Source organism: Microcaecilia unicolor, chromosome 1 (assembly GCF_901765095.1).
Source record: "Microcaecilia unicolor chromosome 1, aMicUni1.1, whole genome shotgun sequence".
In the NCBI taxonomy this organism is placed as follows: Eukaryota; Metazoa; Chordata; class Amphibia; order Gymnophiona; family Siphonopidae; genus Microcaecilia; species Microcaecilia unicolor.
This window is the reverse complement of record NC_044031.1, coordinates 118,156,469-118,444,826: the sequence shown is the minus strand read 5'-3', so window position 1 is coordinate 118,444,826 and position 288,358 is coordinate 118,156,469. Positions and strand designations below refer to the sequence as shown.

Here is a 288,358-nt window from a genome sequence, read left to right as displayed (position 1 = left end):
ATGAGGACTTTACAGTTCAAGGGCAGTCCAGTGCTGTGGAGCAGTTAGCCCATCAAAGAGAGAAAAGTATCCAGAGGGAAAAGAGAAAATAATATTTTATAAAATAAGTAAAATGCTTTAAAGGCAAAGCAGTTGGGATTGGGAATCATAGTTTGACAAAGTTATGATACTGTTTTAAGGAAGAGGCTTCTGGGTAATTTTGTCTCAGAAAGACTAGATCTGAGGATCCAGATATGGCTCATCAGAATGTAGTTTTCTGCACTGCAAGAGAAACACAGACCTCCATGAGATTGCAAGGGGAACCAGTGGCTCAGCTGAATAGAGCCTAGATCAGGGGTAGGCAACTCCGGTCCTCGAGAGCCACAGGCAGGTCAGGTTTTCAGGATATCCACAATGAATATGCAGGAGATAGATTTGCAAGCACTGCCTCCATGGTATGCAAATCTATCTCATGCATATTCATTGTGGATATCCTGAAAACCTGACCTGCCTGCGGCTCTCAAGGACCAGAATTGCCTACCCCTGGCCTAGATAAACCAAAAGCCACTACTTAGTTGGAGATATCTGTGTATTGCCTTCCTTTTTATATTTACAAGATGTTTCCCAAGAGACATTCTCAATATGGCTCACCCCATGCAACTGGATACACTAATTTATCTTAAAGGACCTATGTCTTCTCTATGTTTCTCATCTTTCTAAAGATGAAAACTGATCTAAATGCTGGCACCCAAATTAGACATGCTGAGGAAATATTCTGTAAGAATGCACATAACTTTTGGAATGCACCAACACGCCCGTGCCCCTCCCATGGCCATGCCGTCTTTTGAGTTAGGCATCATGCCTTATAGAATAGTGTGCAGCCAGATGTGCGAACAGATCTTAATTGGTGCCAATTCACATCAATAATTGGTTGTTAGCACCCATTACGTTAATTGGCTCATTAGCCAATTAATTTGTGCACGCATCTTGGGAGCCACAAATGTTAGCATACAAATCTAGGTGATATTTATAAGTTCTGGGGAATAGAGTTTAAGCCAGCCCTTATATAAGATGCTTGTTGTGTTCTGTAGAAGGCCTTGGTGTTACAGGGAATGGAATTGTGTTGCTGCCTGGGAAGGCATAGGCCGCTTGGCGGCCAGACAACCCCGGGTTTCACCTGCGCTGACCGCCGTTCCCCAGAGGTTGAGCCCCTAGGTGCGGCGGCCGGCAGAACTTTCGAGACGGAGCAGGAAGCGGGGTGGTGAACGTAACGGCCAGACTGGCAGCAGGCAAGATAGTGATCCAGGTATAGGCAAAGTCAATAGGCAAACAACAGGCAAGAGAGTAATCCAGGCACAGACAAAGTCAATAGGCAGGCAGCAGGTCAAGAGAGTAATCCAGGTACGGGCAAAGTCAGTAGGCAGGCAGCAGGTCAAGAGAGTAATCCAGGTACAGGCAAAGTCAGTAGGCAGGCAGCAGGTCAAGAGAGTAATCCAGGTACGGGCAAAGTCAGTAGGCAGGCAGCAGACAAGAGAGTAATCCAGGTACAGGCAAAGTCAGCAACGAGGGACAAAGTAGAGAAGAAGCGCACTACTGAGCAAGTAACACCGACCAAAGTAGAAGCCGAAGCATGGAGTCCAGGAAGAGCTCAGCTGATAAAGTGCTGGCATCTGACATCAGCAGGGAGAAGGAGCACAGCCATAGGACAAGAGCAGGGGAAGGAGGAACCGGAAGACCAATAGGAGAGAAGCAAGGGAAGCCAGGCAGAGAGAGAGAGCAGACTCAGATGCGTGGAAGCAAAGCAATCAAGGAGCCTGCAGCCAGAGAAGAACTACACACACATGGCTCAGGGCTGTGCCAGTCAAGTATGCGTGTTGACAGGACCCCGCGCAGCCCGAGGACGCCGCTTGCATTGAGGTAGGGGACATGACATCAGCAGAGAATGTTTTATGGTATGGTATGCTTTACATTGTGTGGTGGACTCCTTCACAGTTGTGGGAGAATTGATGAGTGTATGAATCAATTACAGAATGACCAGGGGGGAAGGGGAGTAACACTCAGTTGTACTCAGAAGTTGCCTGGTAGAAAATAAATAATCAGACAAAACCCTCTATGTCAAAGCTCTGTATTTAAATCTGGAGAAGCTACAAAGAGAGCCCACTAAAAACTAGAAGAAAGCACAAAATACCAAAGGAAAAGCTGCAGAAAAGAAATTCAAGATCTTTAAGTGGAGAAATTATAAAACAGAAATACTTAAATGAAAGCAGATTATAGTTCAGAAACATGAAAGAGAAAAAAAGAATGAAAATGGAGATGTGGTGAGAAGTACCTGAAGAAAGGTTTTGTAGATTCCTTTTCTATATGACAGGTCATGTATTATGGTACTCTAGATTGTTGAAAAGTAGATGGGGTGTTTTAAATGTGTATGTTGTCTGTGTTATTACTACTACTTAACATTTCTAAAGCGCTACTAGGGTTACGCAGCGCTGTACAATTTAACATAGATGGACAGTCCCTGCTCAAAGAGCTTACAATCTAAAAGACAAGTGAACAGTCAGTCCGATAGGGGCAGTCAAATCGGGGCAGTCTGGATTTCCTGAACGGTAAGAGTTAGGTGCCGAACGCAGCATTGAAGAGGTGGGCTTTAAGCAAAGACTTGAAGATGGGCAGGGAGGGGGCTTGACGTAAGGGCTCAGGAAGGTTGTTCCAAGCATAGGGTGAGGCGAGGCAGAATGAGCGGAGCCTGGAGTTGGCGGTGGTGGAGAAGGGTACTGAGAGGAGGGATTTGTCCTGTGAACGGAGGTTTCGGGCGGGAACGTAAGGGGAGATTAGGGTAGAGAGATAGCGAGGGGCAGCAGACTGAGTGCATTTGTTGTCTGTGTTATGTTAGAAACCACATAGAACTGTGAGATTTATTGTATATTACTTTTTTTATATACATAAATAAGGAGCACCCAAACAACAGTACTGGAATGACTAGAGCAATACACATACCGGGGTCCAGGAGAGGGAAAGAGTACCTCAGCTAAACTTAACATCTAGCATGATAAATAAGAACAACAAGGCCATAACCTGCATAAAAGGACTAGCCTCTGATATCACAGAAATAAGTAGATAAAATATTGTGCCATGAAAATTATTACAGGCTAACTGGAAGCTGCCTGACTGGGTGGCTGGGTTCACATGAGGATCTGCAAATAATACACATTTTGCTTATTTTTCCTTATTCACAACCCAAATTTTTAGTGACTTCTGCGCAGTCTGTATTGAGGCACCAATCCTCAATTTTACTTTGAACTTCTTTCTTTTATTTTGGCTGGAGAAAAGAACTTTTATCTTCCCTCCATATTGCAAATAACTCTCCTCATCATGCCCTGTGACCGGTACCGGATCTATATTTACATCTAACCCTCCTCCTGGACAACAAAGGAAAAGCCTACAGCAACCTGCTTCTATTGGACCATCCAAGGATATCAGAACCAGAAACTATAAAGTTCATACATACAAGGTACAATACTGTGAGTTAAAGTTTTATTTTAACCACATATTTCTAAAACTCATCTGTTAGATTTCTTAAAACTAAAGTCAACCATCAGCCCCTGCATTAAGTTTCCAAAGAAATTCCCATAGAAGTGCTAAGTACAACCATTTGTTTTCTATTGTTGGAAGCCTTTGATCTTTGACAAGCTGGATTTACAACTGAAAAACCTCCAGAAATCTGCATCATTTGGAACAAAGGACACCAGGATCAGAAACTGCTAACTAAACCCCCACTACAACTTGTTTTGAGATAATGTTCATATCTATAACTTATACTACCTCTAAAGCTCTGTTATCTTGCTGAAGCTTCCTCAGCATTAAAACTTCCAAATAATTTCACAGGAGTGAAACACATCCATCTACTGCATGTCTTTGATGAACAGAAGTGCCTGTTAAATATTAGATACTGGACTTTAAAAACCAAATTACCAAGCATTTCCCCTGGCTACATTCCAAAGTATGGTTATGGTTAATGACACCTCTTTGTCTTACAAATTCCTGAACCTCTCAGATAATCTCCTCTTCCCCTCTCCACTGCCTGCAGTAATTCCAAGCCTGCACTTACCATCTAAGCAATTGTATAAAGTTAAGCAAAACAGCTACCCTAACTTGTGCTGAGTTAATCAGGCACCAGTCTGAATTGCCCCCCATGGGGGACCGCACCAGGCAGCAGACGGCATTCTGGGAGCCTGTGCGGGTCCAGCGAACGGCACCACTGTCGCCCTCGGAGCAGGGAGAGGCATCCAAACCTTACAGCACAAGGCTCGCGGGACAGCGACCGCGCGCCCGACTCTGCCTTCTCACCCACCCGCCCACCCACAGCAGGGAGAGACGATCGAGCCTCTCCCATGGGGGACTGCACGGGCCGTGTGGAAGTGGTTGTGTGCCCGGCTCTGCCTCCTCGCCCGCTCACCCGCTGGCTCCTCAGACGGCAGCAGGAAAGGGGAGCACTGTCTGGTGGAGCTGCCCCAGGAGCATGGGCGTTATGGAGGCGTGAGGGAACCGCCAAGGCCACTGAGGGCTCAGTCAACAGCACCGAGACCAGAGTGCAGCAGCGGAGGCCCCGGAGCCAGGCTCTGAGAGGCTCAGAGCACAGCAGTAGTGGCAGCCTGAGACTGCTGCCCCCCTCTGGTGTCTACCTCCAACATAGACACAGCTCCCAGGGTTGCGGAGTTTCTGTGCCCTGGGTAACACATCCGATCACCAGACCATGACTAAAGTGCCTATTATATTTCAAGATATTGAGACTTTACAATTGAAAGGCTTGAAAGGCCTGCCAGTAAAAACCAAAGTAAAAACTGAATAATTGCTAGTGAACTGAAGACACCTTCAGCAGGATGGGTGTGCCTGAGAAGGAGCCTTTTGCACTGCATTTGATTAACCGGAGAAGACAGGCTTATGAGGAGAGCAGATTGGGGCAACACAGTCTTAATAGTAACCACAGGAAATATATACCATAATGAATACCCTCAAACTACTCCTAATAATCTACTCCCTAACACTGATCCACTTAACACTAACTACCCCACTTGCAGAAAACAACATCATACCCATACTACATAATCATCATAGATTGATCAAATACACCACACCTCACCAAACTAAACAAAGGAAGAACACTTACATGCGAACAACCACAGCAGAAGGGAAAGAAGGGCCCAAACAGACTCACCTCAACAAAGAAATGACAACTAACAAAAGTCCACTTAACACCAAATACAGAAGACCCATTCCAAACAATTCAAGTGGGCTACGTCAACGCCAGATCCGCTGTAAATAAAACAGCAATACTAACAGATTGGATCATGTCAGAAAACCTCAACCTACTCTTCCTCACTGAAATTTGGATCCATGACCAAAAGGACCCTATAATCCTAGACCTGTGCCTTCCAGGATACAAAATCACACACTGGACCAGAAAAGAAAAGTGAGGCGGAGGCATAACACTAATCTATCGGTCTGCCAAGTCCATAACACCTCAACTTGAAATTGCCTCAATCAGAATGCACAACAAAATCCTACATGATCATGTGAATTGTGTCTTGTTTTACAGACCTCCAGGTAATTGGAACGAAGGCCAGACTAACTTCATGGGCTTCATTTCAAACACATGTGTAACCAACTGCAATACACTAGTACTAGGAGACATCAACCTTCACTTAGAAGACCCGAACTCTATCAATGCACGAGAATGTAAGGAATTTCTCCGTTTATGCGATCTCAAATGGCCACAAATGCAAGCAACCCACGTCAAAGGACACATGTTATAAAACAGGGCATAGGGTAAATCCATGTATAACACTGAATTATTGCCAAGCTTGTAATGCCAATAATTATCACCTAAGTAGCTAATTAGTTTGTACACAGATCTACAATCCATACCCACAATGTGTGCACAACTTTAGGTGACCTATACCAAATCCGAGAGATAATACAAAGCAATGTTTTCCAAGTCCAGTCCTGGAGTACCCCTTGCCAGTCAGGTTTTCAGGATATCCACAATGAATATGCATGAAAGAGATTTGCATATAATGGAGGCAGTGTATGCAAATCAAGTGCATGCATATTCTTTGTGGATAACCTGACTGACAAGGGGCACTCCAGGACTGGACTTGGGAAACACTGGTATAAAGGATTTGCTTATTCTGTTAAAACATGCTGCTTTGAGCTAGCGATTTTACTGATTTTACTTTTAATAAAGTGCAATAATTGGTGTTTATTTGAATTGCAGTAAGTTCTCAGGCCGAAAATGGAAGCGTGCTGGTTATTATTTTGCTGCATGTCCATTTCTGGCCCCTTAAAAAAAGGGCCCTTTTTCCAGGATGCGGCAAAAACTGGCCCAGCGTATGCCCAAAAGATGCGCTCACACTGCCGCAGGCTACTTTTTGCTGCTGCTTAATAAAAGGGCCCCTTAGAATAGATCATCCTGGTGCCTAACTTTGGGTGCCATTTATGGAATTTTCCCCTTAGTATCCCCTCATGTTTTTGGTTTCTTTTCTGGAGGCAGAGCCTGTGGACATGTGGTTGTTCAGTTCCTGCGCTTACTCACAAGCTGCTGCTGTTGCTTTCACACCCAGAATTAGTTTGACACTAATTGGCATGAATTAGAATTTATGAGCACAACTGTCTAAGAGTATTCTGTCATGTAAATTCTAAGTTGCATAGTTTAAAGGGGGCGTGGCCTGGGTAGGTTGTGGGCATTTCTAAAACCAATGCGTAACTGCCTTTGACTACATTTAGTCGTGCAGATGGGCGCTCGGTGAATTCTGTAGACCACATGGAAATTTAACCATATTCTATTAAGTATGCCTAAATTTAGGCGTACTTTATAGAATACATCTAGATGTATTTTTTTCAGTGCCAATTTTTTATGCATGATATGTAGAATCTAGTCCTAAATGGCAATTTCTGTGTGCCAGTAAAACTTGAATGGTGGCCCTGAAATGTGTGTTTGCCTCAGCACACTTGGAGAAAGAAGCAACTGAATTTGCCAAACAGTTGACTCAAGCAAAAATGCATTTGGGCATACAGTTACTTCAGAAACCAGATGTAGACCAAAATCTGACACAGGAATTCTTAAGAAGAAGTACATTTAAGCCTAAAGAAAGCAGACTATAATTGTAGCACTGGAAAGGTGGCTCATAGCCAGTACAGAAAAAAAAAAACAGTAAAACAGACAAATATAGATTCTGTAAAACAGAACTGGAAACGGTTACCCATCTCCTCTGTGTATGTGATGTGCTGAAAGTAGAAGAGCTGTATACAAAAGAATCACAATAAGGTGGCATGCTTTAAGGGGCATAATCGAACGCGAATGCCCATCTCCATGGGCGTCTATCTCTGTGGACGGGTCCGCAAAGGGGCGGGCCAGACCGTATTTTTGAAAAAGATGGGCGTCCATCTTTTTTTTCGATAATACGGATTGTGCCGGGCAAATGCATTGGATTTGGGCAGATTTGAGCTGGGCGTTATCGTTTTCCAGCAATAATGGAAACTGAAGGCGCCCAGCTCAAAAACGAACAAATTCAAGGCATTTGGTGGTGGGAAGGGCCAGGATTCGTAGTGCACTGGCCCCCCTCACATGCCAGGACACCAACCGGGCACCCTAGGGGACACTTGTAACAATGAAAAAAAAAATTAAAATACCTCCCAAGTCCATAGTTCCCTTCCCTTGGGAGCTGAGCCCCCCAAATTCCCCCCCAAACCCACTGCCCACAACTCTACACCATTACCATAGCACTTATGGCTGAAGGGGGGCACCTAGATGTGGGTACAGTGGGTTTTGGGGGCGGTTTGGAGGGCTCCCATTTACCACCACAAGTGTAACAGGTAGGGGGGGGATGGGCCTGGGTCCACCTGCCTGAAGTCCACTGCACCCACTAACAACTGTTCCAGGGACCTGCATAGTGCTGTATGGAGCTGGGTATGACATTTGAGGCTGGCATACAGGCTGGCAAAAAAAAAAGTTTTTAAAGTTCTTTTTTTTTTTGGGTGGGAGGGGGTTAGTGACCACTGGTGGAGTCAGGGGAGGTCATCCCCGATTCCCTCCGGTGGTCATCTGGGCAGTTGGGGCACTTTTTGGGGACTTGTTCGTGAGAAAAAAGGGTCCAGAAAAAGTGACCCAAATTCTCGCTTCTGGCGCCCTTCTTTTTTCCATTATCTGCCGAGGGCGCCCATCTCTCCTCGGCCGATAAACATGCCCCAGTCCTGCCTTCACCACGCCTCCGACACGCCCCCGTCAACTTTGTCCGTTCCCACAACAGATTGCAGTTGGAGACGCCCAAAATCGGCTTTCGATTATACCGATTTGGGCGCCCACAGGAGAAAGGCGCCCATCTCCCGAATTGGGTTGAAATATGGGCGTCTTTCTCTTTTGAAAATAAGCCTGTTTAGCTACTAGAAATTGTGTAAATAGTCACAGCATGAGAAAAACACAATGATCTGATAACTGACAGAATTGCAGAAAAAAGAAGGTTGAAGCAAAAAAGAAAAAAATAGACCTTGTATTAAAGGAGAAAAACAAAAGAGCTTCATTGCTAATAAAATTGTCAGTACCAAGCGAAAACTCTGCACAACATATGGAGAAAGAAGATCCTCAAGTACCCAGAAATGCAGAGACCAAGAAAATGTGGGTGGATACAGGAAAAAGTTCAAATGGTTGCCACCAACCCGAATAAAAAGCTTCCAAGCACACCTTGGTATGTTGCCTGTACATAGGGAGGGTAATTTTATGAAAAGGTGGTGCCTACAGAGGTGTTTATATAGGCACCATTTATAATGGTGCCTTCTCTTTCGACCCTCATGGTGCCAGAAACACATCGACCTTATGCGACCACAATACAACCTTGTATTTGTTCTCTACCGGACTTGGCGAACGCCTTTATGGTACTATGTAAGCCACATTGAGCCTGCAAATAGTTGGGAAATTGTGGGGTACAAATGTAACAAATAAAATAAATAATGACTAGTAGGCATCTGCCTGGGAAATACGGGTATATTTACAAGTCTGCTGACACCGCATCCAGAACATACACCTTTGGAGTCACTATCGACCGCCACCTAACACTCGAAACTCACGCAAACAACACAACTAAGAAGATGTTCTACTGCATGTGGAAATTGAAAAGGATAAGATCATTCTTCCCAAGATTCGTCTTTCGCAAACTAGTGCAATCCCTCGTCCTCAGCCATCTGAATTACTGCAACTCACTATACGCAGGCTGCAAAGAGCAAATACTGAGGAAACTTCAAACTGCCCAGAACACAGCAGCCAGACTCATCTTCGGAAAACCAAAATATGAAAGGGCAACACCACTACTAAAGAAACTACACTGGCTTCCACTTAAGGAACGCGTCACTTTTAAGGTATGCACATTAGTCCACAAGATCATTCACGGTGAAGCCCCAGCCTACATGTCCGAGTTGATAGACCTACCACCCAGAAATGCTAAAAGATCATCCAGAACATACCTCAACCTCCACTTCCCTAATTGCAAGGGCGTGAAATACAAGACGCTACACGCGTCAACCTTTTCTCACACGAGCACACAGCTTTGGAATACACTGCCGCGCAACTTAAGAACGATTTACAAACAAGCTTCCTTCCACAAATTATTGAAGACCCATCTGTTTGAAACAATTTATGGAAAGAGCCAAAACACATAGAGTCCACACTCACTGATCATCAATGCATCATACATCCACTTCTGACCCTCATCCCCCGTAATTCCACATCACTCATACATTTACTCACAGAAATATGAAAAAAAACAAAAAGGCACAAAACTGCTTACAAAACAGTAGATGAAAAACAACAAAGCAGTGGAATCAAATGTATTTATTGGAACAATACCCGACGTGGCCACGTTTCGCCCTCAGGCTGCGTCAGGGGTATAAACTATCAAAAGTGTATGTAAATATATCATACACACTAGTAGTTCCAAAAATCTAGTTCCACTTATCTGCTACTTCCAACTAAACTGATATGCTTTGTTGTTTTTCATCACTCACAGAAATATGTACACCATATGTCTTTGTGTCTTAATACTGCCCTTTAAGCTTCCCATTGTCTCTTTCCAATGTTTCAATGTTGATGTCCCATTGTTATATTCCTAACGATACTTCGATGGTCTTGCATAACTTGTACAATGTAACCCATAACCAAGTTGTAACAAATGTATTTCCATTATTCATATCTTATTGTAAGCCACACTGAGCCCGCAAAGAGGTGGGAAAATGTGGGATACAAATGCAATAAATAAATAAAATACATGCTATGGATATGCACAAATAATATTGCTTCCAATATCACTGATGCCTTTATGCCTATTTACATCTGTAAAGGGTTTATTTTTATTTATTTTACAAGCGTACATGCTGCTTAACCTTTCTAAAATGAGCTCTCTTGCATGTTAGGGATAAGTGGAATCGAGCACTTACTATTAGCATCACAAATAAAGAATGGTTTGAAATGTTTGTGAAAAGTCACTCATAGGCATAACCACACTGGAGAGAATTCCAGCAGAAATTACTTGTGAAATTATTTAGGATACCAGTGTAATATCGCAGGTGGATGAGCCCAAAGTTTGGGAAATACTGAAGGGGGTGTGATATGGTTGGGACTCACATGCAATCAATTGTGTTTATAGATTGTTCTGTTCTGGTTCAAGCTCAAAAAAGATAATACAAAATGAATTAAGAAAAGTGCTAGATTTTGACCCATGAATGCACTACATAAGAATGGTAAACAGTGATTCACCAAACTTCATTCAACTATACATGCTTAAAAGGTTGATAGTAATTGCTAATAAAACAAAAAATCCAGGCTCAAGGAGAGTTATAATGCAGATACTGTAATTATTTCCCTGCCAATGAGGGCTTACAATCTGAGCCATGCTCGACTGAAATGTGAGAGGGACATGATAGACAGAGTTTTAAAAATGGTAAAAATAACCTGTGCTTTAAGGATAAAAAAAAGTTCTCCTTATGAAAACAGGTGGCAAATATATAATAGGCAAGTAGTTTTGCAACTAGCAGGAAGTCAAGGTAGGATTAAGGTGTGAATAAAGTAATACGAGAGAAAAAAAAGGCACTGGAAAGCCACGAGTGATTATTTTTAATGAGTTAGTAGGGTTATAATTGACTACAAAAATGATAAGAAAAAGCATATTAATTCATTGAATATGGTAATATTTCATAAATTATAAACAGGGAATGTACATGTTCAAAATGATAAAATAAAAAGAGCAATATTTCATTTTCAGACCAGATACCCAAAAGTGTTGGAGCATGCTTATTTTATGCCTGGTGAGGCTTGCCTGCTGATTTTTCTATGTACTAATTGGCTCATCTGATGTTTAGCTGCTAATCTGCAAGGTGACTGGGGACAGTAAGGGGAGATATTAAAGAGTGCTGGAAAAAGTCAGCACTCAAATAGTAGTTAAGTTACGGAACTTATTGCCAGAGGACATGATAACAGCGGCTACTATATCTGGGTTTAAATAAACTTTGGACAAGTTCCTGGAGGAAAAATCCATATTCTGCTATTCAGATAGACATGGGGAAGGCCACTGCTTGTCTCTGGGATAAGGAGCATAAATCGTGCTACTATTTGGGATTCTGTCAGGTACTTGTGACCTGAATTGGCCACTGCTGGAAGTAGGATACTAGGCCATTGGTCTGACCCAGTATGGCTATTCTTATGCTCTTAAAGCACTGGATGAAGAGAGAGAGTTGTAGAATGGCTTGGAGACAAGAAGGGGGTGGAGAGAATAAAGAGTACAGGCATAGGACAGTTATGTAACATAGTAAATGATGGAAGATCAAGAAATACATAATCCATCCAGTCTTCCCAAGAATCCCTACAAGGCAGAAAGAGTTGTTTTTGGCACTCCATGCAGGTTACAATTCTTCATGATTAAACACGAGCATCCAAAACAGGCCAGCTGGCGATTCACCATCATGCCAACCCCATATAGGCAGTCCTTTCTTTAGATAAATAGAACATGATGGCAGAAAAAGACCATATGGCCCATCTAGTCTGCCAATCCATCAGTTCTACAATTAATTCATCTTCTTCTGAAATCCTCTATGCTTTTTCTTTACCACCTACACTGGGTAACTGTTTCATGCATCCACCATCTTTTCTAACATAAATATTTCCTTCACCTCCTCCTGAGTCTGTCTCCTTTCACCCCCATCCCATGCTTTTTATTTCTACTAAAGAAGCCAACTTTGGAGATATTTAGATGTCTGTCAAGTGTCTCCATCCTGCCTTTCCTCCAGAGTATATGCCGTCTGGACCGACTCCATCTGGTTTACATTGTCCTTTTTCATATTGGCAATTCATCTCCTTATGCTGTTATAGACTGTTCTCACTGTGCCAGCTCATGTAATTACACCAATGTTCATATATCTTCACTGGTTGCCCATTGAAGCCCAAATCCATTTTAAATTGTGGTTGATGGTATTCAAAATAATTTATGGGAGAGCTCCATCATACATGTTAGATAGGATCCCCTGGATTCTATATAGGGTGACTTAAGTTGTGCGTGTAATCACAGAGTATGCTCGTTATGTACTGATATTAGTGTCAAAGAGGTAAATAAAATCTGTGAAAATACAATAATCAAGCACCTGAACAAGACTACCCTGGTTCTGTATTGTACACCATAGTGTTACTCAAGCAATGGGTGCCTTATCTGGGGTTGTATTGCTTGGGGTTAAGAATGTGCAACAACCAGAGGAGTAGAGAGGGGATGTTGGCCAACCAAACCAGAAATGTTGTCCAGAGGTACATAACAGTAATTTTATTAAATAGATATTGAAGCACATAGACTCAACATGGAATAGTGTTTCGGCAACAAGATGCCTGCTTCAGGAGTCAGTAAATCTAAAAGCTTTTAGATTTACTGACTTCCCCTCCCTACTCTGGTTGCTGCTGATTTGCTTCTGTAGGAATTTGTTTTGCCTGTCTGGTGTTGAGACGTGTGGTTGAGAATGTGCATTCATTAGCACACCTTAAAAAGTTAATATGTGCAAAACTGATTTAGCACACATTAATCTACAAATTAATACATGCATAATTGATTTTCTCATGTTAAAATATTCTAACATGCATTTAAAAATTCTTATTGAAATGAATATGTGAAAAAAAACCAATAAATCAGTGAACACAAGAATGGGGGGAAAGCCACATTTTCTGAAAACAAATCAAATCTTTTTTTTGACTGTGCATGTCCCCTGTGACAGTCTGAGGATACAAGGAAGGAAAAGGTTGGTAAGCAGGAAATATATTGCAGTTTTCCCTATTCTCCAATAAAGAAAGGAAAGGGAAAAAACTGTCTTTACCTGAGCAAATAGGCTGGCGGGTTCCTGGAAAACCCAGATATTGGAACAGACAGAGGTCCAGGGAGGAGGAACATGCAGGAAGCAAAGCTTGGGGAACAGAAGGGTTTCCATACATCCGGATTTACCCGGACATGTCCTCTTTTTGAGGACATGTCCGGACGGATTTGGCCAGCCTGCCCGTTTGTCCGGATTTCTGGACAAACGGGCTGGCAGGAGCGGAGGTGGGCGCGGGACTCCCTTCCCCTCCCCTTACGCTACTATCCCTGGTGGTTTAGAGGTACCTCTTCGCTCTTCGGGGCAGGAAAGAAAGAGCCCCCTCTTTCCTGCCCGGAGCGCTGCTGCTAGCTGCCCTGCTGCAGCCTGCATCCTGTGTGAGTTGGGCTCTCGGCGTTTCAAAATGGCCGCCAAGAGTTGAAGTCTCGCGAGGCTGCTTCTGGTTGCAGCAGGCAAGTAGCATATTAACAGGCAGGCACAGAAGAGGAGAGGGTCCAGGAGATGTAAAGCAAAGTCCCATTGACAGGAGAGAAACTAGGCCTGGAGAGCCAGGCAAGGGCTAGGGGAATTAAGCTATTCTTTAAAAGGTGTACTGTTTGCCAGGGAGGCTGCTCAGAGGCACAGGATAAAGACAGGGGGAGAGATAAAGTACAGCCTTAAAGGGCTAGGAAGAAGTAGAAGGTTTCGTGCTGCTCTGTTTGTGCAGTGGGAAGAGTGCTTAAGGTGAAGGTAACTCTGGGGAGTTGCATAGGGGGCACGGTGAGGTTGAAGGAAGATGGAAAGGGATGGCAGCTACCTTCTAGAAGTTTGCTATTAGCTGAAGTAAAAGGAAGCCATAGGAAGGTGCATTTTAGTGATTGCTCCTTAGCAAGGTTTGCTCTGTTTTTGCATTGCTAAGACCCCAGGGGAATGAAGGATGGGGAGGGGCATAGAAATTATGGGTAAAGTGCCAGGGTTCGCATGTTCATTGTTGGAGAAATAAAAGTAAAACCCTTGTGTGCTGTAATTATCCTCCTGAGTGGAAAGGGGGAAGTTTGGAGCATTCAATAAATGGAGTAATGTAGTCCGGAGTCTGCTGCTTGGTAAAAGGGGAAGAAGCTTGGGCTAAAGAGGGGGAAGGAAAGCCTGTTACTTGGGGGAAAAGGGCCAGGTAGACAGAGCACCATCTTTTTGGGCCATAATGTTTCCAAAATTGTGATAGTTCATGGAGGCAAACTCTTCTTAGGCGGGTGTCTGAGCTTGGGCTGGTTGGAGAAAAGGTGTTGGGTTGAGTTTGTGGCAGAGAGTCTGGGGATTGACTTCCATTGTTACTGCGTTCCCCCCCTCGACAAAAATGGTGACCTAGGCCACATGCAGCACTCGAGTACCTGAAAGACCTCAGGAGGTATATCCAGTGGGGATGCTTATATATTAGAAATATTTTGATAAAAGGGGGAATTCTATAAATGATGCTCAAAAATCAGTGCCAGAAAAGATCAGTTCTAAGTGATATTCTATATAGGACACACACCCTTTATAGAATAGGGCTTAGCACTGATTCCCGTGTCTAACTCTGGGCACCAGACTTATACCTGCTGAAACCTGGTGTAAATCCTGGCACCCAAGTTGGGTGTGCTGACCCATAATTCTAGAACACTGCACACAAATATTCAAAATGCCCCTCCCATAGCCATGCCCCCTTTTGGGCTACACACTATCCCCCCGGTATTCAGCTGGTGGCGGTCAGCGTTTTTTTTTAACACTGATTGTCGATGGCTAAATTATCCCCTGATATTCAGTTTGGGGACATGTCTGGGCACCAGCACTGATTGTTGGGAACTAATTTCAGGTGGGTTGAGCGCTGGAGCTTATGCGAGCCCGGACGATATTCAGCCAGTGCCCGCATGAGAATTATGCGGCCCTGGCTGAATATCGGGCCAGAGCCCACATAACTTTGCATTTTGCTTTCTAAAAAGAGCCCCCTCCCACCCCATGACAATGCCCCCTCTTTTCCTCTCCTGCCCCCAGAAGAACCCCCACCCTTGAGCCTACTTGTGCCCATGGTGGTCCAATGGGGTCACTGCGGGCAGGAGAGGAACCCCCTTGCTCCTACCCCATGCAACACCTATACTACCGCAAGCTGCCACAAGAGGTCATGGCAGCCATTTTGGATGGGTGCCACAAGGGGGCTGCACTTCTGTTCCCAATGACCCTGCTGGACCACCAGGGATAGAGGTAGCCTGGGAGGGGGGAGGACCTACCTGGATGGCTGGGGGGGTCTTCTGGGGGGATGGTTCATGCTGTGGGCTAGGGGGAGAGGGAAGGGAAAGAGGGGCATTGTTGGGGGATGGGAGGGGCTTAGGGGCTCTTTAAAAAAACAAAACAAACGTTATGTGGGTGCTGGCCCGATATTCAGTGCCAGCACCTACATAGCTAAGCAGCTTTTGAGCTGTGCAAAATTAGGGCCGCTTAACTAAGCGGGTGCCGGCACTGAATATCACCAACACCCATATGCTGCGGCGGCTAAGAAGGCGAACAGAATGTTGAGTATTATTAGAAAAGGGATGGAAAACAAGCATGAGGATGTTATGATGCCGTTATATCGCTCCATGGTGCGACCGCACCTGGAGTATTGTGTTCAGTTCTGGTCGCCTCATCTCAAAAAAAATATAAAGGAATTGGAGAAGGTGCAGCGAAGGGCGACAAAAATGATAAAAGGGATGGGACGACTACCTTATGAGGAGAGGTTAAGACGGCTAGGACTCTTTAGCCTGGAGAAAAGGCGGCTGAGGGGTGATATGATAGAGGTCTACAAAATGAGTGGGGTAGAGCGGACAGATGTGAAGCGTTTGTTTACGCTTTCTAACAATAATAGAACTAGGGGACACAAGATGAAATTAGAATGTGGTAGGTTTAAAACAAATTGGAGAAAGTTTTTCTTTACTCAGCGTGTGGTTAGACTCTGGAACTAATTGCCGGAGAAGGTAGTGATGGCAGCTGGCCTTGCTGAGTTTAAAGGGGGTCTGGACAGATTCCTGAAGGAAAAGTCCATTGATCGTTATTAAATTTTGGGTTTTTGCCAGGTTCTTGGGGCCTGGATTGGCCGCTGTCGGAGACAGAGTGCTGGGCTTGATGGACCTTTGGTCTTTTCCCAGCGTGGCAGTGCTTATGTACTTATGTACTTATAACCTCAGGCTCCTCCCCAGTGCTGCCCCTGACCTGCTTTGCCCACTTTTTAGTTGGGTGATCTGTGGGGATATTCAGTGGCCCTCTTCAGTTAAGTTCTGCTGAATATCTGCACTTAGGTGGCGAGACGTGGTTTAAGCAGGCAGGAGAAGTTCCTGCTTGCTTAAATCACTTTGAATATGGGTCCCTATGGGATTTAGGCACCCAGTGTTATAGAACAACATTCAGCCAGATGTGCACACTAATCCCAATTGATGCCTATTAATGTCAGTAATTGGTTGTTAGCATCCAGTTATTGATGGTTAAGAGCTCATTAGCCAATTAAGTTGTGTGTGCATCTCTGGAGCATGCCCAAATTTGGGCACCATATATAGAATCCGGAGGAAAGTGTATAACCAAGAGAAGATTTTTGGACCAATGAATGGGGGGGGGGGGGGGGGGGGGGGGGGGGGAAACAATTAACCTACTATTGTATTTGAGAAGGCTTAATTTCTGAGGTCCTTTTGCTCCTCATCAATCATTTAGAGCATTTTGATAAAGCAGTGAGATATCATATTGAGGATATTCCTTGGTGATGGCTGTAGTAGTGAAAAGCTTATTACTGGCATAGTAATATTTTGTGTTAACAAACTAAAGGAGCACCATAAGAACATAAGGGGTCAGACCAATGGTCCATCTAGCCCAGTATTCTGCTTTCCAAACAGTGGCCAAGCCAGGTCACAAGTACCTGGCAGAAACCCAAATCATGGCAACACTCCATACTACAAATCCCAGGGCAAGCAGTTGCTTCCCATATCTGTCTCAATAGCAGACGATGGACTTTTCCACCAGGAATTTGTCCAAACCTTTTTTAAATCTAGATACGCTAACCACTGTTACCACCTTCTCCGGCAAAGAGTTCCAGAGCATTTTATATGTTGAGTGAAAAAATATTTCTTCCTATTTGTTTTAAAAGTATTCCCATGTAACTTCCTTGAGTGTCCCCTAATCTTTGTACTTTTGGAACGAGTAAAAAATTGATTTACTTCTACTCGTTCTACACCACTCAGGATTTTGTAGACCTCAATTATATCTCCCCTCACCCATCTCTTTTCCAAGCTGAAGTGCCCTACCTGCTTATAATCGAACGAGAAAAACGCCCAAGTTCCGACCTAAATCGGGAGATGGGTGTTTTTCTCACAAAAACAAATAAAGCGGTATAATCGAAAGCCGAACTTTGGACGCTTTCAACTGCACTCCGTCGCGGATGCGGACAAAGTTGACGGGGGCGTGTCGGAGGCGTGGTGAAGGCGGAACTGGGGCGTGGTTATCACCCGAACAGAGATGGGCGCCTTTCGCCGATAATGGATACGTTTGTAGCTAGAATTTAGGGCACTTTTCCTGGACCCTGTTTTTTCACGAATAAGGCCCCAAAAAGTGCCCTAAATGACCAGATGACCCCCAGAGGGAGTCGGGGATGACCTCCCCTGACTCCCCCAGTGGTCACTAACCCCCTCCCACCACAAAAAAATGATGTTTCACAACTTTTTACTTTCACCCTCAAATGTCATACCCTCCTCCCAAGCAGCAGTATGCAGGTCCCTGGAGCAGTTGTTAGGGGGTGCAGTGGACGTCAGGCAGGTGGACCCAGGCCCATCCCCCCCCTACCTGTTACAATTGTGCTGCTTAATGCTTAGTCGTCCAACCCCCCCAAACTCACTGTACCCACATGTAGGTGCCCCCCTTCACCTCTTAGGGCTATAGTAATGGTGTAGACTTGTGGGCAGTAGGTTTTGAGGGGGATTTGGGGGGCTCAACACCCAAGGGAAGGGTGCTATGCACCTGGGAGCTCTTTTACCTTTTTTTTTGTTTTTGTAAAAGTGCCCCCTAGGGTGCCCGGTTGGTGTCCTGGCATGTGAGGGGGACCAGTGCACTATGAATCCTGGCCCCTCCCACGAACAAATGCCTTGGATTTATTCGTTTTTGAGCTGGGCGATTTCATTTTCCATTATCGCTGAAAAGCAAAAACGCCCAGCTCACACCTTGGCGAATAACACATGGGCGTCTATTTTTTTTAAAAATACGGTTCACTCCGCCCCTTCACGGACCCGTTCTCGGAGATAAACGCCCATGGAGATAGGCGTTTCTGGTCGATTATGCCCCTCCTAGCCTCTTTAGCCTCATATGAGAGGAGTTCCATCCCCTTTATCATTTTAGTCACTCTTCTTTGAATCTTTTCTGATTCCGCTATATCTTTTTTGAGATACAGCGACCAGAACTGAACGCAGTACTCAAGGCACTGATGCACCATGGAGTGATACAAAAGCATTACAGTATTTGTGGTCTTATTCACCATCCCTTTCCTAATAAATCCTAGCATTCTGCTTGCTTTTTTGGCCACTGCTGCACAGTTGAGCAGATTTCAGTGTATTATCTACAATGACACCCAGTTCTTTTTTTTTTTGAGCGCTGACCTCCAAGGTGGACCCAAGCATCAGGTAACTATGATTCGAATTATGCTTTCCAATGTGCATCACCCTGCATTTGTCCACATTAAATTTCATCTGCCATTTGGACACCCAATCTTCCAGTTTCCTAATGTCTTCCTGCAATATTTCACAGTCCGCATGTGTTTTAACAACCTTGAGTGTATATGTTTCATGTCCCCTTTGGGATTGATTTTATAACAGAATGCCTAGTTGAGAAGTCCAAAGAGATACTTATTATAAACCTTTGTTTATAAAGGAAGTCTAAGTGCCTATTTGACTTTATAATAAAGACCCCCAGCCCCAGTAGCAATGCACAAATTTGCACTTGCTCCAAAATAGTGTAAGTTTGTGTGTGTGTTCTACAATATAAACCCATGTATTTTACAAAATAAAAGAAAAACATCAGAACAGTACTGATGAAAGAGGTGTCGGCCCCAAGCGATTACTCTGTGAATTGTGTGGAGACAGATAAGATCCTCAAGTACCAAGAAATGCCATCAGATACCGTAGCAGAAAGATACAGAAATATTTCACATCATTTTGAGTGTCATGGACTTGATTAAAAGGAATTTCCAAGCACACTTGGATACCTTGCCTGTGCATCTTACATCTTTTGAACTCCAGATGAAACAGTGCAAGTAGTACAGCAAGCATTAGCAGTAAATTTGAGAGACTGAGATCTTACTCCACATACCCTGACTTAGGACTCAGGTTCATTACTGTCAAGGTATGAGCAAAACTAACCCATTTGGAGCCAGGAGTCAGCTTTATGGTTGCTGAGCACCCCGAATACTGAGTGAGCTCCTTCACTGTGTCCAGGGAGGGATGCTGTATTATGTTTGGCATGCCCAGAGGCAACTACTGTTATGTTTAGAGACACTGCCTTTAGGAAAAAATGTTTAAAATTACCCCCTTTCCCCCGAATTCTATATAGCATGCCTAGAGATCTGCACCAAAATCCAAACATATTCTATAACAATGAGCATAATTTAATTGGCTTAACAAGCTAACCAGCATTGATAACAGCTCTTAATAAGCAATAATGAGCACTAATTGGCAATAATTAGAATTTACGCACACTACTTACTAAGCACACTCTGTAATACAGTGCGCTTAACTTCTAATGCACACAGACAAAAAGGGGCATTGTGATGGGTGGTGGAATTGGTCGTTTTGTGGGCATTCTGAAAGTTATGCATGTAGTTATAGAACATGGCCCAAGGTGCCTAAATCTATGCGCCGGGATTTAAGCCACATTTTCATTGATGTAAATGAAGGCATGTAGTTTTAGGTGCTGAGATACAACTAAGCATATTCTATATACCACCATGACTAAATCTAGACAACGCTTATAGAATATGCTTAGTCGGCACTGATTTCCGTGCTGTTTTTAGGCACCATATATAGAATCTCCCCCTTTATGGCTAAGATTGGCTTGTGCTGGGTGTGACAGAGGATAGTCCTTTCTTTAACTGGGTGCAGAGAGTGAAACCCTTTATAATGGAGTGGGGGGGGGGGGGAGTTTAGTACTCTGCTACTCAACCCCATCAAGGACATGAAAGCATGACAAACTAGCAGGACCACACTTGTTCATGTAGCATGATCATAAAAGCTTGAAACACCATCACGGTTTTTCGACTGGTTGTGTCCTCCATTAATTCAAGTCCTATTCAAAGACGTAAGAATTGTAGAAGTATTGTGGTAGAATATTTGCAGTTGCCAATAAAGCTAATTTTTCTAGCTGTTGTTGAAAGGGGCCCATAGGAGCTACCCCTCCTAATTTCCTCTTTACCCAAGTGTGCCACCCGTTGAAAGATCTCTCCTGATCAGAAAGCAGATTCTCCCTCTTTGGACCCTTTTATTCCATTTTCAAATCCCAGTTGAAGGCTAGGCTTTTCTTTCTGCCTTCTGTTTTCTTCTGCAGCAATGTTTGCTTTATCCTGACCATAAAGATAGCTAATGTACTGATCAATCAGTTGCATCGCGCTACCCTTCATTCTTTTCCCTTCATCTTGATGATTGTTGCAGTTTCTTAGGAGTACTGTGAAGTGGCTAGACATACTGTTACTCTGAATTGTATAAACCGGAAAAAGAGACCAGGGGAAACTGCCCTGGCAGTGACGAGTGTGGAAGGGAGGGTAGAGGATGGTACTGTGCTACTAGAAGGCTGCTGAAAACTCTGAGTGTGTGTGCAGTATGCATAACCGCAACCCTCCCTTCATCCGTTGATGGAAGGAAATGAGTAGTAGATTCGTTAGCACGAAGTTGGTGGTGGGTAGGGGGGAGGGTGCTGCGGCTGCTGCATTTGGTTGCCCTCAGCTGATCTGCAGAAAGCCAACCCATTAAGTCGTCCTAACCTTATCCAAATCCTACTTATTTAATTCGATCCGCGCGTATTCCTTGCTAAAGTGTTGGAACTTTGTTTCTAAGTGTTTACTTATTAAATACAGATTAAACATCTTTCTTTGCACGCGCTTTGATCGCCCGGTATGTGCTGCAGCACATCATTTCTTTCTTATGCACGCAAAAATTATAACATCATTAGTTACGGCTGACGTTCACTAGTTCACTAGCTTGAGCTCTTTCAGTCTTTTTCTGTTCTTGAGGTTAAAAAGGAAGGGGGAGGGGGCAGACATGAGAAGAAAACCCCCCTGAGACATAAGGAAACGATTTTTCTTTCCATGAGTGCAGGAATGAGGCCAGAAAGTCCACTCCCTCTGAATCCTTTCCAGCCCTGGACCCCGTCCCACTGTTTCCCGCGCTAAAGCTTTAGGCGCCCAAACATCTGGAGCGCCATCCACTGGCCAAGGCGTTGCCGCCATCAAACCCACGGGCAAAACCTTCTTTCTTCTCATCGACGCTCATTCTGAGCAAATTGCACAGAACAGTATTTTATTTTAATCCGTGCCTAGTCCGCTTTCTCATACTCTGCTCGTCTGTTGGTTTTAATAACATTCTGGTATTTTTCCCAGTTTGGAATTTTAGCCATCGATTTTGAGACTCTTAGGTTATGACTGTGTTTAACCCAGCTCGTGAATTGTTCTCCAAATCTACGCTGCCGTTTCACAGCTAATTAAAGGAAGCTGTATCTACTGGAAAACAGTATTTAAAGCCAGACGTGTTATTAGGCTCTTGCGCTTCCACACGGCCAGAAGGAGCTAAGGAGAGGGTGAGCTGACGCACTCCGTCCACAGTAATAGCGGGGCATCGATGCATTAAGTATGGGGAGGGAATGTGCCAACATGTCAAAACACCGTACAAATGAGCCCTCAGTGAAGAGCCAGTTCAAGCGTGGGGATGCTGCTCGGCACCCAAAGAACTGGCTCCTGTGGATCGCGCTCCCTAGGAGGACATGCATCGGATCAGTTTAAGTCGCTTTTGAGCGTGGACTGTCACCACACTAGCAAAATAGTCCATTTTTCCGAGGGAGGAAAAGAAACCAACGAATGCGTGCTTTTAGTTTCCCTGGACAGCAAGAAGCTGCTGCTTTCTAGCGGTTTTGAAAGACTGAGCACTTCTGAGTGAAGTTTTCCGGTCAAGTTCTTCTCGCACAAGCACATGTCCCGTCCCCACCCTTCCTGCTCTGCTCAGCTATTGTGCCAGCCCAGCACAGCCCAGCCCTGCACGACGGTACTTCGGGGGCTCCGTCTGGGAAGTCCCCAGTGCCCTCCCCTTGCTTGTCGTCCATTGGCTACTGGATGACAGGTCCGAGCGCCGATTGGTGGCGGGAGGCGCCGCTCTCCCCTCAGTCCCGTTCGCCGCTATAAATACCACCCTGGGCGCTGTTCCTCGGTCCTGCCGGAGTCTCTCGGGGTGTGTAGAGGGAGCTGCAGAAGGCAAACTCTCTTCTTTCTTTCCCCCTTTGTGCAAGGATTACAAAAAAAATGACCACCAAGTCGAAGACCTCGTCCTACCAAAGGATCTTCGGGGGCGGCAGACCCAGCTCCTCCAGCAGGAGCTACGTCACCTCTTCCACCAGGTACTCGCTGGGCAGCGCCCGCCCCAGCAGCAGTAGGGTGGTCTTCTCCAGCTCCTCGTCCCCGGGCCTCTATGCCACCAAGTCTTCGGCCATGAGGCTGCGAAACAGCATGCCCCCGGCCAGGATGCACGACTCGGTGGACTTCTCCCTGGCCGATGCCATCAACCTGGAGTTCAAAGCCAACCGGACCAACGAGAAAGCCGAGATGCAGGAGCTGAACGACAGGTTCGCCAACTTCATCGACAAAGTGCGCTTCTTGGAGCAGCAGAACAAGATCCTGCTGGCCGAGCTGGAGCAGCTGAAGGGCAAAGGCACGTCCAGGATCGGGGACCTGTACGAGGAGGAGATGAGGGACCTCCGCAGGCAGGTGGACCAGCTCAACAACGAGAAAGCTAGGATAGAGGTGGACAGGGACAACTTGGCAGACGACCTCCAGAGACTTAGGGAAAAGTAAGTACCCTTCTCTTTTTTTGTCCTTGATTTTGCTGCACTACAGTTAGATAACGGTATTCTGCTGCGGGTAGGCGGGGTCTGCCGAAGTCTTTGGCTCTCTCGACTTTCTTTTGTTAGATTTTCTTGGAAGTTGGGATTCGGTCCACATGGTGGCCTGACGTGACACGATTTCTCTTGTGCGGATAAAAGATGTAGTTATAGTGTAGTAATGTTTAGAATTGGGGTGTAAGGTTTTTTTTGTGGTGTGGGGGTGGGCATTGACTTTTCGTATTGAATCCATGGGTATCGTTCTTTTGTTCAGTATAATCCTTAGAACGACACGATATATGGGTTTAATGAGCCTTCTTTGTAGTTTATTACTGAAACAGAATGGGTTGAAAGATTTAAGTCACTCGTTCTGCTTTCCAGGGCTTCAGATGGAATTCTCTCCACATCCTGCAAAACAAGTGTCCCTCTTGCTGCTTTTTAGTTGGGTCTACATATTTCTGGCTCTGTGCATAGTTTATGTTAATACTATCTATTTCCACCAGACTCCTGCAGCAGCAGAAAGCATCAAGTGCAGTTTGGATAGTAATATCAGAGCATAGAACTGGGAAGAGGGGGGCAAGAAAGACATGAGGAAATGACATTATCTGACTGATGGGTGGGTGGATGAATGGAAGGGTGTGGTAGAGGAACCCCGATCTGGTGCAGAGCAACAGCTACTTCCTTTTTTTTTTTTAAATAAAGTTTCATATGATCTGTTTGCAGATTGCAAGATGAAATGATTCAGCGTGAAGAAGCTGAAAATAATCTGCAGTCTTTTAGACAGGTCTGTATTTTTTTTTTTAATATACTTTGGTAGTGGCTAAATGTAAACTTTGACGAAATGTTCTTTCCTTTGACTTTGTCTTCACAGAAGTTTCTAACATCAGACTAACCAAAGCCATCTAGTGGCACAATTGTTTCCTGTTTTTTTTTTATCTGCCAGTTTCTCCACATTTTACAGTAATGGATACAAAATTGAGAGGGTGGACTATTGCAGTAAAACCAAATGAATACTGTCTAAAATTTGAAAGATTACCAGGGACCCTTTTACTAAGCCACGGTAGGCACTAGTGCGTGCCAACCCCATGCCAATAAGCACTGCCTTGAGATTCTCTGAGGCGTCCTATGCTAGTGTGCCATTCAGGACGCTCTAATTGTCTGCACTGGCTGCCTGGGCAATATAGAATTCATTTTAAGATCTTGTAATTTCTCCATCAGATCGTGTGTATGGCAAGATTACATGGTATTTTCGGTTTGTTTGTAGCTGCAAGGGGGTTGAGATCTAACTTCACAAGAAAACTGTCAGCTGACTCATTGATAAGCACGCACTATGCTGGTACATGGGTAGCAGCCTTTTCGGTTGCAGGTCCTAGATTGGGGAATGCCCCGCCTAGCTATCTACGTTACTGTACTAATGCAGGACGTTTTAAGAAGTTTCTGAAGACGCTTTTTTTTTTTTTGTTCAGGCCTTTTAATATCTTGTGGTGAGACTTTTTAAAGTTTCTGGTTGCTTGAGACACAGTGGGTATTCTTATTGTTTGTATTGTATAAGAAACTGTGAATGTTATATTGTTACCCACTTAGGTTCAGGCGGGATATAAATTATATAAATAATCCCGTGCTATAATATCATTTTTCTTTTTTAGCAGGGAAGGCAGGTCAAAGTAGGCATGCCCTGCGCTAATCAGATAGTGCATGCACATTGCTGCGTGCCGCCCGATAAGAGCAGGGTTAGTGCAGGGATTCCTTAGCACCTATAAAATAGGTGGCAGTACGGGCTCCTGCGGTAATGGCCATGGGCTAATTGGGAAATTAGCATTTTATTGCCATGCTAAAAGTGACCACAGCACGCAGGAAATCCACATGCTAACAACAGCGCCGGCCACTTTTTGGTGTGGCTTAGGAAAAGGGCCCCAAAGTCTTTTCTTATGAAAATGTTTTTCTCCATTTTTGGACAGTAACACACTGACGGGTCCTTTTACTAAGGTGTGCTGAAAAATGGCCTGTGGTAGTGTAGACAACATGTTTTGGGCGTGCACAGAATAATTTTTTAGCGCACCTGTAAAAAATGCCTTTTTTGAATTTTTGCCGAAAATGGATGTGCAGCAAAATCAAAATTGCAGCGCGTCCATTTTGGGTCTGAGACCTTACCGCCAGCCATTAACCTAGCGGTAAAGTCTCGCGTGGTAACCGGGCGGTAATGACCTGCACGTGTCAAATGCCACTTGACGCACGCCAGAAAGTAAAAAAAATATTTTTTGGACGCGCGTAGCAGATGCATGCCAAAAATGAAAATACCGCAAGGGCCATGCGGTAGCCGGGGCGGTTACTCAGAATTGGCGCGTGTTGGGCATGCATAGGCGCTTACGCGGCTTAGTAAAATGGCCCCTGAAATGCTAGTGAAGAAATTGCAGTAAAATGTGCTTTCTGTTCTAGAAAAAAGTGTAGCAATCTTGATTTTATGCTAGTATTAGCATGGAAGCAAATGAAGCTAATTTTCTGATGTGAAATTTCACATTGATTAGGTCACAACACGTTTTGTCCCGTTTTTTTTTAAGTTCTTGGTCTTTCTTAATGCCAGTACTGTGGTGAAAAGGAGTGAAACAGAATGGAGGAATAGGCTGGGTTCCTTTCAAAGCGGAGACAACTGTTACTTTGATTAATCCTTGTATGTTCCAGTATGGGGGATGTACAAAAGGCAGCCAGCCATCTGTTCGCTTAGTGGAAGGACACTAATGGTTTCTCTGGGATTCCCAGTGGAATGTAGGTAGTGGCGCTAGGGCAATTGTTATGGATAATAGCTGTTTTTTTCTGCTGCGGGGTACCAGGAACCCGCTGCATTCCTACTGAGTGAAGTCAGCATGATTTCTTTTGAAAAAGGTTTTCAATATTCAAGTTACTTTTTGGACTCCATTTTGTTAAGGGAATTTATGTATTGAGTAGATGTGAAATAAGTTCGTGCATTTTTTTAAAGTAAGCCAGGTTAAAAAGTTAATTTTTCTTTTCAGAAAATTGTTTTTGGAAATTTATATAAGGACAGAAAAATATCTACTGTACCTGATTGTACACTACTTCGATAGCTTTCAGACTTGCAGGCAATATATAAGAGATTAAAATAAATTTCATAGAAGGACACAGGGTCTTTAGATACCTTGTAGTATGTGAGCTATACATGTATTACTTTCACCTTTGCATCTAGTGCTATTCAGAGTTTTGCCACTATGGGAATTGTATTTGATATACCACCCTTTCTGTGGTTAAGAAACAAAGTGGTTTATTATTTACGAGTGCTTAGTTTGTATCTGGTGCAGTGAAGGGTTAAATGACTTGTTCAGGCTCACATGGAGCTGCAGTGAAAACTGAACCCAGTTCTCCAGGTCCTTGGCCCACTGCACTGTTAGGCTACTCCTCCACTCCATGTACACCATACTAATGTAGTCTTTGAAGCGGTGGGTTATGGTGGCTGGTGTATGTTTGGAGAAAGATGTGTTAATTATTTAGAAATGTTTTCTTCCATAGAGACACAGTGGGAGAAGAGGTTTAAGGAGCCCTTTTACTAAGCTGCACAGAAAAGTGGCCAGTGCTATCCCCAGTGCAGGTCTTTTCCACGTGCTGAGGCCACTTTTGGCACAGCAGTAAAATGGCTGATTTCCATAATTCCCGTTAATGAGCATGCACTAATTTCCCCATTAGCATATGAGCTCATATGGACACTTATTTTCTAGGTAAGGGCTCATGCACTAACCACACGCTAATCAGTTAGCGGACAGCGATGTGGCTGCATTAACCAATGAGCACAGAACACACCAACTCTCCACCCCACAGACACGCCCTAGTGCTGAAATCTATCTTTTAGCACATGGGAAGCATGTGCTGATCCCACAACTACCATGGGACGCCTGAGCTCACCCCGCAGTATTGTATTTTAACCTGCAGTAAGCAGGCATTGGTGCTTACCGCATTGGTAGGATTCCTATTTTAGCCTTTTGAAAATTTTACCAGGCACACCACAGGTAAAGTGCAAGGATTGTTCTAGAGAATGTATACTTTTGCCTGCGCTGCACGGAGGCATTCCTGCGGATGGAGATAGGGCAGGAAGTGAAGTGCCTATAGGCCTCCATTTACCAAACTGCATTATAGTAACAGTGCTTGTTTGGCAATAACACAACTTAATTCTGGATTTTGTGCCCATTCACCTTTATAAAGTAGCCTCTGCTGTGCCTTCCCTTCTTCCCCTCTTGAGTGTGTGTGTGTGTGTGGGGGGGGGTTCTTCACCCATTCCATGGGACACAACTAGCCAGTCAGGTTTTCAGGATATCCACAATGAATGTATATGAGACGAATTTTCATGTGCTACCTCCACTGTGGGTATCCTGAAATCCTGACTGGCTGGGTGAGTCCCGAGGACTGGGTTGAGAACCCCTGCTGTAGAGTATGTGTGGAAATCCCAGCCCTGTCCAGACCTCATCCTGGAGGTAGGCATTGTGTTGTCCAAGTGCCTAATTGCCTAATTGTGTGTGTGTGTGTGTGTGTGTGTATATAGACAGGGGCAGTTTCATAAGCTCCAACCTAAGGAGCCCTTGTAGAAAGGTGCGGCAAGCCTACCGCGGACTTGCCATGTGGCAATTCGGCACTACTGCCGGGCTACCATAGGACCCAGGCGGTACTTCCTGCACCCACTGCGTGCCATTAATGGCACTTAAAAAATATTTTTTGATTTTTAGCGCCAGGGGCTTACCTGGCATGGCCATTTCCTTTTTTTTTTTTAAAGGGGGCCTCAGTGTATGGCAAATCCATGCGTTGACGCTACCTCAGGGCCTCTTTTACCACAGCTTGTTCTGCATGTTCAAGTTGCATATAAAATTACCGCCGTTGTGCTGGATTCTGTATAGGTCACCCAAAGTCGGGTGCGAAAATTTTGGGTATGGATCACAGATCTACATGTAAACTCATTAGCTAATTAGATGCTAACAATCGGTTATTGGCGTTAGCAAGCATTTAGGACCTCTTTTACAAAGCCACGCTGCCGATTCTTGGTGCGGCAGATGAGAGGAAACCCATTCGATTCCTGTAGGCTTCATCTCATTTGCTGCACGGGAATAGCTAGTGCAGTTTTGTAAAAGAAGCCCTTAATTGGCAGTAATTAGGAGTTAAATATAAATCTTCCCTGCGCCCTATTCTGTAACATGTGTACCTAACTTTCATAGCGTGCAACACCAAAGAGGCTGTGGCCATGTGAGGGGCATGGGTGGGGCAGGGGCGTTCCCAGAAATTAGGCATGATGTTATAGAAAACATGCATTTGCGCTTAACTGCTATCAGTTGGGTGCCAGCATTTACACCAGCCTTTGGCAGGCAAATTTAGGAATGAAAGGTACGCTAAGCTGACATTCTGTAAAGGTTGTTTCGTGCAGAGTGCCCTTTACAGAATACTAGCTCGGTGCACATTTTGGCACCTATCTTTGGGCATCTTTTACACCATTTAGCCCATTATGGGCTAGATTCTACATATGGCGCCTGACAATTCTGCACAGAAAAAAAGGACGCCAAAATTTTATAAAATAGGCTTAAATTTCCACGCGTATAAAGAATTATGCCAAGCACCTCTCCACATGAACAAATGTAGTCCCGGCCATTTATGCCACGTTTTACTTGGCGTAAATCCCGACGCTTAAATTAGGCGCAGAGCGGGTGTATTCTTTAACGATATGCATAGATTTTAGAAATGCCCATGGCTGCACCCCCTTTTCAACTATGTGACTTAGAATTTATACGCGCCATGTTACAGAATACGCTTAGCAAGTTGTGCACATAACTTCTAATGCCAATTAGTGCTGATAATTGCTTGTTAATTTCCAATTAACAGCACTGATTAGCTAGTTAAACAAGTTACGCACTTTGATTTCCGCATGGAAATTTAAGACATGATATATAGAATCCCAGGGTATGTGCACAGTTTTGAAGAGCCTCATAAAGGCTAATGCATTAAAGTGTGTTACCAGCCATTAATGTATCAGGTACCTCACATTAACGGCCCGTGTTAATGAGATGAAAATGAGTTTTGTGTTCATTTACTATCATTGCCTTGCAAGTTAACAGATATTATTGAAAGAGCATAACTAAACCTCTCTCATGCCCAGTCAAGAGACATGAGCTGCTACTGAAAGGTGTGAGCTAAATCCAAATAAATAAATAAAGAGTTTTGCTTTTATGGGTTTGTGCGCATTTTAACCCGTTGTTTTTCTTTAAACTAATAGGTAATAGCTGTTCTCATGTACCTCATGAAGATAGGATTTTGGATGCATTCACTAGTTAGGAGGATTGGCTGCTCTTCAGTATTTTTTTATTGCTTCTGGGTCAGCTGAATTAGATGGGGAAGAGGAAATGCCAAACAAGGTTATGCAATACATATTTTGAGTCTTACAAAGATCCTTTTTGTGAAGCAGAAGTATTTTATAACTGTAGGATTTTAAAATGGGTAAAATGATGCACAAAGAAGCTATTTTTAAATGTTTCGATAATGGAGAAAGCTGTCTTAAATAGCAGTAGATTCCTAAAATCTTTGCATACTAGTTGTATTCTTTTGATTGTGCAAAGAAAATACACTTGTTAATTTTTGAATCCTGTTTTTTTTTTTTATGCATAAGTGGTGCTATTTCCTAATTCAATGGCTATGAAGGGAGTTGTACAATGCGTATACTGCTTTTGCCCCTTGAATAGGGCTGCATTCCACATGCATGCAGATGGCTGGGATGCATTCATTGTGGTGGTGCTGCTCCTATTTGACATCATGTGATCTTTGGCTGACAGTATGGCAGCTTTTTATGTGCAAGCATAAGACCGGTGAAAGTCTTTTGGAATAGCCCACCTCCACTCCTTAACGAAACAAGGGTTCCTTTTACAAAGCTGTGCTACCATTAGAGGCACACTGACTGCAAAGAAACCCATGGGAATAGAATGGACTTTTTCGTATTTAGCTCGCTTCTAATCATTAGCGCAGCTTTGTAAGAGGAGCACCAAGTTCTAAAGAAGTGTGTTGCAATCAGATTCTTATTGGGAGGATATAACCACGAGAGCGAGCCCCTGGATGAAGCACAGTATGGTAGATGTTTACTTTAACACATTTCTAGTGAATATGGCCAAGGGTCATACATCAGGCCTCCTTTCAGAATCAGGCCACTGATTGTCACCTGTAAGCAATGGCCACAACTCACTCCTCTTCCTGGAGGCTGTGAAAGTTGCCTTCACAGCATCCCTTTCCCTTCCTGACCCAGGGAAAGACCCAACTCGAAGACTGAACCAGGGATGCTCCACACGACAGTCTACTTATTTAAAATTATTTCTAGCACTACCACTGAGCCATCAGGCCAGTACATATTTTTCCTCTGGTAATAATTTATTAAATATTTGTATTATTAACATAAATACGTGGCTGTGAATGGTGCTGGGGGGAGGGGAATTGTATACTTCATGTGACATAAATCATTATTTTAGAGGTACTGATACAGAATAAGTTGACAGGGTAGGGGGATATGAACAACCAGACTAAAGTAGATTATGCTGTCATACCCCTCAGTCAGTGGAGCCAGAAGACTGAAATGTTCAGATCCTGGGCCCCACATCTGCAAAACAGACAGTAACACTGCAGATTACTTCAGTGGGGGTTGAGCTTTCACAAACTCCCTTTAATTTTTTTTTTTTTTATTTCTTTTACCTTGTTGCTAATCAATACATTGTTCGTGTTGCAATTAATACTTGGATGTTGGTGCAAGCAACTCTGTTAATCATATGCTTTACTTTGCTCAGGATGTCGACAGTGCATCTCTGGCACGCTTGGATCTTGAGCGCAAAGTGGAATCGCTGCAGGAAGAAATCATTTTTCTGAAGAAACTTCACGATGAAGTAGGTTATCATATTCTGTGTTTCTGATTTTACTTGCTCGGCTTCTGGAGCTTCTTGACTGCGGAAGTGTTCTGGTAACATTCTTTAGAGTAATTTGCTTCACTCATTCTAGTGTTATTTGGTAACTGTGCTAATAACTTGCACTTTGGAGGGTTTTTTTAAATTTGTTGACTGGAGGAGAGGTTAGGTCTCAGAGGCCCAAGGGGACAGAGTGATTTGCTTGAGGCTACCCATGCAATAATGATGAGAGTCTTATCTCAAAGTCTAAGTCCAATGCTCTTCCTGCTAGGCTGCTGCTTCCCTTAATTTGAGTCTGTTTTTTTTCCAGGAAATTCGTGAACTACAGGCACAGCTCCAGGATCATCATATCCAGATTGACATGGATGTGGCTAAGCCAGACCTTACTGCTGCTCTGCGGGATGTTCGCCAACAGTATGAAAATGTTGCTGCTAAGAACCTGCATGAGGCGGAAGAATGGTACAAGTCCAAGGTAATCAAGTATGCATTGATACAACAGCAATATATTGCTGGTGGTTTATGTATGTGAAAACTTAGCTTAACTCCTACATTCAGCATTTCATCTAGTCTTCTATGCTGTCTGTGTTCCTTCTTTTGGCAACTTTTTCACGTTCAAGAGTTTCACAGATGGCTAAGTTTGCTAATATTAACCCGGCACGTGTCCGGGCTTTAGTGATGTTTTTTTAATTCGTTGACACAAATAGTAATTCTGGCATTCCACCAGTTTGCAGATCTTTCTGAAGCTGCTAACCGCAACAATGAAGCCCTGCGCCAAGCCAAACAGGAAGCCAATGAGTACCGCAGGCAGATCCAGACCCTCACCTGCGAAGTAGATGCCCTGAAAGGAACCGTGAGTACTGGCATCGAAAAGAGAAATTTACAAATAGAAATAGCGTGTGATAACAGTAAGACCGTGGCTAAAATACATAGGGAAAAACGCCCTGGGATATATTTGCCTCAGGTTTCTAAGGTTGTGCCCCTGTCCAGACCCATATTTTGGCAGTGGCTAGGGTGGCATTTTTTGCGAACCAGTGTACATAGGACCAGATTCTATAAGTGATGCATCCAAAATGGGCGCAGTAAGCACTATTCTGGCGCACACTTTTTATAGAATAGCACTTAGTGTCAATTCCCGCTCCCTAACTTTGGGTGCTAGATTTACGCCTGTTGAAACCTAGAGTAAATGATAGCGCCAAAGTTGGCTGTGCTAACCCAGTATTCTATAATTATGCATGTAACTTTTTGGAATGCCCCTGGCACACCCGTGCCTTCCTATGGCCACGCCTCCTTTTGAGATACATGGTATGGAGGTTATGCATCCTGCCTTGTAGAATAGTGTGCAGCCAGATGCATGTACAGATTTTAATGGGCGTCAATTAACATCAATAATTGGCTGTTGGCACTCAATTATTGACGGTTCTGAGCTTATTTAATTAATTTGCATGTGCATCTCAGTTTTAGGTGCCACACATAGAATCCAGGGGATCATGTGCAAAGGGCACATTTATACTAGAGGTGGGCCGCCCACAAATTTTCATTTTCCATGTCATTCTCAGCCTTGTTTGTTTTTGATTGGTCTTCATATTCATTTTGGGGGCAATGTCATTAAGAGCATGCCCTCTTTCCATATAGGGCCAGATTGAGTAAATGGTGCCCAAAATTAGGTGAAGGAAAGGTCCGTGTTAAACTCGTATTCTATAATGGGTGCTCCACGCCAAATGTCCTTTCATAGAATAGCTCTCTAGTGCCAACTCCCATGCCCAACTTTGGGTGTGAGAACTTATGCCTGCTGAAACCTAGTGTAAATCCTGGTACGCAAGTTGGATGTACAACCTAGGAATTCTATAACTGAGTCTAAATTTTTGGAACACCCCTGACCTGCCTATATCCCTCCCTTGGCCACACCCTAGGAATTCTATAACAGAGTCTAAATTTTTGGAATGTCTCTGACCTGCACATGCCCCTCCCTTGGCCACACCCCAGAAATTCTAGAGCCAGAGTCTAAATTAGGCCCCTTACCTGCCTGTGCCCCTTCCTTGACCATACTATACCCCTTCCTTGACTATACCCCAGGAATTGTATAACACAGAGTCAAAATGTTTGGAACGCCCCTGACCTGCTCATGCTCCTCCCTTGGCCACAGTCCAGGAATTCTATAACATAGAACCTAAATTTTTGGAAGAGTCTAAATTTTGGAACAACCCCTGACCTGCCCATGCCCCTTCCTTGACCAAACCCCAGGAATTCTATAACAGAGTACATTTTTGGAACACCTCTGACCTGCCCATGCCCCTCCCTTGATGATGCCCCACTTTGGGTGCACAGCTTTATAGAATACCGCAAAGGCAGATGCGCGCAAGTCCAAATTAGTGCCAATTAGTATCAATAATTGTTAATAGTTCGTTAACTAATTTGCATGCACATTTGCCCTTCGTGCCCAAATTTGAGCAACCTATATATAATCTGGGGGATATAAGTACATAAGTAGTGCCATACTGGGAAAGACCAAAGGTCCATCTAGCCCAGCATCCTGTCACCGACAGTGGCCAATCCAGGTCAAGGGCACCTGGCACGCTCCCCAAACGTAAAAACATTCCAGACAAGTTATACCTAAAAATGCGGAATTTTTCCAAGTCCATTTAATAGCGGTCTATGGACTTGTCCTTTAGGAATCTATCTAACCCCTTTTTAAACTCCGTCAAGCTAACCGCCCGTACCACGTTCTCCGGCAACGAATTCCAGAGTCTAATTACACGTTGGGTGAAGAAAAATTTTCTCCGATTCGTTTTAAATTTACCACACTGTAGCTTCAACTCATGCCCTCTAGTCCTAGTATTTTTGGATAGCGTGAACAGTCGCTTCACATCCACCCGATCCATTCCACTCATTATTTTATACACTTCTATCATATCTCCCCTCAGCCGTCTCTTCTCCAAGCTGAAAAGCCCTAGCCTTCTCAGCCTCTCTTCATAGGAAAGTCGTCCCATCCCCACTATCATTTTCGTCGCCCTTCGCTGTACCTTTTCCAATTCTACTATATCTTTTTTGAGATACGGAGACCAGTACTGAACACAATACTCCAGGTGCGGTCGCACCATGGAGCGATACAACGGCATTATAACATCCGCACACCTGGACTCCATACCCTTCCTAATAACACCCAACATTCTATTCGCTTTCCTAGCCGCAGCAGCACACTGAGCAGAAGGTTTCAGCGTATCATCGACGACGACACCCAGATCCCTTTCTTGATCCGTAACTCCTAACGCGGAACCTTGCAAGACGTAGCTATAATTCGGGTTCCTCTTACCCACATGCATCACTTTGCACTTGTCAACATTGAACTTCATCTGCCACTTGCACGCCCAATCTCCCAGTCTCGCAAGGTCCTCCTGTAATCGTTCACATTCCTCCTGCGACTTGACGACCCTGAATAATTTTGTGTCATCGGCGAATTTAATTACCTCACTAGTTATTCCCATCTCTAGGTCATTTATAAATACATATGCACAAATAATGTGCACTAAATCAACAAACAAAAAAAAGCACAAAATGTTTCTGCTGGTTTTCGTTTGTTAAAAGCTTGCAGTGACATAGGATATGTTGGCTTTTCCGATATCATTGCAAATGAAGCCCATCCCTAATTTGTACATTTGTACATAAGAACATAAAAGTAGCCATACTGGGTCAGACCTCACAATACGTAGTCCATTCTGTGCTACTGCACAATGCAGAATTTCCACAGAATTTCCTTCCTCCACAGACTGTGCAGAATTCTGCTTTTCCTGTGTAGAATTCTGCGCAGTCTGCTGAAATGTGCTCTGTTTCTGGCTGGCTGCTTCCCTCCCTCCCTCTCTACCTACCTCCACACATACACTGTAGCACAGCAAGAGAGGAGCTGCACAGCCGCAGATTGGGCTGCTTCCTCGGTTTCTGCTACCTTGGTCCCCAGTGGTTCCTTTAGGCTGCGTGGCTCAAAGGAACAGTCGGGCTCAGGATGGCAGCTCGATATGAGGCTGTGCAGCTTTTCTCTCATGCCACGCTGTAGTGGTGTATCTGCAGGTAGACAGAGAGGGAAGGGTTGCCTGAAAAAATGGTGCATGGGGATGTGTGTGTTGGGGGGAGGGGAGGCTGGAAAAAGGTGGCTGGGGGTGTGTATGTGTGCCATGGGTGGGGGGAAGGAGGGCTGATGCAAGGTGCATGGGGTTGTGTATGCCATGGGGGGATGGAGTTGAAGCAAGGTGGACTGAGTAGTGTGTACCATGGCAGGGGAAAGGGTTGGAGCAAGATGTATGGGGTGGAGTGTAACATGGGGGGGGGGGGCGGAGATAGGTGGATAGTGTGTATGTGTTTCATGGGGTGGAGGGCTAGAAAAAAGTGGTTGGGGAATGTGTGCGCCTGGGGGAAATGCCAGCCTTTATAATGAGGGAATTCTGTTCAAAAAAATTACAACATGTGCTGAATTTTGAATTTTGTTTCCCCCCAGGAGTAACTATAGGGAGAAAAGGGTGGATTTCTATTTGTCATATTCACTGTAAGCTACATTTTGCCAGTAGAAGTTGTTAATGACTACAGTATTAAATTCATTCAAAAATAGAGTGGACAAATTTTCAGGGAAGATAGATATCAGTAGGTATGGTGGTGTAGCTACAATTTATGCAAGAGTGCAAAAGTAGTGATTCTGAGCCATTCAACATATTTGAGGTTGGAAATGGAACGGAATTTTCATGGCAGTAGTGCGGACTTCGGATGCAGATTCCCTGAGCCAACATATATACAGAGCTGTCAGGTATTTAGAAGAAGGGTGAACAATCATGAATCCTCGGTCTGTCAACTTACCCAGGCATAGTACAGCTTTGATTCACTAGACAGGCTCAGGAAACATTTGTAGCAGAGTACAGTTTTTGCTGACCCCATGTTTACCCAGTTGCATAAACGTTTCACTCTTTTCAGAATGAATCCCTGGAGCGCCAGATGCGTGAGTTGGAGGAGAATTTTGCCATAGAAGCTGCTAATTACCAGGACAGTATTGCCCGTCTGCAAGACGAAATCCAGAACATGAAGGAGGAAATGGCCCGCCACTTGCGTGAATATCAGGATCTGCTGAACGTGAAGATGGCTCTCGATATTGAGATTGCAACATACAGGAAACTGCTGGAGGGAGAGGAAAACAGGTATGGAAAAATGTTTTTTTTTCACTCAGTGCAAGCTTGGGAACTCATTGCTGGAGCCTATGGTAAAAACATTTGTACCCCGCGCTTTCCCACTCATGTCAGGCTCAATGCGGCTTACATGTTGTATACAGGTACTTATTTGTACCTGGGGCAACGGAGGGTTAAGTGACCTGCCCAGCGTCACAAGGAGCTACCTGTGCCTGAAGTGGGAATCAAACTCAGTTCCTCAGGACCAAAGTCCATCACCCTAACCACTAGGCCACTCCTTTGGATATAGAAGTTGGAATTGAGATGTCAAGGTCAGGACGTCTCAAGTTTCATTAGTATTTTAGAACAGAACCTGCTGGCATAGAAGCTGTTCTAAAATACAGGAGAAATAGGTATTTATGCATTGAGTGTGGGCAGCAAAAACATCCATTTTAGAAGAAAAAAAAACATAAAAAATTTCCATGGGTTGAAAATCCAAACAAAAAAACAGCACCACGGGCCTTTAAAATGGAACAAAGTTCTTTAATGAATGAGCCTTGACCCGTGTTTCGGTGACTAGCACCTGCGTCAGGGGTCACAGTGATGACGTGGAAAACTTGGGGAATAACTTTTCATCCATTTGGATACAGAAAGTGAAGGTGCCTTGGTGCTTTATAACTTTTGCTACGTGAGACGTGGGGTAAGGAATATTGTAGATGAAAATATTCGAGTTATTCCCCAAGTTTTCCACGTCATCACTGTGACCCCTGACGCAGGTGCTAGTCACCGAAACACGGCCCGTGTCGGGTCAAGGCTCATTCATTAAAGAACTTTGTTCCATTTTAAAGGCCCGTGGTGCTGTTTTTTTGTTTGGACTTTAGTTTGTACTTTGTTCCCTCTCTTTTGTTATACCCATGGGTTGAAAATCAACACACACACCTTTTTGTGCCAGCACATACCCATTTATCTTTGGCATTTTAGAGATAGAAATATGTATTTTCCTAGCACTGTCACAGAGACTGGACATATCCCTTGCCAGTTTGGCTTTTGGTGAGGGGGTGGGGGGTGGAATGGGACAAAAACCACTGGGGGATTAAGGGGGCAACCACCCCTATTCCCTCCAGTGGAACATTGGTTTATAGGAGCAGATTGATGAAATGTAAACATGTTTGGTAGCAGGTGTAACTCCCAACATTGATCTTCTGAAATGGGACTAAATGCCTGTGAACTTCCCATGCCCTAGTCCCACCCAAAACAAGCCCTGGACCAGCCGTTTGCATGCACTCGGGCTTGAGACGTGGATATCCTGGCTTTGTAAAATGGGGACTTAAACATTTATGCAAGATAAATATTTAGATGCCAGTTTCTGCATGTCTCAAACTCAAATAGTCCTTCTAAAATGACTGCCTTAATGTGCTGGATTTAAAAAAGGCTTGGGCAGATTCCTTGAGGAAAAATCCATAAACTGATATTAAGGTAAACCTGAGAAAAGCCTCTACTTATCCTTCGACCATTAGCATTAAATCGTTCTACTGTGTAGTATTCTGCCAGATACTTGTAACCTGGATTGGCCACTTTTGGAAGCAGGCTACTGGGCTAGATGAATCTTTGATCTGACCCAGTAAGGCAACTCTTATGTCAATTATGTGTCGTGTAAGACACATGCCTGTTTCTGTATCCAAAGTCAAGGGAAGGATTTCAGTTGGTTTTGTGGCTTTACCTAGGAGGTACACCAGACTATCTTTCTAAACTAACAATCCCATATTCTCCCATTCGAATTTTCCGATCATTGACCGATAACTGGCTCGTTCTCCCTGGTCCGAAAGCTACTCAATTAGAATCTACAGGGCACAAAGGCTGTTACTTTGTTTCACCATACACCTGGAATAATCTCCCCATTCCTACTCGAAGTAACCCTTAATTAAGAGTTTTAAAATGGATTTAAAGACCTGGGGGTCCTTTTACTAAGGTGCGATGAAAAAATGGCCTGCGGAAGTGTATACGCGTGTTTTGGGCACATGCAGAATTATTTTTCAGTGCACCTACAAAAAATGCCTCTTTAAAATGTTTGCCGAAAATGGATGTGCGGCAAAATGAAAATTGCCGCACATCCATTTTGGGTCTGAGTAAGCCATTGACCTAGCGGTAAGGTCTCATGCGGTAACCGGGTGGTAATGGTCTATGCGCACAGCTGACGCGCATCAGAAAATAAAAATTATTTTTTAGACGCGCATAGCGGACGTGTGCCAAAATTGAAATTACTGAAAGGGCCACGCGGTAACTGGGTGGTAACTCCAATTTGGTGCGCATAGGCGCCTAAGCGGCTTAGTAAAAGGGCCCCCTGGTTATTTACCCAAGTTTATAGAGATGCAGGCTAACCAGAATTACCCAACCGAGACTGTTCTTAAATTCCCATGTCATTTCGCTTGTTCCCCTCTTCCTCCTTCTCTAATTCTATACATTTTCTTTTTATTTGGTCTATTTTTATTGAAAAAGTTTTTGTTCGATATTTTATTTTTGGTGTGCTGCTGTTCTAATACTTTCCTTTTATCCTTCCTGCTGTTTTACAGTCTTGCTGTCCTGTAGTTTATGGAGGTCCTTTCCATTTCTTTTCCATTTTAGTCTGTACACCACTTTGCTCTGCTATGTCGGTTTCAGCTGTATAGCAAGTTTTAATAAACTATAATTTCAAGGAGGGTATTAATATATTACGCTGTGGACAATGTAGTGACATCTGAGTCCTTTCATTTGTAGGGTTAGTCAAGTACATTCAAGCCAATTTATATGCTGTAGCCTGTCAATTTTTCCATAACATTTCTTTTTTTTATGGGGTTCTTGAGCTAGTCTCATCTTTTTTTTTTCAGGCACTTGAAAGGGAATGTGTACATCAAATACATATTTCAACCATCTTATGCTATTGCATGCCACGTCTATATTGACTGGAAGAGTTCAAATAACTGTTGACGCATAATTTCTGGATGTGCTATTAAATATGGGGGTCTTTTACTAAAGCTTAGCTTGAGTTATCTGCAGCAGGTCCCATAGGAATAAAATGTGCCCTGCTACAGATAACTCGAGCCAAGCTTTAGTAAAAGATCCCCTATGTTTGTTGTTGAGAGATAAGCAACCATTTTAGATAGAAAAGGGATTGCTGAAGGTCACTAAAAAAGGATTCTGTTGCTTTCTTGTTTTTCAGAATTACCATTCCAGCTCATAGTTTTGCTTCTCTGAACCTAAGAGGTAAGATAAACCGTGTCTTCCCTCATGCTTGTAAAAATATTTATATTTTACATTTTTTTTTTAAAATTTATCTTTATTGAATCCACCAAGCAACAATAGCCACATAACTAAGATCAAGTAACATTTTTTGTTTTCTCCCAATATTACTTCCTCCCACCCCCCCCACCCCCGCCCTCATGATCCTGGAACACCACAAAGCAGGGATGTTGGGCTAAATTTGAATTCATTTGGGAGCCCTTTTGGCTAGGTATGTCACATCAGATTCACAGCTGGCTTTTGAATTGTTCAGTTATTATTCTTTGCTCATTCTTTTGTTCGCTTCTCAGGTCTGGATAAGAAACCACTAATATATTACATTTTAACATATTGCCTTGTCTGAAATTCACAAAGCAGTTCATAAGATCCATGTAAACAATGAAGCCATTTATAATACAGTCAAATCCTAATCATCTTTAGTCCCCTCCCCCACACTCCTCCTCTAAAAGAAACCACTCTGAAGTTCAATTCCCTCTCTCTAAAGTGCAGACTGTAAAACATTTTATATAGAACACCTGCCCCATGCTGCACACCAATTGCACATTTGATCCACAACAGACCTTATATTTCTACAAGGCCAAATGCATGAAATAAAGTCAAAATCATCATACCAGTAAAAGAACCTCACCCAAAATTATTGCAACCAACCAGGCTTTTTGCAGAACTTCAAATAGATTCAAACGTCACCTTAATGGGAGATTGTTCCAAAAAAACGGAACAATATTTCTAAATGCTGAGCTCCTGATACAGCTTATTAAAAAAAACATTCTGATTTGTATGTCATTACCTTGTCACTAATATTATGGAACCGTTAATGTTAGCATGAGCTGTTTTGGGCTCCTGGAATCAGGTGAATTAATTTTCAGACTGTCTGCTTTGGGACACAGTCCGGGGTATTTTGTAGAAAAGTAGGCAGAGTCTGGGGCTACTTTATACCTATGGACCTTTGCTCCCACTGTATTACACAGGTAGATTTTGCAAGGAAAATACTGAATGTAGAACTGAAAATATAACAAACAATATTCCTTCACTAATGCAATATGAGGGTTTTTTTTGTCCCATAACAGTGTCTATAAACAAGGAGGAAAAAAAAGCCTCAGAAGTACAAAGGCATTATATATCTTTACGCCTTACCTTTTCAATCATTGGCTGTTAAAAAAACCTCCATCGTTTTAATTCAAGTATCTTCTCTTTTGTATATTTTTATCTTGTATGTTTTTTGCATTTTCATAAAAAATATACATTTCACTTAGAGGCTCATTTTCAAAGCACTTAGCCTTACAAAGTTCCATAGTAACCTATGGAACTTTGTAAGGCTAAGTGCTTTGAAAATACGCCTCTTAACCTCTGTGTTCATATTAGGTCTCTCCGATGCTAGCCACCATTTCACGGTGCTAAATCCTGCTGCTTTAGGGGGTTTTAGCCTTTAAATAATTGTTTCGGGTATTGCATTGACCTCTGTGGTGCATGCAAATCTCTCTCATGAATATTCATTGTGGATATCCTGAGAGGTCAATGAACACAGATGTGAAGTCTGTTTCTGTTTAAAACAACCTCCCCTCTCCCCTTGCCTCTGTATAACAAGTTAGTTAGGAGTCAGTTCATTTGTTCTGAAGAGGGCTTGCTTTATTAAAATTTGATAGGTGCAAGATATTGAGTGACAAGATATTGGTTTATTAGAACTAATTGGTTTGTCATAGTCTTGCTGGGAGGCCATTTTGGCTTAGAGATGTGATATATAATCGCAAATGGTACCTGTGTATCCAGAGGGCATTATTGTTTTCATATTGAAATTCAGAATTGAAAGTATGACAGCATTTCCAATGTTTTATATGTCTCAGTCTTTTTAGATTAGTTCTAGATTATGGCAGATGGAAGCATGTTCTGTGAATAATATTTATTGGGTACCAAATTTGTATCATTTATTTAATACTTGATATACAACTCATCAAAAAATATATCTAAGTGGTCTACAATCATCAAAAGAGAAAACAAAGTAACATATTTGGTAAAAAGATAGTAAGTGTTATGTTGTATGCTGTGCCATTTCTATGCCAAATTGTACTGCCATATTTGCAGTGGAGAATCCATACAATTTGGTGCCATATATGCTTTCCCCATTACTTCAACCAAGCAACTAATTTTATTTTTTTTCCACTTGTACAGAAACCAACCTGGAGTCATTCCCAATGGACACTCACTCAAAGAGAACTCTCTTGATTAAGACTGTCGAGACCAGAGATGGACAGGTTGGTGTCACATTGGGGTAGCAAAAAGAATGAGTTAATGTTGCAGTGGCCTTACTGTATAAGGGCTCCTTTTACAAAGGCATAGTAGTGTTTTTAGCACACACCAAATACTAGAGATGACCATAGGAATATATGGGCGTCTCTAGCATTTAGCGCACTCTAAAAACGCTAGCGTGCCTTTGTAAAAGGACCCCTAACTATTTAATAGCTAGTGGAGACTTGCTGGCAAGCAGGTTTTCTCATCTACTTGTCCAGTAACTTCTAGAAGGGTAACTGGAAAAAATAGTCTCTTGAAAGTAGCCTCAGTGACATTCCTCTGGAGATTTGGGCACTACTTGCTTAAAAGCAGTTACCCATTTTCAGTTATGGAAGTGACACTAGCCCCCCATTCCCATTTTTTTTTTTGGGGGGGGGGGGAGGTGATGCTATTTTCTGTACTATGTTTTTCTGTCATAGATACAAAAATCATCTTTAGTACCAGTTGAAATGGCCCCCCTGGAAATTCACAACACTGTCAGATATCTTACAATTTTCCTAACAATGGAAAGAGAAATTTGACAGTTTGATACAATAACAGCAGTAAACCTGGAAATATAAGTGGATAGAATCAGCTGTAGAAATCTGCACACCTTTCACAACAAGATCTCATTATTGGGTCAGTTTTCACAATATTCATGAGACTTGCGGGCTCATTTTCAAAGCACTTAGCCTCCCAAAGTTCCATAGAAACCTATGGAACTTAGCCTCCCAAAGTGCTTTGAAAATATGCATGTTGGTAGCTCATTTTCAAAAGAAAACACTTTGGAGGTTCTGTCTGAGAATTTGGAATGGGGGGAATGGGGCATTTTAGCCTATGTGTTTACTGCTTAAATATATATACTTTAAATACTCAGGGGAGTGGGGAGGAAGTGATTTAAAAATGCAATCTTCGGATGTTCTCTTCCCACCCCAGCCCAACCTTGCTTCATTTTAGCTACAGGCAAAACATAGTAACAGCCTCGATATTCAAAACTATTGAACTGGCCAGGAATGGCTCTTGGCTGGTTAACTAGCATTTAAGCGCTTAACAGCGGATATTCAGCATGAGATAACCAGTTATCTTCCATTGAATATTCCAGTTAGCAGCTATATCGCATGATATAGCTGGTTAGGCATGGATATTCAGTGCCAAACCGGCTATGTTGAGTGGTCAAAATAGGCCGTTTAGATAGCAGGTCTATCTGTGACCACTAAAAGGTTAACCGGTTAGTGCTGATTATTGGCATAGCATGGCATTGAATATCCAGGAATAACACCAGCGGCAGCTAAAAAAAAATGCTCATGTCCGCTGGCTAAATATATATCCCTTGGTTCTTAATTGCCAATCATCGTCACAAAAACCTTTCCTTTTCCACATTTTATCATTAATTGCATGTGTATACTTGAAATCAAAGAACAGTGCTACTTAGTTTAGTTTAAGAACTGCTCAGATCTCTCTCCTAATACTTCTAATATAATTTTCATCAGGTCATCAATGAAAGTTCTCAGCACCATGACCACGATGATCTGGAGTGAAGCGTATGGCAGCCTCATGTGTATTTTCATCGGAACTGATCCCAGGATGTTTACCAGCAGGATGAGACTGTCATCGAACAGCTTTCAAGTGCCTTTCGCAGTTAATAAAAGAGCGCAAGATAGGGTTATGCTAGATTGTAGAGTTTAGGTCTTGCAAACTAAGGACTCGAGAGGAGGTTAGAACATGAGTTTACAGTAGAGTCCTGAGTTTCCAGACTTCCTGATAGCAATATCTTGCGCTACAATACTGTTTTGAAATCTTTGAATTCCAATAAAACTGCTTAACTTGCCAATCAGCGTTAAGAGCAACCTGTCATTGCTTCAATAAATCTTTGGAAACTAGTTTCTGCTGTAGCTTTCTTGTTCAGTGTTTTTTAAGTTATTTCATGGTCATAAGAATAGCCATACTGGCTCAGACCAATGGTCCATCTAGCCAAGTATCCTGTTTCCAGCAGTGGCCAATCCAGGTCACAAGTACCTGGCAGAAACCCAATTAGTAGCAAAATTCCATGCTACCAATCCCGGGGACAGCAGTTGCTTCCCCATGTCTATCTCAATAACAGACTTACGCCTATGTTTACTAAGGTGTACTATGTGTGCGTTAGCATTTTTAACGCACGTAAATAGTTTACGCGCATTAAACGCTAATGCGCCCATAGAAATGTATAATGCCACTACCACTTGACTAATACAATATTTCTTTACATTTAAATATACTACAAACACATCGTTGTGTGCATTAAATTTTACAATCTTTATTATGAAAACCTCACTATCTAACAATAAAACATTTTCTACCCCACACTCTCACAGTAGTCTCTCCATACTATACATTTCCCAAATCGCTCATACCAAGTACTACTCAGCAAAACCAGCTGAGGCTCATCTCACAGTGTTTCAGATATTCCAACGTGATGACCCATTTCACCACACACTGTCTTTCTGCTCCTAAATCGTAGACATCACACAGTAATGAGCAGAACACTTCCTTCTGCTTGCTTTTAAGTCCTCGTTGGTTTCTGAGAAGAACTCATTAGTCCAAAGAAGAAAGAAAAACTGTGGAATGCTTGGCATCTATTCCATCCACTTACTGTATATTACATATCTTCTGGTCCCATAACTTTTTCTGGTCCCAACACTGGCCGTGTTTCTTTTTATCATTTCATCAGGAGACCTTATATAATACACAACATTACAATCTTATCTCATCTCTCACAATAAATCTAATACAATAAAATTGATTCTCATACCGTATCCGACCTCTAAATTCCGTCAGGCATATCATAAGGAGCCCCCCAGCCTCCAATGCTTCTACCTCAGTTCCTGATTGTGCATGATTGGTTGACTGATTACCTGGTTCTTTTATATGGTCATTAATAATGACCAATCAACTTCTTTATTTAGTCCACAGGGCTCCACAGTATTCCAATTATATATCAGCTTTTGTTCCTTTCATACCATTTGTCTTTCTATATTGCCCTGCCCGCTTTCGATTTGAAAACAGTACAACAAACTGCAACTCTAAAACCGAATGATTATACGTCAGCCAATGATTAACTAAGGGGGGTATCTCTTCACTGTAATCTTATGTTACTTAAGTGCTGTGCTATTCGCAGTTTTATTTTTTGTGTGGTTTCTCCGATATACCACAGCTGACATGGGCAACAGATGCCATAAACTACATTACTGGAGTTACAATTAGTTTTTGTTTTTAAATAAAACTGCCTCCCAGTATTTGGTACCATAGAAATGTATAGGCGCATTATTGTTTAACGCGCCTTAACTGTAAAGGTGTGTTAGAAATGCTAACGCACCTTAGTAAACATACCCCTAAGATTTTTCCTCCCAAACCTTTTTTTTAAACCCAGTTACACTAACCGTATCAAGCTGGCTCAGAATAATTAGAAACTCTGGCTAGAAACATTTTTCATTGCAAACCTAGAAAGTGCTCTTGCTTCACTTATTTTTGCTTGCTAGAAAGGACTCTGAATATAAAATGTGCATGTTTTATGCCATGAATTATGATTTTCCAAATTTAAGAACCTTTTTTCTAAAGGGTGTTAAGTACGTGATAGGTTACTGCAAAATGTGTTATTAATATCCCCTTTGCCATATGCTAACCGCACCTTTTTTAAAAATACTTTTTTTGGAGGGGACGTTTCATGGGTAGGGATTGGGCACGGAAGCATTAACCAATTAGTGCGTTTGAATTTCTGCTCACTATTTATTTAAAAAATTTGTAGACCACCTGTAACTAGGGCTCCCACATTAATTTTTTGCAAGTCCCACACGCTAATGGAAAAATTGGCACGGGGCCTGCAAAGTAAAATTTAAAAAAGTACATTCCTAATTACTGCTGTGTTAAATGTGGGGTTAGTGCACAAGAGACCCAGATTCTAACACCCTTTAGTAAAAGAGACCATTGGAGAGCAAACCTTTTTTTTTTTTGCTGAGACTTAGGGGGTCTTTTACTGAAGGTTAGCTTGAGTTATGTGCAGCAGGTCCATTTTATTTCTATGTGCCCTGCTGCAGATAACTCAAGCTAATCTTTAGTAAAAGACCCCCTTAGTTTCAGCAATGGACCAAAAATCAACAAAAGAATAAACCTCCACACTTCACAAAGCAATCCAAGAAACACTGAAGACGACAAAGGAATCTGGTGCACTTATGTCCATTAATAAATTTCTTCAAAACAATCAAACGACTCTACACGGTCCGGCTACTTCAGGAGTCTCAGTGTACACACAGTTATCATGGCCCTTCTTTGAGACTCCTGAGGCAGGCTTTTTAGCTGAAACATGGCCTGTGTCGAGTCGGATTGTTTTGAAGAAATTTATTAAAGGACATAAGTGCACCAGATTTTTATGTTTCCACTATTTATTGCATTAATTCATTTCAGTAATTCCATAATTCTGTTTTCTTCTTTGAATGATACAGGAAGTAACAGCTCTGAATTTTTTATTCTATTACACTTAAAGATTCATGCTTCTAATCCCTGTCATTTCATTGCTGTGAATAGAAATTGCTGTCCTATTTGATCCCATTAATTTGGAGCAAAACTCATTTTCTGTATTTGAGCAAGCATATCCCCCTGTTTACTAAGCTGTGCGGCAAGGCCGACACAGCCCAATCAAAATGAATGGGCTGTGTCAGCATTAGAGCACTGCCAGCTGCTAGTGCAGCTTTGTAAATGGTGGGGGATAATTTCTGGAGAAATCAGGCAAGGTGGAAGGGATGGCGCTCTACTTCTCAAAATCCACTTGTTCAGAGTCCTAACCTTTTTCATAAGAGGACTGAATGATGGAAAATGTCAAGGATCAGATTTCACGTTGCTTTGTTCACTTTGGGCTCACTTCCTTTTTCACCCCTGGAGGACAAAAGCAGGCCATCTGGTTTTGCTGAACAATAACTCTCATAAAGAAGACAATAACATGACATCTAGAAAGAAAAGAAGATATTTCTCAGGGCAACAAACTACCATACAGATGTCATCCAAGCCTTCAACTCTGCACACAGACTTACTCCTAAACATGCAAAACACACCACCAGAAACCCTCAATCCCAAATCCATTTACTCCTAGCATCCCCCTTTTTCCTTATCTACCACCCCATAGCCCCACCCGCTTGGCATCCAGCATCAATCTACTTCTGTACCTCCTAACCCTTTCCCTGTGGTGTCCATTTCTGTCCTTCGTTCCCTTCCCCTAACTCTTTGGCACCTCTTCTCTCCCAGAGTGTCCAACATTTATCTCCTTCCTTCCTCCCCCCCCCCCCCCCCCCCCGGATGTCCATCTTTTCTCTCCTTCCACTTCTCAACCCACCTGTAGCTTCCAACATTTCTTTCCTTCCCTAACTCCCCCCAATCATGATGTCCAACATCTTTCTCTTTCTCTACTGCTCAACCCCACCCCCACAGTGTCCAACATTTCTTCCCTGTTAAACCTCACAATCCCCCCCCCCCCCCCCCACCTGGTATCCAACATTTCTCTTCTTCCCTATCTCTCAGCCCCCCTCCCCATGTAATGTCCATTCCTTCTCTCCTTCCTTTCTTCCCCTCCCTGCCTCTTCAGCATCTCAACCCCCCCCCCCCCTCCATGGTGTCCAGCATTTTTTTCCTTCCTTATTGCCTCATGGTGTCCAGTGTTTCTCTCCTTCATCCCTCTCCTCCCCCCATTGTCTCCAGCATCTGTCTTCTTCCTCCCCCTGCCCCCCACCAGCTGTTAAGTTACCTCCCTACAATGGTGTGGTGGCATTACAGAAACATCATGGCCAGCCAACATGGGAGCTTAAGCATCTATGCAGGCTCTTGGCTTGCTGACTTTCACCTCCTCCAAACTTCCTATGTCAGGTGTGTGCAAGCCAGCAGGCTTTGAGCTTGTGCAAATGGGTATGGTTCCTGAAGGTTCTTATAATGGGTTCCAGAGGTGACCCGGGAAATTATAAACTGGTAAGCCTGATGTTGGTGCCAGGCAAAATGGTAGAGACTATTATAAAAAACAAAATTACTGAGCATATATATAGACATGGATTAATAGGACAAAGCCATCATGGATTTAGCCAAGAGCAATCTTGCCACACCAATCTGCTACATTTCTTTGAAGGGGGGATAAACATGTGGATAAAAGATGAGCTGTTTGATATTGTATATCTAGATTTTCAAAAGACTTTTGACAAAGTACCTCATGAATGACTGCTGAGGAAATTAGAAAGTCATGGGATAAGACGTAGTGTCCTATTGTAAATTAAGAACTGGTTAAAAGGGTTGAATGATTAATATTCTCAATGGAGAAGGGTAAATAGCAGGGTTCCCCAGGGACCTGCTTTAACATATTTATAAACTAGTAAAAAAGCCCCGTTTCTGATGCAAATGAAACGGGGGCTAGTAAGGTTTTCTTCTCTGTGCATGTGGGAGTGTGTGTGTCCCTGCCCTCTGCCCTCTCTCCCTTCCCCTGTGCTGTCTGTCCCCTCTGCTCTCTGTCCCCTCCCCCCTCGGAGTCGAGTCCTTCAGTGTTAAGTTTCCTGCTGTGCTGTGTTTGTGTTACAGAGATAGTGAGGGCTTCTGCCCTCTCTTCCCTCCCCCCTCTGAGTCCTTCACTGTTACAGAGAGAGCGATTTGATTTCGTGCTTTGCTGTGTTTTCCTTCACTGTTTGTGTTACAGAGAGAGCGAGGGCAGGGCAGACACTCACGGGGAAACCGGATATCTCTCCCCCTTCACACTTCCAGCTGGAGGCTTCATTTAGAACATTGGTGGTGCCTTTTATATATAGAGATGATCTGGAAATGGGAATAACAAATAAGGTGAACAAGATTGCTGATGAGATGTTAAATCGCAAGAGGATCTTATGAGACTGGGATCCTGGGCATCCAAATGGCAGATGGCATGTGGAGGGGCATTTTAGAAAGGGATGTCCAAGTTTTGATTTGGATGTCCTCGCAAAACGTCCCGATCCAGGGGCGGGGAAACCCATATTTTTGAAACAAGATGGATGTCCATCTTTTGTTTTGAAAATACAGTCAGGGACGTCCAAATCCTTAAATTTGGTGGTCCCTAGATTTGGTCATCCCTAGATGTGGATGTTTCTGATTTTCAGCGATAATTGAAACCAAGGACGTCCATCTCAGAAACAACCAAATGCAAGCCATTTGGTCATGGGAGGAGCCAGCATTTCTAGTGCACTGGTCCCCCTGACATGCCAGGACAACAACCGGGCACCCTAGGGGGCACAGCAGTGGACTTCCTAAATTGCTCCCAGGTACATAGCTCTCTTACCTTGTGTGCTGAGCCCCCCAAAACCCACTACCCACAATTGTACACCACTACCATAGCCCTAACGGGTGAAGGGGGCACCTAGATGTGAGTACAGTGGGTTTGTGGTGGGTTTTGGAGGGCTTGCTGTTTCCTCCACAAACATAACAGGTAGGGGGGGATGGGGCTGGGTTCGCCTGTCTGAAGTGCACTGCTCCCACTGAAACTGCTCCAGGGACCTGCATACTGCTGTCACGGACCTGAGTATGACATCTGAGGCTGGCATAGAGGCTGGCACAAAATATGTTGAAAGATGTTTTTTGAGGGTGGGAGGGGGTTAGTGACCACTGGGGGAGTAACGGGAGGTCATCCCCGATTCTCTCTGGTGGTCGTCTGGTAAGTTCGGGCACCTTTATGTGTCTTAGTTGTAAGAAAAACAGGTCCAGGTGAAAATGTCCAAGTGCTTGTCAGGGGCGTCCTTTTTGTTTCGATTATGGGTCAAGGAAGTCCAAGTGTTAGGCACACCCAAGTCCCGCCTTCGCTATGCCTCCGACCCCATGAACTTTGGCCATCCCTGCGATGGAGTACAGTTGGGGACGTCCAAAATCGGCTTTCGATTATACCGATTTGGACGTTTCTGTGAGAAGGACATCCATCTTCCGATTTGTGTCGAAAGATGGGCGTCCTTCTCTTTTGAAAATGAGCCCAATAATGTGAGCAACAGCAAAGTGATGCAAGTAGGAAAGAGGAGCCCAAACTATATTGCCTATCAGCTGGCTGCTTTAACCATTAGGCTATTGAACCCAAACTATAGTTACGTGATGCATGGTTCCACAATAGGAGTCACCGTCCTGGATAAGGATTTAGGTGCCATCATCAATGATTCATTGAAACCCTCTGCTCAGTGTGCAGCAGCAGCTAAGAAAGCAAATAGAATATTAGGAATTATTAGGAAAGCAATGGAGAACAAAACTGAGAATACTAGAATGCCTTTGTATTGCTCCAAGGTGCAACTGCACCTCAAATATTGTGTGCATCGTTGATGATATGTTGAAACCTTCTGCTCAGTGTGTGGTGGCGGATGAGAAAGCAAGTAGAATGTTAGGTATTATTAAGAAAGGAATGGAAAACAAAAACAATATTATAATGCCTTTGTATCGCTCCATGGTGCGACTGGACCTCGAATATTGTGTTCAATTCTGGTCTCCGCATCTCAAAAAAGCAGTGGCGTAGCCAGACTGCCAATTTTGGATGGGCCTGAACCTAAAGTGGGTAGGCACAAAATTTTCTCTCTATCCCCCTTCCCCAACAAAATTTAGTCACACTAATCAGATGCATTTGTCACATAGGGGTAAAGTGCTGCTTTTCAGTGCATCAGGTTTCAGAAAATGTATTTAAAAGCCTAACACCCTTTTCAATGAGCTTTCAGAGGCCAAAACCTCCTGCCTCAGGTCAGCATAAGGCTGTTATGGTATCCTCTCCTGACCTAAGGAAGGAAGTATTGGTCTCTGAAACTTTATTAACACAGGTACCATATTACTTTATCCTAAATTAAAATAAAATTATTTTCTTTACCTTTGTTGTATGGCCATTTACTTTTTCTCATTGTGTTGCTCCCAGTCTCTAGATTCTGCTTTCCTTCGTCTTTCTCTTGCCAGGGTTTCCTGTCCATTCACCACCTATGGCTTTTCATCTTTTCCTCACCCTTGTTCTCCACATGCCCCTTCCTCTTATTCTCCAGTCTTTCCCTACTCTGTCCTCTCCCTCTTTCCATCCAGCAGCTCCCCTCTTTCTTTTGCATCCAGCGTCTCCTTTTTTCCCTACCCTTCCATCCAGTGTCTTCCCTCTTTCTCTCCTCATCCTTCCACCCATCTACCCTCTCTCCTGATCCTTCCATCTAGTGTTTCTATCTCTCTACCCTTTTCTGTTCAGTCTCCTCTCTCTCTCCACATCCTTCCAGTCTCTCCCTTCTCTCTGCATCCTTCCATCCATCTCCCCTCTTTCTCTCCCTATCCTCCCATGTCCAGCAGCTCTCACTTCCCTCCAGTCCCTTCTTCCTCTCCCTCCCATGTCCCAGCAGCTCTCTCCCTTCCCTCCAGTCCCTTCTTCCTCTCCCTCCCACATCCAGTAGCTCTCTCCCTTCCTTCCAGTCCCTTCTTCCTCTCCCTCCCATGTCCCAGCAGCTCTCTCCCTTCCCTCCAGTCCCTTCTTCCTCTCCCTCCCACATCCAGTAGCTCTCTCCCTTCCTTCCAGTCCCTTCTTCCTCTCCCTCCCATGTCCCAGCAGCTCAGCCATTTTTCCTCCAGGTCCGCCCATCCGCATCCTTCGCGCGCTGTCTCTATCCCTTTTGTCCCACGGAGGCAGCGCGTGTGCATGGCAGCGCAGCGCGACCGGCGAAGGAGGATTCCACTTACAGGGAGGGACCGATGCAGCGGAGCTTGGGGAGAAGACAGGGCAGGAAGGATGCGCTGCCTCCATGGGACAAAAGGGATAGACACAGCGCGCGAAAGATGTGGATGGGCGGGCCTGGAGGGAAAATGGGCCCAGGCCCACCCGTGGCTACGCCCCTGCAAAAAAGATATTGTGGAATTAGAAAAGGCACAGAGAAGGGCTACAAAAATGATAAAGGGGATGGGACGACTTCCCTATGAGGAAAGATTAAAGCAGCTAGGGCTCTTCAGCTTTGAGAAGAGAAAGCTGAGGGGAGATATGATAGAGGTATGTAAAATAATGAATGCAATGGAATGGGTAGAGATGAATCACTTGTTTACTCTTTCCAAAAATACAAGGAATAGGGGGCATATAATTGTAAACCCCCTAGTCGTGGAGCAGGTGAATTACAACAATAATTAAAGAAATAAATATATGAATGTCACAGTTTGAAATAGGGTTCCCAAATAAACTCCACACAACCAAGGGATTTAGCAAGAAAAGAAATATTAAAGGTTTTATTAAAGGGTAAAGTAAATAGAAACATTGGGATATGTTTCTTAAAGTTGGTACCAATTGTTAAGCTTTGATGGTATTAAATAAAGCTAGTGCAAGATGTTAAATACTTTGTGGTAATTTACAAAGAGAATAAAAATACAATCATGTTCAAAATTACAGTCACAGTTACCAAGATCCCAACCCCACTGCTGCAACAACATAAAACATCCCAAACATTTATATATATATATGTTTGGGATGTTTTATGTTGTTGCAGCAGCAGTGGGGTTGGGGTCTTGGTAACTGTGATTGTAATTTTGAACATGTTTGTATTTTTATTCTCTTTGTAAATTACCACAAAGTATTTAACATCTTGCACTAGCTTTATTTAATACCATCAAAGCTTAACAATTGGTACCAACTTTAAGAAACATATCCCAATGTTTCTATTTACTTTACCCTTTAATAAAACCTTTAATATATATATATTCCCCCGTTTGTGTGCACACAATAATGTTACCGGTATATCAGAATCTTCGCTAGCATCGCTGCTTTCTTGCGTTGGGTACCTTGGTCTTCTCCACATCCATGTCTCCTCGGCTGGCAAGGTCAGCTCACTGGTTCAGGAACTGCAGGGTACCTACTGCTCTGACTCAAAAAAACTCAAAAAAGGAAAACCCTGACTTTCTGTGGAACTTGTAGACTAACTAGATTCAAATAAAAAGATAAGCAGGGAAAATTCCTATCTCAACCGCCTAAAACATGACCCCTTTTTGTTTTGTTCTGCTATACAACCACCCCTAATCACACTGATGGGCTGCTAAACTAAACCTCATAAAGGCAGGCAGACTCTTAAATGCAGATGCTCCCAGGGCTCAAGGGCAGGCTTAGGCTGGACAGTTTTCTCCCCAGGACAGGCTTCTGATATTTTCCTGAGGCAGGCATTCAAAGAGAAAGTTCCTTTTTAATCTGGGCACTCAATGCAAAAAAAGGGGGGGATGTTTCTCTTCCTTTGTGGGGCTTCTTCTCTCTCCAAGACAGACACTCACAAGGCTGGCTTTCTCCTCTGCTCTGGACAGGCAAGCACACATACGGAGGGATGCTGGGATTCAGGGACCTCACCAAGTCTCTCTCTCTCTTCAGCACTGCACTGCTCCCAACACGTTTCAGCTTCCCCTCTTCTTCCTCTGCTCCTCTCTGCCCGAAGAACGGCCTCTTGTGACTACGGTTACAGCTCCTCTTCTGCCCACAGCTCACTCAGACCCCCCTTTCTCCTTCCCCTCTGCTTCTCCCTCTGCCTGGGTGCCCGTATTTCTTTCAGGACTCACCAGCTCGCTCTCTCTTCATCTGGGGCTCATCAGTGGGTCCTCTAACAGCCTGCGGCTGCCTCTCCTTGTCTTGATTGGATCTTATCCTCATCTAGCCTGCCCGAGCATGCCCCGCTGCCTGAGTCCGATTTCTTCTCTCAGGCCATGCTTGCAGCTTCCATCGTCTCTAGTCTACTCGGACTTCTTCTTCCCAGTGTGCCTCTAGGCTACTAAACTTTTCTTTGTCCCACCTTGCCTGTCCCCTGGATTGGCTTGAAATTCTCGCCAATCTAAGGATCAGACTGCCTCCTGCTATCCCATTGGTCCAAATTCGTGCCCTTTAGCAGATCCTGGCTCCTATTGGCTGTCTTCCACACTGTCCCTCCTCTAGCCCTCAGCTTACCCTGGGCTTGCAGACAGCCAATCGGAAGGCTTGTAACAAGTTTCCCTGTCCCTAATCAGGGTTGCCAGATGGGCAGTTTTCCCGCCTAATTGGGCGGTTTTCCGCAACCTGCCACGGGAAACTTTTGCCCGCGGCGGGTTGCGTTTTTTTGGGCTGGTTTTGGATTTTTTGGGCGGGTTTTGGGGCGGTTTTTCGGCCGGCAGGGGTGGGGCTAATGGTGACAGAGGCGGGGTTTGTGACATTTTGGGTGGGGTTTGATGACGTATTGGGCAGGGCGATGACAGTGGGGGCGGGGCTGATGACGGCGGGGGTGATGACGGAAGGGGAGGGGTTGATGACGGCGGGGGTGGGGGTGATGACGGAAGGGGCGGGGTGATGACATCGGGGGTGGGGTGTGTGCGGTTTTTGGGCGGGTTTTGGGCTGTTTTGGGTGGGAATTTTTTTTTTATATGGCAACCCTGTGTCCCTTCCACACAGATTCAAACTCGTGAAACTTTAAAAACACACACACATCTAGCAGCCATGGACATCTGAGTCCTTTGTACAACAGTGCTGGAGCATTTTAAACACTAAACATTTTAACTAAAAGGTGTCAGTGCTGTGCTGCCCTGAGACCTCTGTACCTCCCTGTCCTCTGCAGGATGCCCCCCTCCCAGGAAAAAAAGGTGGGGGGAGACAAGGTAAAGGCTTCTTTTTTTCTATATTTACATAATGAAGCTACTAAGTAGTAAATTTAAAACAAATTTCTTCGCTCAAGGTGTAATTAAATTTGTTGCCAGAGAATGCGGCAAAAGCAATTAGCTTAGCAGGGTTTTAAAAAGGTTTAGACAAGTTCCTAAAAGAAAAGTCTATAAGCTATTATTAAGATGGACTTGGGAAAATCCACTGCTTGTTCCTGGAATAAGCAACATAAAATCTGCTTTTACTCTTTTGGGAACTTGCCAGGTAGTATTCTGGATTTGCGCATGCAACTTAATTGGCTTAACAAGCCAATCAGTGCCAATAATTGCCACTTAACAAGCAATTATTGACACTGGCTTTAATTAGAATTTACATGCACAACAGTCTAAGCGTATTCTATAAAGTGATGCACGTAAATTCTAACTTGCAGATCTGAAAAGGGGGCATGGCCATTGGCAGGTCATGGGCATTCTAGCATTTACACACAGTGTTATAGAATACGCCCATTCCTCGTGTAACTGGCTTTGGCATTTAGACCAGGTTTTCATTGGTGTAAATGGCTGTGACTAAATATAGTTGCAGAAAATGGGCATTGGGCATATTCTATAAGCACCTAACTTTAGGCATTGTTTATAGAATACACCTAGGCATATTTTTCTTTGGGGGGGTGATTTTTTTGGGCATGATAAATAGAATCTAACCCAAAATGCTAAGCTAGGCTAGTATTCTGTAAAAGATGCTGTCTGCAGAGTGCCTTTTAGGGAATACTAAGTTGAGCGAGGATCATCCCGACACCTAACTTTGGGCACCATTTTTAAAAGTCTGACCCATTGTGGGTGCAAAGTATAGGGATGTTTTCAGCATATGTACTTTGTTTGTAGTTTTTGAAGGAGAATCAAACCTTTGCTTGCCTTTGAAAACTGGCTGTCATCTATTTGGTAAAAAGTGCTCACGCATATTGCAAGCAATTCAGATAATTCAAAATCGCAAAATGTGTTTTTTGTAGTAAACCAATTTTCTTCTCCTTGGTTAAAATTTGGACCCAGATGTACATAGTGTTCCTCTCCCCTCTCATTTTGCGTTTGTGGGGAAAATGCTTAAGAAACATGCCCTTTGGTGTGCCTTGTGTTTCTCTCAGGTTTGCCTGTGTATGTGCATAAATGATGGGTATGGGTTCAGGAGTACAAATGTGAGTGGAGGAGTGGCCTAGTGGTTAGAGCACTGGTCTTGCTATCCAGAGGTGGCTGGTTCAAATCCCGCTGCTGTTTCTGAAAAAGGTGTGAGCAAAATCTAAATAAATAAAATAAATATGTATCAAAGAGATCCCAACAGAGTGTGAGAATGATGACCTTATGAATGGTGAAGGTTGGGGAACTACAGGTTAATGGGATGGTGAGATGCTTATGCAGGCTCCTGCCCAGTTAAACCCTGCTAAGATGGCTATGCCCAGATCTTCAGCAGCACTTAACCAAAGTGCCACTGGATATCCCCTCTGATAGCAAAAACACTGACTGGCTAAGTTAGGGGTGTATCGGAAGCAGAACCAACACTTAACTGGTTGGCTGTGATTTTCAGTCCACTTAACGTGAGCAAATAAAGTTAGGACAGCTGAAAGGCTGTCCTGATCTTTTGTATCAAGTTTACCGGGCACCAATCTGAATATTGGCTGGTGCCGCACATACCCGGATATTCAGTGTCAAAAGTTGGACATACCCCAGTATTGAATATCTGTGGTTAACACAGCCTGCAGCTGTGAACGGTTTATAAGATACTTTTATCATATTAGATGTGTTTCCTGCTCTTCTTATGCAGGGTCATGCACTTGGGTTGCAAAAATCCGAGGGAATGGTACAGTATAGGGGGGTGTAGTGCTTCAGTGTGCAAAGGAAGAGCAGGACTTGGGGGTGATTGTATCTGATGACCTTAAAGCTTCCAAACAGGTAGAAAAAGCGATGGCCAAAGCCAGAAGGATGCTTGGGTGCATAAAGAGAGGCATGACCAGCAGGAAAAAGGAGGTGATAATGCCATTGTATAAGTCTCTGGTGAGGCCTCATTTGGAGTACTGCGTGCAGTTCTGGAGACCGCACCTAAGGAAAGATATAAACAGGATGGAGTCGGTCCAGAGGGCGGCTACGAAATTAGTAAGCGGTCTTGAATGCAAAAATTATAGGGACAAGCTTATGAACCTCAACATGTATACGCTGGAAGAGAGAAGGGAGAGAGGAGACATGATAGAAACGTTTAAATATCTCAAGGGCATTTATGTACAGGAAGAGAGCCTTTTTCAAATGAAGGAGAGCTCTGGAATAAGGGGGCATATGACAAAGTTAAGAGGGAATAGGCTTTGGAGTAACCTAAGGAAGTATTATTTCACAGAAAGGGTGGTGGAGGCGTGGAATAGCCTCCCGGTGGAGGTGGTGGAGTCGAGGACTGTTCCAGAATTTAAAAAGGCATGGGATAAGCATGTGGGATCGCTTAGGAACAGGAAGAATTAGGGGTTACAGAGGATGGGCAGACTGGATGGGTCATATGGCCTTTATCTGCCGTCATGTTTCTATGTTTCTTATATCACCACAGACTGAATATCGGTTCCACAGATTTTACAGAGATAAGTCCTGTGGTTTTCTCATATTATCTTTCTCTGATCTGCCCAATCTGGCCAATGGAAAACACTGCTACATCAGCCCAGGCAGTGTGGGGGGGGGGGGGGGGGGGGGGGGGGAGTGCTGCTGTTTCACTATCACATTCTCAATAGTGAGGGACAGGCAAGCTCTGCAGGACTCTTTGTAATTGAAAACACAGTATTGAAGCAGGCCTGCCCCCCCCCCCCCTGCCCCATCAGTAATGCAATTGGAGGACACTCCTTTTCAGCTTAGAGGGAATTGTGCCTGTGAACAATCTCAATTACAGGGCGGTTGTGTTTCCATAGTTGAGAATGTGGAAAGGTGAGAGGCACTAATATCCCAGAGTTTACTAAGCTTCTCTTCCATACCTCAGCTTTTGATGGCAGCATCAGATTAATGGAGTTCTTCAGCTGTAGAATTCCCTAATCTGAGCATGAAGATATTAGGGAACAGTCCATGAAAAGGGGTGGAGACAGCAGGAAGAAAATAAAGAAAAAAAATCTGGGAGGATGGATGAACTGGATAGAGGGAAAAGATTTTAAAAATGTATAATTCACTTATTTTTTCTAGTGGAGAAGTAGCCCTCTGTCAGAGGTTCCCAAACTTGTCCTGGGGGAACCCCTGCCAGTCACAATGAATATGCATGAATTAGATTTGCATACAAAGCAAGCAGTGTATGCAGATTTTTTTAATGAATATTCATTATGGACATTAGGAGGAGTGGCCTACTGGTTAGAGCACCGGTCTTGCAATCCAGAGGTGGCCAGCTCAAATCTCACTGCTGCTCCTTGTGATCTTGGGCAAGTCACTTAACCCTCCATTGCCTCAGGTACAAACTTAGATTGTGAGCCCTCCTGGGACAGAGAAATATCCAATGTACCTGAATGTAACTCACCTTGAGCTACTACTGAAAAAGGTGTGAGCAAAATCCAAATAAATAAATAAAATATTCTGAAAACCTGACTGGCTGTTGGGTGGCTGGGGTTTTCCCTAGAACAGGTTTGGGAATCACCCAAGTAGTTAGAGCACTGGGCTGACAACAAGGGGACCGTGGTTTAAATTCCACTGCTGCTCTTTGTGATCTTGAGCAAGTCACTTAACCAGGATCAAAAGTACCAAACAGGAAAAGCCTCTAAGGTAAATTCACCCAGTACAAAGGCAGTAAAGGCTGACCACAGATAAAACCAACTCAGGAGATGGTGTTCAGAAAATCATAACCCTCCACTGCCTCAGGTACAAAAGTAAATTGTAATCCCTCTGGAGACAGGAAATATCTAGTGTCCCTGAATGCAACTCTCCTTTAGCTACTACTGAAAAAGGTGTGAGCTAAATGCACCCCCCCCCCCACACACAAATAAAAAGGGAAAGGGGTGTTAGCTCACTAAAAACCTGGTCAAGGAATGTATTACATTAATGATTAATCCAATAAAAAAAGTATCACTGAAGCAAAAAGTGCCCCTGATTACACTTTGGTGACTATCTCTCTTTTGGGTGCTTTGGTAGGGAAGGGTGGAGGAGTGGCTAGGGTGGTGGACTTTGGTCTTGAGGAACTGAGTTCAATTCCCACTTCAGGCACAAGCAGCTCCATTGCCCCATGTAAGCTGCATTGAGCCTGCCATGAGTGGGAAAAGTGCAGGATACAAATGTAACAAAAAATAAATATCACCCTTGCCTCAGTAGCAGATTGCCTTGACCCTCCCCTTGCAGTAATGGGTTTAAATTTTATGTTTTATCTGAAGTCTGACTACAATAATCCAAAGGAAGCCTGTGAACTGTGATTACTGGAAGCAGGTCTTTGTTTCTGTGAGAATTTCAACAGTCTGACTGAGACCCAATTACCAGAGGAAACATGCACAGCAGAGGCACAGTCTTTGATCTCTTGGTGGATAGCTTGTTGGCTTTTGTTCTTTACCAGAACTGACCACAACTGAATTTTAGCTCTATTTTACTGTGACCTCTGGTGGCCACCAAGGGAATAGCACCTGTTGTTTAATTATTTCTATATTACTGTGACCTCTCGTGACCATACTCACAGTCTTACCATGACCTCTAGTGGTTTCATACAGCATCGAATCATAATAACTATTTTACTTGTATTTCTTACTGCTTATACATTTTTTTATTCTATAAATAAATATTCTAGGTCACCATATTTTAGGGATAATTCTATAACTGGGCACCCAGGAAGGGCCTACTTTTCTTTATAGAGTGTAACTTGCAAAAAACATGTGTCCATTTAGCTGCAACCACTTACACCAGCCCCTATAGCTTGTGAGTCCATGTCTGGATGGTAGCCAGAATCACCCGGATTCTATATATTTTGCCCAGATTTGGGTGCCTAGTGATCCCAAGTTGTGTGTGCAACTTAATTGGCTAAAGAGCTGTTAACAAGCAATAACTGGCTGCTATCAACCAATTATTGACGTTAATTGGCACCAGTTAGGATTTGCGCACACATCTGGCTGCATGCTATTCCATAATGCTTGGTGCCCAAATCCCATAGCATGCAACTCAAAAGGGGGTGTTGTCATGGGAGGGGCATGAGCATGTTTAATAGTTTGCAACATTTGATATACCACTTTTCAAAGGCCAGAGTGGTTTACAATCCAAAATTAAACACAAAAGAATGCCTTAAAGTGAAAGATAAGCTACAATTATTATTTAAAAAATCTAAAAATAATAATATGTAAGAAAAGGAAAAGGAGAATGAAAGGATATATTTTGGGGGAATTACATTATCCCAAACTGTAAGGTTTACGGCCATGTGCTCAGAACATAAAGACCAGGTATTTAACTTTTAAATGTTTACTTACAATACAAGTAATGCAATAATATTAAAGAGAGAGGCAGTTTTTAGGGATCTTTCACAAGGAAAATGTGCTGTACAAGATAGAAAGGCTAAATTATAAATTAGGCTTGATTAATAGTAACTAACTTTGATAATGGAGGCTGCTGGTTGGAGTGATGAAGGAGATCCTTGCTGGAAAAGAAGTCTTTTTATTCCTGAGTTGTTGCTGGAGCCTGGAGAGTGTCTTTTCTTGGATGTGTGTGAAGTCCAGCAAGGCCCAGGGATTCAGTGGAGGTGCATCAGGAAGCAGCAGAAAGGAAAGAGCCAGAGAGAAGAGAGTAAACTGAAAATGTTCCAGGCTTTTTATAATTTCTTGTTGGACCATAGGCTGAAGTCAGGAGGGGTGCATTTCATCTAATGAAAACTCAAGGATAGTTGAAAACTAGTTCAATCTAGTTTTGAGATGGAGCATGGTAACTGGTCACATGTTTTAATGACATCATAAGAGTTTCTGCCTGGCCATCTGTTGGTAGATACACAGGTATTTGACAGGATTAAAAGTTATTGTCAGAGAATAGGTGGGCTTCTTTTGTCAGATTAGATGGAATTTCGCTGTCTTTTGTTAACTCCAGTCTCTGTGATTACCAGTGGCGTAGCTACGTGGGGTCAGGGGGCCTGGGCCCCCGTAGCTTTGGCCCTGGACCTCCCTGCCGACGACCCTCTTGACCCCCCTCCTGCCGCCAACCTTCCCCTGCCATCACCGTGGGCTACCTTTGCTGGCGGGGGACCCCAATCCCCACCAGCCGAGGAGGTCCTCTTCTTCCTGCGAAGGCTTCGTTCTGTTTCTGACATCCTGCATGTTGTACATGCAGGACATCAGACTCATAGAAACAGAATGAAATCTGCTTCGTTCTGTTTCTGTGAGTCTGACGTCCTGCACGTTACAAAGCCTTCACGGGAAGAAGAGGACCTCCTCAGCTGGCGGGGATTGGGGTCCCCCGCCAGCAAAGGTAGGCGATGGCGGGGGAAGGTTGGAGGTGGGAGGGGGTCGAGAGGATCGTTGGCAGGGGTCATCAAAGTTGTTGGCGGTGGCAGCGGGGGGGGGGGGTCGATAATGGCTGGGGGGGGTCGGCAGCGCCCGGGGAGGGGCTAAAATGGGCCCCCTCACCTTGGGCTCTGGACCCCCCTCCTGCTGAAGTCTGGCTACGCCCCTGGTGATTACTGTCAATATGCAGATTTTGTTCTTGGGAAATGTGGTGATTGACTGTAAGTATCCACCCGGCTAGCTTTTGTTACACTGGTATCGGTAGCCTCCAGGGGAAGGTGAAAATCAGACCAGTTTATCTCATAAAGTCTTTGCAGCTGCATGTTTTATATATGTACATTTGTATCTGATTCCAGCAAAATCAATAACTCTGAAATTTTCTCATATCATGCTACACAATCACACCACTCAACCAGAGCAGACATACCTTCTTCCATAATAGAGCTCAGGTCAGCTACAGGATACAAATCCTTGATGAAAAAATAAGATTTCGATTTCAGTTTAAATTGACTCAAAGAGGTCTCAAACTGCAACACTTACCATAACATCAGAAACACTCTCCTCATTCATAAGCACTTATTCTAGTATGGCCCCATCCTGCATGGGTTCCATTACCAATTGCTGGAATAATTCCCCTTACAGAGAATCCAGGATCTCCCTATTTCTACCACAATAAGGATACCCCAATCAACATCTGACTTATTAAAAATCACTTATTAGTAGTACTTCCCCTTTCACAGCTATATTTTGAATGCCTTCAATTAAATCTCTATCCATTTCTTCTGTCTGTGAAGGAGGCCTTTAAATCACACCAACGTAAATACATTTTCCATTCTGTCTTTCCAGGTTGACCCACAGTACCTCTTCCTTACCCTGTACGCCCTGCAATTGTGTAGTTTTAATATTACCTTTAACATACTATGCCACTCCTCTTCCATTTCTACACATTTAAAAGCACTGCAGAACAATAATATAACAAAAAATATGTTCGTAGAATATGAATGATACCATAATAGACAACAGGGAAGAACATCCATATAATACAGGTATGATAGTCATGATGTCAGAACAACACAAATGAAACACCTGAATGGGCACACATTAGAATATTGAAATAACATACCCCCTCCCCCCACCACCACTGATATTCAAAACTATTTAATCAGCCAGGAACGGCTCCTGGCAGGTTAAATAGCATTTTAACCGGCTATCTGTGAATACTCAGCGGGAGATAGCCAGCTATCTACCGCTGGATATTTGAGGTCAGTGCATAGTAGCTAACCAGCTATATCATATGATATAGCCAGCTAGCTGTGAATATTCAGCATATTGCCAGCAAAGGGGCCCTTTTACTAAGCCGTGTAGGCACGTACGCGCATCGTACACACATAAATTTTGAACTACAGCCCAGCTACCACATGGCCCGGGCAGTAATTTCATTTTTTACGCACGACCACTAAGTACGTCTGAAATTTTCTGGTGCACGGCACTAACTGGGCAGTAATTGGCATTATACATGCATAGACCATTACAGCCCTGTTAACATCTGAGACTTTACCAATAGGTCAATGGGTGGCGGTAAGGTCTCAGGCCCAAAATGGACGTGCGCCAATTTTTATTTTGCTGCACGTCCATTTTCAGCCAAAAAAAGACCTTTTTTGTAGGCGCACTGAAAAATGGACCTGTTTGCATTCAATACACGTGTCTACACCAGCGCAGACCATTTTTTGGCGCACCATAGTAAAAAGACCCTCTCAATTTGACAGCCAAATTGGGTCACCCAAATAGCAGGCCTTACTTTGGCCACTATAAACTTAACCAGCCAGTGCTGAATATTAACTTGTCTGGTTAAGTTTAAACCAGTCAAAAATAAACCAGATATTCAATGCCTGTCACCAGAAATGTCCTGGCATTGAATATCCGGGCTCACCGCTGATCACGGGAGTTAGCCTTTAGATTGTAAGCTCTTCTGAGCAGGGACTGTCCTTATTTGTTAATTTGTACAGCGCTGCGTAACCCTAGTAGCGCTCTAGAAATGTTAAGTAGTAGTAGTAGTAGTTAGCCGGGCTGCCTCCCACAGTCTGACTATGCTATGCTATGTTATAGGTGTTTTATATTCTGCTATATTTCTAATAGGATTCAGAACGGATCACATTTATAAGAAGCAACCACATAAGGAAGGAATTATAAAATACTACCAGAAAAAAGGCATTGATCATTATCATTAGTCCATATCATAATCAGAAAATATATAAGGTTTTAGATTTTTATGAAATAATAAATAAGAACAGGATCTTCTAATATGGATTGGTAATTCATTCCAGATTTTAATGCCTAAATACTTAAAAGAAGATTCAAAATATCTTTTCAATTTAACCCCTTTAAAGCTTGGGAATGTCAGAGTTAAAGTTTGAGAAAGTCGAGAAGCCCTACCAGAATTTAGTAAGACACAGTACTTTGTTTTAGTGAATTTTGTCCTTTCAAGAGATGTAAAAACCGTACACACTATCCTAAAATCTATTCGTGATTTAATCTGAAGCCAGTGAAGCTTTGTAAGGAGAGGCTCTCAAATGTATTCACCCTAAAAAATCTGCCTTGCTGCCTTGTTCTGAAATAATTGTAATCTTTTTAACAGCTTTGAAGAGATTCCTCCATACAAACAGTCACAATAATAGGGTAGCAGTGCTGCTTCCATAATACTCCTAAAACTTTGTACACTTAAAGACATGTGTATAGCTCTCAATTGTCGCAATGAAAAATAAAATTTCATAGCTAGAATGTTAATTTGATCCTCGAATGTCATCCTGGAGTCTAGTATTACTCCAAGGACTTTAGATTTACCTTCAGTCTCTAAAGTTTCACCAGTAGGAAGAAGCAAAGACTTTCTATGACGGGAATCAAAATCTCCAAACCAAACCACCTTTGTTTTTTGTAGATTCAATTAAAAAAAAAAAACATTTTTTTGAGCCCAAGAATCAACCAGAGAAATATTCTTAATCAATGATTCAATAGTTTTATCAAAAGTTTATATGCTGGACATAAAAGAAAAATGTCATCAGCACATGTCAGCAGTAAAATTCCAAGGTTAATTACTCAGTGATTTCATATATTCATTAAACAATAAAGGAGAGAGTGATGACCATTGTGGAACACCACAGCCTGGGAGCCAAGAATAAGAAACTGTTCCATTCTTTTGAACTTCATATGACTTTTTCCTCAAAAATACTGCAAACTATTTATGGACCACTCCCGTGACACCAAGCTAACGGAGCCTGTATAGCATCAGGGTGTGGTCAATAGCATCAAACGTGGCTGAAATATCGAACTGCAAAAGAACTAGCTGTTCTCCTTTACTCAATATTGTCTTAATCTTTGTAGGTGGAATCAATAATAATGACTCAGTGTTATGTAATGGACAAAATCCATGCTGAGAAAAATGCAATAAATTGTTAGTAAATATAAAATCATGAAATTGGTCATAGACCATAAATTCCAGCAGCTTAGCTAACCAAAGGATACCAGCTACTGGCCTATAGTTATCAACTACAGTCAGATCTGCTCCTAGTGATTTTGGTATAAAGGGGAAGTACTGTTTCTGCAATTGAATCAGGATTAAGACCCTCTTAAAACAATATACTTATAAATTCAGCAAACCGTAGCACAATATTTGAAGGAACTGTTTGAAGAAAATAGGAAGGACAGGTATCTAAACTGCAAGATTTATTTTTGAAAGCTTTTTCATTAATTTCATAATTATATCAGGAGAGACTACAGAAAATCAATCCCATATTCTATCTCCAATAATTCCTCCCTCCTCTAATGAAATCATATGCAGACAACTTATACAATCTGTCTTGTATGAATCAAAAGCTTCCCTAGTCTTAATTACTTTTGATTGAAAAAAATTAGACAAATTCTGGCCAGATGGTTGCAGGTTCTTAGGAATATCGGCTCCATAGATGTTATGCTAACAATGTTCGTACTGTAAACCCCCTGGTGGCAGAGCAAGGTATTTCAATGATGGTACCAAATATGTCACAGTGTTTCCCCAAAATGACTCAACACCAACCAAGGAGTTTGAATTATATTTAAATGTTAATGACATTTTACCAACTTGCAAATTTAACATATGTATTTCAATTACAGGTTTACAACACAAATCAGTTCAGTCTCTAGAAACATTGAGAGCATTTTCAGATAAGTATAAATATGTATTTTTTTTGTTACATTTGTACCCTGTGCTTGCCCATTCATGGCAGGCTCAATGTGGCAATGGAGGGTTAAGTGACTTGCCCAGAATCACAAAGAGCTGCCTGTGCCTGAAGTGGGAATTGAACTCAGTTCCCCAGGACCAGCGTCCACCACCCTAACCACTAGGCCACTCCTCCACTAATGATTTATTAGTTACATAAATCATTTAAGCACGTTCAATTTTACAAAACACTAGATTCTTTAAAGTTTATTTTCTCCTGCCTTTCAGATTTCCGGAGACCTTCAAGGATCTCAACATGTAAGTTTTCCTCTACTCTTTTTTTTCCCTTTTAGTTATCTCTCACTTATTGTTCAGGTTTCCTTTACTATTTTCTCTTATGTGCACTTTTTAAAATAGTTTCAGTCACTTAGCTGCTCTCTTTGTTTTCTCTCTCTGGCTCTCTTGAACGGTGGGCGCCTTTTCATTCAGGTGATGATCTCCATCATCAACTTTCTTCCAGTCTTTCCCTAGTAACATGTTCTCACCAATAGAGCTCTCTCCCAACTGCCAGCCTGAGCTGTTTGTCACTCTCCTGAGAGTTCCATCAGCATGCGGAACACTCAGTGCATGCACACAGACTACTCAGTTTCACTGCACTGCTCACTGTCCCTACACCAGATCTAGAAGGAGCCAGGTAATCTTTTAAAATTTAACCCATAGGGTTACAGTACAATACAATAAAACATCTTAATCGGTAACAGAGGGGGAAAATATAGTTGGGATATATAGACAGGACAAGATGGGTAGTAGAAAGTTGCTGGGATAAATTAGATGGGTGGCTAAACTGAAGGCAGACTGTAAAGACATACGGCGTCTTCAGTTAGTACAGATTGCGACCCTATGCCTCATCAAAGGTGCTGGACGTTTTGATCATATCACCCCCCCCCCCCATGGGCGTAGACTGGGGGGGGTGAGGGGGGCAATGCCCCCCCCCAAACGCAGGGCCGGCAACAGGCAGCTCTCCCTTCACCCCACCCTCTCCCCGTTCCTTCTCCTCCCCCCCTGGCCCCCCCGTGAGCCGGCTCTCCTCCCTCCCTCCGTATCCGTCCCTCACCAACCTGATCTTCGAATCCTTTGCCTGCCCGCTAGGCGCTAGCGCTCTCTCCCCTGCTGGTTCGCGCTTTAAAAATGGCCGCCGAGACTTTCAGAGGCGGCCTCGTGAGAAGTCTCGGCGGCCATTTTGAAGCGTGAACCGGCAGTGGAGAGTCAGCGCTAGCGGGCCAGGCAGGTGAAAAATTCGAAGATCGTTGGTGAGGGACGGATCCGGAGGGAGGGAGGAGAACTGGCTCGCTGGGGGGGGGGGGGGGGGAGAAGGAACGGGGAGAGGGCGGAATGAAGGGAGGGGAGAGGAGGGTCACTGCTGGACTAAGTGGATGGAGGGCAGGGGAAAGGAGGGCCACTGGGTATGGGGGCAGGGGAGAGGAGGGTCACTGCTGGACTGAGTGGATGGAGGGCAGGGGAAAGGAGGGCCACTGGGCATGGGGGCAGGGGAGAGGAGGGTCACTACTGGACTAAGTGGATGGAGGGCAGGGGAAAGGAGGGCCACTGGATATGGGGGCAGGGGAGAGGAGGGTCACTGCTGGACTGAGTGGATGGAGGGCAGGGGAAAAGAGGGCCACTGGGTATGGGGGCAGGGGAGAGGAGGGTCACTGTTGGACTGGGTGGATGGAGGGCAGGGGAGAGAAAAGAAATGCTGGACATGGATGGAGGGGAGGAAAGAGTGAGGAAGGAGATGAGATGAGGGAAAAGGAAGAGAGGAGAAAAACTGCACATGGATGAAGAAAATAGGCAGAAGCTGAGGACCAGAAATGAAGAAGAAAGGAAGAAAGAAAGAAATAAATGGAAAGGAAGCCCTGGAAACGGAGTTAAGAGGACAGATAGCAGCAGAATCAGATACTGCACCAGCATGATCAGAAAAACAGTCACCAGACAACAAAGGTAGAAAAAAATCATTTTATTTTCATTATAGTGTTTGCAATATGTTCACTTTGAGAATCAGGTGCTCAACATTAAAAGTTTATATTTACTTATTTATACCCCCCCCCCCCAGGCTCTCTCCCCGGCTATAGCCAGCTCTGCAATTTGGGTGGGGGGCGCAGAGGGGGACTGGGGGGAGAGCCTGTTGTTAAACATTTGCCAGCACACCACTGCCTGTCGCCAAACCCGCTGCCTCTCTGATTCAGTGGCTATCCATTGGCAAACGAACACTGGTTATTCCCAAAAAAGCCAGCTCTTGCTCCCTTCCTTCCTCCATATTAGCATAATTTGCATATACATATATGCAAATGAATATGCTAATATGCCCCGCCCCTTCCTTTGCCCCCCCCCCAAATGAAACAGTCAAACTACGCCTATGCCCCACCCCCCTTCTGCGAGCAGAGGATTGGCTTCTTACACCTTATTGGGTTTCTTTTAAACTATTAGTCTTGGTGTTTAAGATCCTACATCCTGATTGCCCTACATATCTTTCTCAATTTTTGTTGCCTTATAACCCCGCGAGGTCACTTTGCTCTTCACAAGGTCATTTTCTTCAGGTTCCATCATGTCATTCTGTTCATCTTTCCTCTATTAGGGAAACGTTGTTTAGTGTGCAGGGTCCCATTCTTTGGAATTCTATTGTACTGATCTCTGGTAGGAACTTTCTTTATCTGATTTTAGGGTTAAACTTAAAACATATCTCTTTTGTATTGCGTTTGGGTCTTAGGCGCCCTTTACTCTCTGTTTTTGGATTTCTTTGTTTTCCTGTTTTTATTTATGGCTTTTAATCTTTTCTATCCTGTATTATTGTAGTTCTTTTCTTTTGCCTTTCTCATTATAATTTTTGTAAACTGCTTTGATAAGTTTTCTCTGAAGCAGTATATTAAGTCTGAGATAAACCTGAAATTTGAAAGCTGAGTAAGATGAGGAACGGGTCTAAGTTTCAGTGTGTGCAGCAAGCTAGATCAGGTGTGGAGTGAGTGGATAGTCTCATGTCAAGCTTTGCTGTCCTGGAGATTGTCTGGCATTGCTGTTGATGACAGTCTCCATCAGCAGCTCATTCTCCTCTGCAATGAAGCACCGTCGCCAATAGTGCTGGGAGTAATGCATTGCACTGCTTCTTGATTATTAAGATGTTGCATGTGGGTTATGTGAAGAGTCCCCTTTGGTTCCTACTGTCTCCTATTACCTGCTCCTACCCTTTTCTCCACTTGCTTTTCCTCCTCTGGATGCTGACCTTCCTTTCACTTTTGTGCTTGTCTGTCTGCTGTCCCTCTCCATCCCTTTCCCTCACCACTGCCCTCCTGCCACTGAAACTCTGAGGCTTATGTCTTTTCTGCTCCTCTGTTCCTGGGAGCCCTGCTTGCATTTCTCCCCCTTCCTTTTTCCTGCCTCCGGATTTGGACATTCTATAAAGACGTCCAAATTCCAACTTAGACGTTTCTTTTGAAAATATCCCTCCATGTCTCTCCACTTCTGCAATGTTTCCACTGGTTACCAGTTAGGTACTGTGTTAAATTCAAGATTCTTTTGCTTCCTTATAATGTCCTTTTTAAGGGTACCCCATCTTATTAGTACATTATATGCCATCCTGTCATCTCCGCCCCTCTAACAAACTTCTTTCTTTCCTGCACTTGTCACAGGCACACTTTAATTCCACACGCTATGCTATTTGGTGTATACACTCAAGAGCTGTGTGTTAAGCACAGCTCTTAAGCACATGCCCAGAATGCCAGAGGAGGGAGGGAGGAAGGAAGAGGAAGACGTGCCCGATTGAGCTGCAGTGATAAAGCTTGGAGTGGGGAGGGTGAGTGAGGAACGTCAACCTAGTGAGTAGGTTCAAGCCCTTGCTGTAGTCCCCCGACACCACCAAGCAAGCCAGCAACAGGGAGCGCTTCAAGAAGTTAGTCAACAGCATGATAACGGTGAAGGATGAGGATGGGGTCAAGTTTGTGGTGCTGAAGAAGAAGCACTGGCGTGTGGGGCAGGAAAGCACCACTGAGCCGGGGGCAGAGTCAGAAGGGAAACCCATATTTCTAGTCTGGAGCTGCTGCTGCAGCCACTGCCAATAACAAGCCACAATCCTCCAGGTCACCCTCCTTCTGCTGCTGAGGCTTCTCTGCTTTTTCAGAAACCCTAACGCCAGCTCTGAGCTGGCGTAGGGTTTCCTGTAGTGAGGGCAGGGCCACCGAGAGGGGGGGCAGGGGGGACAAAATTCCCCGGGCCCGGGCCTCCAAGGGGGGCCCAGCGCCGCAGTTCCCTCCACCCGCCCCTCCATCCACCACCGGGCCGGGCCCCCCCCTGAATTCAAATCATAGCGCCTCACCTTCACCTTGCAAGTTACATCAGACGAGGGCGGGACACAGGAAGGGAAGGCCCGAAGGGAGGCGATCTGTAGACTGCTGCGCTTCTTTCACACAGAGTGAGGTCGAGGTGAGGCGCTATGATTTGAATTCCAGGGGGGCAGGCCCGGTTGTGGACGGAGGGGGGCAACGATGACGACCTCGGGGGGGGGGGGGGGGGTTGGCGGCAGGGGGGGCCCCAGGGGCGGCCTTGCCCCGGGCCTGGCCCAGTCTCTTGGCGACCCTGGGTGAGGGCGCCCTAGCTTACTGTGCTAATTTCATTTGAATGCTACTTGCTCTATCCCTTTGCGTGCTCATTATTCCCTGTGGTGGGGGCCTCTGAGCATGGTGTGCCAGCAAACATGGTTGCTAGTCCGGAGCTAATGGCTTCTAGTGCCCACGTTTACTTCATCAGGGCCTCGTTTCAGTTTTCTTCATGCCTCTTTGGCTTTTCTGTTACTTTTGACCTGTTATTGGTGCATATCAATTTAAGGCCCTCTTGTAGTCTTCAGCTTACTCTTTCAGATCTTTCTTGCTATTTTTGCATCTTTTGTCCTTTAAGGTGCTCATCCGCGTGCTGCTGTGATATATTTATTTTTCATTCGTTTATTTTCTTAGGTTCCTTTTGAGTTTGTTTCAAAACTTGTAATCTTTTAAATATGAAATGGACTTGAAGTATTCTGATTGACACAGTGGTCTGGCCTGAAAAACAGTTCCCCTTGGGAGTGCTGCCTTGCTTTCCTCTGTGACCTACTGTCCTGTTATTTTCTGGCCCCTTTCACTGTTAACTCTTTCACTGCTCTACGAACTCACCAACCCTCCTTCCCATCCTTTTATTAATACTCACTTCTTAGTGTGAATTAACAGATTTATCAGATGAGTAGTTGCTGCCGTTTGCAGTTTAGACTTCCATTAACACATGAAGAAACACTTCTCTCTTTGGGCTAATTTCTTAGAAGACCAGTAGATGTCACTATTAATTCATGAAAGTACAGCTGAACGACCATGTGCTTCGTTTAATTCTGCATCTCAGATTCTAACATGACATGTCCCCATCAGCTAAGCAAGACAGCTGCTCCTGTCACAGTGCCTGGTGGCTTTCAGAAAAGATGGCACTGTGGCTCTTCTAACCTGAGGTGGGGGGGGGGGGGGGGGTGAACAGAGAGGAAAAGGTCTGCTCCATTTCACACAATCCCACCCCTCTGCCAGGTAGCTGAGGCAATACTTAATCCTGACTGGCCACAAGGTATTAAACGGACTTGGAAAAATCCAAAATTCCAGGAATAACATGTATAGAATGTTTGTACGTTTGGGAAGCTTGCCAGGTGCCCTTGGCCTGGATTGGCCGCTGTCGTGGACAGGATGCTGGGCTCGATGGACCCTTGGTCTTTTCCCAGTATGGCATTACTTATGTACTTATGAACATTAAACAAATACTTCCACCAAATGGATGAGATAATTAACTTGAATATAATAAGCAGTCAAATACAAACACAACACAGTTTTGTTTGGCATTAGTACAACAAAATGGAAAATTTGACAGCATTTCAACAATGATACACTAAAAATCAAAAATAGAAATTTACAGTGTTAACATTTTTACTTGCTGCTGTCTTGTTACAATAGCACAGAAAACACACTCTAAACCTGTCTACGTATATTTCTGCAAGGTATTTGTGACCTGGATTGGCAATGTTCTGCCTACTAGGCAGGTTGTATTCAGAGTGGGGAGGGCTGTGCAAATCACTAATCTGTTACAGATAGGTTGCCTATCTCTAACCTGCCATGTATATGTTGTCTGCAGGAATCTGTGATACTGATATAATAAGTACATGCTGATTTATAGGATTGAACTGGCAAGTTGGACCTGGTTTAGGACTAATTGGGTCATCCGAGCACATCCACATGCTCCCAACCTTCCAATTCAAATCTTTGAGGCATGTAACTAATAGGAAGTGCTAGGGCCATGGGACCTGATATTGAGAAAAAGAAACAACTGCCATGAGCTCAGTCTGTAAAGGCTACTTATGCAATCTTTGTGTCTGATTGACCCTCTAGGTAGCATGCCAGTGACAAGGAGACAGCCCATCCTGATCATCCTGGAAGCAGGACAGATGGGCATGATGATGGCTCTGGCAACACCCATTTCCTTGTGACCAACACAAGCAGTATGTGAGAGGTATATACACCTACTATTGTTCCTTATGGTACAAGCAATGATTGGCTGTGCTGGGCATGCAATTCTTTGCATATGTCTAATTCCATGGCCCACAATTCACATGTGTAGGTGTGTCTCAGATACTACGGTTAAAGGAAAAGAACCATAAGACAACAAACATGTAAGGGTTAGCCATTTTAGGATAGAATGGGCCTGAGCATTTCTGAGAATAACACTAGATTAATGGCCTGTATGTGCCGGAATCTATAAGAGAAGGGGGCTGCACTGCAAGAACCTGCCCAGAAGTAAGGTACATGGGCTTAGAGTTTCTAGATATCACCTTCCCATCCATTATCACCATCTGTTGGCACTGAACTGGGTGATGGAGTCATAGGACTGCTCTGTGTAAAACAGCTCACACTATCCTACTCATTTATAGCTTTGTATGCTGCCCATTAATGGAGCCCCTTGGGGGGAAACAAACTACAGAGGTTTTCTATTGTTATCTCTGTCCTGTACTGTTTCTTTGAGGTGCACCTGAGCAAGAACCATCTTTCTAGTACATGGTGTGTGGTGTGTGAGCATTGATGTGGTAGACTTTGTCATGGCTTTCATGAGCCACACTATATGCAGCCAGGTAGTAAACCATATGTAAAAGAGGAATGACAGTTTTTTTTTTTTAATTATTTTTATTATAGTAGAGAAGATAACAATGACATGTATATGGGTTCCAAAATAATTACACACCAACTATAAACAAATAGTTAATAACAGTGGAACTGATACACATTTTTCCTTTTTATGTCTATTAAGTACTAAATCAGGAGTGAGAAAAGTTAGTATAAATTCAGAGGAAGGGGATGGGATTCCTTACCCCCCCCCCCCCCCCCCACCTAATGTGAGCAAAACAAAAGAACTGGTATTCTCTCCCAACTTTTTATAATGCCTCAATAAATAATGGCACCCCATAAAACAACTGTGTATTCTCAATAGTAATCCAATAATTCAATAGTGAGCTGAGCACTGTCGGAGGCAAAGAGTTCCAAAAAGGTGATCATATTTTCTGAAACGTTTTCCACCTAGTTGGTCTGCCTCCCTGAGCATGTATACATTCCATTACTAATAAATCAAAAACACTATTTTTCTATTGAGTAAAGTTTGGGATTTCTAAGGATCTCCACAATGTCAATTTGCATTTCCATCCAATGAGAAATACCTTCCAAAGCAAAGTAGATTCGCTGCTCATGAACGTGTACAAAGTAGGATCATTGAGAAACTAAAAGAGCATTGGATGCAATGGAGGGATTTGACCAACTGTTGAACCATGTACGTTACTATTTGTTCCCAATATTTTTTTTATAACATTTCTATTGAATTTTTGAAAGCAACAACAGAAACTGTGACTGCGATCTGAAGGGTGGACCAGAAGAACATTTTTTTTAATATGTACACAACTACAAAATTAAATGTGCCAAAAACATTTCACAAGTCTTATACCTCATCAATACGTATTAATACAGTTTTACATGGAGCAATATGTAATCACAATAAAAAAAATAGTATTGCTGCTCCTATAGAGATGAGGAGTGGCCTAGTAGTTAGGGTGGTGGACTTTGGTCCTGAGGAACTGAGTTCAATTCTCAGCACAGGCAGCTCCTTGTGACTTTGGCCAAGTCACTTAACCCTCCATTGCCTGCCAAGAGTCGGAAAGCACAGGGTACAAATGTAATAAAATAACTGCATTTTAATTATTAGTTTCCCTATGTATTTGAAATTAGCTTGTATTAAATTCTATAGTAACTGTTTACCCCAAATCTCTCTCCCACCTACTTGCTACTTTAGTACTATCTAAACTTGAGATAGCTTCCATAAGGATTTTATATAGTATAGTTATATGTGTCCCTTTAGGATTAGTCAATAATGAAAGCTCCTCTATCTTTTCTTTCATCTCCAGGGTTCGGGCTTCCACATCCAACGTCTTCACATAATGATCTGTCTGCATGGAGGTAATAACATCAACTTGTTGCAATAACCCTCTTTCTATAAATGTTTGAAAGCTGATCAATTTATCTTCCCCATCTATTGCATCCAATATATTGAGTACCCCTTTGTACACCCATTTGGAATACACCCTTCCCATGGATCCCACTGGGAAGTTCCCATTGCCTTGAATAGGTAATCAAAGTGTGACGGGTTAAAACCTTTACATTTCCAAAACTAATTCCAGCAATGATATAAAGGTCCAGTTGGCTCATTCTGTCTAAATTGTTTCACATTGGGTCTTGCAGCCTGAAGAAAATATACCAGGGCAAAGGGATGCAGAATCATAGATTCCCTTCCCAAGGGGGTGTGTACAGATGTCCCCCTTAACCAGTCTCCAATATGTCCTAATTGACAAGAAACAAAAATAATCACGTTTCCCTGACTTTTCAGATTTGGTGTTAAATAAATACCAACAAAACAGAGTTTCAGCGCAACATTTTCTCTAGAATAGAAATGTGGCATCTTATAGCTCCATGTAAAGCTGTATTAATACGTATTGATGAGGTATAAGACTTGTGAAATGGCCAGCATCTTCTCTTCCCTTATCTACCCCCTTCTCAATGGCCAACATTTTTCCTTCCCCTAAACCCTCCCCCTCCGACTTGACTAGCATCTAATCTCCTCTTCCCTTGCCCACCCTGACACCACATCCAGCATCTCCCAACCCTTCCTTCCCCACTTCAGAGTCTGCCACCACGATCACATTCCTATAGTCTTTTGTGCTGGCCCCAAGCACTGCAGTATCTTGACCCCCACTGACAGGAAGTCTGCCTTGGAGGTTGGTGGAACAAAGCAGCACTTGAATGTAGACCTGTACTTACAGCATCTGTGCAGCATTTGCTCTTCTTTAAGCTTTTGAACTGGCATAGGAGGAAGTGAGAGGGTGGGGATGGAATGACAGCAGCAGGAAGAAGGCACTTGCACACACTGAAGCTGTGTCAACCCCTCCCCCCCAAATTCTGCCACCCTAGTCAGACATCTAGTCCACCTAGTGGCATAGCTGGACCTAAGGGGAGGTCTGTGTTAATTGTCTTGTACCTATTGCTTATTTCAGAAAGTTTGTTTGAAATGAAGGAATTATCATTAAACCAAAGAGCTAGCCATGCTAAAAATAATTCAGTAATCTTAAAACATTCAAGAAAAAAAGTCTGCTGGAGGCTAATATACACTTAAAAATATGCTTTGTAACATGGTCTTCAATTCATATTGTTGCTTGCTAGAAAAAGTGATCATTTTGCAGTAAGTGCAATATGGAAATCAGGTTAGTGCCAGTCGCTACTGTGACCATTCAAAAAGCAACATGCTGAAGCATATCTTTCTCAACCACCTTTCCTTCCTTCCTCTTTCTCAATCTGTCAGAAAACTGCATTGTAAGTTCCCAGTTCCCCAGTAACTTCTGCAAGGGTTACAACCAGTGGTGTGCTGGTAAAATTTTAACAACAGGCTCTCTCCCCGGTCCACCTCGGCGCCCCCCGTCCACCACTGCACCCCTCCCCAATCCACCTCTGCGCCCCCCCCCCCAAAATTGCAGAGCTGGCTATAGCCAGGGGGGGGGGGGGGGCAATGCATTACTCTCTCCAGGAAAAAAAAATTTAAATGATCCCAGGTTCCAATCTAATTCATGTTTAATATGGGATAAAATGCCATAAATAAGTAAATAAATATAAACTTAACGTTCAGCACCTGATTCTCAAAGTGGACATATTCCAAACACTATAATGAAAATAAAATTATTTTTTTCTACCTTTGTTGTCTGGTGACTTTGTTTCTCTGATCATGCTGGCCCAGTATCTGATTCTGCTGCTCTCTATCTGTTCCCTTGACTCCGTTTCCAGGGCTTCCTTTCCATTTATTTCTTTTATTTCCTCCTTTCTTCTTCATTTCTGGTCCTCTGCACACTTGACTGTACAGTGGATCTAGCTTCTGCCTATTTTCTCCATCCATGTGCAGTTTCTCTCCTCACTTCCTTTTCCCTCATCTAATCTCCTTCCTCTATCTTCCCTCCATGTCCAGCATTTCTTCTCTCTCCCTTCCCTCCCCTCCATCCATGTCCTGAAACTCTCCTCTCTCCCCTGTCCTCCTCTATCCATCCATACCCAGCAATTCTCTTCTCTCCCCTGCCCCCCTACCCATCCATGCCCAGCAATTGTCTTCTCTCCTCTGCCCCCCTCTATCCATCCATGCCCAGCAATTGTTTTCTCTCCCCTGCCACCCTCTATCCATCCATGCCCAGCAATTGTTTTCTCTCCCCTGCCCCCCTCTATCCATCCATGTCCAGCGATTCTCCTCCCTCCCCTGCCCTTCCCTCCTGCTCCCATCTCATGTCCAGCGATTCTCCTCCCTCCCCTGCCCTTCCCTCCTGCTCCCATCCATGTCCAGTGATTCTCCTCCCTCCCCTGCCCTTCCCTCCCGCTCCCATCTCATGTCCAGCGATTCTCCTCCCTCCCCTGCCCCCATCCATGTCCAGCGATTCTCCTCCCTCCCCTGCCCTTCCCTCCTGCTCCCATCCATGTCCAGTGATTCTCCTCCCTCCCCTGCCCTTCCCTCCTGCTCCCATCCATGTCCAGCAATTCTCCTCCCTCCCCTGCCCCCATCCATGTCCAGCGATTCTCCTCCCTCCTCTGCCCTTCCCTCCTGCTCCCATCTCAAGTCCAGCGATTTTCCTCCCTCCCCTACCCTCCCCTATCCATGTCCAATGATTTTCCTCCCTCCCCTGCCCTCCCCTCCCGCTCCCATCTCATGTCCAGCGATTCTCCTCCCTCCCCTCCCACTCTCAAACATGCCCAGCGATTGCCCTTCGCCCCCACCGTCCCCTCCCGCTCCCATCCATCTTTTTTAAATACCTCCTCGCCATTGAAGCGCCGCGTTAAAGTCCTGCTGCCCGTCTCTAGCTCTCCCTCCCTGTTTGCTGCAGTTCGCGAGAACTTCGTGCCCTTAGTCCCGCCTTCTGACGTATGACGTCATACGTCAGAAGGCGGGACTAAGGGCACGAAGTTCACGCGAAGAACTACAGCAAACTGAGGAAAAGCTTGGGCAGCAGCAGCAGGGCTTTAATGCGGCGCATCAAACGGCGAGGAGGTATTTAAAAAAGATGGATGGGAGCGAGAGGGCACGGTGGGGGCGAAGGGCAATCGCTGGGCATGTTTGGGAGCGGGAGGGGAGGTAAGCATGGCACCCTCCTGCCATGCTTACCTCCTGCAATGGAGCCGGCTCGCCCCGAACAACAACCGGCTCGCAAGAGCTGTCAAAATTTAACAAGCGGCTCTTGCGAGCCGGAGCGAGCCGGCTCCAGCACACCACTGGTTACAACTCTGCTGGGGAGTAACAAAAGGCTTTTTTTCACAGGCTCCGTTCCATAGTACCACACTGAAATCTCAGTTCTGCAAAATCCCTTAGCTGTTTTAAATGGCAAAATATTTCAAGAGCTTCAACTTTTACTTGCCACAGATATTCCTATGTGCAGGTTTTTGAATAGAAATAGATTTCTACTAAAAAGTTGTTTTCTTTGTCTGGGGTATGGGGGGGCAGGAAGAGCAGGATTGGTGCTATATTTTGTAATTATTATATACCCATGGGGGATGGGTTTCAATGTAGCTAACTGAAGTGAGGCAACAGAACAATTGCCACTATTTTCCCACTTGATCCCCTGTGTTAAAAAATAATTTAAAATGCAATGCACTACAGTCTGCTCGGTAAGGTACATTGTACATTTTTATTTATGTGACTTCTTGATGTCTGCATTGTAATTACAGACTGGTCAATGTATTGTTTAACATTAGCAAAGCTTTTCCAAAATGCCATCTATTTATTTTCACATGTAAGACCATTAAAACTGAAGTGCTGATCTTGTTTGAATCCTTGGTCTATAGGGACTGCTATTGGAACTCATCAGCCTCTGTTACACAGGCTGCATATCAGAGAAGCAAGGGAAAGGTAAATTACTTAGGGGTCTTTATTACTAAGCTATGGCAAACACTAATGTGTGAACAATTAATACAAAGCCCTCTTCCAAAGAATGAATGCCTTTGAGGAAGGGGAGGTAGGGTTGGTCCAGGGTATTGGATGCCCTAGGCAAAACTTCAGCCATGTGCTTCCCCCTTCCCACAGCAGACCTATCAAGTCTCCTGCCAATGTGGGAAAATCTCCCGCTGAGACACGGCGTCGGCAACTTCCCCTTCCACCCGGTATTAATTTCCTAGCCACTGCTGCTTCCCCTCTTCAGCAGCAGCAGCGGCCACGACCAAAAAAAACATTAAAAAAGCAGGCGCGGGGCCGCAGCAGCCTTCAAATGGGCTGTTGGCTCTGCAGCTGCTCCTCTATTCTCTCTCTCTGCCCCCGGAGGAGCAAGAAGTTGACATCGACTTCCTGCTCTGCTCCGGGGACAGAGAGGAGCGGCTGCAGCGCCGACAGCCCATGCTTGAAGGCTGCTGCGGCCCCAAGCTTGCTTTTTTGTTTCTTAGCTCTTTTTTTTTGTCATGGCCGCTGCTGCTCAACCTTCTAGAGAACCATAACTCTAGCAGTAGTTGTGCAAGACTACCACTAGGGGCAAAATTTTGCAGAGAGTGCAGGACTGGGCAGAAGCAAATGGGCATTGCTCCTGCCCAAAGGCCCCTGGACCACCAGTGGTTACAAAGGTACCCCATTTAGGGGGTTGAGAGGTGTCAGGGAAGTGGGGGATGGGGCGAGTGGAGGACTTTTTGAGCGATAGGGTGGGTGCGACTTCAGCCAGGGAGACTTTATGGCCTGGGGGGGGGGGGGAATAAGCTAAGGAGAACCTGTTCTTCCAGCCCTAGACCACTGGACCATGGCTTTGTGGCCCATTGCTCCCAAACAGTAAAATAACCCCAGCAAAAAGCTGGGGTTATTTTAGCATGATTTTTTTGGCAAGTCATATTATGGTATTTGCATAGTAATAAGATGCACAACATGTATTTGCATGTTTGTAAACCACGGTGACTTAAATATTACCATGGTAATTTTGTCAAGATGCTTTAGTGCCCTTTAAGTCATGTTAAGGGGCAAATAACACAGCTGGATCTCTCCTCCCCCCCGTTATTTATTTATTTGCTGCATTTGTATCCCACATTTTCCCACCTATTTGCAGGCTCAATGTGGCTTACATTATGTCGCAATGGCGTTCAGCATTAATGGAATAAGAAGTACAGAATATTACAATTAAGGTACATAAGAAAATCAGGTAGATTACAAGTAAATAAATAAAATAATTCAAAACATATAAATGAGAGGAGGACAAGATATAATGTTCAGTAATGATAATGTGATTGAAAGAGTTCAATATTAGTTAGTTCTGGTGTAAAGCGCTACATCTTAATGGTAGCCCATGTTGATGACTTTGTTAAGCACATGAGTTTGAGTGGTTGCCTGATTTCTGCATCCAGGACTGTGCTATCCATGGTGCTGGTTAGGCAGAAACAAAGGTTGTTGCTCTCACTCAGTTAGGATAAAAGCATGTGCAGAGTTCCATAGCATGTGTGCCTTTAGCTAGATTGAAGGAAGGCCTTTCCAGGGGCATGTTTTGGGCAGGGTCAGACAATAGCAAATGCAAACTGTATTTTCAAATCTATCCATGTTGTTTTCCAAAAAGATTTTACTCACTAAAAAGCATATGCAAAAGTCTAGACTTTTGAGCAGACTATTTGACAGTTGCCCTCTAAATGATTCTTTGATACATTATAGACTTTGTTTCTTCCTATAATCATATGGGGAAATCAACCATTAACCAACCCAGTACCTCACACAGCATGTTGATGGACACAGTAATCCTGCAACCATTCAGATTTGCATGCATGACACAAAGTAGAAGAGATGTGCATGGAAAAAATTTGGTTCTGTTCATTATCATATCAGTCACCCATTTGATAAATGTTTGATTCTGAATTATTCAGATTATTTATTTCACTTGTTTGTGTTCAATGGGGTGAGCAATGTTGCCCTCTAAACGTGGAGTTTTTCATGCATCTTAAATCAAACTTCCTTAAAAACTACTGGCAGGTAGTATCACCCCAAAGCATCAAAAGTGCCAGGAAGGTCCCACAGAGCTCTGTGCCCCTCTATAGGTTCTGTAAGAGGGACAAAGAGGTACCAACACTGGTAAAATGACCCTGAAGCAGCAGCAAGAGAGGGGTGAAGCAGCACCAACATTGATATGAACACCCTAAAAATGATCTGAACATTGGACAAAGAAGCACTGATTAGGGATAGGTTAGGATCAGAGTTTTGTGGAGAAATAAGTCTGTTAGAGGGGTGCACAAAGGAGTATCTGAGAATCACCGTAAGTGTTGCTCAGGAGAATGTGGTGGCAAGAATATAGTTTTTATCTTAACTGGCGGAAAGATCACAGATTGGAATGCAGTTTAAATGTTCACCTATACTATTCCCTGTCACAAAGGAACCACTATTAACCAGTCTTGAACACAGCTTCTGGGGCAACACGTGAAATCAATAAAGAAACCATGGCATGAAAATCCAAGGCACCGGGAGAGGGGTAAAGCAGCACCAGTAAAGAAGTCTGTCTGCTTCTGTTTGGGCACTGCAAACAGGTCCTTGAAAAGCTGCGCACCACTGCCCATCTTGAGAACATTTAGCTAAAAGAAGCCAGTCTGTTGTACCTTTAAGGGCACATCATATTCTTACAGTAATCCAGATTTTATGCAATATGTGTGTCTTCTCTGCCCTGCTGTCACTGTCACACTGCAGCACAGCCAGTCACTTCTGGGAATGCACACAGCATGCCAAACATTATTAGCGGAGTGGCTCTTACAACTACAAACAGAATCAGTATGTGTGTGCATGCCCTCTGCCCTGCCTTTTTAAGAATGCTGTGATACTGTGGCATGCTGGGTACAGTTAGTGCTGTGCAGGGCTGCTGAGAGACAAAACAAGGCGTATTTTTTCCTCACATGGATTTTTCAGGTGTCATATAGAGAATCAGGTCCTAATTCCATGCCCAGCTTTCAGCATGGAAATGCATTTTAATTGATGCAAGGTGCCAAACAGGGCTGAAATGGCAGGTTGAAGTGGAAATACACTTATGCGCCCAGTTTTAGGATAGTACCTAAATGTATCTGCGCTCAACTGGAAAAGGGGCCTTCCATGGAGGGGCATGGGCAGGTCAGTGGCTGTCAAGTATTCAAAGCTGGAACTAGGTTTGTGAGCCCTTGGGCTACTGCCGAGGAGCGGCAGTGGCAGACAAAACCACCCCACACCGGAGACTAGGCAGAGCAGGACTGGAACCCCGGACTGGAGTTGCAGCAGAGGCAAACAAGCAGGAATAAGCAGAGCAGGCACACTTAAACTTCACCTGCACTTGGCCGCCTTTCACCAGGAGTTGAGCCCCTGACTGCAGGTGGCCGCAAGGACTTACTGGGCAAGGCAGGACTGGATACCCACTAGGCTGAACCAGGACTGAGGGTCAGAGGGGAAAGGAACATACAGGGGCAGCAGGGCAAGGAAGGGAAAGCTAATGGGCAGGACTGAAAGCTGCAAGCAGCCACTAAAACAGGGAACAAAACACTGACTAACAAGACACAGAACTGAAAGCTGCAGAGCAGCCACCAAGACACAAACATACAAAGACTAAACACAAAACTATAACCCAGAGACAGGACTAGCAAACAAACAACAACCTAATCTAACTACCCACTGACTAACTAAAACAGACAAGAAGCAAGGCAAGGAACTAGCCTGAGCAGAAGTGCAACCAACACCCCAACAAACCTCAGGGCCTTAGACGATGCAAAGGCAAAGCAGCAGTGGCGTTCCTAAGGGGGGCGGTGGGTGCGGTCCGCCCCGGGTGCACACCGCTGGGGGGGTGCCACGTGCTCGTCGGCTCCGCTCGTTTCGTGCTCCCTCTGTCCCGGAACAGGTTACTTCCTGTTCCGGGGCAGAGGGAGCATGGAACGAGCGAAGCTGACAGGCGCGTGGCACCCCCCCCCCCCCCAGCAGGTAAAACTGCACCCGGGGGGGGGGGCGCATCGGCGATCCGCCCCGGGTGTCAGCCACCCTAGGAACGCCACTGCAAAGCAGAAAGATTTCAGAATGGCTAATAAGCCCAGCAGCAGCTGAGGCTCAGCTGCAGCAATCATCAGGCAACTATGGGAGCTGTGCAGGTTCAAACAAAAAGAGCAAGTCTGGCAGTCTGGAAGATCCGGACCGGACTGGGCTGAAATCTGGAACGGGTGACAGCACACAGACAATCCAATGCAGCCAGCACACAGAGACAGAACTAACTCACAAAGAACAGACAGAAGCCAGCTCAGAAGCTGACCACAGGAAATAAGGTGAGTCTGAGAGGGGTCACGGCCACAGACGTGACAGTGGCATTCTGGAAAATTGTGCTCAGTATTACAGAATACTGCGGGTGTGCACCTAACTTGTGTGCCAGGCTTTACACCTGGTTTCAACTGTTGGGCATGGAATTCAGCGACCAATGCTATTCTATAAAGAGCGCTGGACACAACATTTTTTCCGGTGCCCATATTTGGGCACCATTTACTGAAGCCAGCCCTTAGTGCGCGGGAAAGTCCCATGTTAAAATGCGCTAAACCCATATTTTAGTGCTTTTTAATAAAAGGGCCTCTATCTTTCCTCCATCTGAAGCTCACTCACCTGTTGTCCTCCTGCTCTCAGTGGAAGCCTCCTCTCAGCCAGCTGCCATCCAGACCTTGCTTCCCTGGGCTCTTTTTTACTATTGTGCATAATGTTTTTCCACTCTGGGACATTTGTCATAACATCATCTTTATGCAACAACCCGACGTTCCTTTGTCTCTCCTTCCACTTTGAACCCACATCTTCAACTATTTTTAGGAGCCCTTATCCCTTGTCTACAACAGTATTGCCATTTCTCAACTTATTTCCTGATTTCAGCTACCACTTAATGCTGATGCTGTATTTCCCAAATTGCTTCTCTGTCTTTCTCTTCAATGTCAGTAGTAAGATAAGAACACATGTATAGCCATACTAGGTCAGACCAATGGTTCATCTAGCCCAGTATCCTGCTTCCAACAGTGGCCAATCCACGTCACAAGTACCTGGCAGAAACCCAAATAGTAGCAACATTCCATGCTATCGATCCCGGGACAAGCAATGACTTCCCCATGGCTGTCTCAATAGCAGACTAGGTAATTTTCCTCCAGGAACTTGTCCAAACCTTTTTTTAAACCCATAGAACAAAACGGTTCCTTCGTAGTGAATGGTTTACCCTACAAACTAGAACCCTCCCTCAAAATCCTAGGCATTTCAATAGACCAAAACTTATCCTGGGGAACACAGGTGAACAGGTCAAGTCTTGCTTCTTCCAACTGCAAAATCTCAGACAAATACGAAAATATTTTACACAAGAACACTTCAGGCTTATAGTACAGGCTCTAATTCTAACCAAGCTTGACTACTGCAATATAATCTACTTAAACTGCCCTAACAACTTAATACACAAACAACAGACAACTCAAAACACAGCCATAAAACTAATCTGTGATCTGAAAAAAATTTGACAGGGTCTCTCACCTATATGCCCAGCTACACTGGCTACTGGTTGAGGCCAGAATTATCTTTAAATTCTGTTGTTTTGTCTTTAAAATCTTTCAGGGCTGTGCTCCCTAATACATGTTCTCTTTAATCACAACTCTGCACTCGAACTACGGGACAAGAAACTCTCTAAAATTATCCTTCCCATTCTTCAGGAATTTTGACTCGAGACGTTTCTCAAGCCTATTCTCTTACCAAGACACCAAATTCTGGATCGCCCTACCGATACCAATGCTCAACATCAACTGCTACACTCAATTACGTAAAGCCTTAAAATCTGTTCTATTCAAGAAATACGTCTTATCAAACTCCTTGTAAATCTGGTTCCCCAACATGATCTTTTCAATACATCTAATGTCAAACTGAAGTCCTTTACACTGCATCTATGTATTAGACTGACTTATCTACCTGCTAACCCATTCTGTAATCTGCTAAGAAACTTGTCTTCCCAATGCAATCTTGTTGAATTCTCTTTACTCTGTAATCCGCTCCAAAGCTCTCTAGGTGTGAGCAGAATATAAGCACCTGGTACAGTATAGTAAAGTAAAGATATGCTAACCACTATTATCACATCCTCCGGCCATGAGTTGCAGAGCTTAACCATTCTTTGAGTGAAAAAATATTTCCTCCTATTTGTTTTAAAAGTATTTCCATGTATTCATTGAGTGTCCCCTACATAAGTACTATGGAATCTACTATTGTATACTGGGTTACCTGAAAAGGCAATTAGTGAAACACGGTCTACATTGGGACCCTTCAAGAATTCTAAGCGGTCCTTTAACTAAGCTGTGGGAAAAAGGGCCCTGTGGTAGTGGCGGAAGTCGTTTTTTCCTGCATGCCAAGGCCTTTTTTTACTGCAGCAGGTAAAAAGCTGCCCCCCCCCCCCTCAAAAAAAGGCCGTGCTGTAAGATAACTCTTACCATGCAGTGGGGAACACTTACTGCCACCCATCGAGGTGGCGGTAAGAGCTCCCACTGTAACCTGGAGGTAACTGGGCAGCGCATGGCAATGCCCGATTACCGCCGGGTTAGCGCCGCATTAGACAAAAAAAATTTCTGGGGAGCACTGGAAATGTTGCCCCTGTGGTACTTCAGTTTTAGAGTGCGGTAAGCCTGTGTTGGGCTTACCGCCGCTTTGTAAAAGGGCCCCTAAGTTAGTTATTGTTGAATGCTTATTAAAATCGCTTGGATATTTAAAAGAAGTCTCTGCATGATCCTTTGGATCATCTCTTCAATTAAGACATTGACATCTATTTTAAATGTCGGATACAAGTACACTGCGTGCACCTTTTTATGTGTTTACTTATATATATTTTTAGAAGTTCATATAATACTGCTTTAGTTCTTTTGAGAGTTTTGGTTCCTGTGGGTTTCTTGTTTTGTGAGTTTCAACATATCCCTTTTGGGGATTTTTTATTTTTTTCATCTCTTTGTTTTTGATCAGATGATAATTGTCAACCTCGCTAAGATCTAAACATGGCTTTTTTTAAAAAAAAAAGCAGAGTTTGAATAATATTGTATTTTAGAATATCAGGAAATCTCCAGTCCTGGCTCTAGTGAAAGACAAGAGAATGATTACAAGACTTTCTGCTCATCACAATGAAATCCCTGAAGCAGCTATTTATGCATAGTGAAACTAGCGCTATGTTGAACCTATGGATATGAGAGCAGCTTTGAATCTTTATTGGCAGATGTCAAGTCAGTAAGAAGATTATATCTAGCCTAAAAGTTTAAAGCTTTAAAGATAAGCACTTGATTACTTTGTTATCGAAGCGTGCCAACCATTTAGTAAAAGGGCCCCTAAAACATTAGGGTGAGTTAAAATGGCTTAAAGCTTATTTAGCCTTTTGCTAAGCATATGCGACACTGAATTTATGAAAAAAACCTCTTTTAAGAATATTGAAAAAAAGGGGAGTTTAAGCGAGGTAATCGAGTGTTACTTTACACTTGTGATACAGAGCTCACTTGCTATTCTGATGGTCCACAAAATAATGTAAAAAATGTAAGTCTTTTTTCATAAGAAACCTTTATTTTTGGACACATTAATGATTGATTGAGTACCTTTATGTAATTTTGGACTGTCAAATGCTTAACTCAAGGCAGGTGCTAAACTTTAGGCCTTAGCCAGAGTGCTAAATACTGTATAGAGGATAGCATACTACATTATTTATCGCATGGCATCTGAAGAATGACTTGCATACTGCAAGTGTGAATAGATGTTATGTTTAGCACATACCTGCTAAAATGTCAGAGATCTGGTTTAGGCTGCGGTCAAAATTGCAAGTGCATTGCCTGCTAATTTTTAGTATTTGCTAAACATTCATAGTGTGCAAGTTACACTTGAATGTCTACAGTTCTTCTAGCATTACTATTCTATTTTACATAACGTGTGACATTTTGATAGTAGAAATTGACTTTTTATGCCATTTTAACTCACCCTAATGTTTTAGGGGCCCTTTTACTAAACGGTTGGCACGCTGCAACAGGCTTGCCATGTACCAATTCGGAGCTACCTCCGGACTACCGCAGGAGCATGCTGCTGCATGCTGCCCAGTTCCCCTTACTGCTACCTCAATGGGTGGCGGTAAGTGCTCCCCCTCAAAATGGCCATGCGGCAAGTGGTTCACTTACTGCTCGGCCATTTGTTTTCCAGAAAAAGGCAGCCTTATACCCATTGCGGTAAAAGGGGGCCTCAGCGCACATCAAAAACACGCTCTGATGCTGGTGCAGGCCCTCTTTTACTGAAGCTTAATAAAAGGACCCCTTAGTGAATATGGTGGTAATTTCATGAAAAAAAAAAATCTTCAGCATTGGTCTAACAAACAGACCTTTTCTTCATTTTCAGAACAGAACATTCTAATGTACTGGATGCTCATAAAAATCTGTTATATATTGTACCCAGCTTAGAAGTGATTTCATCAGCAGATTATCAGAATGAAAACTGAACTAAACCAAAGCTAAAATATCTGGAATGTTGTAGAAAGCAGTAAAAAGTAGGGAGGGCTAGAAATATGCTCACCAAGGCAGCAATAAAGTTATATTATCTATAGCTATAAAAAGACTAAACAGGATCAATGGAGAAGTGCTTCATTTCAAAAAGGACATTGCAAAGTTATGGTGGCTAGGCTGATCATCTTATCATTGCAAGGCAGGAAAGGACATATCAAAGGGGCCAGGGACAGCACTGCCTTTAAAGAAGGCATTCTTTTTTAAAGTTTTCTTTATTGGTTTTATTGCGTAAACTTCTGTGACCTGTACACCAGATATGGTGGTATATTAAGCTTTAAATAAACATAAACAAGGCACAATAAAAAACACCTCTTCTCCAGGTGCGGTCACACCATGGAGCGATATAACGGCATTATAACATCCTCATGCTTGTTTTCCATCCCTTTTCTAATAATACTCAACATTCTGTTCGCCTTCTTAGCTGCCGCAGCACATTGAGCGGAAGATTTCAACGTTCTATCCACGATGACTCCCAGATCCCTTTCTCGGTCCGTAACTCCTAAAGCGGAACCTTGCATGACATAGCCGTAATTCGGGTTCCTCCGTCCCACGTGCATCACTTTGCACTTGTCAACGTTGAACTTTATCTGCCATTTGGACGCCCAATCCCCCAGTCTCACGAGGTCCTCTTGTAATCTTTCACACACCTCTATCTCTATCACACACACACAGTCTCATACACAGACACTCCATCTCTCACACACACTTTCTCTCAAACATACACACTCCGAGGAAAACCTTGCTAGCGCCCATTTCATTTGTGTCAGAAACGGGCCTTTTTTACTAGCTCTTTTTATAAAACATATGTTATGAAAATGGCCCCCATTTTAGCCAGACTTTATAATTCCCTGAGTGCAGGGGCTATGATACCAACAAGACACTCACAGCTGGTATACCATGCTTTGCAAGTTGGGTAAGAGACAGCATGGTTAATGGGTCATATAAGCCCATATCTCTGTTTAAATGTGGTCTTGAAAATTTTAGCAAATCATTTAGCTCCATGGCTGCTTACTGTGATAAATCCTGATCATGAAAGTTTTGTGACAGGGAGACCAACTTTTAATAATAATAAATGCGCTTTTCATATTAACTGGGTGGTGTAGAAGCACAGAATTCCAGCAATTTGATTGGCAATTGAGTCTGAAAAGGCATTTGACCGTGTGCATTGACCCTTTATGTTCAGAGTATTGAGAGAGCTCAGGGTGGGTGAGGGCTTCTGCACTTGGTTGAATGCTTTATACACTAATCCTAAGACTTGTGAGTTATACACCCAGCTTTGATTTGGAGAGAGGTACTAGGCAGGGTTGCCCTCTTTACCCTTTATTATCCGCTTTAGCTATGGAACTATTTGCACAACGCATAAGGGATGATCTGATATCAGAGGTCCCTATAGGCCCCAATTTTCACAAAATCTCATTTGCAGGCAGATGTGTGTATTCAATTGTGTACACTGACACCGCCTTGAAGGGTCCTTTTACAAAAGCATGCTGAAAAATGGCCTGCAGTAGTTTAGGAGCGGGTTTTGGGCGCGCACAGAATCATTTTTCAGTGCACCTGTAAAAAAGGCGTTTTTTTTCTGCTGAAAATGGATTTGCAGCAAAATGAAAATTGCAGCGCGTCCATTTTGGGTTTGAGGCCTTACCGCCAGCCATTGAACTAGCAGTAAAGACTCATGCGGTAATCGGGCGGTAATGACCTACGCACACCAAATGCCACTTGGCATGCATCCACACGCCCGAAAATAAAAAATATTTTTCAGATGCACATATCAGACGTGTGCCAAAAATGAAATTACCACAAGAGCCACGTGGTAACTCCATTTTGGCATGCATTGGGCGCATGTAGATGCTTACGCGACTTAGTAAAAGGACCCCTGAGTGAATTCAGTCAAAAAGGCAGTAAATAAATCCTAATAAATAAATAAATAAATATAGCAATAGATTAAGAAATACATTGTCACACTGCTTCTGGGTCATGCAGAGCAACCTGTTTGGTGGTTTCCTGACTCCATGTCATAAAGAATAAGCTAATTCAATCCTGGTGTAGACCTGTACCCTGTATCGGATTACAGTTCTGAATGTGCTTTACAGTTTCCTCAGGAAATCCAAACTAGCATGCCTGATATGTGTTATTATTATTATTATTATTAGATGACATTTATATCCCACACTTTCCATCAGTTCAGATAGGCTTACATAATTAAAAAACTAGGCAAACCCCAGAAACATTATGAGCCAATGAAACATGCAGCCAAAAAATAAATAATAATTTACACTCAAATATTTTCTAAATAAGAAAGTCTTCAACGGTCTATAAAATGCAGCATAATTAGGTTGAGCTCTGATTTCTACAGGTAGCTCGTTCCAGTTACTAGCTGCCTGATATGCAAATGAAGTAGATAGAGGAAAACCAGGATTGTATGAGCCTGTTCCCTATTACACACATTAAACAATCAAGAAATGTCAGAATGATGACAAAGCTAAGGTATTGTATGCATGAAAACTCTTGAGTAAGCTACGTTCCAAGAGATGGGAGCTACTGACTTTGAAACTTTCTTCAAACAACTGTATCCTTGAGATGGTTGCTGTAGGACTGTTGTTCAGTGTGCTGGCATTTGGGCCTGGATTCTATGTAAGGCGCGGTGAATAGCGTGTGTTAAATTGTGCATGCAGCCAATTTAGGTGGGTCTTTTAATAAGCGCTAATAATCAGCATGCGCTAAATGCTAGAGATGCCCATATAAACCTATGTGCGTCAAACACTACCATGGCTTAGTACAAGACTCCCTATTTGTGCTACTCAATTGATTATCAAGCCAATCAGTGATGATAATAGGCCGATAACAACCAACTGCCATCACTAATTGGCAATAATTGGAATTTACATGTGCTTCCTTTTAGCATATTCTAAAAAGAGGCATGCATAAATTCCAATGTGTGTAGCTGAAAAGGGGGAGAGTCCATGGGAGGAGAGTGGGAATGTCAGGGGAGTTACTTGAATTTATGTGCGCTGTTCTAGAAGTTGGGGGAACATACATTTAGGTGTGGGTATTTACAGCAGGTTTTCAGTGGCATAAATGCCCGTGCCTAAATGTGCTATTCTATACACCATGCCTAACTTCAGGCATATTATATGGAATAGCGCTAGGCATGTTAATCAGATGTGTCTAGATATTAGATGCCATTTATAGAATCTGGCCCTTGGAGGATAATTCTATGCAGGGATGCCTATTTTAGGGGTCCTTTAACTAAACTAAAAACTCACCTGTTTCAAAAGGCATACCCTCCTGACCCAACATAAATGCATGAACCTAGCGACAAAATAACACTACAGTTCGTAATGATCACCAAACAACTCCACCTGCTCTTGATTTCCTTCATGTGGTCCCACCACATGAACCTTATGTGGTTCCTCCACATGAATCTTTTCCTACCATAACTTAACCTCATAACTGTAATTGTTTACTCCAGAGTCAACCAACACCTCTCTGGCACCATGTAAGCCACATTAAGCCTGCAAATAGGTGGGAAAATGTGGGGTACAAATGTAACCTGCAGAAATAGCGGGTGATAATTATAGATTGTGAGATAAATTGTTCAATAATGGAGGGGAAGAAGACCTCAGACCCGTGACAATTTTTTGATCAATAAGATCACACCAATATGGTCACTTCTGTGTAATCACTGGTCTTTCTACCAACCTCCTCCCTAGATGTACAATTCGTGCACTTTAACATGTATAAATATTCTGTATCAAAATCAGAAAATAAACCACAGCTACTTAGCTTCTAGTTGCTTGCTTAAGGGCCTCCCCAACGGTCCCGTTTCGCCACCCGGGGCTTCATCAGGGAGAGAGAACCCCTCATCAAACTGTGGAAAAACCTAAGAACAAGCACAAAACAACATCCATTCATTCATATATCTCACAAACTTATATCTCAAGATCCCAAGAAAGCAGTGTACACAATGTAAACAATCCCACTATTCCGTGTGTCTGACCCAACGAGTTGTTAACACCGCTCAAGAAAACAGTGAAGGCAATATACATTGATGTAAACAGTCCTGCAATTCCATGTGTCTTACCCAACAAACAGGTACTATCACCCCCCCAAAAATGATATAAACAGTATAAACAGTCCCGCACTTCCGTATGTCTTACCCAGCAAACTGTTAATGCTGCCAAAAAAATGCGCCACACTTTCCCACAATCCTGTGGGCATTTAAACCTCTCTGTGGTGGATCTGCCGAACACAGCTAATAACAGAAAAACTTCACATTCGGTGAAAGGCAAAATCGGATCGTGCAAACGAGACGTTAAAATACCCGAAGCAGGCAATATACACCTATATTATTCAATTCCTTTGTAAGTATCTTAAAAAGGACTCTATACATTCATAAGATGAATTCTTTTCTTTTTTTCTTTTTTCTAAAACACATGTTGCACAAGAGCACAAACACAATCGGACAATCAAATGCAATCACCCACTGGTAAGAACTTGGTTATGGGCAGGGAAATGAGTGTTTTGTGGGCGTTCTCAAATTTGCTTGCGCTGTTGTAGAGCATGGCCCAATCTGCGTAAATCTACATTTGGTGTAAATGGATGTGTGTAGTTTTAGGTGCTGGAGTATCAACTAAGCATATTCTATATATCACACCTAAATCTTATGGAATGCACTTAGGCAAAAATGATTTCCACACTGATTTTCCAGGCACCATTTATAGAATCTCCCCCTATCTGGATAGTTAAGGCTGCAATTTTTCTGTCCTTACTTTATCCAGATACTGGTCTGAATATCACCACTTTGCAGCTAACTCACCGCTCCATCCAGACATCATCTTGGCACTATCTGGATGCCAAGGCAGCATATAAGGATAATTCAGTGTCACTATCCACTTTCACAACTTTGTCCGTACCAGTCATTTTACAACAGATGAAGGTCTATGGAGTGGTATCAGGCTTTAAGGCTAGTATAGATTAGACTGATGCTCTTAACATCTCCTTAGGCCCCTCTGAATTAGAGCAAACTAAGGCTAATTTTCTCTTCAAATGGGTCTCCAATCATCTTAAGTACCTAGGGATCAAGGTTACTTCTAAACTGTACAATTTATTTCAGGTTTATTACACCCCATTATTGAGACTATTCCAGGGAATGGAATAGAGGTACTTACTCATGGCTGGGAAGAATTTCCATACAGAAGATTAATATACTCCCCAGAAGCCTATATTTGTTTCAGGCCTTGCCCATTCCTGTCCCTCAGCAACATTGGCAGACATCAGTATCCCAATTTTTTTGGAGGGTTTGGAGACCTTGAATCTCAGGCTGTATTACTGATACATAAGGAACTAGGGGGATGGGGGTACTGGACCTCAAATCCTACAGTCTTGCTGCGCAGATCTGTCCATGACTTCTACGGTCTGTGCCCTGAAAATGGCAGAAACAAATCAAGGTCAGGTAAACACATAAAGTAGCACGTATGAGTTTAAATTGTTGGGCAGACTAGATGGACCGTGCAGGTCTTTTTCTGCCGTCATCTACTATGTTACTATGTTCCAATGAAAACTCAAATTTAAATACTCCTAGTAATTCTGGGCCCCTTGTCTATGCCAGTGTTATACAATATGGGGGAATTTTATAATGGTTTTTCCTCATGTGTTCCAGTGTGGAAAAGGGCTTTTATAAGATCCCGTGGCCGTAAATGTACATACGAGCACACATGCCATGATGGTATATTTGTACCTGCATGCCACTTATAAGTACTCCCAGGGTTTAGTTTACATGTAGGAGGGATGGAGTTGCGATGAATGTGTGTATGTTATCAATGTACAGGAAAACATAGAAGAACTGTCCTCCGCAAAAACAAAAAACCCCAGACATAGGGAAGGTGATGAATGACAATAAACAGTAATTCACGGTGTACCGATCAACTGTATTGACTGGCAGAATCAGGATTTAACAAGATTTGAGTTGTGTTTCAGCCGCAAGGCCTTCCTCAGGAGTCTATAAATAAGACAAATAACATTCAAACATTAAAAAAAAATATAAATATAGATATAAACTGAATCTATGCGGGATGCAAAGAACAAATCATAAAGAAACTCCAAACTGCTCAAAACACAGCAGCCAGGCTTATATTTGGAAAAACGAGATTCGAAAGCACCAAACCCCTATGAGAAAAACTGCACTGGCTCCCAATCAAAGAACGTATTGCGTTCAAAATCTGCACCCTGGTTCATAAAATCATCTACGAAGAAGTCCTAGGATACATGACAGACCTCATAGACCTACCAACCAGAAACACATTAAGATCAACACGAACATACCTAAATCTCCATCACCCAAGCTGCAAAGGTCTCAAATACAAATCAACCTATGTATGCATCCAGCTATGGAACGCAATACCGAATGCCGTGAGAACAACATATGACCACCTGAACTTCCGGAAACTACTAAAAACTACCTTGTTCAAAAAGGCATACCCCAACGATCCAACTTAAATGCCTTAACCCAGCAGCACAACAAAACCAAAGCTCATACTGGACATAACTTAACTCTTCCTCCTTACGATCCCCCAATGTGTCTCTCACATATGAACTTTACTTTACCACAACCTCACTCTGTATTTGTTCAAACCGGTATTGTCGATCGCCTCTACGGTACTATGTAAGCCACATTGAGCCTGCAAATAGGTGAGAAAATGTGGGATACAAATGTAACAAATAAATAAATAAATATAATTTAGATAATAATACAAAATAGCATAATACATGAAACATCTAAAAAATACTACTTGACACCACATAACTATCATAATCTGTTCAAAAAAGGATATATATACAGAGAGAACAAAAAATTGACACAATTTGAAAAACATGAAGTCTGTTCAGAAAGCCAAGACTCAAAAATTAAAATAATATAAATACATACCAGAAAGTAAACAAATCTCACATTATAAACCATAGTTAAAAAGAAATAAATAGGATGTATACTTAATAAAGACAAAGAGGGGCATAATCGAACGGGGCGCCCAAGTTTTCCTAAGGGCGTCCTCGCAGGACATCCCCGTGAAGGGGCAGGGAAATCCGTATTATCGAAACAAGATGGGTGACCATCTTTTGTTTCGATAATATGGTTGGGTACGCCCAAATCTCCACATTTAGGTCGACCTTAGAGATGGTCGTCCACGATTTTCGGCGATAATGGAAACTGAGGACGCCCATCTCAGAAACAACCAAATCCAAGCCCTTTGGTCATGGGAGGAGCCAGCATTCGTAGTGCACTGGTCCCCCTCACATGCCAGGACACCAACCGGGCACGCTAGGGGGCACTGCAGTGGACTTCACAAAAAGCTCCCAGGTTCACAGCTCCCTTACCTTGTGTGCTGAGCCCTCCAAACCCCCCCAAACCCCACTCCACACAACTGTACACCACTACCATAGCCCTTAGGGATGAAGGGGGGCACCTACATGTGGCTACAGTGGGATTCTGGTGGGTTTTGGAGGGCTCACATTTACCACCACAAGTTTAAGAGGTGGGGGGGGGGTGGGCCTGGGTCCGCCTGCCTGAAGTGCACTGCAGTACCCTCTAAAACTGCTCCAAGGACCTGCATACTGCTGTCATGGAGCTGGGTATGATATTTGAGGCTGGCATAGAGGCTGGAAAAATATTTTAAAAAAATTTTTTTTAGGGTGGGAGGGGGTTAGTGACCACTGAGGGAGTAGGGGGAGGTCATCCCTGATTCCCTCCGGTGGTCATCTGGTCATTTAGGGCACATTTTTGAGGCTTGGTCGTAAAAAAAAAAGGACCAAATAAAGTCGGCCAAGTGTTCGTCAGGGACGCCCTTCTTTTTTCCATTATCGGCCGAGGACACCCATGTGTTAAGCACGCCCAAGTCCCGCCTTCGCTGCACTTCCAACACGCCCCTGGGAACTTTGGTCGTCCCTGCAACGGAAAACAGTTGAGGGTGCCCAAAATCGGCTTTCGACTATGCCGATTTGGGCGGCCCTGGGAGAAGGACGCCCATCTCCCGATTTGTGTTGAAAGATAGGCACCCTTCTCTTTCGAAAATGAGCCCAAACGTCAGCCCAAAATGCAAATATAAGTGCATATAAAATAAAAACCCCATATATATCATGTATGGCAAAATCATCTAAAGCCAAATAGAAAAACTACATCCAAATTGTAATTAATATATCTTTTACAGTAAAGTATATTGAGGCTCCATAAAAAGAATGCACCTAAAGCATAGTAACATAGTAGATGATGGCAGAAAAAGACCTGCATGGTCCATCCAGTCTGCCCAACAAGACAACTCGTGTGCTACTTTTTGTGTATACCCTACTTTGATTTGTACCTATGCTCTTCAGGGCACAGACCGTATAAGTCTGCCCAGCACTATCCCCGCCTTCCAACCACCGGCTCTGACAGACCGTATAAGTCTGCCCAGCACTATCCCCGCCTCCCACCACCAGCTCTGGCACTGACCGTAAAAGTCTGCCCAGCACTATCCCTGTCTCCCACCACCAGCTCTGGCACAGACCGTATAAGTCTGCCCAGCACTATCCCTGCCTCCCAACCTCCAGTCCCGCCTCCCACCACTGGCTCTGGCACAGACCGTATAAGTCTGCCCCACACTATCCCCACCTCCCAACCTCCAGCCCCGCCTCCCACTACTGGCTCTGCTATCCAATCTCGGTTAAGCTCCTGAGGATCCATTCCTTTTGAACAGGATTTCTTTATGTTTATCCCACGCATGTTTGAATTCCGTTACCGTTTTCATCTCCACCACCTCCCGCGGGAGGGCATTCCAAGCATCCACCACTCTCTCCGTGCAGAAATACTTCCTGACATTTTTCTTGAGTCTGCCCCCCTTCAATCTCATTTCATGTCCTCTTGTTCTACCGCCTTCGTATCTCCGTAAAAGGTTTGTTTGCGGATTAATACCTTTCAAATATTTGAACGTCTGTATCATATCACCCCTGTTTCTCCTTTCCTCCAGAGTATACATGTTCAGGTCAGCAAGTCTCTCCTCATACGTCTTGTTACACAAATCCCATACCATTCTTGTAGCTTTTCTTTGCACCGCTTCGATTCTTTTTACATCCTTAGCAAGATACGGCCTCCAAAACTGAACACAATACTCCAGATGGGGCCTCACCAACGACTTATACAGGGGCGTCAACACTCCCTTTCTTCTGCTGGTCACACCTCTCTCTATACAGCCCAACAACCTTCTAGAAACAGCCACCGCCTTGTCACACTGTTTCGTCGCCTTCAAATCCTCAGATACTATCACCCCAAAATCCCTCTCCCCGTCTGTACCTATCAGACTCTCGCCACCTAACACATACATCTCCCGTGGATTTCTATTCCCTAAGTGCATCACTTTGCATTTCTTGGCATTGAATTTTAATTGCCAGACCTTAGACCATTGTTCTAGCTTGTTCAGATCCTTTTTCATGTTTTTCACTCCCTCCGGGGTGTCCACTCTGTTACAGATCTTAGCATCATCCGCAAATACCTAAGCATTGTATTCCATATAAACAATGGGATTGGATTTAAAAACACACGTAACAGACAGGGAGCCATTAAAAACATAAAAGAAAAAAACAACCTTCATATATAATGCAGAAACAGATATAACAACATCTCGCTCAGAAGAACTCAAAATATATATATATATGTTTCAATCATTTTTATTAAAGTTCACACAATCAGCTGTAACATTTCACATTGCATAATTGTTTCCACAATTACTGTTGACATACCATCATATTTGTATTTTATCTTTTTATTCCCCCCTAGACAACTCCCCTACCCCTCCCCATTCCTTATCCCCCTTCCTCCCCCAAACCCTCCCCTCCCTCCCCTTCTATGTCCAATAACAAGCAGAGGCAGCGTGAGCAGCAGCAGCATCTAGGGTTATAGGTTCAGTATCTGGCTCCAGGCTGTTGGGGTCAAAGTGTCCCAAAAGGGTGCCCATCTGCATTCAAATTGTTTCCTCAGCTGAGGCTGGTTCCACACTTCCAAATGTTCTGTACGTAAAAGCATGAGCATTTGAGTTCGCCAGTATTGCAGTGATGGTGGTTTATTCCCCAGCCACTCCTGTAAAATTGCTTTTTTTGCTATCACTGTAGCTCTTTTTACAAAGTCTGTAAGTCCTTTCGGCCTGGGCTTGCTTAGCCTTGGATGTCCAAAAAGCAGCTGTGGATCATAGTTCCATCTTCGAGACCAGAGCTCTGTTACTTGCCTTAGTATGCTTCTCCAAAACCAGGCTACTCTTGAGCAGGTCCAAAACATATGAGCCAACGTGGCCCCTTCTTGATGGCACTTCCCACAAGCTCCATCTGGTGATGATCCCAGGAAACAGGAAATGAGGGCGGGACCACAGCTGAGAGAAAGAGAAGGGCCGAGCCTGCACGCCTTTTACCGCTGCTGCTGGCGGCCGCCGTAACCCCAACGAGGTAAGTCAAGATGACTTTTAAACTTCGTAAGGAGGGGGCCTGGAACTGGAAGGGAGGGAGGGAGGAAGGGAGGGACGATGACCCTGGAACTGGGAGGGAGGGGGGACCCTGAAACTTGGAGGGACGGGGACCCTGAAACTCGGAGGGAGGGAGGGAGGGAGGGAGGGAGGGAGGTGGGGGGAACCTGGAACTCGGAGGAAGGGAGAGAGGGGGGACAACCCTGGAACTGGGAGGGAGGGAGGGGGGAACGACCCTGGAACTGGGAGGGAGGGAGGGGGGACCCTGGAACTGGGAGGGAGGGGCACCCCTGGCACACTCTCTCTCTCACAGACACACTTGCACCCAGTCTCACTCTCTCTCTGTCACACACACACACACACACACACTCGCATATTCACTCTCTCTCACACACACACTCTCTCAAACATACACACTCTGAGGAAAACCTTGCTAGCGCCCGTTTCATTTCTTTCAGAAACGGGCCCTTTTTACTAGTGTAAAGATAAAAAAGTGATCCATCAAAGATAGAGAAAAACAGTATATATGAGCATACCAAGCTTCATCTTAAAAATGAAAAATGGAGCGGAAACATACGGAGCTAACTATCTGGCTTATTTTTTAAAGAGAAGGACGCCCATATTTCGACCCAAATCGGGAGATGGGCGCCCTTCTCTCATGGGCGCCCAAATCGGTATAATTGAAAGCCGATTTTGGGCGCCTCCAACTGCAGTCTGTCGCGGGAACGAACAAAGTTGACGGGGGCGTGTCAGAGGCGTGGTGAAGGCAGGACTGTGACGTGTTTATCGGCCGAGGAGAGATGGGCGCCCTCGGCCGATAATGGAAAAAAGAAGGGTGGTAGTAGCGAGAATTTGGGCCACTTTTTTGGACCCTTTTTTCCACGAACAAGTCCCCCAAAAGTGCCCCCAACTGCCCAGATGACCACCGGAGGGAATCAGGGATCACCCCCCTGACTCCCCAGTGGTCACTAACCCCCTCCCACCAAAAAAAAGAACTTTAAAAACTTTTTTTTGCCAGCCTGTATGCCAGCCTCAAATGTCATACCCAGCTCCATCACAGCAGTATGCAGGTCTCTGGAGCAGTTGTTAGTGGGTGCAGTGGACTCCAGGCAGGTGGACCCAGGCCCATCCCCCCTACCTGTTACATTTGTGCTGGTAAATGGGAGCCCTCCAAACTGCCCCAAAACCTACTGTACCCACATCTAGGTGCTCCCCTTCACCCATAAGTGCTATAAAAATGGTGTAGAGTTAGATGTTTCTTGTTTCAGGTCAATCTTGGTTATGTCCTCACCGTTGCGAGGTCCAATTGACCATTGTTTATTGTTTTGAGTGAGTCTGGGGCTAGGGATACCCCACATGTGAGAATATCAGCCTGCTTGTCCTCGGAGAAAGGGTAGTTACCTGTAGCAGGTGTTCTCCGAGGACAGCAGGCTGCATATTCTCACAACCCTCCCACCTCCTCTTTGGAGTTGTATTCCTTTTCATCTTTTGGATTCAACTGAGGAGCGTGTCCACGCGGCGAGCGGGAAGACGTGCGCACACATGCGCGGTGTGATCGCTCGCGCGACAGAACGCATTTGCAGAGACTTTTTAGATTTTGCTAGAAAATCCTCCGGGCCAACGTGACGTCCGGATCCTACAACTCCTGCTCAGTTTACTGGAAACAGTGCTCAGCAGCCTTATCTCCTCAACTCCCAAACCTCTTACACTATTTTGTCCCCAAACTTACCACTACTACTTACTACTACTTATCATTTCTATAGCGCTACTAGACGTACGCAGCGCTGTATACTTGAACATGAAGAGACAGTCCCTGCTTGACAGAGCTTACAATCTAATTAGGACAAACAGGACAAACAGGAGATAAGGGAATATTAAAGTGAGCCTACCCTTCTTCCAGCAGGAAGGCTGAATCCCATATACCCAAGGGCCCAATATCAGCACTTTTCTCTCCAACAGGTGCCGATACTAGGCTTCTGGGTAAAGAGAGTGGATTTAGCCTGATTACTGGGAGGAGAGGGTGAGGGACAGACAGACCAGAGGAGGGTGTGGGACAGAGAGGGACAGGAAGTACCAATAAATGAGGAATAAGGAAGTCAGTCCGTTCATCCATTGATCATAGTTGGGGGGGGGGATAGGGGATGAGGGGAAATGAGTCTAGGAAATCACAGGACATTTTTGACTGGTAGCAGAAAAAGTGCCAGTGCTCTGTACCAGCACATACTGGCTAAAATAAACCTAGCCTCTGTAAGAATCACAGATTAAACGCAATTTTAGTGGTATCGTTAAAAGGTTTAGCACTTTCATGCTAAAAAACAAAAACATTTAGCATGAAGTTTAGTGAATTGGCCCGACAGATGTGTGTATTCAATTGTGTACACTGACAAATAGGACTCATAGCATACACTCTGGTGTTCTTTACACTCATGAACACATTTTCCATCAACATCTGCAGAATGAACAGCGACAGCATTGGTATTTGGAAAGATGGATGGCTCAACAGATGTGAATGACCTCACAGAGAATGAGAAGATGACATTGTAGAATGGTGTAGAGCAGCCCTTTAAGAATCAAGCTGTGCTGCACTAGACAGAAATCAATGGAAAGAAATAGACAAGAAGGTATCGGATACCTACAGGCGCTGAGTCCATGGTTGCTGATGACGATGATCAATACAGTGTAAAACACCTGAAGAAAAAAGCATGCCCAAGCAATAAACCTCCTACAAGACTGTGTTTTTCTGTATACTGTACCAAAACATGTGAGAACAAAATACCACCAGATAAATGTGTGCAAAACATTAATTTGTTAAAGGCATAAATCTGTTGCACATCAAAAATAAACAGAAAACTAAGCTGCCAGAATAATAGTCTCTAAAATTAATATATTATGTACCAAACAAAACCTATTTACAGCAACACCTGAACTCTTGCTAATAAACCCTTTTGACAGATCTAGGATTGCTTTAAAGAATATCTTGCTTTTAGCTGCAGGGTGATACATTTGACAGGTTTACAGTTTTGTAATTGCCATTTCAGCATGGCTAAGTTGAACGCTGTCTGTATTGAAATGCTCCCCCGATAATAACAATCTCCTGGAATTAAAAGTAACTATTTAAAAAATGAAGTTTCCATCTTACTTTTGTGGTTAGCATGTACCAGCAAATTATTCTTCCCTTTGTCTAATGACTCATTAAATCCACTTCTTTGGGCTCATTAATGGTGCTCATGATCCCGGCACAGCTCTCTAATGGAACAGGATAGCTTAGAACAGTCTAGAAAAGGTCATAAAATACATGTTGAAATTACCCTTGAATATGCACGTTGGTCCGTCTTTGTTCATGGACACTTAAAATATAGGGAAAAACTAGGTTTATAAGGAAAATACAGTGAAACATAACCTTAAATCAAATCAGGTCAATATTCAAAGGAAAATGTGCTAATAACTTCTGCCATTATCTGGATATTTCTCTTAGCCACTATTGGAGGATATACAGCAGCAGTATGTGGATAGTGACACTGAATTATCCTTATATGCTGCCTTGGCATCCAGATAGTGCCAAGATGATGTCTGGATGGAGCGGTGAGTTAGCTGCAAAGTGGTGATATTCAGACCAGTATCTGGATAAAGTAAGGACAGAAAAATTGCAGCCTTAACTATCCAGATAGGGGGAGATTCTATAAATGGTGCCTGGAAAATCAGTGTGGAAATCATTTTTGCCTAAGTGCATTCCATAAGATTTAGGTGTGATATATAGAATATGCTTAGTTGATACTCCAGCACCTAAAACTACACACATCCATTTACACCAAATGTAGATTTACGCAGATTGGGCCATGCTCTACAACAGCGCAAGCAAATTTGAGAACGCCCACAAAACACTCATTTCCCTGCCCATAACCAAGTTCTTACCAGTGGGTGATTGCATTTGATTGTCCGATTGTGTTTGTGCTCTTGTGCAACATGTGTTTTAGAAAAAAGAAAAAAAGAAAAGAATTCATCTTATGAATGTATAGAGTCCTTTTTAAGATACTTACAAAGGAATTGAATAATATAGGTGTATATTGCCTGCTTCGGGTATTTTAACGTCTCGTTTGCACGATCCGATTTTGCCTTTCACCGAATGTGAAGTTTTTCTGTTATTAGCTGTGTTCGGCAGATCCACCACAGAGAGGTTTAAATGCCCACAGGATTGTGGGAAAGTGTGGCGCATTTTTTTGGCAGCATTAACAGTTTGCTGGGTAAGACATACGGAAGTGCGGGACTGTTTATACTGTTTATATCATTTTTGGGGGGGTGATAGTACCTGTTTGTTGGGTAAGACACATGGAATTGCAGGACTGTTTACATCAATGTATATTGCCTTCACTGTTTTCTTGGGCGGTGTTAACAACTCGTTGGGTCAGACACACGGAATAGTGGGATTGTTTACATTGTGTACACTGCTTTCTTGGGATCTTGAGATATAAGTTTGTGAGATATATGAATGAATGGATGTTGTTTTGTGCTTGTTCTTAGGTTTTTCCACAGTTTGATGAGGGGTTCTCTCTCCCTGATGAAGCCCCGGGTGGCGAAACGGGACCGTTGGGGAGGCCCTTAAGCAAGCAACTAGAAGCTAAGTAGCTGTGGTTTATTTTCTGATTTTGATACAGAATATTTATACATGTTAAAGTGCACGAATTGTACATCTAGGGAGGAGGTTTGTAGAAAGACTACACAGAAATGACCATATTGGTGTGATCTTATTGATCAAAAAATTGTCACGGGTCTGAGGTCTTCTTCCCCTCCATTATTGAACAATTTATCTCACAATCTATAATTATCACCCGCTATTTCTGCAGGTTACATTTGTACCCCACATTTTCCCACCTATTTGCAGGCTTAATGTGGCTTACATGGTGCCAGAGAGGTGTTGGTTGACTCCGGAGTAAACAATTACAGTTATGAGGTTAAGTTATGGTAGGAAAAGATTCATGTGGAGGAACCACATAAGGTTCATGTGGTGGGACCACATGAAGGAAATCAAGAGCAGGTGGAGTTGTTTGGTGATCATTACGAACTGTAGTGTTATGGTGTCGCTAGGTTCATGCATTTATGTTGGGTCAGGAGGGTATGCCTTTTGAAACAGGTGAGTTTTTAGTTTAGTTAAAGGACCCCTAAAATAGGCATCCCTGCATAGAATTATCCTCCAAGGGCCAGATTCTATAAATGGCATCTAATATCTAGACACATCTGATTAACATGCCTAGCGCTATTCCATATAATATGCCTGAAGTTAGGCATGGTGTATAGAATAGCACATTTAGGCACGGGCATTTATGCCACTGAAAACCTGCTGTAAATACCCACACCTAAATGTATGTTCCCCCAACTTCTAGAACAGCGCACATAAATTCAAGTAACTCCCCTGACATTCCCACTCTCCTCCCATGGACGCTCCCCCTTTTCAGCTACACACATTGGAATTTATGCATGCCTCTTTTTAGAATATGCTAAAAGGAAGCACGTGTAAATTCCAATTATTGCCAATTAGTGATGGCAGTTGGTTGTTATCGGCCTATTATCATCACTGATTGGCTTGATAATCAATTGAGTAGCACAAATAGGGAGTCTTGTACTGAGCCATGGTAGTGTTTGACGCACATAGGTTTATATGGGCATCTGTAGCATTTAGCGCATGCTGATTATTAGCGCTTATTAAAAGACCCACCTAAATTGGCTGCACGCACAATTTAACACACGCTATTCACCGCGCCTTATATAGAATCCAGGCCCAAATGCCAGCACACTGAACAACAGTCCTACAGCAACCATCTCAAGGATACAGTTGTTTGAAGAAAGTTTCAAAGTCAGTAGCTCCCATCTCTTGGAACGTAGCTTACTCAAGAGTTTTCATGCATACAATACCTTAGCTTTGTCATCATTCTGACATTTCTTGATTGTTTAATGTGTGTAATAGGGAACAGGCTCATACAATCCTGGTTTTCCTCTACTTCATTTGCATATCAGGCAGCTAGTAACTGGAACGAGCTACCTGTAGAAATCAGAGCTCAACCTAATTATGCTGCATTTTATAGACCGTTGAAGACTTTCTTATTTAGAAAATATTTGAGTGTAAATTATTATTTATTTTTTGGCTGCATGTTTCATTGGCTCATAATGTTTCTGGGGTTTGCCTAGTTTTTTAATTATGTAAGCCTATCTGAACTGATGGAAAGTGTGGGATATAAATGTCATCTAATAATAATAATAATAATAACACATATCAGGCATGCTAGTTTGGATTTCCTGAGGAAACTGTAAAGCACATTCAGAACTGTAATCTGATACAGGGTACAGGTCTACACCAGGATTGAATTAGCTTATTCTTTATGACATGGAGTCAGGAAACCACCAAACAGGTTACTCTGCATGCCCAAGATTAAAGCTAAGTAACATAAAGTACTGTCTAATATACGATATAGAAGAAAGAAAGATCATGATTGATTAAGATTATTCACTATACAAGAGCAGAGTTTTTAAGACCGAGGATTATAATGGAGTCCAAAGAACGCTGGCGTTTGAGCACATTAAGCGCAGTAACGCCAAGCTAGGACTGATGAGGTCTTTTTCTCTGCTGTGAATTTATTATTGATATAAAGAGAATAAAGAAAAAAAGAAAAATAATTTTGAAAAAATAATATAAGAATACCGTTTAATACTTTGATTAGGAATATTTTAAAAAAAAAACATTCAGCTCATCATTGCTATTACGGCTAATGAAAAACACCAGGAAAAGGGTAAAAAAAAAATAAAAATAATAAATGAAAACTAGAATAACTCCATGGATACACTTTCTCCCTCCAGTCCTCTTTCCCTCCGTCTTCCTGGCCTCCCCATCTGTCCTCTGTTGCTGCCTCTCTCACTTCCCATTCCTTTCCCTCTTACTCATCTCATCAATTTTTGAACCGCCCCTCTTCCCCCCCAGGTAAACATCTTCCAATGATGTTGCTCTTTTGCCTCTGATGACCTGAGGTTCTGCCCAAGTTTCTGGCACTAGCTCATGAGCAGAACTGTTAGTAGAGGCTGGAGCCTGGTCAGTGTTCTCCTTGTACTTACCTTGTGGTGACTGCTCACTCCTCACTCTGCCATAACCAGGTGTCAAGGCACTACAAACTCTGCACACTTCATGCACTGAGATAATGAGGTAGCACAAGCACCATTTTCCTGGAGGCATGGGGGGGGGGGGGGGGGGAGATGGTGAGAACTCTGCTATCCGAGGAAGGATGGAACACCAGGATCTCAGTCCTCCCCAGGAGTCCAGGCACTACACATGAGTCTAGCACCTAGCTCCACAAGGGACTTGCACAGCATGAACTCCTGTCTTCACTCTCACCCAAACAGCATAAAGTGGAGCCTTCTTCCACCAATTATAGCAAAAACGCCTGAAGCTGTGCAGCATGTGACTTGGAGAACAAGAAATGGGACTCTGGCAGTCTCTCTGAGAGGACCTGTCTGGGTTGCCTGCTAGAAAGGTCATCCTTGAAGTTCTCCATCTTGAACCAGCATGTGTCCATATTGCCAGTGTGGTATACAAGTTGGGGCATTGCTCTCCCTCACCCTCCCAAATTATGCTCATACCCTTTCATTCTATAAAACTTGATGTCTAAATTGAAGCAACATTTGCTTGCCAGGAATCATGCCAGGTTTCAGCTGGCATAAATCCTCATGCCCAAAGTCGAGTGCTAAATTTGACACCCAAAGTTGAGCACCAAATTCGGTGCACAACACTATTCTAAAAAGAGTGCTCATCCCAAAGTGCCTTTTATAGAATAGCATTGCGCGCCAAATTTTTGGTGTCATTTATAGAATCTGGCCCTTACCCCCAGATTCTATATATCGTGCCTAGAGATCTGTGCCAAAATCCAGGCATATTCTATACAATGCGCGTAACGTAAATGGCTTAACAAGCTAATTAGCTTTGATAACAGCACTTAACAAGCAATAATGAGCACTAATTGGTAATAATTAAAATTTACGTGCATAACTCGCTAAGCATATTCTGTAACACACTGCGCTTAACTTCTAATGCACGCAGGCAAAAAGGGGCGTGGTTATGGGCAGGGAAATGAGTGTTCACTTTTGCACATTTAAAGTGAGTTGTTTTGCTGTGCATTATGGAGGTATTTCTATAACTGAACACCACAAATTAGGCACTTGATGCAGCATGCTGAATAATATCTCTATAATGGCATCTGGGCACCAAGATCCCATTACATTAGGGATGGGCAGCCAGAACATTTTCATTTTGTGTTGTTTCCCAGGATATTTGTGGAAGGATTGCGAACTCGTTTCCTAATAGTATGTGGGTTCATGTATGCACAATGGTTTAAATGAGCACAGTATCGGGCAGGGGCGTATCTGAACTGCGGCGGTAGGGGGGGCCAGGACCAGAGTGAGGGGGCACATTATAACATTATAGCCCCCCCCGCCGCCGCTGCCGCCGCCATTGCCAATCCCCCTCCCCCCAGCCGCTGCCATTGCCAACCTTCCCCCGCCGTTGCCGTCGCCTACCTTCGCTGGCGGGGGACCCCAACCCCCGCCAGCCGAGGTCCGCTTCCTCCTGCCGCTGCTGGCTGCCTTTAAAAGAATTCCTTCAGCTGGGGGGGGGGGGACCCCAACCCCCCGCCAGCCAAGCCGAGGTCCTTTCATTTCTTCCACTGCAGTCTGCAAAGCTGGCACCGAAAGTTTCTTCTGAGTCTGACGTCGCTGCACGTTGTACGTGCAGGACGTCAGACTCAGAAACAGAATGATTGGGATGTAGGAGGAATCAGCATTTTTAGCAGACTGGTCCCCTAGACATCCCAAGAGGCAATGGGACATCCTAGGGGGCACTGCTGTAGACTTCATATAAATGCTCCCAGGTACACATCTCATCGTTGCTCCCTTATCTTGTCTGCTGAGCTCTCCAAAACCTACCCAAAATCCACTACCCCCAACTGTACACTACTACAATAGCCCTTAAGGGTGAAGGAGGCATCTATATATGGGTACAGTGGATTTCTAGTGAGTTTTGAAGGGCTCACAGTTTCCACCACAATTGTAACAAGTAGGGGGAGGTATGGGTCTGAGTCCATCTGTCCACAGTGCACTACACCCACCACTAGACTACTCCAGGGACCTACATGCTGCTCTAAAGGACCTGGCTATAACATTTGAGGCTGTCATAGGAGCTGGTACTATTTTTATTCACATTTTTGAGGGTGGGAGGGGGTCAGTGACCACTGAGGGAGTAAGGGAGCATCATCACTGAATCCCTCCAGTGGCCATCGGTTCATTTAGGTCACCTTTTTGTGTCTTATTTGTTAGAAAAACAGGTCTAGACCAAAACATTGACGTTTTCGCCCTAGACGTTTTGGTTTTGTTCCATTATGGCTGTAAAATATCCAAGTGTTAGGCACACCCTAAGGCCCCCTTCGAAACGCCCCTGACACCCCCCCTTGTGATTTGGATGCACTACAGACAAAATGCATAAATAGACTTATGCAAAACAGGTTTTGAAAATACTGGTGCTTTATGACACTTTTTGGATGTTTTTCTCTTTTGAAAATGAGCCCCTTTGTCAATTAGCACGTCTGCATATAACTTTGTACAGGTGGTCCATCAAGTCCAGCATCCTGTTTCCAAAAGTGGCTAATCCATGTCACAAATATCTGGCAAGATCCCAGTATATTCCCAATGCTGTTGACGACAGCTGTTCATGGTAAAAATTTTCAGTTCAGTCATCCGCTTTGGACTCCAAATCATTTATTTCGTTCAGGTCCATTAAAGTCAACAGGAAAAGCAATTTTGCACTCCAACAATAGGATTTGCCATATATTTTTAATTGAACTTGCTGAAAACTTGCTGGCAGGCATCTGCTAAAGCAGCATCAACACTCCAAGAGTGGCATAAAGAACCCATGGAACCATAACAAATTATTCCCTTCATTATTGCTTACTTGTGGTCTATGACATATCCCAAAGCAGTAGTACGAGAGAAGGCATCAGTTCAGCAGTAAAGGAGTTTTCTTACCCTTTTCTTAAATGCAGACTCCAAATAGGATTCAGAAAATAAAACAAGAAAATTAAAAGATTCTCCTCTAGGTCCTTTTTAAAGAGAAGTTTTTAAAGCGGATGTCTGTCTATAACACCAAATTGAACATGCAGAAAGAAAATGTTATCTCATGTTTATGGTGAGATTTAATAAACCCAGAACATTGAGCTAGAATTTTCAGACAACTGAGCTTCTAGAAAAAGAACCAATTGTTTTCCATATGAAACTTAGAGTTGCAGAACGTTGTCCACTGTCCCATTCCAAAATCCTCCTCCCCACATTTCAAACATTTTGCCACAGTACAAGACAGACACACAGAAACAGGCAGGGCCATCTCAAAGGACTGTGGCATCCTGAGCCAAGTTTTGCTTTGGCGCCCCCCCCCCCCCCCCCCCCCCGCCTCAGTGCTCTCTCACATCAGCTACCTTCTAGCCAGCCAGCTCACCCATGTAATCCCAGGGGTCCTGGGGACGAAGGGGGCAAGATGATCCCTGCTCATTCTTGCCCTAATGGCTCCTTCTTCAAAATGGTGCTAAGGGGTTCAAGCTCAGGAACAAGTCAGGAGGAGCAAGCAAGAACCTCACAACGGTAGCACAAGAAAAAAGAAGGCATGAGGTGCAAATGATGAATCCAAGTGGATAAAACGATGATATGCATTATTATAAAGAGTCTTGTTTCGGCGATGACACCTGCATCAACAGTCCACCAACCTTTGTGCAGTGCAGTCATAACTAGATGTGAGAATCCATCTTGTTATATCAGCACAATACAATCATGGTAAGCTTCCAGGTACGCACAACTCTTGAGGAGACCACATGAACTAAAAGCTTTTAGTTCACATGTAGGCTTATTTTCGAAAGAGAAGGGTGCCCATCTTTCGACACAAATTGGGAAATGGACGTTCTTCTCCCAGGATTGCCCAAATCGGCATATCGAAAGCCGATTTTGGGCGTCCTCAACTGCTTTCCGTCGCGGGGATGACCAAAGTTCACGGGGGCATGTCAGAAGCGTAGCAAAGGCGTTCTCGACCGATAATGGAAAAAAGAAGGGCGTCCATGAAGAGCACTTGGGCGACTTTTCTTGGTCCATTTTTTGTTACAACCAAGCCTGAAAAAGGTGCCTGAACTGATCAGATGACCACCGGAGGGAATCGGGGATGACCTTCTCTTACTCCCTCAGTGGTCACTAACCCCCTCCCACCCTAAAAAAAACTTTAAAAATATTTTTTGCCAGCCTCAAATGTCATACTGAGCTCCATGACAGCAATATGCAGGTCCCTGGAGCAGTTTTAGTGGGAGGCAGGCGGACTCAGGCCCATACCCCCCTACCTGTTACACTTGTGGTGGTAAATGTGAGCCCTTCAAAACCCACTGTACCCACATGTAGGTGCCCCCATTCACCCTTTAGGGCTATGGTAGTGGTGTACAGTTGTGGGGAGTGGGTTTTGGGGGGTGGGGTGGGGGCTCAGCACATAAGGTAAGGGAGCTATGTACCTGGGAGCAATTTCTGAAGTCCACTGCAGTGCCCCCTAGGGTGCCCGGATGGTGTCCTGGCATGTCAGGGGGACCAGTGCACTACGAATGCTGGCTCCTCCTATGACCAAATGGCTTGGATTTGGTCGTTTCTGAGATGGGCGTCCTCAATTTCCATTATCGCCGAAAATCAGGGACAACCATCTCTAAGGACGACCATCTCTAAGGTCGACCTAAATTTCGCGATTTGGGCGTCCCCAAGCGTATTATCGAAATAAAAGATGGACGTCCATCTTGTTTTGATAATACGGGTTTCAACGCCCCTTCACCAGGATGTCCTGCGAGGACGTCCTCAGGAAAACTTGGGCGCCCCTTTAGATTATGCCCCTCATGGTCTCCTCGAGTGCTGTACGTGCCTGGAAGCTTACGATTGTATTGTGTTTATTGCCTATGTATCTCTAGAGGTTCAAGTTGCCACATAAAAAGAAAAAAAGTCCTTATATGGCAGCTTGAACCCCTCTTCACCCCTACAGCGGTAGTACTGCAAGACTGTTGCTAGGGATCAGCAGCACCATTCTGAAGAAGGCTCTAAAACATCAACTCACGTACTGGTAAAACTAAACAAGTCAGATTACAGGTCCTTGATCTTTTATACGAATGGCCCTAAACTATGGAATACATTACCTCTCTCTTCGCATCTGAAGAAGTGTAATCTGCAAGCTTTCATTAAGAATTTGAAAATATTTTTATTTTAAAAGCCTTTGATGTTGACATGAACTGAAGTGGTGGTTTTACCTAATGGTCTTTTTATTTAGTTTTAATTGTATTGTGATGTTTGATTTATTGTTATTGTGTCTGTTATTTTTGTACCCTGTTGAGGATAGTAGATCATACAGGATATAAATGGTGTAAATAAATAAAATCTCTACATTGAAGAGTCCTTTTACAAAAGGGTTGGCACGCAGCAATGGGCTTGCCACATGCCAATACAGAATTACTGTCGGGCTACCGCAGGAGTCTGGCAGTAGTTCCTACTCCCAGCATGTGACATTTCTGGTACGCTACAAAAATATTTTCTATCTTTGTAGCGCCGGTTCTTGGTGCCGCCTGGTTACAGCCAGGTTAGCACAGGAGCCCTTACCGCCACCTCAGTGGGTGGTGGTAAGTGCCCCCCCCCCTAAAAAAAAATGGCCCATGGTAAGTGGTTCATTTATAGGGTTACCATTCGTCCGGATTTCCCCAGACATGTCCTCTTTTTGAGTGCATGAACGGGGCGTCCAGCGGGTTTTGCCCCACCCACCTGTTTGTCCAGATTGCTGGACAAATGGGCAGGCGGGCGAGCAGCGCCGCTCCCCGTTCCTTACTTACTATCTGCCCTGGTAGTCTAGTGACCTCTTCGGGGCAGGAAAGAGCCCCCTCTTTCCTGCCCAGGCTCTTTCCTGCCCAGCGTGCTGCCTTGCCCTTCATCCTTCTCAGTCTCGGCTGGGGATTCAAAATGGCCGCCGAGCGTTGAAGTCTCACGAGGCCGCTTCAACTCTCGGCGGCCATTTTGAATCCCCAGCCGAGACTGAGAAGGATGCTGGGCAAGGGAAGGCAGCGCTCCAGGCAGGAAAGAGGGGGTTCTTTCCTGCCCCGAAGAGGTCACTAGACCACCAGGGCAGTAGATAGTAAGGGGAAGGGAAGGGAATATGTGACAAGGGGGAGGGGAGGTGAGGGGGGGGGGCAAGGGAGGGAATATGTGACCCGGGGTAGGGGAGGGGAATATGTGACAGGGGGTGGGATGAGGATCTGAAAGGGATGTGGTGTGGGCGGGGTAGGGGGCGTGGTATGGGTGGACAGGGGTGTGGCATGTGTCCTCTTTTTCAGAGGACAAAATATGGTAACCCTATTCATTTACCTCATGGCCATTTCTTGTCGATAAATGGCACTAGCACAGGCCCCCGGGTTATCCGGGAAATTATAGACCTGTGACCAGCAGTGATGTTTGCTGTCCACCACCAACATTAAGCCTGGATATTCAATGCCGGGCTTGTTTCCAGTGACTGGCATTGAATATCTGTGGGGGGGGTTTTAACTGCTACAAGTTAACCAGTTATGTCGTTATTCAGCGCCAAATCGGTTAACTTTTTAGTGGTTAAAGATAGGACAGCTATTTATGTGATTCTATTTGAGCACTAAACTTATCTGGTTAGGTGCTGAATATCGGCACCTAACCGAATAAATCGATACCCACAGCTGTTCTACAATAATAAATTGGTGTATGAATATTGCAACAATATGATTTTATTTATTTATTATTATGAAAATAGTGCATAAACAATACAGCACAAAAAAAGAGTAATTCACCCTTTCCCAAAGAACCCTTTTGCCTCTTTGTTCTTTCTAGTTAAGATCTAAGAGATCCTTTTGCTAAGCTGTGGCAAAAAGCAGCCTTAGCCTTAGCAGTAAAATGGTCAATTTTCCATTTTTTGTATTACTGGCCTTGTGCTGATGTTGCTATTAGCGCATAACCATGAAAAGAAATTAGTACATGAGCATTTACCGCCACCCATTTTGTAGGCAGTAAGAGCTCACACAGTCATCATTAATTACCAGTCAGCTTTTGATTCTTCTTTTAACTTTTAAAGCTCCATGCTTTGGCACCCCTACTTACCTGACCACTTTAACCATTCCCTACACCCCTTCACCTATCCTTCGCTTATTGAGTGACCACAGATTAGTCCTACCTGGCCCTAGATTGGCCAGTGCCCATCAGCTACAGACCAGGAAGTATGCATTTATCTGTACGACACAGGCTCTATGAAACAATCTTCCTCTCGTAATTCGCAGTGAATTTTCACTCCCAAAATTCAAATCGCTTATCAAAACCTGGCATTTTTCCCAGATGTTTGATGCACTCTCTTGATTTAGTCTGGGTTCAGTACCTCTCTTATGTTGCTCCCTCCTTTCTTCCCCATTTCCTGACCTTCCCTGCTGCCTCCAGTCTACATTTGCAGTTGTCTTTACATCTTGTATCTTTCTATTGAAAATTGTAGGTCCTTTCTTATTTGTGTGCTCAGTCTGTACTCTGCACTAACCAGTTAGAAAGTGGTAATATAGCTGCGCTAATTGATTAACGCAGCAACACCCCTGACACACCCCCTCCAACAAAAGAAAACATTTTTAAGCGCATAGATTAGTGCATGCTAGATTGGCACTTATCACAGGATGACATGTGAACAAGAGGAAGCACTGCTCATGACCTTTCTGTGCTCTACCTCTGTGAACACCCCCTAGCTACCATTTATGGGTCTAATGGTACATTTATCTGCTAAAGTACAGGTATTCTGTACACTTACTCACCAGGGGTGTAGCCAGAACTCAATTTGTGGGGGGAGGTCCCAAGAGGAAGTATTTCCTGTCAGTTCTCCCCCACCCCTCAATCATATCTTTGCTGGCAGGGATATTCAAGCCCTGAAGAGATTCTCTGCCAGCGCGTGCCTGTATAACTGCTGAAGCAGCAAGGAAGCCAGCAGGGTGCTCCAGCTTCTGACGCCAGCATTTCTGCATATGCTTAGTCCATTGTATAAACTGAGCATGCACAAAAGTGTCGGCAGCGTCAGCTGAAGCAATAGCATCCTGCTGATTTCCTCGCTGCTTCAGCGGTACAGGCACTGCTCTGGCAGAGAATCTGTTTGGCAGGCGGGGCTTGGGCATCCCTGCCAGCCATGCATCCAGTGCCACAATTTTGAAGGGAGCTTGAGCCCAAAGTTGGGGACCCAGGCCAATGGCCCAGGCTATGCCACCATTATGTGCACAAGTGGCACATAAATGCGGGCACCCAGTTACTGAATTGCCCTTCATATGCAGAATCTGAGATATGAGTTGAGTATAGCCCCTTCGTATCTTCATGGCTGAGACTGGGATTATGTGCATGAGTGTGGTGGAGGTGAGGTTGCAGGTGTTAATTCCGTGGAACCCAACCCTATCGGTGACATGATGATACTGTAGCAGAGCCATGAGACTGGAGAAGCAGCAGGTGGGAGCAGCACAAGACTTAGATATTTTTAAAAATGACAGGTCTATCTCTAGTGCTAGAGGCGGGAACAGGCATCAGGTCCTCAGGCCCAGGGAATATGGAAACCAATCCCAGAGGCCCACTGAGTCAACAGTTGCCTGGGGGAGGGATGCTGAGGGTGTGGCAAGTGAGTTTCCCTCGGAGCACAGTTTAAATTAGAACCCAGTAGGCAAGAAGGAGGAGAGAGCTTTTCTTTCTCCACCTGGTTGCATGTGAAGGATCCTTGGGAGGCTACGAAAGTAGAACCTGCTGGAGGACTGCTCCGAGGAAACAGGAGAGATGAAGACATGGAGCTCTTGGAACAAATTACAGAAGAACATTCTGTTATTCCTATATGAAGGAGGCCTATTGGGAAGTTTTGCAACAGTGTGCAGTGCATGTAGCAGCAGGTGGTGAGGCCTCCTAGGCATGTTCTCTTCTCATATTTAATGAAGAAAGGAAAGACGGGGTTGAAACTGCCCAACTCGTGCAGGCACTGTTTCAGAGTAGTGCTGCTAGGTTTTTACAAAAGTTGGGAGGGATTTTTTTTTTGCTAAAGATTGAGGGCTAAACTCTAGTTAAGAAACTCATATAAGTACATAAGCACTGCCATACTGGGAAAGACCAAGGGTCCATCAAGCCCAGCATCCTGTCTCCGACAGCGGCCAATTCAGGCTTCAAAAACCCGGCAACCCTCCCCCCCCCCAAAAAAAAAATTAATAATGTTCAATGAATGTTGTGGATTAGAGACTTATGCATCTAAACTAGAGGTCTGGAAAGGAAGGCTGTTGTAGACAAAACGGTACCATATTTTTTCTCTTTTTATTTGTCTTTCTTATATGAACTATATAGTGGTTAAAGGGCAGCAAAATATCAATGAACTGGATGAGATAAGAGTATACCTGTGGAAACTTTTCTTGGATAAACATTTGTATATTGGACTGCCTCCTGTGGAAAGGAACTATCTTCCTCAAGAGCAGGCTGTGTTTGAGGCCAATTTGGAAAACAGCAGCAATGGGAGGAAATTGCTGTTTATGTATTTGCTCTGTATGGTTTCTTGACAAAAAAGTGAACATGTTGCAACAATATTAAGAGGCTCAGAGGGCTATTTTTATTTTTGTAGTTGAGAGAGAAGGCAAGAACCCTTTGTGACTGTGGAGTCTGCAACTAGCTGGATCCCCATCCATAGAAGTGCAGCTCAGATTAGTGCCCTTGGAGGTGACAGTGGACTGACCACAGCCAGAATAGGAGAACTGAACATCCTGCTAAAAAACAAATCAAAAGCAATCCACCATTAAAACCTATCAAGTCACAGTTAAAATAGATATAATTTTATTTTTTTATTTTTTCATGCTTGACACATTAACACCACATGGAACAAGAACACAAGGCCAGTTGTAAAAATAAAGTAAAATAAAAAAGTTGACATAAGTTTTTTCAATAATATTACTATCATAATTCAGAAACATAATGTAGCATTTTCTATATTGTTCAAAGTTAACAAAAATAGACATCTTTTGTCAAAAAACATTTTATAAATAAAATAAGTTTGCATGAAAATATAGTATAAATGTCAAGTATCTCCGAAGTTCCTGAGAAAGTAGTTTATTCAAGCGGCAGTTTGAAAAATGTCCAAATAAATACGGCAGTACAGCAAAACTATTTACAAGAAATTTACAGCTAGAGTTACCAACATGTGCTACTCAGTGCGCGCTACGTAGTTAATGTATGTATTTTATTAAGCTGTGGCCTTACCATGCCCTTATGTGGGTTCTCCCCCACATGCTAAGACCATTTTTACTGCGGCTATAAAAATGGCTTTTTTGTATTAATGGCCATGCACTAATGTTGCCATTAGCATGCGGTCATTGAGAAATTTTACCATGTAAGCACTTACTGCCACCCATTTTGTAGGTGGTAGGGGCTCTCGTGGCATTCCTACGACAACCAGTTAGCACATGCTAATGTAGCTGCCCTAACTGATCAGTGCAAGAATGCCCTTCTCTGTTCTTTGTCATGCCCCCCTTCAAAAACAATAAAAATTTAGTGTGAGGTTAGCGCGCACTGATTTAGCATTTACCGCAGGATGCCTGAGTGCGTTCCGTGGTATGATATTTTAAGATGAGTTTGCTTCACATTGGCGTATAACACAGTTTAGTAAAAGGACCCCCTGGTTACAAATAACAACCGTTAACAGCACTACTTTGTGCTTAAAATGGTAGAACGCATTAGTAACTCTAGCTATTAGGGGCCTATTTCTTAAACCACGTTACATTTTTTTTCAGTTGGAATATGTTAACAGTTAAAGCTAACCCCTGGTAGCTGCAAAATCTCAGTAGTTAACTGTTTGTTTTTTTTTAATTTTATTTATTCAGACTTTCTATACTGCCTTTGCTAACTAGCAGTTCAAAGCAGTGTTCCAATAATTAAAAACTCAAGGAAACATATAATCATAGAGAGGAATGAGAACTACAATATTAGCTAGAAAAGCGTAATTCAAGCAAGCACACAACAGTTGAGAGAGAGTAGACAAGCTCCTAGGAGGTAAGAAAGAAGGAATTAGGGACGGGTTTATGCCTAATCAAATGAAAAAAAAGGACCAGGCTTTAACCAGAGATTTAAATTTCTGCAGTGAAAGCTCAGATCGAATGGAAAGGGCCAGGGCCGCCGAGAGACTGAGCCGGGCCTGGGGCAAGGCCGCCACCCCCCCACCCCCATCACTACCACTCTCACCTCCCTCTTCTGCTCTCAGGCCGCTGGTGCCGCAGTCCTCAGTCTCCACCCACCCACACCCATCCCCGTCGACAGCCCCCTTCCGTCCGCCACCGGGCCCCCTGCATTCAAATCGGCAGCGCCTCACCTCCGTGTGAAAGTGGCAGATTGCCTCCCTTCGGGCCCTCCCACACTGTGCCCCGCCCTCGCGGAAACAGGAAGTTACATCAGACAAGGGTGGGACACAATAAGGGAAGACCCGAAGGGAGGTGATCTGCTGCTTTCACACGGAGGTGAGGCGCTGCCGATTTGAATGCAGGGGGCCCGGTGGCGGACGGAGGGGGGCTGTCGACGGAGCCGAGGGCAGGCAGGTGCGACCGGGGACTGCAGCACCGGTGGCCTGGGAGTAGGAGGAGAGAGACCCCGGCGCCGGGTCCCCCTTGGAGGCCCAGGCACGGGGAATTTTGTCCCCCCTGCCCCCCCTCTTGGCGGCCCTGGAAAGGGGTAGAGAGTTCCACAGAGCTGGTGCAGCAAAGAAGAAGGTACGATGTCTAGTGGATTCGAGGGTGGCATACTTTGGACTGGGAAGAACTAACCGGTGATCATTTAAAGAGTGAAGGACCCAGCAAGGTGAGTAGGAAATGGTGAAAGAGGATAAATAGGGTGGAGTGCCAGTTCTGTAAACTTTGAAGGCATTCCCAGCATGCTGGGGAAGGCAGCCATGCCAGTACTGTAGGGCTGTGGTTGCTACCATGGCTTCTAACCTGGAATTCAGTTAGCTACACCTCTTGAGGTATACTTAATTGTTATGCATTATCTGCTACATAAGTATTTAATGTTTGGCAACAACATTTGTGTCAACTGCGCGGTGCTCCTTCCTTACTCCCAATATAAATTTCTGCATTTGTCTTCTGATTCTATAAGTGGTACCCAAAGGAGTGGCCTAGTGGTTAGAACACTGGTCTTGACAGCCAGAGCTGGCTGGTTCAAATCTCACTGCTGCTTCTTGTGATCTTGGGCAAGTCACTTAGCTCTCCATTGCTGCAAAGTACAAAATTAGATTGTGAGTCCTCCAGAGACAGAGAAATGCTCAGTGTACCTGAATGTAACTCACCTTGAACTACTACTGAAAAAGGTGTGAAGCAAAAATCCAAATAAATGCAATTGGATGTGTCATTACAGAATGGGGTTTTTTGTGCTTGTAAACTAATTGGCAGTAAATATCAATAAGGGCCTTAACAAGTACTAATTGGAAATAATTAGGAATTACACATATAACTGATCTATGCACCTATTCTATAAACTTAGGGCCTGATATTGGATATTCAATGCTGGGCTGTGACCAGTATTGAATATCCAGGTTTATTTTGGCTGCTGCTAAAAAGTTAACCGGCTATGCCGATATTCAGCACTATAGTCTAAAGAGAAACCACAAAAAAGTGGAGAACTCAATAGATCCCACGGTGCGTAAAGTGAAAAATAAAAAAGGTGGGAATATGAGCCAGGCTATCCAAAGAATGGAACCAAATTATGTTTAAAAGAACAAAGTTTAATAATTTCCAAGTCAATAATGATATAATAATACATAAAAAATGACTGATATTCAGCACTAACCAGTTAACTTTTTAGTGGTGAAAGATAAGCCTTGATATTTAAATGGCCTATTCTGAGCACTCAACATAGCCAGTTTGGTGCTAAATATCCATGCCTAACAGGCTATGTTCCATGATATAGCCAGTTAGCGACTGTGGAAATTCAGCGGCAGATATCCAGTTATCTCCCACTGAATAGCCGCAGTTAGGCACTTAAACACTATTAAAGGACTCCTAAATGTATACCTGAGTGATGAAGGGTTAACTGACTTGCCCAAATCACAAGTTGTGTCAGTGGGATTTGAGCCCTGAGCTTCTCTAGTTTTCAGCCTGTTTTTCTACCATAGGATTATTCCTCCACTCTGTGAAGGGTCAACCCTACTGATTTGGTTTCAATATCTTTGTTAAGAGGCTGTGCCAAATCTGGGATTGCAGAGACCTCAATTCAAAACTGTGGGGTTGAGCAGACTTGAGCTCTTTTGCCAAGCAGTACTAAAAAGGGGCCTGCGGTAGCACTAATACGGGTCTTTCCCACGTGCTGAGGCCACTTTAGCACGTGGCCATTTTTGTAAAAATAGAAAAAGTGGCCTTTATACCTGCAGCGCTAAACTTCCCCATTAGCATGTGGCTATTAGTGTGTGAGCCCTTACTGCCACCTATTTAGGGCTTAGACGCTAATCCTGTGCTTATCAGTTACCATGTGGCAGCGCATATGCGCTCAATGATGTGCATAGCTGCACCTATTCTCCACCCCCCAAACATGCTCCCACAGCTAAAAAGTAAGTTTAATTTTTTAGCGCATGAGTAGAACGCGCTGATCCCAAAATTACTGTGGGACACCCGAGCGCACCCCTCGGTAGTGCTTTTTAACCTGCAGCATGCACAGCTCAGGAAAAGGAGCCTAATATTTTCTAGCACAAACTTGGTTTTTGGATCAAGATTGGCAACTGTGACCCAAGAAACTGATTTGGATAAAGCACAAAGGGACCCTTTTACTTAGCTGTGTAAGGCTCTACGTGCACCCAACACGCGCCAAAATGGAGTTACTGCCCAGCTACCGCGTGGCTCTTACAGTCAATTCATTTTTGGCGCACAGCCGAAAAACAATTTTTATTTTCGGCCATGTGTAACGGATGTGCGCTGTGGCATTTGACATGTGTAGGTTATGACCGCCCAGTTACCATGTGAGACTTTACCGCTAGGTCAGTGGCTGGTGGTGCGGGTCACAGGCCCAAAATGGACGTGCGGCAATTTTGATTTTGCCACACGTCCATTTTCTGCAAAAGTTTTAAAAAGGCATTTTTTTACAGGTTCACTGAAAAATGATTCTGCGTGCGCCCAAAACCTGCACTTACACTACCACAAGCCATTTTTCAGCACACCTTAGTAAAAGGACCCCAATGGCTCTAATCTTGCTGCTTATACATGGTTTGTTTTCTACATTGTAAAAAATATGTATTTCATTCCGAAAACAGGAAAGCGTCAAGAGGCATCTAGACCCAGCCCCTCTCTAAATATGACTGTTGCAATGCAAGAATTGACCCACACCTATTCTTGCTGCTATCTCTTTGCTCTAAACAAATGTCAGGGATATTCAGATTCCTATTTTACCAACCACAAGACTTTTCATTATTACAGCTTTGCAATAACATTTACAATGTAATTATAAGAACATTTCTTTATACACACATACACCATACACTAGCTAGGTGCAGTTAAGTCACTTTCTAAAAGTTAAATTCAGCATACAGAGCTCTCAGGTTTGTACTGGTGAACTGATAAACTATGAGTGCACCACCATGGATACATATATTAAGGAATCTATTTACCAATGCTTGGTAATACTAGTACAGGTGTTAACATCTGTAAAAACATTTATGCCTTTTTCAGTTGTAGGCTAAGGTGAGTTACATTCAGCTAGAGTAGGTATTTCCCTGTCCTTGTAGGGCTCACAATGTAAACTTAATGCAGATTAAATCTAGATCTTAGCATATGTTGCTTACTATACTGTAATTCCAGTGTATCTACACTCTGCTCTAATTCCACACTGTCCAGCCCGTAATCTAAGGTTTTCATAGGCAAATCTCTTAATGATTCCAACAGTATTCAGATTGAGGCTGAATACTTTGTGAAATACCACATTTAGCTGTCTGGCTCCATCGTTCTCAAATGCTCTTCCACTCAGTGTCCAACAGGAAAGATCATATAAAAAAATTCAACATGGAGGTGAAGACATGAATTTTTAATCGGAAGCCTTTCAATTTGGGGAGGCAAGACCCTTAAGTCTTTCTGCTTATGTTTTTCTAATAAGAATGCAAGCTTTACCGGTGGCCTCTTTTCCTAAATCGCACTAGCGATTCTCGGCGCAGCAATGCCGACAAAGCCCATTCACTTTGAATAGGCTTCGTCATCATTGCAGTGCGGGAATTGCATCCCACCACCCTTTTGTGGTCTGTTGTGTTAAATGTTTGAGATTGATTTTTTTCTCCATTTTATTATACTTGATTGTAAACTGCTCTGATATTAAATTAAAGAGCTGTATATTAAATTCTATCAAATAAATAAACAGCTCAGTGTATCTGATCTAGAACCATGTCATAGGAACTTAGAGCACAGCATCAGATAATAACCCCATTTGATTGCTCAGTCTTTCCATTAATAGCTTCCTGGTCTGCTGACCTCTGAACCTAGCATGCTTAAATTCTGCCACTGTTTTGACTCTTACAATTTTCAGTGGAAGTCTGGTTCACCTGTTCACCTCCTGCTCATTGAAGAAGTACATTCCTTTGGGGGGGTCATCCTAACTTCAATTTATGATGTTTCTCATTCTAGAGAAAATGCCACTTGCCTGATAGATATTTACATGTGTCTATCACATCTGTCAATCTGTCAAAAATTAATTACTAGGCAAAGAACTTTGGTGGGCAGGAGCCCAGCATTTTGGAACGAATTACTGTACCATATTCGTAATATAACTTGTTATAAGGCTTATAGGAGAGCAATGAAAGGTTTTCTTTTTACTTTCTTCTTAACAGGTGTTTGATGTTGCAGAATGAAAATCTATAATTTCTTTTATAATTACTATGGAAATGTTTTTGTTTCAATAAGGGATTGCCTCATTGGTTGTTTTCTTCTTGATGGAATCTGCCTGGAGCCTCTCTCGGTAAAGCGGAATAGAAATACCAAGATTAGATTAGATTAGATTAGGTCTGTCGTATGTGTCTGAGATTAAAAAATAATAATGACTTTGGTAGGCAGAATCTACACATGCACACTGGAAAGATTTTCATTTTGTCCCATAATTTTTGGACTTTTCCTCCATTTTTGATATTTTTTTTGTTTCACTATTCATTTTAGCACAATTTTTTAATGTGCCCTAGAACTTTTTAAATTGCGTTAATCAATTTAACGTACATTTATTCATAACTTAATGGGCATTAATTTAATAGAATATATTAAGGGCTTCTTTTACTAAGTCGTGCTAGTGATTCCCATGCAGCAAATGCGAAGAAGCCCATAGGAATTGAATGGGCTTCCTCTCATTTACCGCGCAGGAATCACTAGCGCGGCTTTGTAAAAGAAGCCCTAAGTGTTATAAGGTGCATTAACAAATACGCATCACTAGCAAAATCCAGTGCTGCAGCACCAGTCTTGAAATCAGTAAATCTAAGTTCAGCCTGTTGCTGCTTTTTTCCTTACGATAACCTAATGATTGAACCCTAAGTATAATATTTAAGCTGGCCCAGAAAAAGACATCACAGATTTTTAAGAACTCAGTCACTAGATAAAGCACTTATTCTACCTTCCTGTAATTAGGCAACATTTTTCATGATTCTTTATAAATTAGATGCAGAAATACATATAAATAGACAGAAACGCAATATAACAATCTTCTTCCACACCAAGACATGTGAATCTCCAGTGTCTAAAACAGTCATCTCTGAGGTACCTTTTGGTGTATGTAGGTCACAGCAACAGCAGCTTTCTAGTATTTTAACAGTTCCCTGAATTGTTCAAGCTTCTTTGAGCAAAATTGCACTTGAGAACCAGAAGCCTACCCTTTTCATCTCTTTTCACATTCACCAAACTGTAACTTTAGTATGCCTTTGCTGTGCAGTTGAAGAACCTGGTAAAATTCTTTGGGCATTGCATGGAAACCAGGTTTTGGCAGCTGGTTATCATAGTAGTGATGGCTGATTGGTTTCCCTTGAATGGATTTCGAGAAAGGCCAGAATCCATACAAGCGCACATTCTCACATAGCTCTATGGCTGCGCTGGTAATCATAAATCCAGAAGACAGGCGATACGCCCTCACTCCTTTGGTTCTCCAGAACTGGGCAAGGCTTTTCAGGTACTTGGGATGGAAGAATATTGCCTTCTGCTTTGCATGGAACTCTCTTAGAGTGTGGTATACTTTGAAGGAAAGAGCAGTGTTGGTTCTATAAGAAAAGGCTGGCAACAAAAGGAAAGCCTCACCATAGCTTGTGATGTTCTCCAGAAACGATATTTTATTTTCCTTCAGTTTGCCATATCTGCCAAAAAGATATATGTGATGAATTTCACATTTTGTCTAGTGAAAGGAGTAGAGTTGCAATGTGGATATGTAGATGGCAATGTTACAAAGGGGTGCCTAGGTTAATTGTGAAGGAATACATCACAAAATCTAGCAGAAATTGTGCATGGACATTTTCTTGGAAGCATGAGTAAATGTTGGGAGGGTAAGTTACATACATATGCTTGTAAATCAATACCCTGCACATTCTCTATCAAAACACTTCCCCTGATCACACCTACTACTACTACTACTATTTAGCATTTTTATAGCGCTACAGAGCATACACAGCGCTGCACCTACTCTACAAGTATGTTCTGGGCTGCATTATGCATACTTTTAGGCTTGATCTAATTTTATAAAAAGCTTTTTATTCATGTAAAACAGCATTTTGCATCCAAAAAACCTTCATAAATGTGCCCTCTTCATGCTACCTTATAGGGTTAGCAAACAGTTATAGCCTTTCTAATTCAGGGATGCCAATTTAGGGGTCTTTTATACATACACATTTCACTCAAATCCATTCAATTTCTTCCATACACATTTATTTTTTTCTATCAACACTTAATTTTAATTTGGCAGCCTTCACAAACATAAGAACCTCACCGTGCTTGCCCCACTTTTTGGCAGTTTTGAAGCTAGCCAGCATTCAGCGTGATTGAATGTATGCCCAGCGGTAGCTGGTAAGTATTATTTGGATCCCTAAGTTGTTAGTTTAATCCTTCAAACTTCGAGAAGCCGATGGTTATGTATAAGCTCAAGCAGGTTTATTTCACTAGCTTTATTAACTACAGGAGATATGTACAGATCATTATGGTTTATAACTCATGGTGGTTAAGTACATAAGTACATAAGCAATGCCACACTGGGAAAAGACCAAGGGTCCATCAAGCCCAGCATCCTGTCCACGACAGCGGCCAATCCAGGCCAAGGGCACCTGGCAAGCTTCCCAAACGTACAAACATTCTATACATGTTATTCCCGGAATTGTTGATTTTTCCTAAGTCCATTTAGTAGCGGTTTATGGACTTGTCCTTTAGGAAACCGTCTAACCCTTTTTTAAACTCTGCCAAGCTAACCGCCTTCACTACATTCTCCGGCAATGAATTCCAGGGTTTAATTACGCGTTGGGTGAAGAAACATTTTCTCCTATTTGTTTTAAATTTACTACACTGTAGTTTCATCACATGCCCCCTAGTCCTAGTATTTCTGGAAAGCGTGAACAGACGCTTCACATCCACCTGTTCCGCTCCACTCATTATTACATAGTCCATGGATTCTTTCACATATAATTTAATGTTACAGGGTCCATCTGCTCGTTTCTTTAACGCTGTCTTACTCCACGTCGGGACTTCTTAGGTTTATGGGGTATCCACTGCACATAGATCTTTAAAGTTAATTATTAACGGTGGCTCATATAGTCATATGACTTTTTCATAGGTTCCATCCGTTCGTTTTTCAAAACGCTGTTTAATTTTACCTCGGGACTTTTTCAGTTCACAGAGTATCTTTGTACATGTCCCTGACGATATGGGGCGGGATTTAGGGAAACATCAGCTGTTTTAAAACTAGAACTCACTGCTCATAACAAATGGAGGATAATATCTTTTTATCATTTGATGGCCATTCATATACACTTCTCTGTTCTAAATTAGGCAATTCATTTAGAACTTCTGCTCATACATTGTGAAGACATACCCTGGTAAGTCATTCTTTTTCTTGCATTTTAATACATGATAACTTTTTAACACTCATGATACTATGACCATGCTATTACAACAAGTCATCTTATTGACGCTTTTGCACATTAGGTCACAGAGAAAGTGTGTTAGATTACAAAAGGTCACCATATTATATCATTTAAAACTAATTTGATGTTTTTGCACATAAAGTTTTTTAAAAGTGCACATGATTGTACATACTATTTTTAACTTTTCCCTGATCATCACTGACTTAATTCTGTTCCTCATTCATTTCATTTCTGCATTTTATCTTATTATTTTAATTCAACCATTTATTATATTATCTTATTTATGTTATTATATTTTATATTGCTTTTATAATCCAACCATTAATTACATTATGGCATGAATGTTTATTTATATGTGATCTGAATTCATAATTGTATTTATAACTGTATTTCTATGTGTTTTTATGTTAGACCCCTGACGCAGGCGCTTGTGCGCCGAAACACGGCCCATGTCAGGTCTTTTTCACAATAAAGGACGGCTTTTTTTGTCTGTGTTGTATATTTGCATGCTGTAATACCCTCTCTTTTGTTACTGGGTCTAGTAAATTAAAATTTGTATTCTGGACTGTATTTTTTGTGGACTCCTTGCTCTTTTTTAGTGACCACTTTGGCAACACCATAGGACTATATCGAACTTTTCATTTGCATTTTAACTAAACAGTTTCTTAGAATATACCCAGATGCCTCTCAGAAATTCTTCCCAAATAATGCAACTGCTCTGAAGTTTAAGAAGCAGATGTATAATAAAGATACCTTTAATTTTAAAAGCTGCTTATAAATGACACTATGAAACAATGCAAATAACATTATTCAATAGGTATAATCACCTTTAATACTCACTTTAGGGCTATGATGCTTGGATTAACAGTCACAAGGTTTGTTTTGTTCCCAACATCTTTAGTAATATTCCCCAGGATAGGTGGGAGGTTGCACCTGAAATTCAGAAACAGGGAATTAAAAACTCTCAGCAAGCTGCCCTTGCCTTCTACTCCAGCAAATAATCATATTCATAATTTAAATTAAAGAAAGAAGCTTTAGACTACTCTTTCATATGCGTATACTGACAATACCAGTGATTAGTGTGTAGTAGTTGAGGATGGTGGCTAGAATGTATTATGGCCAGTTAGACAAATAATAAGATATATGTGCCTGCAGGAGTTAGCCAGACTGACTCCTGCGTTCGGCACTGAGCCTGGATATTCAATGCCGGGACATTTCCGGTGACTAGCATTGAATATCCGGGTGTTTTTTGGCCAGTTTCAACTTAACTGACCAAGCTGATATTCAGTGCTGGCTGGTTAAGTTGAAACTGGCCAAAGATAGGCCTGCTATTTTGGCGGGCAAATTTGGCCACCAAACTTAGCTGGCAATGCACTGAATATTAGCAGATAACCTGTTACATCGCATGATATAACCGGTTATCCACTAAGCGCTAACTGGCAATATACAGCAGGAGATAACCAGAAATTTCCTGCTGAATATCATTGGATAGCCAGTTAAGTGCCATTTAACTGGCCAGGAAATGTTCCTAGTTAGTTAAATGGTTTTGAATATTGGGCAGATATGTGTCTATTTAGCTTGTATATTTTGCTGCGTAGTATTATACTTGATGAATGATTAACATTAAACATGAGGAAAGCATGCGGAGCAAGTCTCACGGAATTCTTTCCAACCCCTCTGAGTGTGTGTGTGCCTTTGAAAGAGATATTTAGCTTTATATGGTACCTCTGAAAGGATATACAGAGTGGAGGCAGTTTTCAATGGAATTTGCCCTGGCAATTAAATAGTTATTTATTTATTTACATTGCTTGATATATTGCTATATGCCAAGACTGACTTCAAAGCAGTTTGTTTATAATAAAACAATCAAGTTGCTGATGAAACGAAAGGTGAAGAAGGGGTTAATAACAAGTTTGGTATGCTAAAGAGAAAAGGTGAGTTTTTAATGAGGATTTAAATTGTTTATGTGAAGTTTCTGAATGAAGAGAAGCAGGGAGAACATTCCATAATTTGGGTCCAACGTAACTAAGAGCTGATACTCGTGTGGAGGTGAGTCTGATAACAGAGGGTGGTAGGAGTTGGAACAGACCAGAATTTGAAGAACGGAGTGAACGTGTGGGGGTGTAAGAAATGAGATAAGTACATAAATATTGCCATACTGGGACAGACTGAAGGTCCATCAAGCCCAGCATCTTGTTTCCAACAGTGGCCAATCCAGGTCACAAGTACCTGGTAATATCCCAAAACAGTACAATACATGACAGGAGAGATAATCCGGAGAGGTTGGAAATCAGGATTTAAATACCGAAATTACAATTTTAAGCTGAATATATGCTGAAAGAGGAAGCCAATGTTTTTTTTATAAAGGAAGGGGGTGATATGATGAAAAGGTTTTGCAAAATAGAGAAGGCGGACAGCAGTGGATTGCAACAATTGAAGATGCTTTAGAGAGTGAAGTGGTAGGCCAGAATAAAGCAAGTTACAATAGTCTAGATGTGTAATGACAAGAGACAATAGAAGGGCATGTATTGATGACGTGGAAAAAAAGCGAGCACACAGAACATATTCAGTAAAGTGAAAAGAAAGAGAAGATTTTTCAACAGCATTCATTTGTGGTTTCAATGTAAGTTCAGTTAAATCTGTTCGTGAGGGAGGAACATGATAGAGAATTTGGATATCGTCAACATAACAGAAGGGAAAGCAGGGATTTGACTGGATAATAGTGAGAAGTGGTGCAAGAAAGATATTGAAAAGAGTTGGAGCAAGAATAGAGCCTTGAGGAACACCAGAATCAACAGGGAAAGTAAGAGTAAAGGTCTGCTGATGTGCAATTTGGAATGAACGGTCAGACAGATAACTACGGAACCACTGAAGAACAGTGTCACAGATACCAGCAGAGTGAATATGGCACAGAAGCAGTGGATGATCACCCAAGTCAAAAGCAGAAGGTAAGTCCAATAGCAACTGAAAAGTGCTGGTCAAGAGAAGTTCTAATAGAATCATAAAGAGCTGTAAGAAGAGTCTCTGTGCTTATAGAAACCAGCCTGGTAAGGATGAAGGACAAGGGAGGAATCAAAAAAATCTGTTAAGTGATAATGAACGACCTTTTCCAGTAGGAGAAATGGGAGGTTTGAAATTGGATGATAGCAGGGTTGGTTGGTTTCTTTAAGAGAGGGGTAACTAAAGCATGTTTCCAGGATGTGGGGACATGGCTGGAAGATAAACTAAGCTGAATCAGTGAGAGAAGAAGAGGAAGAATTTGAGGTGAAGCACGTTTAAAGAGAAATGCTAGCCAGAGATCAAATGAAGAGCCTGAAGGATTAGTATTGGTAATTGCATGTTTGACTGAAGTCAGAGTGGGTACTGTGAAAGCAGGCCAAGTGGATGAAGGAACAACAAAGGGTGGTGTTGAGGGAGGGGAGTTGGAGGAAGAGGAGGGTTACGTGATGCTAGGGTCCACCTTGGGAGTCTGCAACCAAGAAAAAGATCTAGGTGTCATTGTAGATAATACGCTGAAGTCTTCTGCTCAATGTGCGGCGGTGACCAAAAAAGCAAACAGGATACTAGGAATTATTAGGGATGGTGAATAAGAATGAAAATGCTACAATGCCTCTATATCGCTCCATGGTGCAACCTCACTTTGAGTACTGCATTCAGTTCTGGTTGTCGTATCTCAAAAAAGATATAGTGGAATTAGAAAAGTTCAAAGAAGAGAGACCAAAATGATAAAGGGGACTGAACGCTTCTCATATGAGGAAAGTCTAAAGAGGTTAGGGCTCTTCAGCTTGGAAAAGAGATGGATGAGGGGAGGTATGATTGAAGTCTACAACATCCTGAATGGTGTAGAATGCATAGAAGTAAATCAATTTTTTACTCGTTCCAAAAGTACAAAGACTAGGGGACACTCAAGAAAGTTACATGGAAATACTTTTCAAACAAATAGGAGGAAATATTTTTTCACTCAATGAATAGTTAAGCTCTGGAACTCTTTGTTAGATGATGTAGGAAAGGCAGTTAGTGTATCTGGGTGTAAAAAAAGGTTTGGACAAGTTCCTGGAGGAAAAGTCCATAGTATGCTATTGAGACAGACATGAGGAAGCAACTGCTTGCCTTGGGATTGGTAGCATGGAGTGTTGCCACGATTTGGATTTCTTCCATGTATTATGAATTGGCTTGGCCACTATTAGAAACAGGATACTGGGCTAGATAGACCAATGATCTGACCCAGTATGGGTCCTATTATGTTCTTATGAAAGTGGGACTCTGTAAGGAAGAGATGTTGAAAGAAGAGCATAAAGTTTGAATTTTTTGATTCTAGAAAGATCCCAAGGAAGTTGGAGAAAGAATGGTGGGGTCATAGGAGGGCAGGGAGGAGCCTGAAGAGGAATTGATTCAATAAGATTAAATAAAGCACAGGGTTTGGAAGCTGCGCTAGAGATACGTTGGGCAATAAAATCTTTTTTACTTTGCCACAAGAGAGTATGATATTGATAGTAGTGTGTGCAAAATGTTACCTGGGTAAAGTCTCTAGACTGAAAATGTCCTTCTACTTAGAGGGAGTAAATTTATAACTGGTGATTAGAATGGAAGCCAAGTAAGCAACAATTTTAAGCCTATTTTATAAAGACACGTTGTAGCCTATATCTGTGTGTGTTGTACGTGGATATGTGTGTGTGTGTGTTGTGGGTATATATCTGTGTGAATGTGGGTTATGTGCACGTTTGGGGGGGGAATACTGTGTGACCGGGGAGACAGTTTGAGGAGAAATTCCCTAACTTCTATGTTTCACTCTATCAAAGTGTCTATGCTTCAGAAGTTGGAATTGCTTCACACACAGACTTGCAATGAGCCATTTTGGGGTAAAAGTGTACTTCTCTAGAATCCCTGGTCTTATCTGGCTAATTTCTGAGCTTGATGCACCTTTGCCTTTCCCCCTAATGATCCCCACAGACCACCAAGGACATCAGGTAGACCTGGGGGGGGCCTACCTAGACCTTGGGGGGGGTTGTTCAGGGGGGAGAGGAGGTATTTTGATTACCACAGGCTAGGGAGAGGAAGCAGGAGGGGGGGAGTAGGAAGCGGATTGGGGGGGGGGGGGGCTTTAAAGGTAAAATATAGTCATGTGGGTCCCAGCTGATATTTAGTGCTGGGGCCCACATTGGGAAGCGGGTGAAGTTAGGACAGCTTGTTAGCTGTCCTAAATTAATCTGCTTAGTTATGCAAGTCCCGGAACCTGCATAACCCCCAGCTCCTCCTTAAAAATGCCCCCTGCTTCAGAAAAACCTGTGTCCTTCTTTTACTTTTTTACAGGATACAGGTTACAGGATACAGGTTTTCCTGAAGCAGCGAAATTATTTGCGAAACAAGATGTTCTTGTCGGATGAATAATAGCTTCTTATATCCACAAAGAGAAAAGAATGGAATAATTTAAGGCACGGAAAGTCTGTCAATAGCTGTCTATACCTATAACAGGGGAAGGAAGTTACAGCGGAGGAAGTCAGAGAGAGGAGACTCAACTGCACCAGCCGGCTAGAGAACACACTACATAAGATAAGTGCGGGTTTGAGAATAGGCAGCAGAAGTGCCTTAAATGATGAAACATAAGGTGTGGGGGAAGCATAGAAGAAAACTTACAGAAAAATGAAGGTTTCTAATAGTTTAAGCAGTGTGTTTTCACAGGGTGTGTATGTTTGAAAGAAACCAACAGTGAGACACAAATGGTTTTTCTCATTAGGAGTTTTTTACATTGGTGTCTGCACTGGTGGTAAAATGAAAATTAGAAAATATAGGACTGATGATAGGACTAGCTCCACAATTTATCCTGGAATCCTTTTGATAATGCAAGGCTATGATGCACCTTGAAGGTGACAATCCAGGAGTGGAAGCATTGAGGTCCAGTTATTAATTTAGTATAGAAAACGAAAACACTAAAAAAAAAAAAAAAAAAGAAAACGAAAACAAAAACACACTCCAGGGGAAACAACACTCAGACTTCCCTTGAAACATATAGCAAATAGACCACACAAAACCAAGGGACCCTAGTAAAAGGATAAATAGAGCAGTAGTTGCTAAGAAGTATACCATGCCATACTTTGTATTGTTGTTCAAATATTTTTTCTGCTCTAACTGCCTGCTGCTCATGTTTAATCTATTCTTACTATACACCACCTTGAGTGAATTCCTTCAAAAAGGCGGTAAATAAATCCTAATTAATAAATAAATAAATATGTGCCACTGCAGTAATTATTTTCCAGGATACTGTGATGTGTGTTGAGAGGTTGACCAGACGCAAGTCTATTATAATGGTGTTTAAGTTATGGGATAATGCAACTTCATTTAAAAATGACAGTGTTTCCAAAGTTTACATAAGTGTGCAAATTGTTTATGTAGATGCAGGACAGACTTTTTACTTAGAAATCCGTTATCGAGTGCCCTCTAAGGCATTATTTAAGAGTAACACAAGTACTAGTCAAGCCTATATGCCTAGTGCCCCCCCAATGTTAACTCTGCCCTCCCCCCCCAAGTGTTAGTTCTGGCCAGGCCCCTGCTGTGGTCTCAGGTTCTTATGGTGATTGACAGAGAAAATTGTTGTTTCCCTCAAAGAACATATCTGTTGGTAGAGCTTTAAAGCAGTTGCAAGGGTACATGCATGACAAAAGGATCACAGAAATAATCCATGCATCGAAGATTGCAGCTGAAAAAAATTGGCAATGAATCTTTTTTTGCAGCCAAGAGGGGACATAAAGCAAAGCGGATATGTCTAAGTGAATGGGATGGTGATCTGTTTACACCAGAAAATAATTTTGAAAGAGAATGCAACATGGTTTATGACAATCTTGTAACTCAAATGCAGTGACATTTTTAAACATTTGCTGGGATTTCTTCTGACTTTGAATTTCTCACTGGAAATCACTGGAAACTATCTTCCAGCCTTCTCAGTGGAAGAAGCAAAATCTTGTGCAGCTAATCTAGCTTGGAAGTATGATTCTGAAATCATTTCAAATTTTAGGCAAATGGACCTTTTTGCAACTTTATCCACAATCATTCCTTAAAAGACGTATATTCCAACTTAGAGATTGCTGTTAGAATTTTTCTTACAATTCCAGTCACCACTGCTTCTTGTGAACGGAGTTCTGGCAAGATGAAGCTTATAAAGAATTATCTCAGGTCTTCAATGGGCCAAGAACGTTTATTCAACTTCACAATTTTGACCATTGAGCATGAAATAGTTGGCATTCTCAATTATAACAGTGTAATTCATGATTTTGCTGTGCAGAAAGCGAGAAAAGTATCTTTGAAATAATCAAATTATTGTATTTGTGCTCCTGTTCCTTACTGATTTGGTTGGTGAACGTATCATTAGTTTTACTTTTATGGATCGAGAGGTTACATTTCACAAAATTAAACAGGGGCTAGATGGTTGTATTCAGAGGACACGTGTAACTTATATTCTTTGCAGGCTGCTACCTACCAGTGTTTTACATGGTTATATTAGCTAATAGGCCTATGTGAAGTTGGAAATACTATTTGAATAAAATATAAAACTCATAACTGAAAGTCTGATATATCATGGGGGGGGGGGGGTTAGCAGCACAAGAAAGGATGGGTGGGCAAGTCGCATGGGGCCTAGTTATAGCTTGCTATGGCCCTGCTAGCTATCCCCTCGTATTTTTGACCTCATGCTCTTTTGGGGTCTCTAGCTCAGAGCTAATCTCTAGTTGCCTACAGTACAATAAACCTTCACTCACAAATACCAGATATTTCCCCCGCTGTATAATCCCCCACCTAGTTTACTTTTGGGTAAAGGTAATATATTTGATATGGCAATTATTGCAGGGACTATTCTAGGTCAGGTGTCACAGATTGTAGCTTTATTGGGAGCCTGGTACACAGTCAAAATTGTACGTTTAATATATAAAGTCCTTTAAGGCTCCAGTCCTCAATATCTCTTCGATAACTGGAAGTTTAACAACTACCATGAATGTTACAGTACAATCAAGAGGCTCTTGTATTCTTACCATTATGCAGATAATTACCTTCTACCTTTAAAGCTGTGGTCTCTTTCACTTGTCTGTAAATTATATTTATAATTACTTCTGATAGTTCATAATTAAGTGAAGAGACAAAGCAGGATGAAAGCTATGAGATAGTGGATGCTACTACCCTTTTGACAGTTTCTTTGATCTTACGGGAAAGACTAGAATCTAAACTGGAAGTAAGAATGCTGGAGATTGTACTGGAAGTAACGTAAACCAAAAGAGAGACAGAACACCACAAAGGCTGAAGAAAAACAGCAACAACTAGAAAATACAAATTGTGAGTACAACTGTAAATATATCATCAGTATAAAATACAATTAGGATAAATAAAGGGGAACAAATGACATAAACTGAAAAGGCAACATTAATCAATGATTGTTTTCTTTTAGTATACCATATTAAAATTTCTATTTTTATTTGTATGATGACTATTTGGTTAGATTTTATCATATTTCCCCTTTATTACTATGTTGATGGATATTTAAGTCTGTTGAAACTGAGAAACACAGTCCTCTTTCACACTGACTCCTAAGGTGGACCCTAGCATCAAGTACCTATGATTTGGATTATTCTTCTCAATGTGTATCACTTTGCATTTGTCCACATTAAACTTCATCTTCCATTTTGGTGAAAAAAATAAAACTTAGAGGAGCAGCTGCAAAAGGTTAAAAATTTACATCAGGCGAGGATGCTGTTCAAAAATACCATCCTCGAAGCACAGGCCAAATATATTCTGTGTATTAAAAAAGGAAGAAGGAAGACCAAATGACAGCTGGCATGGTTAAAAAGTGAGGTGAAGGAAGGCATTAGAGCTGTGAGAAAATCCTTCAGAAAATGGAAGAAGGATCCGACTGAAAATAAGAAACAGCATAAGGAATTGCAAGTCAAATGCAAAGCACTGATAAGGAAGGCAAAGAGGGAGTTTGAAAAATAAGATTGCATTGGAGACAAAAACACATGGTAAAAATTTGTTTAGGTATACTAAAAGCAAGAAACTAGTAAAAGAATTGGTTGGACTGTTAGATGATCGAGGGGTAAAAGGGGCACTCATGAAAGACAAAGCCATAGCAGAGAGATTAAATGAATTCTTTGCTTCGGTCTTCACAGAGGAAGATTTTTGAGAGATACCGGTGCCAGAAATGGTATTCAAAACTGACGAGTCAAAGAAACTCAATGAAATCTCTATAAACTTGGAAGATGTAATGGCGCAATTTGACAAATTGAAGAGTAGCAAATCTCCTGGACTGGATTCATCTCAGAGAACTGATAGAATTGAAAAATGAACTTGTGGAACTATTGTTGGTAATATGTAATTTATCTATAAAATCAAGCATGGTACCGGAAGATTATATGCCAAAGTCCCAATGCGACCACATAAACTCAACAATTAACGTTCAATTAATGGGAACCATGGACATTGAACGTTAATTGTTGAGTTTATGTGGTCACATTGGGTCTTTGGCATATAAAAGCTTTACACAGACCCGGAGCTCATACTAGTACCTGCATATTGACACCGAACTCCCGCTACAGCAAAGATTTTCCTCCTAAGATGATACAAAGCTAAGGAGCTCTTTTTAAGACTGTTTAATTTCTGTTGTAAACATCATATCATGTAGGAGTGGAGGCAGGTAGTGCAACGATGGTATGGTGGAATGGTGTTTTTACTCATTTTGAGCCCTTGGGTCACTGTAATGCACCAAAAACACTGAGCACAATTAATAATTAATAATTTTGTTTTCACATTTCTTGTGTTTGCAAAAATAGCTTTATACACTTTAGTTTTGTAATTTATATCGTAATTTCTGGTTTCTCTAAGAAAAATCTTATGTTTACCTAATTGGAAACTGATATCTTCTCAAAACCCAGTACTATTATCAGCTTATTAAAGTTTAACTGCCAGACCCTCGACCATTCTTCTAACGTTTGGAGATCCCTTCTCATCGTTTCTACTCCCTCCAGGGTATCCACTCTATTGGCTATCTTCGTGTCATCCGCAAAAAGGCAAACCTTTCCTTCCAACCCTTCAGCAATATCTCTCACAAATATATTAAACAAAATGGGCACAACCTCCATGGCCTCTCTCACATGGTCTCATCATGTCCAGCATATCTCCTTCTTCTTCTTCCCTCCATCTAGGTAGCCCAGTATGTCCTATCACTCCTTCTCTCTCTCCCGATAGTTAGCATTTCCACCCTCTGTCTACTCCTTCTCCTTCTCTCCCCCAATCAGCATCTCCCCCTCTCTCTCTCCCGTTCTTTCCCTTCCCCCCATAGTCAGCATCTCCCCTTCTTCATTTCTTATCCTTTCCCCCAACAGCCAGTATCTTCCCACTCTCTCCCCTTCCCTCCATTGTCAGCATCACCCCCTCTCTTCCCTTCTTTCCCTAATAGTCAACATCTCCCTCAACTCTTTTCCCCTTTTCCCCCCACAGTCAGCCTCTTCCTGCTCTGTTTAACTTCATGTTCAGAATCCCCCTGTCTCTTCCCTTCCTTTATCTCTATTTCTTCTCTGTTCCCTGCTCAGAGTTTACCTTCTCTCTATGGCCCAGCATCTCTCATTCTCTATTCCACCCCCTATTCCCATGATCTGGCATCTCCCCTATCCCCTGCTGTCCTTCTTCCCTCCCTCCTGATCCAATATCTATTTCTCTCTTTTCCCTGTTGTCCTCCCTCCTCCCCCTGGGGTTCAACATCCCTCTCCTTCTCTCCCATTTTCAGGCATGTCTCTCTCCCTCCCCTCTGCCCAAGGTCCAGAATCTCTTCCTCCTGCCTGTAAATCAGCACCTCTCCCTCTTTCTTCTGCTCCCACCATAAGTCAGCATCTTGCCTTGTCTCTCAACTTCCTCTCATCCCCTGTCCCCTCCCTGGTGCACGTTTAAAATTTTTTTTAACTTCTCAGGGTTGCTGGAAGTGAGCAGCGATTCAAACACACTGCCTTCTTCCTGCCTCTGCATCTTCCCTTTGATGCAACTTCCTGTTATTGCATAGGTGGAACCAGGGCAGAGGAAAAGCGCTGAGGTGGGTAATAGCTGTGCATCTGAATCAATGCTCACTATTGGAGACCTAGAGATAGTGGTGTGCTGGTAAATGTTTAACAAAAGGCTCTCCCCCCCAAAAAATGTGATATATATGTATGTAACTTTATTATACATTTTGTTGGTACAAAGGTATAATGTAGCAACCAATTTACAAATAATATTAAAATATACAATATTATTTAATGTGAATTCCATATGCAACCACAAGAACCCTTCCCCTCCCATACTCCCCTCCCTTCCTATAAGCCCACTCGACTGTTTCCACTCAACAAAATAACACAACAGATGTGGATAGGTGAGATAGGTGGATAGGTCTCTCACCTATCCACCCCCATCCTGTTTGACTGTCACTGAAATGCTTTGATGTTTCACTTATATATACTGTCATCTACCAACACTTGCTTATTTCCGATCTGACGAAGAAGGGCAACCTTTGAAAGCTAATCAAGAAATGTATTAAGTTATGCCCAATAAAAAATGTATCATCTTATTTTCTTTTCCATGTTTTATTTTGTTTTATTTCTATTGATTACCTTTAAAAGTGGACTAACATGGCTACCACACCTCTCCACTGAAAATAATTAACTTGGTATGAACATAAATGTTATTCAGCTCCAACTGTTCTACTGCTATTTTCCTTTAGCCATTCCTAGGACTCATCTATATACAAACATACAGCCGGGAGACAAAGATTACCCCCCCCTCCAAAAAAAACAAAACAATTTAATAAAAAATCATGCCTTTTATATCCAAACAGACTTGAAGAAGAAATAAATATATACTACAGAACTCGAAAATGCTGGCACCTTTAGATTGACTCAACTTCTGCATAAAGGTAGCTCTGCCCTCATTATTCAATCCCTCTCTTTTAAATAGCAGTAATAAACAATATTAAGTGCATTTCTTTAATAAAATACCACTGCATTACAACAAAACAAAAGAAGCAAGTTCCTACAAACCAGCTTTCTCTTTTGATTTAGGCACAGGAAAAAATAAAAAATTTTAAATTCTCCCAGGTTTCAACCTAATTCATGTTAAACTTGGGATATAGATGTAAAAATTAAGTAAGTAAATAAATAAATAAATAGAAACTCTGAATGTTGAGCACCTGATTCTCATAATATGATGTCTGTTTTTAGTGGCCCTTTACCAGGGAAAAAAAAAGTTTCTGCACGAATATAACAGTACTAGGGTGTCCCTATAACCAGCCCTTCCAAATGACATTTATAACAAATTACTACTGTACCTATGAAAAGTTATTACATTATTATACTTCCTCTGTGTATATCCATATGCTGCACAAGCCGGCATATTTGAAAAATATAGGTTTGCATGCTTTGTTTTCAGTTTACAGCGATGTCAGCTGCCTGGGGAAGGGGAAACACAGATTAACCTAAAACTTTTAGACTTCATGCCGTCACCTGTTCTCAATCAAATCTTCTTGCCTAGATGTCGCGTCCCGCGCTCCTACCTGCTCCTCCGCCGCGGGGGGCGGGAGCCAGCGTCCTCTGCGGCGAGGGGTAGCGGCCCGGAGGCCTCGGCGGGGAGCCGGGGGCCGCCGCAGTGATGGCCGTTCCAGCCGGGACCGAGGCCGGAGGTCAGCGACTGCGGCCGCCGGTCTCTCGGTCGCCGGCTGTGGGGGCTATGTTCACGCCGCCGAAGGAGGCGGCGCCGAGGCGCGATGGTTGGCGTCTTCTTCCCTCCTGGGCGGGAGGGCCCGGAGCTCCGCCTCTGAGGTGCCGGATTGGGAGGCCAAGTTGGTGGTCCCGCCTGGGAAATCGGACAGAGCCAATCAGAGGGGCTCTGCCGATACCCAGGGCCGGATTGGTCGGCTATACCTACGGGGGCGGGGCGGCTGATGTTGTACTGTATTTAAGGAAGGGAACTGAGCTAGCACTTTGCTTTAGGTTCTGTTCCCGAGGCCATTCTCCGTGGTTCCTGTGTTTCGTCGTTTCCCTGGTGTTGCTGTTTCTAGATTTTGGACTGTTTCCTGGTTATCCCTGCCTAGCTGCCTGCCTAGACCTCTAGCCTGACTTTGACCCCTCTACTAGCCGCCTGCCTTGACCTCTTGCCTGACTCCGACTTCGCAGTTGCTGTCTGCCCTGATCTGCTGCCAGTTTGTGGACATTTCTTTTCCACCTGCCCGCTTCTCTCCCGGTTCCAGCCAGGTCAGTCCGTCAACCCCGCGGTTCCTGAAGTCCCGTTGACCGCCTGCAGCTGGGGGCTCAACCCTTGGTGAACGGCGGTCGCCGTGGGTGAAGACTTGGGGTTGCACGGCTGTCGTTTGAGGTCCTTCTGGGCCTTGCGGGACCTAAGGGCTCACCCTCCTTGTGGACAAGACACTAGAGCTAACACAGCAACATTGTCTCCCCCCCCCATCTGTCCAGCATACCTCTCTCAGATATCCTTTTACTAAGCTGCAGGAAAAAGGGCCCTGCGGTAGCGGTGGGGACCATTTTTCCCACACACCAGGGCCCTTTATACCACCCCCCCAAATGGCCATGAGGTAAGATAACTGAGGTGGCGGTAAGGCCTCCCATGGTAACTCAGCAGTAACCAGGCAGCACACGGTGATAGACGATTACTGCCAGGTTAGCGCCATGCTATACAAAAATGAATTTCCTAGGAGTGCCAGAAATGGCACGCGCTCAACCCAGGACTACTGCTTCCAGCCACGTTCCCCTGGAAGTAGTTCAGTTTTAGAGTGCGATAAGTCTGCTTTGGACTTACCACCACTCTGTAAAAGGGCCCCTCTGCTTCCCACCTCAGATGATTCATTCCCCTCACCGGTCATCCTTCAAACCTCACTACTCTTCCAGGAGCTCTAGCGGTAACACGCTGCCTGGCCAACCCGGAGCCTTTCCTCTGCCGTGTCCCGCCCCGCTGATGCCAACTTCCTGCTTATGTGTGGGCGGGATCTGACAGAGAAAAGGCTCCAGGTTGGCCAGGAAGCGTGTTACCACTAACACTGCTGGAAGAGTAGTGATGTTTGACAGACGGTGGTGAGGGGGATGAACCTGAGAGAAGATATGAGCTGGGAGGTTGAGAGAGATATGCTGGACATGCGGGCAGGTGAGGAGGGACAGAGGATGATGCTGTCAGCTAGGGGGGGAGGACCCCCCCCCCCCCCCCAGATATTTGTGTGGCTACCAGGCTTCATTCAACAACCAGCTTGCAAAAATGAGCAAAATTTAACAACCAGCTCTTACAAGCCGATGCGAGCCAGTTCTAGTGCACCACTGCCTAGAAGGATGCAGAAAAGTTTTAAAGGTACACCGGGGAGGTGACAGGGTATAGGAGGAGATTGAGAGATGGGGCGAGATGCCAGTTCGCGGGTAGGAGGTGTGGGAGTGAAAGAAAGAAGGAGAGGTGCCAGTTTATGGGGAGTGGAAGCAGACAGAAGAGCAGTAAAATCAGCTGGACCAGGCATGGCCAAACTGGGAGAAGGGAGGGAAGGAAAACGTTGGGGGTGCCATGGCACCTGTGGCTCCCCTCATTCTGATGTCTTTGTCCCGTATATCTCTAGGGTCTATTTTAAATATGTCTGCTGGTTCACTTCTCAGACTCTCCTAGTGTGAAGTTACCCCTTTCCTTCTACATTAAAACTGAAAATTGTGTTTAGGTACATAACAGGAAGGAGGCACCAAGAAAAGAAAAATATTAGCATTTATGATGAAAATTTAAATTTAGTGGAAATAAATTATGAAAGGAAGAGTTAACAAATAATTTAGATATCTCTATTTAATGGGAACATTTGTAAAATAATGATCCAGTTATCAGTACAAAACAAAATACAAAAGATGCCATAGTACCAGCTTGAGCTAAGTGTACTACCTTTGGTAATCCATGTTATAAATATCAACAATAGCTGGTTACCAAGAGCATCTGGACCTAAACACTTTAGAAGTAACTTTTAATTAGGAAAATGATGATATTTTCAGACTTGTTTTTCTAATGGCAACAATCCCTATGGCTTCTGAGTATCCACTGAGAGGCTGACCTAACATTAGAGATTTAGTCAGATTATAGCCAGAGGCCATTATCTCATGGGAAATACTCACATTGCAGGGATTGCTGCTTCTGCTACTACATTTATTCCCTTGCCTTTCTTTATGGTGAGCAATCATGACAAAAATTCATTTTCTATTATAACGGACATTGGCTGTTCTGGATTTATAGCAACACCTGTTAACCAAAAAGGATTTCAAATGCTCACTATAATTTATTTCTTCTCAAACAAATATGCAGAAAACCGCTGGAGTGGGTGATTAGCTGACATTTTCCAAGCAGGAAAGCTTTCAAAGTAGCAAAGGAAGAGCATTGCTATAATTGCCATTTACAGCTGGGTAAATTGAAACAATCATATAGAGAACTTGAGAGAAATGTGTATGAGTCCTTTTTCTAAAAAAATTTAATATCTCCTCCTTGAAACACTGAAGAAAAAGGTCCCTGATTTTAAGGAGCAAGGGGATGGGGGTGGGGTGGGAGAAATCACCTTCTGCCCAGCTCAGATATTTCTGGGTACAGACCACTTCAGGTCCTTCCCCAGCAGCTTTACCGAGGAATAGGAACTTCAATTTTCTTTTGATTGTATAACATATTTTACAAAGTTGGTTTAAGTCTGGTGCTGCCAGCACAACTTGGAAGCAGCTTCAGCCCCTAAAGTCTAAGATCCCTTCCCATTCCTCGGTAAAGCTGTTGGGGAAGGACCTGAAGTGGTGTGTACCCAGAAATATCTGAGCTAGGGCAGAAGGTGATTTCTCTCCCCCCCCCCACTCACTCCCCTCTACCCCCGTGCTCCTTAAATTCAGGGGCCTTTTTCTTCAATATGTCAAGGAGGATGGTACGGGGGCTGAACTGTCCGAGCGAATGCATCATACTAAGGTTAGCTCTGCCATCACTGCATAGTACTGGTCCAGAGTTAATGTGACATTATGTAAGAGTCTACAGGAAGAAGGCATAATTCTTGATCTCAGTATAAGGTTGATTCTGTTATATGTTTTGTTTTTATTTTCTATTTTCCCAGTTTTAGGCTAGACCTGTAAATTTCATGAGAAAAAAAAATCTAGGATTATGCATTCATTTAAAGCTCATGGTATGTGATGGCATTTTAGTTTGGTGTTCCTTTAAATGAACTGAGGGGCCGATGATTGGAAGCAAATGCGGGTGGTAGAGACCATCAGCACCAGACTAGCTCCCGCATTTGCTATTGTTGGATGATCAGAGGGCCCCAGCACGGGGATCAATGAGCATGGCAAAGGCTAGCATTTATTTTTTAAATTTTTTATTTATAAAAAAATTATTTTTTACATAATTCCAAAGCGAACTTTGTCAAGCAGTACGCCATAATTTAAAAGGAAGTAATTATCCAGGGAAATCCCTGATCTACAATAACATTTATAGGCAGTAGTCCACAATAAGAGGGGGAACTGAGACACTATTCCTTAAGAGATAAAAAGGAAAATTAACAAAGATAGATAAAGAAAAAAAAGAAAGAAAAAGGCGCAGAGAAGATCATAGAACTGCATTATATTTCCTATAAGTCCAAAAGTCTCTATGTGTCATTTTTAGAAATTCTTGCATTCAGAAAAGTTGCAAAGGTTCAAAGAAATGAAATGTCGTATTATCGATCTGAAGAACACATTTACATGGGAACCTTAATTGAAATTTAGCACCCAAAGTCAAGGTTTCTTGTCTCATAGACAGAAATCTTTTTCTTCTTTCTTGTGTCTGTCGTGAAACATCCGGAAATATCTGAATATTTTCTCCCATGAAAAGAAGTGGGACTGATTGCCTCAGATACAGTCTTATCAAAGCCTCTTTATCTTGAAGAAATACAAAAGAAACCAACAAGATGGTCCGATATTCTACCTTATCCTGCGATTTCTACAAAAGCGCTGAGACGTTCAAACTATCAGAAGACAAGTTCGCCCCACTTGATCTTTTGCTTTATTTATTTATTTTTATTTATTTATTTATTTATTGCATTTGTTTCCCACATTTTCCCACCTCTTTGCAGGCTCAATGTGGCTTACGATACATCATGAATAGTGGAAATATATAAGAAAATAGACATTTACTATTACAGAAGGATCTTGGGTAACATTATAATGAAAAAACATGATAGTAGTATAACAAGCAGATATTATGAGACAATTCTGGATGTATGTGGAGGAGTTCACATTTGTTGATCTTTGTGGTATACCTTGTTAAAGAGATGGGTCTTCAATAGTTTGCGGAAGTTAGTTAGTTCATAAATCGTTTTTAAGTTGCGTGGCAGCGCATTCCAGAATTGTGTGCTCAGGTATGAAAAGGTTGATGCATGCATTAGTTTGTATTTTAGACCTTTACAGTTGGGGAAGTGAAGGTTAAGGAATGTGCGGGATGATTTTTTAGCTACCTGAACTGATGAAGATGGTAAATAATAAAGCTTTTGTAATGGGGGAAACCCATTTTCAGGGTATTGAAGAACTTCTTTTAGAAACTTATGAAATAAATCCCTCAAGGAGCTATATTTAACAAAAGGAAAATGTAGTATTCTCAAGTTCAATGATCTAGCTCCATTTTCCAAGTTCTCTGATTTACGGTGAACCACATCAGCATTCTGTAATAGTCTGCATTCCACCTCCTTAACTTGAGTTAAAGATTTTTCATAATTTTTAATACTTGATTCCTGAAGAGAAAATCGAGATTGAAGAGATTCTATCATTGAGGCATTTGACCTTTTATTGGTTACGAAAGTAAGACAAACCTTATGCAGGGACTCCACTGCTGACCATGGAGACTCCAGTGTTACCTTTACTGGTCTTTCCAACAGTTGCAAGGCAATCTCAGGGCCAGGCCGCTTCTCCACTCCCAGCGGTGCCTCAGATGTTGACTATTACTACTGATTTTTGGCGCTAGGCATTTAGGACTAGATTCAGTAGATGGCGCCCAACTTTGGGCGCAAAAAAAAATGCACTCAGCGCTATTCTATAAACAGTGCTCCACAACTCTCACCATTTTGACCATGTCATTCCCTATTTTTTCTCTCAACACTGTTTGTCTGTCTCTGAACACATTAAATTCAAAAATTCTGGTTTACAAGTCAAGGTCTCCCTCTGCTCCAGCCTATCTCTACAATCTCCTCATTCCCTAAGCCCCCCTCCAATGTCTCCACTCTGCTGATAATAATCTGGTCTTACCATTGCTCACTCAACTCCATCTCCCTACCTCCTGTGACTCTGCTTTCCGATATGTTCGTCCAAAGCTCTGGAATGACCTGCCCTTCATATTAGGAACCAGCCCTCTCTCTAAGCTGTTAAGCAAGCCCGTAAAACCCTACTGTTCTCCAACTGCTTTTCCTCCTACCTGACTCCTTTTTGTTAGTTTTTTTATCATGTGTCTTGATCTGTTTTGTTGTCTTGTTTGTTTCTCTCTTTTTACCTTGTAAACCACTTAGGTGCCTATGTGTAGGCCTTTGGCGAAATATTAAATGTGCAAAGATTTACACCAACTGAAACCTGGTGTAAGTCTACATGCCCCCCCCAAGGCCATGCCCCCTTTTCAGTTGCACATTAATGCACATCTTTATAGAACAGCCCTAGCAAGATTTGTGTATAAATCCAAACTGTTGCCAGTTAGCACCAATAATTGATTGTGAGTACCCAATTATTGGTGCTAATTGCCTTGTTGCTCAATTAAGTCACGCATGCAAATTGGGCACATGTCCAAATCTGTGCGTGCAATTTTCAGCACCATTTATAGGATTTGGGGGTTAAAGGTCAATTTTGTAACTGGGTGCTCACAATTACATGCCACTTGTGTGTGTAAAGGTACAGAATACTGGCACATTTGTGGCTAAGTGTACACATAAACTCGCAAGTGGTGGCAAACTGACTGAGTGCTATTCTGTGAAGCAGTGTGTAAGTGGCATAATGTTTACATTCACGTGGCTGCCATTTACATGCACAACTTACAGACTACAGTACGTTACTCATCACTTTGCTGAAATTAGGCCTCTGCAGTTACACCTGGCCTAAGGCTGGTGTAACTCTGTGAGTGTCTGATTGCAAGGCGTTACACCAGTATTCTATAACAGAATCTGGGTGCTCAGATGACGTTACACGGCTTCAGCTGATAATGGAAAAAAGAAGGCCGGCTCTGAGGAGCATTTCGCCGGCTTGACTTGGTCCATTTATTTTTAGGACCAAGTCTCAAAAAAGTGCCATGATTCTAAATATTTACACATGTAATCGGTGTTTAAATGTTAGTTGCCACTTTATAGGCCCCAAAGTGACCAACAGCCTGAACTTTAAATGTAAAAGCCTATGGACAACTTCCCTTTGAAAATAAGCTTGCAGGCCCATGGCTGTAAATTACTGGAAGCTGACTGGGCACTTTAAAATTTGTCCCTTTTTAGGGGCTTCTTTTCCTCTCATTTATATAAATATTGTTATCCAGTTTGTGAAAACATTTTCAATTAGCACCTGCTGTTACTTTAATATCATGCAGATCAGTGCGTTGGGTGACTGCATGACTGGGTTCAGTGTTTATTTAAAGCAATCTTTAAAGCACACAAGATGATATAACCAAGATTACCTGAATACAAACTCTGACTCATTTATTTCATCTCCACAGCTGCTGTTTTTCAAGTTCCCTCCATTTCCAACTACAGCACAGTGCTTGAAAGGATACCCCGAGAAGGGCTGGTCCTGACAGAGAAAAAAATAGAAAGAAAAATTTTGTTATTTATTTGTTTAGCATTTCTGTCTGGAGACCAGTGAGGTGTTTACAGACTAGACTAGCTCTAGAGCAGGGGTGGGCAATCTGAAGCCCGCCATTGAATTTTTTTGCAGCCTGCGAGACCATGGGAAGTATACTGTGAAAATGTCATTAACCAGAGTTTTGGCCATTTTACATACTGTATTTCACAAATATTACTACTACTACTATTTATCATTTCTATAGTGCTACAAGGCATACGCAGCACTGTACACCATACACAAAAAAGAAAGTCCCTGCTCAAAGAGCTTACAATCTAGATAAGACAGGTAAACAGACAGAACAAATAAGGGTAAGGGAATAAATAGGTAAGGATAAGGACAGGGCAAGTGAGTAGTGTTAGGAGTCAAAACCAGCAGTAAAGAGGTGGGCAGTGGCATTCCCAGCCTGGATGGCACCCGGACCGGATCACCGATGCGCCCCCCCCCCCCCCCCCGGTGAAATGACACCCCCTAGGTGCACGCCGCTGGAGGGGGGGGGTGCTGCGGCGCGCACCTGTGGGCTCCGACTTCGCTAACTTCACTCGTTCGCTGCAGCTCCCTCTGCCCCGGAACAGGAAGTAACCTGTTCCGGGGCAGAGGGAGCTGCAGCGAACGAGCGAAGTTAGCGGTCGGAGCCCACAGGCACGCGCTGCGGCACCCCCCAGCGGCGTGCACCCGGGACGGACTGCCCCCACCGCCCCCCCCTTGGTACGCCTCTGGAGGTGGGCTTTAAGTTTGGACTTGAAAACGGCCAAAGACGGGGCTAGACGCACAGGTTCGGGAAGTCTATTCCAAGGCGTGAGGTGCAGCAAGACAAAAGGAACGGAGTCTAGAATTAGCAGTAGAGGAGAAGGGGACGGATGAGAGAGATTTATCTACAGAACAGCGTACCCGTACAGAATAGCCACTCCAGCAGTTTGTTTCCATTGTTTTTAGTTAAATTTTTAATTATTTATCACAGATGGTCTGTGGAGCTCTGTGTATTTCCAATTCTGACTGTCTCTTCATGTTCAAGTGTACAGTGCTGCGTACGTCTAGTAGCGCTTTAGAAATGATAAGTAGTAGTAGTATCTCAACCCACTGCTGCAGCAGGAAATGAACCCAGTTCCCCAGATCTGCAACCCGCCGCACTCATCTGCAGTTGTGTGTCTTCTTAATTTGTTGGCCCAGGGGAACTTCTCATCTAACATGGCACATGTTTCACTAATAGCTTTTTCAAGGATAGCCCCTTTTAATAGACCCAGCTCATCTTGACAACCACAGAACTTTATGCAGTCAAACATTTACAAGCATATCCAGTGCATAAACGTTGGTGCCTATTTACCATGCATTAAAAAGCAAAATGCTGTGCTGTTTGTCCTTAACACACGTTAATTTACCACAACTCTTGCTGCAAAATAATGTATGTCAAATACCGTATTATGAAAAATTGAGTAGCATGCTTTGCAAGCTGTGTTATTGATGAGGAAAATACTTCCAGTTTTGAGATGGCATCTTTTTTTATCCCAGGGAGCATTAGGCTGCTAACTCATGACTTGATGCTTCCGGGGATATCTTAAGGAAGTCGGAGGTATGGTATGTGCCACATGAAACCCTCCCCTAGCAAAGACCCCCCACATGCCCCTAAAGACATCTATGGACCATAAGAACAGCCCCTGCAAGACACTACCAACCCAAAGACCTCCTAAGGACTTACTGAGGGTTTCCCTAGCAGCTAGTGGGTGGGCAGGAGCAATCCTCAGGCACTCCTGCTTGTTTAAGTGCTGGCTTCAGTGGCGTACCAAAGGGGGGGCGGTGGGGGCGGTTCGCCCCGGGTGCACGCTGCTGGGGGGTGCCGGGCGCCTGTTGGCTGAGTCCGCTCGTTCCTTCCCTGCTGCTCCCTCTGCGCGGAACAGGTTACTTCCTGTTCCGGGGCAGAGGGAGCAGCAGGGAACGAGTGGACTCAGAGCCGACAGGCGCGCGGCACCCTCCCCCCCCAGCAGGTAAAAATGCACCCGGGGGGGTGTAATTTCGCCGGGGGGGGGGGGGGGGGTCATGCTGCACCCGGGAGGGGGGCGCATCGGCGATCCGCCCCGGGTGTCAGCCAGCCTAGGAACGCCACTGAAAATGGAGCCAGTTGATTCCTGGTGGGTTTTGCTAAGGGAAGGGAGGGAGCCCCACACAGCCCTTATAGTATATCTCTAGCCTCTTTAAGATACCCCCCAGGAACACTGGGTTGCAAATGAATGACTTGATGCTCTGGAAAGAAAAATAGCGCAATTTGCAAAGTTGATCATTAATTCATTTACCATGGGAGTTACCAACCTGTGGTACTGAGTTATCCCAGGTTAGTGACTCCTGTAATAAATTAAGCTGTGGTAAATGTGATATTTTGCCACAGACTAGTAACATTCCCTCGAATTCTAACAAGGTGGATGCCTTATTTCACCTCAAAATATCTGCAAAATATGTTTTGATGCTGTTTGTCTCTCCTCCCCCTTCCCTCACACTTCAAAAGGGAACTCAATCAATTAGAAAGCATCATATTGCCAAGGAAATTAAAAAATGCCTTTCTTGTAGGGTAGTGTCTCTTACAGGGGTTTGCTTTGTGCCAGGATAGGGACATCTGGTCATTTAGGGCACATTTTTGTGGCTTGGCCATAAGAAAAAAAGGACCAGGTAAAGTCGTCCAAGTGTTCGTCAGGGACACCCTTCTTTTTTCCATTATCAGTCGAGGACGCCCATGTGTTAGGCACGCCCAAGTCCCGCCTTCGTTACGCCTCCAACACACCCCCAGGAACTTTGGTTGTCCACATGATGAAAAGCAGTTGAGGACGCCCAAATCGGCATAATCGAAAGCCCATCTTGCGATTTGTGTCGAAAGATGGGCGCCCTTCTCTTTCGAAAACAAGCCTGATTGGGTCCAAAGCAATTCCCACTGCAGCTACTTGTGATCTTGGGCAAGTCACTTATGGGGTCTTTTACTAAAGATTAGCTTGAGTTATCTGCAGCAAGACCCATAGGAATAAAATGGGAACTGCAGCAGATAACTTAAGCTAACCTTTAGTAAAAGACCCCCTTAACCCTCCATTGGCCCAGGTACAAAAACTTAGATTGTGAGCGCTCTAGGGACAGAGAAAGTACCTGCATATAATGTACATTGCTGTGTATGCCTAGTAGCGCTATATAAATGATTAGCGGCAGTAGTAGTAGTAGTTATCATCACTCTGCTTGTCCTTTGCTGGCTCTGGCTGTGCAAGAGTTGAAATCAGAGAGCAAGTACTTCCTGTATGATGTGAAGCATTTGTTTACACTTTCTAACAATAATAGAACCAGGGGACAGAAGATGAAATTAGAATGTGGTAGGTTGAAAACAAATCAGAGAAAGTTTTTCTTTACTCAACGCGTAGTTAGACTCTGGAACTCATTGCCAGAGAAGGTAGTGACGGCAGCTGGCCTTGCTGAGTTTAAAGGGGGTCTGGACAGATTCCTGAAGGAAAAGTCCATTGATCATTATTAAATTTGGGGTTTTTGCTAGGTTCTTGGGGCCTGGATTGGCCGCTGTCAGAGACCAGAGTGCTGGGCTTGATGGACCTTTGGTCTTTTCCCAGCATGGCAGTAGTGGAGTTCCTAGGGGGGCTGACACCCGGGGTGGATCGCTGATGCGCCCCGTCCCCCGGGTGCAGCGCCCCCCCCCCCTGCGAAAGAACCCCCAATCCCCCGGCGAAAGAACCCCCCCCCCCCCCCGGGTGTGCGCTGCGCTCTTCGTTTTCATGCTCCCTCTGCCCCGGAACAGGAAGTAACCTGTTCCGGGGCAAAGGGAGCATGAAAACGAAGAGCCGACAGGCGCGCGGCACCCCCCCAGCGGCGTGCACCCGGGGCGGACCGCCCCCCCCCCCCCCCCCTTGGTACGCCACTGCTTATGTACTTATGTACTTTTTCTGTTTCAATAGCCCTGTGATGCTGGTGGCCAGACCAGATAAAGGACAGGCAGAGCACTGGGAAATAAGTAAGCTCCTACCACTTTGCACATGTGCAAGCACAGAGGATGTGTGGTGTGCTGGTGGCAGCATCAGCTTGAGGCAAGTGCTGCTAGCTGTTGTTGGAACAGCGCTGGCTGCCCAAGGAAGAGGGAATCTTCAGCTGGTCAGAGTTTGGGGATCCCCTCCAGTTCAGGTATTTAATATTTTGTGTTTGCAGGTGGGGAAGGGGTGGACAGCAGAGAGTGGAGCGGGGCCGGGCGTTGGGGGTGGAACAAATTCCAGGCCCATCCACCTTGAGCTCAGGCCCACACAAAATCAGCCACCTGGCTGCACCCTTGCAGTACTGCAGTCCTAACTTTATGCACCAAGGCCCCAATACTCAGAAGCAAATGCAGGCACTAGAGGCCATTAATGCCGGACTAGCATCCACGTTTGCTAGTGCTGAATGCTGAGAGCCGCCGAGCGTGTGAACCAACGAACTCACCGGCTCCCAGTGCAATGAGTATGCAAATGCATGCAGATGGGCTGATTCCCTATTCTTCCCCAATGCTCATCGGACAGTGCACCAAACAAGGGCACTCTTTCCGCCATCAACCCTACATCAGCTCAGAGTTGGTGTTAGCGTTGTGCTGGCCATGGAGAGGAATGGGGAGACCAGGAAGGGTAGGAACTGGGCCATAGCTGGAGGGTGACCTGAATGCTGGACTTTGAGCAGGGAAAGCAGTTAGCCAAAGGAGTGCTGTGTCAAGGTAAAGCTGCATTTTCTCTCTTGGGATAACAGAACTGTCGGCCAGGCCAGAAAAAAGGCACAGAGGGTTTTTCAGGGGTAGGGGGAAGAGACTGGCTTTTGTCCCTCTGACACTGTCTTCCCTTCTATCTTCCCCTTTCCTCCCTTGGCCACTCTCCTTCCCATCCTCTTCCATAACAGGACACACTTCTTCCTCCTCCTCCTCCTCCTCCTTCCCTCCGGCGTTCTGGGCATGTACTCAAGAGCTGTGCTTAAAACATAGCTCTTGAACGCATGCCCAGGCACAATCCTCCTGCAAAAGTCCCTAACGCTCAATGCTATGAGCGTGCCTAAATTTGCATCTCATTAGCGTTGAGCGTTAGGGGGTTCCTTTGTTACGCTGATCCAGCAGTATTTTCTGGCGCTGTTCTGAACAGCGCAGGCGTTTTGAGTATCTGGGCCCAAGTTAACTGGGCACTGGTCTGAATATCAGCCAGTGCCCATCATGCCTAAACGTAACTGGGGCACTGCAATACTGATCCATGTCAGGTCAGGAAACTACATGTGGAATATTAGGGATGGGCTGTCGTTTGCAACCACATAGGAATGTCCACAACATATCTTTGTCATTGCATATCTTTACCAAACAAAAATGCGAAGAAATAACACATTTCGTGTTTTGTCGTTTGTAAATAATAGTGCATAGAGTGTCAAAAGAGGGCGCACACTGCCCCAATAGTGGAACAACCGCATGTGTGTCAACTATTGCCCATGTGCAAACTTATGCATGTGTTTACACCCTATTGGGAAAAGAGTGTGCCCTCTTTCTGAAACAGTGTGATCTCTTTCCAACAGTGCACACTATTTCCAACGAGCAGGGGCGCAGCCAGACCTCGTGGTGGGAGGCGGCCAGAGCCCGAGGTCCCCGCCGCTCCGCCCTGCTGCTCCCCCCCCCCCCCACTGTCACAGCAAATACCTTGGCTGGTGGGGGTCCCCAACCCCTGCTAGCTGAAGCGTTGTTCAGTGTCAGTCTCCAGCGCCACTGCATTGCCTGCCCTGCTCTGTCTTCCCCTCATGTCCTGCATGCTCCTTTCAGTGAAATTGAGCATGCTCAGTTTCACTAAAAGGAGCATGCCCGACGTGAGGGGAAGATAGAGCAGGGCAGGCAATGTGGCAGCGCCGGAGAACGGCACCGGACAACACTTCAGCTGCCGGGGGTTTGGGACCCCCACCAGCAAAACCAGGGGCTCAGAGGAAATTTGGGGGGGCCCAGGCCCCCATGTAGCTACACCACTGCCAAAGAGTGAACACTATTATCAGCATCTGGGGAAAAAAAAAAGCAAAATGGCCACACAAAAACAAATAAAATGAAAATTCCTGGAAATTACACAGGAATTGACATAAAACAAACATTTTATGGCTGTCTATCCTTATGATATATATGAAACTAAAGTGGAATGTATGTTACTGATACATAGAAACACCACACATATAGATAAAACAAGATTTCTGGAAAGGATACAGTATTGCAAAACACATTCACAGTTTATTCTGAACACAAAGCACAGTAGTATAAAAAAAGAAAGCAGAACTGTAAGTGTGATCAAAAGGATATGTAGAGCTTAGCAACAGGAAAATATTTTGGGTGCCCTTTTACTAAGCTGCGGTAAAAGGGGCCCTGCGCTAGTGGTGGTAGCCATTTTTGACATACACTAGAGCCCCTTTTACCGCAGCGGGTGAAAATAGCTAAAAACAAAATGGCCATTTCAGGGGGGAGCACTTACCGCTACCCATTGAGGTGGCAGTAAGGGCTCCTGCGCTAACCCAGTAGTAACTGGGCAGTGCGCGACGCTGCCCAATTACCACTGGGTAACCCCCTGTGGAAATATTTTTTCAATATTTCTGCTAGCACCAGAAATGGCGCACGCTGGGGTCAGAACTACCACCGACACCCACGTCAGGCCGGTGGTAGATCCGGATTGCTGCGCGGCAAAGAGAGTCCAGTGGAAGCTTCACTCTATGTTCCTTCTCCCAAAGGCAGAGTGTACTTCTTCAGACTCCCATCTCTAAAGCACATCTCAATTGCGGATTAATACCTTTCAAATATTTGATACAGACGTTCAAATATTTGAAAGGTATTAATCCGCAAACGAACCTTTTCCGGAGATGAGAAGGCGGTAGAACGAGAGGACATGAAATGAGATTGAAGGGGGGCAGACTCAAGAAAAATGTCAGGAAGTATTTTTTCACGGAGAGAGTAGTGGATGCTTGGAATGCCCTCCCGCGGGAGGTGGTGGAAATGAAAAAGGTAACGGAATTCAAACATGCGTGGGATAAGCATAAAGGAATCCTGTGCAGAAGGAATGGATCCTTAGGAGCTTAGTCGAGATCGTGAGGCGGGGCTGGTGGTTGGGAGGCGGGGATAGTGCTGGGCAGACTTATACGGTCTGTGCCAGAGCCGGTGGTGGGAGGCGGGACTGGTGGTTGGGAGGCAGGGATAGTGCTGGGCAGACTTATACGGTCTGTGCCAGAGCCAGTGGTGGGAGGCAGGGATAGTGCTGAGCAGACTTATATGGTCTGTGCCAGAGCCAGTGGTGGGAGGCAGGGATAGTGCTGAGCAGACTTATATGGTCTGTGCCAGAGCCGGTGGTGGGAGGCAGGGATAGTGCTGGGCAGACTTACACGGTCTGTGCCAGAGCCGGTGGTGGGAGGCGGGGCTGGTGGTTGGGAGGCGGGGATAGTGCTGGGCAGACTTATACGGTCTGTGCCAGAGCTGGTGGTTGTGAGGCGGGGATAGTGCTGGGCAAACTTATACGGTCTGTGCCAGAGCCAGTGGTTGGGAGGCGGGGCTGGTGGTTGGGAGGCGGGGATAGTGCTGGGCAGACTTATACAGTCTGTGCCCTGAAGAGCACAGGTACAAATCAAAGTAGGGTATGCACAAAAAGTAGCACATATGAGTTGTCTTGTTGGGCAGACTGGGTGGACCGTGAAGGTCTTTTTCTGCCGTCATCTACTATGTCTATGTTACAATTGCTCAGGGAGAAAAGAAAGGTGAAGTCTGTGACATGAGTACTAGCTGTAAAGAAAATGAAGGTTGACTAGAAGGCAATAGAAAGGACTGGTATGGTAATATATCCTTTGTATACTGTCTGTCCCTACTGTACAAGGACATGCAGGCCTCTTTGTATGGCTTTTGCAGCACATTTTCTTATTTGCTTTGCACACAAAGGAAAAGAGGACACTGAAGATAATACCCGCTAGCTGTGAGACAGTAGGCAGACTGGAGCTACAAATTATTGTCAGTGTCACTAAATTAATGTCCCTTATCTTATGTGCATTTTCTAGAGCACAAAGGCATGAAAGAAATAATTTTCTGTAACACTTTGAGTTTGCGTATAATGTAGAGCAGCTACATAAAGAGAGTAGGGGAGGTTTTTTTTTTTTTTTTTGGTTGTTGCTTCTAGCCATGCAGGTCAGTGCTATAGTAATAGTTGAGCTCTAATAAACACAGATGGGTTGATGCAGAAAGTTGCGTGCTGGGTTCTAAATCAGGCTTTCCACAAAAAATTACTCGTGGGATGCAGGTATTCTATGAGAGTGCAAATTACTGCCAAGTTAAAATCATGGCAGTAATCCGTAGCTCATTGCAAAATATCTCCCTATCCGTGTGTGAGCAGTGATTTGGTTCATGCATTCAAAATGGGGTACATTTAAGTCACTGCAGGAAAAAGTTGTTGCATCTCCCCCAACACTACAAATCCCTCAGTGCATTCAAAAAAGCCACTGGTATGCTGGCTTCCCTGCCCCCACCTTCATAGATCATCTGGTCCTGGGAAGTCCTGAGGAGACTAGTTGCTCCACTGCACCCTTCCTCCACATTCACAAGTAGAACAAGCTCAAATTGAAAAAAAGAGAAGCGGGGGAGGGGGGGGGGTGTAAATCCTGAATATCTGGCCCAGGTGCAGAAAAAGATGGTTCTGGCTCTGAGTCCAAGGGTATGAAAGCAGCAAGGTCCAAACTAAATTCAGTTAACAGCTTAAAATGATTCAGACAGGGCCTATACACAAATAAATTCCAAGAGTAAGGCCCAAAAGTTGTTCAGTCAGAGATCTCAGAAATCACTTGGTTAGTGTAACATGATCAATCAGGGCAGTGTTCTCTATGATCTTAGGGATCTGCACAAGGAACAATTTTGAGTTCATGTGATCTTTTTATTTTAAGGATTTTTTTGGAGGGGGGTTCAGTTCATTTCACACATTCTTAATAAAACATTTTTATTGCAAGTTAGAACTTCATAAACTTCATGTGCAAACCACTCAGAGAAAAACTGCACTGGCTACCAATCAAAGAACGTATTTTTTTCTTAATCTGCACGACTGTTCGTAAAATTATTTACGGCGAGTCACCGGGATGCATGACAGACCTCATCGACCTGCCAACCAGAAACACCACAAAATCTGCATGATCATACCTAAACCTCCATTACCCAAGCAGCAAAGGACTCAAATACAAATCCACCTATGCAACCAGCTTTTCCTACCTAAGCGCACAACTATGGAACGCATTGCCAAAAGCAGTAAAAACTACGCTCGACCACCTAAATTTTCGGAAAGCACCAAAGACAGACCTGTTCAGAAGAGCATACCCCACTGACCCAACATAAAAATACCTGGACACTTGCGACACAATGTAACCAAAGACCGTAACGAATATTACCTGACTTTTCTTCCCCCTTTTCCTCTCTAAGTTCCCCCCAACTGTACCTACCTTACATGTACCTCATTCTACCACAATATCACTTTGTATTCACTCATACCATGTATTTGTTCAGACCGTAATCGGCTAACGCCGTTAACGGTTATATGTAAGCCACATTGAGCCTGCAAAAGGTGGGAAAATGTGGGATACAAATGTAACAAATAATAATAATAATTAAGTTGTATGTGAACATGTATTGATTACTATGGTGGCAATTCTATAAATTGACACCTCATTTTAGGTGCCACAAAAAAGTATGCTTACATCCAATTCTATAGGCAAAGAGTACAAAAGAATATAAAGAACATAAGAGTATCCATAGAGGGTCAGACCAATGGTCCATCTACCCCAGTATCCTGCTTTCAACAGTGGCCAATCTGGGTCACAAGTATTTGGCAGAAGCAACATTCCATACTACTAATCCCAGGGCAAGCAGTGGCTTCCCCCATGTATATCTCGATAGTAGACTATGGACTTTTCCTCCAGGAACTAGTCTGAATCTTTTTTAAACCCAGCTACGCTAATCGCTATTACCATATCTTTTGGAATGAAAAAATATTTCCTCCTATTTGTTTTAAAAGTATTTCCATGTAATTTCATTGAGTGTCCCCTGGTCTTTCTGCTTTTTGAAAGAGTGAAACATTGATTCACTTCTACTCGTTCTACACCACTCAGGATTTTGTAGACATCAATCATATCTCCACCCAGTCATCTCTTTTCCACTCTGAAGAGCCCTAACTTCATTTGAGATATGGCAACCAGAATTGAACTCAACGTAAGGTCCCACAATGAAGCAATACAGAGGCATTAAAGTATTCTTGGTCTTATTTACTATCCCTTTCCCAATAATTCCTAGCATCCTGCTTGCTTTTTTGGCTGCCACTACACACTGGGCAAAATATTTCAGCGTATTGTCTATGATGACACCTACATTTTTATCTTGGGTGCTGACTCCTAAGGTGGATCCTAGCATCAGGTAACTATAATTTGGATTATTCTTCTCAATGTGCATCACTTTGCATTTGTCCATATTAAATTTCATCTACCAGTTGGATGTCCAGTCTTCCAGTTTTCTAAGGTCTTCCTACAAATTTTCACAGTCCGCATGTGTTTTGACAGCTTTCAAAAGTTTTGTGTCATCTGCAAATTTAATCACCACACTTGTCATTCTCATTTCCAGATCATTTATAAATATGTTAAATAGCACTGGTCCCAGTGCAGATCCCTGTGGCTGTCCACTATACATCCTCCTCCACTGAGAAAATAGTCATTTACCTCTATCCTCTGTTTTCTGTCCAATAACCAATTCCTAATCCAGAAATGACATTGCCTCCTATCCCTTGACTTTTTAGTTTTTTCAGAAGTCTCTCATGAGGAACTTGGTCAAAAGCTTTCTGAAAATCCAGATATACTACCTCAACCAGCTCTCCTTTATCCACATGTTTATTCACGCCTTCAAATAAATGAAGCAAACTGGTGAGGCAACACATATCTTGGCTGAATCCATGCTGACTCTGTCCCATTAAACCATGTTTGTCTATGTGCTCCATAATTTTATTCTTTAGTATAGTTTCCACTATTTTGCTCGGCATCGAAGTCATGCTTACTAGTCCATAATATCCCGGATCACCCCTGGAACCCTTTTTAAAAAATCAGCGTTACATTGCCCACCCTCCAATCTTCAGGTACTACAGATGATTTTAACAACAGGTTACAGATGACTAACAGTAGATCAGCAATTTTACATTTGAGTTCTTTCAGTACCCAGGGGTGTATGCCATCTGGTCCAGGAGATTTATCACTGACTTGTTGATTTGGCTGAGTAAGTCTTCCATGGTCACAAAGATTTCTTTCAGTTCCTCCAAATCACCACCCTTGAAAATCATTTCTGGTAAGGTAGATCTCTTACACCTTCTCATATAAAGACCAAAGCAAAGAACTCATTCAGTCTCTCTACTATGGTCTTGTCCTCCCTGAGTGCCCCCCTTTTCTTCTTCATAATCTAATGGTTCCATGGATTCCCTCACAAGCTTTCTGCTTTTGATGTACCTAAAAAAGTTGTTACTATGAGTTTTTGCCTTTGTTGCAAGTTTGTCTTCATATTCTTTTTTAGCCTTCTATATCAATGCTTTGCATCTAGCTTGACAGTGCTTATGTTGCTTTATATTTTCTTCATTCGGATCCTTTTCCACTCTTTGAAGGATGTTCTTTTGGATCTAATAGTCTTTTTCACTTCACCTTTTAACCATGCTGGCTGTCATTTGCTCTCCTTTCCACTTCTGTTAATACATGGAAAACATCTGGTCCTGGCTTCCACGATGGTATTTTTAAACAACGTCCATGACTAATTTAAAGTCCTAACCTTTGTGTCCTATCTTTTTAGCTTCTTTTTAATAATTTTCCTCAATCTATCGTAGTCGCCCTTTCGAGAATTAAATGCTGTTACAGTAGATTTGATTAGTGACTTCAGCTATCAGCTCAAATTTGTTCATGTTATGATCACTGTTTCCCAGCGGACCTAATACTGTTTCTTCTTATACTATGCTCTGCATTTCACTACGGACTAGATCTAAAATAGCTTCCCCTCTTGTTGGTTCTTGGACCAGTGGCTCCAAGAAGCAGTCATTTATTACATCCAGGAATTTTACCTCCCTAGCACTCTCTACTGTAACATGTATCCAATCAATATTGGGGTACTTGAAATCAAAATCAATTAAACCTTTCTACTATTTAGAACCCTGTATTGCAGGTGTGAATTCACGTATATTTATGAAAAATACGTGGAGAAAAAAAGACTTCAGAAACCACAGGAAAAATTCTCTTTAAAGCAATACTTTTCAAAGTTAAGAGAACTCCTTTCTTCAATCACTAGTCTTCACAAAAAAAACTCCACTCTTCTTATTCATAAAATACTTGTGCATACACCTTTAACAATACAAAAAGGTAGAGGCTATTTATCACGCCACAATTACGGTGAATCAATTCAAAAATATTACTTAGCTTGCATCTTCTGAATATCAATTCTTTTCCATGATGTCCAATACTTATACGCCCAACAGGAGAACCCTGTTTCGCCACAACTGGGCTATTTCAAGGGCTGGTATTTTAAATCTTCAAGCTTCAAACTTTCACCCCTATCTTGCCTCTTGTTGGCGTCTTTAAACTTCGAATGGCTTCTTTCCCATATATACAACACACACTCCAACGTCATTTCCCATCACGTCATTTCCTCTATGACGTCAATATTATTCCAGGATACCTCTCGCTTTGCATCAGGAGAAATTCTTCACAAAAAAGCTTTCCACTCTATTGATATGTTCAAACCCTTAGGAATCACGGTTTGCAATGCATAAATCCATCGTTTTTCTTTTTGTCTTAATAATTTCCTCACATCTCCTCTGCGCTCAGTTGTATAAATTTGTTCCAACACAATGCATCGTAATTCTGCAAATTCATGATGTTTCAATAAACAATGAGACACCAAAGGTTCATATGTTTTTTTAGCTTGTATATAATGACGATGCTCAATTAATCTTGTCTTCAACATGCGTGACGTTTGTCCCACATAGTACAGATCACAAGGACATTTCAAAAGATAAATCACGTTCCTAGATTGACAGTCAGTGATAGCTTTTAATCTAAATCTTCTACTTGTGTGTACATCCTCGAATACATCCAAGTTCATCATGTTTGAGCATACTGTATAATGGCCACAAACGCCATGATGTCCCATAATTATGTCACTAGTACTACGTCTATTCCACGTGTCAGCTCTACACAATACATCATTTAAATTACTCTGTCTTTGATAAGCAAGCATGATTTTAAGATCACGGAAACAGGGATAAATCTTCAGCATGGCCATATGTTTTTTAATAATTTTCACCATTTTATTTGAATGTGCATTATATTTCATTACAAATGTGACCATTTCATCTCGCTCTTCTTTATCCTTCAAAGGGTTCAATAACCATTCTCTATGATTGAAAGAGGCACGTTTCCTCGCTTTTTTTACTAATTTTTCAGGATATCCTCTTTCTTCTAACTTCTGTTGAAGATAAGATGTCTGATGAAAATACATGTCAGCAGAGGAACAAATTCTACGATACCGCAAAAATTGGGCAAAAAGAATATTCATTTTACAGTGACTAGGGTGCATGCTTTGAAAATGCAACGTAGTGTTGCGATCAGTAGCTTTCACATATACCGATGTTTCCCATTTATTTCTGATCTTAGTTAATTGTACATCTAAAAACGAAATGGCTACATAACTACTGCAGTATTCAAATTTAATATTGGCATGACATCCATTTAAATATGTCACAAAAGCTTGTAATTGCGTAGGTGTACCGTCCCATAACATAAAAATATCGTCTATATACCTCCACCAACTTTTGATCAAACTCTTCCATGTTGATTCATAAATCCATTTACCTTCATAGGATTCCATGAATAAATTCGCGATCGTAGGGGAACATGCTGCTCCCATCGAAACTCCCGTTTTTTGTATGTAATATTTTTTATTGAACGTAAAATAATTTTCTGTCAACGTGATCTTAATCAAGTGCAATACAAAATCAGTGGGAACCAGATGAGGACGTGCCCTACTTTCCAAAATCCGTTCCAGCATCTGGATAGCCTCATTTTGAGGAATTGAAGTGTACAACGCCACCACATCTAAAGTCACTAACATCGTGGTATTGCTTATTTCTGCTTTTTTCATTTCGAATAAACGCAAAAAATGAGAACCATCTTGTATATAAGACTTAATGTTCTGTAAAAATGGTTGCAGTATCTTATCTATGTATTGAGCAGGACGTTCGAGCAACGAACCTCTCGCCGCCACAATAGGGCGGCCAGGGGGATTCCTTACATTTTTGTGAATTTTAGGGAGAGTGTAGAATACAGGGATTTTAAAACCTTGAAAATCTAAGAAAGAATATTCTTTTTTAGTCAAAAACCCTTCACTCTTTCCTTCTTTTATAAGATCTTGTAAATGTTGTTGAATCTGGTCCGACGGGTCTACATCCATTTCCAAATATGTATCCTCATTTATTAATTGGCGATATATCTCCCCCATGTAATCTGTTGTGTTCTGAATAACCACCGCTCCGCCTTTGTCGGCTCTCCGAATCACAATGTCTGTATCATTCTTTAAATTAAACAATGCTGTACGCTCATTTTTATGTAAGTTTAAACTCCGTTTAGGCAGTCCAGATTCCATTTCTTCCAATTCTTGTAGGATACATTTTTTGAAAGTAAGTAAGCCAGCATCTAAAACACCCATAGGGGTCCATTTAGAAGGTTCGCTAACTACCGATCTATCTGGCATAGGCTCTTGATCCAATGTAGAAAAATACAGTTTTAAATTCAATTTCCGGATGAATTTCTCTAATTCCATCCTTATTTGAAAAACGTCATGAAATTCCGTGGGAATGAATGTAAGACCCTTACTCAACACACTAATCTCATCTCTACTTAGGGTTCGATTTGATATATTTACCACTGCTGAGCGTGTCTCTGCGATCTCGTTTGAGGTCGTTGATTTTGACCTCGATTCATTCTCCCTCGAGCACGCCAGCCTTGGTTTACATATTTTCCTCGAGTATTGGTTTCTTTTTCCCCAGACGTATCATTTATCTCTTCCCCACTAGAGGAACTATCAGAAGCAAACTGAAAGCTTGTCTGTTTCTTGTTACCTCTATCACCTTGTTCTTTCTTCATCCATGGGTATACATATCCCTCCCCATAATCTCGTTCATCACGATGGAATTTTTTTATTTTTTGTACTTTCAATTCTTTTTGAAATTTTTCAATTTTATATGTAAGATCTTTCAAATCTTCTGCATAGGTGCTGGATATCTCTTGTGCTTTTAATAATCCATCACATTGCTGTTTCTCAATTACAATCTGTTCCTGTGACCTCTTTATTAAGAGCACCATTAAATCCAGGGAACACCTGTTCAAAATCATGTTCCACTGAGTAAAAAATACTTCATCTTCCTGAAACATCTGCGGTGCTCGTAACATTCTCAGTCCTCTAGGGATTATTTCTTGTGAAGACTAGTGATTGAAGAAAGGAGTTCTCTTAACTTTGAAAAGTATTGCTTTAAAGAGAATTTTTCCTGTGGTTTCTGAAGTCTTTTTTTCTCCACGTATTTTTCATAAATATACGTGAATTCACACCTGCAATACAGGGTTCTAAATAGTAGAAAGGTTTAATTGATTTTGGATACATATTCTACTAATCCTTAATATATATTAGTGGTACTTGAAATCACCCATTATTATACTGTTGTCCAATTTGCCAACTTTCCTAATTTCTGTAAAGCTTTCTTCATCTGTCTGTTCGAGTATAATTTGCAACCTTTACTCAGTTCTCCCCTTAAATACCTCTGGCTTTCTTTCACCATTATTGAAACCACTCTATTTGGATTCCCTAAATGTTCTGTTTCAATAGTATCCTTCAAGGATAGTCCAAACCAAACCATGCACTCCTAGGCAACTGTCGGCTTCTCCACCCCCCCTCCCATTTTAATTTAAAAGCTGCTCTATTTCCTTTTTAAATGTTAGCTTGGGTTTCATCCTGGTTAAGGTGGAGTCTACCCCCTATAAGAAAAATTCCTGGCTGTGCCACTGAATGGAATCCACTTGGGAGTGAGTGATACTAGACCTGGTGGTTATGAATGAAAAGAATGTTTCATATGTTGCAGTGGGTGATCGTCTAACTTCCAGTGATCACCAAATGGTGTAATTCAGTATTAGGGCATCGGTAGAGATGGTTCATTCCAAAGCAAGGGTCTTACACTTTAGAAATATGGAGGAAATGCCTCGAGTTTGATAGTGGGGTGAGAACATCTGGGTAAGTATAAAAACATGGACAAAGCTGAAAGTTCACTGCTAAGGCTGCTGCTGCCACTGCTGAGGCTAATGCTGCTGCTACTACTGCTGCCAACGCCATTGCTGACAATTCTGAATGCAAGAAGACAGAGTTAGACATCGCCTTGAAGCTGCTTCAGCAGGAGAAAAAAAGCAGCTGTCCTCAACACTCAAGTAAATGCAATTGAAGAAGCCACAAAGCAGGATGGCAGGGAGAGTCATCTCAGTCACATCATCGACGATGATTTTGCCCATCAAACAGCAGAATATGTGAAGGCCCATACTATGGCTCAAAAAGCACACAGTCACAGTCTGACTCAGAAGAGTCATCAGATTCTGAGCAAACATGCAGAGTCTCACTTGCCTGAAAGAAGCACCCTGAGTGATCCACACGCTTACATGCAAATGGATGCACTAGCACTGGCTCAGACTCAAGCCAATGCAGGGAGAAGGAGGTAGAGCAAGCGTCACCACCAAACGTTACTCCAAATTGTACATAAGTGTGCAGAAAAGGCCGTAGTGGGCGGTCATGCACCAAGATATGTGTAGCTAAGGTATATCCAAAAGAGCAACCAGAAAAGGCAGTAAGGATGTATGTCATCGTAGATGAACAGAGTAACAAGTCCATGGCAAGGAGTTCTTTGACCTATTTGACATCCAAGGAGCTCACTATCCCTACAACCTCAAGACCTGTACAAAGATGACAAAGAGGACTGGGAGAAGAGCAAATGGATATGTGATAGAAGTGATGGATGGTAACAACAAGACCCATCTACCAACTCTTATTGAATGTAATCAGATACCTGACAGCTGAGAAGAAATTCCCACACCAGAGGTCGCGCAACACCATTGTCACCTGCAACCTCTAGCTGAGTATCTGCAGCCTTTGGACCCAAATGCCAAGATCTTACTCTTGTTGGGAAGAAGTGCACCAACAATGATCAGAGTTTGTGGGTCATGTGCAGGTCCACTTGATGCCCCATATGCCTACGAACTCGCCCTGGGATGGGTGATAGTAGGTGACATCTGCCTTAAAAGACTGAGGAGACCTAATGTGGATGTCTACAAAATGTGCGTCTTGGAAAATGGGCGCACCACCTTGTCAAGCCTTGTACTAACCATCCTAACATCACTTTATAATGTTTATGCAAAACATGCTGGATAATGGCTATGCAGAGCCAGCTCCACTGTTAAAAAATAATGAAGAATGTTAGTACTTACCTACCTTTGGGGTGTATCAGCCAATGAAACCAGGCCAGTTTGATTCTGGTGCTCAATTTCATGGAATCTCACTCAACAATGTGCTGCTTTCTGGGCCTGATATGACCAACAGCCTATTAGGGGTTTTGATTCGCTTCAGAAAGGACCCTATCCAGGGGTGTAGCCAGACCTCATGGTGGGAGGGGGCCACAGCCCGAGGTAGGGGGGCACATTTTGGTCTGTCACCCTTTTAGTGAAATTGAGCACGCTCAGTTTCATTAAAAGGAGCGTGCTGGACGTGAGGGGAAGACAGAGCAGGGCAGGCAATGCAGCGGTGCCGGAGACCAGTGCAGGACAACACTTCAGCTGGCAGGGGTTGGGGAGCCCCGCTAGCAAAACCAAGGTCCCACAGGAAATTTGGCGGAGCCCAGGTCCCCGTGGCCCCACATAGCTATGCCACTGACCCTATCACTATAACAGCAGATATCCTGCAAATGTTGTATTGCTTTGTCATACATCCAGACTACAGAAATTACTTAAGATTCATGTGGTACCATCAATCAGAAAATCGTAAAATACAGAATGAGAGTTCATGTCTTTGGTAACAGTCCAACACCTGCAGTAGCAACTGATGGGCTTAGAAGGACAGCCCATGAAGGAGAAAGAATTTGACACAGATACCAGATGCTTCATTGAGAGAGACTTTTATGTAGATGATGGTTTGAAATCCTTACCTACTGCAGCAGAGGCCATAGACTTGCTAGAGAACAAAAGCAATGCTGGTAGAAGCCAATCTGAGACGTCATAAAATCACCTCCAACAGTCATGTAATGAAAGCATTTCCTGCAGACAATCATGCCAAAGATTTAAAAGATCTAGATCTAAGAGCAGGCACCCTTCGCTTCAGAGAAGCCTTGGATTACTCTGGGATCTATAGAGAGACATTCTCACCTTTCAAGTCTCCACCCAAGAGAAGTCATATACATGTAGATGTGTCTTGTCTACAGTAAATAGTCTGCATGATCCACTGGGGTTTGTGGCTCCAGTAACCATTCAATGAAGATCCCTACTGAGAGAGCTTCCCAAAGTACTGATGAGTGGAATGTTCCATTACCACCAGAAATGCGACAAGAATGGGAGAAATTGAAATATTCTCTAAAGACTTTAGAACAACTGCATATCCCATGCACTTACATCCCTGCAGCACTCAGTAGTGCCTGTCACAGAGAAATTGCATCTTCACTTCATCAACCAGCTGATGAAAGAATAGACAATTATCACTAAAGAGCTATCAAAGATACAGAACTACAGATTATCAGTGACAACTTGGCACCACCTGGGAACTTTGCTACAAGAATTCCATGGAAGACAAGGAACGTCTTCAGCAGTTCCATCACTGAGCCTGTGATCTACACCAAGAAGAGATGAGGAGACTGTGGACCGTTGTCCACTCCAGAGACTCAAAAGCTTTTCTGTCTCTTTTGTGCTTTGTTGTTTTGTTGCCTATCTCTCGTTTTAGCTCTTGTGAGACTATAAGAGAGACGTCACCACAGCAACAGTGATTTGGAGACAAGCAAGAAGTTGCCAAGTTTAATCTCCAGAATAATTGGATTTTTGCGTGCTTAATGTTTATAGTTTTGAGAAGATAAATAGTGGTATCTACCGATACCAGGCAGAGAGTGTCTTCCCCCATATTCATGGAGACAGTATATTTACTTTGAGTATTATTTGTATTTAATTGCATTGTTTGTGTAATAGATTGTATTGTTTATTAGGACTGTTTTTCATATAGTTTGCAGTTCATGTGATTGACTCCTTGTGAGATTTCCCTATTGCTATTATCTCTGAGATAGGGCCAGCCCTCCCTCTCTGCCCCTGTGGGCTGTGTGAGAGAGCCCAGTCTTCCTAGCATGCCTTTGTGATCAAAACAAACACAGGGTGGAAAAGAACCAAGTCCAAGTGACCAGCCTAAACACAGAAGAGCTCCAAACAAAGTTTATTGGGACCCTACACGGTCCGTGTTTCGGCTGCAAGCCTTCTTCAGGGGTCTAAAAGCATAAGATTTAAAAACAATATACAATTAAAAATAAAAACAACAATGAATTTGGAATAACAATAAAAATATGAAAATAAAAATAATAATAATATCAATATAAACCACACACAATTGTAATCAAAAGAACCATATAGAAATTAAATAAAAATGCAAATATGTAATATGTTATATAGTATTAAATGTAAAACATATACACTTAGAATTAAAAACACATATACAAAAATGAATTAAAAAATGATATAATATTTAAAATGTCAAATAGTAGTATTGATGGCATGCACAGTTTCATTTTTAAAAAATGTAATATGTCTAAGAGATGACTCAGTTTAGATTTCACAACAATTCATAAGAACGTATATAAAAAATAACGTAAAACAAAATAGTGTCTTGATACAAATTAGCCCTCCTTAGACAAAATGAAGAAGCTTATTCAATATATGGGGTGCCTACACAGCTGTCTCCTATGGAGTAAATGTTAGGCATGATACATTGTAAATACCAAAATATGATAGTGCTACACCTCTTCGACTGAAACTGCACTGGCTCCCTATCATGGCCCACATTACCTTCAAACTTTGTACTCTGGTCCACAAGATACTCTATGGTGCAGCCCCTGGTTATATGATTGCCCTGATTGATCTTCCAGCCAGGAATAGTATCACATCATCTCATACCTATATGAATCTTCATTATCCTAATTGCATTGGTCTTAAATATAAATCGTCCTACACGTCCAATTTCACCTACTTAATTAAGTACTCAAATGTGGAATTCATTACCAAAAAGAGTGAAAACGATACATGACCATCTCGAATTCCGGCGAACTTTAAAGACCTATTTGTTTTGTAAGGCCTACCCTTCTGCATCTGCTTAGCTGCTTCAACCCTGCACTGATTTAAAAGACAGTTATTTCTTATTTCCTTTGTCATTTATAGTTCCGATCTACCTCTACCTTCCCTTACCCTATTTCTGACTTGTATTTGTTTAACATCGACCACATTGAGCCTGCTAGTGTGTGGGAAAATGGGGGATACAAATACTGCAAATAAATAAATAAATGTATGGGATATGTGTGTTAGAATAAGTGCACTCCAAAGAGTTATCATGTGCTTTATTATAGTTACACTGTTAGTGTTAATCTAATTGCATTATTAGCTCTATTACTATGTGTATCATTCACAATGTAATTATTTCTGTCTGGCAAGGCTTATTGCCAGGAATCCAGCAGGGTATTCTGTTTTTTGAAAAGCTGTTTGAGGTAGGAAGTGAAAGATTGCTTTGGTTCTGCACATCCACACATACTAGAACCTCACATGAACATATTTGGACAAAACTATGTGGTGATGGAAGCGTAGTGAGGAATTTGCTCTTCTTTGTTGTGAAATCATGATAAGCATATTTAATGGGTTTTCTCTGCCCAATTCAAAATGTCATGAGAAAGACTAAGGGGCTCATTTTCAAAACAAACAAAATAAAACATCCAAAAAAGCGTCATAAGGTGGCAGAAGGATGTTTTTCTCTCAAAAATGATTTTTGACGCCTCAATTTTAGATGTTTTGCTCCACAGTTTGTCCAAATTTCAAGGGGACGTGATGGGGTGTGTTTTGAGTTGGACCTGGGTAGCCCCAAAAGATAGACATTTTTCTGCAATAATGGAACAAAATGAAAATGTCTAGGGCCAAAATTAAGAAGTTATTGACTAGACCTGTTTAATTCACAACTAAGTGACCAAAAGGTGCCCTAAATGACCAAATGACCACTGAAGGGATTAAGGCATAACCCTTCTTACTCCCCCAGTGGTCATTGACCCCCCTCCCAACCCCCTAAGATGTGACAGTGACAGTATATATCAGGATCTGTGACAGCTTCATATATGATGGCCAGTCCTATTAGAGACAGCCAGAGGGAATCCAAAACACAAATCCAAAGTAAAAACAGCTTCTTCGATAACCAAAGAGCAATATAAACTCAGTTACAGTAATCCTACCGCAGTTCACCAGATACAACCAAAAGTTTTTGAATAGAGTACTTTCCTTTTAAAAAAAACTTGTCAGAAACAAGGACTTGAAGTGTTGTTCGATTATATTTGCGACCTGTGATGCAGGCATCTACCGAAACACGGTTCTTGTCAGGTCTTTCAATAAATGTATTGATGCTTCCCACCCTGAAGACTCATCATGCTTTTTGTTTGTATTATCCATATTAGAGCAGCAAGTGGACCCCAAGAGTAGCCTAGTGGTCAGTGCAGTGGACTGTAGAGAATGAGACCCAGGCCATTATCCTACTGTAATTGGTAAACTTGCGCTGGAACATATGAGTCTTCCAAAATACACTAAATACCTACTGTACTTACATATAGCCACACTGAGCCCGCAAATAGGTGGGAAAATGTGGGATACAAATGCAATTAAATAAATAAATTAAATAAATATAGGTGACATCTGGAAGCTTGAGAACTATTGTAGTGGTGTTCAGTGAGGTACAGTAGGTAATTTTCTGCTCATGGAGGGCTTACCATACAATATAAGGGGGTTATAGTGAGATGTGTACCTGGGACCTTTTATATGAAGTCCACTGCAGTGCCCCCTAGGCTGCCCTACTGTTCTGCTGGGATGTCTATGTGACCAGTCTATTAGGAATGATGGCCCCTAGACATCCCAATAGCTAGTTTATGGGTGTTTTTCTCTTGAACATTTTATTTTCCAAAATGGTCCCAAAAGAAAAACGCACTGAGCACATAGGGACTGATATTCAGACTGCGGGAGGTAGCCGGGCTGCCTCCTGCAGTCCGCACTGAGCCTGAATATTCAAATGCCAGGCCATTTCCGGTGTCTGGCATTGAATATCCAGTTTATCTTTGGCCGCTTAGAACATAGCCGGCCAAGTCGCTAATCAGCGCTGGCTGGCTAAGTTCATAGCAGCCAAAAATAGACCTGCTGTCTGGCTGCAAAATTTAACCGGCGATGTATTGAAAATGTGCAGATAGCCAGTTATATCACACGATATCACTGGCTCTCTGCCAAGCACTAACTGGTGATATTCAGTAGGAGATAGCCAGCTATCTCCCACTGAATATCACCGGTTAGCCAGCTAATTACCATTTAAGTAGCCAGGTGCTGTTCCTGACCAGTTAATTGGTTTTGAATATCAGCCGTAAAATGCCTAAGAAAAGGGCAATTTTCAAAACAAAAAGAGAAACTTTTTCAGGTTCTAAAATGGCTACGTTCACCACTCAGTTTTTGGACGTTTCTAGTAAAACACCCAAAATCGGACTTAGGTGTTTTATCAAAAATGCCCCTTCCCAATCTGAAAAGGAATCGCTAGAGTGCTGAACATTAGAATGAAGGTAATAATAATATATTACACCATTCCAAGCCGTAGTCAGTCCAAACTGTGATGTAAAGGAGTTTTACCCAACACTTCACAGGCTTCTGAATCACATTTTTTTAAAATTTATACAACAATCTAATTATTTTTATACAGGAAGATGTTGAATAATTATGCAGGAAAATTCTCTAAGTTGTAAATGTGGGTGAATGAAGCCCCTTGAGAATATTCTAGCTTGCATTCAATGACAGAAATCAGTTTAAAAATTAACTAATTTAACATTAGAAGATAACTTGATCTGAACTGTTCAGTAGTTTGACTGTGCTCAAACAGCATTCTGCAGCAACAGTATAAGGACAGTTTACCTTCTGAGGCTTCTACCAGGAACCAGAGCCAAAGAACAAGACACAAGGACATTCCAGAAGACACATGATGAACAAAACACAAAGGGAACAGAACAACAGTTGAGTTATAAAAAAGTTCCTAGAAAGCTGGATATGTAAACCTGTGTGCATAGACCTGAAACTCATTTCAAACATTTCTTTACCCGAGCAAAGGGAGAAATGGAGCTGATGTACTGGACTGTTTTTGCGATGTAATTAGAAAAGGTACAGAGAAGAGCGACAAAAATTATAAAGGGGATGGGACGATTTCCCTATGAGGAAAGGCTGAAGCATCTAGGGCTCTTCAGCTTGGAGAAGAGACGGCTGAAGTGAGATATGATAGAAGTCTATAAAATAATGAGTGGAGTGGAATGGGTAGACGTGAACTGTTTGTTTATTCTTTCCAAAAATACTAGGGGGGCATGTGATGAAGCCACAAAGTAGTAAATTTAATATGAATCGGAGAACATTTTTCTTCACTCAGCATGTAATTAAACTCTGGAATTCATTGCCAGAGAATGGGGTAAAGGTTGTTAGCGGGGTTTAAAAAGTGTCTGGACGACTTCCTACAGGAAAAGTCCATAGACCATTATTAAATTGACTTGGGAAAATCCACTGCTTATTTCTGCAATAAGCATCATAAAATGTATTGAGCTTTTCTGGGATCTTGCCAGGTATTTGTGACCTGGATTGGCCACTGTTGGAAACAGGATGCTGGGCTTGATGGACCTTTGGTTTGTCCCAGAGTGGCAATACTTATGTACTTAGACAAGCCATATGTCAATTCACAAAAAAAAAAAAAAAGGGAGTGTGAAAGCTCCAAGTACCCGCAATAGCAAGTAGGCTACATACATCACATACTGCAGGGGAAATGATTTGCTTTTACCTGAGGTAGCATCCTGAATATGTTCTCTGCGATTAAAATATTTCTTTTGCTGTCCACTTCATATCTCATATTGCTTCCCAGCAAGGTATTATTTTGCGAAACAATGAAATTGCGAACAGCATTGCAACAAGAGGATAGTTCTAACCTGCAAAAGAAAAAATGATGAAAGCCAAGAAATCAGCAAAGAACTAAAACACAACAATTTAACATTAAAAAAAAACCAAGTAAAGAATCCATATTTAGCCCTATGGATCACTTGCAGATTGTAGACAAGAAAGTATATGTGAATGTTCTGGACATCACCAGAGTGTCTTCCTTTTGATTCAAAAAAATTCCATCCTGAACCTAAAAAGCCTACTTTATGAGCTATGCACGTGTGCTTATGTATAAGCAGTGAAAATACTGGTAAAAGTAACATAAATGCATTTTCTTCTGTACTGTGCTAAATACAAAATTAGAAAAGATGTACATTTACAAAAAAAGCAAATATCCATAAACATGTCACCCTTTCCTTTCCCTCCCATCCATGAGCAGCATGTTCCCCTCTTCTTTCCATCCCCTGCTATCCAAGTGCTGCATTTCCCCCTTTTCCCTTTTCCTCTTCCCTCCCCTCCATGTACATGTCCCCCTCCCTTTACCCACAGCCGTCTATCTTTGTTTCAGCCCCCTCCCTGTACTCAATCTCAAACACGCCACCCGTCTCCAGTGTTCCTTCATGTGGGTCTGATATGGAGCTAATTCCTTCTCGGCCAAGATGCTACACAAAATGGTTCATAGTTAATTGAGGCATCAAGGTAGGGGGCTCTGAGGGAAAAACCCTCACCTTGCCCTTCTTTTTAACCATCATGGCAAAAAGATAGGAGGAAAAACTGAGAGTGCCTAGGTGAACTTAGAGTGCTGCAGCCATCTTGGATCCCTACAGTCCTATTTTCTAATAAAATGATACTTAATACAGTAAGAAAATGAAGTTTGAACAGTCCCTTTTTGGAAGATCACAAACTAAAAAAGGATCATAGGGTAGTATTATTCTGGCTAAATAACTAGAATACCTATATAACAGACCCTATACAGTGGGGGAAATAAGTATTTGATCCCTTGCTGATTTTGTAAGTTTGCCCACTGACAAAGACATGAGCAGCCCATAATTGAAGGGTAGGTTATTGGTAACAGTGAGAGATAGCACATCACAAATTAAATCCGGAAAATCACATTGTGGAAAGTATATGAATTTATTTGCATTCTGCAGAGGGAAATAAGTATTTGATCCCCCACCAACCAGTAAGAGATCTGGCCCCTACAGACCAGGTAGATGCTCCAAATCAACTCGTTACCTGCATGACAGACAGCTGTCGGCAATGGTCACCTGTATGAAAGACACCTGTCCACAGACTCAGTGAATCAGTCAGACTCTAACCTCTACAAAATGGCCAAGAGCAAGGAGCTGTCTAAGGATGTCAGGGACAAGATCATACACCTGCACAAGGCTGGAATGGGCTACAAAACCATCAGTAAGACGCTGGGCGAGAAGGAGACAACTGTTGGTGCCATAGTAAGAAAATGGAAGAAGTACAAAATGACTGTCAATCGACAAAGATCTGGGGCTCCACGCAAAATCTCACCTCGTGGGGTATCCTTGATCATGAGGAAGGTTAGAAATCAGCCTACAACTACAAGGGGGGAACTTGTCAATGATCTCAAGGCAGCTGGGACCACTGTCACCACGAAAACCATTGGTAACACATTACGACATAACGGATTGCAATCCTGCAGTGCCCGCAAGGTCCCCCTGCTCCGGAAGGCACATGTGACGGCCCGTCTGAAGTTTGCCAGTGAACACCTGGATGATGCCGAGAGTGATTGGGAGAAGGTGCTGTGGTCAGATGAGACAAAAATTGAGCTCTTTGGCATGAACTCAACTCGCCGTGTTTGGAGGAAGAGAAATGCTGCCTATGACCCAAAGAACACCGTCCCCACTGTCAAGCATGGAGGTGGAAATGTTATGTTTTGGGGGTGTTTCTCTGCTAAGGGCACAGGACTACTTCACCGCATCAATGGGAGAATGGATGGGGCCATGTACCGTACAATTCTGAGTGACAACCTCCTTCCCTCCGCCAGGGCCTTAAAAATGGGTCGTGGCTGGGTCTTCCAGCACGACAATGACCCAAAACATACAGCCAAGGCAACAAAGGAGTGGCTCAGGAAGAAGCACATTAGGGTCATGGAGTGGCCTAGCCAGTCACCAGACCTTAATCCCATTGAAAACTTATGGAGGGAGCTGAAGCTGCGAGTTGCCAAGCGACAGCCCAGAACTCTTAATGATTTAGAGATGATCTGCAAAGAGGAGTGGACCAAAATTCCTCCTGACATGTGTGCAAACCTCATCATCAACTACAGAAGATGTCTGACCGCTGTGCTTGCCAACAAGGGTTTTGCCACCAAGTATTAGGTCTTGTTTGCCAGAGGGATCAAATACTTATTTCCCTCTGCAGAATGCAAATAAATTCATATACTTTCCACAATGTGATTTTCCGGATTTAATTTGTGATGTGCTATCTCTCACTGTTACCAATAACCTACCCTTCAATTATGGGCTGCTCATGTCTTTGTCAGTGGGCAAACTTACAAAATCAGCAAGGGATCAAATACTTATTTCCCCCACTGTATATGAAACATAGCATCTCAAAATTTAGATGGTCCTCCAATGCAAGCCAGTACATTCAGTGGAGAAGAGGTGTCACAAGATCCCACTGTTTACACCCTTGTAATCAACTTAACCACTACATTCTAAAATGGATAATGAATATCTGTCTATATGTTCCACCTCAGTTTACACATTATAGAGGAAATTCTATAAATGGCACCTAAAGTTAGGCACTGGGAAGACCTACGCTAAGCGCAAATTCTATAAAGGTCACTTAGCACCATGCAACCTTTACAGAATAGCGCTTAGTGTAGATTCCCACATCCAACTTTGGGCATAAGGACTTAGGGCCAGATTCTATATATGGTGCCTGAAAAATCCACGTGAAATAAATTTCCGCCTAAGCGTACTCCATAAGCAGCGCCTAGATTTAGGCATGGTATATAGAATACACTTAGTTAATATCCCAGCACCTAGAACTATGCACATTCAAATACACCAAGGAAAATGTGGCGTAAATGCCAGCACGTAGATTTAGGTGCAAAGGGGCATATTCTATAACAGTGCATGCAAATTTTGGAACACCCACAAAATGCCCATTTCCCCACCAATAATCACGACCCTTTTTATTCTGCGCATTAGAATTTAGGCACTGTGTGTTACAGAATATACTTAGGGGTATGTGTACTAAGGTGCGTTAGCGTTTTTAACATGCCTGTAGATTTAAGGCACATTACTACTACTACTACTACTACTACTATTTAGCATTTCTATAGCGCTACAAGGCATACGCAGCGCTGTACAAACATAGAAGAAAGAAAGTCCCTGCTCAAAGAGCTTACAATCTAATAGACAAAAAATAAAGTAAGCAAATCAAATCAATTAATGTGAACGGGAAGGAAGAGAGGAGGGTAGGTGGAGGCGAGTGGTTACAAGTGGTTACGAGTCAAAAGCAATGTTAAAGAGGTGGGTTTTCAGTCTAGATTTAAAGGTGGCCAAGGATGGGGCAAGACGTAGGGGCTCAGGAAGTTTATTCCAGGCGTAGGGTGCAGCGAGACAGAGGCGCGAAGTCTGGAGTTGGCAGTAGTGGAGAAGGGAACAGATAAGTAGGATTTATCCATGGAGCGGAGTGCACGGGAAGGGGTGTAGGGAAGGACGAGTGTGGAGAGATACTGGGGAGCAGCAGAGTGAATACATTTATAGGTTAGTAGAAGAAGTTTGAACAGGATGCGAAAACGGATAGGGAGCCAGTGAAGGGTCTTGAGGAGAGGGGTAGTATGAGTAAAGCGACCCTGGCGGAAGATGAGACGGGCAGCAGAGTTTTGAACCGACTGGAGAGGGGAGAGGTGACTAAGTGGGAGGCCAGCAAGAAGCAGATTGCAGTAGTCTAAACGAGAGGTGACAAGGGTGTGGATGAGGGTTTTGGTAGAGTGCTCGGAAAGAAAGGGGCGGATTTTACGGATGTTGTAAAGAAAGAAACGACAGGTCTTGGCGGTCTGCTGGATATGAGCAGAGAAGGAGAGAGAAGAGTCAAAGATGACCCCAAGGTTTCGAGCTGAGGAGACAGGGAGAATGAGAGAGCCATCAACAGAAATAGAGAACGGGGGGAGCGGGGAGGTGGGTTTGGGGGGGAAAATGAGAAGCTCGGTTTTGGTCATATTTAATTTCAGGTGGCGTTGAGACACATTAAACGCTAACATGCCTATACATTTCTATGTGAACATTAGCACTTAATGCGCATACACCATTTACGTGTGTTAAAAATGCTAACGCGCCCAAAGCACCACTTAGTAAACAATTATTGCCAATTAGTGCTCATTATTGCTTGGTAAGTGCTGTTAAAAATGCTAATTGGCTTATTAAGCCAAGTAAGTTACGTGCCTTGCTATAGAATATGCTTGGATTTTGGCATGGAATGCTAGGCGCAATATATAGAATCTGGCGATTAATGCTTACTGAAACCTGGTGTAAATGCTGTTACACAACCAATAGCAGTTGGGCGTGTAAATGACCTAATTCTATAACCACTGCACCTAAATTTTGGGAACACCCCCATAACCTGCCCATGGCCATGCCCCCTTTTGAGTTGTACAATAGACAATTTAGGTACACAGTGTTATAGAATAGCACATAGACAGATCTGCATGTAAATACCATAGGCCATGTGTGTTTACTGGATGTAATTTCAAATGTTCATTCTGAAGCCAATCTGCTATCATGTCCAAACAACAATTCACTTGTTTTATCACTAAACTTTGAGCAAGACATATATGCAATCAGATGTTTATCATTTGCATACAAATGTACTTCCAGCCCAATTTTGTTTTTAAATCTCTGCAGCTAGGGGTGATAAATCACACAATCCCTCACCTTTGTGTAATTAACCCAAGAAATCACATACCCCACTTTAGGTACCCTTTAGGCCCTTGCAGTTTTTAGGCTTTAGAATATGAAAAACATCAAAGTTGTGAAAAAAAATTGCATAGTCCCAATCTACTGACCCTATCTAATATAATAAAACTCACCCTCAACGTTCTGAAGACAACATTCTGAAGTCACTCAATCACTCCCTGAAGGGTTCGTGGATTCATGGTGGTGAAGCCACTCCACTGACCCGTGCCCCGCCCACACGTCAAACGTCAGAACGTTGTCTTCAGAACAGTAAACAAAAGGAAGGGACTGGGGATCGCAACCAAGCAGGTGGAGGAGTAGGGAAACACGCGGAGCGTGTTTCCCTACTCCTCCCCCTGCCTAGGAAACGCAGCCTACCAACCTCCCAACCCACCCGCAGACAAAATCTGGAGGGAAACCACCTCCAAACCCCCCCCCAAGCCACCCACCAAAGCAGCAGTTGAAAAGAAGCCCCGCCCACAGAATGCAGGAGGTGCAACAACCCCCCCCCCCAACACCTCCCCCACCAAAACACCCCCCCCCCAAGCGACCCACCGTCGCATTGCTTTGCCGTTGGGGGACCCGAAACCCAGCCAGCAGAAGTCCTGTGTTGTCTGCTGAGTCTCACTCCAGCGAACTTCGGCGTTGCTAGCCTGTGCAGGCAGGGCTTCTGTGCGTCTGACTTCCTGCACGTCCAGGACGTCAGACGCACAGAACCCCGCCCTGCACAGGCTAGCAAGCAACGCCGAAGATCGCTGGAGTCAGCCGAACTGCAAATGCTGCTAGAGGAGAAAATCCCCGCCGGCAAGGGGGCGCTCATAGAAAGCCACAAAACTTGAGCCGTGTCGCTGACTATTGTGAGAACAACTATGTGCAGGTAGGGAGGAAATGAGGGGTGGTAGGGAGTGCTGGTGGTTTAGAGAAGGCAGAGGTGCTGGGCCCGGTACAGCATGGGGTGGTGGTTGTGTAGGCAATCCTGCCTAGCCCCGTTGGCGTGGGCTGTAAGCCGGGGGCTGCTCGGAGAGGGTGTGTCTCTTATATCCTGACTCAGAGCGCCTATAGAGCTCCCTAAGGTCAGCTGAGTGCTATGTTTTTAATTAAGGGTTGGGGAACGTGCAGTGATCTGTCTGCAGCTATCATTTTTCTTCATTTTGTCTTTAATAGTTTTTGATTTCCGGATTGTTCCTCTTTTTTTGTGTGTGTGTCAAGGAGGAAGCTCTTGACATGAGTCCTTGGCAGCCCTGAAGGATGTGATGTAATCCTTTTTCTTCCTGATCTTGGGTGCATTACAATTTTTTTGGGTAGATATTCTTTAATTATATATCTACTATAATAAAACTCACACTCTCTCGCACACACACACACTCTCTCTCACACTGTGTCTCACATACGCACTTGCACACACTCTCATTCTCACACACTCACTCTGAAAGACACACTCACACCCAGACTCACTCTCTCTCTCTCTCACACACACACACACTCTTTCACTCTCTCTCTCACACACACTCTCCCAAACATACACACCCCGAGGAAAACCTTGCTAGCGCCAGTTTCATTTGTGTCAGAAACGGGCCTTTTTTACTAGCAGTACATAAAACTTCCACACATGAAAGTTGCCCCTCCAAACTTTTATTGCCCCACTTTTGGTATCTTTTTGCTCAGCGGGCCAGATATAGAACCCAAGGAAGGCAAACGCAGAAAAGCATCAGAAAATACTTATTCACAGAACCCCAATGAAAGTGGTAGAAACAAACACAGATTTCAAAAAAAACATTGGAAAGCACAGATCTTTAGTTGTGAAAAGTTGATAAAAATTCCAAAGATCAACTAGGAAATATGGTCTTATTGTAACCAGTATGAATATATATATATATATTAAAAAAAAAATATATATATATATATACATATATAAAGTTTACCTGTCCTCTGGGAGCTGTAGGGAGGCTCTGGGGTGCATTATAGTGGGAATTGAACCTTGGTCCTGTTGTTCATTGTCCACTACACTGACCACTAGGCTACTCCACCCACTTGCTTGCTGCTTTCTTAGGAATGGCCAAAATATCCGGCGCTGTCATGCAGCCTTGTATCTATTGTCACTGTCACATCTTTTGGGGATGGGAAGGGGTCAGTGACCACTGGGGGATTAAGGAGGAGTCATGCCATCATCCCTCCAGTGGTCACCTGGTGAGTTAGGGCACCTTTTTCTGACTTAGTTGTGACTGAAACACGTCTAGATAAAGATGTACTTGTCTTCTGCTCTGGACATTTTTCTGTTCCATTATCGCAGAAAAACGTCCAGATTGTAAGCCCACTCAAGTATTGCCCAAATCCTGCCACACACACCTCAAACACGTCCCGTTGTATTTGAATGAACTCAGCGAAAAAAAGTCCCAATTCTGCCTTTTTGAAAATTGCAATTTAGACATTTTGGTGAGAGAAATGTCCATCTGGCACTTTGTACCACTTTTGAGACATTTTTCTTTTTTGAAAATGAGAGCCAGTGGGTACAAAAATTTAGAGGTCCTTTTAATAAACTTTATTCGTTGCTAAGAAGTGCCTAACACAGCTTAAACTGGCATATTCCAGGACACACTCTGCTGAATTAGAGCACGTTAATCCGGGTGATAAACATTTTCTGTCATTTTTTGTGGCACAGGCATGTCAGGGGGGGTCAGGGGGGGCACTAATCAGTTAGCGTGCCCACATTACTGCAGGATTACCCCTTACCAGTCAGGTATGGTTAATGCAAAGAACCTTAACCATGGAATGAACAGTGTGAGCGTGGTAATTATTTTAAATGACTGCATTCTAATGGCAGCATTAGCACATGGCCATTAATACAAAAAAGGTAAAATCAGCCATTTTACTGCTGTGATAAAAATGGCCTTAGTGTATGGGAAAAACCCGTGCAAGGGTGCGCTATGCACAGTTTTTGCCGCAGCTTAGTAAAAGGACCTCCTAGATTGTGAGCTCACTAAGGACAGAGTACCTGCATAATAAGAAAATGTAAACTGCTTTGGTTGTACCGTAGATAGTTGGTATATCAAATCCAAGATCCTTTATTCTTTACCTTCTTGCAATCTTTATACATCATCATAGTCCATGTCATTGTACATTCTTGATTAGCACAGGGACATTACCTGAACTTCCGGCATTCCTCTGGTTGTCTTTTCCATGTGCAGTTCTGTACTTTCATCACAGTCTGAATGTAATAGTCCTCTGAGTACCTAAAATGAGGAATAAATTATGAAATCAAAGTTCTGAATTAGATAGCTTTTACATAAAATTATATAATGACGTTATTACCGAGTAGCTGATGTTACAAAGAGAATGGAACTCAAAGGTCACCAACCAAGTCACCAAGTGACTTGAGAAAACCAACAGGGAAGAAAACAGAATAATGACCAATTAAGAGTGGGCAACATACTTCTGTGTTTAAAGCGTATACTTTTGTTTAATAAAACATATAAAATTTACTACAAAGAACCTTAACCATGACAGTTATGAAACCTAAGGTACCTGTTGCATTATAAAAGTATTAAACTAGAGTGAAAATGATTAATAAGCTTTTAATTATAGAACAGAGGTGACAAACATATTTCAGTGAAGGTTGGGATTTTATGGAAATCTAATTAAAGCAGGCTTATTGGGGGGTGGGGGAGGGAACCTTGAGTGTCACCCAAAATATTTTAGGTGCCAGAGAAACCTTCACACCCTAGCCCCGATGTACCTTGCTTGATTGATTGCGTGTGTGTGCGTGTTTAATTTCTTTAGCTTTCATGCTCTTCCTTTTATTTTTATATTTATTTTTCTCATCTTCCCTCCACCACTTTCTCCTACCATTTCTTTTCCTCTAGGATGGCGGTGACAAGCACAGCAGCAGCAGCAGCTCTCCTCCCTTGGGCCTCGACTATCAATTGCTTTTTCCAGCCCAGAGCCTACCTCAATGTTTGTGGCTTTCTGCCTGGGCCAGTCACAGAGGAGGCAGCTATTCCTGGTCTGGGCCTGTCAGAAGCCACTTGACTACCATGTGGAAATCTGACATCAGGGAGCATGATAAGAGTGGCAGTGCCCATCTTCAAGATTTTAGAGGACATAGCAGTTAGAGAGGATGGAGAGTCTGGACTGTGCAGTTTACCCAGTCCTATGGACAACACGTCCCAGGCTCCATTGTAAGATGAACAAAGACAAAGATGCCGTTTGCCTGTCTTTCTTCAAACACTTAGCTCAGAAGGGAAATAAGTTTTAACCACTATGTATACAAGAATAGAACAAAGTAGGATGAAAAAACAGAAGTTTTAAGCACTATGTATACAAGAATAGAATAAAGTAGGATGAAAAATACAGAAGTTACCCAGTGACTCTGAATTTTGCCTATGCTGGGTTTTTTTTTAAAGCAAGGGGGATGAGGACAAAGCTTCAGCAACAGTTATGTCATTGATGACTATGATAAACAAACAAAATAATGAAGAGTCCAGTAAATGATACAAAACCATACAGTACAAAAGTACTTATTTTTCAAAAAAACGAGGAAAAGACCTCAAAACACTCAAACATTTACTGTAATTTTGGTGTCTTTTTGAAAAACCATACTTCCTTCTCTTACATCTAAAAACAAAGATCTAACACTAACCCACTGATTCTATAAAGCTCGCCAAAAATTGCATGTGCAAATTTAGAAACGTTCCCAATCTGTGTGCACAATTTAATAGAATAATGAGCCAATTAGTGCCAATAATTAGCTTTTTAACAAGCAATTATTGACACTAATTAGATTTAATTGGGACTTACCCACGTAAAGTTAGGCGCCAGATCCATGTTTTAGAGTACGCAGAATGTTCAGAGAGCATTAATGGTGGGGACAATACGTATGCCAATGATGGCTGCAAGTAGCATTAAAATGTAGTCACTCCTATGTAAATGAGGCCGTAAGGATCGAGCGGAAATTTGTCCGGTGATCCTGAAGAAGAAACTGTGAATTCAAAATGCTGGCCGCCGTTGATCACTGTCTTAACCAACAAGGGAGCACGGAGACTGACTCGTCCTTGAGCTAAGTTTTGGTTTAATATTCTTTAGCCAATAAAGTCTGCACTTAGAGTTTTTTTTGGGCCGATGATGAGGAAGTCCAACCCCAGTTTGACTTTATGAGTTGTCACGGGGTTTCTCAAGGCCTTTTTTCCTCTTTAAGATAAAAAATCAATTACTTCAAGCAAGTATTCTTGAGTACCTAATTAATTTTTGACTCTCAACCGATCAACCAAGGTAACTCACCCCATTACATAGACTAAATTACCACCTGGCCATTTCCTTCTTTAAAAGAAAAAAGCCTTTTACCAGCAGTGGCAAAGGGAGGCCTCAACACCTACGTGTCAACACCACAGCAGAGCCCCTTTTACAGCCATTTGGTAAAAAGACCCCTTAGAGGCCCTTTTACTAACCTGCGTAGGCGCCTACATGCGTCCTATGCATGTCGATTTTGAACTACCGCCCGGCTACTGCATGGTCTTGGCGGTAATTTCATTTTTTATGCGCACTCACTAAGTGCGCCGGAAAGTTTCCGCATGCGCCGTTAACCGGGCGGTAATCAGCACTGTACTCGCATAGACCATTACCGCCCAGTTAATGTGTGAGACCTTACTGCTAGGTCAATGGTAATGGTAAGGTTTCAGGCTCAAAATGGACATGCACCAATTTTTATTTTGCCGCACATCCATTTTCAGACAAAAAAAAAAGAGGCCTTTTTTGAGCTGACAAATGGACCTGCGCGAGTCCAATACATGCGTCTACACCAGCACACGCCATTTTTCGGTACAACTTAGTAAAAGGATCTTTTAGTGAGGATCCAAAACTATTTCCTTGCCTGGGGCACTCTGCACGTACGATAGCATGAAGTTGGAATCCAAGCTCTCTTTCCCCCACAATTGGGTGTAAAACTGAATGACCCTGGCCTCGATTGAACATTGGTCCGTCAATCGCTGGCCTGCTTCATTTCTCATAGCATAGATGACCTTGTGTCCTACTGCTACCTTGCAATTCTGGAAAGGGTCTGGTGAATACCGATGCCCATATTCCCTTTCCAGAAGCAAAGAAGCGTATCGATATTGCAACATCCTCACCTGTGCCTGCAAAGCTTCTATTTCTCCAGTTGGTTGGAGACCACGTGGTCCAACTGCTTGCGAAGCCAACAGCACCGTGCCTGTAATCCTTGACTCTGGTTCCTGGCTAGGGACCGGAAAAGGGCCTTGACGCGCCCCTTTACTATGTCCCACCAGGCTCCCTTGTCATCCATCAACTCCCATAGTATTTCTTGGTCTGCTAAAAAGCCCTCAAAGACTTACCTGTTCTGCTCTACTTCTAATAACTTTGCACTCAGTTTCCAAAATCCTGGGCCTTTCTGCACCCCTTTGCATATTGTTAAGACTGTGGAAACTAAGACGTGATCTGAATATTCTATTCATCTATTGGGCTGCCTCTGAACCCTAGCCAACCCACCTACAAAGAGCCAGTCAATACTGCTCTCCATGTCTCCCCTTCTAAAAGTAACCCCTTCCCTCCTGCCACCTCCAGCCTTGCCTGTTTTACGACTGCTGCCAGCAGGAGGCTGTCATAACCCACCATATGCTTGGACCCCTTTCTATCCGCTTGCTGTAAGACCATATTAAAATCTCCTCCGAATACCACCAATTTGCTTGTATATAAATACAGTTTCACCTGGAGCAGCAGCTACTTGCGTTCCCATCTAATCTGGGCCCATAAAAGTTCATGATTCGCACTGTTACCCCTCTGATTAAAACATCTAATATGACATACCTCCCCATCTCCACCTCTATTTCCGTCGTAACCTCCACCTCTTGGGTGGCAAAAAGAATTGCCACCCCTGCACATCTCTCTTTAGCCAGAGACCAGAACGAGGGCCCCCTTTCCAATCTCTCTTGGCCCAGTGCAGGAGCTGCAAAAAATCCACATGAGTCTCCTGCAACAGGATGCAGTCTGCTTTGTGCTGGGTCAAATTGCTAAAGGCGACAAATCTAGTTCTCTCTGCCTTTATGCTGGCTACATTCAGAGTAGCAAAGATTAAGGACAAGGCAGCCATGGTTTATTTCTTAAATTTCTTACCACTCCTTATCTCTTCACCACAATTCCTCTTCACAGATATTCCTGCTCCCATCATTTCTTCAGGATCCTCTATAATTTCTTCCAATTCCAAATCCTCTCACTCCGAGTCATCTTCCCAGGCTTTCTTTCTACCCTTCTTTTTCTTGGTTTCCTCTGAACCAGCACTTTCCCCGTTCACCCCTTCCTTACCCTCCTCTATTTCCTGCATGAGGCCCTTCATTAAACTAGCAGGGTGTGATGCTAGACTTGGGGGTGACAATGCTAGCTCCTCCCTGTTAAGTCTTCTAGATGATTCATTCCTCTCACCCCTTCTCTCCCTCCTCTTCTCCTCCAAAACCTCCCTTTAGGGTGGATTCACCTCGAGATCACCCTCTCCTTCCCCTGACACCTGCAACAGTGCATATCGATTACTCCGGCTCTCCAGAATCTCTGTTCTCCCTGCTCGAGCTATACCCCTCCCCTCCTTTCTCCGACCCCCCTTCCCTCCATGTTTCCCTACCAGGGTCCATGTTTCCCCTTCTTCTACCCCCTCCTCCCACTTCCCTCTTCCATCCTTTCACTCAGGCCCCTTCTTTGAATTTGATCCAGTCTTGATGCCCTCTTCTCCCCCTTTCCCTTTCCCTTAGTACCTGCCTCTGTATGGATAGCAGTATTTGATTTCTACACTAGTCCCTTTAGCAAGTCCTGCTTCTGTCCTTGTCTCCCTGTAGCTTCTGCTTGTGCCCATTCCTCCCCCCTCCTCTCTCCCTCTACCTGATTGTAGAGGGAGAGAGGAGGGGGGGGGGAGGAATGGGCACAAGCAGGCATTCTGCTTGCAGGCATTTGCTAAAAGGGTGCCCCAAACCCCCACACAGATTACAGCGTATGGTAGTGCAGTCGCTAGCGTCATGATCTGTACTGCCACATCGAGAGCACTTTAAAACTGTGCAAGACATGCTTAAGTGATGGAAAGATCTGCACCTGTAGCACTGTCTGGGCTGTCCTACATAAAATCACTTAATTTGATCCCTTCCAATGTATGTGGCTGAAGGTATGTGTTGAGTGACATACCTGCTTATAATCGAATGAGAAAAACGCCCAGGTTCTGACCTAAATCGGGAGATGGACGTTTATCTCACAAAAACGAATAAAGCGGTATAATTGAAAGCCGAACTTGGATGTTTTCAACTGCACTCCATCACGGAAGCGTACAAAGTTGACGGGGGTGTGCCGGAGGCGTGGTGAAGGCGGGACTGGGGCATGGTTATCACCCGAACAGAGATGGGCGCCTTTCGCCGATAATGGAAAAAAAGTATGCGTTTGTAGCTAGAATTTAGGGCACTTTTCCTGGACCCTGTTTTTTCACGAATAAGACCCCAAAAAGTGCCCTAAATGACCAGATTACCCCCAAAGGGAATCGGGGATGACCTCCCCTGACTCCCCCAGTGGTCACTAACCCCCTCCCACCACAAAAAAATGGCGTTTCACAACTTTTTATTTTCACCCTCAAATGTCATACCCACCTCCCTGGCAGCAGTATGCAGGTCCCTGGTGCTGTTGTTAGGGGGTGCAGTGGACTTCAGGCAGGTGGACCCAGGCCCATCCCCCCCTACCTGTTACAATTGTGCTGCTTAATGCTTAGTTGTCCAACCCCCCCAAACCCACTGTACCCACATGTAGGTGCCCCCCTTCACCCCTTAGGGCTATAGTAATGGTGTAGACTTGTGGGCAGTGGGCTTTGAGGGGGATTTGGGGGGCTCAACACACAAGGGAAGGGTGCTATGCACCTGGGAGCTCTTTTACCTTTTTTTTTGTTTTTGTAAAAGTGCCCCCTAGGGTGCCCGGTTGGTGTCCTGGCATGTGAGGGGGACCAGTGCACTACGAATCCTGGCCCCTCCCACGAACAAATGCCTTGGATTTATTCGTTTTTGAGCTGGGCGCTTTCATTTTCCATTATCACTGAAAAACAAAAACACCCAGCTCACAAATTGTCGAATAAAACATGGACGTCTATTTTTTGCGAAAATACGGTTCGGTCCGCCCCTTCACGGACCCGTTCTCGGAGATAAACGCCCATGGAGATAGACGTTTTCGTTCGATTATGCCCATCATAGCCTGTCTGTTTTCATTTTGCAAGGGCACTCCACCCCCCCACCCCCGCCCCCGTGGCTTGGGTCTGGTATTTTGCTTAACGGAGTCCTAATTTCAGCATACTGTCCCAACCAGTAGGACAGGTCTGCAGCCGTGAGAGACTCATTACGTACCAATATGGTAATCTGGACTGTGTCCTATCTACTGATGGGGATCACCTTAAAATCCACCCATCTACCCTGATGCTGCACCTCTGTGTACTTTTCCCAAAACAGGTCCAATCCTCGACCTGTTAAGAAACTAATATCATATTCAGGGATTCCCACAGGGTAGATGACTACAGATCTTCAGGGATAAAGCCCAGGGAGAATACCATTCTTAATACAACCTCCCTAGGTGGAGCTACCCCTGTGCCCACCCAACACAGCTGGACAACGTTTCGACGTTTTGGGGTAACATCGCTCCTGGGACCCCGTAATGGGCCAGAAAATGGATTTCCCCTTGTCCGACACCTGCCTCCCCTGTCTCCACACCTTCTCCCCATACTACCGCTACAAAGGATAAAGGGGCTGATAACAGCGTACTCCTCCTCCCCCACTCCCCCAACATCCCCTTCCTTCCTTCCCTCTCTCCCCCTCTCACCCTGCTCTTCCCCTCCCTCCTTCCCCATGTCCACTAACCCCACTATGTTCAGTTCACTTGTGCTGTTTCTGTATATTCCCTCTCTGCAATGTCTTGCTTCCAGTCATCTGCCGGTTGCTGAAATCCTCTTGCTCTGCAGCTGTCCCACTCAGACCAGGTCTGGGATCCGCCTCCAGGTGTATCTGACACTCTTCACCATGCACTTTCTCTATATCTAGCACTGTCTTACTCAGTCTGGGTCTTGGCTCTGCCTCCTGGTGCAACTGACACTCTCCTCCATGCACTTTATATCTGGCACTGTCTTAGTCTGGGTCTTGGCTCCGCCTCCTGGTGCAAATAACACTCTCCTCCATGCACTGTCTTACTCAGTCTGGGTCTTGGCTCCATTTCCTGGTGCATCTGACACTCTCCTCCTTGCACTTTCTCTGAATCTGGCACTGTCTTACTCAGGGGCATAGCCAGACTTCGGCGGGAGGGGGGTCCAGAGCCCGAGGTGAGAGGGCAAATTTTAGCCCCCCCCCATTGCCGACCCCCCCCCCCCCGCCACCACCACCAACAACTTTGACCCCCTCCCCCAGCCGGCGACCCTCTCAACCCCCCTCCCGCCATCGCCATCGCCTACCTTTGCTGGGGGGTGACCCCAACCCCCGCCAGCCAAGGTCCTCTTCTTCCTTTGTTCTGTTTCTGACGTCCCGCACGTTGTATGTGCAGGACGTCAGACTCACAGAAACAGAATGAAGCCTTGCGATCTGCAGGGCTTCGTTCTGTTTCTGTGAATCTGTGAATCTGACTCAGACTCAGAAACAGAACGAAGGAAGAAGAGGACCTCGGCTTGCGGGGATTGGGGTCCCCCGCGAGTAAAGGTAGCAGACGGCGGGTTGACGGCGGGTTGACAGCGGGAGAAGGGGTCGAGAGGGTTGTCAGCATGGGGGTCCAGGGCCAAATCTACGAGGGCCCAGGCCCCCATGGCCCCACGTAACTATGCCCCTGGTCTTACTCAGTCTGGGTCTTGGCTCTGTCTCCTGATGCAGCTGACAATCTCCACAATTCTCTCTCTCCTTTCTCAGACTCCTGCTCTGATGGGCTTGGGTTTTTTGGAAGTTTCCTTCTGCTCTTTCTTCTTTTTTCTAAGAGGCTGAATCTATTGGGAGCCCCTGCCTGTCACCGGGCTTCCCCCATGATGTCATCAGCACTCCTGATTGTGACTGGACTACAGCTCTTGGACAGCCTCACTCAGAGGTCTGCCCTATCAATTCTGTCCATGAGTGACTGTGGTGTTCCCTCGATGTTCCCGCCCTCTGTCCACCATATTTGCTCTCAGCTACTTCCATCTCTTGTAGACAGTACTCCACTTCTCCATTCCTGTACTTTCCCATCCTCTTCAGTCTCTGTCTCCATCTGCAAATCCCTTTGTTTTTGCTCTGCCTTTCCTCCCATTGTGCCTGGTAGCTGCTGTGTTTGTGAGGTGTCTGGTGATTCTGCTCCAGCTTCAGCATTCACTGTTCTGATTCTCCAGGCTGCCTTTCCTCTCTGTCTCTCCCAGCAAACCTAAGCTATTCTCTGTGGTTTCAGCAATGCCCTGCCAGCTCTCTAAGTATAATGGACGTTTTTGAATTTTTTTCAGTTTCATTGCTCTTTTGTGTTCCAAACTTGCCAGGTTCTCTTGCTGCATGCCTTATCTGCAGTGCCTGCCACAACTCGACTAGGAGCCCCTGTTCCACTAGGTTGGTAAGTGGATGGAGCACCTGGCTCTTGGGAATCTTGTGAGAAATAAAATGCTGGTGATAACTGGGAATTATCTGTGTCAGTCTTGTCTTTTCCTCCTTATGCCTGCTGCTGTTTTTCTTCCCCTTCTGTCCCTTCCAGCATAATCTCTGGGGTCTCTGTAACCGTGGTGTCCTGTGTGTCTCTGGGTTCTGCTTCCTGCTGGATCTGGGACTGCGTCTGGGTCTGCTGCATGCGTTCCCTGTTCAGGAAAACCTCATGGAGGGGGTTAGCTCTGCTGTTCTTTAATTCTTGCAGCTGCCTTTGCTTTGCTGTAAGCCGCTTCTGGAGTGCTTCAATTCCCTTAACGTACTTGTCCCGTGGTCCAGTGGAAGCCAAGTTACACATAGTTTTTGCTAGCTTCACCCGCTTCCTCTGTACTCCTATTTCACCAGTCTAATGACCTCTTCAGGAGTCATTTGCTGGGCCTCTTCTTTCTGCCAGGCCTGACTCTTCCTCCTCTTCTTCCTCACTAACATCCTCCTCAGACTCTCTGTTGCTATCTTCCTGCACCTCTCCTCTGATACTGGATGCAGAGAACCCTGCTCTGGAACCAGGGCCCTGGAACTGCTTTCCTGCCCCCTGTTCTTCACCCAGCTTAGGAATGTTATGGCCAGGACTTACTGTCAGGATGAGCTGGCTCCTCAGCAAGTGCAGCTGGGCTCTGGTCTTTCTTTCGTCCACAGGCCTGAGCTGTCCTGGTTCTCCTTGTTTCATGCTTGGGGCTCGGGTGGAGGAAACTTCCCCTTCATGGTGTTTCTCAGCTCCAAGTGTGCTAGGCCTTTCAGCCTGGGACTGTCCTGCATGGGGGCCCCCTCCCCTCTGCATTGTTCAGCAGCCATGAGTTACACCAGCTATCCTTCCAGAACCTCTTCACCACAGTGCTGTCCGATTCAGTCAAAAAATTTTTGATTCAATACAATTCGATTTTTTCAAAAAAATTGGTTTTTCGATTCAATTTGATTTGATTTAACTAGATTAAAATAGTGAGGCCCACATGCTAATATTATAACACAAAGGGTTAAAAAAAACAGGCAGCAGCAATTGAACAAAGGCAAACTTTAATATGAGCACACCATGCTGTGTTACGTCATATGAAAAGTGAAGTCTGGTCAAGTCTTACATCTTCCAGTTTTTATTAAGAAAAATCATTTTGTCCACTTTGGCTGGCTTCAGACAACTGCGTCTTGCAGCTATAATTTGTCCAGCAGCAGAAACGTGTTCAAAAATAGAATAATCCATTTGTGTATCTAAAAGGTAAACTTCTACAAAACAGGTGAAGATGTGATTCCATGTGCCCCAATGAAAGGAGAGTGTAATTCTACTTCCATTTAATTTCAATATATTCTATCACCTTTATAACACCAGGCTTCCCAAGGCAGATTACAACAACAGTTAAGATGAAACCATCAGGAAATAGGATATCCTCACTGAAATCTGAACATCTGTACTGTATAAAACAGTGAAGAAAAATGTGCACAACCAACAGAGTTTATAATTTCGGTTTCTACCGGCTACAATAATTTGTGAAGCTATTTTAGTGATATTTCTTTTCTCCTCCAGCTTTTAAGGCACTGCCTATGCAACTGAAACAGCTTTAGGCTTGTTACAGATAGACCAACAATAAAAAATGACAACGTGGATGCAGCAGCTCATAAGTTTGCTTGCTTTGTTCTGAGTGAAGGCAATAACAGCTGCGCGGGGGAGTGGAAACAGATTAACCAAAGTGTTTACAATGGACTAGATAGAGCTGCCCAAGGAGGTTTAATAGATGGGAGTGGAAGTGAACCTTTCTCCCTTCTTTACCCCCCCCCCCCCCCCCCCAAGTCTTACATCTTTCGCCCGCTATTTCCCATCTGCGTGGTCATTTTCACTGCCCTGTAGCATTCTCCCTCCGGTACCGGAGATTCACATAGTCAGCCTTCTGCCAGCATCTGAGCCTTTTCTCAGGCGCGTTCTGCCTACTCTAATGCAACTTCCTGTTTACTGCAGAGATGGGAGGCGCCTGAGGACAGGCCCCTGTGTAATCTTATCAAAGGGTTCATTCTATACTTTGATATTCCAAGGAGTTACAATAGCAGAAGACAGCCCTTCATAGGGCAGAAAGGAAATGGCAAAATACATTGATGGTGACAGACAAAGAAGGGTATCGATCTGTAATGCACATGTCTCATAGAATGGTAGAAAAAAGTAAATATACCAGTTGTCATCCCGCAGCTTTACGGCGTAGCCTACCTTATTCTCAATTTTTGAGGTTCCACCACATTTGCTCGTCTATTGATGACTTTAAAGAACATTCTAAAGTTCTCTTTGATGAGTTGTTAGAAAGAGGATATCCCCTGCGGGTGTTGAAATCAGCCTACAGGAGAGCAAGATACATCAACCGAGATCTCCTCTTTGTGCCCAGAAACAAAACATCAGATGCCAACAAGACAGTTTGTGTGATGAGACACATGGTTGGCAGTGAACATTTAGCACGCACCCTGCATTCCCACTGGGATGTGTTGCGTTCACATCGTTTGTTTCAAGAACAAGAACTACTCATTGCTTTTTCTAGAGGACATAATATTAGAGAACTACTTAGTCCATCTGAACTACCTTTGATCAGTGCGGATCCATCCTTTTTAGAGAATGCCGGCCATTACAAATGTGGCCGGTGTAGAACATGTAAGATCACTGTGGAGGGGAATGAGTTCATTAACCCGGTGAACCACAAGAAATACCATCTTAAGAGCCATACTGACTGTAAATCTACTCATGTCGTATATGTCTTACAATGCCCCTGTGCTAGAATATATGTGGGCAAAACCATCAGACCTCTCAAAATTAGGATGAACGAACACAGACATAGCGTAATCCATTCCCACCCTGGCGCTCCTTTGGTCTCTCATTGTTTATCAGCTTCACACACCTTTGAAGAATTTTTGGTGCGAGTGATCGATCGAGTTGCCCCTAAAATTCGAAGGGGGGATATTGATAGACGACTGTTACAGTTGGAACAAAAATGGATCTTTCAGTTACATGCAGTAGAACCTGTTGGTTTAAATGCCAAGATCGATTGGTCTGTATTTTTTTGAGACAGGGATATATACTTTTTGAGCACAACATTATGCCTGTGTAGTCTCTGTCCTTATATAGTTGGGAGGGAAAAGTTAGTTTTTTATTCCCCTTTATCAATTGGTAGCTGTGGGGTTAACATTCAATCTGCGAGGATGCGTGGTTGGTTGAACTGTTTATTGTATGAGCATATGCGAATGTGATTGTGGTTTTACATACTTTTCTACCACTTTATTTTCTGTTGGGCTTTCACAGAATTGCTGTCTCGTTTGAAATATACAGTGGTGGAAATAAGTATTTGATCCCTTGCTGATTTTGTAAGTTTGCCCACTGACAAAGACATGAGCAGCCCATAATTGAAGGGTAGGTTATTGGTAACAGTGAGAGATAGCACATCACAAATTAAATCCGGAAAATCACATTGTGGAAAGTATATGAATTTATTTGCATTCTGCAGAGGGAAATAAGTATTTGATCCCCCACCAACCAGTAAGAGATCTGGCCCCTACAGACCAGGTAGATGCTCCAAATCAACTCGTTACCTGCATGACAGACAGCTGTCGGCAATGGTCACCTGTATGAAAGACACCTGTCCACAGACTCAGTGAATCAGTCAGACTCTAACCTCTACAAAATGGCCAAGAGCAAGGAGCTGTCTAAGGATGTCAGGGACAAGATCATACACCTGCACAAGGCTGGAATGGGCTACAAAACCATCAGTAAGACGCTGGGCGAGAAGGAGACAACTGTTGGTGCCATAGTAAGAAAATGGAAGAAGTACAAAATGACTGTCAATCGACAAAGATCTGGGGCTCCACGCAAAATCTCACCTCGTGGGGTATCCTTGATCATGAGGAAGGTTAGAAATCAGCCTACAACTACAAGAGGGGAACTTGTCAATGATCTCAAGGCAGCTGGGACCACTGTCACCACGAAAACCATTGGTAACACATTACGACATAACGGATTGCAATCCTGCAGTGCCCGCAAGGTCCCCCTGCTCCGGAAGGCACATGTGACGGCCCGTCTGAAGTTTGCCAGTGAACACCTGGATGATGCCGAGAGTGATTGGGAGAAGGTGCTGTGGTCAGATGAGACAAAAATTGAGCTCTTTGGCATGAACTCAACTCGCCGTGTTTGGAGGAAGAGAAATGCTGCCTATGACCCAAAGAACACCGTCCCCACTGTCAAGCATGGAGGTGGAAATGTTATGTTTTGGGGGTGTTTCTCTGCTAAGGGCACAGGACTACTTCACCGCATCAATGGGAGAATGGATGGGGCCATGTACCGTACAATTCTGAGTGACAACCTCCTTCCCTCCGCCTGGGCCTTAAAAATGGGTCGTGGCTGGGTCTTCCAGCACCACAATGACCCAAAACATACAGCCAAGGCAACAAAGGAGTGGCTCAGGAAGAAGCACATTAGGGTCATGGAGTGGCCTAGCCAGTCACCAGACCTTAATCCCATTGAAAACTTATGGAGGGAGCTGAAGCTGCGAGTTGCCAAGCGACAGCCCAGAACTCTTAATGATTTAGAGATGATCTGCAAAGAGGAGTGGACCAAAATTCCTCCTGACATGTGTGCAAACCTCATCATCAACTACAGAAGACGTCTGACCGCTGTGCTTGCCAACAAGGGTTTTGCCACCAAGTATTAGGTCTTGTTTGCCAGAGGGATTAAATACTTATTTCCCTCTGCAGAATGCAAATAAATTCATATACTTTCCACAATGTGATTTTCCGGATTTAATTTGTGATGTGCTATCTCTCACTGTTACCAATAACCTACCCTTCAATTATGGGCTGCTCATGTCTTTGTCAGTGGGCAAACTTACAAAATCAGCAAGGGATCAAATACTTATTTCCACCACTGTAGATGATTAAAGTAGCATAGCAATTTCCGGCATGCCAGATTTTCCACCAGTTTTTTTAAAAAAGATCGGTATGTGCCGGACGTGACGTCTAATCAGCTGTTCCCCCCCCCCCCCCCCCCAGTAGGGTTTAAATGCCCAGGGGTTTGTGGGTAATTTTGGCACATACCTTTTCGGCGGCTTCACTAGCTTGTCTGGTAAATATTATTTGAGTGGCTGATTCAATCCTTAAGGTGTTTGTAGATTTTTATGAGACATGTAAGATATTGAATGTTTGTTGTATGTTTGCTTTCTAGATACTTACCACAGTTTGATGCTGCAGGGAGCTTTTCCCTTGACAAAGCCCTAGTGGCGAAATGGGACCGTCGGGGAGCCCCTGGTTGGAGCAGCTATGAGCTAAGTAGCTGTGGTGGTTAATATATGTTAAGACGGGGGCGATAGGCAGCACCGTCATAGAGTAGCAGCATACAAATTAATATTGAGGGCGGAGGTTGGTAGAGGGCCAGTGATTATATGATTATGGCCACATGAATATCATTCTATTGATTAAAAAGGTGGCGCTGGTCTGAGGTCCTCTCCTCCTCTGTTTCTCATTGAGTAGGAATTTGTTTCACAATTGTCATTCAACACTCGCTGTTTGTTAGTTGTTATTAGAAAAAAGTAAAAGACAATATTTTGCTCAAAGGTTGCATAGTTCTTTGAGTCAGCCATATAGTTACAGTTAGTTCATTTATAGCACACTAATACCAATCAAATAGATCATAGCGGATTTCAACAAAGAATACTAGATCAAAATGGATCTAGGATGTAACAATAATAAAATAGGTATAAACAAAATTATTAATAAAATTCTGCAAAGTATTAGTTTGCAATCACATATTTCCTAATCAAAAATGTTTTTAATTCTTTCTTAAAAGTGTCATAGCTAAAAATGTGCCTTATTTTAAAACAGTAGAATTCCACCAACCATTTGCATGGTATGCAAATAAACCAGTAAACAATTTCTTTGATAAAATCTCACGAGGACTAGGAAAAGAAAACAAAGATAAATTGTGATTACTGCAAAATAGTTGAAATTTTGAATAGCAAATGAGAAAGATCATGTATTGGGGTATCAAACCATATAATCTTGAATAATAAGCAACCTAATTTAAAAAAACACTCTGGCTTTAATAGGAAGCCAGTGTAACTTAATAAAATAGGGTGTACTTCAGTCTGATTTTTTGAGAGAAAAAGTCAGACACATAGCCACATTTTGGATAGTTTGAATTTTTGTCAATATACATTTTGGTGAACCCAATTACGTAATATTACAATAATCTAATCTGCTAAGATTTAATGATTGAACCACCAATCCAAATAGATCTTCTAGGAGATATTTCTGAATACTTCTTAACTTTCTCATGATGTAAAATTAATTCTTCACAACTGAGTTAACTTGATGGTCCATGGATAGTTTATCATCCAGTATAATTCCAAAAACTTTGATAGAACGATCTAATAAATATAATTCTCCATCAATCATAAGATTAAAATCTATGATTCGATTCTGTCTTGCCCCCAAAAACAAAAATTTTGTTTTTTCTCTATTTAATTTAAGATAATGAGAGGCCATCCAATTTGCAACAGTTGAAAAACTGTGAGAAATAGTATCATACGTATCTTTTAGATCAGAAAGGACAGGAAAAACTATAGTTATGTAATCCACATATATATAACTAGTGTAGACTTCTTTTTCTAGATGTTTACCCAGAGAGGTTATAAGTACATTAAATAACACTGGTGATAAAGGGAAGCCCTTAGGTACACCTGAAGGTACAGACCAAATTTCAGATAAAACTCCCTGCATCTTAACTCGATAGGATCTAAAGGCTAAAAATCCCTTAAACCATGAAAGAACTTTACCGGTCAAGAATTTCAAGCAAAACCTCATGATCAACCAGATCAAACACACTAGAAAGATTTAGTTGCATAACCAAGGCTTTTTGGTCTGTGCTCAAAAGATGTCTAATGTAGTTTAAAAGAGTAACCAGAAATAATCTCAGTACTATGATCCATACGAAATCCTGACTGTGACAGCCAACCCTCGTCCATCAGATAAACATACTGAGATCTGTTAATCATCTCATTTTGGACATGTAACGACTCAAAAAGAATCTTAATTTTTGGTTTGAAAATAGCAAGCTAACTGATTAGCTTTAGGTAGCAATTCTCTTCACAACACCAGCACCTGCGCATGCTCTTACAAGCATGTGAAATATCAATCAGCCTATCTACTGTTTGAAACAATTTACTCACATTGGAGATATTTCTGGCTATAATCATAGAATAGTACTCCTTCTTAGCATAAACAATGGCTTTTTTAGATGTTTATTACCTCCCTCCAATTAAGCTTATTTAAATTTGATTTATCTCTCCTCAATTTTCGTTCTAGCAACCTACAGCTATGTTTTAATTTTATTAAATCTGCTGTGTACCATTTATTATCTAGCTGCTGTATTTTCTTTTCATAAACTGGAGCTATTTTACCTAACACTGCTAAACAGTAATTGATCCAATCTTTCATCTAAGCAAGCTGTTATCTCTCTGATATTGGGATTTGAGACGCAATGGCTTTCCAACATTAGGTCTGATCAATCTTTTGCCTATATGATCTTTTTGCAGGGCTAGACCCAGAGTTATTCTTATTTCTCTGTGGAGATAGTGACCAAGTGACAGTAAATTAAGCTAGAAAGTGATCCAACCAAATTATCTGATTCCAGCTTGGTGTGGAAAAAATAATTTTGCCAAAAGAAACATAAGACTAGCCCATTAGGTCTAAATGCTGCCCTTTCTCATGGGTAGATTGAGGCATAGGTAATTTAAAATCCAAAGTATCTAAAAATATCCTCAATTCAATAACATTTATATTATTCAATAACTCGAAATGTAAGTTAACATCCCCAATAATAGATTACAGGGTGAGTTTAAAACATTTTTTCCTACAAAATCATAAAAACCATCTCTGGCATGTAACATAAGATCTCTAGAGATGAAGAAATAAAAGTTTCTTCCAAATTAATATTAAAGAAATCTACTAATCCCACCTCCTCTTCTCCCCTGCTGAGTTAAAGATAAATACTTATATCCCACAGGGCATAAATCATTCAAACAGGATCATTATCTGGGAGTAACCATTTTTCAGTGAAACAGACAAATCCAGGTTGAGCCTCGACTATCCAATCTTTAATTAATTCAGCTTTGTTGCTCAGGAAACAAGAATTCACATAGAGGACAGTTATGGGAACAGGTTCAGAGCTTTACATGTGCTGCAAGGAAACCTTCTTAACACCTTTTATACCCTCCTCTACTAGAGTGGTCTGATCTCTGTCTATACAAATGCTGTTTTATATTTCTAATCAAGACTTCTATAGACTTTGGCATATGCAATGAACAATCTAAAAGAAAACCAGCTGACTGTCTATTTTCAGTTTTTGGTAGATACAGCTTGAAATACGATACAGGTAAACCCCAACCCCCAAAATCCACTTTATCATTGATACCACCCAACAATAAAAGTATTTTCATTTCAATTATACAAACTGTACTTTCTACCAACTTAGCAAGATCTTACAACAACTTCCATCGCTACACAAAGGTGCACGCTAAGGTGCGCATCTTTGGCTCGTTCCTTAGATGCAGCACTGTGCGGCAGTGCACCACTAGGTGCAGTGATCTGAATGTCCCACTGTATCCTGCGTCAGCTGTTAATGGGTGGAGCTTGCTCCCAAGCCCAATGCAGGATAGCAAAGGGTGTAACGTGCCCCCATGCCCAAGATGCAGATTAACTGGGAAACTTATGACTGCTGAAGCAGATGATATTGGCAGAAAAGTATGTAGAGAAGCCACACAGTCAGATGTTAGTTGCTAGGTGTAGTGATTTATGTGTCCCACAGCATCCCGCGTCAGCTGTTAATGGGCGGAGCTTGCTCCCATGCCCAATGTAGGATATTCACCAATTAACAACTGATCCAATAGAATTGAAGAGTATTTGTATTTTAGAATCTGACGTATTAGTACATTATTTGAGAACAAAATTTAAAACATGCATAAGTCACTGATTTGTTCCCAAAAAATAGTACCTGAGGGTAGTATAGACACTCCAATTCTTTGATGAGATCGCTAGTAACAGTATCTGTACAATTTGTTCATAAATTGTATACTGCTACATCAGTGCTGGATCAGTGTCCAACAAGTTGATTGAAATGCTGCCAACACAAAGTGAATCAAGTTAACAACATACTGTTCAAATGTTGTTTAGCACTGGTATAGTTACAAGACCAATAAAAAGAGCCAGCATTTGTCCAGTTCTAAAGAAATCCACTTTGGATATGTCCGATCTGAGTTTCTATCCTCCCATATCAATATCAAGAAGCCATGAATGTCCACAAGGTCCTAAGAACAACACATTCCAACAATTTACTCACTTGTTGGAATGTGTTGTGCTTTCCCCAATTACAGGACTTTGTGGACATTCATGGCTTCTTTGATTCACAGCATCAAATATTTTACAAGGGCTATGGCGTGGAGGCATTATTAGGTTCTTTGCTTGGTATTTTGATGCAAGAAAGACCTTGCAGAATAAAATATATTTTTTGAAGACATTGAACTTCCGGCAGTACTTACAACGTCTTCCTTCCACTCTGTGCTAACCTTCCACAAAATGGCCTATTTGCATATTTTGCATCTCATTACTATGTAACTTAAATATCACCATAGCAAATTTTGGCAGGCTGTGTTTGGGCCCTATAAACGCATTAAGGGGCAAATAACATGACTTAAAGCCCTAACAGCTTAATAACTTGTCCCCTTAGAAACTAGGGTGAAACACAGCAGTTAGGCAGTGGTTCCCAAACCCAGATTTTCAGGATATTCACAATGAATACCCATGAGAGAAATTTGCATGTACTGCCTCCCAGTGGCGTAGCCACAGGTGGGCTTGGGTGGGCCAGGGCCCACCCATTTATGGCTCAGGCCCACCCAACAGTAGCACATGTTTAGTGGTAACTGGTGGGAGTCCCATGCTCCGCCAGCTGAATATTTCCCCTGATGGTAATAAAAACGCTACTCTTCACAACACCAGCACCTGCGCATGCTCAGTTTTCAGTGCATTCCTGCTGCCAAGTTGGAAAGAAGCGTTTTCCCAGCAGCTGAGATTTTTTTTTGGGGGGGGGGGAACACTTGGTGCCCACCCAATTCTTGCCTAGGCCCACCCAAAATCTGTTGTCTGGCTACGCCCCTGCTGCCTCCACTGCATGCAAATTTCTCTCATGAATATTCATTGTCCTTAAAATCTGACTGGCTAGGGTGCCTCCAGGACCAGGGAACCATTGAGTTAGGGAATTCATCCTTTCAAACTGCTTCTCCCTATTCTCTACTCTCCCAACCTCCCAAACTATCCACAACCCCCGAAATACTCTGTGCTCAAACTTTTCCCACACCCTAAAACTGTCCTCCACAATTGCCGGCCACCTTACAAACTACCCCACCCCTAAAAACTAACACCCCACAACTACTGTGCCACCCCTACAACCTCTCCATGCCAAAAACTGCCCTGCCTCCAAAACTACCACATTAACTGCCCTTCTTCCCTAAATTACCTCCACACAGTTTTACCCACCCCTTGCAAATTGCTCCATCCCAAAGCATAACCCATTCCAACTGCCCCAGCGCCCTACAAGCTGTCCGACCCCCAAAAAATATCCCTCTGCAACTGCCATATCACCATGCAAACTGCTCCACCCCTAAAAACTACCCCTGAAACTTGACCAAAGCCCTACAAACTATTCCTTGCAACTTTACCTCTATGAAGCAACACCCACCCAAGTAAAATAACGCCACCAATGCTGCATCATCCCACAAACTGCCCCATCTCTAAAATCTACCCGTAGCAGCTGCCCACCACCCTACTAACTGTCCCACACCCAAAAAATACCTTCCCATAACTGCCCATCACCTTGCAAACTGCTTCACTCCCAAAACTACTCCTTCCTGCCCTCTATACTGCAAACTGCCCCATCACAAAAACTACCTCCTTACAATTGTCCCCCAACCTGTAAATTTCCTCCACCTCCGAAAACTAGCCTCTACAACAGTTCCCTTTTTGGTCACTAAAATTAAACATTTAAGGGATAGACATAAATGCCTTTTACATTTCACAGGAACTCTGTGGAAGAGCTTTCACTCTACCAAGGCACTAAAAGATTGCCTTTTGTTTTCATAGTCAGGGCCGCCGAGAGGGGGGGACAAGGGGGAGAAAAGTCCCCAGGCCCGGGCCTCCGGAGGGGGCCCGGAGCCACCGCAGTCAGGCCCGCCCGCCGTCGCTCCCGAACTAACTAACCTTAAACGGCTCCTTCCTTTCCTTTCACCACCTTCGCGGCAAGCAGCAGCAGGGCAGGCCACTCCTTCCTTCCGTGTCCGGAAGGAAGGAGAGGTCTGCCCTGCTGCTGCTTGCCGCGAAGGTGGTGAAAGGATAGGAAGGAGGCATTTAAGGTTAGTTCAGGGCCCGGTAGCAGATGGAGGGGGGGCCCGGCGACGTCGGGTGGGGGGGCCTGGCGGTGAGGATGACCTCGGGTGGGGTGGGGGGGGGGGCCGTGGGCGGCCTTGTCCCGGGCCCGGCTCTGGCTCTCGGCGGCCCTGTTCATAGTACTCTTGTGCAGAGTCAGATTTCACATTTCACAGCCCTCAATAACAAATCTGCCTAGAGACCTGAATCTCTCAAATTATACAACCTTTGTAAATTGTCTTGCTAATTCTTTCTAAGTCTCCCAGCTGCTCAAAGATTTTCTGCAGTTAGTTCACTTCTAATCAAGAATCTCACTTAAATCCAAACTCTTGTTCCTGATTATAATAACAGGGCAAATCAAAAATCAATATTATGTTATCTCCTAGCTACAATTACTCCCTGTACTCCCTGTTGGTATCCTATAGCACATATGAGTTGCTGCATCTCCATTTTTGATTTCTGAAAGAAAAATCAATGCATCCTTGTAGTCCTCCAGGATTCTAAAAAGGTATTGCTCTTATTGTCCAAAGTTGACTTTCATCTTTCCTGGATAGAGCAATTTGAGTTTCACTTTCATATATCAGCTCTCCAACCCTCAACCAAGTTCTTGTGGCTTCCATCTGCATACTGAAACATTTAAAGATAAGCACCTTTACTGGAACTGAGTGTGACGTTGGCATAATCCCCAGTGAAGCCTGGAAGCTGACAGATTAGTTGAAGATGTGGCACCCAATAAAGGCTACCAACATATAGGAAGATATGAAAATGGGTATCCCTTATGCCCAGTTTTTGCGATATAGACATATTTGCAGAAGCAATGAAGAATAACATAGCCTAACATTTTATTTTTATAGCCCAAAATATCCACAGTTCTATGAGGGTTACATACAAAGAGACTAGACAAACCAGGAATTACAACATAGCATTATCATCAATTAATTAAAACTAGAAGCAAAGCAGAATCTTTACAATATAAGTTTATTGAGAGAGAGGTTATCCTGCACCCATCATTAAATAGGCGGCCAAGTAAGCATTTTATACTCCAAGGGAAGCTCTTTTGGCATGCAAGAACAATAAGCAGTGATCTGATATTTTATGTTTTATAACTAGCTATTCTACTCTATCTGAGCAGGTTGCTACACATCCACGTTTGGCCTACTTAAATCCTATCCTTGCTTTGTTTCTACGGATATTTTGTTCTCCTTTGCTCGGAATAAGAACCTTTGGTGATCGCTTAAGTTGTAGTGATGTATGGTATACTAAATATTGTTTACCCTGTGATTTAGACAACGGGGTTCATTGTAAGTGCGGTCATTGTTTATTGTGTTTTGTTATGATGGAAATGACTTTTTTTGAAGATCCTTGTTCTGGTAAACAGCGCTGCCCTATATAGCAAACTACATGTCAATCTACAGGAGTCATCAGATGCCCTTGTCAGCTACTCTATATAGGTCAGACATCACGATCAATGTCTGTTCGGCTTGTGGAACATACGTAGATCCTGTTTAGCTACTCAGAAGATGTCGGCACCTTTGGTTCTACATTGCATATCTAAAGGCCACTCTTTTTCTGATTTAAAATGTATGGTATTAAATTAAGTCCAACATTTAGATTGTCAGTGCAATTTTAAGAGAATGTTAATCCAAGAAGAACAATGGTGGATTTACGCCTTTAACACAGAAGAGCCAGCTGGTTTGAAAGCTAAGATAGAATAGTCGGTATTATTTTAGATTTCCCCTATTGGTGGGTTTCCTCCAATGGGTGGCGTTACAGAATTGCATGAGTATTAATCCTTGGCGTTTTTCACTGACCCAGCGCCACCTTTAAATTTTTAAGCCACAGTGGAGAGCATCTCCCCCTGAAGCAGCAATTTGTGAAACAGGGAACACCTGTTGGGATGCATGGAGGGGCATAATCGAACGGCGCCGGCCAAATCGATGGTCGGCCATCTTCGGGGCCGGCGCCATAAGTGGGCGGAGCCAAGCATATTTTCGAAATATGCTTGGCGCCGGCCAAATCACTCGCCAGGTTTAGAGAAGGATCATCGGGTTTATATGAGATGGCCGGCTTCGTTTTTCAGCCATAATGGAAACCGGGCCCAGCCATCTCAAACCCGGCGAAATGCAAGGCATTTGGCCGTGGGAGGAGCCAGCATTTGTAGTGCACTGTCCCCCCTCACATGCCAGGACACCAACCGGGCACCCTAGGGGGCACTTAAAAACATTTTTTAAAAATAGCGTCCAGGTGCATAGCACCCTTACCTTGTGTGCTGAGCCCCCCAAATCCCCCCCAAAACCCACTCGCCACAACTCTACACCATTACCATAGCCCTAAGGGGTGAAGGGGGGCACCTACATGTGGGTACAGTGGGTTTGGGGGGGTTTTTGGAGGGCTCTACATTAACCTCATAAGTGGAACAGGTAGGGGGGGATGGGCCTGGGTCCACCTGCCTGAAGTGCACTGCACCCACTAAAAACTGCTCCAGGGACCTGCATACTGCTGTCAAGGAGCTGGGTATGACATTTCAGGCTGGCATACAGGCTGGCAAAAAAAGTTTAATTTATTTTTTTTTGGGTGGAAGGGGGTTGGTGACCACTGGTGGAGTAAGGGGAGGTGATCCCCGCTTCCCTCCGGTGGTCATCTGTTCAGTTGGGGCACTTTTTCCAAACTTTGTCCTAAAAATAAATGGACCAAGTCTGGCCAGCGAAATTCGAGCCGGCCTCTTTTTTTTCATTATAAGGTGAAGCCGGCCATCTTGTACCCACACCCCCGCCCCGCCCCCTGTCCCGCCTTCGCTACCCTACCAACACGCCCCCTTGAAGGTTGGCCGGCGCCGCGACGAAACAGCAGTTGAAGCCGGCCAAAATCGGCTTTCGATAATACTGATTTGGCCGGGATCAGGAGATCGCCGGCGATCTCCCGATTTGTGTCGGAAGATCGCGGCGATCCCTTTCGAAAATAAGCCTGATGGTTGGTCGCATTTGTATTTGAAGAGGGGTGCATTCTGGAATGCCTTCATATTTGAGAAGATAGACTACTGAGCCCCTGATTGAATAAGTACAAATATTTTTTGTGAGAGGCACTGCTATGGAATTGTTCTTCTAATTTGGGATGTTGAGAATGTTGCAATACGCTTTTTTGGTTTTCCATTAATATGCCACTTTTTTTTTTTTGCAGTAATGATGTGTTTTGGGTGGAGTTTTTTTTAGAGGGTCCTATGATGGGTTTTTTTGATGTGTGGTTGGTTTCAACTCACGTTTCTGCTGAGGTTTCTCTTTTTTCTCCACTTTTTGCACTTGTTGCATAGCAGCATTTTCTCATTCTCATTGTTATTGTATTTTGAGTTTGACCATGGGTGATTGCTATTGTTTTTTGTTTTGGGGTATTAAAATAGGCTGATCCACATTTAAATCAGCTAAATGTGCAAAACCAACATCAATTTTATAAGAGAACAACTATAAAAAGCTGGCGTCCAATGAGCTTCCTTTTCCACATCTGTAAAAGATCCATTTTTACATGTAGCACTCCATTTTAGAAGCCCACAGGTCTATGCTGCTCTAACATCTGCATAATGGCTTCCAGGAAAAAAGCCTGCTGACAAAATCCAATTTCTCACCTGCTGAGGTGAATATAATGATGAAGGAGATCCTCAAACAAAAGAGGACCCTGTTTGGCCTTGCAGGCCAGAAAGTCAGTGCACATACCAAGCAAAAACTCTGGGTAGGGATCTACTACAAAGTGAATTGAGATGCAGAAGAACTTCGGAAGAAGTGGAGGGAATTGAGGACTTCACCTTAATTAGGGTGGAGCCAAGCTGCTGGCATCAATATGTAAAAAGGAAACAGAGCAGCTTTAAAATTATAACCCAGGGGAAAGCCAAGAGTTACTCAGGAAACTCATTTACTCAGTAAGGTATGATCAAGAAATACTGAAAAAATTCAGATGTAGGAATATCCTAATAGGACGTGCGCTAAAATTGAAACCAGTGTGTGTCCATATTCTGTCTGAGACCTTACTGCCACCCACTGACCAAGTGGTAAGATCTCAATCTCATGCGCTACCTGCATGGTAAACATACAGCGTGTGCCAACTGCTGTTTACCACCAGGTAAGAGGCCATAGAAAATAGAAAATTATCTTCTACTGCAGGATTTGCCACGTCCCAAATTCAGAATTACCACCCGGCTCACATGCTAGCCGGGTGGTAGTGCTGATTTGACGTGTGCTGTATGCATAGGCCCTCCCACACCTTTGTAAAAGGGCTCCTAATTGAGTAAATATCTCATCAAGGCATACTAGGGAGGTAAACTTTTCTAGATGCCATGAATGACTGCTTCATGAAGCAGCTGGTTCAGGAACTGGTCAGAGGGGAAACTACTTTAGTTGAAGTCCTTACTGGTACACAGGCCATAGTGCAAAATGATGAGTGAGGCTGTCAGGCAATAGTAGACATAATGCAATCAAATCTGTCATCACTGGAAGGCACTAAAAATAATACAGTTGTAGCAAGAAAGGAGACTATGAAAAATGAGGAAATTAATCAGAAAAAAATCTAAACTGAACAGTTGCCAGGGTCAAGAAATTGCCTAAAGCATGTTCCATTCTAGAATCCAAGATAAAATAATATTGCATGCATTAAAAAAGGTTGAAAGAAGGCCCAAAAACTGCCAACATAATTTAATGGTAAGGTGGAGGAGGCGGTGAAAGCCTAAAAGGCATCTTTCAGAAAATGGAAAGCAGATCTTAATTAAGAAGACAGGGATGGCAAGTTAGATGCAAGAAAGTAGCAAGGCAGGCCAAGAGAGACTTTGAAATGAAGCTTGCTGTATAGGCAGGTACATCCAAAGCAAAAAACATGAGGAAGTCAGCTGGATCGCAGGATGGCCAAGGGCTAAAAGGAGCACCCAAGGAGTAAAAATACATGATTTATTTGCCTCTTTCTTTACTAAGTATAATGCTGGGGTCATACTCACACCAGAAACATCCTTTGATGGTGATGATTCAGAGCAACTAAAGCACGTCACTGTAAGTCTATAAGGTATAACACATTATAAGGACTGGATGGTGTTCACGCCAGACTCCTGAAAGAGCTCAGACATTAAATTGTAACCTGTTATTAGAAATCTGTAACCTGCCATTCAAAATCAGCACAATACCTGTGGATTGGATGGTAGTCAATGTAGCACTATTTTTTTAAAAAGGGCTGCAGGAGTGATTCCAGATCTATAGACTGGTAAGCTTAATGTCAGTACCAGGCAAAATGGTTGACACTATATTAAAAATCAGCACTACTGGCCGTATATATACACACCACTTAAAGCAAAAGTAGGTCTTGACTTAGTAATTTATTAGATTTTTTTTCTTTTGAAGGTGTAAACAAATTAGGGGCGGGGATTCATCATGCAGCATTAGGGCAGTAACATATGTTATTTTGCTCTTTACATGAATTATTTGTCCCCAATGCTGCTTGACTTAAAATACCACGGTCAAATTTAGGTGGCTGCGGGTTAGGGAGTAATGAGATGCTAAATATGGAAATTCATATTTTGCATCTCATTATTATGCAAAAAAACCTAACGCGACTTGCAAGTCGCGTTAGGGCCAAAAAAGCATAGTAAATAACCCCAGTTTTTGATGGGATTATTTTACTGACTGTGAGCATTAAGCCTACAGGACTGAGTCCCTCCTCCCCCCCAGCAAACCCCCTTCCCAATAAAGACCCTCCCCTCTGGCAACGGACTCTCCCCTGAACAAGACCCCCCTGTCTCTATGCTCCACAGGGGCTATATTGCACAGCATTGGTGGTCCATTGGAGGGGTCTGGGGGGTCTTTGGAGCGGTTGTCCAGGGGGATCCAAGGGGTGTTCAGGCAGGAGCCGTGCCCAATCACTCCTGCCCCATCCAGCATTGCTCTCAGAATTGCACAATTACCACTAGGGGTCAGATTTCCATGGGGGAAGGCCTGGGAGCTAGGGTTATTTTATTGTGCTTTTTAAGGTGGGATTCAGCAACCTGTAGTACCAGGATCCCGCAGGTTGCTGAATTCTGCAGGACATCAAGGTGCAGTAAAAAGCAAACTTTTACCGCACCTTGATGAATTCCCCTCCCCCTCCCCAAAATGAATAATGGTGAGCCTGTTGATGTGGAACAGCATTTTAGAAAAGACATACAAATTGGAATTAAGACATCAGGTTGAGATGCGTAAAGTTCTGCAAGTATTTTAGAAAAGGATCTGCCAATGTCCATGGTGAAATACACTTGTATGTGCTGGTTATGTGTGGCAGAAGCATCCATTTTAGAACATAAATGTCTAAAATATAAATGGTCTACAAAAGACCCATAAACATTTATGTTCTGAACATTTATTTTATCCATTATTCAGCCAGTGGTGATTAGCGGTTTTTTAAACTCTGACTGACGCTGCTGAAATTATGTCCAGATATTCAATGCCAGGCCATGTCCAGGTACCAACATTAAATATCCAGGTATGTGTGGACAGCTGTCAGTCTACCAGATAAATGCCAATATTCAGCCCATAACTGGTTAAATTAAACAGGCCAAAAGATAGACTGCTATTTATGTCGTCCTATTTGGACGTTAATTTAATTAATATTGGCACTTGTCCAGTTAAGTACCAACTTTGCCCCAACTCTGTCCCAGGCCACTCACACAATAGCAAGTTTTGGTTTTAATGATTAGAGGGGATATTCAATGGCACTATCTGGATAGGTGCCTCTAAATATTGCTTCAGGGCCCCTTCAATGCCAGTTAACTGGCATTTCTAACTCTTACTTTCTAATTCTTCCTACTTTCTTACCCATCTATATGTTCCACCTTTGCGTTACCCTTCACTATCAATTGAAAGGTTCTATTACGTATTGTGTTGACATTGTACAGTAAGTAGTATACTATGCCATGTTTACTGTACACCGCCTTGAGTGAATTCCTTCAAAATGGCGGTAAATAAAGCCTAATAAATAAATAAATAACTGGGCCAAAGGCTCTCTTGCCCAGTTAACTGGCTTTGAATATCAATCCAGAAACATTTATTGCACCTAAGCTCTTACAGAGTCCAATTGCCAGTTTCCAATTCAAGAATACAGCAATCACTGGGGATCAAGGGCGCAACTTCTAATCTCTCCAATGGAGCAGTGCACAAAATAAAGCTTTCTGAAACTTAGACATCCAGGGCAACAGGTAGAAATCCTGATATGAATCTTTATGGACACAGACTTGCATTCTCTTTCTGAAGTGGGGAATACATATTTATATTTTTGGCCTACCCTAATCCCATCTGAAACACACTTAGACCAGGTCCCACTGCCATGCACATGTTTTTCCAGTTTTAGACCCGTGTACTCCAGCTTTGAAAAATGGGATTTAGACATTTTTGCAATATAAACACCTAAATGCCAGTTTATGCATGTCAGACTTCTGAGTTCTTGTACCAAGTAGAGTGCTGCTGAGCCTGGTACTCAGACCAGGTTCTGCTTGGCGGCTGGACAACCCCGGGTTTCACCTGTGCTGACCGCCATTCCCCAGAGGTTGAGCCCCTAGGTGCGGCCGGCCTGCAGGACTTAAGGGATGGAGCTGGAAGCGGGATGATGGATGTATCGGCCAGGCAGGCAGCAGGTCAAGAGAGTAATCCAGGTACAAGCAGCAGTCAGTAGGCAGGCGGCAGGCAAGAGAGTAATCCAGATGCAGGCGAAAGTCAGTAGGCAGGTGGCAGGCAAGAGAGTAAACCAGGTACAGGCGAAAGTAACGAGGAACCAGTAGATAAGAAGCAGACTACAGAGTTAGAAACACCTACCAAAGTAGAAGCCAAAGCATGGAGTTCAGGGAGAGTTCAGCTGATAATGTGCTGGCATCTGACATCAGCTGGGAGAAGGGGCACAGCCATAGGACAAGAGCAGAGGAAGGAGGAACCGGAAGACCAATAGGAGAGAAGCAAGGGAAGCCAGGTAGAGGAAGAGCAGACCCAGGTGGGTGGAAGCAAAGCAATCAAAGAGCCTGGAAACCAGGCAGAGAGAGAGAGAGAGCAGAAACAGGTGCATGGAAGAAAAGCAATTAAGGAGCCTGCAACCACCGCTCTCTGAACAAACCCAGAGAGGACTACACACACATGGCTCAGGCAGTGCCAGTCAAGTGTGTGTGTCAACGGGACCCCGTGCAGCCCGAGGACGCCGCTTGCATTGAGGTAGGGGAGATGACATGCATGCCTTAAAGGTGAACAGCACTTCTAAATATCACCATAATTTATTTGGATTTTCAGTTGGTATTTGATAAAGTCCCTTATGAGACACCCCTTAGAAAATTACAGTCATGGTATAGAAGGTAATGCACATTTGTGGACTCCAAACTGGCTAAGAAACAGGAAATGGAATTGGACTAAATGGCCAGTTATTGATATGCAAAAGGGTCAGTAGTGGAGTACTCCAAAGGGACCCCTGCTACCTAACATTCATAAAAAGTCTACCGAAGTGGTAATGATGAGGTAATGACATTTGCAGATGACACAAATTATTCAGTCATTAAAATGAAAGAGGGTTGCATGGGTATGTAGAAGGGTCTTCTAAAACTAGTAAATAGAAGTTTAGGCATCTAAATGGCAAATGAAATTTAATGTGGACAATTGCTGTCATAATTAAGTTGTGAAATCTATTGCCAGAGGATGTGTTCAGGGCAACTACCAGCTTGTTAATTCAAGGCATCATTCAGCTCAAGTTCAGGAGTGGGTGTGAGAGCTTGCTCCGCCCACATTCACCAAGTCAGATGCTGCAGGTTTCTAAAGCACCTAGTGGTGCACAGTCTATGGCATGCAACCTAAAGCACAAGCCAAAGGCATGCAACTCAGTGCACACCTTTGTGAACAACTTGGAGCAGTGATTTTAGGGGTCCTTTTACTAAGCCACGGTAAAACGTGGCCTGCGGTAGTGTAGGCGCATGTATTGGGAGCATGCTGAGTATAGTTTGTACTGCATCTGCAAAAAACAGCTTTTTTTAATGGGACGGGAAAAGGGCATTCAGTAAAATTGAAAACGGCAAGCGTCCAAAACCGGCCTGAGCCCTAAACGCCAACCATTGATCTAGTGGTAAGGGCTCATGTGATAAACACACGGTGACCAGTTGGTGCACGCCAACTATCGATTACCACCGGAAATGATGTGCGTGGGAGCAAATAAATCATCCAGGCATTATGGGTGCATGCCAAATCTAAAATTATTGCCTGGGGGGGCACGGTAGCCTGGCGGTAGTCTCGTTTAGGTACGTGCCCCTTAGAGCAGGAAGGAGTATTTTTTTGAATTGCAAGTCACTGAATCAACACTTCTGAACTGCAAGTAACTGAATTGGATTCTTTATTTTGAAGGGTTTTTTTTTTAATTGATTCTGTTTTGATTAGAGGAGTTTAGAAATCCTGTGAAGTTTTTACAATAATTTTTTTTAATGTATTGGTTTAGAGTTTTTTGTTTGTTACAACTTGACTTGGGGCTTTTAGAGGGGGTAGTTTCAATGATATTGGAAGTTTGAATCCCTTTACAATTTCTGTTGTTCAGGGTATACCTAGACGCCACAAACAGAATGCATTACGGTGGTTTCAACAGGATAATTTAATTGTATGTTCCACTCACCCCATATGTATACCTGAAGTTTTATATAGGGAACATTCTGTTCAATGGAAGAAATCTAGGAGCAATGGGAAAATGTGGGATACAAATGCAACAAATAAATAAATAAATAAATTCCAGTTTTACCAGAACCTTGAGAGCTTTTTGTGTATGAGAATATTGTTACGGAATGTATTTATTTCAATGCTCGTTTTGTGTGTAATAAGACCCAAATAATTAATGATCTAATAAGAGATTCTAAGGTGCCCCTCCGAGGGCACCACTTACAAGGGACACCTTGTAAGTGGTGGAGGGGCTTCCGTGTTTCAGTGACTCAGAGGGCTATGCTGTAGGGTTACCCATATCAGACAGGCCTCTGAGGAGAAACCAGACAAAGAGTGTCCCAACCTGGAGGATCCAAGATGGCGTTGAGGGAGGACATACACTAGTTGAGCTCCCGTTTTACACCAGAATGCCTGAAGAAGAAGGCGTGCTCCCCAGAGAATGGGGAAGAGAAAAGGCAAAGCCATGGTGTTGTCCTCCTCGAACATGGCTGGGGTTCCCACCACTTCTCAGTCTATTTTGGAGAGATTCGGGGTCATAACGTCGGGGATATCGGTTCCTGCTTCGGGGAACAGCAAGGCTTTATTGCCGAATCTCAGTGGAGAGGGACTGACTTTGAGTCCCCCTGTTGGCATGACCCCTCCAAGACCCGGAACCAGTATTGCTTCGCTATGGAGGTCAATAATGGAAACGCCCGAAGTGGGTTAGGATTTTCACGTGACCCAAGGAGGTCCTGGCGCAGCATCGACTTGGATAATAAACCAACTGGGGGCTTGGAGAGTGAGCTCTTCCCCCCCCCCCCCCCGAAGATATCTGGAGCGGTTTCTGTGGAGAAATTGGACTTGGTGAAGCCAATAATGTCATAATGGACGTGCTATAGGAACTGCAGTAGAATGTGAATAACTCTCTTCTTCAGATGTTTAAAATTTTTCACTATGTGAGTTAAAGAATTTATATTAATACCTATCTAACAAAGTGGAAGTCCAAGGTATAAAAATAGAGACTTTGATTACGGAAATGGCTTCTCTATGAAAATCAGACAATTTGGTAATGAAGAATAGTTATCTTTCTTGTAAAAATTGGAATGTCTGGAGAACCAATTAAGGGAAAAAAACTTGAGAATGATAAATTTACCTATAATATCCTACATATCAGCTACTGAATTCTTGAAGAAATATTTCTCTGATACTTTGCTAATACCTTCTGATAGCCACCTATTGGTACTAAAATTATATTTCATTTATAAATCTTCTTTATCAGAGAAAAGAGATGCAAGTTTAACCGACATTTTGGAAAATTCAGAAGTTATAGATAGAGTTATATTATTAGTGACTTTCGTCTTTGATTTAGATAGGAACAATGTTTTGAAATTGTATTTCCGATACATGGTTGATAGTTTTTTGGGTTCAAAGATGCATATATTTCTTGACATATCAAGGGAATCGCAGACTGGGAGGTGTGAAGTCTTGGCTTTTAAGCCAGGAATCATTGCCCTAGGTGGGACCTTCCTAGCGCAATTCCCTTGTAAGTGTTTTATTTCCTTATTACTTATTTGTTTGAACCTAAGAAATTATAAGAGTTTGTGGAAACAGATGAAGAATGCTCTGCAGCAACTTCCTTCAGTTACCACTGTACCAGCTGCAATAACCGATTAACCTTCCTCCCTCAGAAAATGTGAAGTGTAAGATTAACCATTTTGAGTTTTTCTTATTTTCTTTAAGATTGTTTTCCTGATCTTCGATCTTCCAATTGTGGACAATTATGTAAATATATATTGTTGAGAGAAAAAGTTTTCCTTTTTATATTAATTTCTGTATTTCCTTACATTTATGTGATAAATGTGAATGTAATTAAGTAAAATGATAAATAAAAAAATAAAAAAAAGAGATTCTAAGGTGGGCCTGGTATTTATAACCAAAACTCGGATTTCTGATTCAGCCTCCCTACTTCTATTAAATATATATATCCATCAGGATATAAAGCTATATATTCACATAGACAGGATAAAAGGAGTGGGGGCTATGATATATAAGGACTTTTATCATTTTAAATTAGTGGAAAAATCTGTGGAGGAGAATTTAGAGTGTATTGTATGTCAATTTATAGATAACGATTATAAGGGCTCTCTAGGCTTTTTTTTGCTATACCAACCCCCTAGTATTTGGAATTTGGTCCAGTCCAAGATCTGTGAATTGATTGGTCAGTATAGCATGAAGTTTAGTGATAGTGTCATTTTAGGAGATCTAAACTTACAGTTAGATGATGCATCAAATACATCTACTGTTCAATTTTTGCAATTGTCTTCTTTAGATGTAATACCTGGTCCAATTTGCCCAACCCATAACGAGGTCATATGCTGGATTTTATTGCCTATTCCTCTGAAAATGATCAAGAACCATTTGTAGATAATACTTCATGGGAACCCATTATTTGGTCTGACCATTTGTTACTGATTTTTTATTTGAAGGTCCCAAAGGCATATGTTAATCATCAGTCATCTGTACAGGAATGTATGTGCTGCAAGTATCCACCTGCCAATATTTTCTGGTAAGAAGTTCTGTCTAAATTAGAGTTTGATAAATTTAGTCCTCAACCAATGATACGGGTATGGAATTCTTCTGTTTTACCATGTTTGGCACCTCTATAAACAAAGAAACAGATGCGGATACATAATCCACGGTTTACAGAATCTTTAATGTTATTAAAATGCTCCTGTAGATCCCTGGAAAGATATTGGAGGAAACATAAGGATAATGGCTCTTACTTGGCCTGGAAAGAACAGCTTAGATAATATAACTTGGCTATTAGAGAAGCCAAATTGCATTATTATGATCAGCAAGTTTGCAATGCAGAGAACTCCACTAGATTGTTGTTAAAATTTATTGGACATTAACTGAGACAGATAAGATTTTGGTTTTACCAACTCTGTTACAACCTTCAGCGGACAAATTAGCTTTATTTTTTCAATCTAAAGTGAATAAGATTAGAAGCTCATTTAATTTGATGTCAGAAGATTATATTAAGTTGCAATGTGTAATTCACCCTGATTATATGCAGGCTGATAGATTATGTGAACATTTTTCTTCTGTATCTAAAGACTTACCCCCATGATTACTAAGCTGCTTGGCAATGCCGACACAGTTTATTCAAAGTGAATGGGCTGTGTCGGCATTAGTGAGCAGATTAGTAAATGGGGGGGGGGGGGGGGGGTAGTGTCACAAGTGCTTAAAATTTGGCACAAAAGGGTTAGTTTGGGATGTCTGTTCTTCATTTTACCTCAAGGAAATACCATTTGAAATCATTTGTTGACTTACTGCCTTTGTTAATGCTATATAAGTAACTATATAAGTATAGCTACAGTGGTGGAAATAAGTATTTGATCCCTTGCTGATTTTGTAAGTTTGCCCACTGACAAAGACATGAGCAGCCCATAATTGAAGGGTAGGTTATTGGTAACAGTGAGAGATAGCACATCACAAATTAAATCCGGAAAATCACATTGTGGAAAGTATATGAATTTATTTGCATTCTGCAGAGGGAAATAAGTATTTAATCCCTCTGGCAAACAAGACCTAATACTTGGTGGCAAAACCCTTGTTGGCAAGCACAGCGGTCAGACGTCTTCTGTAGTTGATGATGAGGTTTGCACACATGTCAGGAGGAATTTTGGTCCACTCCTCTTTGCAGATCATCTCTAAATCATTAAGAGTTCTGGGCTGTCGCTTGGCAACTCGCAGCTTCAGCTCCCTCCATAAGTTTTCAATGGGATTAAGGTCTGGTGACTGGCTAGGCCACTCCATGACCCTAATGTGCTTCTTCCTGAGCCACTCCTTTGTTGCCTTGGCTGTATGTTTTGGGTCATTGTCGTGCTGGAAGACCCAGCCACGACCCATTTTTAAGGCCCTGGCGGAGGGAAGGAGGTTGTCACTCAGAATTGTAAGGTACATGGCCCCATCCATTCTCCCATTGATGCGGTGAAGTAGTCCTGTGCCCTTAGCAGAGAAACACCCCCAAAACATAACATTTCCACCTCCATGCTTGACAGTGGGGACGGTGTTCTTTGGGTCATAGGCAGCATTTCTCTTCCTCCAAACACGGCGAGTTGAGTTCATGCCAAAGAGCTCAATTTTTGTCTCATCTGACCACAGCACCTTCTCCCAATCACTCTCGGCATCATCCAGGTGTTCACTGGCAAACTTCAGACGGGCCGTCACATGTGCCTTCCGGAGCAGGGGGACCTTGCGGGCACTGCAGGATTGCAATCCGTTATGTCGTAATGTGTTACCAATGGTTTTCGTGGTGACAGTGGTCCCAGCTGCCTTGAGATCATTGACAAGTTCCCCCCTTGTAGTTGTAGGCTGATTTCTAACCTTCCTCATGATCAAGGATACCCCACGAGGTGAGATTTTGCGTGGAGCCCCAGATCTTTGTCGATTGACAGTCATTTTGTACTTCTTCCATTTTCTTACTATGGCACCAACAGTTGTCTCCTTCTCGCCCAGCGTCTTACTGATGGTTTTGTAGCCCATTCCAGCCTTGTGCAGGTGTATGATCTTGTCCCTGACATCCTTAGACAGCTCCTTGCTCTTGGCCATTTTGTAGAGGTTAGAGTCTGACTGATTCACTGAGTCTGTGGACAGGTGTCTTTCATACAGGTGACCATTGCCGACAGCTGTCTGTCATGCAGGTAACGAGTTGATTTGGAGCATCTACCTGGTCTGTAGGGGCCAGATCTCTTACTGGTTGGTGGGGGATCAAATACTTATTTCCCTCTGCAGAATGCAAATAAATTCATATACTTTCCACAATGTGATTTTCCGGATTTAATTTGTGATGTGCTATCTCTCACTGTTACCAATAACCTACCCTTCAATTATGGGCTGCTCATGTCTTTGTCAGTGGGCAAACTTACAAAATCAGCAAGGGATCAAATACTTATTTCCCCCACTGTATATAAGTGAAACATCAAAGTATTTCAGTGACAGTCTGAAAGGATGAGGGAGGGGTGGACTAGGTGAGAAACAGAGAGGGCTGAGAGGATGAGGGACAGGGAGGTATGCATGGTGATCAGAGGGTGACAAAGCAGTGAAATTGCATGGTTTATAATGGGCTAGAAAATCCAGATCTTTGTTAAGTCCTGCCTGGTGGCTGTCAAAATATTTAATCATTTTGACTTCAAAGGTCTTGCATTCCTGTATTGTTTTAAAGTTTCCCTTAAGTATTCTCACCATAAAATCATTAGTACAGTGTTCTGGTTTTGTAAAGTGCTGTCCCACAGAGGTAACATCCTGGTTGGAACTGGCATTTTTCATGTGATGTCTACGTAAATTAAGGGCCGGATGCACTAAACTTAACAAGCCAGCAACTTTTAAACCAGTTCTAGCCATTCTAGCAAACAAGTACTAAAACAAGACATGCACAAAAGGGTTCTCCGAGCCATTTTCCTGTCACAGTAGCAGCTAACGAAAACGGAATGCAAATGAGCTAATTAGTATTATAATGTGCATGCAAGGCACATGCACAGCCGTTTTCCGACCCCATGCACTGTGGAAAATCTAACGGGAGGTCTGCACCTCTCGTTGGTCTGCTGTGAGCGGGACCCATGCAGAGAAGGACGCCCATCGCAAAAATCGGAAGAAACAAAAACGTCCAAGTGCTCGTCAGGGACGTCCTTTCAAGTGTCTAACACTTGGACGTCCTTCACTCAAAAAAAAAGGACGTCCCTGACGAGCACTTAGACGTTTTTTTCTTCAGATTTTGTGATGGGTGTCCTTCATTTGGATGCATTTTTCGTACAACTAAGGTGCCTGAAATGACCACCGCTGGAGAGAATCAGGGATCAGGTCATGCGAGGATGTCCAAATCAAAACTATTTGGACGAGAGACCTGAAGGGGCAGAATCGAAAGGGACATCCAAATAGTTTTGAGTTGGACGTCCTCGCACGTCCCGTTCCCTAATTCTCTCTGGCGGTGGTCATTTCGGGCACCTTAGTCGTAAGAAAAATGCATCCAAGAGAAGGACGCCCATCACAAAATCTGAAGAAAAAATGTCCAAGTGCTCGTCAGGGACGTCCTTTTTTGTTGATCCAAAGGGACATCCAAATAGTTTTGATTTGGGCATCCTCGCATGTCCCAATCCCCGATTCTCTCTCCCACTTTCTCCCTCTGCTGCGCAAAATGCCCAGCAATTTATTGACAGCTATTATACACGCAGCTTGTCTGCATGTATGAAGCCATCTTTGGCATGCGCAGAGCAGCCAGCATAACGCTTGGCTGCTCTGCGCATGCTCAGCTGGCCAACCAGCTTCCCCTCCTTAGGAAGGAAATCGCGTGCAAATGAGCTAACAGTGAGCAGCTCATTTGTATGCGATTTCCTTCAGGCATGCCCGTTTTTTACCGAGTCGCTAAGGGATCAGTAAGGGAAGGGCTCTTTCCGTGGAGTTAGTGAATCTGCAACTAAATGTCTTCTTCAGCATCTGGCTTGCAACTGCAATATAGCACCCTTCATCACATTTTTTACACTGGATGACATATACTACATTGGAAGATGAACATGTGAAGGATTCCTTTATGTTGACTATTTTTTCCTTTGTGAATGACTGTGGGGTCTTGTGAAATGTTTTGGCATAGTTTGCAGCTGGATATATTGCAAGGATGTGTGCCATTCTCTTCTTTATGGGTCTTAGTTGAGAGTTTGCTTCTCACTAGCTTGTGTTTTAAATTGGGTGGCTGTCAGAAGGCCAGCACTGGTGGGAATGGGAATATATAAAACAATACAGGAACGCAAGACCTTTGAAGTCAAAATGATTAAATATTTTGACACTCACCAGACAGGACTTAACAAAGATCTGGGTTTTCTAGCCCATTATAAACCATGAAATTTCACTGCTTTGTCACCCTCTGATCACCGTGCATATCTCCCTGTCCATCATCCTCTCAGCCCTTTCTGTTTCTCACGTAGTCCACCCCTCCCTCATCCTTTCAGACTGTCACTGAAATACTTTGATGTTTCACTTATATATGCTGTTACTTATCAAAATTTGCTTATTTCTGATCTGACGAAGGCTACCTTCGAAAGCTAATCAAAAAATGTATTAAGTTAGTCCAATAAAAAAGGTATCATCTTATTTTCTTTTCTATGTTTTATTTTATTCTATTTCTATTGACTGCCTTTTTGAAAAATTGTATGTATAGCGTAATTAAAAATGGAGAAGAATCAAAGAGTTGGCTATCATTTTATGGGGTTTAACAGGGTTCTCTCCTGTTTCCACAACTTTTTAATGTTTTCATGAGTCCTCTGAGTAAATATTTGGCTGGTTTGGATATTTTTTCACTTACCTATGTAGATGACATATTTCTGTTATGTTCTGAACATAAAACTCTATATGAGACTCTTCTTGGAGATATGGTGGAGAATTGGACAAGGTCTAATTTCCTTAAATTAAATAAGCAGAAAACTAAATTACTTTGGTTTGGGGACATACAGAAGTTTGCTTCAGTTAACATCACACAAGGTAAGGGAGCTATGCACCTGAGCAATTTCTGAAGTCCACTGCAGTGCCCCCTAGGGTGCCCGGTTGGTGTCCTGGCAAGTGAGGGGGACCAGTGCACTACGAATGCTGGCTCCTCCCGTGACCACAGGGCTTGGATTTGGTCGTTTCTGAGATGGGCGTCCTCGGTTTCCATTATCGCTGAAAACCGGGGACGACCATATCTAAGGTCGACCTAAATATAGAATTTGGGCGTCCCTGACCGTATTATCGAAACGAAAAATGATGGACGCCCATCTTGTTTCGATAATACGGGTTTCCCCGCCCCTTCGCCAGGATGTCCTGTGAGGACGTCCTCAGGAAAACTTGGTCGATTATGCCCCTCCATGTTGTCTGGGGAAATTCTTCAGTTTGAGGACAGATCTAAAGTTTTAGGGGTGATTTTAGATTCTGGACTGTCTTTTGAACTTATCAATAAATTAGTATGAAATTCTTTTTTAATTACGTAAATTAAGAGCTATAAAATCATTCCTGAGTCCTGGAAATTTTCGGGTTATTGCGCAGGCAGTTTTAACACCCTATCTTTATTGTAATATCTTGTATTGCGCTATTAATGTGAATGCAAAGGAAAAAATGCAGTTTTTAAAAATGCAGTTTTTATAAAATACAGCTGCTAAACTGATTTTTAAGTTGGATGAATTTCAGGAGGCTTCTCCATTGTAATTTAAGCTACACTGGTTGAAAATGCAGCAGTGTGTACATTTTAAGGTAGCATGTTTGGGATTGAAGAATGCGACTCAGCTTCTATCTATTTCACCTGCATGATTATCTTTGAGAAGTAGTTCTAAATTAACTTTGGATTTTCCTTCAATGAAAAATATTAAGTTAAAATCCATTCGGGAATGCTCTTTTGTGTATCAAAGTGCTAAAATTTGGAAAAGTGTTCCATTCATATTAGACAGATCACTCCATATTTACAGTTTCGCAAAGCTTTAAAACCCCATTTGTTTTCTTTGTATTGAGTTTTGAATGTTTTTTCACATTTATAATATGCTGATTGAACTTTATATTGTAAACGTAATTCACTTCTATTAGAAGTGACTCAGTGTAATCCGCTTTGCAGCTGTTGTTAAAGGCGGAATATAAATGATGTGAATAGAACATAGCAGTATTCAAAAGTGGTTTGAACAAGTTCCTGGAGGAAAAGTCCATAAAAAATTATTTACCAGGTGGACTAAAGAAAGCTGTGAAAAAAAATAAATCTATTTGGAGGATCTACGAAGTACCTTGTGACCCAAACTGGCCACTGTCCAGGTTGGATGCTGTGCTCAATGGATTTTGGTCTGACTCAGCCTGGCTTAACTTATGTTCTTATTAGAGCTGTACCAAATAGCATATTTTACTATTTGGCCGAATACGAATAATGAAAAATATTATTTGGCTGAACACAAATACCGAACATGAATAATGGGTAGTCAGCTTTATCTATAGCGATGCAATGCAAGGTTCCACATTAGGAGCCACAGCCCAGAAAAAGGATCTAGGTGTCATTGTTCATGATACTTGAAACCCTCTGCTCAGTGTGCAGTGGTGGGTAAAAAAAATCAAATAGAAGGTTAGGAATTATTAGGAAAGGAATGGAAAACAAAAATGAGAACGTTAAGGCCATTGTATTGCTGTATGTTGCGACTGCACCTCGAATACTGTGTGCAATTCTGGTCACCGCATCTCTTTCAAGATAGAGTGGAATTAGAAAAGGTAGAAGGGTGACAAAAATGATAAAATGGATGGGATGACTTCCCCATGAGGAAAGGCTAAAGTGGCTAGGGATCCTCAGCTTTGAAAACACATGGCTGAAGGGAGATATCAAAGAGGTCTATAAAATAACCAATCATTGTGTTCCCTTCAACAGAACCAACTCATTGTTCCTTCATTCCGTGACATAGTTCATGAGACTGTCAGGCATGCTATCTTCTCCATTCAGGGCCCTGAACTTTGGAAAGCACTACCCAGTCGTTTCAGGCTCCACTTCTCCCTTCAACTCTTTAAAATAGATCTTAAAACCCATCTGTTCACTGATGCTTATCCTTAGCGGGGTCCCCACACATTGGACCTGGATTACACTGCTCTACTTGTATGTTTTCACCCTTCATTTTCTATTATTATTGTAGTTCTCCCCCTACCCGCTTCTTCTCTGTCGTTGTCCATCTTTCTTTCACTTCTCTGTTCTCTCTATAAGCTGCTCAGGTACCTGTTTGATGAGCGAAATAGCAAATCTTTAAATAAACTTACTTGAAACTTGAATACTGAGTGGAGTGGAATGGGTAGATGTGAATCGCTTGTTTATTCTTTCCAAACATACTAGAACTGGGTGGCATACAATGAAGCTACTAAATAGCAAATTTAAAACAAACCAGAAAAAATATTTCTTCACACAACATATAATTAAACTCTAGAATTTGTTGCCACAGAATGTGGTAAAAGTAGTTAGCTTAGCAGGGTTTAAAAAAGGTTTGGCTAGTTCCCTAAAAGAAAAGTCCATAAACTATTATTAAGATGGACTTGGGAAAATCCACTGCTTATTTCTAGGCTAAGCAGCATAAAGTCTGTTTTTACTGTTCTGGGATCTTGCCAGGTACTTGTGACCTGGACTGGACACTGTGGAAATAGGATACTAGGCTTGATGGACCTTCAGTTGGTCCCAGTATGGCAATGCTTATGTTCTTATAACAAATAAAAGAAGCAATGTGAAATCAGAGATCAAGTGTTTATTTCAGTAGGATTTAGCACAGTAGAGTCCAGGATTACTTGTATTCAAATTTAAATCACTATCGGCCGAATATGAATAATGTATTTAGGGCACTATTCAGGATGGAATCGAATCGAATCGAAATATTCGGTACAGACCTAAGTTCTTATAGCACCAATTGTGAATCATAAATTTTATCTGCACTAGCCAGATCTATTTCTTTTTCTATTCCTCTCCTCTTTTCTTGAAAAATAATTGTCACATTGCAATATTTGCCTTTTCCTGACATTTACTTGCTTTTGACATTTACTTAAATACAATTTATATATTCTCTGATTTTGCTATTACTCTGCAGTGATCCCCAGTCATGTTACATTTGTTTTATTACATTTATTTTGGCTTTTATCGTTTTCCAGAAGAAAGATTAGCTCAAGGAGATTTACCTTGAGTAAACAGACTGATAAACACATCAGTACTGTCAACGGCTCACTACTCAAGCCAGATTCAACATTGAGAAGAAGATGGAAGCTTCAGGATGGGATACGCATGAGGTGGCACTAACTCAGTGCAGCAGTAGAGACATAAAAAGATGTCTGTTTAAGAAAAAGACACCAGAAAAATTACATTTAAGCACTGATCAGAGAGTTAATCAGAGTCTTAACAGATAACCATCAGTTCGTTTTTAAAATATGATTCTTGCACTTTTTGGCTTGGCTACGTCTAGCAAATTAGAGTGAGGCTGTATGAACCATTATAGTGGCTTGCATTACCTCAGAGGATGACTGCTTATCACTATAATTATGCAAAAGTACTTCTGCTTTACAAAATAAACATAGCATGTGCCAAGAACTAGAGGCTGCATCCTCTAAAGATTTTCTTGCGCATTGGGTTTAGTTTCTCATGTTACTCATTCAGGTCTGAATTTCCTGTTTGGGAAGTCCACAAGGGTGCCTATTTTTCACCTATGTATAAAGACACCATAGATGCTCTGTGCCTTTATACAACAGACAGCAGAACTAGCCCCAGTATCCTGCAAATACCTAAGCTGACATTTGTACCTGTTCCAAACTAACCCAATAGCCTGCAAATAGCAAAGCTGACATTTCTACCTGCTCCTAAATAGCCCAATATCCTGCAAATACCTAAGCTCACATTTTCACCTGTTTCATATAGTCTAGCCTCCTAATTGTATGTAGTGTACCACAAGATAGGTTCCAATTCGGCATGTAACTTTTGCCAATCAATTGGAAGTTAAGCACCAAAACGGGGGGGGGGGGGGGGGGGGGTAAACGGCAGTTAGGTGCATAACTGCACTTTCGCTCTATTCTATAAGTTAGCGCCTAAGTGCTTTAGTGCATAACTTCAAGGGGACGTCCATGTGGGCGGGGTATGGGTGGGTTTCACATTAACATGCAATGCTTACATAATACTGTAAGTTGTGCATATAAGTGCCAGCATGTAGGCACTAATATTTACACCTGCCTTTTACAAGAGGTAAGTGATAGTGTTTAGGGACCCTTTTACTAAGCGGCGGTAGACACTAGCGTGTGCCTAACATGCACCGAAAAACACTGCTGTGGGATGCACTGAGGCATCCTATGGTAGTTCACCAATCGACACTCACCAATCGCTTAGCATGGGGGCATTGCCGTGCACCAAACGATTAATACCGGATTAGCTTTGGAGCCCTTAGCACCTACAAAACAGATGTGCTAATTAGGAAATTATCGAATGGCCGGTAAGGGGAAAAAAGTCGACCATTTTACTGCCTCACTAAAAGTGGCCTCAGCGTGCAGGAAAACCACGCGCTACAACTACCACAAGCCATATTTTTAGCGCGGCTTAATAAAAGGACTCTGTTGTTGAGCAGATGCTGACTTACACACTATGCTATAAAAGAATCTGAGTGACCACAAGTCATTATAGAATACTATTTTAGCACACAGATTTTTGGGCCTAACTTTTAGTGTCTTTTATAGAATTGTCCTCTAGGTGACTCCTTATAAAATTACTCTTTTAGGCTGGGACATCAAACAGGCTCCCATTTTAGCCTATTTTATAAATTTGCTATAGAAATGTTGCAGAAAGCGCAGCTGTGATAAAACCATGTACATTTATATCAGCTTGGGGGCTGGTATAAATGTACATGCATACAAGTATTTTATAAACACCATGTATCAATTGTATCTCTTCCCATGTTCTGCCCAAACTACATCTCCAAACACGTGTACACTCAAGCTACACACAAGTGCATGATCTCCTAACACTGCACATATTTGTAATGTTATAAATACATGTGAAAAATACTTTATAAAAATAAACCCCAAAGTATCTACTTGCATATTTTACATAAGAAAACACTCTAGATTTAAACCTGGGAATTTCAAACTATCTCAATTCAAATTCTAAATCTCTAAAAAGTTTGAAATATAGGTTTTATGGGTGTCTCACCTTGTAATTTCCAAGGTTACATAACCATAATCATTTTGAATAAATCAACTAGGAACCTCAAACCTCCTAATAGGGAATACTCAGCAAAAAAAATTGCACCTTCCACTATTTTCTTCAGGAGTAGAATACTATCACTGGTTCCAATAAAGAGAAGAGAAAAAAGAGAGAGAAACTCCAATCGCAAAAACTCATATATACATGAGAAAAACGAATGGTACAAAAACTCTCCTTGCTCTTCTCTCCCTCTATTTTTAGAAATTAACAAAATGAAACACCTCCTCTCAAAACCCAAAAACCGGTAATAAACCCGGTATATCTTAAGAAATCCCAAACTAACACTTCACATTCAAGCCTAAATCAATCCTATTGAAAACTAACCCCCATTTTGAAGTGAGAGTCTTTCAAACAAATGTCTTTCAAACAACTAACAGTCACTTATCTTCTCTTATAGTCCTTCCAACTGGGTTAGTAATGATGTATATCAGGGTTGAAGATCGTGTAGTTGGATTCCTCCATTGTAGTCTGTTTTAATCCGGAAAAATTAACACCATCCCTTGTCTCCCTTCAACAAATGCGCCTTGTTTCGCCACTCTACAGGCTGCTTCAGGAAGGGCACTCAAATAAATCTTAGCACAGACTTCTCAACATCATAAAACAGTCCACGAAACTTTAATGCATGAACTGGCAAGATGGCGCCGGTGGAAAGGCGCCAACAGGAAATTTAAACCTGATCGCGTCATACACTCTAAGTAGGGAAGCCCCGCCCTAAGAATCTTACATAAGAACATAAGAATAGCCATAGTCATACTGGATCAGACCGATGATCCATCTAGCCCAGAATCCTTTCAACAGTGGCCAATACAGGTCATAGGTACCTGGCAGAATCCCAACTATTAGGAAGATTCCATACTACCAATCCCAGGGCAAGTAGTGACTTCCTCATGTCTATCTCAATAGCAGAGTATGGACTTTTCCTCCAGGAACTTATCCAAACCTTTTTTAAATACACTAACTGCTGTTACCACATCCTCCAGCAATGAGTACCAGAGCTTAGCTAATCGCTGAGTGAAAAGATATTTCCTACTATTCATTTAATTTCATTGTGTGTCCCCTAGACTTTGTACTTTTTGAAAGAGTAAAAATATTGATTCAGGTTTACTGTTCTACACCACTCAGGATTTTGTAGACCTCTAAAATATGCCCCCCTCAGCTGTCTCTTCTCTGAGCTGAAAAACCCTAACCTCTTCCTCCTTTCCTCATATTAAAAGAGGAGTTCCATCACCTTAATAATTTTGTTCACCCTTCTTTGAATCTTTTCTAATTCTGCTACATCTTTTTTGAGGTACCAGAATTGCACACAATATTCATGGTGAGGTTACACCATGGAGTGATTCAAAAGCTTTATAATATTCTTTATCTTATTTTCTATCCTTTCCTAATAATTCCTAGAATTCTGTTTGCTTTTTTTGGCTGCCATCGCACACTGGGCAGAAGATTTCAGTGTATTGTCTATGATGATACCTAGATCCATTGGAGCCGACTCTGTGGGTGCTGTGGGTGCTTGAGCACCCCCAATATTGAGAAAATTCCTTGTATGTATCCAGGGAGGGGTTATTTCCATTGGGCTTAGCACCCCCAATAATTTTGAAAAGTTGGCTCCTATGCCTAGATCTTTTTCTTCGGTACTGATTCCTAAGGTAGAACTAACATCAGGTAACTATGATTTAAATTATTTTTCCCAATGTGCATCACTTTGCATTTGTCCACATTAAATTTCATCTGCCATATGGATGCCCAGTTTTCCAACTTCCTATGTTCCTGCAATTTTTCACAGTCTGCATGAATTTTAAAAACGTTGAATAATTTTGTATCATCTGCAAATTTAATAACCTCACTTATCATTCCCATTTCTAGATCATTTATAAATATGTTAAATAGTACTGGTCCCAGGACAGATCCCTGGGGCACTCCACTATTCACACTCCTCTACTGAGAAAAATGGCCATTTAACCCTACCCTCTGTTATTTATCCATTAACCAGTTCCTAATCCTGAAGAGAACATAGCTTTATATCCAATGGCTTTTTAATTTTATCAGGAGTCTCTCATGAGGAACTTTGTCAAAAGCTTTCTAAAAATCTAGATATGTTACATCAACCGGCTCACCTTTATCCACGTTTATTCATGCCTTCAAAGAAATGAAGCAAATGGGTGAGGCAAGACTTCCCTTGGCTGAATCCATGTTTGCTATGTCCCATTAAACCATGTTTGTCTTATTCATTATGATAGTTTCCACTATTTTATCCAACACTGATGTCAGACTTACTGGTCTGTAATTTCCCAGAGCACCCCTAGAACCCTTTTTAAAAATCAGCGTTAAATTGGCCACTCTCCAATCTTCAGGTACCACGGACAGTTTGAATGACAGACTACAGATCACTAACAGCAGATCAGAAATTGTATTTTTGAGTTCTTTCAGAACCCTGGGGTATATACCATCCAGTCCAGATGATTTACTATTTAACTTGACAATTTGGCACAGTATTTCGAAAGAGAAGGGCGCCCATCTTTCGACACAAATTGAAAGATGGTCATCCTTCTCCTAGGGTCGCCCAAATCGGCATAATCGAAAGTCGATTTTGGGCGTCCTCAATTGCTTTCCGTTGCGGGGACGACCAAGGTTCACGGGGGCGTGTCGGAAGCATAGCGAAGGTGGGACTGGGGCGTGCTTAACACATGGGCATCCTCGGCCAATAATGGAAAAAAGAAGGGCGTCCCTGACGAGCACTTGGCCGACTTTACTTGGTCCATTTTGTTCTTGCGACCAAGCCTCAAAAAGGTGCCCGAACTGACCAGATGACCACCGGAGGGAATCAGGGATGACCTCCCCTTACTCCCCCAGTGGTCACTAAGTCCCTCCCACCCTAAAAAAAACTTTAAAAATATTTTTTGCCAGTCTATGCCATCCTCAAATGTCATACCCAGCTCCATGATAGCAGTATGCAGGTCCCTGGAGCAGTTTTAGTGGGTGCAGTGCACTTCAGGCAGGCGGACCCAGGTCCACCCCCCCCCCCCTACCTGTTACACTTGTGGTGGTAAATGTGAGCCCTTCAAAACCCATCAGAAACCCACTGTACCCACATGTAGGTGCCCCCCTTCACCCTTTAGGGCTATGGTAGTGTTGTACAACTGTGGGGAGTGGGTTTTGGGGGGCTCAGCACCCAACGTAAGGGAGCTATGAACCTGAGAGCAATTTATGAAGTCCACTGCAGTGCCCCCTAGGGTGCCCGGTTGGTGTCCTGTCATGTGAGGGGAACCAGTGCACTACGAATGCTGGATCGTTCCATGACCAAATAGCTTGGCTTTGGTCGTTTCTGAGATGGGTGTTCTCGGTTTCCATTATCGCCGAAAACCGGGGACGACCATTTCTAAGGATGACCATCTCTAATGTCAACCTAAATGTTGAGATTTGGGCATCCCCGACCGTATTATTGAAATGAAAGATGGACGTCCATCTTCTTTCGATAATACAGGTTTCCCTGCCCCTTCGCAGGGACGTCCTGCGAGGACATCCTCAGGAAAACTTGGGCGCCCCATTCGATTATGCCCCTCCACGTCTTCCAGGTTCAGTGAGGTTTCTTTCAGTTCCTCCACATCATCACCTTTGAAAACCATTTCTTACCCTTGAAAAACATTTCTATATTATATGGACATAGCATTATAAGAGTATCTCTGGTGTGTCACCTTGCGCGCAACTAAGGCCTACGTCCATATACAGGCCTGAACCTGCATTATTTGTGTGAACAAGAGTAAGATAGCTGTTTGGACACTTCCTGTTTCTCTATCAGCCCATGGACACTGCTGACTGACCAAGGACACTAGAAGCACAGAGAACATCTGCACTTCATCTCAGGGACTGAAGCAATTTGCCAGTCAGATTTATTACCCCAAGTATGTAATACCATTTGTGGGCTGACACCAAGAATGAACGGTCTGATTGGTCCAAAAGAATCACCTAAGGACTATGAACAGAATTATGCTCAGACCATTTGCTGGGCAAAGAAATCAGATTCTACATGGCACTGAACTAGAGTGGCAGCTCTGCTTACAACTCTGGAAAAGATACTGTCTCATTGTGCCAAAGAACTAGCCTCTCTGCCTTCTTCTCTGGCAGGGAAGTAAGCTAATAATTATGGCTACTTACCGATGTTATGTCTGGCTGCCCAGGCTAAGGAAGCAATAAGGTTATCTTCTTTACAGATCAGCTCACTGTCCCAAACAGCTGTAGCTGAAAGAAGGAGCTTTTTATTTATCAAGAAATCAGCAGTCTCAGGGTGAGATTTTGGCTTTACTTCTACAATGGGGAGTTCAGACTTGTATTGCTTGTTGCCAAAGGCTGGCTTGAATTCAGGGGCATATATCTTTTGTATTATTCCATATGAATTTATTGTGTGTATTTGCTTTCTTTTTACCCTAAGTATTATATTTATTATGATATATAATAAATAATATATTTCACATATTGACATAGTGTTTCTTGGGAAACTGCCAGAAGAGAACCCGGCTGGGTCTGTAGTTCCAAATGTACCCCTAGCCATACAAGTTCAGATAATTGCTATATTAGGTGAATGTGGTCACTGGGCTATTGTTTACCGAATAAGGTGATTAGCTGCTCTGCAAGTCAAACTACAGCATATACTGAAATACCACCTCTGCTCTGCTCAAACTATATACCCTTGGAAATGGCTACAAGCAGATCACTTAATAGAAGATGCTCACTTTCAGTGCACAATGGGCTGATCAGTAAATAGCACGCAAAGTTAGGCACTAAAAAGATCTGTGCTAAGCTGGTATCCTGCAAAGGGCAGAATACTAGCTTAGCACATATCTCACAACTAATGCTGGGTGATGGATTTATGCTTGCCGAAATCTGGTATAAAGACAGCGCCTGACTTAGACACAGATATGACATTATTCTATAACATTGAGCCTAACTTCCCGGAACGCCCCCTGATCCACCCATGCTCCTCCTATAAGCTATGCTCCTTTTGAGTTGCGCGCTATGAAATTTAGGCATGGATGTTATAGAATAGGGCATACGGCAGATGCACATGTAACTCTTAATTATTACCAATTAAGAACCAATCAACTCCAATTGACTGATATTTGATTGCTAGTGCCTAATTGACTAGTTTATGTGTACATCTGGGATCTGTGCCTAAATTTGGGCACCCACCTGTATAAAAATAACCTAAGAGCCATATGCAGGGCCGGTGCTAGGGTTTCTGGCACCCTCCTGCAGCCTATCAGTCAGCACCCCCTACCGATCCAGGGGTGGGATCACTATCCTGCTTATAATCGAAAGAGAAAAACGCCTATATTGCGACCCAAATCGGGAGATGGGCGTCTTTCTCCCATGGGCGCCCAAATCGGTATAATCGAAAGCCGATTTTGGGCGTTTCCAACTGCAATCCGTCGCGGAAATGGGTAAAGTTGACGGGGGCGTGTCGGAGGCGTGGTGAAGGCGGAACTGGGGCGTGGTTATTGGTCGAGGAGAGATGGACGTCTTTAGCTGATAATCGAAAAAAAGGCGTTTTTACCGCGATTTTGGGTCGCTTTTTGTGGACCCTTTTTTTTCACGAACAAGTCCCAAAAAAGTGCCCCAACTGACCAGATGACCACTGGAGGGAATCGGGGATGACCTCCCCAGACTCCCCCAGTGGTCACTAACCCCCTCCCACCAAAAAAACCCCACTTTAAAAACTTTTTTTCCAGTCTCTATGCCAGCCTCAAATGCCGTACCCACCTCCATGACAGCAGAATGTGTTCTATCCTGTGACAGCCTTTCCCTGGTTCTGATGTGGCTCTCGGATGAATGTGACACCTTTTCTGTTATGCGCACTGCAGAGTCACATCAGCAATGCATTGTGGTGGGTGTAGGGTATTGGGCTCCGTGATTCCACTAGCTTGTGGCAAATGCTCACGATGTTGGTAGTTGGTAGGCTCTACTCCCATGGTGCTTTTCCCCCTGCTTACTGGGTCAGAGTGTGCCCTGTTTTGTTTCCGGTAGTCCATGAGGTAGTGGCCATTTTTGTAAGCCAGTTTTAGATCCCTTTCACGTGTTAGCCACGTTACAGAACTTAGTTCTTACCTTGAATGTGGCTGAAAGAGGGCATTGTACAGCATTCTGCCAGCTCTGACCTACTGCTAATCTCAGTACCAGGGAGACTCGTTGCCAGTGGGGCACAACCTCTGATCTGCAGTTAACTGTGAGTAAGCGTGCTTATTCCAATAAAGGATGTTTTCGGAGAGATTAGTCTTCAGGTGTCAACTGGTGTGCCAATGTTATATAGCAGCAACAAGTCCTAGAGGCCTGCGTGTATGCAGGTCCCTGGAGCACTTTTAGTGGGTACCGCAGTGCACTTCAGCCAGGTGGACCCAGGCCCATCCCCCCTACCTGTAACACTTGTGCTGGTAAATGGGAGGTATCCAAAATCAACTGTACCCACATGTAGGTGCCCCCTTCACCCCTAAGAGCTATGGTAGTGTTGTACATTTGTGGGTAGTGGGTTTTGGGGAAGGGGGGTTGGGTGCTCAGCACCCGTGGTAAGGGAGCTATGCATGTGGGAGCGTTGTCTGAAGTCCACCGCACTGACCTCTAGGGTGCCCAGTTGGTGTCCTGGCATGTCAGGGGGGCAAGTGTACTACGAATCGTGGCCCCTCCCACAACACAAATGGCTCGGATTAGGACGTTTTAGAGCTGGGCATTTTTAGTTTCCATTATCGCTAAAAAAAACAAACGCCCAGCTGAAAAACGTCCATTTTTTCGAAAACACGGTCTGTCCCGCCTCTTCACGTACCCATTTTCAGACATAGACGCCCATGGAGATAGGCGTTCGCATTCGATTATGCCCCTCTATGGCTCCTCCCCTACAATAGTCACACCCACAGTAGCCACACCCCTTTTACCAGTCATGGCACATATAAGCAGGCATCATTGAAACTATTACACCAGTATAGTAGAAAAAAAAATAACTTGTGGGTTTTTTTTCATTATAATTTCTGTAAGCTGTTAAAGCTCCAGTATACCCAAAATGACACAAACCAAATTAGCATACAGACCAGGAATTAGGAGAACAGTCTTGCCAAATCTGAAACAATATGTTACCAAAATCTCAGAACATATATGGTGAGATGCCCCACCCAGTGCATCCCAGGATACACTGGGCAGGGCTGGGCGCCGCCATATTGAAGGCGGTGCTAAAGGAAGAGGAGGGAGGCCACCTCCCTCCTCCAACCCAAGGTAGGGGGGTTTGGGGGGATTGACCGTGGCCCACTGGGCCACCAGGGACTTCTTTATAATGCTGGGGGATGGTTAGGGGGGGCTGGAGACCCACTGGATCTGCAGCCTCCCCTGAACCTGTGTCGAGGGGGGTCGGGTGGACCAGAGGTCTGGTGGACCTCCAACCCCCTGTAGCTGGGGGTGGTGTTGGTTCCTGTGGGGGGGTTGCTTCATTGGGGGGAATAGGGGCCTGCTAGCATGCAAATGCATGCTGGACAGGGCTCACCATGGGAGGGGTGGGTCGTCAGTCGCCCACTGGGCCACCAGGGACTTCATACAATATTGGGGGGAGGGTTAGGGGTGCTGGTGACCCACTGGTTCTCCAGCCCTCCCTTAACCTGGGTTGGGGGGGTCAGGGGGACCGGAGGTCCGGCGGACCTCCAGCCCCCTATCGCTGGGGGGGGGGGTCATTGATTCCTACAGGGGGTTGATTTTATTGGGGGGCTCACCATTCCTCCCCAATGGTCTGCAAACCCTAATGCCAGCTCTGAGCTGGTGTCACTGATCATTGGGGATGAATAGGTTAGCATGCATTTGCATGCTATTTGCGCTGAGCCCTGTTTTGCATGCATTTCCATGCTAGTTGCATTCAGAGCCTGCAAGCGCGTTGTTTCACACGCTCAGGGAATCTGATCATGAGGCGGTAGGAAACACAGGCGCTAGCATGGCGCTAACAGCCTCTAGTGCCTGCGTTTGCTTCTGATCATCAGCCCGTTAGTACTTAAGCACTTGTAGAAAAACTACCTTTCAAACACTTTTTGGCTCAGAAATCTATCTCACTATCAGGGCTCTTTCACACATGCCCTCAATCTCAGGGTTGCCATATAAAAAAAAAAAAAATTTCCACCCAAAACAGACCAAAACCCGCCCAAAAACAGCATACACCCCACCCCCGACGTCATCACCCCCGCCCCTTCCGTCATCACCCCCACCCCCAGGTCATCAACCCCGCCCCTTCCGTAATCAACCCCGCCCCCGCCATCATCAGCCCTACCCCTTCCGTCATCACCCCCGCCCCCGCCGTCATCACCCCCGCCCCCACCGTCATCGCCCCGCCCAATACGTCGGAAAACCCCGCCCAAAACATCACAAACCCCGCCTCTGTCACCATTAGCCCCACCCCCCACCGGCCAAAAAACCGCCCCAAAACCCGCACAAAAAAAAAACAAAACCAGCCCAAAAAACCGCAACCCGCCACGGGCAAAAGTTTCCCGCGGCGGGTTGCGGAAAACCGCCCAATTGGGCGGGAAAACCGCCCATCTGGCAACCCTGCTCAATCTTCAGTGTCTTGTGCCCCTCCCCCCCCCAGGCAAGCTGTTGCTAATGGAGACAGTGATTCTGAGTCACCAGCTGACCTCTACTAGCCAATCAGATCTCAGATCACAGATGTTTTGATGCATGGACCCTAACTAAACTTTTCACAATCTCCATTTTGAAAGAGAAATTCTCCATAGAGAATAATAGAAGTTACATTTTTAATAAAAAATACCACAAAAATTACTATGAAATTTGTTCAAAATGTCCTTTAACCATTGGTACCACCAAACCACACACACTATTCATCTTTCATATATTTTAACATAGATTTAGTGATGTTCACACATATTTGTCATAAATTACTCTTAAAACCCCCATAAAACCAGAGACATCCACTCTAATAAAATTCTGCATCATTCCATGCACACCCCCAAGCAACGTTTGCTAAAAAATACAAAATTAAAGCTCAGAACTGGCCCAAACTAAAACCTTCTCATTTGACCACAAAAATGATTTTTTTTCAAAAAACTTCAAAGTACTAGCCCACCTAAAAAGATTCTCAGGAACACAAGACTACAATTTGTTTCCCTCAAAAATGAAGCCTTTAAGCCCTGGCCCAACGGGACCAAAAAACACATTTTAAAAAGAAACTAAACAAAATCTTGGTCCACCAGACTCCTTACCTGGTCCCCAGAAGGGTCCTCAATCGATCTCCACCACTGGTCTGGGCCTTGGAGGTTTCTCCACAATAGCGACAAAACACCGCAATTTACTGCAATTACTGCATAACTCCATGGGGATGCCTCCAAAATCTAGGCCCGGGAGCACTACCACACATGCGCGAAAAGTTGTGCATGATCAAAGCCTCCTCCTACAGGTCGAATCTGGCCATTCTCCTGCTCGCACCTGGTCAGGAAACATCACTACTTGGCCGGGCAATGTTGGTGGAGGTTGCAAACAGCGTGGCTCCCCCCCTCCCCGGGGAATCCCAACTAGCACCAGAGCTACCATGGGAGACAGAACTGGCCACCAATGCCTTCTGGAAGCCCAGAGACCCCCACCCCACCACGACCCCAGGTAAATAAATATACCCACTGGGTTAAAATAAGAATACAGCATAATCTTCTCAAAATATAATGCTCAAAATCGTCTTTCTGGAAGCTTTTCTTGGTGTTCTAGTTTTGGTCCCAACCTATTTTCCATATCTACCTGTGTAGTCTCTCAGAAGTTGCAGCACTGCCTTGCTTCCACAAATCTACATTCTATTTTATATTGCCATCTTATAGGATTCATATCAAACTCTCAAGGGACACATTCAAATTTCAGTCTGGCCAACCAAATCTTACAAGAATGCAGAACTGTAAAGTATCATTAGATTAATAAACTGAAAATCATACCCTCTACTAGCATGCCTCTGACAAGTTTCATTCTGATAAAATCTATTCTTAGTTTATCATGTAAATTAAATACAAATAATGAGAAAGCAAGACTCACTTTACCTTTTTCTTAAAGATGCGAAAAGAAGTTTGTCTTGCATTTCTCTGCATAGCGATGTGTTCACAATATGCACAACTTTTTCATTAGCATGTATCCTATTAAAACAGATAAAGCAAAAATAAGTATTTAAAATATCTTATTATTTATGCAATTCAACAAATATCACACAAGCAGCAACTTGAAAGGAAATACACTCTGATCACTCCAATCTCCCCCATAGCTCCAATCCAATCCCCCCATCCCCCACACATCTGATCCCACCTAAAGGCCCCCTGAAGCTCTGATGCCAACCCCATGCATTAACCCTACCCCTGTACAAAAACCCTGCCCTGAAAGAAAACCTCCTTCCCCTTGAACTCACTGCTGCCCCACCATCCAGCCTCCCAAGACATACCCAGGGGTAGTGGTCAGTTGTGTCTGGGCAGGAGCAGTCTCACTCTGCTCCTGCTGGGACTTAGCCAGACTTCTAAAAAGCTGCCATCACTCCTAATGGTATCCTCACAGTACTACTTCTATGGACACCCTTCCGTATACAGAAATTCTCTCCTTATATGGAAAGATGCCTGCTAGAAGCAGTAGCACATTATCGTTACTAGGGGTCAAGGCAGCCATTTTGGAGCCTGTCCAAGACCACCATAGACAACCCCAGGTAGGTCCTGGGGTGAGGTTGAGGTAGTGAGGGAGAGTGCTGGGGGAGGGGAAGGTTTTTGGGGAGGTAGGGTTATGGATGGAGGGACAGGTTTCTGGATGGATGCATGGGTGGTACTGAAACTTCAGGGGCCTTCAAGGTGGAGTTTGGATGTGGAGGGGGTGTGAAAGTGAGGAGTTCAGATTTGCAGGGAGGATTGGAGCATTATGGAGGAGATTAGAGGGATCAGAGATACGGGAGGGAAGTGCCACTTCAGATCTTGTTTGGAAAGCAGCTGCATTACTGGACTGCGGGCATCATGGCTGCACTTAGTGCCCTCTCTTTAGGAGGCGGTAGTTTCAGCCACACTACTGGCAGTGGTGACAGCTAATTCACGGCAATGACCTGTGCTAGCTGTCCCAGACAGTCACACCTCTGATAAATTCATATACTTTCCACAATGTGATTTTCCGGATTTAATTTGTGATGTGCTATCTCTCACTGTTACCAATAACCTACCCTTCAATTATGGGCTGCTCATGTCTTTGTCAGTGGGCAAACTTACAAAATCAGCAAGGGATCAAATACTTATTTCCACCACTGTATATAGAATCTCCCTCAATGTGTCCTTTAGACAGCTGTTGCAAAATAATTAAGTATGTCTTAAAACATAGTTTTGCAGGAAATGACATTTTGAAATGCTGTTACTTAAATGCCAGCCACTGTAGAAGAAAATGTAAAAGCTAAATCCGACACTGCACGTTAAAATCTGCTTTCTACTAAAATGACAGCTTTTCTGCTTGCTTCCGTTTTCTTAATTGGATTCTCATAAGTAGAAAATATCTTTGCTAGATTGTTTCTTTCAAAGACAGCATACATTAAGAATGATGAAATGAAGGACTAAGCAGGGCAGTGGCCTAGAACGTGAGGAGGTGAGTCCTGCAGTCTGCCTACCGAGACTTATTAATCTGCTGATATGATGGTCACCATGGCAACCTGCTCTGCCAGCAAAGCTTGAAGTAGCAAATAAAGAAGAAAAAGATGATAAAAGTTGTTTTTGAAAACTTTTATATATTAGCCTTTGATATATTTTATGATAATGACAATACTGCACTAGCCAGCTAAGCATTAGCTCTCTGGTCAGAGCTCTGAGGCAAAACTATTTCTGCAGGCCTCTCATCTCCCAAGGAAAAGCTGCATTCCAGTGGGATTTATTAAATCTATTGTAAATTCAACATGTAGACAAGACATCGGCAGGGAAGTAGCCTGAAAGGTGGATTTAGCCTTAGTCCTGCTATCAGTAGGTTATTATCAGCTGATACAGTGATATTGTTGGTGGCTGGTTCCAACAGCACATTATCACTATTGGTCATTATATCTTCCCTGTTTTATTTTGTGTTATGTAAATAATTCTACTGACCTATCTACCTAATTTCTTAAACAGTAATATGTTAAATTAGACCATACCTCTTACTCTGTTTATGATTATACCTTTTGCAACATAGTGTAAGCCACATTGAGCCTGCAAATAGGTGGGAAAATGTGGGGTACAAATGCAGCAAATAAATAAATAAATAAATGTCACTTGGCAAATATGTACAAACAATTATTCTTGAAAACATTTATTGTAACCTCTCTGGTATTTTGGGTTTCATAATAGCACTAATGATCCATAATTGGTAAACAATTGGTCCTGACTTTATAACAGGGCAACTATGTAACATAGTAACATAGTAGATGACGGCAGAAAAAGACCTGCACGGTCCAACCAGTCTGCCCAACAAGATAAACTCACGTGTCATTTTTTGTGTATACCTTACCTTGATTTGTACCTGTCTTTTTCAGGGCACAGACCGTATAAGTCTGCCCAGCACTATCCCCGCCTCCCAACCACCAGCCCCGCCTCCCAACCACCGGCTCTGGCACAGACCGTATAAGTCTGCCCAGCACCATCCCCACCTCCCAACCACCCACCCCACCTCCCACCACCGGCTCTGGCACAGACCGTATAAGTCTGCCCAGCACTATCCCCACCTCCCAACCACCAGCCCTGCCTCCCACCGCTGGCTAAGTTCAAAAAGTCCAAAAAGGCACCTATATTAAGCCAAATTTATAAAAGCAAACATCAGATGTGATCTAAAAATAAAATTGTGAGAGAAAAAAAAATCACACTAAATACTCTCTCACTTAAAGCAAGAATTTTTTTTCCAGATTGTCAGTAAGTGGGTATTTTATAAAGATAACATAGAGAGGCATAATCGAACGTCGCTGGCGATCTATTTTGGTGGTGGCGCAACAGCTGGTCGAAACCGTATTTTTGAAAAAGATGGCCGGCCATCTTTTTTTCGATAATACAGTTTAGCCTGGCCAAATACCAGAGGTCGCCGGGGTTGAGATCGCCGGTTTTGTTTTTCAGCGATAATGGAAAAAACTGCCAGCCATCTCAAACTCGGTGAAATGCAAGGCATTTGGTCATGTTAGGAGCCAGCATTCGTAGTGCACTGGCCCTCCTGACATGCCAGGACACCAACTGGGCACCCTAGGGGTCAGTGCGGTGGACTTCAGAAAAAGCTTCCACATGCATACAGTGGTGGAAATAAGTATTTGATCCCTTGCTGATTTTGTAAGTTTGCCCACTGACAAAGACAGGAGCAGCCCATAATTGAAGGGTAGGTTATTGGTAACAGTGAGAGATAGCACATCACAAATTAAATCCGGAAAATCACATTGTGGAAAGTATATGAATTTATTTGCATTCTGCAGAGGGAAATAAGTATTTAATCCCTCTGGCAAACAAGACCTAATACTTGGTGGCAAAACCCTTGTTGGCAAGCACAGCGGTCAGACGTCTTCTGTAGTTGATGATGAGGTTTGCACACATGTCAGGAGGAATTTTGGTCCACTCCTCTTTGCAGATCATCTCTAAATCATTAAGAGTTCTGGGCTGTCGCTTGGCAACTCGCAGCTTCAGCTCCCTCCATAAGTTTTCAATGGGATTAAGGTCTGGTGACTGGCTAGGCCACTCCATGACCCTAATGTGCTTCTTCCTGAGCCACTCCTTTGTTGCCTTGGCTGTATGTTTTGGGTCATTGTCGTGCTGGAAGACCCAGCCACGACCCATTTTTAAGGCCCTGGCGGAGGGAAGGAGGTTGTCACTCAGAATTGTACGGTACATGGCCCCATCCATTCTCCCATTGATGCGGTGAAGTAGTCCTGTGCCCTTAGCAGAGAAACACCCCCAAAACATAACATTTCCACCTCCATGCTTGACAGTGGGGACGGTGTTCTTTGGGTCATAGGCAGCATTTCTCTTCCTCCAAACACGGCGAGTTGAGTTCATGCCAAAGAGCTCAATTTTTGTCTCATCTGACCACAGCACCTTCTCCCAATCACTCTCGGCATCATCCAGGTGTTCACTGGCAAACTTCAGACGGGCCGTCACATGTGCCTTCCGGAGCAGGGGGACCTTGCGGGCACTGCAGGATTGCAATCCGTTATGTCGTAATGTGTTACCAATGGTTTTCGTGGTGACAGTGGTCCCAGCTGCCTTGAGATCATTGACAAGTTCCCCCCTTGTAGTTGTAGGCTGATTTCTAACCTTCCTCATGATCAAGGATACCCCACGAGGTGAGATTTTGTGTGGAGCCCCAGATCTTTGTCGATTGACAGTCATTTTGTACTTCTTCCATTTTCTTACTATGGCACCAACAGTTGTCTCCTTCTCGCCCAGCGTCTTACTGATGGTTTTGTAGCCCATTCCAGCCTTGTGCAGGTGTATGATCTTGTCCCTGACATCCTTAGACAGCTCCTTGCTCTTGGCCATTTTGTAGAGGTTAGAGTCTGACTGATTCACTGAGTCTGTGGACAGGTGGCTTTCATACAGGTGACCATTGCCGACAGCTGTCTGTCATGCAGGTAACGAGTTGATTTGGAGCATCTACCTGGTCTGTAGGGGCCAGATCTCTTACTGGTTGGTGGGGGATCAAATACTTATTTCCCTCTGCAGAATGCAAATAAATTCATATACTTTCCACAATGTGATTTTCCGGATTTAATTTGTGATGTGCTATCTCTCACTGTTACCAATAACCTACCCTTCAATTATGGGCTGCTCATGTCTTTGTCAGTGGGCAAACTTACAAAATCAGCAAGGGATCAAATACTTATTTCCACCACTGTAGCTCCGTTACTTTGGGTGCTCAGCACCCCAACCCCCCCCCCCCAAAACCCACTACCCACAAATGTACAACACTACCGTAGCTCTTAGGGGTGAAGGGGGCAACTACATGTGGATACAGTGGGTTTTGGAGGGCTCCCATTTACCAGCACAAGTGTTACAGGTGGGGGGGGGGTAGGCCTGGGTCCACCTGCCTTAAGTGCACTGCGGTACCCACTAAAAGTGCTCCAAGGATCTGCATACATGCAGGCCTCTAGGACTTGTTGCTGCTGTATAACCTTGGCACACCAGTTGACACATGAAGACTAATCTCTTTGAAAAAGTCCTTTATTTGAATAAGCATGTTTACTCACAGTTAACTGCAGATCAGAGGTTGTGCCCCACTGGCAAAGAGTCTCCCTGGTACTGAGATTAGCAGTAGGTCAGAGCTGGCAGAATGGTGTACAATGCCCTCTTTCAGCAACATTCAAGGTAATAACTAAGTTCTCTAACGTGGGTAACACATGAAAGGGATCTAAAACTGGCTGACAAAAATGGTCACTACCACTCTGACCCAGTTAGCAGGGGGAAAAGCACCATGGGAGTAGAGCCCACTACCCTACACCCACCACAATGCATTGCTGATGTGACTCTGCAGTGCACCTAACAGAAAAGGTGTCACACTCACCCGAGAGCCACATGTAGATTGGAAGGTTCCGTCTGCAAAATTGGAAAGAAATAGAGAGATTGTGGATGCTTTCCAAAGTGCTCTGCTCAGACAAATGGTGACGGAACCCACGAGGGAGGGAGCCACGTTGGATCTGGTGCTCACGAATGGGGATAGTGTGTCAAATGTCTGAGTGGCTGCACACCTGGGAAACAGTGACCATCAAACGGTTTGTTTTGATATAACGGCTCATGTGGATGGCGGCCACTCTAAACTCAAAGTCCTGGATTTCAAGCGAGCTGACTTTAACAAAATGGGAGAATACCTGAGGAAGGAGCTGATGGGCTGGGAGGACATACAAGAAGTGGAAGGACAGTGGTCCAGGCTAAAAGAAGTAATAAACAGGGCCACAGACCTTTATGTAAGGAGAGTAAATAAAAGCAAGAGAAAAAGGAAACCGATATGGTTCTCAAAGCAAGTGGCTGAGAAAATAAAGATTAAAGAGTTAGCGTTCCAGAAATATAGAAAATCTCAAGAGGAGGAACACGGGGAGGAATACCGGATGAAACTGAAAGAAGCCAAGAGAGAGGAACGTCTGGCAAAGGCGCAAGCGGAAGAACAAATGGCTAGAAATGTAAGGAGGGGAGACAAAAACTTCTTCAGGTATATTAGTGAAAGGAGAAAGACTATAAAGGGAATTGTGAGACTAAAAGATACAACGAAACGCTATGTAGAAAATGATGAAGAAAAAGCCAATTTGCTAAATAGATACTTTTGTTCTGTTTTCAGTGAAGAAAATCCTGGGGAAGGACCGAGAGGGACTGGCAAAAGTACACCTGAGAACCAGGTGGATAGAGCACTGTTCACGGAAGAGAGTGTGTATCAACAACTTGGAAAGCTAAAGGTGGACAAAGCCATGGGACCGGACGGGATCCACCCCAGAACACTGAGGGAGCTCAGAGAGGTTCTGGCAGGTCCTCTTAAAGACTTGTTTAATAAATCCTTGGAGACGGGAGAGGTTCCGAGGGATTGGAGAACGGCGGAGGTGGTCCCTCTTCACAAAAGTGGGGATAGGGAAGAAGCTGGAAACTACAGGCCGGTAAGCCTCACTTCAGTTATTGGAAAAGTAATGGAAGCCATGCTGAAGGAAAGGATAGTGAATTTCCTGGAAGCCAATAAGTTGCAAGATCCCAGACAACATGGCTTCACCAAAGGGAAATCGTGCCAAACGAATCTCATTGAATTCTTTGACTGGGTGACCGGAGAATTAAATCAAGGACGTGCTATGGACGTAATCTACTTAGATTTCAGCAAGGCTTTTGACACGGTTCCCCACAAGAGGCTCTTAAATAAACTAGACGGGCTGAAGATAGGACCCGAAGTGGTAAACTGGATTAGAAACTGGTTGACGGGCAGACGCCAGAGGGTGGTGGTGAATGGAGTTCGCTCGGAGGAGGGAAAGGTGAGTAGTGGAGTGCCTCAGGGATCGGTGCTGGGGCCAATTCTGTTCAATATATTTGTGAGTGACATTGCCGAAGGGTTACAAGGTAAAGTTTGCCTTTTTGCGGATGACACCAAGATTTCCAACAGAGTGGACACCCCGGAGGGAGTGGAAAACATGAAAAAAGATCTGAAGAAGCTAGAAGAATGGTCTAACGTATGGCAATTAAAATTCAATGCGAAGAAATGCAAAGTGATGCACTTAGGGAGTAGAAATCCAAGGGAGACGTATGTGTTAGGCGGGGAGAGTCTGATAGGCACGGACAGGGAGAGGGATCTTGGGGTGATAGTATCTGAGGACCTGAAGGCGACGAAACAGTGCGACAAGGCAGTGGCCGTAGCTAGAAGATTGCTAGGCTGTATAGAGAGAGGAGTGACCAGCAGAAGAAAGGAGGTTTTAATGCCCCTGTAAAAGACGTTGGTGAGGCCCCACCTGGAGTATTGTGTTCAGTTTTGGAGGCCATATCTTGCGAAGGATGTAAAAAAAATGGAAGCGGTGCAAAGAAAAGCTACGAGGATGGTATGGGATTTGCGTTCCAAGACGTATGAAGAGAGACTTGCTGACCTGAACATGTATACCCTGGAGGAAAGGAGGAACAGGGGTGATATGATACAGACGTTCAAATATTTGAAAGGTATTAATCCGCAAACGAATCTTTTCCGGAGATGGGAAGGCGGTAGAACGAGAGGACATGAAATGAGATTGAAGGGGGGCAGACTCAGGAAAGATGTCAGGAAGTATTTTTTCACGGAGAGGGTGGTGGACGCTTGGAATGCCCTCCCGCGGGAGGTGGTGGAGATGAAAACGGTAACGGAGTTCAAACATGCGTGGGATATGCATAAAGGAATCCTGTGCATAAGGAATGGATCCTCAGAAGTTTAGCTGAAATTGGGTGGCGGAGCAGGTGAGGGGAAGAGGGGTTGGTGGTTGGGAGGCTAGGATAGGGGAGGGCAGACTTATACGGTCTGTACCAGAGCCGATGATGGGAGGCGGGACTGGTGGTTGGGAGGCGGGAAATACTGCTGGGCAGACTTATACGGTCTGTGCCCTGAAAAGGACAGGTACAAATTCAAGGTAAGGTATACACATGTGAGTTTGTCTTGGGCAGACTGGATGGACCATGCAGGTCTTTTTCTGCCGTCATCTACTATGTTACTATGTTACTATCACAACCAGGGAAAGGCTGTCAGAGGATAGAACACATTCTGCTGTCATGGAGGTGGGTACGGCATTTGAGGCTGGCATACAGGCTGGCAAAAAAGGTTTTTAGTTTTATTGTTTTAGTGTGGGATGGGGGTTGGTGACCACTGGGGGAGTACGGGGAGGTCATCCCCAATTCCCTCCGGTGGTCATCTGGTCAGTTGGGGCACCTTTTTGAGGCTTGGTCGTGAAAATTAAAGAACCAAGTAAACCCAGCGAAATACTGCTGAACGCCGCTTTTTTTTTCCATTATCCACGAAAGCCGGCCATCTGGTAGCCACGCCCATGCCCTGCCTTCGCTACGCCGTCGACACCCCCCCCCCCCCCCCCTTGAACTTTCCCCGGCCAGGCAATGGGAAAACGGCAATGCTGTCAAAAAAGCTGCTTTCGATTATACCGATTTGGCCGCTTTTGCGAGATCGCCGGCCATCTCCCAATTTATGTCGGAAAATGGCCGGCGATCACTTTCGAAAATAAGCTTGATAGGTGCCTCTGTGCTTTGATATGTAGGCAGGCGCTTGTATGTGACCTCAGTGTTATCATGTTTGGGGGAGGAATTTGGACAGGGTGCAGTCATAAAGTATGCACATCTCTATATATAAAATGCACCTCCAACGTTCTAAATTTGTAGTTGCAAGATCCCATGAGTGTCTGCCCCGCCCCCGCTTCACAACGTGATGACGTTGAGGGCGGAGCAATGACACAACAAATCGGATTGTCATTTGGTAATCTCTGTTTCCACTCCCCAATGCAGCCGTCATTCCCATACATTCAAAACCAACCAACAACGGTGCTGGACCCCGTCCCCCCGCCTGCAGTCCCCCTCACCCACCCTCCCACAGCCACTTGCTCACCGTTCCACCGTACTCCCTCTCCTCTCCGACTCCGGCCATGGTGCACGACAATTACTACACACGACCAAGGAAGCCAATTGGTTAATCTCTGTTTCCACTCCCCAACACAGCCGTCATTCCCGTACACTCAAAAACAAGCACATGTGAAGGGGCATAATCGAACGGAAACGTCTATCTCCATGGGCGTTTATCTCCGAGAACGGGTCCGTGAAGGGGCGGACCGAACCGTATTTTCGAAAAATATGGACGTTTATCTTTTTTTGGAGCTGGGCGTTTTTGTTTTTCAGCGATAATGGAAAATGAAAGCGCCCAGCTCAAAAACGAATAACTCCAAGACATTTATTCGTGGGAGGGGCCAGGATTCGTAGTGCACTGGTCCCCCTCACATGCCAGGACACCAACCGGGCACCCTAGGGGGCACTTTTACAAAAAAAAAAGGTAAAACAGCTCCCAGGTGCATAGCAGCCTTCCCTTGTGTGTTGAGCCCCCCAAATCCCCCTCAAAACCCACTGCCCACAAGTCTACACCATTACTATAGCCCTAAGGGGTGAAGGGGGGCACCTACATTTGGGTACAGTGGGTTTGGGGGGCGGTTTGGAGGGCTCCCATTTACCAGCACAAGTGTAACAGGTGGGGGGGGATGGGCCTGGGTCCACCTGCCTGAAGTCCACTGCACCCCCTAATAACTGCTTCAGTGACCTGCATACTGCTGCCAGGGAGGTGGGTATGACATTTGAGGGTGAAAATAAAAAGTTGTGAAACAGCATATTTTGTGGTGGGAGGGGATTTGTGACCACTGGGGGAGTCAGGGGAGGTCATCCCCGATTCCCTCCAGTGGTCATCTGGTCATTTAGGGCACTTTTTGGGGCCTTATTCGTGGAAAAACAGGGTCCAGGAAAAGTGCCCTAAATTCTCGCTAAAAACGCCATCTCTGATCGGCAGATAACCACGCCCCAGTTCCGCCTTCACCACGCCTTTGACACGCCCCCATCAACTTTGTCCACATCCGCGACGGAGTGCAGTTGAAAACGTCCAAATTCGGATTTCGATTATACCGCTTTATTCGTTTTTGTGAGATAAACGTCTATCGCCCGATTTGGGTCACAATATAGGCGTTTTTCTATTTCGATTATAAGCAGGATAGTCACTCTCACATACATTCTCTCAAACATACACACTCCAAGGAAAACCTGGCTAGCACCCGTTTCATTTGTGTCAGAAACGGGCCTTTTTTACTAGTATCTTATAAAATAGACACTTTATCTGATGTAACTGTATGTGGCCTTGTAGTCATGAATTTGGCAGGTTCTAAGCTGTTTTTTATAGAGAAACATAAATATCCATTTTAGATAGCCCATTGAGGTCAGAATTGAGACATTCAGGATAGGACATCTTTAATGCCCTTTCTGTCTGCAGGCATTCCCAGGGGTATAATTTGGGCAGAATTGTGATCTGCATATGTACTGTAAAAAATACATACACACACAAATAGAGTACATAGACACATTCACATCAGCCCTGAAACAGGTATTTTATTCTGTTCTATGACATACATTTCACCTTACTTCATTTGAATTCAAGGTAGATTACAATATAAGAGATCAAGTTACAGCAGATCATAAAATGACAAAGTCGTGTATTAACTAATTCTGAGAACAAGTATGTCTTTAAGGCTTTTCAAAATAAAATATACGAAGGGATACATCTTACTTGTACAGATTTGTGAAAGAGCATCTGTGCACTATTGGAGATAGTTCTATGAAACAGACATAAAATAGGTATTTTAGGAAAGAATTTAGGCACCCTGTTATGAAATGAGCCTCATGCTGTTATCTTCTTCTGTACCAGGTTACAGTATTCCTGTCACACACAGATTTCTTTAGTCCCACTTATCTTCTTTATTTTCACATACTTGTCAGTCTACAACTCACAAATATATTCAAAACCAGCCAGCTTTCCAACCTTCCTGAGAGTCAACTTACATGCATATATATCATTATGTGTGTGACCAGTGTTGAGAGAAATCAGACTTCCCCACAGAATTCTGTATGCTCTCGGGTAGTAGGCTGAGAAATACAGAGCTCACGCTGCATAACATCTTGTGCTTAACTTGCACTCTTCTCACTAGGCAGAGACGCAGTTCATCATCATCCATGACAACTATAATGTAAATGCTGATGTCTTGTGCTAAATCCATTTAATTACTTTTTTTTAGCAATTTAATGATGCTCATAGAAATTTCTTACAACTTTTTGATGCCAAAGCCAGGTGTTAAGCATCCCTCCCCCCCCCCCCCCCCCCACACACACACATACACTATCAAAAGGATTCTATAATACGCTACCAGAACCCTTGTCACTTCTCATTTGGATTATTGCAATTTACTTCTCACTGGTCTTCCTCTCAGCCATCTCTCTCCTCTCCAGTCTGTCCAAAATTCTGCAGCATGACTTATTTTCCGCCAAAATCGTTATACCCACACTAGCCCACTCCTCAAGTCACTTCACTGGCTCCCTGTCCGCTTCCGCATACAATTGAAACTTCTCTTACTGACCTTTAAATGCATCCATTCTGCAGCTCCCCATTACCTCTCCACTCTCAGCTCTCCCTACATTCCTCCCCGTGAACTCCACTCACTGGACAAATCTCTCTTGTCGTCCCCCTTCTCCTCCACTGCTAACTCCAGACTTCGTTCCTTTTCCCTCGCGGCACCTTATGCCTAGAATAGACTTCCTGAGCCTGTACGTCTAGCTCCATCTCTACCTGTTTTCAAATCTATGCTGAAAACCCACCTTTTCACCACTGCTTTTGGCTCCTAGCTACTACTCATTTGCCTCCCCTTGTTCCTTCTCACCCAGTACTTCCCTCGCCCTTAATTGTCTTAATTGACTTAATTCTCTTAATTATCTTAATTGGCATCGCCCTTAATTGTCTTGTCTTTTAGATTGTAAGCTCTATTGAGCAGGGACTGTCTCTCTATGTCAGGTGTTCAGCGCTGCGTGCATCTGGTAGCGCTATACAAATGTTAATAATAATAGTAATAATATAAATGGAATGTCTATTTTATTTTATTTACACAATTCAGAACCATCTTCTAGCCTCCCTTCCTACCCCCACCCTCCCCCCCCAAAATCCCTATAGTTTAGTGTACGACAGAGAAATTCACCAAGCAGTCTGGTTCAATTTCACACTTCATATGCATATCTGAATTAGATATTCCTCATTTTGAAGCTCTTTACTTCGTATATGCAACAGCTGTGAACAATTTGACATTGCATTTAATTTAAGCAGGCATTTATTGAAACCATTTGTGAATATGTATAAGGCAAATGCTCAGCTCTTCCGAAGAAAAGTTTTCACCCAGGTTCAATTTATTATTGAACATCGTGTGCCATGTAGCTAGACTTGCAGTTGTTACACCAAAATCTCCTAATTTTTGCATCTGTGCCTTCCTTTAACAACTCTGAAGAGAGATTTAGAAAACAGGTGAAGGGCAATTCTATCAGTAGGCCTTCATGGTTATGTGCCCCTTTGCATGCGTAAGTGCAGAGTATAGTGGTACTCATGCAATGAGTATAGTGGAATTCATGGCCGATTTAGGGGGGGGGGGCAAAATTTCATCCCTTCTCTCACCCTCCTCATCCCTCTTGCATCCCCGAAACCAAAAGAACTACATGAGCTGGCAAGGATTTGCAAGCCCCACCAGCTGAAGACTTCCTCTCGGCAGAAGGAACATTTACCTCCTATGCAGCTGGTGGCAGCATCCCCAAACCACCGACATGGCTAACCTCAACGCATGCACGAAGGGTGGGGTTGCAGCAGCTTGAGGACACTGCCGCCGGCTGCATAGGATGTAAGTTGTCCTTCTGCCAGGAGGAGGTCTTCGGCTGGTGGGGCTTGCAGATCCCCATCAGCCACACCAACGGAGAACTAATTTTGAATGTTCCTGAACCCGAAATGGGTGGCCCACCCGTGGTTATGCCACTGCACTCAAGTGTGTAAGTGCCCTGAGTGCTATTCTTTAAGGAAATGAGAAGTGCTATAGCTGGAAGAGAAAATGATGTGGTGAAGCATATGCAGGACATGGCCGAGGCAGAATGCTGTAAATTATGTGCACTCTTGCAGCATTTGGCTGCCTGAAGTTACAGAAGATCTATGGGTGGAGTAGATGTGGGCATCTAAATATAAGGTGTGCCAATGCTGGGTTCTGCTATTGTTCTGTAATGGAATATAGAGGTGCCCAGATCAATATAGAGTGGGCTTTCACCGCACAGCATCAGGTGCCCAAATGGAAGTGCCACTTATAGCATTGCTTCCCTAGTGCCTTATTTGAACATATGCAAGTCTCGGCTTATTCAGAAAGCCCCACTTCATTTTAAATTGACTGAAAGAAAATATTTATTTTTGATTACATCACTAAAACTCCCTCTGATTTCCACATATCCCACACTGAAAACTCCATCCCTTGCAGGAAATCAGTGTTCATTGTTAAAAGCATGAAATGTATCTTAGCAAGCTTCTCCTGCTGTCCTACATGTGGTCTTTTTCTACCCACACACTCTGCCTTGTCCCACTGTGCAATTGTACTTGAATTGCAACACTGTCTTCCTTCCACAAATCTCTCTCTATATTTTTTATATTATTTGAAATGTATCATGTATTTAATACCTGCTAAGATGTGGTGCTACCTTGCTGACATGAGCCTGTCGTAACGGTGAATGAAATAGTGTGAGCTGAGCACATTAAACTAAATCTGACCTTGAGACAAATGAGAGAACTGGAAACAGAGAATATGAACAATTAAAAGCCATGAACGGAGGATGATCTAGTAACAACTGCACCCACAGACCTTTAGGGATGAATATATTCGGGGCCTGTGTTAGGAGGTGGCAACCAAGACAATTGCCATCAGTGGCGTTCCTAAGGTGGCTGACACCCGGGGCGGATCGCCGATGCGCCCCCCCCCCCGGGTGCAGCGTGACCCCCCACCCCCACCCCGGCGAAAGGACACCCCCCCCGGGTGCATTTTTACCTGCTGGGGGGGGGGGGTGACGCGCGCCTGTCGGCTTCGCTCGTTCCCTGCTCCCTCTGCCCCGGAACAGGAACTAACCTGAGCAGAGAACGAGCGGAGCTGACAGGCACACGGCACCCCCCAGCGGCGTGCACCCGGGGCGGACAGCCCCCATCGCCCCCCCCCCTTGGTACCCCACTGACTGCCGTTGATCTCTTTGCCAAAGGGGGCTCCTAGCCTGGCTTGCTGTGAAACAGGAATAGCCTGAAGGTGGGCTTGGGGCCCCTCCCATGTTTCTGCCCTTGGCCCCTGCATGTATAATACCAGCCTGAATACATTTGAACACACCACTGGAATTTAGGGGCCAATATTCAGACCACAGGAATTAGCCAGGCTACCTCCCACAGTCAGCACTGAGCCCAGATATTTAATGTCAGGCCATTTCTGGTGACCAACATTAAATATCTGCTTTATTTTTGGCCTGTTTAAACTTAACTGGCCAAGCTGATATGGAGCACTGGCTGGTTAAGTATGAACTGGACAAAGATAAGCCTGCCCAATTTGGCTGCCAAACTTAGCTGACGATGCGCTCAATATTCACGATATAGCTGGTTAACCGCTAAGCACTGACCAGAAATATTCAGCGGAGATAACTGGCTATCTCTCCCACTGAATATTCACAGAAAGCACTATTTAACTGGCCAAGAGCCGTTCCTGACTGATTAAATAGCATTAAATATTGGCGGTTAGAGTCTATTAAAACTTGATCTACTGCCAAGTCTAAGAAAGGTATAAGTGGTTTACATTACAAATTAAGGGGGTCTTTCACTAAATCTTAGCTCGAGTTATCTGCAGCAGGGCCCATAGGAATAAAATGAGCCCTGCTGCAGATAACTCGAGCTAAGCTTTAGTAAAAGACCCCTAAATAAAAGTGAAAGGAATTCCAAAACTCATAGGACAGCAATATGACACAATCAAAAGGACACATTCACACAAGAAACCTCATCAAGAGACTCCAGCTACAGAATTCAGCTGCAAGGCTGATATTTTATATGGGCAAGTTCGAGCATGCCTCTCCATTACAGGTTGCCTTTCATTGGCTCCCAGTGAATGTGAGTGTCGAGTTCATAATTGCTTGCTTAATTTATGGAGCTTTTTTGGGGCTAAATTCTGAAGGTTTGACTGAGTTGTTAGCTTTGCCAAATAATTGGCTAATATCAGGGAATATCCAGAAGTTGAAGCTTAATTATCCAGCAGCGAAGAGTGTTAAGTACAAAATACATTTTGAATCATCATCTCCCATTTCAAATCCAAATGTTGCCGTCTTACTATCTTTTTCACAAAGCTCTAAAGATATATTTGCTTTCTAGGACTTAATCTTGGCCAACCAATATAATTTCACTATTAAAATTACATACTGTAACTCCTTGCTAAATGTATACGCCAAAACCTTTCCACTCCTAGGGAAAGATCAGTCTCCTGCTGAGTCCCTTGCCTCTGCCAGACAGTCCTGCCTAAAAACTCCTTTTCCTCTCAGGGTGAGGGTTACCTCTTCCAAAAGCTCTTCTGTTTACTGGTTGGGGAAAGACTCCATGGGTCTCAACCATTTCCCTGGCTCCTGGTCTCATTCTTTGAAACTCCCAGAGTCTTTTACCAGCCCTTAGGGCTTCCAATGTAGTTCCTCTATGCAAATATAATGCAATGAATTTGGCTCATTCAAGGTCTCAGCTGCTCAGCATTTCATCCTCTCCACCTCTCAGAGGTAGTTCTATTGCCCTCCTTCAGGGTTATCCTGCCCTTGCCACTTCCCATGTAGTCTCGTACAACTGACCACTACTACCCTATGCAAGGCTGTGGGATTCACCCCATATATAACAGCACAGTAGAGAAGAGGTCAGTGCTGGCAGCAGGGCAGCGTATGGGAATCTGTCTCATGAATATTCATGGTGGATATCCCAAAAAGCTGACTGGCTGGGGTGCCTCCAGGATCAGGTTTGGGAACCGCTGTGCTATTCTATAAAGGGTGTGCAGCCTAGCGTGCCCTTTTTAGAACAGGGCTTAATATAGAATTTTACCGGCACCTAATTTTGAGCATCAGTTCCTGAATCTGGCCCTTAGTGATGTAAAACTCATTCCACTTTACAATGAAGGACCAGACAGTGGCCTAAATGAAATTCAAATCCATTCAAATTTTCTTACAGCCTTCCTCCAACCTGTACCTTTGAATAATTTTTTTAATAGAGTTCTTTCAGGAGCCTTGTGTTTGGTATGTTTGCACTTTTGCTTCCAACTCACTTCATACAACACAAATAGCACGGTTCTTTATCTAGGAGAATTTTAATCAGCTCGCCTACAGTTACTGGACACAGGTTGGCATTATTTGATTTATTATGGGTCTTGTTGAGGCAGTTTTGAAAACAGAGCTAGTTGAGGTTTTCTGTGACAAGGGGTATGAAGAATTGTACAATCAAGACTTTTTGGATCGATATTCAGTCTGCAGCAGTAACCACAGGCTGACTCCAATATTCAATGCCAGGGCATGCACAGCGTCTGGTACTGAATATCCAGAAATGACTGCTGACCTAGAAGTTAGAACATAAGAATAACCACACTTGGTCAGAACAATGGTCCATCCAGCCCAGTATGCTGTTTCCAACAGTGACCAGTCCAGGTCAAAAAGTACCTGGCAGAAACCCAATTAATAGCAACATTCCATGCTACCAATCCAAGGGCAAGGAGTGGTTTCCCCCACATTTGTCTCAATAGCAGACAATGAACTTTTCCTCCAGGAACTTGTCCAAACGTTTTTTAAACACAGATACGCTAACCGCAATTACCACATCCTCCCGCAGTGAGTTCCAGAGCGTAACTATTTTTTGTGAAAAAATAACTCCTCCTACTTGTTTAAAAGTATTTCCATGTAAATTCATTGAGTGTCCCCTAGTCTATGTACTTTTTGAAAGAGTAAAAAATCGATTTACTTCTACTCGTTCTACACCACTCAGGATTTTATAGACCTCAATCATATCTCCCCAGAGTCATCTCGTTTCCAAGCTGAAGAGCCCTAACCTCTTTAGCCTTTTCTTATAGGACAGGAGTTCCATCCCCTTTAACATTTTGGTCACTCTTCTTTGAACCTTTTCTAATTCCGGTCGATATTCGGACCAGTGCCCAATTAACCGCATAAAGTTAGAAGAGCAGTGCCGTAGCGAGGGTGCCTGACACCCGGGGCGGGTCGCCGCTGCGCACCCCCCCCGAAACGCACCCTTACCTTGCAGCGGAGGTCAGGCGGGAGGGCCGATCCGCCCCCAGTGCACGTCACTGGGAGCTGCGTCGGCTCTGCTGCTTCCCTGCTTTCTCTGCCCCGGAACAGAAAGTAACCTGTTCCGGGGCAGAAAGAGCAGGGAACCAGCGAGCCGACACCCCCCCCCAGCGGCGTGCACGCGGGGTGGACCGCCCCATCGCCCCCCCTTCCTACGCCACTGTAGAAGAGCTGTTTTGCTGTCCTAACTTTATGTGGTTAATTAGCTGGTTAGAAGACCAAAAATCATTGCTAATCAACTAAATTGCTTCTGCGTCCTAACTCTGCTCCATCTCACCTGCAACGTGTAGAAGTTAGGAGGTAGCCGGATAGTGAATATATTCGACGGCACTAACTGGTTAAGCGTAGCCTCTCTTGCCCATTTAAACCCTTTTGAAAATTGACCCCCGTTGGCTTTTTATTCTGACATTTTTGAATATTTCTATAATTGTTCTTTCACATTGAAAGTGCAGCATATGCTGTAGTTATAATGCATTTCGAAATGTATTTTTCGGACAGCAATATGTGAAAAATATACAAAGGTGTGAAAACTTTTAAAAGGCACTATAACCAGCTTGTATTTATCAGGCTTAATTGCGTGCCCCTTGCAAGACAGGGGAAAGTTTCAGGAGGAAAAACTACTGAGCATGTCTACTTTAGCGCAATCATGTTGTTTATCGTGCCCTCAGTAAACAGCATAGTTACGTTAGTTAGCTGATGTTCCATGTACAAGACTAGCATGACCATGCTATATATGATACATTTTTTTTTTTAAATTGGGATCACACTAAGGTCCCTTCTTTAGACGCTCTATTTCTGTTTTGGAAGTATGAAAACCGGCATTTAGATATCAGTGTTGCATGAACATCCAAATCCCAATTTTAAAAAGCCAGGATGTGGGCATCTAAACTACAATATGTCCATGTGGTAAAAGGCCATGTTTTGGGTGGGACTAGGGAAGGGCCAAAATATGAACATCTAACTTTGATTTCAGAAGGAGAAGGGGCATCTATGTCCAAAAATGTGGACATTGTTATTTAGACCTGGTAACTGGCAAGTGAGGGTTACAGAAAGGTGTTCTGATTGAGCAGCTGTCCACTGGAGAGATTAAGCTAAATCCACCTCCTTAATCCCCCCCCCCCCTGGTAGTGTCTGCCCCTCCCTCCCCTGAATGTGAAACTAACAAGGGATACCAGACAGCTTCAGAAATTATGGACTTTCATGGTACTAAATTATTTTAAATTAACTTCTTAAGAGACCTTCCTGCAGAGTTGAGAAATAGCTTAGTAGTTATTACAGTGGGCTGAAAGCCAAAGGACTCAGGTTCAAATCCCAATTCAGCTCTGTGATTTTTTAAAAATGATGAGTTCTCCATGGATGTAAAAATACCCACTGTACCTGAATGTATAAGAAATGTGTAAGCCTGAAGGCTACTGATGTGGAGTACATTCAGGAACAGTGAATATTTTTTTTCTGTCCCTGGAAGGCTGACAACTTAAAAAAGTAAAATCACAAAGAGCTGAAATGGGGTACCCTAGGGGGTGCTGCATTGGACTTTACATAAAAGGTCCCAGGCAAACATTTCATTGTTACCCTGGTCCCAGGTACACATTTCACTGTTACCCCCTTATATTGTATGTTGAGCCCTCTACCCAAAACCTACTGTACCCAACTGTACACCAGTAAAATAGCCCTTATATCTGCAGGTGGTCACCTACATGTGGGTACAGTAGGTTTGTGGTAGGTTTTGGAGGGCTCACACTTTCTACCACAAGTGTAACAGGTAGAGTTGGATATGGGCCTGTGTCCCCTTCTCTACATTGCACTGCACCAAACACAAGGCTACTCTAGAGACCTCCTTGCTGCTCTGGTAGGACTGGCCATAACATTTGAAGCTATCATAGAGGCTGCTATGTACTGTTTCTTTCACGTCTTTGGGGAGTGGGAGGGGGTCAGTAACCACTGGGGGCGTAAGGGGCTCATGCCTTAATGCCTCCAGTGTTCATTTGGTCATTTAGAACACCTTTTTACGACTTGGAGGCAGATGCACTAAAGCTTAATGAGCCTTTAATGACCCTCCAACGAGGAAAATTTGATCCGTTGCATGCATCAAAGGGCTTTTACCGAGAAAGCCAGCAGCTAACGAAAACGGAATGGAGATGAGCAATTAGTGTGAAAACCCCATTGAAACGAGATGCACTAACCTTTTCCGATTGCCTTTACGCAGGAAAAAGGCAGGAAATCTAACCAGAGGTCTGGACCTCTCGTTAGGACTGCTCTGTGCCAGGAAAAATAGTAAAGTGAAAAAACAAACAAACTGTGAGCCAATCCCAGCGCATTAGCAGAGCTAATAGCGCTGTGATTGGTCAAAAGGAAACTGAAAGGCACAATCCATAAACAGAAGCCTCTACAAGCCCCAAGGAGTTCAAAAATATTTTTTTCTAGGCATGCATCCCCGTCCTCAGACTGCAAACAAAACACACGTTGCTTAGAAGGAGAAAAAATAAAGACTTCATCATCTGTCTCTCGATCAGCAACAGAGAACATTTTTCATGGCAATAAATCCAGGGGCAAGAGGAAGAAATGGTCCCCAGAACTTCATGCCACTCTTTGCAAGATCTTTCAACCCTGTTTTCGCACAGCCCCGGCCCCCCTCCCTTCCTCACTACTCTGTCTCCCTTCAGCTCCGCCTCCCGACATCCTCCGCCCTGTGCCCCGCCCCCTCTTGGGGTTGTCGCCGCCATTCCCCCCCTCCACTGGGCCCCCCTCCCTGTTACCGGGCCCGTGCAGCACCTCTCTCCTCTGTCCAAAGGCACTGCACAGGCAAGAAGAAAAGCTGATGCCTGTCTTCGCACAGCTTCGGTCGCGCGTCTCTCTCCTCCTGTGCCCGCCCCTGTCTGACGTCAGTAACCTACGGGCCCGGTAAGAGGGAGGGGGGCCCGGTGGAGGAGGGGAATGGCGGCGACGACCCCAAGAGGGGGCGGGGCACAGGGCGGTTAGGATGTCGGGAGGCGGAGCTGAGGGGAGACAGAGTAGTGAGGAAGGGAGGGGGGCCGGGGCTGCTAAAGGTACGTTTGCTTTTTAATTTAGAATGCAGGGGGAAGTGGGGCAGGGGGGAACAGCGACCTCGGGTGGGGGGGGGGGCAAGGACGGCCATACAGGACGCTCCTGACGAGCGCCTTTGCCCCCTCCCGACCCTTTTTTTATTTTTGTTTTGATTTTGGAGCCATGTGCTTGTGTTTTGACTGTGTTTTGACTGTTTGTGGCATGCGCAGAGCAGCTAACATAACGCTTGGCTGCTCTGCGCATGATTTGGGGGCCGATTAACGATGTGTATTGTGATTCTTTGATACATTGTACGTTTCAATACCGATCTCAGCATGTGTGACTTTTTTTTTTGGTGCATTCTTCGTTATTTTAAAATCGTTAGGGACTTTAACTGAGGCAGCTTGGGATTTAGATTTTTTTTACGTTTGGTTGCTGCATCTGCCTCTTAGTCATGATTGAAACAGGTCCAGACCAAAACATCCAACTTTAGCCCTGTTTTTGCTTTGTTCCATTATGGCAGAAAAAAGTCCACGTTTTGGGAACACCCAAATCCTGCTCCTAACACACACCCTTGTGATTTGGATGCACTGCATATGACCAGCATAAAAACACCACCTTAAAAATGGGTTTCAAAAATAGCTATTTGGACGTTTGTGCCGCTTTTTGGACGTTTTTCCTGTTTTGAAAGTTTGCAAACATGCTTAGCAGAAAGCCGATAATCATCCAATAAATGCACATTTATTATTATTGAAATCTTTATTACATAATAAGTATTATATCAAGTCCTCCTTATGTCAGCCTCCAAGTCATAGTCATTATGTAATCCATAACAAACAGCCATTGTGTTTACATCAAAGACAAGAATTCAAAGTGAAAGGGCATCTTAATATATCTAACCATGTCAAATCAGACTACTAAAGTCTAATCACCCAAACTATTAAGGGATTCCAGTCCTTATTAAACTTTAAACTTTTCTATACAGTTTCTTAATTCAGATGTTAACTTTTCCATCTTATAAACCTGTGGTTCCCAAACCTGGTCCTGGAGGCACCCCAGCCAGTCAGGTTTTCAGGATATCCACAAGGAATTTTCATGAGAGAGATTTGCATACACTGCCTCTGCTGCATGCAAATCTCTCTCATGAATACTCATTGTGGATATCCTGAAACATCAGGCAAACACAGCGAAGGAGACAACGAAGATGATGAAAAACATCCAGCGGACTCTGAGAGTTCACATTAGAAGTTTATTTCACAATAAAAACTGGACTCAACACGAATCGTGTTTCGGCCGCAGAGGCCTGCCTCAGGAGTCCCTGTGATTTGGTTACTGGAAGTCCTAAAGTGTCTAAGAAATGCTGAACCAATAAAAGTAGTACACCTGAAACGTGCAAAGTGAAAAGCACCAAATACGCAGAATCAGTCTGCTGACATGCACAGTAAAATGCGTCCAAAGCATATCCTGAAAACCTGACTGCTGGGGTGCCTCCATGACCTGGTATGGGAACCATTGTTATAAACCATCCAAGATTTATCCAACCACTGTGTAATTAATAATGAAAAAGGATGTCTTTATGTTCTAGCTAATGGACAAAAGTGCACTAGTTGCCAAATGGCCCATACGTTTAAAATAGGATATGTGGCATTTAGTGTGTGCTAATTCATTTAGCACGCGCTAAACTTCAGCAAAAGGGCCCCTTAGCCACTAATAATAAACCATTCACTTATATGCATAAAAAGAGTAGTAGTACAAATGTCAATGCCCAATAACTACTACTACTTATCATTTCTATAGAGCTACTAGACATACGCAATGCTGTACAGTTGAACATGAAGAGACAGTCCTTGCTCGAAAGAGCTTACAATCTAATCAGGACAAACAGACAGGGCAAATAAGGAATAAGGGAATTACTAAGGTGGGAATGATAAAACAGACATTGGTACTGAACAAGTGAACAGGGGTTAGGAGTTAAAAGCAGCATCAAAAAGGTGGGCTTTCAGCCTAAATTTGAAGACGGTCAACTTGCTGCAAGATGGATCAGATTTGTTTCCAAAATTGTTGAACGTGAGGACAATCCCACCACAGATGCAAAAAGGAGTCAATTTGCTCACAGTTTTTCCAAGAATCAGAATCTTCTAAATCCCAACTTTTAAATTGTACTAGGGTTATATAAACTCTAAGTAGAAGTCGTACCTGTGTTATCAATAAAGCTGTTAAAAATGAACACTTAAGAAGAGTAGCTCATAATGGATTCCACAGGGAATTCCTACCAAGATGTCCAAGAACTCTTTGCCGTTTACCTTAAAAGCATTGAATAGGGGAAAATGAAAGGTGTAGAGATACAATTCAGCTAACATACCTTTTACTTTGCTCTATTCAAATAGAATTTTTTGACAAGGTATTATAGGCCAACTAAATCCTTCAAGACATTGAGGTTGTTAGGAAAATTGTCACAATAGAAAATATTGATGTACGCTAAGAGAGAAATTAAATTTCTCTGATAAGATACTCAATCTTGAAAGTCATGCTCTGCTAACAGCTGTGCAAAAAGGGAAAAAAGGAGAATGTTCTCAGGCCTCTAAAGATTGAAAAAGGGTGTTACCCATATCTCACACAATTTTGAGCTAAAGGTACACAGTATATTGAGATGAAGCTCCTCCTATGATCTTATATATGTGATTCCATATTGATAAACCATTTGAAATAATCAGATATTTGCTCAAATAACCTCGTCTCACTTGTGACTCTGAAAAAGAATGCTTCTAAAGGTCCAGTGTGCCTCAAACCTGATACAGGAGCTGATAAAGAGTTGCCTGTGTGGTTACCATGGGTTTAACATGGTTTTACTGTGGGTTTTACTGGCTGAGCAATGCAGGGTGTTAGCTCGGGTGGAAACCACCATCGCACATTGCATTAAAATGTATGGTAATGCAGTCATTACCAATTCTGTCACCATATAGGGGGAAAAAAGTTTTAGTCACGCACATAATGCGGGAAACTTTACACTAGGTCCAGAGCAGCATACAAGTGTTGGTTGAGAAGAGTGGCTGTCCAGTGGCACCCCCTTTCTTCCTCCCTCCCCAACCTGATCACCCTGCTCTGGATAGCTTTTTGCAATGGTCCCTAGTAGTCTAGTGGATCCCCTTCCTACCCTCCTCTCTATGAGTATAAAGATGTCCCTGATGTCTAGTGGCACCCCCGCCCCTTCAACATGACCAACCCTGTCCCAAACCAATCTCACCAAATAACATCCCTGGGGTCTAGTGGAACCCCTTCCTTCCTCCCTTTCTCTGACCCAACTTGACTTTAAAAAAGTTCCTGGTGTCTAGAGGGGTCCCATCAATGCCTCACCACTTGCCCACACCCCTCCAGACCCTGAACCTTAAATGAGAAGAGTGATGCCCATTCACACCTACATTCAGCACCATCATCTTCAAAATTGTGGTTCTAGAATGCATTGGGCAGGGTCAATCTGCCATATAAGGGATGAATCATGCAGTGCCAGGCACCACCATTTTGAAGATGACGGTGTTGGAAGCAAGAGCAAGTAGGCATCATTCCTGCCTCATTTATGGTATGGAGGTCTGGGGGGGCAGGGCCTGGTCAGGGGGTCCTACTAGACACCAGGGATGTTTTTTATCAGTCAAGTCAGGTCAGGTTGGGAGGGATGGAAGGGAGGAAAGGGTACCACTAGACACCAAGGATGTTTTCTTGGGGGTCAGGGTATGGGAGGAGAGGGTCATGTTGGAGGGGAGGGTGGAGAGTGAAGGGTGTCCCTCTAGAAAGAGGAACTTTTTTAAAGTCAACTTGGGTTGGGGGGGGTGGTTAGAGGAAAGAAGGGGTGCCATTAGACACCAGGTCAGGGGGGTCAGGTTGGAGGGGGTTGGTCATATCGGGAGAGGTGAGGGATGCTGCTAGACATCAGGTATATTTTTTTGGGGTGGGGAGGGACAGTTTGTGAGGTCCATGCAAATGCCAACTACATGCTTTCTTGCCCTTGGTTAAGCTGTTCTTGTTTTTTCTTTTTTAATGTCACCCTTCCTGTCAGTGCCTGAGCCATTAACCAATCAGACACTGACAGGAAGGGTGACATTTAGCAACGAGCTGTGAATTACTGCCATAATTTTAATGTAGCAGTAATTTGCATGCTTATTGCTTATGGCATGCCACGGTATTTTTGGAGCACTACTTTCATGGTAGAGCCATGCACTGAGCTGGTTCTACTATGAGGTTTTCTGCACCCCCCAGTGAGCTTCAGATTTAATGTTGAGTGCCCTTTTAACAAGCTCCTTAAAAATAATTTGCAAGCCTACACTGAAATTTGTTCAGCATATGTTTCATTGCATAAATCCCTATGTGCAGATTAGAATATTTTAGCAGTGAGAGTGCACTGTGTATATGTATTTCTAAAATGAATGGATGTCTTTGAAGTGTGAGATCATCCTATGAACATGTGTTCCAGTCTGTCTGCCAATAAGAAGGCCTGTTTATACTGTAAACATGAATCAGTGTCTGTTTGATTGCAATAGAAGTACTTGCAAATGTGATTACAGTGTGAAATATTTTAATTTAGTAAAGATGTATTAGTGTATTAGTGAAAGAAGCATGAAGAATGGTCCAGAAATTGGGCTGCAAAAATTCAAAGGAATAGTATAGTATAGGGGGTGAAGTGCTTCTGTGTATGAAAGAAGAGCGGGACTTGGGGGTGATTGTGTCTGATGATCTTAAGGTGGCAAAACAGGTAGAAAAGGCAATGGTCAAAGCCAGAAGGCTGCTCGGGTGCGAAGGGAGAGGAATGGCTGTCAGAAATAGAGAGGTGATAGTGCCATTGTATAAGTCTCTGGTAAGGCCCAATTTAGAATACTGTGTGCAATTCTGGAGACCGCACCTACAAAAAGATATAAACAGGATGGAGTTGGTCCAGAGGGTGGCTACAAAATTGTCCAGTGGTCTCTGTCATACAGAGGCTCATTTTCAAAGCACATAGATGTACAAAGTTACATAGGTCACTTAACTTTGTATGTCTATGCGCTCACTTTTAAAATGAGCATCAAAGCGTATGGGGGACAGATTTATAGACTTCAACGTGTATACTCTGGAAGAAAGGCGGGAGAGAGGGGATATGATAGAGACATTTATATATCTCCATTGCATTAATGTACAAGAGGTGAGCCTTTTTCAAACAAAGGAAAACTCTGGAATGAGAGGGCATAGGATGAAGTTAAGGGGGAAAGAGAAAGGGAAATGATATACCACCTTTCTGTGTTTTTTGCAACTACATTCAAATTGTTTTAGATAGTATATACAGGCAGTGGCGTACCAAGGGGGGGGCGGTGGGGGCGGTCCGCCCCGGATGCACGCCGCTGGGGGGTGCCGCGGCGCGCGCCTGTGGGCTCCGACTTCGCTAACTTCGCTCGTTCACTACAGCTCCCTCTGCCCCGGAACAGGTTACTTCCGCACCCGGGGGGGTGCCATTTCGCAGGCGGGGGGGGGGGGGGGGGGCGCGCTGCTCCCAGGGGGGGGGGCGCATTGGCAATCCGCCCCGGGTGCCATCCAGGCTGGGAACGCCACCTCTTCAATGTTGCTTTCGGCACCTAACCTTTATACCTTTCAGGAAATCTAGACTGCCCCTATTTGACTGACTGTACATTTGTCCTTTAGATTGTAAGCTCCTTTGAGCAGGGACTGTCCTTCTATGTTAAATTGTACAGCGCTGCGTAACCCTAGTAGCGCTTTAGAAATGTCAAGTAGTAGTAGTAAGTGACTTGCGCAGAGTCACAATGAGCTACAGTGGGAATCAAACCCAGTTCCTCAGGATCAAGGTCCACTGGCTACAAGGTTATAGGCTCAAGAGTTTTCTAAGGAAATCAATTTTAACAGAAAGGGTGCATGGACCAGCCTCCTTGTGGAGGTGGTGGATAAAAAGACTGTGTCTAATTCAAGAAAGCGTGGGACAGGCACATGGGATCTCTTAGGAAGTAGAGGAGATAGTGGATGCTACAGATGGGCTGACTGGATGGGCCATCATATTTCTCTGTTTCTTTCTATGTTCAATGAAATGCCACAAGTATTCCTTGTCACTTCTTGTTTCTTTGTATCTACATTTTTCTGAATTCTAAACTCTACATACACTAAATCTAGCGCTCTCCCTTGATCCAACTCTCTGGTCACCCAGTCAAAGAAATTAATCAGATATGTCTGACAAGACCTGCTTCTAGTGAAACCATGTTGCCTTGGGTCCTGTACTCCATTGGATTCCAAAAACTGTACTATTCTCTGTTTTAAAAGTGTTTCCATTAATTTACTTCCCACATTCCACATTTGTTTTTTATTTCTTTATAGAAATCAATGTTGTTTTATTCTTCCCCCATCCTGGTGTTTATTCTTATTGTTCTCTGTGTATTTTTAATCTGTCTAGCGTTTTGTGCTCTCTGAAATCATAGTTAGTGGTTTCTTTGTGAACCGTCATGGAGCGCTGTGAATGGCGGTATACCAAATGTTACAAATAAATCAACTTTATAGTATTCTAAAAACTATGCATGTAACTGGAAGACACATCCATGACCTGCCTATGCTCCACCCACCTGTATGCCCCCCTTGTAGTTAGGCACTCATGGCACTTAAGAGATACCTTATAGAATAGTACCTAGTGCACACAGAGGGTAATTTTCAAACGAACATCCAAGTCAGAATTGGCACTTCCAGGATAAGGGTGACCCCAGAGGATACTGGCTCCTCTCCATATCCTTTATCAGAACCAACAGCTGGCATCAAAATGGATCTGCTCCCCAGCCTTTAATGCCCAACGGGGATTGTTTTGCTAAATAAATCACTTGGACTCCCCCTGGTAGCTGGCCCAAGTCCCTCCTCGTCATGGTTCCTTTTGTCATAGACAATTGCCTGGAAGCAAGCTTGGCCCGTTGAGTCCAATGACTGGGCAGAACTCCGATCATTCAGGTTACTACTACTACTACTACTATTTAGCATTTCTATAGGGCTACAAGGCGTACGCAGCGCTGCACAAACTTAGAAGAAAGACAGTCCCTGCTCAAAGAGCTTACAATCTAATAGACAAAAAATAAAGTAAGCAAATCAAATCAATTAATGTGAATGGGAAGGAAGAGAGGAGGGTAGGTGGAGGCAAGTGGTTACAAGTGGTTACGAGTCAAAAGCAATGTTAAAGAGGTGGGCTCTCAGTCTAGATTTAAAGGTGGCCAAGGATGGAGCAAGGCGTAGGGGCTCAGGAAGTTTATTCCAGGCGTAGGGTGCAGCGAGGCAGAAGGCGCGAAGTCTGGAGTTGGCAGTAGTGGAGAAGGGAACAGATAAGAAGGATTTATCCATGGAGCGGAGTGCACGGGAAGGGGTGTAGGGAAGGACGAGTGTGGAGAGATACTGGGGAGCAGCAGAGTGAGTACATTTATAGGTTAGTAGAAGAAGTTTGAACAGGATGCGAAAATAGATAGGGAGCCAGTGAAGCGACTTGAGGAGAGGGGTAGTATGAGTAAAGCAACCCTGGCGGAAGATGAGACGGGCAGCAGAGTTTTGAACCGACTGGAGAGGGGAGAGGTGACTAAGTGGGAGGCCAGCAAGAAGCAGATTGCAGTAGTCTAAACGAGAGGTGACAAGGGTGTGGATGAGGGTTTTGGTAGAGTGCTTGGAAAGAAAGGGGCGGATTTTACGGATGTTGTAAAGAAAGAAACGACAGGTCTTGGCAATCTGCTGGATATGAGCAGAGAAGGAGAAAGAAGAGTCAAAGATGACCCCAAGGTTTCGAGCTGAGGAAACCTTGGGGTCATCTTTGACCCACCCTTCTGAGAAGTTTGCTTGAGTCGGCTAGTTAAGCCCTCCAGCTCTTTGTACATCACCATGTCCACCATTCTTCTGTCCCCTTATGCGTCTTGTCTACCATCTGTAGCCCTGTCCCTATCCTTTCTCCAGTTTCAACATCTGCCCTCAAAGTGTTCCAATCCAGCCCTTAAATTCAGCAATTTACCCTCCATCCATATCCAGCATTTCTCCTCACTCCACTCCCTTCCATCCATGTGCATGTACTTCCTCTATCTTCCCTCCCCTCCATCCATGTCCAGCATTTCTCCTCTCTCCCTTCCACTCCATCCGTGTGCATCTTTCCTTTGTCTTTCCTTCCCTCCATCCTTGTCCAACATTTCTCCTTTCTTCTCTACCATTTTGCCCGGCACCGACATCAGGCTCACCGGTCTATGATTTCCTGGATCAGACAAAACACTCCGTACTTATTTATTTAGTTTATCATTTATACCCCATATTATACAATAGTCAATTGTTTCAATGTGGCTTACAATACAGGTGTAAGGAGACAAAAACAGGGAGACAATCAAAGAACTGACAATTTATCACTAACAATTTATGATTGTATAGTGATTAATATTTAGGGGTCTGTTTACTAGACCACACTAGCAGCTTCAGCGCGGCATTGCCAACACAGCCTATTCAAAGTGAATGGGCTGTGTGAGCACTAGCGCACAGCCAGCCGTGCTAGCAGCTTAGTAAACCTTAGTGTTAATGTTACATACCAGTACGGGTTTGAAGATCAGTGGACAATTTCATGTTTATTAATATTTACTATTAGCCGTCATTGTAGGGTTAAAGAATAGTGGATAATTTCACATTTGTGCACAGCATCGTGATGGTTTGGTTTATTAATTTTAGGTGCGATGGGTTTGTTTATGTGGGGTTTTTTGTGCAACTATTTTTTTGAAGAAGATGACTTCTAGATGTTTCCGGAATTTTAAATAGTTGTGAATGCATCTTACATCTTTTGGTAGTAAATTCCAGATTTGGGTACCTAAATAGTTAAAGCTTGCTGCATGCATAGTTTTGTATTTTATGCCCTGACAATGTGGGAAGTGAAGAGTCAGAAAGTTATAACAATCACCTTTTGTTAGGGGATCTGTCAGAAATAGAGAGCTGTTCAGCCCAAACATAAGCTCATAGCCTTAGGGCATAAGTCAAGGATTTTGAATGTTAATCAAGATGCTCCTCTGGTACAACACTGGCAGCTTGAGAGCTTGAGAAACATCAAGCCACAGATATTTGATGGAGTGTTACAGATTAAGTACCTGAACAGTGGGAGGGTGGTAAAGAACAATATTGGATTTTACACTGCCCTCAGTTACCACTACTTGTTTGATAAGGAAGTTGGATGGATGACCTTGGTCTACCCAATTCCTTGACTGGCTGCTGAATGTCACATGATAGTGCTTTAAATATTTAAATTTGTATAAATGACTCCATGGCCATACTGAATAGAGCCCTGGGAGGAGAAGAAATGATTTGCTGCAAAAGGTGATGTTAGATCTAAGTTTTCAGTTTTTGTTAAAAATAGAGCTTTAGATTTTATATTTTTGTCCTAATGATATTTTTTGGACTTTCAAAAGCCAAATCCCTTGATACAGCCATATGGAGGTGAAACATGATGTCATGTCAGTGCTACATGTCTCCTGCTATTAAGAGTTTGTGCTTCAATGGAAGGTATGTTAAATATTTGATATTTATATCATTGAGTGGTCCTTTTACTAAGTTGCGCTGAAAATGGCCTGCGGTAGTATAGATGCGTGTTTTGGGCACGCGCAGAATCATTTTTCAGCACACCTGCAAAAAATGTCTTTTTTAAATTTTTGACGAAAATGGACGTGCGGCAAAATAAAAATTGCCGCGCATCCATTTTGGGTCTGAGAACTTATCGCCAGCCATTGACCTAGCGGTAAAGTCTCACATAGTAACCAGGCGGTAATGACCTACTCGTGCCAAATGCCACTGCCAAAAAATACAAAATATTTTTCGGGTGTGCGTAGCGGACGCTTGCCAAAAATGAAATTACCGCAAGGGCCACTCCATTTTGGCACGTGTTGGGCGCACATAGACTCTTACGCGGCTTAGTAAAAGGGCCCCTGAATAAAATGTCAATTTAATTAATTAATATACTGAAAATATTTAAAAAATTTATGCAGATCAATGACGAGATAAGGGGCTTGCTCTAAGGCTATGAGCTTATATGTGGGCTCAACAGCTCTGAAAACTGAATGTTGTTGTACTATGGAATGGTCTTTCTGATATAGTTTGCAGTAAATAAAGTACACGCATAGCCATGTATTTGAAATATGCACGTTTATTGTGAATCCATCTGTGCTCTGCCCAATCAGCTCCCTTGAACATGACTACTCTAAAGCTGAGTACGTGCCTAATTGCACCACATGCACTTTTAAGCATAAAATAATTTTATTAAAAAATCCTTTTACTCATATGTCAAAATGCCTCCCATAATGCTTTAGAAATCTCAGTCACGCTTACCAACCCCTGTCGCAATGACAAGAATGAGAAGGAGCAGATCTCTATTCAATTCAAATGAGAGTCCAGCAAGAATTCAAGGGGAGCAAAAAAATCAAACAAGCAAGTTCCTGAACTTTACAAGCTTTAATGATGCCTGAAAGCACACTTAGCTGATCAGCTTAATGGGCATGACCAAACAAACTGAGTCTAGCACAGACCAGTAGTAAAATAATCCCTATCAATTTCCTGTAGCACTAATCCCAGAAATGAAAACAGGCATCTCACAGGAATTGGGCATTTACTCAGAGGAGGGAATCTAGCGTAGTTCCCTCACCATCAACATTAGAGAAAGGAGGGCATCAAAGGAAAGTGCCCCCCTTTACAAGGACAATAAAACCCTTCACAGGCCCTTCACATAAAAAAAAAAGAGGTGGAAATCACAAGCCAGCAAGGATCATTTCCTCTCTGTCCTGCACTTTCTGGTACCTCACAAAAGTGTCCTGAGTCAAATGGGATCCATGTATATAAAATGGAAAAGCTGCTGGCAGACTGCACTTCAGCTATATAAAAGTATCTAAAAAAAAATGTCAGTTCTGCCTCATGCTCAATGCAGTAACAGCCACAAAATCGAAATTTCTGCAATAGAAAATCATGGAGCTGCCAAAGTGCACTAATTCTTTAAATGATATTGTCCAGCTCCACCCAGGATACCCCTCCCCCCAATAAATAAATAAATAACCCCACAACATAAAAACTAAGGGCCTCTTTTACTAAACTGTGCTAGTGATTCCCAGCCTGGCAAATGAGAGGAAGCCCATTTACTTCCTATGGGCTTCCTCTCATTTACTGCGTGGGAATTGCTAGCGCAGCTTTATAAAACAAGCCCGAAATAGGCAACCAGAATACAAAATATATCACATCATAGAAAGCAGGAACTGATTATGATCAGGGATCTACATCAATTTAGTACTGTATTTAATCATTTCAAGTATTGTTTTGGTGGAATTCATTAGAGATAGAATAAAATTATTGCCTACCTAGGGCATAATTTAGCCGGTTAGGTGACACAGAAATGTAAATAAACTTAAACATGAGAAGGGAAATCTTGTCTTCTTAAAGTAATTTCTGCACAATTCTACCAGTCATAGGCCAGCAGATGGACAAGCAATGTTCAGTATCCTCAGACTTCAGATATGTCTGAGATGGGTATTCATAAAAATCAAGATTTTTTACATTTAAAAATCAATAGCTGTTGTCATGTGTGACTTATCTTCTATATACTGATCTTATTCAAAAAAATTAAAATGAAACATCTAAGATGATGATTAAACCCAATTCTACTGCTTATTATTATTATTATTTGTATAGCATTACCAGGCGTTACCAAACCCCATTCTGTCAGAGACCTGCATTTGATCTGGCTTTACCTGTTTGAAATGGATTCTTCCCTCAGTATTGCAGCACTCAGAAATGGTGGTTCTTTGGACCACTTTTCCCAGAAACTACCTCACAGGGATCTCGAAATATGAAACTCCAGAACAGTTTGCAAATATACCAGAAGCAAAACTTCACCTCATTTCTTCTTGCACTAATCTCCAGCTAACTCGGTGTTCTCATTCTTCCTAGCAATAATTACTTATTCTTTCTCAGCATTTGTTTTGCAGCCTGTTCTTATCTTTAATCTGGTTTCTTTCTATCCCAACATTTGTACAAATTTGCTTCCAGCCCAATCTGAGACTGAAATTAAAGTTAAGGCGGGGGGGGGGGGGGGGGGGGGGGCAAAAACCTGACTGCTACCGCCATGTACAGCTCCACATCTATGCCCCTGACACAACATAATTTCAAAGGGAAACCCTGCATGGAAAACATGGGCTGGCATGAAACAGACCTGCACTGTAAGCATGTACATTTACTGTACCCTTGCTTCCAAAACAGTGCAAACGTGCCCATTGGCAGCCCATTCGGGGCTTCTAAAATGAAAGACTGACACATAATATATAGCAATATACTAACATAGTAGATGACAGCAGATAAAGACCTGAACAGTCCATCCAGTCTGTCCAACAGTCACCCTCATTATCACTTCATGATTAAACCAACAATGAATGTGGTATAAAATACTTGATCCTGGTCTTTCTTTGCCATTTCTGGGACACAGACCATAGAAGCATGCCCAACACTGTCCTTAGGTTCCAACTACTGGAGTTGCCATTGAAGTCCACTCCAGCCTATCCCAATCTGTCTGGCCTTATGTTCCAGCTACTATTCCATCCCTTTTCTTAGGTAGGTAAGAGTACCACTGACATCCATAGCATTGGTACTTTCACTCCCAGAGAGCGGGTAATATTCAGTGGAGCTTTCTCTATGGATAAGCAACTATTTACCTGCAGGAACAGCTTCAAAACCACTACCCCTGCCCCCTATACTTCCCAACATATGGAACATTAGAAAGTATTACTGGCACAATGAGTCTCTGAAAGGATGAAGGAAATTCATCACATTCAGCATACAGGAAGAAAATGTATCTCTTGTTTGAAAACCATGTTTGCAGTGAGCCAAGACTCCAAATAGGTTCCCATTGCTTTCATTGAACTGTAGAATGTTGACCACTATTATGTTCCAAAAGAGCCCCCATCCACCCACCCAGCAAGTTTTGTTCACAGCAACACAGGTAAAGATGCAATTGGCAAAGGATGGCCCCAAAAAGCACCTTCAAAGTGACCTTCCCCCCTCTAGCGTACCAAGGGCCGGGCAGTGGGGTGGTCCACCCTGGGTGCAGGCAGCAAGGGAGTGCACGGAGCAGTCACATGACTGTCTCCTCCGCCAGTTCCCTGCCCCCTCCTCTGATGCTACTTCCTGTTCCAGGGCAGGGAACCAGTGGAGTTGACAGCTGTGCGACTGCTCCGTGCACCACAAGGTGGTGAAGCTGATGCACTTCAGAGGAGGGGGAGGTGGGTGATGAGGGGGAGGGGGTAGATATGCTGGGAGGGGAGGGTTGATGTGCCGGGTGGGGTTGATGTGCAGGGGTGGGGCTGATACACTGGGGGAGGGGACGTAGCAGCGACCCACCCCAGGTGGCAGCCAACTTTGGTACACCACTGCTTCCCCCAATCATACCCTCCACATGCATCCCTCATACATCCTTAATCACACACACATACTTCTATTCCCCATAGCTGTCCCCACGCTCACTTAGCCATAGCCACATACCTACCCCAACTCCCCATATATCTCCACTCACCTGCTACCCCTTCTCTTCCCCATACACACTCCTACATACCTCTACCTACTTGTCACTCTACTCTTCCCATACATACATATACCCCACACTTTCTTGCAAATCCACAACCTTCACACTGCTACACTCACATTCTTGCACACGTCCCACATATTTCTGAAGCCATGCCTCTGTCTTTTCCTTGCTTCTTAGGAAGATTTGATGCATTTTGATTACCAGCAGCTCACCCTTAAGAAGGGGGATGAGATGCTGCTTAACAAGTACAAACTAAAGCAAGTACTGATACCACTCCAACCCAGGTCAACCCAACAGACTGCTGATCAACTCTTTTCTTTAGGAAAGCAATGGGAAAAACACAGCTAAGACTTCCATCCGTGCAATGGAGCAAAACCACAGGAGCAATCTCTTCAGATGACCCTAGAGTCAGGGTGCATCCTTATAAGGGGGCTTCAGAAGGCCCAAGCTATTCCCCCACAAACTGGTTCAGAATTTGGAGTTCACAGTTTAACACATAAATATCAAATGGAGAAATATGCCTGAGAAAATGCTTAATAAAGATGCACCTGGGTCAGCTGGATTCTGTCTGATAATGTGTTGATGGTTATCACTGTATCATTTTAGTCAGAGATGCCTTAAACCAAAGTAAATATTTGCTGTTACATAGTTATAGAAGAAATGTTTTTTTCCATAATAAAAGGTTATTCCCCCCGTACCTGTCACTGGAAGAAGTATCAGGCTGTCCAAGTTTCATTGTGCTGGTTACCAGCTTTCTCAGGTCTGTAGGTGTGATGTTTGTAGTTGCTCTGGCTTCTTTGTTCTCTTTCTCTCTGGAAAGTTAAGAAGATTTAAAAAAGATGTCAAACAGCTGTAAACTGAATTGCTCAAACTGATTACCCTCACCTCTACCCAAGTAGAGCAACAGCTAGCTAGAGGTGGGATAAGGTGGGATACAAATGCAACAAATAAATAAAAATAAATAAAATACCTTTTATTGATATGACAATTTTATAATAATAATAATAACCCACCAAAAGCCCAAGACGGCTCACAGAAATTAAAATAATAAAAACAACTAATAAGATCTATAAAATACATTTGCTTCCTTCCTAAACCATTATATGAATCACCTAAACATTTGTTATCTAACCATGCTTTCAGTAACTTCCTAAACTTCATATAATTATGCTATGTTGAGTGGTCAGGAGTTCTACAGTCCAGGTACAACACCTTTAAATAATTTTTGAAGGTAGAGGAATGGAGAACAGACAGAATACTTTGGGACCCTTTTACCAAACAGAAGTAAAAAGTGGCCTTAGCACACCCTTACGCGCGTCTTTCCCGTGTACTAAAGCCATTTTTACCACTGGGGTAAGATGACCGAATTTCCTATTTTTTTGTATTAATGGGCACATGCTAATTTTGCCATCAGCATGTGGCCACTAAAACAGATTAGTGCATAGGCCCTTACTGCCACCCATTATGTAGGCGGTAAGGAGTCACGAGCTAATTATGCACTGATCAGTTAGTACATGGCAATCTAGCACAAACCCACTCTCTGCACCCCAGACCAGTGGCGTACCGAGGGTGGGGGCGGTCTGCCCTGGGTGCACACTGCGGGAGAATGGGTGCAGGGAGCAGCTGCGCAGCTGTCAGCTCTGCCGGTTCCCTGCTCCCGCTGATGTTACTTCCTGTTCCGGGGCAGAGGGAGCAGTGATTTGGCAGAGCCAACAGCCATGCAGCTGTTACCAGCAGCATCTCAGGAGGTAAGAGCAATGCACCGGGGGGGGGGGGGGGTGTGGAAGTGATGTGCCGGGGATGATGATGCTGCACCTGGGGGAGGGGGCGATGCTGCACTCGGGGGAGGGATGACGCTGCATCGGGGTGTGCACAGTGGCGATCTGCCCCGGGTGGCAGCCAACCAAGGAACACCAGTGCCCCAGACACGCCCCCTATGCCAAAAAATAATTTTTTTAATGTGTGGGTAGCATCATGTGTACATCCCAAAATTACCGACGGTTGCCTCAGAGCGCCCCACAGTATGACATTTTTTGCTGCGGTAAGCACACATTTGTGCTTACTGCAGCTTTGTAAAAGGACCCTTTTCTCTTTGTGCACATCCCTGCAGATTGCACTTTCTCCCCCAACCCCCCCCCCCCCCCCCTCCACACAGACAATGTAGAATCCAAAACAGCAGGAAGTTATTAATATGAATATTTCAAGATGATCAAGTCATAACACTAAGGTGCAAATAAACAGCCAAATAGGAGGGACAGAGACCACATAAAACCCTGAAACACAGAGAAACTTGAATTCAATCCTAGCCACTCTTGGAAGCCAGGGAAGTGATTTCAATAGCAAAGTGACCCTACCAAATTTAGTTTTACTTAAGATGATCTTTGCTGCAGAGTTTTTTTAAGAACTGAAGCCCAGCCAAGGCCTTCTCAGAAAGCCCAAGATAAAGGATATTACAACAATCAAGGTGACATAAAATAACTGATAAAAATCATCAAACAAAAAAATAATCTCAAACTTAGCAATGCATACGTAATTAGCAGAAAGCCTTTCTCACCATTAGAAAATCTATATCTGGGAACTGGACCCTGTTCTCTGAACTCCCCCCCCCCCCCTCCCCCCCAGCCCTTTCTCTCTTTCCTTTTCTCCTTTCACTTTCATATCCTTTGCTTTAGTCCAAGTCTAATATCGCCTATGTCCCTCAGGAGCTCTAATGTTGAAAGATGCTGTCTACCTCTCCCCAATGCCCCCCCCCCCCCCATTAAAGCCAGATTGGCTTCTGTCATCTCTCCTTGCTCTAAATTCCACAATCTGATAAAATGCAATCACTTCAGACTAGCGATAAGTGGACAAGTGTGTTTACAAAAACCTAATAATATATAGAGCTATGGGACCAGTTCAGCCAGAAATTATACAGTCTTATGTCCTTCATCCTCTTCTTTGCTAATTCTCTCCATCTTCTGGCAGTGTACATTCCAGAGCCCTCCTGAATGTGTCCAAGAGAGGAGGAGGAGGAGGGAGTCCCTGTATCACTAGCCATGCAGCAGAGTAAGAATGCAGGTATGCCTTAACTCAGTAGATTCTCAGAAAGCAGAAAATGGTCCACACAGCTCCTCAGGAACTACAGCTTTCCTCCTGTTGGCTCCTCTTCTAATAGCCTTTCTTTACTTTTTGACCCCACATTTCTCTGTTTTAGTTCACTTGAGAATTAAAGTGATACGATTATATTCATATCTCTAAGGTTTCACTCAAGAAATTGCATTACAATGGATTTTCTTATTCAGTCTAATATTGATTACTGAGCACATTCATTCTTAATTGGTACTTCTGGGCCAATGTGCAAAAATGAGCATTTAGTATGTAGCACTTCTATGAACTCCAGTATATCCTTGCACAAGTTCCCAGCTAGAATCATTTTCTTTTGGACGTTATAACTGCACAGAGAAAGTGAAATGGCTCAGGGTGTGTCCGTTCCATTAGACAGTACATGAGGCATTTGCTAATACTGTCTGATGGCATCAGCTCTGCCATAAACACAGTCTGAGATTTGAATTCTATTTTCTCGGTGCAGTGATGCTGCAAAAAGGTAATCTTAGCCTTTAAATTGAGCAGATATTAACAGTATGTCAAAAAAGGAGGGGTATACAGGCCACCCTGAGGTCTCATTTGTAGGGACTATTATCACAAGATAAGGTGATGTGGTTGCTGTGTCAGTCCACTTCAAAGGTGATAAACAGAAAAAAAACAAAGCAAAAGAAAGAAAATAAAATGATCCCATTTTTTATTGGACTAACAATATATACTTTTGACAGGCTTTCAAAGGCCAGAACCCTCTTCCTCAGGGCAGGACAATTTGAGCAGAACATAACAATATCAAAATATATAAATGGAACATACAATCATTCCAGTGACAGTATCAAGGGGGAAGGGTGGAGTAGGATGGTGAGAAACAGGAAGAGATGGATAGGTGATCAGATGGTGACAAAGCAGTAAAATTTTATGGTTTATAATGTGAAAGGAAATCCAGATCTCTGTCAAGTCCTTTCATGCTGATGTTGAAGTGTTTTATCATATTAATATGAAAGATCTTATATTCCTGTATTGTTGTAGCATTTTCTTTTTGCATTCTGACTATAAGCTCAGCGATGCAGTGTGTGTTCTGAAAAATGCTCACCCACAGAGGTATCACCTTGGTGTTGATATGGTGCTTGTGTGAGTTGATTCTTGTCTTTAGAATCTGGCCCACCCCCATTGTTCCCTCTATGCTGAGCGGGAGTCCTCCACCTACAGTCCTGCCAGTGGGGGGTGCTGTTTCACTATCACATTTTCAATACTGAGAGACAGGCAAGTTCTTCAGGACTCCAGGGAACCTGCTTGCCCCTAGTGATTGAAAACACAGTATTGAAGTGCCACCCCCTACTGGTAGCAATGTAGTAGCAGTTCACATGCTCAGCTTAGACAGAACAGTGCCCACCTCCCCAAAATAGCACCCTTTCCTCAGACATTCTGCACGGAATAATATATACTACTTTTGAGGACGAGCATAAGTAGAATCCCCTTATGTTGAATATTTATCTTATGTGGCTAACTGTAGGCCCTGTGATATGTTCCACTATTCTTTTTTTGAGCATCGGTTAGGAGCTTGTTTTTCATTCAGGTTTGGTGGTTATCACCAGAGGAACATTTTAAAGAGTACATGAGACTACTGGTGACTAAGGGTGGGGTCCTTTTACTAAGCCGCGTAAGCGTCTACATGCACCAAACGTGTGCCAAAATGGAGTTACCGCACAGCCACTGCATGGCAATTGCGGTAATTTCATTTTTGGTGCATGTCTGATATGCTCATCCGAAAAATAATTTTTATTTTCGGACGCGCGTATTGGATGCGTGCCAAGTGGCATTTGACACACGTAGCTCGTTACCACCCGGTTACCATGTGAGTATTTACCGCTAGGTCAATGGCTGGCGGTAAGGTCTCAGACCAAAATGGACGAGCGACAACTTTTATTTTGCTGCATGTCCTTTTTTGACAAAAATTTTAAAAAGGCCTTTTTTACAGGCGCGCTGAAAAATGGATCCCAAAAACTGCACCTACACTACTGCAAGCCATTTTTCAGCGCACCTTAGTAAAAGGACCCCATAGTTATTAACATGGGCTACTGTTAAGATGTGTTATTTTACCACTAACTCATGCTATTTTAGCACAGGTCCCATTTTATGCAACGAGACCTAGAGGCCCTTTTCCTAAAGCTTAGCACATGCTAAATACGGGCTTGTTGAAATCTAATGCACACTCAGCTTTAGTAAAAGGGCCTCCTACTTACTATTAACTGGGGTCAATGTTCCCTCTAAGCTGCGTGGCTGCACACCTTCTCTTATGAGGCCGCATAACAGGCGCACTGGGACTGGGACTGGGACCTGCCTCTCCTCCCTCCCGCCTCTGCTGCTTCAGATCAGCAGCAACAGTGGCAAAACAAAGCACAGCCATCCTGGGGTCGACTCTACATATTCATGGCTGCAGGCTCAGGAAGATGACATTGGAGAGGACAGGACTGACTGCTGCAAGTATGCAGAGTTGGCCCTATGATGGCTGTACATTGTTTTGTTGTTGTTGCTGCTGTTGATCTGAAGCAGCAGCAGTAGTGGGGTTGTGGAGAGGGGAAGATGCTGGATGGAAAGGTCAGAAAGAAGGGGTAGAGGCTGGATAGAAGGGTAAGAGAAAAGGGGCATACACTGGATAAAAGGGGGAAGAGAGGACAGATGCTGGATGGAAGGGAAGAGGGGGGAGAGAGGAAGGGAAAGACATAGGATGGAAGGGTCAGACACTGAATGGAAGGGGGCAGAGAGGACAGATGCTGTATGGAAGAGGGGGAAAGGGGGCAGACACTGGATGGAAGGGTCAGAGAGAAGAGGTAGAGGCTGGATGGAAGTGCAAGAGAGAAAGGGCAGATGCTAGATGGAAGGGGAAGGGGCAGACACTGGATGGGAGTGAAAACAGATGCTGAATGGAAAGGACAGAGAAAACAGATGCTGGATGGAAGAGGGGGAGAGGGAAAGGGGAAGACACGAGATGGAAGGGGCAGAAGAAGAAGGAGCAGACACTGGATCAAAGGGGGAGAGAAGACAAATGCTGGATGGAAGGGGCAGAGAGGACAGATGGCTGGATGGAAGAGGAGGGAGAGAGAAAGTGGAAGACACTGGATGGAAGGGGCAGAGAGGGGTAGATAATGGATAGAAGGAGCAGAGAGAGGGGGAAGACAATGGATGGAAGGGCAGAGAGAGAAGAGGCAGACACTGGATGGAAAGGGGCAGAGAGATGAGGCAGACACTGGATGAAAATGGGAGAGGGGGAAGGTGCTGGATGGAAGGGAGCAGTGAAAGAGGGATGATGTTTGCTGGAAGTGGGAGTGAGAGAAAACAGAAGTTGGATGGAAGGGGGCAGAAAGAGTAGATGCTGGATGAAAGAGGGGCAGAAAGAAGGGGCAGACACTAAATGGAAGAAAGGGGAGAGGGGCAGATGCTGGTTGGAAGAAGGGAAGAGGAAGGGGGCAGATGCTGGAAGGAGGTGAGGGAGAGAGGTGCAGATGCTGGATGGAAATGGGGAAAGAGAGAGGGAGAAGATGTGGGATGAAAGTAGGGGGGAGAGAGATGGAGCAGAAGCAGGATGGAAGTAGGGGGAAAGAGAGGGACAGATGCTGGATGGAAATGGGAGGAGAGAGAGGGAACAGATGCTGGTTGGAAGTGAGGGTAGAGAAAGGGGCAGATGCTGGATGGAAATTGGGGAGAAAGGGGGACAGATGTTGGATGAAAGTGATGGGAGATAGGGGCAGGTGCTGGATGGGCATAGGCACCCCGTATAAGAGACTTGGGGAGCCCAACCATGACCTTCCCCACCTACCTCCTCCTCAAATTCAGCCCTGGACCAGCCATTAACAAAATTGTATCTTCTGCTGGTGTCTATCCCCCACTGAGCCCACTCACTCCCGTATAAGAGACTTGGGGAGGCTTACCATGACCTTCCCCACCTGCCTCCTCCTCAAATTCAGCCCTGGACCAGCCATTAACAAAATTGTATCTTCTGCTGGTGTCTATCCCCCACTGAGCCCGCTCACTTCTTTTCTTACCGGCTCTGCTGGAACCTCCCCCTGTAACTTCCTGCACCGTATGTTCTGGCAGCAGAGCCTGGGGCTGTGACTGTGAGCCTGAGTGTTGCAGCATGCGTCTCTTTTCAGTCAGTCACCAACCAGTCAGGGAGGGAGGTAGAGGATCGAGCAAGCTGGTAAGTGTTGGAGGGGGGGAGGAGCAGGAGTAGTATTTGGGTCTCTTATTGCTTTGCTGAACAGGAGAGGGTGGTTGTAAATGAGAGTCCCAGGAGGAGATTTAGCAATGCATTAACACATGGTACTGCCTGGTCACCCGATTGTGAAAATATATAGATGCTTCATTCAGCAATTCTTAAGACTTTTTTTTGTGAAATAGGAAATGATGGTGACTGGTGAGGGAGGAGAAACAGAGGAGTGATGAAGCAGTGGATGATGACGGGAGGAAAGATGGGGAGAGATGTTGGATGGTGGTGTGGGGCAAGACAGTGGGGCAGAGTTGGATTGGGGCAGAGAGAGAGGTTTTATACGTTAAAATAAAAATAAATATTTTGTTTCATGCAGATTTCTTTTGTTTGAACATAAATAAACTAGTAAAAAAGGCCCGTTTCCGAAACCAATGAAACGGGTGCTAGCATGTGGTTTTTTTTTTGTGTGTGTGTATGTGTCACAGAGTTATTTTGTGTGTGTGTGTGTGTGAGTGTGTGTGCAGGTTGTTGACGGCTGCAGGGGAATGCTGGAACATTTATGCGCTGCAGGAATCAGCGTCGTCTTTTTCCGGGTGCTCGGGGAATCCCCGAGGTGGGAGACAGCTTGCCTGAGGCTGGGGATGGTTGGGCACGTCCTTGGCCGCTTCGGCAAAAGGGGAAGAGGAAAGGGGTGGGGAGTTACCTGCAGCCGCCTGAGAAACCATGTATTCTTTGTTTGTTTTGTATTATTAGTTTGCATTTCTGTTGAAGAAAGAGTGGATGCCTTTCGAATGATGGAGGTGGTGCGTCGGTGTGCGGTTGTTTCGTTAGTTTGGCAGCCAGTCTCCAGCGATTCCTAGGCAGGGAAGGAGTACTCCTCCCCCTTCCTTGGTCGCTGTTTGCTGCTGGCTGGGTCGCGGGTAATCCTTCCAGCTGGGCCGCAGCTTGTCCTGTTCGCCCACGTCCCAGATGGTGACGAGCACGTTGTTTTCTGGCTCCTCTGACTCCATGTCAAGCGATCCCAAATATAGTCTGTGCTATAGGCCCTCTGGCACTCTTCAGTACTGGCATTAGGCATTTAAAAATTTCTCCCCCCCCCCCCCCCCCCGGTCTATTTTTGCACATACCCACAGCAGGAATATTCTTCTCTCGTTCCAGCAGTGGTTCTGTGCTCTCCGTGCTGCCCAGATAATGAGCCATTCTGCTGGGGAATGCTCCTCCCTTATTGTCACGTAGTTTCCTCTGATTGGTCCGTCTTACGTTGCCTAGTGTTGCCTGGGAACGGTGTTGTGATGGTCCTTTGTGTTTCAGAATGTTGAGTGTGTTTTTTCTGATTGGTCCGTCATGCGAGGGCGGGGCAGAGAGACATGGTCAGTGTTGTGGCTTCACCACCATGAATCCATGAACCCTTCAGTGAGTGACTAAGTGACTTCCGAACGTTGTCTTCAGAATGTTGAGAGTGAGTTTTATTATAGTAGATGGGCTGTAAGCCCCTAATGCAGTCCATTGGTTTTCTTATATTTTGTTCTTGTGATGACTTATACTGTGCCAAAATTTAAAACTCTTATCTCTAACTGGTCATTAATAAAAGGAGCTCATTGTGAACACTATCCACTCTAAACGGTTGTTTTGTGGCTGTACATGAGGAATTGTGATATTATGATCCCTTGTTTCAAATAGTTGACGGTCTGTGTTTTCCATATGGGTGGTATATTAAGGTCTGCCCAGTGTACTATTTACAGTGCTGCCTTTTCATGCATAATGTTCTTGCTCTTTGAGTCCTCGGAGTTAGTGCTGTTATGGTACAGTAAGGTTCTGAGTGTGTTTTTGCACGTTTGTGCATAATGTTTGTGGTTGAGGGATTGTGTGTTGGCCTTACTGAAATGGATGGAAATAGCCGTTTTTAATAATTGATAACATTTTTGAATAGTATACATTGGTTAATATATGCTTTGAGCAACCATTTTATTCTTTGACATGTGATACATATCTAATATCTAAATTGAATAAAAGGTATTAATTGTGACTATTTTACTTTTACTTTTTTTTCTGTGTGTTGTCTAATTATGGATGTAAGCCCCATCCCTGGCACCACCCCTAATCCCCCCCCTTTAGCCTCCCCAAACAGTTGGGCCACCGACCACCTATGTGGATGGGGGATGAAAAAGGGCACTCGCTGGATGGAAGGGGGGAGAAAGAGGACACATGATGGAAGGGAGATAAAAAGAGGGCAGACACTGGATAGGAGAAGGGTAAAAGGGCATATGCAGGATGAAAAGGGGAGAGGGCAGTTGTTGGATAGCGGAGGAGGAAAGAAAGAGGATAGAATTAGTGAGAAACTGAGGAAATAAAAGGAAGTGAAAAAGGAAAAAAAGAGAGAACTGAAAGCAATCTCATGTAGATTGTAGTTAGCAAATGATAGTGGGAAGGTGGAGAAGGCTTGAGACAAGACAGGGGCTCGTGAAGATTGTGGATGACAAAAGCACTTATTTCTCATACTTGCAAAAACAAACAAAGCCCAGTGAAATAGGAGAACCAGGTTGAGGGAAAGAGATGGCAAGCTGTATGTAGACACAGTAAAAAGAAGGAAATTGAAGACTGGATAGTAGGAATGAAATCTGGAGAAAGAGGCAGAAAAATAAACTGAAGATACTGTAGCTGAAAGGAAAAGGTGAAAAGAGAGAGGAAATTCTGGCAAGAGTGTTAAGAGAAGACAAAGAAAGCAGAAACCAGAGACTGGGACTAGCACAATTAGAAAAAGTAAATGGCCAGACAAGAAAGGTAGGAAAAAGAATGTTATTTGTAGCTTAGGATAAAGTAGTGTGGTAACTGTACTAATAAATATAAATAGAAAATGGAAATAAGTTGATGTATTTTTATTGGACTAATTTTAATCCTTTTTCTGACTGACTTTCAGAGACCAAAACCTCTGTCCTGAGGTCATGACACAATACCATAACAACACTATGGGGTCCTTTTACTAAGGTGCACTAATGAATTTAGCACACACTAATGATTAATGTGTGCTAAATGATAAGACGCCCATTATATTCCTATGTGTGTCTTATCATTTAGAGTGTTCTAATCTTTAACGTGCGATAAATCTATTAGCACACCATAGTAAAAGGACCCCTATATTATCCTGACCTGAGGAATGTGCTTTTAGCCTCTGAAAGCTAATTGAAACATGTGGTATTTTATCATATTTTCTATTTGTTGTTTTATTTGTGTTTGTTAATGTGTAATTTATTTATTTATTTGTTACATTTGTATCCCACATTTTCCCACATATTTGCAGGCTCAATGTGGCTTACATAGTACTGTAAAGGCGTTCGCCAATTCCAGTAGAGAAACAAATACAAAATGATGATGTTGTGGTCTAATAAGGTTCATGTGTTACAGACACGTTAGGGAATCATAGAGAGGGGGAGTTAGGAGTGACCATTACGAGCTTTGGTTTCGTTGTGTTGCAGGGTTCAGGCATTTTGTTGGGTCGGTAAAGTATGCCTTTTTGAACAGGTTGGTTTTTAGTAGTTTCTGGAAGTTTAGGTGGTTGTACATTGGTTTCACGGCTTTCGGTAGTGCGTTCCACAGTTGTGTGCTTATGTAGGAGAAGCTAGAGCATAAGTTGATTTGTATTTGAGTCCTTTGCAGCTTGGGTAGTGGAGATTTTAGGTATGTTCATGTTGATCCGATTGTGTTTCTGGTTGGTAGGTCTACGAGGTCAGTCATGTATCCCGGGACTTCGCCGTAGATAATTTTATGAACCAGGGTGCACATTTTAAAATCAATACATTCTTTGATTGGGAGCCAGTGCAGTTTTTCTCGGAGGGGTTTGATGCTTTCGAATTGCGTTTTTCCAAATATGAGCCTGGCTGCCACGTTTTGAGCGGTCTGAAATTTCTTTATGATTTGTTCTTTGCATCCCGCATAGATTCCATTGCGGTATTCTACATGGCTTAGTACCATTAATTGTAACAAATTGCGAAATGTTTCCCTCAGGAAGAATGGTTTCATGCATTTGATTGCAATGATTGCAATATGTCAGTTTTTGAACTATATATATATATATATATATATATATATATATATATATATATATATATATACATTTTTTGCACAAAACAGGGGGACATGTGTCTATCTTGCTCTGGCGTTGCACTGTATGCAGAATCTGACTTCTTGGGGGTTTAGTTTCACTTTTGTCTATGTATTTCTATAATTACTTTGTGGTTATTTATTGTTTACTGAGTGAGGGTCTATTTGTGTTCTGCATGTGTGAAAAAGGCATGGTTTGCTGTTAGCATTGACTGTGCAGGGTTGATTTGTACTATTCTGGCTTGTTTAGTTTTGCAGTATGTTTTATTCATGTTCCATCGCTCACTGCAGTGTTGGTGGTGCTGTCTTGTCCTCAGTAGGTCCCTGTTGAGTGATTCATGGAATTTACTGCTCTTACAGTATGGTAGAATTGCTCTATAGGTCCTGAATGACATTTGTAGTGGGTTTTTTTTAATTATTTCATGTTATACCTGATTTTTTATTTAGCTCACATCTTGCTCAGACAAGGCAAGTTATATTCCAGTACAGTAGGCATATTCCTATTCACTTGAGTGTTTACAATTTAAGTTTTGTACCCAAGGGTTAAGTGACTTGTCAAAGATCACAAGAAGCAGCAATGGATTCTTAAGCCTGGCTTCCCAGGTTCTCAGCCTGCATTAGCTATACCTAATGTTTGGTAACTCAACAGCAAACTGAAGGCTAGCTGAGCGAAGCCTGGTGGCTATTTGGCAACCTGCCAAAAACATTGATTAAGTAACATGATCATCATCTGTCCAGGAGCAGTTTCTCCAAATGGGCTATTTTTGCACATACCATGACAGGGAATGAACCTCACTCCTAAGACAGAATATGTGGAGTGTGATCTCAGTCTCTCAAATAATACTTGCATTGTGCCAGACAACTTCTTTCTGGAGTTCATAAGATCTAATGTTCTTTTTAATCAAGCCTGTGGCACCCAACATGATGGGAAATATTTCTATATCTGTCTGTCACATTTTATTGGTCTCAGACTGCATTTCTTGCTACTTGAGGATCTTCTCTCCCTCCATGTGATTCAGCAAGTAATCGCTTAGGACCGACACCTCTATAATCAATGCTGTTCTGGTGTTTCTCTTTTACTGCTGTATCCAGTTTTCTGGCATCCAGCATTGTCTCTCCTAGTATGGTGATTCTTATGTTCTTATTTTATGGTTTCCAGTGACCTCAGGATTTCTCTTACAATGCTACTGAACATCACACGGCCAACAGGAAGATGCTAGACTGGGGAACTAGAGCTAACTGAGAGCCAGCCTCCCCGTAGTGTGTATCTATAAGAAGTGCTCACAAGATAACGTAATGGAAATTTTTTGCTCATATCAATTCAGTCCTTAGAGGGAACATTAGGGGTTAACAGTAAAATAATACATTGATAACTACACCCCTAAGGCAGACATGCTAAAGCAGAAAAGAGGCTACATTCATTTCCATCCCTGTTTATTCCTGAAATGTATGCTCTGCTCAACTGTAAAACTGAATACTTCACATGTCCAAATCTTTGATTAATTTGTAGTAAAAAAGCAGTAAACAAAGTATTGCTCCTTTATTACCTTCATCCAACTCAAATTGCCTTTGGTGAATAACAGTTCTACTGAGAAAAGAAAAGAAAACCCTGAACCTGAGCAGCGTGTTTTGTGTTTCCTTCATTCAGGTGAGATGAGCCTCCATAGTGAGCGGAGACTGATGATCTTTAAATCTAATTTAGTACAGTTTACAGTATTTGAAAAAAAATATTTTCAAAAGGAAGCTAACTAGCGAGGTCAGTTATATGTGGAAGACAGTGCTATGACATAGCAGGACAGGCAACACCCGCCCCCCTCCAAACACACACACAAGTCCTCCATCTTCAGCTCTGATAACATCATTAATTGTAATCTTTCCATTTATTTTTATATCCATGAACATAGGATTTTGTGTGTGTGTGTGTGTGGGGGGGGGGGGGGGGGGGGGGGTTCAGTGTCTCTTTTTCTGCATATCTTTTTCTACCTATGCCCAAAACTATCACAAGATTGCTTATAACATACAGTCTCTTTCCACACGGATCACTTTATAAGCTAAATACGAATAAATTAATTAATTAATTAATTAAGGAAAACATATTTAAACAGTTTCATTGTGCGTGTTAACTGATTGCCTCATTACAGGGTGTCCATAGCTGTACCAGGTTTCTAACCTACAAACAAATGATCATGGAGAGAACCCAGACAGCCAGACACCAAGTATAAAATTAACTGGTCTGCTAAAGCTTACCTCAGTGGGAAAAAATAATAAGAAAGAAAAACCTTATCTTTCCCTCTCAGCTTTCCCAACTCTGACCTGCTCTCTACGTTTCAAGAGGCAGCATCGGACGTGCCCCCACGGACACAAAAGCTAAGACTATGTACATCAGCCAAATTTGCTATTGACATCATGGGGCAGATCAGATGCCTTTTCATCTGATTTTGGAGAACGCAGAAAAATATATGCAACCTGTTTAGTCATAGAGGTGCGAAGGCAGTAGAACGAGAGGACATGAAATGAGATTGAAGGGGGGCAGACTCAAGAAAAATGTCAGGAAGTATTTTTTCACAGAGAGAGTAGTGGATGCTTGGAATGCCCTCCTGCGGGAGGTGGTGGAAATGAAAACGGTAACAGAATTCAAACACGTGTGGGATAAACATAAAGGAATCCTATTCAGAAGGAATGGATCCTAAGGAGCTTAGCCAAGATTGGGTGGCAGAGCCAGCCGGTGGTGGGAGGTGAGGATAGTGCTGGGCAGACTTATACGGTCTGTGCCAGAGCCAGTGGTGGGAGGCGGGGCTGGTGGTTGGGAGGCGGGGATAGTGCTGGACAGACTTATATGGTCTGTGCCCTGAAGAGGACAGGTACAAATCAAAGTAGGGTATACACAAAAAGTAGCACATATGAGTTTGTCTTGTTGGGCAGACTGGATGGACCATGCAGCCCTTTTACTCTCCATATAAATGCATTAAACAAACTGTCATTGAATTGTTGAGCCAGGTTAGGCTGTGAAGGAAGTTCACTGATTTGCATCCTTATGGAGGTTGAAGTCCTAGCTCCCTGTTTCTCTAGGTAGTTTTAAGTTATGCTTTTCTATATATTTGGCTTCGTGGCCTCACACATTTAAAACTGAATTTAAATATTTGTTTCCTTATATTTTGCTGGCACCTTTTCACTGTAGCTCAGGGCGAGTTGCAATTATTTCCCTTATTTAACTCATGGCAAGGGGATCCCTCATCAAAATACTGGTAATTTCCTCTGCATGCTGTCCACCTATCTGTTTTTTTGGGGGGAGAGGGGGAGTTATCAACGTGGGCTACAGTTAAGATGGGTTTTTATTTATTTATTTATTGGCGTTTATTAACCTCCTTTATGAAGAGATTCGCTCAAGATGGTGTACAGCAGGTACAGTTTAACATAAAGCTTACAATTTTGTTAACAGCAGAACAATAGTAAAATAACCAAGAATAAACATAAATACAATAAATGAGGTAAACTTGAAAACAGTAAATTGAAACCTAATAATACAACTACCTTGAACCAGTAAAAATACACATATTTAACAGCATGAATTCAAATACCAGAGATATTAGCGAAATAGTAATGATACACCTAATAGGAATACATTAGAACATTCAACTAACATAGATATGATGCTAAAGCTTTTTTATAATATGGCTTACGATATAGCTGAGGGACCAAAAGCAGATATACGATGGGGACACGAAGGTTGGTATAGAGTCAGTTGGGATAATTTGATGGTTAGCTAAACTCAAGGCAAGTTCTTTGTAAAGTTAAGCAAGATAAGATAAGCTGGGTTATTTTTACACGGGGTCTCATTGCATAAAATGGGACACTGTGCTAAAGTGGTGATAAAATAACCCATCTTTAATGGTAGCCCACTATGATAACTTCCTCCCTTTGTTACTAATAACCCAGATTAACAGTAAAATAATACATTTTAATGGCGGCCCAAGTTGATAACTTCCCCTGTTAATGCCCCCCTCCCCCCACAAAAAAAAAACAGCTGGCTTAGATCTGCCAGAAATAGAGCAGGAAAGTGAAAAATCAAAGAAAATCTAAAATAATTATCTCAAGAAAGGCGAGGAAGATATACAGATGAGTATATGGGTGTCTCTAGCTTTTAGTGCACGCTTATTTTTAGAACATACTAACAACACTAGTGCACCTTTGTAAAAGGACTCCTAAGTTCTTACTGAATGTCAGCCCACCATTCCCATATCTCTCCCCCCCCCCCCCCCCATTTCTTTTTAAGCCCCAACTCCTCACATTGAAACGAGTTTGTTTCTAGTAAAGTTCTAAATTGTATAACAGCTGCTAAGGCTTTTCAGCTCTCATACTGGGCCCTGTCAAAGACAGATTTCTCCAGCGCCATGTTCATCCATTTCGGTACAGAAGTAAAGGTTAACGAACAAGCTGTATGGTCAACTATCACCTACTTATTTCTGCTGCTGTATGAACACAGTTGCAGGAGGTGCCCTATTTTGTATAAGTCCCCCTTTAGTGTAAACTGTCTGACTTTCTGAGACGGGTAATTTTTTCATTCAGGGAGGGAATTCAAAGGATTAAGAGTTTCTTCTTGATATACCAGCTCTCCACCCTAGCTCACCGGTGGATTTTGGAGATGGTGGTATATATCATATTCGTTTTCACAGACTTTAGATTTGCTTGAGTTATCTGCAGCAGGGTCCATATGAATAAAATGGACCCTGCTGCTGATAACTCGAGATCATCTTCAGTAAAAGACCCCCCCTTAGTGATTAAAGCCCAGCCTGATTTTATTGATTGGTGACTGCAGTGGTCTCCCCATACAGCTGTTAAGAAGATCCAGTCTTGCTTAGATTTCAATATCGGTGATTTAGATGGGTTGTGGAAGTAGGTTTTTGGTGTGGTGTGATGTCAGCTTTGCTGCTGAAAGATTTACACTGGAGTAGTAAATATGCAACATAAGTAAGGCACGGTGTGCTTTTCTAGCTAACCCGAGCTTTTGTGTAATGAGCGACCACAAGATTAAAAAATACATGCATGGCCAATATTCAACAGTTTCCAACCAGATTTAGCAAAAAAAAAAAAAAAAAAAAAAGTGCGGCTGAGTGCATGAAAATACATCTTGGAATAATCTAAGTTTCAGCACGTTCAGTTGCCAAATCAAAGTGGTTATACTTATAAAGCTGAACAAGTCGTGGCACCTTTTGACTAAGGAATCAACATAAGAATTATTTAGTGTGGTGAAGTTATGATACGGCGATCTCCTCTGACAAGCATCATCAGCTCATGTGAAACAACTTCTCTGGTCACTTCTGTTGCTTGAATAAAAGGTGCACAGCTCATCACGAAGCCAGTCACCTGCAGGCCTGAACTCCGATCTTCTACTGGACTGCAAGGAGGGGCTGAACCCAGGGCAACAGGCACAAGGGAGCAAACCTCCCCAAAAAATCATTTCCTCCCTCCCCAGCGAAAGATGACCTATGACAGCGATCCCTCCCCGTGCTCACACTGAGACATCGAGTCCAGGCAGCAGAACCCCGAGCGCCTCCCCCCACCCCCCCGTACCATAGCCACGGGGCTTCTGGTGCCACTGGTTGTTACCTGTGAGGGAGGCTGTCCTCTCGGCTGAGCCAGAAGCTGAGGGAGACCAGGACCAGGCAGCTTCCCAGGAAAAGCAACAGGATGGTATTCTTCATTCCGTTGATGCAGGACATGCCGGGCAGCGCTGTGCAGAGGCACAGAGCGGCGGGATCCCAACACGGGCACGGGCTTGCAGCAGCCTTCGCCGCCTGACAGCGCTGCACAGGCAAAAGCAGTGACAGCGGGAGCGGCGCTCAGCGCCGACACTGCCCCGCCCCTGCCCCGATGACGTCGCCGAGAGCCCCGCCCCTCCCGGCGCCCAGATGCTGCTCCGCTGCAGCCCAGCCCAGTGCTGGCTTCTCCCACCTTACTCTGGTTCCTTTGTTGTACTTTTTTTTACGTTTTTATTAAAATTACGTAGAATAAAAAAAATAAAATAAAAGGAGGATAACAGTGAGGTGGTTTGACATGGAAGGCTGACATCTGTTATTGTATTAGTTTCCTTCTGTGATTTTGGGTCGCTTTGTGGTGCCCATTTCCAGGTCCAGAACACCCTGATAAAGCAAGGCTCCTCTGTGCTTCTTCTCCTCCTCCTCCTATCTCCTTCTCTGGAAACCTTTGCTCTGATAAGGTCTCTCCATAGGTGCCAGCTCTGTCGGTGCTTGAGCATGCCCAGTATTCAGCAAATGCCTTTACTTTTTGTGTAGGGTGCGGTAATTTGAGATGGGTTTGCAACCCCCAATCACTCTGAAAAGTTGACTCCTATGGGTCTCTCTAATAATCCTTTTACTCTAATGTCTGCTCCTCTACACCCCCCTTCCCTAAAAACAACTCCTTTGCTTCACTTCACCCAGCAACCTGTACCTTTCCTCCAGTAATCTTTGCACTAACTCTGTCTTGATAATGTCCACTTAGGAGTCAGTGCAGAAAGCCACATGGTAGAGCCACACGTGTATGGCTGAGTCCTTGGCTTCTACTGCAAGCCTAAAACCACATCATGCAGAAAGCTAATTCTATGCAAATTTTGTGTGCACAGAACTTGTACACTAATCAAGGGATGCCTGACAGACACAGACATATGCACAAAGGTTCAACAATAAGAACATAAGAATAGCTACCTTGGGTCAGACCAATGGTCCATCTAGCCCAGTATCCTGCCTTCAGCAGTGGCCAATCCAGGTCACAGGTACCTGGCAGAAACTCAAATAGTAGCACCATTCCATGCTTCCAATCCCAGGGCAAGCAGTGGATTCCCGCATGTCCATCTCAATAACAGACTATGGACTTTTCCTCCAGGAACTTATCCAGACCATTTTTAAAACATGCCATAAAGGTATTAACATGCAATTTCATTGAGTGGCCTCTGGTCTTTGGTACCTGTTCAAAATAGCCCCAATAAAAAAAGCTCTAACAAAAAGGCCCAAACACAAAATAGCCCCCCCCCCCCAAAGAAAAAGAAGACAAAAAAGCCCCAGGCAAGTCAGCCCCTGACAAAAAGGCCTGCCCACAATCTGGACCCTGACAAATGGGTCTACCCCTGAGTATTTTAGCTGCTTCTGCTGCTGCAACTGTGTGTTTTCCCGAGTCCCACTGCTGCTTTGAGCTGAGGTATGTCTCCCCTTTGCCCCAGAAGTGTTCCCTCTGTTGTGTCCTGCCTCATCTGATGCAACTTCCTATGTCCACATAGGCAGGACACAACAGAGAAAATGCTTCCAGGGCCAGCTGAAGCAGCTTGTTGACACTGCTGGTGGACCACATGATTGTTGGAGGATTGCCGGGGGGGGGGGGGGGGAAGGAGGGGGGGGGAGAGATAGGTAGGTAGAAGGAAGAGGGAGACATGTTGGACCATGTTGGTAGGTGGTGATAGAGGGGGAGGAGATATGCTGGACCTCAAAGGGAAGGAGACAAGAGTTTTTAATATACTTCATATTTTTGTGAAGAGCTATGGTCTATTTTGTTACAGGGGCTATTTTATCAAGAGACTATTTTATTAGTGGCCATTTTGTCAATGGCTATTTTGTCCGGACAATTTTGTTCATGCTATTATGTTAAGGTGCCGTTCAAAGAAGAGTAACCTAAATGACAGAGTGAATGGAACTGCGCCCATATGAGGAAAGGCTAAAGAGATTAGGGTTCTTCAGCATGGAAAAGGAATGGCTGAGGGGAGATATGATTGAGGTCTACAAAATCCTGAGTGGTGTAGAACAGGTAGAAGTGAATCGATTTTTCATTCATTCAAACAGCACAAAGACCAGGGTACCCCGACATAATAGCCTGGACAAAATAGTCCAGACAAAATAGCCCTGCTCCATGCCACTCAGGATTTTGTAGACCTCAATCCTCTCCCCCCCTCAGCCATCTGTTTTCCAAGCTGAAGAGCCCTAACCTCTTTAACCTTTCCTCATATGAGAGCAGTTCCATCCACCCTATCATTATGGTCTCTCTTCTTTGAACCTTTTTCTAATTCCGCTATATGTTTTTTGAGATACGGCAAACAGAATTGAATGCAATACTCAAGGTGAGGTCATGCCATGGAGCAATACAGATGCATTATAATATTTTTGGTGTTGTTTTGCATGGGTATGGGTATGGGTTTGGTATGGGATTTGCGTTACAAGACGTATGAGGAGAAACTTGCGGACCTGAACATCTATACTCTGGAGGAAAGGAGAAACAGGGGTGATATGATACAGATGTTCAAATATCTGAAAGGTATTAATCCGCAAATGCACTGGCATAGCAAGGGCGGGGTGGGGGGCGGTCCGCCCCGGGTGTCAACGGGTGTGGGGGGGTGCTCCGCTCTATCCATCCACACCCCCCTTGGCATGGAACCGCCTCCCCCCCCCGACGCAGTCCCCACCTGCCAACCAGGTTCCAGCTCCGTCCACCCCAGCGTGGCGCCTCGCATCTGCAGTGCTGCTGTAAAAAGAAGAAAATCGCCTCCTCGTCGGCCATTCCCTCACCGTGTCCCACCCTCTGACATAACTTCCTATTTCCTTGAGGGTGGGACACAGAGGGAAGGGCCGACGTTGATGAGGCGATTTTCTTCTTTTTACAGCAGCACTGCAGATGCAAGGCACCACGCTGGGGTGGACGGAGCTGGAACCTGGTTGGCAGGTGGGGACCTTGTCGAGGCGGGGGGTGCGTCGTGTTGCCCTGCACCCAGGGGGGGTGCGCAGTGGCAATCCGCCCTGAGTGTCAGGCAACCACGGAACGCCACTGCGCAAACGAACCTTTTCCGGAGATGGGAAGGTGGTAGAACTAGAGGGCATGATATGAGATTGAAGGGGGACAGACTCAAGAAAAATGTCAGGAAGTATTTTTTCACGGAGAGAGTGGTGGATGCTTGGAATGCTCTCCCACGGGAGGTGGTGGAGAGGAAAACGGTAACAGAATTCAAACATGTGTGGGATAAACATAAAGGAATCCTGTTCTGAGGGAATGGATCCTCAGAAGCTTAGCCAAGATTGGGTGGTAGAGCTGGTGGTGGGAGGCGGGGCTGGTGGCTGGGAGGCGGGGATAGTGCTGGGCAGACTTATAAAGTCTGTGCCAGAGCCGGTGGTTGGGAGGCAGGGATAGTGCTGGGCAGACTTATACGGTCTGTGCCCTGAAAATGACAGATACAAATCAAGGTAAGGTATACACAAAAAGTAGCACATATGAGTTTATCTTGTTGGGCAGACTGGATGGACCGTGCAGGTCTTTTTCTGCCATCATCTACTATGTTACTATCCTGCTTATAATCGAATGAGAAAAACGCCCAAGTTCCGACCTAAATCGGGAGATGGACGTTTATCTCACCAAAACGAATAACGCGGTATAATCGAAAGCCGAACTTGGACGTTTTCAACTGCACTCCATCGCGGAAGCGTACAAAGTTGATGGGGGCGTGTCGGAGGCATGGTGAAGGCGGGACTGGGGCATGGTTATCACCCGAACAGAGATGGGTGCCTTTCGCCAATAATGGAAAAAAAGTATGTGTTTGTAGCTAGAATTTAGGGCACTTTTCCTGGACCCTGTTTTTTCACGAATAAGGCCCCAAAAAGTGCCCTAAATGACCCGATTACCCCCAGAGGGAATCGGGGATGACCTCCCCTGACTCCCCCAGTGGTCACTAACCCCCTCCCACCACAAAAAATTATGTTTCACAACTTTTTATTTTCACCCTCAAATGTCATACCCACCTCCCTGGCAGCAGTATGCAGGTCCCTGGAGCAGTTGTTAGGGGGTGCAGTGGACTTCAGGCAGGTGGACCCAGGCCCATCCCCCCCTACCTGTTACAATTGTGCTGCTTAATGCTTAGTCGTCCAACCCCCCCCAAACCCACTGTACCCACATGTAGGTGCCTCCCTTCACCCCTTAGGGCTATAGTAATGGTGTAGACTTGTGGGCAGTGGGTTTTGAGGGGGATTTGGGGGGCTCAACACACAAAGGAAGGGTGCTATGCACCTGGGAGCTCTTTTACCTTTTTTTTTGTTTTTGTAAAAGTGCCCCCTAGGGTGCCCGGTTGGTGTCCTGGCATGTGAGGGGGACCAGTGCACTACGAATCCTGGCCCCTCCCACGAACAAATGCCTTGGATTTATTCATTTTTGAGCTGGGCGCTTTCATTTTCCATTATCGCTGAAAAACAAAAACGCCCAGCTCACAAATTGTCGAATAAAATATGGACGTCTATTTTTTTCGAAAATACGGTTCGGTCCGCCCCTTCACGGACCCATTCTTGGAGATAAACGCCCATGGAGATAGACGTTTTCGTTCGATTATGCCCCTCTATGTTACTCTCCTAATAATTCCTAGCATTCTGTTTGCTTTTTTTGGCCGCTGCTGCACACTGGGCAGAAGATTTGCACAATGACACCTAGGTCTTTTTCTTGAGTGCTGACTCCTAAAGTGGACCTTAGCATCAGATAACTGTGATTTGGATTACTCTTCCCAATGTGCATCACTTTGCATTTGTCTACATTAAATTTGTTGTGCGCATGTCCGAAGAAAATGAAACTGCCAACACACAATTGTGGCTGTTGTTCTGCACATAAATATTAGCCTCACAAAAATGTCTTGCACATGAAATTTTTGTGAGGGCTGATATTTACATGTAGGACAACAGCCGCAGATGTGTGCTGTTCATTTTTGTGTGGAACATGCACATTATTGCTGTTACCTCCAATCTGTGATTTAGTGATGCAGATACTGTTCTAGATGGACAAAAAAAAAACATTTTAAATTGCATTTTAAATTGTAAAAAAAGCATGACATCCTCTCAGCCAACCCTTCTACACTGCCCTGGGGCTGGTGAAAAATTTCTCAGGTTGTGTGAGTATCAAAAGCCACTGTTTCCTTCTGAGCATTGCAGTGGAATGCTTAATGGACTAATTACCATTCATTTTAATGTTGTGTGTGCCCATGTCTTCTGTACAAGCTAAAACCTGTGCTCAGCCCCTCTCTCTGCATTGCTCGACCAGTGACATACTCCTACAACCCACAGTAACTATGTGATTAGGCTTTCTGCATCAATCTCTTAAGAGCCAGTGCTCAGAGGTTTGCAGTAGAGTCCTCACTTCACCATGAACTTAGTGCAAAAAATGGCCATGGCATGCTCAAACTAATGAACATGTAACTTACTGCTGCATTAAAATCACAGAAGTAATCTGTGGCTTAGTGCTGTCAACTTTCCTATCAGTGCCTGAGCAGTGATTGGCTCAAGCACTGACAGGAAAATTGATATTAAAAAAGGAACATGCTGCAAAATGGCTGCCAGCCCCCCCCCCCCCAATATTAAAAAAAGATTCACAGATGATCTAATGGCCCCCAGGCCCTCTTCTTCCTACCCACACAAATCCCTAGTAGTGTAGTGGTCTTCTCTGTCTGTTCTCATCCCATTAAAAGTAACCTCCCTGGTAGTCTAGTGCGACCCAAAACCAAGGACCCCTAACCTTGTATCTGGAAGGAGGCAGGAGCAATGCCCACCTGCTTCTGCCTCTGGGCACTGTCATCTGCAAAACCATGGTGCTCCTACCCTGTGTTGTGCATCCTTGGATAGATGTGGGTGGGGCCTATTTAGCATATAAGGGAATCTCTCTCCTATATGGTAAACAGGCCCCACCCAATGCATGCCAGGATGCTGTGTATGGGGCAAGGCACTGCCATTTTGCAGATGATGGTGCCCAGAGGTCAGAGCGAGTGGGCATCACTTCTGCCTCCTTCCAGGTATGGAGTCGGGGGGGGGGCCTTGGGTTGGGATTATAAGATGGAAGGGGCACTAGACTACCAAGGAGTAGAGAAGGGGACGGGGAACTGCAGTAATCACGGGGATGGGGACAGGGACAGAGCTTGCGGGGATGGTGCGGACACAGATCCCACGGGGATGGGGACAGAACCCACAGGGATAGGGACAAACTTTTTCCCCGTGTCATTTTCTACTTTGAAGCCTGTTAATGAACTGGACAGTTATTTATGTTTGAGTGATGCCTACAAAGATATTTAGATTTTTTGGGAAAACAAGCAGACATACTGGCCACAATTAGCAAAATTTGCATGGGGGATCCTGTACATCCTGCTACCAACACATCTTCTAGAAGACAACTTCTATTCCAGGAAGGACTGTAGAAGACAGGAGAGCTAGATTGAATCCTGTGATTGTTGATGACTTCTTATTCATCCACAGATTTAAAAACCATAACAGGGCTTCATAGGGCATATTTTTCCCCTCTAGGGCATATAGAACAGATTGTATTTTATACCCCTGGACATTTTAACAGTGTGAATTAGGACTCCTTGGTGTAGTAGAAATCACCTATTGCTGAGGTTGGAAGGGTAGAGGGTTGTGGTGGGAAGGAGGGTTATTATAGCTGCTCATTATTATTATTGTTTTCTATTTGTAATTTATACACAACAGTTGCACAGCATATTATTCCTTTTTATACTTTAATAAAAAGATTTAAATATAAAATCATAAGTGTTCAAGGCTTCTGAAGATGAGGACAGAGCCCACGGGGCAGGGACGGGGCGGTGATGGAGTCATGGCTTCAGTGTTACATTACATTACATTACATTTACATTTTTATACCGCTAAGTCCCCTAAGAGTTTTATGCAGTGCACAGTGAACATATGTATACAGATGATTGTATGTATTGTACTCTGCAGACACCAGTTGAATCACTAGTTACGCCATTAACAAATTAAATAGTATGGAGGACAGGGGCGAGCCCTGCAGAACTCCACACTCTGGTACCCATTCAAAAGAAGGATGCAAATTTTCTTTCTTAGCTTGATATGTTCTGCTCTTTAGGAAACCTGTGAACCACCCTTGTACAGAACCAACAATGCCATCAAATAAAATGTTATGATCAACAAGATCAAATGCAGCGGACATGTCAAACTGCCTTATAAAAGCCCTGTGTCCCATGGTAACTCTCCTAGCCTCTGAACATAGGGAGATTAACAGTGTCTCAGTGTTAAAGTGTTTTCTAAAGCCTGATAATGATGGAGGGTGGATGTCATGGAATTCCATGTAGTCCATCAACTGACTAGCTATGATTCCCTCCATGACCTTGGTACGAAATGGAATAGTTTGAAACGTCAGCAAGACTTAATTGTGTATTCTTTGGTACTGGAGTAAGGAGAATCTTTCCTGCCTTGATGGGAAAGTGTCCTGAATGAAAAATATCTGTAATGCAAGCAAACACAGAGTTTTTAAACTGTATAGAATTGTAGTTCAATAATGAATTAGAAAAACAAAAACAAGAGGCACTGATCTGCCTACTGAGATACAGAGTAAAAGCAGATCACATACAAAATACCAAAACAAGTGAATGAAAAGCAGTGGTTTATTAAACAGTTACCCAACGTGGACACGTTTTGCCCTCAGGCTGCATCAGGGGTAAAAGAACTAAGAGGGGTAAAAACACAGTATACCCGTAATAGTTAAAATCAAGCTATCTATTCCACTTCTTCACATAAACAGATTCACTTGTCTCAATGAACTGGCAGCAATTTAAATTAATTATATACAGGTACTTTCTCTATCCCTAGTGGGCTCATAATCTAAATTTTGTACCTGGAGGGATGTAGGGTTAAATGACTTGCCTAGGGTCATAAGGAACTGCAGTGGGGAACTGAACCCAGTTTCCCAGCCCATTGTACTAACCATTAGGCTACTCCTCCACTTGAGGAGACGGTAAGCTCCCAGGAGCAGGAATTTCCTTTGTGTGTCACTGTACAACATTAGGTACATCTAGCGTGTGCTACACAGACCATGATAATTATAATTTGACATCATGAGTGGTAGTCATATTAACAGTAAACTCTTCCAAGAGATATCAAAACATTAGCATGATAATAGAGCTGTTCTGCAGAGAAAGTCCACCTGAGTGGAGGAACAATGAAATCCCATGAAGAACACAAAGATACAAGAACAGTAGCACGTGGACCTGGCTCTCTGGGGACAAATCAAAGAGAGGTCAAGTTCTTAATGACACCAGTTTCATTGATTGAAGACTCAACACAGCTCTGTATTTTGGTCAAAGGGCCTGCCTCTGGAGTCTTTCTATCTTATCTGGAGAGTGAAACCATCCAATGGTAAATGTGCCAATGGGCATGAAAACAAAAGGTCTTCAAAAAACATTTGAAGAAGACGCAGCAAAGGGTGCTCGTGCTCTCAAAGTGAGTGGCAAATTGCACATACAAAGTTGTATCTAGGTAAAATATGTATGAAAATGTCCTTTGCTGAAATACTAATACAGTATGAGCAATGACATTAATCGATGTCATTGCTCAAACTGTCCATCCAACTGATATATATTTCCAGTGTGTTCTGGTTTTGTCTTGTTTTCTTCATGTTGCAGAACATACTATGAAAACCTTTTTCTTTATAAGCTATGTAGAACAGAACTTAGCATAATGAGATAAGGTCAAAAAGAAAAAGAAAAAAAGGGGTAGCTTAACTGTATATTAGGTTTTTTTTTTTTTTTAATTTGTACTGATTTTATTATGTAGTTTATTCTGGTTTGCTGTGCTTTCTTGTCATGAATGGAATTCCTATGTTTGTTTATTTGTATACACTAGTTGTTTTTCTACATATGTAAACCGTTCTGTTTTGCAGTCGCAATAAGATATGGTATATAAATTAACATAAATAAATAAATAAAATATGAACAAGGTTGTTGGGAGAGGATTTAACCAGTTTTCCTACCTGCATCTTTTGTCTGGAAGAACAGATGTAAGGGTGCTTTGCCAATACTGTAGGTCTCTGTGTAAGCAAAAAATGTAATGTGCTTAATGAAATGGAAAGGATAAGATATCCCAGAAGAGAGGGGAAATCTTTCTGAAATTTATCTTAGTAACAATCATCTCTATTTAATAAGGTGAACATTTTTAACTCATTATCTAATCTGTATTAAACTTTTCTTAATGGGCCTGGAAAAAGTTTATTCTTTATCATTTCAGTAGCAGTACTTGGCATATACACTGTTCCTGCAGTCTCACAGTATATAATGTCAGTAGCACTGTACACATTTTTCTAGGGGAGGGGCACTTTTGAAAAAAAACCCCATCCAAGTCAGCATTGGGACGCCCTGCTTATCAATCCAAAAAACTGTACATCTCACAGTCTGTCTGGCATCGTTTGTATAAAAATGGCCACACAGACGTCCCTGCAGAGTAGAGGGGCAGCCTAATGGTCAGTGCAGTGAACTTTAAACAATAGGACCCAGGTACAAATCCTACCTTAATTCTGTTATATGTTATTTTGAGCCCTCCAGGAACAGATGAAAACCTACTTCACCTAAAGGTACATGACTTCAAT

The 288,358-nt window shown here is 43.4% G+C and overlaps 2 protein-coding genes across 2 annotated transcripts; one reads left to right on the top strand and one right to left on the bottom strand.

Moving 5' to 3' along the window:
• Positions 1 to 22,774: 22,774 nt before the first annotated feature.
• VIM (vimentin) lies at positions 22,775 to 43,936 on the top strand. The gene is made up of 9 exons (XM_030199568.1): positions 22,775 to 23,424; positions 24,178 to 24,238; positions 31,260 to 31,355; positions 31,684 to 31,845; positions 32,098 to 32,223; positions 36,327 to 36,547; positions 39,711 to 39,754; positions 41,957 to 42,039; positions 43,546 to 43,936. The coding sequence occupies exons 1-9, from the start codon at positions 22,880 to 22,882 to the stop codon at positions 43,591 to 43,593; spliced, it is 1,386 nt and encodes a 461-aa protein (XP_030055428.1). The 5' UTR covers positions 22,775 to 22,879; the 3' UTR covers positions 43,594 to 43,936.
• A 76,462-nt stretch (positions 43,937 to 120,398) lies between these two features.
• On the bottom strand, positions 120,399 to 278,753 carry ST8SIA6 (ST8 alpha-N-acetyl-neuraminide alpha-2,8-sialyltransferase 6). Its single transcript, XM_030189932.1, has 8 exons — positions 278,576 to 278,753; positions 262,284 to 262,397; positions 227,661 to 227,753; positions 175,285 to 175,371; positions 167,110 to 167,254; positions 142,768 to 142,880; positions 123,949 to 124,041; positions 120,399 to 121,338 (listed from the first exon to the last, which is right to left on the bottom strand). The coding sequence occupies exons 1-8, from the start codon at positions 278,686 to 278,688 to the stop codon at positions 120,870 to 120,872; spliced, it is 1,227 nt and encodes a 408-aa protein (XP_030045792.1). The 5' UTR covers positions 278,689 to 278,753; the 3' UTR covers positions 120,399 to 120,869.
• Positions 278,754 to 288,358: the final 9,605 nt, after the last annotated feature.

What these genes read in the sequence shown, in the direction of transcription:
- VIM (XM_030199568.1), top strand. Translation starts at nt 22,880, where the DNA reads ATGACCACCAAGTCGAAGACCTCGTCCTACCAAAGGATCTTCGGGGGC. An exon ending in TGAAGAAACTTCACGATGAA is followed by an intron (nt 31,356 to 31,683) that starts GTAGGTTATCAT and finishes TTTTTTTTCCAG; the next exon opens with GAAATTCGTGAACTACAGGC. An exon ending in AAGAATGGTACAAGTCCAAG is followed by an intron (nt 31,846 to 32,097) that starts GTAATCAAGTAT and finishes GCATTCCACCAG; the next exon opens with TTTGCAGATCTTTCTGAAGC.
- ST8SIA6 (XM_030189932.1), bottom strand. Translation starts at nt 278,688, where the DNA reads ATGTCCTGCATCAACGGAATGAAGAATACCATCCTGTTGCTTTTCCTG. An exon ending in TATTCAGGATGCTACCTCAG is followed by an intron (nt 142,881 to 167,109) that starts GTAAAAGCAAAT and finishes TTTCTCTGTCAG; the next exon opens with GACCAGCCCTTCTCGGGGTA. An exon ending in GAGTCAGAGTTTGTATTCAG is followed by an intron (nt 124,042 to 142,767) that starts GTAATCTTGGTT and finishes TCTGAATTTCAG; the next exon opens with GTGCAACCTCCCACCTATCC.